This window comes from Heteronotia binoei, chromosome 1, assembly GCF_032191835.1.
Source record: "Heteronotia binoei isolate CCM8104 ecotype False Entrance Well chromosome 1, APGP_CSIRO_Hbin_v1, whole genome shotgun sequence".
Classification (NCBI taxonomy): domain Eukaryota; kingdom Metazoa; phylum Chordata; class Lepidosauria; order Squamata; family Gekkonidae; genus Heteronotia; species Heteronotia binoei.
This window is the reverse complement of record NC_083223.1, coordinates 244633861-244903390: the sequence shown is the minus strand read 5'-3', so window position 1 is coordinate 244903390 and position 269530 is coordinate 244633861. Positions and strand designations below refer to the sequence as shown.

At 45.4% G+C, this 269530-nt stretch overlaps 4 protein-coding genes and 1 long non-coding RNA gene across 8 annotated transcripts in view; 3 read left to right on the top strand and 2 right to left on the bottom strand.

The window, feature by feature from the left end:
• PTK2B (protein tyrosine kinase 2 beta) overlaps window positions 1-45910 on the top strand; it is a 128510-nt gene extending 82600 nt beyond the window's left edge. For 2 of the 4 annotated variants that reach the window (XM_060250408.1, XM_060250409.1), the window contains exons 4-31: window positions 733-820; window positions 3668-3747; window positions 6138-6200; window positions 6472-6526; window positions 8053-8193; window positions 8698-8772; window positions 9517-9618; window positions 12276-12396; window positions 13610-13649; window positions 15058-15104; window positions 15665-15718; window positions 17937-18034; window positions 19755-19839; window positions 25309-25409; window positions 26832-26947; window positions 27673-27773; window positions 28462-28551; window positions 30246-30450; window positions 31541-31649; window positions 32170-32235; window positions 33792-33917; window positions 37029-37175; window positions 37763-37801; window positions 39394-39421; window positions 39988-40034; window positions 41563-41709; window positions 42888-42968; window positions 44321-45910. In XM_060250408.1, coding sequence (XP_060106391.1) covers window positions 733-820; window positions 3668-3747; window positions 6138-6200; window positions 6472-6526; window positions 8053-8193; window positions 8698-8772; window positions 9517-9618; window positions 12276-12396; window positions 13610-13649; window positions 15058-15104; window positions 15665-15718; window positions 17937-18034; window positions 19755-19839; window positions 25309-25409; window positions 26832-26947; window positions 27673-27773; window positions 28462-28551; window positions 30246-30450; window positions 31541-31649; window positions 32170-32235; window positions 33792-33917; window positions 37029-37175; window positions 37763-37801; window positions 39394-39421; window positions 39988-40034; window positions 41563-41709; window positions 42888-42968; window positions 44321-44536 — 2668 coding nt within the window. In that variant the 3' untranslated portion in view covers window positions 44537-45910. The remainder of the gene's footprint in view (window positions 1-732; window positions 821-3667; window positions 3748-6137; window positions 6201-6471; window positions 6527-8052; window positions 8194-8697; window positions 8773-9516; window positions 9619-12275; window positions 12397-13609; window positions 13650-15057; window positions 15105-15664; window positions 15719-17936; window positions 18035-19754; window positions 19840-25308; window positions 25410-26831; window positions 26948-27672; window positions 27774-28461; window positions 28552-30245; window positions 30451-31540; window positions 31650-32169; window positions 32236-33791; window positions 33918-37028; window positions 37176-37762; window positions 37802-39393; window positions 39422-39987; window positions 40035-41562; window positions 41710-42887; window positions 42969-44320) is intronic. The other 2 variants (XM_060250415.1, XM_060250410.1) reach the window with 2 other exon arrangements.
• Window positions 45911-49348: 3438 nt separating this feature from the next.
• CHRNA2 (cholinergic receptor nicotinic alpha 2 subunit) lies at window positions 49349-76847 on the bottom strand. The gene is made up of 6 exons (XM_060250407.1): window positions 76447-76847; window positions 58631-58782; window positions 56505-56549; window positions 54932-55041; window positions 51327-52416; window positions 49349-49734 (listed from the first exon to the last, which is right to left on the bottom strand). Exons 1-6 carry the CDS (start codon window positions 76517-76519, stop codon window positions 49609-49611), a joined length of 1596 nt encoding a protein of 531 aa, XP_060106390.1. The 5' UTR covers window positions 76520-76847; the 3' UTR covers window positions 49349-49608.
• A 15311-nt stretch (window positions 76848-92158) lies between these two features.
• Window positions 92159-134447, bottom strand: LOC132587610 (uncharacterized). The gene is made up of 3 exons (XM_060259921.1): window positions 134267-134447; window positions 107072-107568; window positions 92159-92512 (listed from the first exon to the last, which is right to left on the bottom strand). The coding sequence occupies exons 1-3, from the start codon at window positions 134267-134269 to the stop codon at window positions 92353-92355; spliced, it is 660 nt and encodes a 219-aa protein (XP_060115904.1). The 5' UTR covers window positions 134270-134447; the 3' UTR covers window positions 92159-92352.
• A 4418-nt stretch (window positions 134448-138865) lies between these two features.
• On the top strand, window positions 138866-214310 carry EPHX2 (epoxide hydrolase 2). Its single transcript, XM_060250406.1, has 19 exons — window positions 138866-139011; window positions 151491-151575; window positions 154250-154409; window positions 155461-155651; window positions 156496-156618; window positions 161130-161201; window positions 161758-161853; window positions 162658-162736; window positions 165570-165604; window positions 167947-167973; window positions 192285-192370; window positions 194231-194342; window positions 200951-201025; window positions 201928-201976; window positions 203223-203325; window positions 204129-204198; window positions 206462-206542; window positions 207224-207282; window positions 212812-214310. The coding sequence occupies exons 1-19, from the start codon at window positions 138908-138910 to the stop codon at window positions 212894-212896; spliced, it is 1692 nt and encodes a 563-aa protein (XP_060106389.1). The 5' UTR covers window positions 138866-138907; the 3' UTR covers window positions 212897-214310.
• Window positions 214311-228743: 14433 nt separating this feature from the next.
• LOC132587602 (uncharacterized) lies at window positions 228744-229232 on the top strand. Its single transcript, XR_009556460.1, has 2 exons — window positions 228744-228826; window positions 228921-229232. It is a non-coding gene; the product is annotated as an uncharacterized LOC132587602 (long non-coding RNA).
• The last annotated feature ends 40298 nt before the right edge of the window (window positions 229233-269530 follow it).

The following is a 269530-nucleotide window of genomic DNA, read 5'->3' as shown; positions in this document are numbered from 1 at the left end:
TGCCAAGTCCAATTCAAGAAATATCTGGGGACTTTGGGGGTGGAGCCAGGAGAATTTGGGGGTGAAGCTAGGAGACTTTAGGGTGGAGCCTAGAGAATTTGGGGGTGAAACCAGCAGCAAGGTTGTTACAAGCATAATTGAAGTCCAAAGGGAGTTCTGGCCATCACATTTAAAGGTACCTTACACCTTTTAAATGCCTTCTGTCCATTTGAAATAATGAAGAATATGGGCACCTTATTTGGGGGCTCATAGAATTAGACCCCCTGGTCCAATCTTTTTGAAACTTGGAGGGTATTTTGGGAAGAGGCACTGTATGCTTTGCTGAAAATGTGGTGCCTCTACCTCAAAAAACAGGGGCCCCCAGAGCCTCAGATACCTGCAGATCAATTCATTATACCCCATGGGAATTGGTCTCCATAGGAAATAATGGACATTTATTCCAGCAGACATTTCTCTCTCCCCCTGCCCCGCTTTTTGATGACCCTGAAGCAGGGGGAGGGCCTCCAAACCAGAGGATCCCCTGCCCCCACCTGGGGATTGGCAACCCTAGCCACACCTCTGATGTCACCATTGTCCCACACAGGGCTTTTTTGTAGGAAAAGCTCAGCAAGAACTCATTTGCATATTAGGCCACACACCCCTGATGCCAAGCCTGCCGAAAGTGCGTTCCTATGCGTTCTTGCTCAAAAAAAGTCCTGGAACTTACCTAAATAATATTTTGTGTTCTCTCAGGTATGACCTCCAGATTCGCTACCTCCCTGAAGACTACATGGAGCGCTTCCAAGAGGACCGGACAACACTTCTGTACTTCTACCAGCAGGTTTGGGGCCCTTGTGTTCATAGCCACTTCCCTCCACTGCCTTCAGATCCATCCCATCCGGATGGAGCCCCATTGACTTCTCTAGGTCTTTGCCCTCTTTCATGCACAGTTAGGAGTCAGCTGTTCTTCTGCATGCACAGCAGCTCCTGTTCATTTCAGTGGTGTTGCGTTGAGTTGTGCCCTTTGGGTCTTATCCAATTGCTACACCCACTGTAATGACACTGCAACTCTTCCAGCTACTTCCAGACTTGGAAAATACTTCTTGCTTTGTTTTTGCTTTGTAACCATGACAACATGCAATGAGGGCTTTTGAGAAAAGGCCAGACTGGATGTTTAACATAAAAATAATCTTGTGAATGTCTGTTATTTCTTATGTATAGATACAGGGTTGGGTCAAATCAGTGTCTCTATTTGAACTTGCCTGATTCCCTCTGCCCCCCCCCCCCACTCGCTTCCCACAGTTCCTGGTTTATCCTCCTCTATATTTGAAAGGGGCTCCACCTCCCTCTTTCATCAGTGAGAAAACTGGCAGGATCCAGCCCACCATTCTTTCCATTAAATATCATCCTGCTTCCAAAGAGCTCATATAGTTATTCCCTCCCCGCATTTTATTCTCACAGTAAACCTGTGTGGCAGACAGGGCTGCCATCCTTCAGGTGGGACCTGGAGATCTCATGGAATTACAACTGATCCCCAGATGACAGAGCTCAACTCCCCTAGACAAAATGGCTGCTTTGGAGGGTCGACTCTATGGCATTATACCCTGCTGAAGTCCCTCCCTTCCCCAAACTGCACCTCTCCAGACTCCATTCTCAAACCTCCAAACTTTCCTAACCCAGAGCTGGCAACCCTAGTGGCAGTTTAGACTGAGAAATAGAATGGCTGTCCCAAGGTCACCCAGTGACATTCCATGACACAGTGCATATTTGAACTGAGTTTGTTCTAGTCCTAGTCTGGTGCTAATGAAGAGAGAAAAATAGGGAAGAGGAATGTTCAGCTGCCCACACTCATGCCCCCCCTTTATGCTGTAAAAAATATTAGCAGAAAAACCAACAACCTGGGATCACAGTTCATATTACAGGCAATACAAAAAACTAACATTGGGTGTTTTCGCACTCACGTTTTACTGGCGCCACGACCCTCCTGACGCCGGCGAATCTGCATGGATTTCGCACCAGAAGCGCCGGCGCACCCAGAAGCGCCGGCTACTTCCGTCGCCAGCGCAAACGTTTTCCTGCAACTTTGGGTGTTTTCGCACTCACGTTTTACTGGCGCCACGACCCTCCTGACGCCGGCGAATCTGCATGGATTTCGCAACAGAAGCGCCGGCGCTCCCAGAAGCGCCGGCGCTTTCCGTCGCTAAGCCAGCGCAAACGTTTTCCTGCATCTTTGCGATTTCCGTTTGCGCTGGCTTAGCGACGGAAGTAGCCGGCGCTTCTGGGAGCGCCGGAGCTTCTGGTGCGAAAGCCATGCAGATTCGCCGGCGTCAGGATGGTCGTGGCGCCAGTAAAACGTGAGTGCGAAAACGGCCTTTGCGATTTGCGTTTGCGCTGGCTTAGCGACGGAAGTAGCCGGCGCTTCTGGTGTGAAATCCATGCAGATTCGCCGGCGTCAGGAGGGTCGTGGCGCCAGTAAAACGTGAGTGCGAAAACGGCCATTGTGATCTACTGGCTAACTACGTTTAGTAAAACCTTTTTGAAAAACTAGGAAGTTTTTTGATGACATGAGCCTATATCCGGGTGCTCATTGGATGGACCTTTCTTGTAATATTATAGTGTACAAAAAGATTATGACTCTTTAAAAGGTTTACTAAACGTAGTTAGCCAGTATATCACAGTGTTTGTTTTTTGTATTGCCGGTAAAAAATATTAGACTGCCTTCTTTGTCCCACAGATACATGACCAACGGACTTGGTAACCCACATAAGGTCTCATTTTTGTCCTAAGCCTTTCTTTGTGTCTCAGTTCCAAATATGCTTAGAAATTGGATTCTGAGCCAGTATGACAGCTGGAGTCTCATATGGGGCACTGACATTTCCAAACCTTTCTAGTGCCCCTCTCCACAACTTTGGTTGTGGAGATTGGGTTCCTACTTCCCTTCTCTCTGCCCCCCAAAGAGAACTCGGCTGCTCAGAATTTTTGCAGTTGTCTGTGTGCTATGCCAAAGGGCACAGGTCATGTGCTGGGTGAAGCTGACAGAGCAAAAAGTGAAATAGAATTGCTTAGACCACCACCCCCACACACAACTTCCTTCTCTCCAGTGTTCCCTCCAAGCTGAGTTAGCGTAGATAGCTCACACATTTTTAGCCTCCAGCTCACACATTTTTGTTTTAGCTCAGGAAAATTGACCACAGAGCACAATCTTTTATGTAGTAGCTCACAACTTTAATGCCAGTAGCTCACAAAGTAGAATCTTTGCTCACAAGACTCTGTAGCTTAGAGGGGACATTGCTTCTCTCTATCCTGTGTGTGTTCAGTGAAGACTATTTGCCCATTTAATCAAAAATTTTACTTGCCCTGCACTCCCAACTGAAGCATCAACAGTTTTGCACAGGAGGCCAGAATCTGGTCACAAGGCTTGCAACCCAGAAAGCCTCCAGCAACTTGAATTTAAAAAAAATGAGAGCAAGGTTCTAGTCCCTGTGACTACAAACACAGAAGGACACAAAATGGCTGAGGATGGCTATGAACACATTAGATAATGGGGAATTCGGGGTGGATCTTTTCCTTGCCCCTCTTCCTAACTAACCTCTCTCTTCTCCTTGTCATAGCAGAGGAAGTGAATACCAGAAAGAGTTCTGTCTCTTTAATTTTTAAAATATTTTCCTCTTTGTTTTTGACCTTTCAGCTCCGGAGCGAGTACATGCAGCGTTATGCTAGCAAAGTAAGTGAGGGGATGGCCCTTCAGCTAGGCTGCCTAGAGCTCAGGTATGTACTTGCTGCGTGCCTGGTTGTGTCCTGCACAAAGACATAGGAAAGCAAATGTGCGGGTTTTTGCATAGTAAACTCCCACTGAAGCAAAGGCACAAAACCAAAACTGGAACAGAAAGACTGGCAAAATGCAATATGGACTTGAAGCCAGGACTGCGTCAAACCAAGAGCTATTAAGGGAGCCCTGACTTGAATGGCCCAGACTAGCCTGATCTCATCAGACCTTGGAAGCTAAGTAGAGTTGGCCCTGGTTAGTTTTTAGACCACCAAGGAAGTCCAGGGTTGGTACGCTTAGGCAGCCAATGACAAACCAGCTGTGTTCATTTCTTGCCTTGAAAACCTTATGGAGTCGCCATAAATTGGCAGTGAGGAGCCACAAACCAATCCGGTCTGGAGGAGCACAAATATTTGAGTCTGGAATGTGTCTTAAATAAGTTGCAATGCTGCCATTATCTGGCAGGCTAGGCTTCCAGTGGGGCAGTTTTAGATCTCCTACTGCAGCTAATGAACCTCAGCCCACTTCCTATTTGATTTTTATCTGATTTACTTTCTATTGATGGTCTGATCTGTGGCTGAGTGTTCAAACTCTTGAGCAGACTGGTGAGGGATGGGATGGGATTACAAATGGGAGCAGGTCTCTGAATTCCATTTAAAACAAAATATATGCTCTGCATTTGGACAGAGATCTGAATGGGCATTCCATAGAGAACAGAGGAAAGTGGCTGCACTAGGTGGGGCCCTGGCTCAGTGGTAAAGCCCCTGCTTTGTCCACAGAAGGTCCCAAGGTCAAATCCTTGGCAGATCCAGCTGAAAAGGCATCTGGTGATGAGAATGATCTCTGCCTGAGATATCCTGGAGAGCTGCTGCCAGTCAAAGCAGATAATACTTACCTTGATAGACCACTGGTTAACTCACTGTAACACAGTGTTATATGTTCATGAGCATCTGAATTAGGGTTGCCAGGTCTGACTCAGGAAATATCTAGGGAATTTGGAGGTGGAGCCAAGAACAAGGGTGTGACAAGCACCATTGAACTCTAAAGGGAGTTCTGGCAATCACATTCCTTTTAAATGTCTTCCCTCTATTTGGACATAATGAAGGATGGGGCACTTTCTTGAGCCATCTGAGCGCTAACCAGTGGGAAAAGAAAGTGTGGAGACTTTTGTCCTTCATAAGCTTATGCATTAAAATTGTATTTTCATTTTCATTGGGAAACTGTTTGATAATCCCTTGCCTGAGGAGATCTCTGAAACAGGAGATGGAATACTGGCTTTCCTGTTTCATATATCTTCATGGGATTGATGAAATTGGAACCATTACTGCACATACTGTTTTGACTTGAATTGTACCTGATTACTATGAACTGAGTTTCTATGATTGAATTTTGTAACATTTACCTGTCTTATTTGTAATAAATGTGTGTATATTTTTATAGTAATTTGGGTCACAGCCAGTGTTCCCTCTAGGCTGAGTTAGTGTGAGCTAGCTCACAGTTTTTTAGCCTCCAGCTCACGCATTTTTGTCTTAGCTCAGGAAAAATGACCCCAGAGCAAAGTAATTTATGCAGTAGCTCACAATTTTATTCCAGTAGCTCACAAAGCAGAATTTTTGCTCACAAGACTCCACAGCTTAGAGGGAACACTGGTCACAGGAACCTTTGGTTTACATAGTTAGGCCTCTTGGGGATTGGCAACCCTAATCTGAATCAGTTGGCTCCTGCAGTTTCCAAAAGGAAAGATATATTTTTTTTAAAAAAAATACACCATTCGTAAAGTGACATTTAACTTGGAGTTTTGTATTTAAGGCGACAGATTGCAAAGTGGTTGCAGGAGAAGGCATTACATTTAAAGAGGGCCTTGATTAGCATATGCCTCTCAGGGTTTATTCCTGCAGAACTTCATCCATCCCTGCCCTGCCTCGGCTGTGCTTTGTATATTCTCTCACTTTAAGCATGAAGCTTTCCAGGAGCAGCATTGCCTGGTTCTCTTTTGAGGAGAGAACACTAGGGAAGGCAATGGCAAACCACCCCATAAAAAGTCTGCCGTGAAAGCAACGTCACCCCAGGGTTGGAAACGACTGGTGCTTGAACAGGGGATTACCTTTACCTTTTTATACAAAACAGAGCCACAAGGGGATGGCCAGGGAGAAAAAGAGACATTGTGCATCCCAAGTTTATTAATGTATTTATTTGATTTTAAACATTTGGTTCTCTTTCAGCCAAGTCACTACTACTCTGTCCCATTGCTTCTCCTTTCTGTTTGCCCCCAAACTGAAATATTTTTGTCCTAGTCTCTGCATCCCACAGTGTGTCCCTGTGGGCTAAACCTGTAGTGAGAAAACTATTCAAAGGCACCAGTTTTACAGCAGCATGTATATGTTTTTTGTAGGAGGTTCTACAAGGACATGCCACACAACGCCCTAGACAAGAAGTCTAACTTTGAATTCTTAGAGTACGTAGAATATTCTTATATTTCTTTGCTATTTCATTTCTTTTCTTCTTTTATCATATCTTGGGAGGGGAGTGTGAGAGAGAGACTTCTGTAACCTGGATGGGTATGACATGCAGTGACTTCTAGGATGTGTGAATGAATCCTATTATCCCACCCATCTTCTAAAGAGTCCAGGGCAGCAAACATAGTTCTCTCTTTTTAAAAGAATCTCAGGTAGCAGGGCTAAGGGAGGCATATTTTTGAACCTCACTGAGTCTGCTTTCTCTTTCAGGAAGGAAGTGGGGCTAGACCTCTTCTTCCCAAGACAGATGCAGGAGAACTTGAAGGTGAGGGATTTCTTTGCACTGCTGTGTATATAACATTTAGGGAAAAAATATGGAGGCAGTTAGCCTTTTGGAAAGCCCCTGGTCTATGGTGTTCCTAGGACTCTGGGTAGTGTTTGACTTTTGGTGGTATTTAGAGTACTTTTAACAAGGGATTAAACAAATTGATAGGGAATAAATTTATGGATGGCTGTCACTCATGATCTCCCTCAAGATCAGAGGCAGCTTATATCTGAATATATGCTGTAGGTGTGAGGTGGGGAAAGCAATGTAGGGAGGCCTTGGCTTCTGTAGCCTGTTTGTAGACTTCCTGCATGCATTTGATTGGCCTCTGTGAGAAATAGGATACTAAACTAGTTGTGATACTGACCCAGACTGTTTCAGCATGGCCACAACTGACAGCCAGTCTGCTCTGAACATTGCCTGACTCTGAAGGAACTTGGTTTATGATTGACACACCAGGGCCAGCTTAGAGAAAGAAATACATTTTGAATGCCCCTGGGCATGATCAAATGCCACAGGCCATGCTCAGTACCAATTTATTTTATTTATTTGATTTATATCCCACCCTCCCCGCCGAAGCAGGCTCAGGGCAGCTCACAGTATAAAATCACAACAAACAATTAAAATCAATACATATTATAAAATGACACATTCTGTAGTTAAAACAGTCAAAATTAATTTGGTGCAATAATGGTGCCCTTTCATTGCCCACAACTGAAATCAACTGACAAGCATACATTTCTTTTGCTGCACTGGCCTTTTAGTGCTGTGCCAATCTGGCTTCTCTTTGAAAAGTGGAGGGTGAAGAAGAGTCTCCCATGGGTGGGGTTCCCGGCCTCCAACAGGATCCTACAGATCTTATATATTTAGTTTTCTATCCCGCCCTCTCTGCAAGTGGATTCAGGGCAGCTAACAGTCAATTTAAAAAAACGCAATTTAAGGTTTCAGTTTAAAAACAATTAAAATACATTTCATGGTGCTACTCAAAATTTCAGTATAGGCGAGATCATAACTTCTGTCATTGCAACTGATCTCCAGGCTACAGGTATTGGTTTCTCTGAAGAAAATGGCTGCTTTGGAGAGTGGCCTCTATGGCATTCTACTCTGCTGAGGTCCCTCCCATCCCCAGACCTCCAGGAATTTCCCAGTGGAATTAACAACCACATCCAAGTAGAACCTGTGTTGTACCTGCTTCGTTCATGCTTTCCCAGTTGTGCTGAAATTACACAGACAACTTTGGGGGGGAAGGAGGGTGTCTTCAAACCAGTCTTCCCTCTAAGCTGAGTTAGTGTGAGCTAGCTCACAGTTTTTTAGCCTCCATCTCACACATTTTTGTCTTAGCTCAGGAAGATGGCCCCAGAGCAAGCTAATTTATGCAATAGCTCACAACTTTAATGCCTGTAGCTCACAGAGTAGAATTTTTGCTCACAAGACTCTGCAGCCTAGAAGGAGCCCCAGACCACTCACATTAAGCAGGGGTTACTAACTGACTATATTTTTTTACCCTCTCTGTTGTCCTTGCACAGCCCAAGCAATTCCGCAAGATGATTCAGCAGACTTTCCAGCAATATGCCCTTCTGCGTGAGGAAGAGTGCATTATGAAGTTCCTTGGGACACTTTCCACTTTTGCCAACATTGACCAGGAAACCTACCGCTGCGAGCTAATTGTTAGTATCTAGCAGCCTAGTTGTTTCGAGCACGGCAGGTCTGTACTGGCTCTTCTAGCCTTCCAGGCATGATTCAAGGCGCAGGTTTAGATCTCATAAACTGCTACGAGGCTCAAAGACTGTCACCTCTTCTGGGTGTCATAATCCATTACTGGGCAACATCCTCAGCCAGGCATCCCTGATCTTGTGGATGCCAACATAAAATGGCTGCCACGAGGTGGAATGGCCAATCAGAAAATGTTGGGAGGTTGCAAACTAAGCCTGCTATGATGGGTACGGGCAGCCCCTGCAGACACAAAGTTGATGCCTCCTGGACTTTTCCGAAGCACCTCCTGCTCCAGTGAGATGCAGAAAAGCCAGCAGTGGCAGTTTGCTTGGGGGAAGAGATGCTTTGCAAAAGAAGCAAGTAGGCACTAGGAAAAACCCATGGACACCATGTTGTGGATCACTGCCCTCGGCCTGCTGTCTGCCTCTCTGATGGCTTTCTTTCTCTTCCCTGTGCAGCAAGGATGGAACATTACAGTAGACCTGGTGATTGGGCCCAAGGGCATTCGTCAGTTGACTAGTAAGGAAGCCAAGGTAAGCTGTTCAGATACATTCCTAAAGAACATAATTTATTTATTTATAGTCTGCCTTTCTCACTGAGTCTCACGACAGATGACACAGTGTAGAACAATGCAGTCATATAGCCTCAGAGATCTAATCAGCAATGTGATAGGAATAGGATTAGAAGAATTAGAAGTAATACAGAAAAGTATCAAACATAATAAGTTAATGGGGAAAAAACAGAATAGGAATAGAAGACGATGCAGTAAAAGCAAGGTAATGCATACCATATACAGTTTTTGCCTGTTTCAAGAGCAGTTGAGTTTATGGGTTGAAGCAAAATGAGGGGGATGTGTGGTAGCAGTTGGTCTAGGACTGGGGAAACCTGGGGTGAAATCCCCACTCAGCCATGACACTCTTTGCATAGCTTTGAGTTTGTCCATCTTGTGTGGATAAAGTTGGGACAGGATAGCTATGGGTATTACCTTGAGCTCTCTGGAGGAATGGCAGGATTGAAAAGTGGTGGGTAGATTAATTGCAAGAGCTTTGCCAAGGGACAGGAGAGCTTAAATTTAAATTTTGGGTTTATGTTTGAGCTACATTAGAAGACAGGCAGCTAATTATTTTCAATAAACAATTAAATGCCAGACTTTCAAAAATTAGGAGATCTCAATCAGGGCGTCATGCACAGATCTAGAGAGTATCCCCAAAGTCCTGTAGAAAACAGCAAGTTGATCACTACATGAAATTTTATTCATCACTGTTGATCCTTTGCAGCCCACCTGTCTGGCTGAGTTCAAACAGATCAAATCTATAAAGTGTTCACCTGTGGAGGAAGGCAGAGCCCTGCTGCAGCTTGTACTTACTGGGAACCCCCAGGTAAGATGGAAAGTCAGACATATGGTCTGGTGCTTCTTATTCCTTATTTGGAAAGGTATGATACAAACCTAGCAATCACAGGAAGGGGTAAGGTTCCCCCTCCCCTACAATAGTCAGTTGGTGGGGGGGGGAGTTGATTCATCACCCACTTCTTAACCAATTAACAAACTGGTTAATTAAAGAAATGGATGTAGTTCATTAGCAGAATTCGTGTTTTGCATGCAAAAGGCCCCAGATTGAAATCTGAGCAGCTCTAACTGTAAGTTCTCTAGTAGAAGAGCTACAGAAATCATCCTTCATATTTTCTTTTCCTCATATATGCTTTTAACTCAAAGCCTTACCAGAAGCCTTAGCATTTTAAAATTTACCTTGATGGCTGATCAGATAAAAATTTCATTAATGTACTCATAAAACAAATCAGTGAAAGGTTGCAGCCCTCATTGTTATTAGTGAAATCCTGGCTTTCAGTTATAAATAACCATTCAAAGTAACTGACAGTTGTAAGGACTTATAAGAGGTTACAACAATAAAAAAATTAATAACAGTGCAGCAGTGACAGCTTCTTAAAAAGCCCATTAAAACAGCAACCAAAAGATAAAACTGCTGTTAGTAAAATCATAAGATCAGCTCTATGTCAGAACAAATAAAAGCCTTTAGAACAGATTGAAAATAATCAGGGAAGAGAAAATCATGCAGGGATTTCAAGACTTTATTCTGAAGGCACAAGGGCTGGAAACCTGTCTGCAAATATCATCCAGGATGAGAAAGTATTAAACAACATCTGAAGAGGGAATTGCAAAATCTGGGTGCCACCACTGAAAAGGCCCCGCTCCTCAGTTCTCTCATTGTAGGCAGGCAGAGCCAAGCACCAGCAGATGACCTCAGCTCATAAGCAACCCCCCAAGCATGGAGGCAGTCCATCAAGTACTCTGGTTCTGAGTGGTTTAGTGCTTTAAAGATAAGCACAACTGCTTTGAATTAGGTCTATAAGTAAAATCAGCAACCAGTGCAGCTTACTTAGTACTTGACTGTGGCTATTTGTGACCCCCAGGCCACATGTTTGACCATGGCAGGTGCCACCTGGAACTGTCCCTGCCAAAAAAAATTATCAGTTGCTGTGGACATCTCCAGAAGAGCAGAGGAATGTTCATTTAGTCTTCATCTGGAATAAAATGTGCAACTTTAATTTAATTATCGTGGACATTATTGTTCCTTTTTCAACAGAGTGGAATGGAAGAGAAAGGCACAGAGATATTTTCAAGCTTTTCTCTGAGGTCACAAGCGCTAGAAGTGTGTGTGTGTTTTTAAAAACAATAAAGGAAAGTTAACGTAGGATGCTTAAATCTATAATGAACTTGTCGACTTTATGTCAACAAACTACATATGCTGAATAATTTAACAAATTTAATCATCTGCAAATTAACCTGTAAGATATGGATCTTGTTCGTCTTCAGATGACCACCGTTTTAATTTATCAGATTTATATCCTGCCCCCCCCCCCCGACAGGCTCAGGTCAGCTAGAACAATAGAGCAGGGTTGTCAAACTTATTTGTTATGAGGGCCAAATTGGACATAAATGAGACCTTGTTGGGCCAGGCCATGTCAGTTTGGGTCAGGCCATGTCAGGCCAGGCCATGTGTATACCTATTTAAGATTGCTTTGTTTGTATTTCTTCCATAGGAACCAGGGAATGGGGCAAAGAAAGTTGTGGCTCTCTCCTTCCTTCCTCAGGGAACTGGGGAGGAGGAGCCTCAGTCGACAGAAGAAAGAGAGACTTGGCTCTATAGCTCTGCTGTGTGACTGAGAGAGCCTGGAAAAACAAGCTCTGCCTTTCCCCCTTCCTCCCCAAGGAAGGAGACTCAGCCAACTAAGAAAATAGAGGTTTTGCTCTGTAGTTTCTGTGTGATTGAGCAAGCCTTACAAAGCAAGCTGTTATGCAGAAGGAAGGAAGAAAGAAGGAGAAGGAAGTTGACGACAACCAGTTGCTTGGGGGCCTGATAGGAGACCTCTGGGGACCTGATTTGACCCCCAGGCCACATGTTTGACACCCCTGCAATAGAGTATCTGGGCCTTTAGGTTTTCTGCAAGTGTCTGAGATTTCTTAAATTTTCACTCATAGGATAAGCAGTATGTTCACTTTGGGTTATGTTTTTCTAGCCTTGGCCTCCAGGCCATGGCCACAGAATGGAGTGTTGGGGGAAGAAGAAGAAGAATTGCAGATTTATACCTCGCCCTTCTCTCTGAATCAGAGACTCAGAGCGGCTTACAACCTCCTATATCTTCTCCCCTCACAAAGACACCCTGTGAGGTGGGTGGGGCTGATAGGGCTCTCACAGCAGCTGCCCTTTCAAGGACAACTCCTGTAATAGCTATGGCTGACCCAAGGCCATTCCAGCAGCTGCAAGCGGAGGAGTGGGGAATCAAGCCCGGTTCTCCCAGATAAGAGTCCGCGCACTTAACCACTACACCAAACTGGCTCACTACACCAAACTGGGAAGCACCAGTTTAAACTGTGGCGGGGGGGGGCACAATACATGCCTGGTATGCTCCCTATGGTCAACAGGGGCAGTGTGAACAGACCTAATCTTGGGAATTTAATCCATGTGCTTGCTTCATTCTGAAAAATCACGCATTCCTTCCTTTTGCTGTCTGGCAGTCCCTGACAATCAAGACATACTCCCTTGCCGAGGCAGAGAACATGGCCGACTTGATAGATGGCTACTGCAGGTTGCAGGGAGGCTTGGAGGACAGCTCCCTCATCATCCGCCCCAACAGAGGTCAGCAGCCTTCAGCGTTTCTTTATATCCCACCCCCCCCCCCAAAGAAGCTAACTAGGCTGAAAAAAATACAACAGACACGAAGAAGGGAGGGAGAAGCTTCTGAGTGCCAGCCAGGAAGAACAAATTTGGGATGGAAATTCTTGAGCGTTTCTTCTGTTTCCAGCCTGCATGCCGAACTGCATGTTTATATGCTATAGACCAATATATATAACAGATCTAGTTAATGGATGTCACTGGGTTTAGGGTTTTTAGAAAAACAGGTTGTCAAGAATCAAATTTTGACAATAGGGAACACCATTCCCCAAAAAACCAGTGGATACGGTTTAAGGAATAGCAAAGACTTCCCTGTGTTAACTTTTAAAATGAAGATTAGAGGGAGAAATAATTAAATTCAAACATTTTAAATCTGGCCTAAATTTTGAATTCCTGTGAAGTTACATTTGAGTTAGAGGTAATTATGGGCAACTGTCTAGGACAGCCAGGCCTTGAATTCAGCAGGAGCTCACAGGAGCACAGCTCCTGAACCTTTCTGACAGCCCCCCTCCTTCTCCTCACCTACCTTGTCCATTGAATAGTAGGTGCAGCTGCATAACAATCCCTGGATTAGGAGAGCAGCCAGCCAGCCAGCCACCAGGGGCTTTGCCACACCCCCAGCAGCCCTCATTAACCCCTGGAGAAGCCCGCACCACCCTTTCTCCACTTCTTATGTGATTTTGGATGACGGGTGGCTTGCTGGCCTTTTGACTGTGGGAGGGGGGCTGCCTAGGAGAGCCCCAGGTGAGCGAGGTTTGCTTGGGCTGGCCTGCCCAAGCAGGCCTCACTCACCAAGGGCTTTTTTTGTGTCAGGTTGCATTTGGCTGGGGGTGCGGGGGCGGGACAGCATATGCTAATGAGTTATGCTAATGAGCTCCAACACCTATTTTTCTACAAAATTACCCCTGAGGACAGCAATTGTTATGGTTAATGGTTCATTTGTAGCAATGGTTGACTAGGGGAGGGGGGCTCCTTCTCTCTGTCATCCTTGCATGTGTGTGCATCTGCTGTTCAGCCCAAGAAGCGGGGAGAGGGGGGTGAAAGTTAACCAGGCTATAGGCAGGAGATCCTGTCAGCAACCAAATGAAACTGAAGTTGCTGCAACTGCAGAAGCCTCCTGAGAATGAAAGTGACTTTTAAATCCACTCCTGACATGCTTTTTCTTCTCCCTCCACAGAGAATGACAAGAGGATCAGCCTGCCCCAAGTCCCCATACAGTAAGTCAAATGGGTATAGCTCAAATCCATTCAGTGTTTGCACATGGCCAGAGAAGAGTCTGTGGGTGGGAAAGTAGGAAGACAATCCTTCCCCTAGCCACCAGATCACTTTCCCAGATGAACTCAGCTAAGAACTAGTGCTTTGAGTCCCTGGAAATATTATTAGTAGAAAAATGAACATCACTCACCGTGGAAGACAAACCTGGCATCTCAAGTACTCTAAGCTATAGTAACCAAGTGGAACCTCTAGGTGCTGGTGGCAAACCAGAGGGGATTGCTGTTACTTCAAAGTCTTTTTTGAACTTCCTGGAGGCATCTGGCTGACCACCAGTGGAAACAGGGTCCTGGGCTAATTTTTGGTCTCCTCCAGAAGGCAGTTCTTACATAGTCCAGACTTGCCCAGACTGTCTGCTTCAGCATTCTTCTGTGAGGAAAACCTCTTGAGAAATACACACACCTGGAAAAAATGGAGAAAGGCTCCCTTGTTTTGCACCAGTCTGAACAGAAGAGGAGTCATCAGCCTTTCTCTTTTTTTTGCAGTGGTTGGAAATTATGGACTAGTGGAGGAGATGGGCAAATCCATATAATAATAATAATAATAATAATAATAATAATAATAATAATAATAATAATAATAATATTTTATTTATATCCCGCCCTCCCCGCCGAAGCAGGCTCAGGGTGGCTAACAACATCGATCCATATAATAAATTATACAACAGGTTTTAAAATCACATTCACTTTAAAACATTCCAACTAAAATTAACATTCCTAGTGCTACTCTATTAGGTGTAAATACTATGGCGGAATCACTTAAGGTGAATCATCAGTTGTTCAGTCAGGTAAAGGCTATCCCCAAAAGGAAGGTCTTGCAGGCCTTGTGGAATTGTTCGAGGCTCCGCAGGGCCCGCACTTCCTCTGGGAGCTGGTTCCATAGGTGTGGAGCTGCAATGGAGAAGGCTCGTGTACGGATGTTCTTTAATTTTGCCTCCTTCGGCCTGGGGATAGTCAGCTGGTTCTTCCCAGCTGACCTCAGTGCTCTCTGGGGTTCATATGGGGAGAGACGGTCCTTCAGGTAGGCAGGTCCTCGACCATATAGGGCTTTAAAGGTGATAACCAGCACTTTGTAACGAACCCGGTATATAACTGGCAGCCAGTGCAGTCCGTGCAGCCCCAGCTGTATGTGCTCCCATTTCAGGAGCCCTAATAACAGCCTAGCTGCCGCGTTCTGCACCAGCTGCAGCTTCCGGGTTCAGCACAGAGGCAGCCCCATGTAGAGGGCATTACAGTAATCCAATCTTGAGGTGACCGTTGCATGGATCACTGTTGCTAGGTCCCGACGCTCTAGGAAGGGAGCCAACTGCCTTGCCTTGAATATATTTATTCCTGTTTCTTTTTCTGCCCTTAGGCACATAGAAGAGAGAAGATCCACACTGACAAAGAGCATCAGTGGAGGTGAGCGGGGGGAAGGGGGGCAGGTTTGCATTCTGCTATCTAGTTAATGAAATCAAGGTAGATGGTATTTGAAATGAATTCCAAACTGGAGAGAGCGTTTCTCTGTCTTAGTAACTAGAATGAGAAGTCAGTGATAGGATACAGAACCATTTTTGCCTGTGGTTTGAATACACCCTTCTGATGTCCCATTAACATTTCCAGTCAAATAGATTTTGTTTTTGTTTTTTAAATCCTGCAAACCCTTTTTGACCAAAGAAAAGAAAGGTCAGCTCTCTGGGGAAAATAGTTGCATTAAAACATTCCAGAGAACACAACAGAATATCTTGTTGGCTGGCATTGCCTTGAGTTTCAAGCATGAGCCATTTGGATAGTGATGAAGCCCTGTTTCTCACTGGATGAGGGATACCAGTGTATGTATTGGGAGTAGAAAGCTGGGGAGCAGCGTAACCTGCAGTATCATAAATGATACTTAATATGAGTCAAAATATTGAAAGTGCTCTTGAGGTTTGTTCCTAGTGGAAGGCAACTGAAATGGTGCTCTTTCCCCCCCCCTCCCCCAGATTCAGATATTTATGCTGAGATTCCAGATGAAGCATCCCGGCCCAAATCTGGAGGTAAGTGCAGCCCCCTTTTACTATCACCCTGCACCATGACGGTAGCAATATACACAGATGTTATTATTAGTAGTATTTATTAAACTTAATGAATTTCCCCATCCTGGCCAGTACCAGGCTCTGGACAATGTGCAACATAAAAATAAAATACATATATTAATATCAATAAAATCAGTTACATTAAAAAGAAATTATAAACCCCGATGGCATCTCATTTAAAGTGCTATTATTCAATTTCAATTTCCAGTCATTTCATCAGGGGTGGGGGGTGGGAAGAAGAAGATGTCAGCGTGGCAACATAATGCCAGAGATCTACAATTAAAATAATCCACATTTTTAAAAAAAAACTACTTACAAGCCTCAAGCTGCTTCTTTGAAGACTGCAGGAGATATTTCAGGCTTTGGGGTGGAGATATTGAACCCCTTCCTCCACTGCCTCTTGAGGGATTTAAAGTACCCAGGCAAAGCTACAGTTCTCACTGGATGGGGGAAAATACAGCTCCAAGAGCCAATTACAGCTTTGAATGGGCACTTTAAATTGTAGCTATACCTGAAAAGGACTCAGGCTATCTTTATGTGGGTTAAAGTAGTTTTTTAATGGCTGATCAACATCAGATAAAAACTGCCCTAATTTTCAAGCTGAGTTACTGCTAACAAAACATCCACTAGCATTTTAGATACCAAACATTTCTATAAACAATGCCAAGAGGTGTTTGTTTTGTCTCCCTCCTGCAGTGTGCCACTCTGGCAACTAAGGTCTTGGTTGACCACTGCTCAGCACCAAGGACATCCCTTCCCACCACTACAGCAAATGATGGGCTGTTTTAGGAATGGCCCTTCATCCTTAGATGTCTCAGGGTGTTTACCCATAAGCAACTCACACTATTTCCAGCTTTATTAGGTGTGGTCTTTACCTAGCCTGTTTAGAGTATACAGCACCCCTGTTTGAAGTTGCTTGGGGGAGGTCAGCAAAGGTCCGTTCTAGATTACCCTGAAGGAAACCCAAAAAAGTATCTGCTCATGCCATTTAGGAGAAAGGTGGATGGGCTGGCATTCAACAAAAAATAAAGGTACAACATGGGAAGTGGCTTGATAAGCAACTTGCTTCATTGGCTCCTCCCCATGAGGCCATCAGTGGTTCCAAACAAGCCAATAACAACAAAATTGGGACTGGCACAAACAGGGTTGCCAACAACCCATAAGAAAAAAAATGCTCTGCCCAATAACTTAACGACTTAATGTATGGAAATGGGCAAATGATGCTTTTCATGGCATGAAGGGAAATATCTCCAGGTTAATAACATCCCAGTAAACCTCTGATAAAGGGGAAGGTCACTTTTTTCTCTAGGCTGCTGGCAACCCTAGGCACAAAGCAGTAGCCCAGTTCTCTTAGACAGGGAAACAAATTGTGGGAGAGAAGGTTTAAGTGCTTCCCCAACCTTAAAAGCAGTTTCCTGGGGTTCCTAATTATTCCCCCCCCCCAAAAAAAAAACCCCACACATACACACAAACAGTAGTGGATGATTTGATTCACATTAGTTTGGCCTGCACAGATGGATTAGAACCCACCTAGGGTTGCCTAGGTTCGGAAATTCCTGGAAATATGGGGGGTAAAGCGTATGGAGGACAGAGTTTGGAGAAGGGAGGGAGCTGAGCAGGGTATAATATCATGGGGTCCAGCCTTTGAATCAGGAATTTGCTCCAAGGGAACTGATTTCTATTGTTGGGAGATGAATTGTAATTCTGGGAGATCTCCAGGCCCCACCTGGAAGCTGGCAGCCCTAGACCTATGTTGTCTTTGAGAAGAACCTGTGCTATGATAATAAAAATGGTATTTTGTACTGGCTTTTCACGGGGCAGCTTTTGGTTTTGCTTCAAGTATGGGGCCAATCCAGTCATCCCCTGGAAAATCTTGTGTGGTATTGTGGCTGAAGTGCTGCCTCAGAATGATGAGAACCAGGCTCAAATCCTTACCTGTCCACTAAGCTTTGTCTCAGCCTGACCTTACCTACCTCACAGGAATGTGAGGATGGGGAGGGGGCTCGGGGGAGGGACACGAAGGCACCTCTTTGTAAATTGGCAGCAGAAAGTATCCAGCAACTGGAGATAGGCAATGACTTAGGGAATTATTCCAGGGTTTTTAGAAGCTAGCAAAGTAAAAATGCAGAATCTGTTTCTGGGCTGAGAAGGAGCTCCATTGACTTCTTTTCTTGCACAGCGATGCAGTATGTGATCTCTCGAGAAGATGTGGTTCTGGGCCGGATCCTGGGAGAAGGCTTCTTTGGAGAGGTCTATGAAGGTATTTACACTAATGAGGTGAGTTAGGAGCAGATGGCCTACAGTTACTAAGCAGTCCTGATAAGGGGGAGTGGGAGTTGAACATTGAAGCTCGAGGTGGAGAAGTTTCCTCCATTAGGCCTACCAAAGAAGAACAGCTAGGAAATCGCTTTTAAATCTGGACCCTCTATTTTCCTGTCCCCTTTATTTAGAGGGAGAGGGACTGATCTTTGCATGCAAGTTCAACCCAATTGCCCCAGGATGTACCCCTTAAGATCATTTCACATTAGGGTGGAGGGCTGAAACCCTTCTCTCTACCCATGAGACAAAAAAAAAAAGTTAGGAGCTCCACGTAGAAGACTCTCAGTCTTTCCTCTGGTTTGGCCCTCAGGTGGCAGGTTTTGTGAAAGACACCATGGGGCTTTAGAGCAAAGGTGGCCAAACTGCAGCTTGGAAGCCACATGTGGCTCCTTCACACATATTGTGCGGCTCTCGAAGCCTCCACCATCCTGTCAGCTAGCTTGGAGAAGGCATTTCTCTCTTTAAATCACCTTGCCAAGCCAGCTTGGAGAATGCATTTAAAGTTACTTTATTTCCCTCCCTCCCTTCCTGTCTTCCGGCTCTCAATCATCTGACATTTATTCTATTTGGCTCTTTCTTTAAGCAAGTTGGCCACCCCTGCTCTAGAGCATTTTTCAGACTGCTAGTTTCTATGGAGCCAGAGGCACAAAAGATGAGATGTGATAAGCAGCTTTATACATTGGCACGAAGACTCTGCAGCCAAAGTAACCAGGAAGACTTTTGCTGAACTCTGGGACACCTTTTCCCCTTTCTCCCATTCATTCTTTTTCTGTATGAAGCTCTGCAGTCCTCAGTGGACTCCACTGATTGAAAAGGCATGGGAAGATGGTGGTTGACTGCTGGTGGGTGGGACAGCCAGTCTGCTCCCTAAGGTTATTCAGGGCTTGTTTTGAAGCAGAATTCCTTTGCATATTAGGCCACACCCCTCCTTTGCATATTAGGCCACCCCTTGGAGCTCTTCAAACATGCTTCATATATGCTAACAGTAAATAGTGAGGAAGTCCTGTGTCTGGGACATTTTCCTGGTGCAAAAGAGGCCAACAAATGATTAATGGTTTGTAGACCTAGGAGGAAAGTCCACAAGACTGGAGCTTTTAGCTGCTCAGGAAAAAGATCACTAAGGTGGGAGGAGGCAGCTTCAGTAGATGATGCACAGTACAGAGAAAGTGGATAGAGTTTGTTTTCCTCCTCTCCAAGCATTGGAACTCAAGTTTGTTTCATTGATAGAAGAAGCACATAATAAACTTCTGGAACTTGCTGCTACCACAAAAAATGGTGAGGGCTGCTGGCCTAAAGGGGACTGAACAGATTCAGGAAGATATTTCAATGGCTGTTAGTCATGATAGCCAAAGGAATTCCCCATGTTTAGAGGCAGTATACCTCTGAAGAACAGTTGTAAAAATTGAGAATATTGAGGGTGTTCCACAAATCTGTGTCCCACAAGGGCTTTGTGAAAGCATCTGGTGGGTTAGTTTTGTAGTAGGGTGCTGACCTAGATGGAACTTTGGTTTGGCCCTGTCCACCTAAAAATGAGCCTCTGCACTATGAACCAAAGGATTCCCCATCTCTGTGCATTCTCCAAAATAAGGCTGAATTTTAACACAGACCAGAAAAATGTGTGATGTCTCTTGTTTAGCATTGGTTGATCACATCTCCTTGGATCTGCTTTATGTTTCAGAATGGGGACCGGATGGGCGTGGCTGTGAAGACCTGCAAGAAGGACTGCACTGCGGAAAACAAGGAGAAGTTCATGAGTGAAGCTAGTACGTAGGTGCCCTTCTAAAACTGCCATGGAACAATTGTACCTTGTTCTATGGATGGCCCAAATAAAGTGCCCCAGTGAGATGCTATAGAATGTTTTGGTGGTGGCTAAAGGAACCTATATCTCAGAGGTAGGAAAATTATGGTCCAGGTCCAGATCAGGAAAAGGGTAAGCATACCCCTCCTCCAAAAAAATTACAGATGTGTTTGGAGTTAATCCTCCCAGCTCCTATTTGGTCTCTAGTGCTTGGGCATACCAGTGCATGCACGCACATAAAACACTAACAGAGCACTCCTAAGTGGAGTTAAAACTCCTCTAAGTCCATTGAAGGCAGTGTAACTCTGCTTAAGATGGCTCTGTAAGACACTTGGCTGGGCATGGGCTGACATATTGCACATTACACTCACAGAAGAAGAAGAAGAAGATATTGGATTTATATTCCGCTCTCCACTCCAAAGAGTCTCAGAGTGGCTCACAATCTCCTTTACCTTCCTCCCCCACAACAGACACCCTGTGAGATGGGTGGGGCTGGAGAGGGCTCTCACAGCAGCTGCCCTTTCAAGGACAACCTCTGCCAGAGCTATGGCTGACCCAAGGCCATGCCAGCAGGTGCAAGTGGAGGACTGGGGAATCAAACTCGGTTCTCCCAGATAAGAGTCCGCACACTTAACCACTACACCAAACTGGATCACTGAAGTATACCTTGAGCTATTAATAACACTGGAGCAGATCCTGTCTAGCATAAATGGAGTTGTACAAGGTGAAGCGGAGCTCTCTTGTCTCCTCACTTTTGCAGCAGCTTGCTTTGCCCCATCCACAATTGTGCCCTGGGGGTGGGAGAGGTCAATAGATCCCCATGAACATCATAGGGCATATAGTACAGGTTTGCATATTATTAGAAATTATCCTCCTATCTTCTGCAAGTAGAAAAGCAACACTGCAAAAGGATGTCTTTAGCGTAAAGAAAAAAAGTGGAAGACCTCCTGTTGCAGAGAAATGAATACAACATACTAGAATAGAGATTTTGTTAATGTATAACAAGGGTAGGGAACGTTGGCTCTCCAGATGTTTTTTGCCTACAACTCCCATCAGCCCCAGCCATTGGCCATGCTGGCTGGGGCTGATGGGATTTGTAGGCAAAAAACATCTGGAGAGCCAGCGTTCCCTACCCCTGATGTATAATAAGAACAATAATAAGAGGTTCAGATTAAAACAGAAAACCATGATGGATTATCTTGGAACGTAAATAGACTTAATTCATCACAAAAAAGAAAGGCAACTTTTCATTGGATTTGGAAGCAAAAATGTAACATAATTTGTCTACAAGAAGTCATATCAAATGATTGGATTATAAATATTTGTAGAATAAGCAACTGGGTGTAGATTTTTATTCATTGTCTAAGGAGAAAAAAAGAGGTGTGTTTTTTTAATGTAAAACAGGATTTGGAACCAAAACTGATGTTTAAGGACGATGGTGGTAGATATATTGCAGTGAAAGTGATGATGAACCACAAGAAGACTTTGCTACTGGGACTGTATGTTCCTAATGGAGCAAAAGATTCTTTTTTAAAGGATATTATGCAGCAACTTGATCAAGTGACATATGAGCAAATCATGTTAATGGGAGACTTTAATGGTACAGTTAAAAATATTTTGGACAGATCCGGGAAGAAGGGTAATGAAGGTAAACTACCAAAATCTTTTTTTAAATTAGTCAAGCAAGAAAATCTTGTAGACATTTGGAGGGAGAAAAATCCTACAGTCAGAGACTATACCTTCTTCTCAGCTCGACATAACTCTTTCTCAAGGACTGATATGTTATGGAGTACAAAAAACTTGGGACTTACAACAAAAAAATGGAGATCCTTCCGAAAATAGGAGCAGATCATAACCTATCAAAAAGACTTTAAGATGACGAATAAATGAAGATTTACCTCAGAAAGGTGGGGTAGTAGAATCTCTGCAAAAAGAGACTAAAGCCTTTTTTCAAGTAAATGAAAATGAGGATGTTCAGTACCAAACGGTGTGGGATGCTTATAAAGCGGTGATGAGAGGTATTTTAATCACGAATAATAAAGACAAAAAATCTAATGAGAAACAAATGACAGACATACAGAAGGAGATTCGGAAGAAAGAGAGAGAGCTTATAAAGAGACCGGGGAAAAATAAGATTTTAAAAGAAATTAGAATTCTACAGGACCAATTAAGACACGTTAAAAAAGAAGCAAAATGGAACCTATAAAAGTTTCAACAAAAATCTTTTGAGAGTGCAAATAAAGCTGGAAAATACTTGGCCTGGCAAATGAAAAGAAAAAGGGAAAATAAAATTGTTAATAAAATTATTTTGGGCAACAAAGAAATTGTTAATCAGGAAGGAATTAAAAGAGAGTTTTATAAGTATTATGCAAATTTGTATAAAAGTCATGTGGGGGATAAAGGGAAAATAGATGCCTATTTACAGGAAATTAATGTCAAACCCCTAACGGACAATATGAAAAAGATCTTAAATGACCCAATTGGTAAAGAAGAAATTGAAGCCAATTAATTCAATGGTTTTCTGTTTTAATCTGAACCTCTTATTATTGTTCTTATTATATATCAGGGGTAGGGAACACTGGCTCTCCAGATGTTTTTTGCCTACAACTCCCATCAGCCCCAGCCAGCATGGCCAATGGCTGGGGCTGATGGGAGTTGTAGGCAAAAAACATCTGGAGAGCCAACGTTCCCTACCCTTGTTATACATTAACAAAATCTCTATTCTAGTATGTTGTATTCATTTCTCTGCAACAGGAGGTCTTCCACTTTTTTTCTTTACGCTAAAGACATCCTTTTGCAGTGTTGCTTTTCCACTTGCAGAAGATAGGAGGATAATTTCTAATAATATGCAAACCTGTACTATATGCCCTATGATGTTCATGGGGATCTATTGACCTCCCACACCCCCAGGGCACAATTGTGAATGGGGCAAAGCAAGCTGCTGTAAAAGTGAGGAGACAAGAGAGCTCCGCTTCACCTTGTACAACTCCATTTATGCTAGACAGGATCTGCTCCAGTGTTATTAATAGCTCAAGGTATACTTCAGTGATCCAGTTTGGTGTAGTGGTTAAGTGTGCGGACTCTTATCTGGGAGAACCGAGTTTGATTCCCCAGTCCTCCACTTGCACCTGCTGGCATGGCCTTGGGTCAGCCATAGCTCTGGCAGAGGTTTGTCCTTGAAAGGGCAGCTGCTGTGAGAGCCCTCTCCAGTCCCAACCAACTCACAGGGTGTCTGTTGTGGGGGAGGAAGGTAAAGGAGATTGTGAGCCACTCTGAGACTCTTTGGAGTGGAGGGCGGGATATAAATCCAATATCTTGACACAAAAAAAAACCCTGTTGAAAATAAACAATCAGATGTCTGATCGATGTTGGAAATGTAAAAAACATGAAGGGTCCTTCTACCATATGTGGTGGACTTGTGAAATGGCTGTACAATATTGGCAAATGATCCAGCAAGAAATGTCAAAGATTTTGGGATATAAAGTGAAGAAGGCACCAGAAAGTTTTTTGCTGGAATTACAAATAGAAAATTTTCCTAAATAAGATAGAACATTTCTTTGGTACATGCTTTCAGCTGCACGGACATTGTATGCGCAGTTGTGGAAGCAAAATAAAATTCCAGAAAAATGGGACTGGCTTATGAAAACTATGCACTGGAGTAAAATGGACAAATTAACAAGATCATTAAAGGAACTTGATATGGACAAATTTAATAATGAATGGCGAAAGTTTCAGAACTATGTGGAAGAACACTGGAGAGTGAAAGGACACTTGGTGATATTTGATAATGGATAACTTGTTTAAAGTAAAGTAATATTAGCTATTTTTAATTTACTGAGATAAGAATTATAGTTAAAATGAGAGTATGAGAATATATCTTGTTCTTTCTTAAAGGATTACAATAAGATAGATAATATGACTTAATTTAGTATTATATTGGATTTTTAATCAAATGAGGTAGTAACCATAAAGAAATATAAGTTCCTTTTTTCCTTCTTTTTAAACAGTGTCTTAAAATGCTAAATTACTTTTATTGTTTGTTATATTGTAAGTAACACCAGGGAAGTCTTGAAAATGGAGATGGGGAGGTGGAAAAGGTGATGCAACATATTGATTTTTATTTGAGGAAAGTAATTGAAATAGTGATATAATATGTTGTAGAATAATAAAAATTGTTTTTACAAAAAAAATTATAATAAAGGGGAGCCCTTGGGCAATTGTCCTTGATCATAGACCACAGCATGTCCTTTATTTGTGTCTGTGAAAATTTGGAAGGCATTTTATTTCTTTATTAGATTTTGTTTTAAGTTGTCACTCACCCAAAGGGTCTCATGGTGACTTACATTAAAACCAATAAAGTTAAACAACATAAAAACAAATAACAAACACTGAAATATTAAATGATTAAAATATATATAGCTATCACCATACCACTGTTAAAAAAGCCCAGACATGTTCTGAAGGCCAACCTGAACAATTCGACTGTACATGCCTTGTAAAAACTTCTTACAGGGCATAGGTGTCATCTGAGAGTGCATTCCATGAGGTAGGAGCCACAACTGAGTAGGCCACAAATAGGCCCCGGTGACAGCAAACTGAGCCATTCTGGGGCCAAATGAATGGGCTTGTCACATTTAGTATTAATTAGGAATGTGCAGTTTTTCCTTTTTCTGTTTCATTTTTCCAGAAATCAGATCTGTGCCGCATTTCACTCCTCCCCTGATTCTTATCCAGCTAGGAGAATTTCTAAAATTAACTGTGGAAACTCGACATGTGCATGTTACCTTGCTTTTCTGTTCTTTTAGTTCATTTGCATATTTTTTTCTTTCTGCATTAATAATGCGCTTGTGTGAATCAATGGTAGAATGCAAAAAAAAACAATCTTGATGTAATTGTAGAATAGGATCAAGTTGCTCGCATGCACTCCTACACCAATATGCACCAGTGCATTTGTGCATCTTGATGCTATCCTACACATAACCATACAGCAAGATGGATAAAACAATGCAAAAAAATGCGTACACAACACAAAAAAGAATACCTAGTCATGAGTCCAGTCATATTGAGACTGCTTTTTTGGACTGTACCCATCAGAAATGGAGAGGAGAGGATAGACACAGATGGACTGAAGGAAATTAAAACAGCAGAACAGCCTATATTCTGTTAGAAATACGGATATTTTTTTTTTTAAAAAGTGATAATCAAAGAGCCCTAATGCTTTTCAGAAACAAGACCTGGTAATGCAGAACTTGAATCCAGGGAGCAAGTCAGATGCAGCCTAAAATCAGATGAAGCCTAGCCTAAAGAAATGCTGTGGAAAGATGTCGGTGTAGGCATGCCCCTAAGAAGGGACAGGGGACATGGGGCAGTAGTCCTTATGGGCTAGATGTGCTCTGGAAAGGGTAATGTTCTGAAATTAAATGTGTTTTCTCAGTGCTGATGAAGAAGATGGACCATCCCCACATTGTGAAGCTCATTGGGATCACAGAAGACGATCCAACGTGGATTGTGATGGAGCTGTATCCTTATGGAGAGGTGAGGTACATGGCTTTCATCGTGCACACGGGTAGGGTTGCCAAGTCCAATTCAAGAAATATCTGGGGACTTTGGGGGTGGAGCTAGGAGACATTGGGAGTGGAGCCATAAGTAAAGTTGTGACAAGCACAACTGAATTCCAAAGGGAGTTCTGGTCATCACATTTAAAGGAACCACACACCTTTTAAATGCCTTCCCTATATTAGAAATAAGGATAGGGGCACCTTCTTTTGGGCCTCATAGAAATGGACCCCCCCCCCCCCGGTCCAATCTATTTGAAACTTGGACCACATTTTGAGGAGAGTCATTAGATGCTATGAAACTTTGGTGCCTCTACTGCAAAACACAGCCCCTCCAGAGCCCCAGATCAATTCTCCATTATTCCCTATGGGAATCAATCTCCAAAGGGAATAATGAAGTGCCCAGCAGACATTTCCCTCCCCCCACCCCCTTTTCTGATGACTCTGAAGTGGGGAAGGTCCTGCTCCTACCTGGGGATTAGCATCTCTACTCACGAGTTGCTGAACTTCCAACTTCTTCGAAGTAACACAGAGCAACCGACCTCTGAAAGGATTTTGCGACCAACAAAGGGTCTGGGCTGCAAGCGACCTCTGCAAAGATTGTGTAACCAACAGAGGGTCTGGGCTGCTTTCATAGCCATGTTATTCTGCCTGCTTCTCTGCCCCCCTTCAGCCTTAAAAATGCAGACGCACCATTCTAACTCCGCTTTCCAGTGGAGTCTGAAGCCTCCAGAGGTGGAAAGGTACAGGGGGCTGTGGGAGCAGGGCTCCCCCCCGCTGGCCAGTTGACAGGGATTGGAAAGGAGCCTGAGAAAGTGGGAGAACACCCGCTGGGACCTGGGGATTGGCAAGCCTACACACGGGTGACAGGATTTACTAGAACAGGAATGGAAGCCAGGTAGGATATTGTCTGGAGGGGCCTGGTGAGAACATAAGAGAAGAGCATAAGAACATAAGAGAAGCCATGTTGGATCAGGCCAGTGACCCATCCAGTCCAACACGCTGTGTCACACAGTGGCCAAAAAATCCCAAGTGCCATCAGGAGATCCACCAGTAGAGCCAGGACACTAGAAGCCCTCCCACTGTGCCCCCCACCAAGCACCCAGAATACAGAGTATCACTGCCCCAGACAGAGAGTCTGGGTCTTAGGCAAGGGAGAGGGAGGAAAGGGGGTTCCCGAACAAAGACAGGTACCTGCTTTCTCCCCTTGCATAATGGTGTAGGATAGCATGTGGATGCTGCCTATCTCTGCCAGTTGTCTTACTTCCACTGTTTGGGTTTCCAAACAATCAGTCATCTTTTTGGTATCTGTCAGAGGAGAAACTTGAATTTGAGGTTCTGTAGAGAGAAGAATTGGGAGTCCGAGCTATTCCTGACATGTGTTTTCCTCTCCCCGTTGCAGCTGGGACACTACCTCGAGCAGAACAAGGCTTCCCTGAAAGTCCTTACCCTCATCCTGTACACCTTGCAGGTTGGCAAGGCCATGGCATACCTGGAGGCCATCAACTGCGTGCACAGGTACAAGAATGACTCCGATGAAGTGGGAATGGGGTGCTTTGTGGAGGCACCTTTCCATGGTTTCAAACAAGCAAAGACTACCCCATAAACACCTCTGCACTGTCATGGTGTTCCCAGAGCTATACAGAATCCCCCAAGGGCTATAGAGACCCTGCGTTGTGTGATGTGAACAGACTTGAGAGTACCCGGAAATATGTTGACAGAGCTCAGGAAGCTGAGACAGTTCTATAGTCTGCAACATTGCAAGGCTAACGTCTGAGTGTTGGAATGGAGGGCAGAATGAATTGTTTTTCTAGGACTATGTACTTAAAGAGCAGTGGGAAACAGACCTTAATCCATCCAACCCCACCCACCCCACTCGTGCATTCAGACACACACACAGAGAGGAAGATCTGAGTGTTGGATTGGAGGGCAGGATGAGTTGTTTTTTTTAGGACTGTGTATTTAAAGAGCAGTGGGAAACAGACCTTAATCCATCCAACTCCCCCACTCGTGCATTCATGTACACACACACAGAGAGAAAGATCTAATGCCTCAGCACTAGCCTCAATTCCCAGCCTTACACTGAAGGGGGACAAAAAGGATGCAACAACACTGGAGCACAAAGGCAGCCTGTGTGTTTACATAAATCTAGAACCTCAATCTGGATGAGTGGTGATGCAAGTGGTGAGCAATCATGCTCAGGTACCCCTGCTGCCATGACCAACTCGATTTGTTATCTGCAGGGATATCGCTGTCAGAAATGTCCTGGTGGCTTCTCCCGAATGTGTCAAATTGGGAGACTTTGGCCTCTCCAGATACATTGAGGATGATGAATATTACAAAGGTAAGAAAGGATCAGTGGAGCGGGGGGGATGAAGCTACATTTGAACACAGTATACAAGGAAAGTCCCTGGCATCTTTGATTTACAGGATCCCAGACAGGTAATCTAGGAGCAGCTTCCCTTTGTTAGTCTGGAGAGCCCCTGCCAGTCAGAGAAGACTCTACTAAGTTAGAGAGTTTGATTCAGTAGTATCATATATTTGTAACTGCTAAATGTTCTCATGCAGCTCAGGTATGCTTTGCAACGGGGGCTTTTTTTTTGTAGCAAGAACTCCTTTGCATATTTGGCTACACACCGCTGATGTAGCTAATCCTCCTGGAATTTACAGTAGGCCATGTACTAAGAGCCCTATAAGCTCTTGGAGGATTGGCTACATCAGGGAGGTGCGGCCTAATATGTAAAGGAGTTCCTGCTACAAAAAAAACCCTGTTTGCAACAAAGTTTGGAAATGCAACATTGTATTTATTTAATTATTTAGCGCATTTAAAAAAAAAAACCAGATGGCAATGGGTTAGTTGAGCCAATAGGCTGGGTCACTACAAGGCAGGTTCATGTGCTTAGTTTGCATGATTCTGGAGATTTCTGGGACCTGGAAACAGGGAAAGAGGGCTACTGTGAAGTGATTTAATACAGCAAGAGAAATCTTAACTCTTGGTTAACTCATTGTGATCTCTTCTCCCCACAACTCAGCTTCGGTGACTCGCCTACCCATCAAGTGGATGGCGCCTGAGTCGATCAACTTCCGCCGCTTCACCTCTGCCAGCGATGTGTGGATGTTTGGTGAGTGGAAACTGAGGGGCAGGGAGAGACATTCGCCTTTACCTTCAGTCACACCCAGTTTTTGAAGAGAAGACAGTCAGATGCAAATGCAAAAGGAGAACCCAAGCACAGGTTTAAGGTGCTGGGTCTTTTTTGGACTCAACTGAAGAACAGGCTGGAGATAACAGGCTGGAGATAACAGGTTTACACTGGAGAGTTTGAGGGGGCTCAAATAACCCAGTCCATAGGTGTTGCCCCTCATTCTCCCTGACAGTGGGGGAGGAGTCACTATGGGAATGGAATGCCTCTAGCTCTTGGCTTCTACAGATAAGTAACTTTAGCCTCAAGGGAAGGAACTTGTTCCCTGAAAACCAGGAGCTTGTTGCACCAGGCACACACCCACAGTTTGCACTCCCATAGGCAGGCGGTTGCACATTCAATTCACTGTGCTGCATACTGGATAGCTTCATGCCTGGCTTTTGTCTTTTATTGCTTTTTAATTTAAAGCTAAGGTGTTTATTGGAATGGTGCAGTTATCTAAGGATGAGAGGCACAGAGTCTGTTGCCTTGGCTTCCTTGCCCTATTGTTGATTTTGAATTCACTTGGCTCTTGCCATTGGCAGGTAGTTTGTGACCATAATGATTCTTCATTGGCACTCCCTTTAGGGTTACCAAATGTGGTTTAGGACATTCCAGGAGTTTTGGGGGGAAATGTGGAGAGGCCAAGGTTTGGGGAGGAGAGGGATCGCAGCGGTGACTATGAGGAGCATATTGCAAAAAACATAAAAACCAACAATAAAAATTTCTTCAAATATATTAGAAGCAGGAAACCAGCCAGGGAGGCAGTGGGGCCCTTGGATGGCCAAGGGGTAAAAGGATTACTGAAGAAGGATAGGGAAATGACTGAGAAGCAGAATGCATTTTTTGCCTCCGTCTTCACTGTGGAAGATAAGAAGTGTTTGCCTGCTCCAGAACCATGAATTTTGGAAGGGGTGTGGAAAGACCTGAGTCAAATTGAGGTGACAAGAGGGGAGGTCCTACAACTGATTGATGAAATAAAAACTAATAAGTCACCAGGTCCGGATGGCATACATTCAAGAGTTCTGAAAGAACTCAAAGTTTAACTTGTGGATCGCCTGACAAAAATATGTAATCTTTCATTGAAATCTGCCTCCGTTCCTGAGGACTGGAAGCCTTTACACCCTTTTTTCCCTGCCATGGTTTGTGTACTTTCCAGAGCTGCAGAAATTCAGCAGGTACTTTTTCCTGCCTGAAGATGTAGTGACAGGGGAAGCTTCACCAGATGAATTTCTGGCTCTTGCACAACCATTAGAGTCTCAAGATATCTGCCACATATTATAGCGACAACTGTATGTGGTGGTAAAGGAATGGCAGCAGTGGTTGAGGGGCACTCCATATAGAGCCTTCAGACTTTATAAGTGATGACTACAGATTACTACATTTTGCAGGCTACTGTCCCCCTAAAAGTTCTCAAAGGGGAAAAATATGTGCAGCTTGAACCTAAAAAGACTACATTGACAGGATTTCAGGAGACAAATAAGCCCTGAAGGCTGGATGTAGGCCCTGGTCTTTAGGGAGGGGATGCTGGCAGGGTATCATGGAGCAAATCAGCTCCTGGGTCTCCAATCTGAAACTTTCCCCCCACCCCAAAACTTTTGCCCGCTCTGATTTCTTCCTGATTTGCTCCACTGCAGCTGTTTGCATGTGGGAAATCCTCAGCTATGGCAAGCAGCCATTCTTCTGGTTGGAGAACAAAGATGTGATTGGGGTGCTGGAGAAGGGGGACCGCCTGCCCAAGCCTGATGCCTGCCCACCCATCCTCTACACTCTGATGACCCGCTGCTGGGATTATGACCCCAGTGACAGGCCCAAGTTCAAGGAGCTGGTCTGCAGCTTGAGGTAAGTGAGAGGGTGGCCCTGACCACCACCACACACACTGGATTTTACAGGCCAAAGTATGCAGTGCATAAACGTTGAATTCTGTTGCTTGTACATAAATGCTGTCATCCACCCTGAGCCTGTTCACAGGAAAGGGCGGAATATAAATCCACAAAAGAAAGAAAGAAAGAAGACACGATGGCAAGATGTCCTCTTATTCTGCATAATTCTGCAATGGCTTCCAGTTTTGCATAGTCTAGGGTATGGCTTTGTTTATTTATTTTAAAAACATCCATCCCCATTTTAGTCACAATGGGGTGCATTCAAGGTATCTTACATTAGATAAAAACAAGGTAAGCAGCAGCAATGAAGAGAGTAGCAAAGCAGACCCCTAGCTAGAAAGAATAAAAGTGGCAGGGAGATAAGTAGGGCACTTAAACCCTCATTTTGAGAAGTATTCAGTCAGACTCCAGATGGATGCTGTAATTTCTTCAGCCATTGTTCACACAGTTTGAAATGTACTAAGTGCACTTGAGGGCTCCCCTGTTTCCCTGGCCAACAAGGCACCTACATGTGTGCATGTGCTGTTTCTGTGGAATCCTACATTGGGGCAGGAGGTTTTGAACCTGATGTCCATTTACCTGGGTTCAACAATAGCCAAGTATTGATGGTCTCTGTGTTTTGGATAAAAGTTGTTGAGAGCTCAGGAGTGGTCCTATTGATTCTCTGGCCCCGGGCCAAACTGGAAGATGGCGGTCCAGAATAATCAGCTGTAGGGCAGTGCCCTCTCAAATTACAATGGACCCCCCCCCCCCAAAAAAAAAACACCAAAAAACCACTGCCTAAACCTTGGGCACCCCTGGCCACCCTAGAGCTGGTTGATATCCTCCCCATGCTGTCTGAATCTTGGGAAGCACTGAAGATCAGTCACAGTCATGGCTTCCAGGCAGTGGCTAGGGCAGCTGTTTGCAGGATGGTGGAGAACTCAGGGCACCTGTCCCAGATGCCCTATGGCTCAGACTGCTCCTTTTGGGAGCTTTGCAAGTAGCAGATAGTGCAGTTTCATAAAGCTGAATTGGTTTGTTCCCTTTTCTTCCCTGTTTGATAAAAGTGACGTTTACCAGATGGAGAAGGACATCGTCCGAGAACAAGAGAGGAACAACCGCCACCGTCCCCCCAAAATCATGGAGCCCACCTCTTTCCAGGAGCCTCCACCAAAGGTAAGAGGAATACAGTGGCCTCTTGGCAGTGCTGGCAAACTTGTGATTTCACTGTTTGGTTTCAAAGCAAAAAGTTTATGCAAATGTGACAGGGAAGGGGGTGGACCCTGAGCACCTCCAGGATTTAGTAATGTCTAAGCTTCACAACAACGTGCTGTAAATAACACTCCCGATTTATCCAATTTAAACAGTTTAAATCAAATAAATAAGATCTTAAAATGATTCTCTAGGATTTAATACATGGGTTGTTTTAAATCAGGGTTTTCCAAACACTGTTTCAACACGCACACACATACACACACACACACACACACACACACACATTATTACGCATAGACTCATTAGTCTTAGGTATAAAATAATTGTAACTGCATTATTTTGTCTCACCAATGAACACTTTAACTATAACCAACTATTTATACCCATGTTAATTTTGTTTAGCACCTGGATATTTTAAAAACCTGCAGAAAATGCAAAATTATTTCCAAATATGGTTTGACTTCCTGCTTTGTTCTTCCAGCCCAGCAGGCCCAAGTACAAACCACCTCCTCAGACTAATCTACTGGCTCCCAAGCTCCAGTTCCAGGTAAGGACTTCAGGTTTCCCTTAGCCAGAGAGGTGAATGATTTCCCTTCCTTGAGCTCCAGTTTATTCCATATGCTGTTCTGACAGGAAGAACAATCCCTTGTACTTTATCATTCTTGCCAAGCTTATGTAGCCAGCGGTTCAGATATTACTCCAGAGCTGTGGATCTTTCATCACCTTGGTGTTTTCTGCTGAGTTTGTAGCCACTGCTTAATGCTTTTCAGGATTTCTATGAGACCCAAAGCAGTCTGCCCCATAATAGTTTCAAATGCCACACTGGAAACTTGGTTTTAGACCTTATGCTTTTCATTGAACAAGTACATTGAACAAATACAGGTTTAATGGTCAAATTTATCATGTAGAAGTGTTGTAGCAGGCTCATTCGCTCTTTGACTGCAATTTTTGCAAGATTGCTTTGTTGAAAGTGCTCCTTGGAATTCCTACATCTCTGCAATGATGTCGCAGCACCGGGCATTGTGTGTGATGTTCAAATGTTAAATGCTTTTGGCTCTAAAGAAATACATTCCCTCCATGTTGTAAGGCAGAGCAGAACCTGACTATGCTTCCTTGTTGGCAATCCGCCCCTGACAACGCGCTTCTCTAATGCTGCTGTGTATAGGCAATTCTCTCTTTTAGTAATAAAGAAAACTTTTGCTTTAGGACATCCATTTTCTCCTCCCTTGAAGTGGGATTTACAACTTCTGTTTAAATGTACCCTCCCAGCCCAGCCCAGTGTTTCTATTACTGGTGGGAATGGTGAGTTTAGAAAGGATGTTTAATAAATCAAGTGCACCTGTTGGCTATTTATTGGTCACAACACGACAAAGGACATCTGTCTTCCTACAATCCCCCCAGGGCAGTTTTCCAAATTTCTAGTGCTTCTAATTGTTTAAAAAAACCTCTTTGCAGCCATATAGCTTAAGCACTCATGTGGCCTTTCTAGAACAAGAACCCCAATTTGTGCCATCCATGTCATGATTCACCCTGTCTTGACCTCCTGTATGAAGCAAAAGGGCAAAACAAAAATTAGTGTAAAAGTCTAGAAGTCGTGGTCATTGTCATTGGTGACTTCTAGATGTGATGCCTGGTGCTGTACAGAATACAAGAAGGCAAGGTTCCTGTTCACAAGTAGACAAAAATGGGTTCTTTGTAGGTCTTGCGTTGAACTATTAAAATTTCCATTAAGTAGGATTGCAAAGTGGCTTTCACCCTGCAGGCAATTGATTAAATTGGCTTTTAAAAAAAAATCAAATAAAAGCATAATGCTTCATGATTGCGGCTTGTATCAAGCTGTTTTCTGGTACTGAACAAGTTCACCCCCTAATAGGATTTCCGAATGCTGATGTGAAAACCATCAAATGTCCCTGGCACAAATGCCCAATGCTTCTCATTAAAGGATAAAATCTAGCCTGAATACAAGCAGGCAAGCTCTTTCCTGTCGTCCAGATGCTGTGTGAAAGTCTCCTTCCAAAGTGTGCTCTCTCTGCTCCTCTGTGTGTGTCTACTGCCTAGCCGTGTCTAGTTTTGTGTCCGTTGCCTTTGCTTCCCCCTCCTCAGGTGCCCGAGGGTCTGTGTGCCAGCTCGCCAACGCTCACCAGTCCCATCGAGTACCCATCACCTGTCAACTCCCTACACACACCACCGCTCAACAGGCACAACGTCTTCAAGCGCCACAGCATGAGGGTAAGGTGTGGCTGGCAGGCTGGCTTGGTGCACATTCTCAATGCTAGGAAGAAGGTAGAGCTTTGGTGGCCAGTGAGATGCATGTGTATGACTGAGTCAATTTTGGTACATTACCAGCCTCAAAAGGTGTTTTGCTGTCCTCTCTGCAAGCTGTTTCAAATCTGCATTCTCCATAGGCAGGTGAGGGGTGGGATTCTGAACCAGTTAATTTTCTAAATGATTGAATACCTGGAAATGTTGAAGAAGAGTCATGTTTGTGAAAGGTGCTAGAGAGGGTGGATCTTTAATTGCTGAAGCCTATCTGAGTTTATTTTTACTCCCACTGGGTTTTCAGGTGTCCACATGAATTGCATGAATGCTGGTGTGGTTCTGGGATGTAAGCATGGAGGTTCCTGATTCAAATGTCACTTCAGTCATGAATGCAGTAGACCACATTAGCAAGCTACTTCTTTCCCACAATCACCCTCATTGCCCCATCTGTGAGATAGGGTAAATTACAGGCCTACTTTAAAGTATTGCTGTTAATGCTTCATATTTGAAACGTTTGAGTATTCCAAACTATTTTATGATGAATACATGGTTATATCCCATTTTTGAGATATTGCAGGGTAACAAGAGTTATGACAAGGAACCAAGGTGCCTATGCACATTTTAGAGTACAAAGGCTGGGATCCCTACCAGGTTTTGAGGCATAACATAATTACATGTGGACTGGGCAATCTTCTCAGTTCCTATGCATGCAGCACCTACTTAGAATCACGACTGCAGTTCACATAGAGAAGGAGCTTCAGCCTCCCCCCCGCCCCCAGTGCCATTTTCCAACTTGAAACAGTCTTGGGGGGTATGTTCTTAGGCCAGCTTATGTCAAGTCCCCAGCAGTTCAGTGATCCACACCAGGCCATTCAAAGAATAGTCTTTTATTGACTTACTGACAGGTTAGGTTCAAAATGGCTCTTGCGAAAACTGACTTTGTCAGGCAAATGCCCTCTACTTATACCTTATGTTAAAACCATTATATATTCAAACACAAGGTGCAGAGCAAGCAATCCCTCCCCCCACCCCCTAGTTCTTTCCCAGTCCCAGTGTAGGTGCAGACATATCAGGCAGAGATGGCTTTGGCCATCCCTGAGATCAGGCAGAAGGAATGCTTTAGTTGTTACAAAGAGATAGGAGCTGGCTAAGTGAGAAATGAAAGTAGCGTTCTGGCTAAATGGCAAGAGGCACTCTTGACAGCTGAGGAAACCCAAATGTATCCCAGGGAACATGTGGGTTTCCCCAGGGAGTACTCTGAACCCAACCTGTGTCTTCTGTAATGCATGGAGTGATCTGGCCTGAGTGATCTGGCCTGTTTCTGCCCATTGATCAACTGAACATTGATAGGCAGTGGCTAGAATTCCTACCATGAGTGAGCAAAGAGCAAGCCTACTCTGCCACCTGACCTGCCAAGTGCCATTCCTTGCCTTTTCCAGATGCTGCCAGCTTCTGCCCGCTAATTGTCTAGGTACCACTTAGTATCTCCTGGACTCTTTTCTTGGAGTCTCAGGTCTGCAGCTCCAGAAATATGGTACCCTCCTCCCATGCAGACAGTCATGAGACAGGTGCAACATACACAGTCCTATGAGACTGTGGCCTTCAGCTCTTAAAGGTGGCCTTCAGGTCTTAAAAGTAATTAACCACATAAAGTGGCCCAGAAGCTTGCCCTTTAGCAGAGCCTCAGATTTATGAAGACAAACACAATCCCTCAGTCCAGGGGATCACATTCTAGGCATCTGTCCCACTTAGGAAGCTTTGTTTCCCCCCCCCTCCCCCAATAACTATAGCTTTGTAACAAAGAAAATTTCTCCTCTGAAGAACAGGGGGACTCTGTGACCTTGTTCTAAGCTTTTGGCCTACTCTGTTGCTAGGCAACATAGAACCTGCAGCATTTTAGCCCATTATGGTGAAATAAGTAGGCCCTAAAATGTCTTTTGTGTTCATTACACTTACACTGGTAGTTGCAAAAAAAAAAAAAGAGGGGGTTCCATTCCCTCTCCCCCCTCACTTCTGATTTCTAAATGACCCCCTCCAGCTGAGGCTCTTTTCCTCTTACAGCAGCAATATTCCAGGCTCCTTATGGAGTAGTGATGGTTGATCAGTTGTACAGGAGAAAGCCATGTCTCTTGGAAGGTTTGGAGTATTTCATAGGCAACAGGCCCTTTTCAAGCAGGCTGCCATTCACTATACAGTTGCACCTGTTACTGGAGGCAAGGTAATAGGTGCAGCAACACCTGTAGAAGAAATTAATGCTGCCTCACCATGATGTGGTTCATTACCTTTCTTTGCTCCACTGTCTCTGCTGTGTGTACTAATTCTCTGCCTTAACTTAGTCCCTGACTGCCACTGACCCCAACTATCTTTCTGCTTCATCTCACTCTTCCTCCTCTTACAGTGTTATATATTTGAAGATGTAGAAGGTGCTGTGTGTGACTCCATTAGTCCGAGCCTTCATCATTTTGGGGGGAGAGAGCAGAAAGTGTGTGCAGGGTCACTCACTTTGTGTTATATTGGAGTGATCGGAAGAGACAAAAATAGCAGCAGCTCTGACTTTCATGTAATATTTAATTCCCCCCTTGGGACTCGATGATGGAATCAACATTTAGCAGTTGTCCTGAGACAACAAGCTCTTGCCTGCGCTCCCAGGAACTTCTGCAGTGCTGCAGCTTCATCTTCCTACTTGTTCACCGATTGCCGAGGAACTGTAATACATACACCTATCACTAACTGGAAAAGACAGTCCTTGTGTTGTTTGTATGATCTCTTCTCCTGGGATGAAAGAGAAATGAGGCAAGACCCCACCAGATCTTGTTGATGCTCTTTAAGAATGGAAAAAACATTCTTGCTGGATTAGACCCAAGGGCCATCTAGTCTAGCGGGGCAAGTAAGAGAGAGCTATCCTGTTGATTGTCAATCAGAGGTATACTGCCTCTGAACATGGAAATTCAGCTTCCTTGCCTCATTTTCCATACTCTTTAAGGAATCAAATTTGTCAACAGAGCAGCCTCAGAAATAGGTATCCCAGGACAACTGATCATGTGAACGAAGTTAACATAGGTGTTGTTCTTTCCCCACAAGGAGGAGGACTTCCTTAGGCCCAGCAGCCGGGAAGAGGCCCAGAAACTTTGGGAGATGGAGCGGGCCAAGATGAGGCAGCTCCTTGACAAGCAGCAGAAGCAGATGGCAGAGGATTATCAGTGGCTGAGGCAGGAGGAGAAAGCTCTGGTGAGTTAAGCAGAAGACATGGGCAATAATCAGGTTGCTGTCCAGTCTTTTTTCCTGTTAAGAGTCTCTTCAGCAGGGTCATATGAACTCATTTAACTGAGGGATTCAGAGGAATCACCCTCGGGGAAATAATATCCTCCTGATCACAGTTTTGTTTAGGTTCTTGATAGTAATCAAGATCCCTAAGAGGAAGAGATTTGTGAACCAAACCAGAAGTTGTCTAGGAGATGTGGGGTTAGGGTCTTCTGCAGGAATTATCTGGTGTTCCCCAGACACCTGTTTGGAAACTAAATTTGTCCATTTGGAAACGAAACTTGGCGTATAAATTGCTCAAGTTGAACACCTGAAGTGATCGCTTCAACAATGCATTTGCAATTTTAAAAGATCGCATTTTGAATGATTTTCTGTTTGTGCAGTGGCAGCATTCAGTCACTGTTGATGCAAATTCACAATTCTGCTTGGATTATATATGCCCCCTAAATTTGACATCCATCATGTGAACATTTGAACTGCATGTTTGCAGATGTGTTTCCACCTGAGATTAAAGCTGATGCCTAACTGCTGTTTGCCCTTCTTCTCCACCACAGGACCCCATAGCCTCTATGAGCAGTGACTCCTCCCCCCCAGTAAGTGTCCTCAAAGGGCAGCATCTCCAGCCTTGCAATCCTTAAAAATGTCCTCTGCTGCCTTTCTAAAACTTTATCCATTCTTTCTTCTACTCATGGTCCAAAAAGTGATAGTTTTAAAGTAGATTGTCAAAAGGTCACATGGGCTGATTCCCTGTGATGTCAGGACCAGGTCTCCTCCCTGGTCTGTGCACTCCAAATTGTTAGAGAACTGATGTAGCGCAGATAGGTGCCCCCTTGTGTAAACCATTAAAGATGATTTGAGAGCAAGTGACCTGATGGCTCAGTTCAGACAACACAAAACCATTGTAGCCTGTTGTAGCCAAGAAGGTCTGTCGAACCAGAATCTGAAGTTGATGCATGAATCACTGTTATTACCTGTCCAGAGCGAAGATGACAAACCAGCATTTGTTGAGGGAAGCCAGGAGCTGAATGATTCTATGAGGCCAGTCCTCATTTCCCTAGCCTGCCATAGTTACAGTATACCATGGATTTGGACTATGTCTGAATCTAGCCAATGTATTTCATGTAAACAGAAGCCCCTTTAAAATAGCTAAATAATCTGGAAGGATAGAATTCCCCACCACCACCACCACTGAACTTTTGTCTTCAATTCCACATTCATCTTTCATGGGATTATTTGTGCTATGCTCTAAGCATTTACTCCCAGAACAAAAAGTGATGATTTTAGAGGAGGTGCCTCATCCTAACCCTCAAAAGCCCCACCCTCTCTGTACTGTAATTCTATCCCTTCCAAGCACCTGATCAGGTGTTCAGAGAGCATATACAGGCATACACGAATACACTAACATTTTTTCTGCCACTTCCCAGCCTTCCTTGCCAATCCCAAACCTCAGTAGGGCTTCTCTACCCACCCCATTCCCACAACCACACAGCTAGCTGTCTCCCTCTAGGGTTCCTATATTCTCCACTTGTAGCTCTTAGGACCCCCAGGGTTCCTGTTGATAGCTCTCAAAATCTTTAATTTTCACTTGGCACCTAAATGTTAGTGCCAAGCAGATATCCTTGGGGAGGGCATTCCCAATGTGTATAATGACCATTGGAATGTCCTTTAACCAGCCACCTAACCCCAAACACTGTTGGAGTCTCTGATAGGCAAGGGCATTGATAAATGACCTGTGTAAATGGGCATGTTTATGTGGGAGAGGGAAGCCCTTCTTGGCCTGAGCCCAGCTTCTTTGGAGGTTTCTTGGACAAAACCATCACTCTACATTGTACCAGGACCCTGGAGAGCCGCTGCCACTCTGAGAAGACAATACTGACTTTGATGGACCGAGGGTCTGATTCAGTATAAGGCAGCTTCATATGTTCAGGAAAGAGGTTTTCACTCTTAAGCCTTTCTGCTCTTGCCTTTTCCTTGCCTCTCCTCTTGAATGTCTGGGTCGCTGTTGTCTACTTCCTCTTTTGTTCCTGAGCATCAAAAGCAAGAGCACACCAAAATATTCCTCTCAACAGTTGTCTGAGATTGCATGATTTCTGTCTCTGCTGCTTAGCTTTAGCTTATTTGCCATCCCACTTTCTGCATTGTACTGAAATCTTAGTTTTCAGAAAATATCTTGTTCCTTTTTCAGAAACTTCCTGAGAAGGAGATGGGCTACAGTGAGTATTTTTGCCAATCTGTTCCATTGTTATCTTGCATCCAGGAGTTCTAGTGCCACAGTCTCTTTGTTGTCTTTGCTACACAATATAATGTTTGTTTTTAAACCATTATTATTTATCCCCTTACAATCAGTGTTCCCTCTTAGCTGAGTTAGTGTGAGCTAGCTCACAGTTTTTTTTAGCCTCTGGCTCACACATTTTTGTCTTAGTTCAGGAAGGATGGCTCCAGAGCCAACTAATTTATGCAGTAGCCAAATCGCTCGCTCACAACCTTAATGCCAGTAGCTCTTTTGCTCACAAGACTCCACAGCTTAGAGGGAGCATTGCTTATAATGTATTTCACACATAAAATAACTTGATTTTCACTGCAATTGTCTACAAAAACTATAATGCACTCTTTAAAAATCTGTAAATATATTGAAATGCCATCTGTTAACTAGTTAACTCGCCAGGTAGTTATCAGATTTTGTTTTCAAACCAGCCATCTGAGTAGTAATATTGTCTATGTGTGTTGATGTGTATAACTGTACTAAAAAGCTCTTTGTTTCCTTTTATTGATGGCTTAGCCGAGTTTACAGGGCCCCCCAAGAAGCCACCCAGGTTTGTACCACAGGTATGTACTTAAACTTCACCCCATGGCAAGTTGCTTCCTTTCCAGTGTTGTGCTGGACTCTGGCCTGATTCAGACATACTGTTCACGCATGGGGGCCAAGTAAGGTAGATGTTTACAATATTGCAATAAATGCCCTGGAAAACTATGGAAATTGAGGGCAGAGTGAGCTACAATCTCAAGATGGAGCACTGGGCTAACTAAAACAGGTTTTGAACATGGGGCTTCCACAGCCACTGTGGACCTGCCTCTCACCAAAGAAGTCTCTGTTGTTCCACTTATCCTTCATATAAGAGCAAGACTAGGCTAGAACTCATCTTCCAGGTATCCCAGCTGTGTTCCAACAGTCTTTTATGCCTCTCCACACCCTCTCAAGATGAAATGGTACAGCCTGCATACACGGCCATGAGAATGAAGACCATGAGAATGGAAAACACAGCGTTCACCAGAAATTTGTAGACCATGCATGCCCTGGTACATGAGCAGCTTTCTAGAGAAATGCTGCCATGGCTTCAAGTGCGCCCAAAGTCCTTATCCTCAGAAGAAGACAATTTCTTAATCTCTAAGGACATAAGAACATAAGAGGTGTCCTGCAGGCTCAGACCAGTGGTCCATCTATTCCATCATCCTTCTCACACAGTGGCCAACCAGTTCCTCAGAACATGGTTCCCTGTGTTGGCCATGCATGCCTTTTTCTATTTGGCCTCTTTGTGGGACAAGTAATTCTGCTGTTTGTCTGCATCAACTTAGTCTGGACCATTCATTCACTCCTGATGTGAAAACTATGATTGCTAACTCCAGCTTAGAAAATTCCTGGAGCTTTGGGGGCAGCGCCTGGGAAAGATAGAGCTTATGGAGAGGGGAGACCTCAGGATATGATATTGTAGTCTGCCCTCCAAAGATGCTACTTCATTCAGGGGAATTAATCTGTGAAGTCTAGAGATCAGTTGTAATTCTAGGAGAACGCCAGGCTCCATCTGGAGGAGGAGGAGAAGGAGAAAAAGAAGGAGAAGAAGAAGAGATTGGATCTATACCTCGCCCTTCTCTACGAAGCAGTTTCAGAGCAGTTTACAATCTCCTTTCCCTTCCCTCCCCACAACAGACACCCTGTAAGATAGGTGGAGCTGAGAGAGCTTTGACAGACACTGCTCTTGAGCTCTGACAGAGTTATGACTGACCCAAGGTCATACCAGCAGGTTCATGTGGAGGAGTGGGGAATCAAACCCAGTTCTCCCAGATAAGAGTCCACGCACTTAACCACTGCACCAAACTGGCTCTCCAGATTGCTAAGGCTAACCTGCTAAGGTTACCAGCAGAAACACAGCAGAATTGACTTACTTCAGAGGAGGTCCGCCTAGAATCCTGAGTCATGCATAGAGTATGGGCTCCTGAGGGCAGATGGCACATCTTTTTACGCACTTTCCTTCTTGGATCTTTGTGTGCTTCTGATTGTCATTTTCTTTAAAAAAAAAAAAGTCTTTGGTATAAGGAGTTTTGGAAAGCCTATCCTAAACTATCCTATCCTTTTCAGATGTCACTTCAGCCAACTCCTACGGCCAACTTTGACCGGACGGACGATGCTGTGTACAGTGATGTTATGGACCTGGTGAAGGCTGTTTTGCAGCTTAAGAATGAGGTCAGCAACCATCCACCAGAGCGGTACATCCTCGTTGTGAAGGTAACAGAAAACTTTCCACTATACCTTTGGGATAGTGAGGAACTGGGAAAAGTTCATTGAATGGAACTTTGAGGAGGGGGGTGGGTGGAAAGCAATATTTATTACCCCTGAGTATGGAATTCTGAGGATGAATGGTGGGGTGCCTTGTTCATTTTGAGGATGAACAGCCTTTGGGGTGCTTGTGAACTTCCCAGAAATATCTTGGTTGGGCTGTGCTCAGGACAGAACTCTGGACTAGAAGCATCTTCTCTGACACAGCTCAGGCAGACCTTTTGTGCTCAACGCAACTGTGTCTTAAATTAATCAGAGAGTTGCTGCTGGGAACATAGGCAGCTACCTTATTCTGAATCAAAACATTTGGGCCAATTATATTTAGTATTTATAGATTTTTTTAGTTTATCTATTATTGATCTCTGACTGAATCTGTAAAGAGCTTTGTGATGCATTTGGACCTTTCTTTGTTATTAGAGAAGCAAGTTCCTGTTGTAACCAAGGCTGTTTCTTTCTAGTTACATCCAACCTATAAACTATGCTGCCAATTTGGCTGAGTCAATGTACGTCCCTGTATGTTGCTGTAATCTCTCAGAGAAGGATCGCCATAATGTGTGCTGTTCTTGAAGACAATTCAGAAGCTTCAGCTAGTACAAAATGCCAATGTGTATAATACATAACCACACGGCACATGTACTGATGTCCTTCCCAGCAAAATTCAGATGCTGGTCCTTCCCTTTAAAGCCATTCACAGCCTGTAGTCCACATGATGGAAGTACTTGCATCTTCTATTATAGACCTGCATCATGGCTCAGATCGGTACAGATTTCCCTTCTCACTGTCCTTTCTACACAATTAGTGTAATGATCCCTGGCTAGAAATTGGGCATTATGAAATGTCTTGCCTATCAATGTTTACTAAGCCTGCTCCTTGGTGACCCTTGAGAAAGGCTTGGAAGACTTTTATTTCTCAAAGAGTATTTTGATGATAATTAAGCAAATGGAAGAACTGATCCTGGATTCAGGTATGTGGTGAAGTGGGTGAAGAACGAGTGGATTTATAATCCTGGTATCAAAGCCTCATGTCTAAGACAGTTCCAGAACTACCCAGAGAACAGCCTTTCTGGCCAACAACTGGCCAAAGTCAAGGAGCCTTGACTTTGTGCTTTTTGTTTTCCCCCATGGCAGAATGTAGGTCTCTCTCTTCGGAAGCTCATTGGAAGTGTAGATGACATCCTTCCAGCTTTGCCTTCATCTTCGCGCCATGAGGTAGGTCTCAGCAGCAAGTCCTCTTCTTTGCCATTGGGTGAGGCTGCTTCACTGAAGCCTTAGAAAGCTATCTCAGGTGGCCTGCGTTTGCTGGGAATCCTTCTGAGATATCTCTCAAAGAATAATAATAAAGTGCTATCAAGTTAACCACTAACTTGTGATGTTTTCAGTACAAGAGACAAGCAGAGGTGGTTTGCACGCATTGCCTTCCTTTGCATAGCAACCCAGGACTTCCTTGGTGATCTCCCATCCAAGTATTAACCAGGGCCAACTCTGCTTAGCTTGAGGAGCTCAAACTAGTCTGAACTGTTCAGGCTGCTATGTCAAAGAACACACAATGCAAAACCTGTGTGCCATAATATTCTGTGTAGATTTCCTACCTCAATAACTCAATATTGGTAGATCCGCTTTGAATGGAGAAGTTCTCAGCCTTAGCCCTGGTTTCTTCCATTAAAATGAACTTGGGTTTCAGGTTATTTGTCTGGAGAGCCACTGCCCTTCCAGAATAGACAATTGTGAACCAAATAGATGATGATGATGATTATGATGATATTGGATTTATATCCCGCCTTCCACTCAGTCTCAGAGCGGCTCACAATCTCCTTTACCTTCCTCCCCCACAACAGACACCCTGTGAGGTGGGTGGGGCTGAGAGGACTCTCACAGCAGCTGCCCTTTCAAGGACAACTCCTAGAAGAGCTATGGCTGACCCAAGGCCATGCTAGCAGGTGCAAGTGGAGGAGTGGGGAATCAAACCGGGTTCTCCCAGATAAGAGTCCGCACACTTAACCACTACATCAAACTGGCTCTAACACTGAGTCAGATAGTGAGCCAGATTGTGAGCCAAATGGCTCACAATTTGACTTGCAACCTGGCTCACGGTCTGACTCAGTGTTCATCCATTAGCGATGGTGGTGGAAAATGCTGTCAAGTTGTAGCCAACTTAAGTTGACCCCACAAAGTTTTCAAGGTAAGAGGTGAGCAGAGGTGGTTTGCCATTTCCTGCCTCTGTGTAGCAGCCCTGGACTTCCTTAGTGGTCTCCCATCCAAGTACTAACTTGGACGACCCCACTTAGCTTCTGCAATCTGACAAGACTGAGCCAACAATAAGTGGCTGATAATTCATGAATAAGAAAAGTCTGTATGGATTTCAAATTCATTTACCGCATTTTCTGCACATCTTCATTCCTAGACAATAACCCCAAACTCTCATGGAGCAAAGTGATACACTGCTTAGACAGAAAAGTCTTCTGTCTCCAAGTATCCTACTTGAAAAGGAAGGGAGCTTGCTTTGAGATGTCCTTTGAGCTAACTTGCTGCTGACGTATTATATATTCCCTCCCCATTGGCAGATCGAGGGTACTCAGAAACTTCTCAACAAGGACCTTGCCGAGCTGATCAACAAAATGCGCTTGGCTCAGCAGAATGCCATGACTTCTCTGAGTGAGGAGTGCAAGCGCCAGATGCTGACTGCCTCCCACACCCTGGCCGTGGATGCAAAGAATCTTCTGGATGCTGTAGACCAAGCCAAGGTGCGAGCCAACCTGGTGAAGGTCTCGTTTGAGTGACTGAGAGAGCTGGCCTTTAAAGTAACACACATACACATATATATATTTATATATATATAAACCCCTCCAGTTCCCCCATCCCCCGTGCCACAGAAACTCTTGTGTCTTTGGTTTTGTCACGTCTGTCTTCTGAGAACAAAGGAGGAGACTCCTGAGAGAAGCCATGCTCAGGGCAGGGAAGAGACTTTTGTCTTCTTGCATCCCATAGAACGTGCTGCTAAGGGCAGGGGTTGGGGGTGGGGGGAACGTGCATCAAAGACCCCTGTCCTCTGGTGGAGGATACTTAAGGCCATTCAGTGGGGCTTTCTGAACCTTCACCACTTGTGTTATCACAGAAAGTGGATTGCCTGTATTATGTCCTGCTTCCTTTTGGGTACCTGTGACAGTGAGAGGTACCATCCATCTGGCTGGTGAAGCAGATCAAAGGCAGGTGTGGGTGGGGCGGCTGGTGGGCCCCACAGTGTTCTCAGGGTAAGCCAGAGAAGGGTGGGTCAAGGTTGCTCCTTGGTTGTTCCAAGGGTTTTAACGGTCAACTGGGAACAGGAGACTTGCTAAGCGAGTCTCTTGATGGAGAAATTTCCCATTGGGGATACTGGTTTGTTGGAAGAGACTATTTTGCTTCTTTGTACATTGTATAGAACAATTTATTTAACAACTAACAACCGATTTGTGAAGCCCCCTCCCTAATCCTTCCTTCCTTTCTTTCTCCCTCCTGCTTCCCAAACTTAATTTGAGATGAACCAATGTAGGGGGAATAAATGGATCTCCGAATTATGTAGGTCTGAAAGGACTGTAAGGGGGAAAACTTACTAAAAACTAAAGTTTCAAATACGAATGTAAATTAGCAAGAAAACACACACAAGCACCTCTCCCTCCCATGCTTTCAATGAAGCTTGAATCTGGACCTTGATTTAGAATTTAAAATAGTATTTGAATTCGCTGGGGTTTTTTAGAAATTAAATAGGGCTCACAACCTTGAAACTCAGGCTTCACTATGAAACAGACGTTTCATGGAAATCATTCAGGTTTTTGAAGCTTTGAAGCCATTCATTCGTTTTTTAAAAATCAATTGTTTTGAATGCAGGATCCTCTCTCCTCCCCAAAATTCAGAATCCATGTGCTTTTTCTCTTGTGCCTGAGAAGTCGGGTTGTGTTTCTTTTCTTAAAGAAAAGGCCTGGAGTGAGGTCAGCTGCTGACCTGAGCGTCTTTGTAATATTATCTTGTGCATTTAGAAAAAGGCAACTATACCAGAAACCTTTCTGTTTGATACGATTTGTTGGTTTTAAACTGAACATTGTGTGTTTTGGGGGGGCTCTCACCACACATCTTAACAAAGCTGTTATTTTTTGCTCGAGATAAATGAGGTAACCCAATTCTCTGGCTGATCTTCTCTTTCTTTGTTGAGGGTTAAAATTGCTTCTTGACACGGTCATGTTATTAGAATACATACTTAGCTATTTATGGTTCCTCTTCCTCCACCTCCATTTTATCCTCACAACAGTGTCAGCTCACTTGGCTGTAGGAGATGGAATCCTCCTATGAGGTAAATTTGGCCGGGAGAGAGAATATCATCCAAAAGAGCTTCATGGCCTCCTCAGTTCTAGCTTTACCATCAAACTTCTGTACTAGCCTGGCTCTGTGTGGCTCTGAGAGAATGTAGCTTAGTCTGAGAGCCTGTGATTTGCATGAAGAAGGGCATGGCAAGTCCATAGCTACATGGTAAAGCATATGTTTTGTAGGCCAAAGGTATTCCCATTGAAAAGATTACAAGTGCCGGGTCTTGGGAAAGATCTCTGCTGGCAGTTGGAAGAGATAATACTTGGCTCAATGGGCTTGTATATATTCTTGAGCCATTTGTGTTATTATGTATGGTATCATGGGAGAAAGTTGCACTGAACGCAGGGGGTACTGCTCAAATCTCAACTTTCTCAGCCTCAGCATCCCTCCCTCTCCTTTTACAACATGGAACTAATAATTTTGGTCTACCTTTTAGGGCTGTTGCAAGTATTTCAACAGGATAATATGGGTGAAGAGTCTTGAATGTTGAAAGCACCACAAAGATACTGAATATTATTATTATTTATTTTCTTTCAATGATTTTCCCCATCCATCCGTTCTCTGTGATCTGACAACCACCTTACTGTCTTTTATGGGTTTTTTTTTTTACATTTTGAATCCATTGAGGAAAGGACAAACCTTTCCATTCATATATCTCTTCATCGTGTTTGGGTCAATTCGCTTTTCTGTGGGAGAAGAAACCAGCTTCACAAGTATTATGCCTTTCCAGAGCAGAAGCTTTAACTCCCGGGTAGGTTTAAGCCCCAGAACCTCCTGGGGTTGAAATTAAGTGGGCGGAATCTGCCTGGGACGGGGCAGCAGTGGGCTGGCTCTGTCTGGGGCATGGCACCATGCCAGGAGAGGAGCTAGCATTGCTCAGTGATGATGCAAGCCAATGATGGCATCAGACTGTACTCGGCGCTATTAGCCACTCTCCAGCAACAGGGTATGTACCACTGGTCTGTGGTGTACCACCGCCAAACAACACCATAGCTGGAAGTGCTTGCACACATACACACCTTGACACTGACTAGCCAAGCTCAAGAGGTACATTCAGTCTGGCAAGTCATCAGTGTTCCATATGTGGAGGAGTCCAGTCTAATGTAGGTGATGCTGGGTACTTCTTTCTGAAGGTTGCCAGGGTGCTATGAGTACTGGGATGCGGAGCAACTACTTCTTGTCATCTCCCCCCCTCCTCCCCCCCCCCCATGAAATACATCAGTCTCTTGGATTCACTGCCTAAGACTAAAGAATTCCTTGTGTGCACCATGAGGAAAAAGGGGAGTTGAATGGTACCAGTTGTATAGCAGAAGCAAAGCGGTTGCTATGGAAATGACCACAGAAATCAAATCAGATGTAATTATTTTGCAGACGGAGGAGTAGATGTGAAAAGGCCTTGTTATTATTTTTTATAAGTATGACAGGGATCATGTATTCTCCATGCTGTTCTACAGTGGATGGAGGCTAGTTTGCAGACCCACCCTGCCCTCAGCAACCGGGCAATTTCTGCCTTCTGCTGCCATCCTTTTGAGGCAATGGCACAGGATGACAATTGACAAGCCAGATCAGGGACAACTAATAGGAGGAGCTCTGCCAAGAAGGGAGCCTTGGCACTACAAAGTAGGGTTGGCATGTTGGACTGGGATCAAATCCTCACTCTGCCATCAAGATTTCTGAGTGGCCTAGGGATAAAATGGGGAGAAGACAACAATGCATCCCGCCCCAAGCTCCTTGAGGAAGGGGGAGGGGACAGAAATTTACTAGGTAGATAGAAAGGGAGGAAAGACCCACAATAATCCAAAGGGGGGCCAGGAACAACGATTTCCCCACCACTGCCTCCATGAGATTTTTATTAGGGCTGAGTGAAAACATGAAGGCTGTTCCAGAAACCTTTTTGAGCCCTTCATTTCAACCATTGTTTTGAGCACTCTGATGCAAAACCATTCTCCAGGAGGTGGCAGCAGTGCCACGAAGATGAGGCAACTCATCCACCACCCCCTTGCACTTTCTCCTGGAAAGTAAGGCAGAGCAAAGGAAGGATCCATGTTCTGATCTAAACGTTGCATTATTTTCAGTGGGATATGCCTTTGGGTGTGCACCACCTCCAAGGCAGCACTGGCCCAGCTGGCTTAGCAATGGGAGCCAGCTTCCTCTTCTCTAGCCCTGAACAACAGTGACAGATTAGGAGAATGATAGCTGTGAGCTGGCACAACAAATGTGGCAAAGGGGGATTTTTTTTTCCTGCCAAGCTGTGCCCTCCACCCACTGGCAACTTTCATGGCACAGACCCCAAAGAAAATTCAGCACAGAACCAGCAGACATACAAAACTTTCTTTTTTCCCATTTCAAAGTGGACACATTTTTCTTTCCTAGAAATTCTTCTGTACTGTTTGGAATCCTCAGTTGCCTGTAAGTAGCTCTGTGTGTTTCATAAACACACATTTCTTATTCAGATTCTTGGGATGGATCTCAGGTGTTTTTTGTTTTTTTTTAACAGAGTAAAAATACTAGGCAGTATTTAACCAAATCTTAGAAGCAAGAGGAGAACTTTGCCTCACCCTGCTCTTCCTTAGATTCCCATAGGACTTTTCACAGTGTAGACTGTAGATTGTGGATGCACATCAGAGCTCATCCAGTGTGGTCCAGCCCTGGAATCAGAAGATCTTGATACACTGCTGCACCAATTCATAAAGGTGTGGACTGGATGTGCTGAAGATATATTGATAAGCAAGCTGGTTCCCAGCATTCAGTCACAATTTGCTGTAACCCAGAAATAGAACTTAGGATGGGGCTATGCAGATGAAGGGGCAAATAAGAATGGGCTTAATGCTAAGCGGCTTGGGTGTCTGGAGATACAGAGCACATGGCTGCTCCATGGCCACGGCAAATGCCTCTTCTCCCAGTGCAGCACAGGGAGAATTGTCATCATTTGGATCCAGTCTAAGATCTGGGAGACCCAAATTCATCTCCTGACTCTGCCATGGAAGCTCGCTGGGTGACCTTGGGTATGTCACTCACTCTCGGCCTCACCTACTTCACAGGGTGAGGATGACGTAGAGGAGAATGATGTATGTTGCCTGAGCTTCTTGGGAGAAGGGCAGGATTTTTTTTTAAAAAAATGTAATAAATGCATACATCATCAGTAGCAGCTCATAAAAGGTTTTCTTAGCAAGCTGAGGCTCTTCGCCAGTCTGCAAATTTCCTTCCCTGCACCACCGACTACAGTAGCTGCACCGGAAGCAAGTTTTAATTTTTAAAGATGATTCAAGTTCCCAGTCCCTATTGTTTATACAGTTTTCTTTTTAAAGCCTGGCTCTACTAGCTGAGAAAGGCTCCAACTGCAGGTAAGGAGCCTCAGGCAAGAGATGCTTCTGATCTGGGATCCTCTTGATGATGACAGCTTTGTGGGAGCCATCAGGCAGGAGAAGAAGAGTTAGTGTGGCGGTTGCTGTGGTCACTCTTCTGGCGTTGCCCTCTGTGAGGAAGTGGGCTGCTCCTCAGCAACACATGGAAGCTAGATCATGCCAGCCAGGAAAGGTGGGAGGAAAAGTCCAATTGTCCCCAGTAGGCAGACAATGATGAACATCCAGAGGAAGATGCGGTCTATCACCATCGCAACATACTTCCAGTCTTCCTTCACCTGGGAACACATGAGCACTTGTTGCATTAAGCAGGAAACAGGACACCTCCCCTAAATTTGCTGCTCTCCTGGGCCTGGTTCCCTTAGCATTACTTTTGCCTAGGCTGAAATACTCCCAGGACTCAACTTGGGCCTTGCCAAGTCCATATTTACTGGTGGACGTGATTGGAGGTTGCAAGCTCCAGGGTGAGAAATTTTTTTTTTGCCACTGTGTGACACAAGAGTGTTGGATTGGATGAGCCATTGGCCTGATCCAAAATGGCTTCTCTTATGTTGGTATGTTCTTAATGATAGAGATTTAGCCTGGAGAGGAGGAACCTCAGCAGGGTAGAATGCTATAAAGTCCATCCTCCAACACAGAGTATAAAATGCTGTTAAGTTAAAAAAAAAAATAATTACACAGGTGAGGTGCCACACTGTTCCAGACAAGGAGTCTGACACATGCAAGGCCAATGGCTTGTGAAGAGGATGTAGGGGTTAGCTGCAGCTGGAGAGAATCCCTTCCCTCCTGCCCCCCAAATCCTCATGCTGCTCCTTAGAAGAACAAACTGCCAGATATCCTGGATCAGGCTTGCTGCTGCAGTGTCGTGTCTTCCCCTGTTGCTCCCCACCTGTAGGCCCCATACAAATATGCATGCAGGCACAGCAGAGGATGGCAGTTCAGGAGTGCTTGAAATAAAAATTGAGCCACCGCCCCATCAGCTGGCTTGGAGAAGGCATTTCTCTCTTTAAATCACTTCTCCAAGCCAGCCAGCAGCATACATTTAAAATTAAAGTTGCTTTCTTTCCACTTCTCCCTCCCTCCCTCCCATATCATGGCTCCCTGTCTTGCAGCTCTTAAACATCTGGCATTCATGTCTTGTGGCTCTCAAACATATGACATTTTTTCTATGTGACTCTTACATTAAGCAAGTTTGGCCACCCCTGTTCTAGCATCTCCAGCTGAAAAGATCTCATGGAAGATCAGGCAAGCATGTGGAAAGCCACTATTGGCATGGCAGATAGCACTGGGCCAGTAATCTGACAGTTACATTATGCTTGTCAGAACTGCTATGCTGGGAAGTCCAAGATTCCATCCAGTCCAGTGTTCTGTTTTCCAGAGCAGCTGGCCAGATGCAATTGCTGGAGGACAGGAAAGTGGTTTTCTTCTGTTGCTCGATCCCTTTACACTTACATCCCTTCTTGAACACACATGAATCTGCCTTATGCAGAATCGGATTTGGCCGATCACAGTAATGTCTCCTCTGATTTGCAGTGGTTCTCTAGGGTCTCAAGCCAAGCTCTTTTGCCTGATTCCTTTAATGGGAGATGCTGGTGGGTTTAACCTGGGGCCTTCAGCATGCAAAGCAGATTAGACAAATCCTTGAAGGGCAGGCCTACTGACTGCTCTTAACCCAGGTGGAACTGCCATAGACAGTACCCCTCGAGAATCTCAGGTGCTGGGGACCAACAACAGAAGGAGGCCATTTCCACCCTGTTATGACTGAATGGTTTTGGAGATATCTGGCTGGTCTCTATAGGGAACAAGATATTGGACCAGATGCACCATGATTCCAATCCAATGAGGCAGTTCTGAAAAACCAGTGACTCACCGAAAAGTCTGCATCCTCAGCCCGCAGGTGATTGGCAATGTAGTGCACCCCTTCCAGGGCCTTCAGGATACTGGGAGAGAGCAGTAACCCTTGGTCAGATGACGACATATTCTCTGTTTTGGTGGATGGACGCTGCACCACTTCCACAAACCCCCTTCCCAGGTGACGGGCACAGGTGTAGCGGTAATGGAGGCAATGGTGGTGACAAGCACCTTGGAGGGGCAGCCGGCCAGCACGCATCCCCTCCTCATTGCTATCCTCTTCATCATCCCACTTATCGTCAACGTCTGTCTCCAGCCAACACCGTGATGTACTAAGATTGACAGGAGGCATGTCGTACTGCCCGATCACCTCCTCGCTGGCCACCCTCAATGCTGGAGTAAGCACCGGCGGTCGTTTCATGAAAAGCCAGCGGGGAATAAAATCCAGGAAGACGGTACGGACCCACCGGGGCAACTTGTGGGTGCTGGGCGAGCGATGGTGGACGTTGAGCACAAAGACAGTGATGACAATGGAGAGGGTGACAAAGATCATGGTGAAGAGCAAATACTCGCCTATCAGTGGGATGACCAGAGAAGTGGACGGGATGATCTCGGTGATGAGAAGGAGGAAGACGGTCAGGGATAACAGGACGGAGATGCAGAGGGTGATCTTCTCACCACAGTCAGAGGGCAAGTAGAAAACCAGCACGGTCAAGCAGGAAATGAGAAGGCAGGGAATAATGAGGTTGATGGTATAGAACAGTGGCAGCCGGCGAATAATGAAACTATATGTGATATCGGGATAGATCTCAGTGCAGCAATCATATTTCTTGGTGTTGTAGGTGCCCACAGCATTGATAATGGCCCATTCCCCGCTTTCCCAGTAGTCTTTCAGATCCACGTGGCGTTCCATGCTCTCCAGGTCAATCTTGGCCTTGTCGTAGGTCCATGACCCAAACTTCATCTTGCAGTTCTGCTGGTCAAAGGGGAAGAATGTGACGTCAATGCTGCAGGAGCTTTTGTAGATGGCCGGTGGCACCCACTTCACACTGCCATTAGAGAAGAGATGTGCCTTGGTCATGTGGGTCACTGCAAATTCCCCATCTGCGCTAAAAGAAAGAGGCAGAATGTTAGTGGGAGGAGAAGATGGGGCTGTAAAGAAACCCAAAGACTGGTGACTCTTCAGACCTGCAGAGATGTAGTGGCATAAGCTTTTTGGGGTGGGGGGGAGGGGGGGAGGGCTCTAGAATCCAATTCCTCGGGTACATGATACGGTCTCCTAAATAGATAGGCATGGATACAGCAAGAAAAGAAGAAAAACTGTGCTTGCGTTTTACAAAGTGTGGTTAAGCAACACAAACCTTAGCAGCAATCCATCATTGTAAGGTGCTCCAAGTCATCACTTCCCCCTGCATTTACCACCACACTGTCTTCTTGCACATTAAGAAAAAAAAAAAAACCCCTCTCCAAATCTACAGTGAAGAGAGAGGCTATATGGTGCTTTCTATTGCTCTCACCTTGCAAAGGATCTGTGTTTCTCATTTGGCATATAGGCAATTTGAGATAGATTCTAGATTTCTGTGAAAGCACAAAGAATGGATGGAATTCAGCTTCCCAGAAAATGTGTTGTAAAGTGACACTGCACCAGCAGTAAAGTGAAACTAATTGCCTGCTTGCATCCCTTGGATGACGCACACACGATCAGGGTTGATACCGTGTTGTCAAGAAACTATATGATGAGGACTTCTTTGGAGCTCCAAAAGCTTGCACAGAGTTTGCTGTCAATTTGTGTGGTTCTAACGAAAGGTATCATGTAGATTTAGTTCTTGTTTTGAAATTGATAGATCTTAGCCAGAACTGGAAGAAATGGTGTAATTACTCATGAGTACCACTTGATGGCAACAGAAGTATAAGAAATGAGGAGAGGAAGCGGCAACCCCACCATAGCTTTTGCTCTCTAGTCAAAATCTTGTGTGAAAATGGTCCGGCTAAGCACTCCCTTGCTGAGATTATGCATTGCTCTTTCCACAAGGCAATGTTTTTCAGGTATTCCCCCAAAATGTGGTACTGTCTCTTGTGACAGCTGTATGGCATGACTGGGCAAGGCACTCACTGGATGTTGCCAGTGGCCCACTTGTCCTTCCCCCCCCCCCCTCTAGTTTCTCCTTTTTGAACCAGTCCTTATGCTCAAGAATATGCCAAAATCAGGAGGGAAAAAATTAGTGCCGGCAAATTCACAGGCTTTGCTCAAGGCCACTTCTGGAGCCCTGTTGGAACAGAACAGCAGCCTGTCTGGCCTTGCACCCAGTTTTCAACAGCTGGCAGACTGACATTTCTGGGAAGCCCACAATTACGGTTGCCAGGAAATACCTGGAGATTTTGGGAGTGGAGGCCAGGGAGGGTGGAGTTTGGGGACAGAGGAACCTCAGCAGGGTATGATTCCATAGAGGCCACTCTCCAAAGCACCTGTTTTCTCCAGGGAAACCGATCTTGGCTGCCTAGAGATTAATTGTAATAGCAGGAGATTTACAGTTGCTACCTGGAGGTTGGCAACCCTACCACAATCAAGGCATGAAGGCATCAGGCCTGTACTGTTTTGGGTCCTATGTATCATATGCACAGAGATATGCTGTCTCTGAACATGGAGACATCATGCCCAAATGAGATCAGGCTGCTCCCATGTCATGTCTTTGTATAAAATGCTCTTAAAATGTACACAGAGCGGATGAATGTTCAGATCTCTTACCGTCAAAGCCCTTCATATATACATAGACACACTTTCAGCAAACAACTGCCTGGAATCTGCAAGCTATCTAGTTCACCCAAGCACATTGTCAGTTTTCAGCATGAGAGGGGGCATGTTTATCGATTTAAACCATTTCTAGGCTGCCTTTCCACCCAAGGCAGTGAATGTCAAAACTCTAGTGGTGAAAAGTGCTGTCAAGTTGCAGCTGGCGTCTGGCAAGCCCTTGGAATTGGCAAGGCAAGAGAGAAACAGAGGTGGTTTGCCATTGCCTGCCTCTATGTGGCAACCCGGGACTTCCTTGGTGGTCTCCCATCCAAGGACTACCCAGAGCCGACCCTGCCTAAGCTTCCAAGGTCTGATGAGACTAGCCTGCGCTATCCAGGCCAGGGCATCAAAACATTTAAAAGTTTTTTTGTTTTAAGCAGCATTTAATACAAGGTGTCTATAAAATAAGCAAATATGAAATTGCCTTGTGTGAAATTAGGCCATTGGTCCATGGGGCAGAGTGTGGCCTGCTCTGCGGCACGAACTCTCCCAGGCCTTTGGCAGGAAGGGGTCTTTCCCAGCACTCATTCCCTGAGAACCTGTAATTGGAGATGCTGGGAGATGAACCTGAGAAATTTCTATCTGCCACATTTCTCCCTTTGAATTTATACATCAGCACAATCCTGCTATACACTTGTTGTTTGTTTTGCCGTCGAGTCATAGCTGGCATGGCAACCTTATCGGGTTTTCGAAGCAACAGACATGGCTCCGGTATTCCTTGGAGGTCTCCCTTCCAAATACTAGCCAGGGCTGACCCTGCTTAGCGTCCGAGATGTGACAAGATCAAGCTATCCTGGGCTATCCAGGTCAGGGCACACTTGTTATATACCTACTTGTTATATAGTACGATGTCCGGGATCCAGATCATTTCGGATGGCACCCGGATTGAAGTGACGTTGTCGAAATCAGCTGGATTCCACTGTAGCTTGTAGTCATTCCACTCCTGTTGGCCAAGAAGCTATCCTTAATGGTCAGGGATTCAGACAGTTCACCTGTACTTTCTGAGAGTATTAGTCATCCTAAGGTAAACCTTGTAGCTCACTCATCTTATGTATGTTGACTCAATGTTACACTCCATTCATTTTATTATGATAATTTATTCAAAGCTTTTATAGCCCGGCACTTTCAGCCTGCCTCAACAAGCGGCTCCAGCTATTAAATACAAAAATGTTAAAGTGCAACAATAATTATACATACATACATAACAGTACCCTATTTTGGGGGCGGGGGGGAGCAGTTAGTAACACTCTAAATTGCCTGAGTTCTTAAAAGGACAATTTTGGACCTGGGGCATACAATTGGAGGAAGAGACAGCCAGTCAGGGGGACAGAACAGAGGAGATGTACGGTAACAAATCAACAGAAAGCTTCAGGGAACAGCGACGTGTTTGCCTGGCATCTGCTCAACAAACATGGCACCAGGCAAATCCCTCTGCCCATTTTGCCTGCAGGTAAGTGTGCAACAGGGTTGTAAGCTGAAACTCTTGTTTCCTCAAACCGATTCCTCACTAACAGTTGCTTCGCCCCCTGGCTTCCACTTTCTCCAGCTCAAGCGATCAATTCCCTACCAGTTGTTGCATGAGCACATTTGGATCTGCAGCTCCCTCCAGTTTCCCTCGCAGCTTCCTGCTCTTGTTTTTTGGAGATCCTCCAAAAGCTGTGAGGGAAATTGGAGGGAGCCACAGATCAAAATGGGCCCACGCAGCAACTGGTCTGCCAAGGGCTGCCCAGTCTCCTGCTAGAGTGGGAGACCTCTCAGTAATCCCCACTGCTGCCTGCCAGTCATTGAACCTTGATCAGTTCCGCAGGGCCTGCAAGACCACCCTTTTTAAATTAGCTTATGAATAACTGAAAATCCGCCATCAGCATCAACTAGAAGAGTGTTAAGGATAGCGTCATAAAATGTTTTAGTTAATTGTTTTAATTCAGGCTTTTAAGGTTAGTTTAATGTTAATTTAATGTTTCTAGTGTAACTGTTTTATTGTTGGTGCACCATTGGTCACCGTATTGTTAGCCGCCCTGAGCCTGCTTCGGCGGGGGAGGGCGGGGTACAAATAAAATTTATTATTATTATTAATGGGAGGGAAATGAAGGCAAATTCTGTGGTGTGCTACCACCACAGAACATTACTTCCTGCAAATACAGGTGTCATGCCACTGGGCATTCTAGGAGTTCCCAAAAATGCTGTGTTCTAATCACTGAGTTTTTGCAAATCCTAGAGCATCCTTGCCTGAAATCATAATGTCACTTTCATTCCCTCCCTCCCCCGTAAATGACATTGTGCCCTGGTGCAATGCTGGTGACCTGTTCCCACCCCCCAAATGTTCCCAGGGGTTCCAGACTGCAGCCTGGCAACCCTATCCCAGCCTCCAACATGGCTTGAATGCATCCTTCCCCCTTCACTCACCTGTTTCAACCAAACATTGGTGGTCATCATTTGGTTCTTTTCATCCTTGATGGGTGGGAAATGGGGAGAAGCAGAAGAAAAGCTTTGATCAGAACAGGAAGTTTCCAATCCAGACTGCTTTTATTGCAACATTCAGGGCTCAATAGGGGAAATAAGAGAGTTGGGTTGCATTGGATCTCCATACACAGTGGCATCCCTCCACAGGTGAGAGAAACCAAATTCAACCAAACTCTCTTATTGTCAAACAAAGTAGGAGTCAAGTTTCACCTTTAAAACCAACAAAGTTTTATTATTAAAGGTCCAACTTGACTCCTACTTTGTTCCACTGCTTCAGACCAACACGGCTGCCCACTTGGATCTCTTATTGTCAGTCAGTTTATGGCACTTTCCATAGTATCTAGAGAGAAACGCATGTCTTCGCTTTCTGAAGGGTGCAGCTGGTTTTATCTTCCAGGGTGCATTCAGCAACAAAATACAGATGTATAATGGGATGAGCTTATATGAGAACAGAGTTTTGACATTCCATTCATGAGGTACTAACTTTCCTGCATCGTCCTCCAGATTATTCTGAGTAAACTGGATATGTGATCATTTTTTTACAACAAAACCTGTGAAACATGCTCAAAGAAGGTCATGACATAATAGCGACCATGCTGTATCAGACCTATGGCCTAACCAGTATCCTGTCTCATACAGTGGCCCACTAGGTACCCTTGGACACAGGAACAAGCTTGCCCCCTGCTTCCTAAGTTTTGAGGTTTACTGCCGCTGAACATGGAGGTTCTATTTAGTCACCAGGGCTAATAGCCACTGATAGACCTCTCCTCCATTAATTTGTCTGATCCCCTTTTCAAGCCAACTACTCTAGTGGCTGTGAATTCCCCGACAGTCAATAATGACTTTGCTAAAGCAGCAGAATAAAAACAGCAATCTAAAGCAGCAGCAAAGCAAGAAAAGCAGCAGGTAAAAAGGAAGGGAACAAAGCTGTAAAAGGTTAAGGGAATGCCTGGGCAAATGGCAAAGTGTTCTCTAGGCATCTAAAAGCAAACAAGCCAGGTGCTGAGCAAGCCATTGGGGGGTGGGGCAGAAAAAGCCTTTAGAAGTTGCTTGAATCAGACCATTGGTGTTTTCTGTTCAGACAGGAGAAGTTCAGAGAGAGAGAGAGAGAAGTATTTCTTGAGGACATCCCCCCACAAACTTCCTGAATGGCTGTCTGTTCAGCCTGCTGCTCTCCCAGAAGCAATTTATGTATTTATTTCTTTAAGTACTGGCCAGTATCCAGCCGCTCCACTGAGCAAAAAAGGGCAACTTAAATGGGGGGGGGGGGTAGGGTTGCCAACTCAGGTGACTTGGGAGGGTGGAGCCTGGAGAGGGCAGAATTTGGAGGGAAGGGATCGCAGAAGGGCACAATGCCACAGAATCCATCTGCCAAAGCTGCCATTTGCTCCAGGGAAACTGATCTTTTTCATGTGGAGATCAGTTGTAAGACTGGGTGATCTCCAGGCCCCATCTGGAAGTTAGCATCCCCAGGTAGGAAGAATGCTCCAGCCTAAGGCAGGAAGAAGAAGAATTGCAGATTTATACCCTGCCCTTCTCTCTGAATCAGAGACTCAAAACGGCTCACAATCTCCTATATCTTCTCCCTCCACAACAGACATCCTGTGAGTTGAGTGGGGCTGAGAGGGCTCTCACAGCAGCTGCCCTTTCAAGGACAATCTCTGCCAGAGCTATGGCTAATCCAAGGCCATTCCAGCAGGTGCAAGTGGAGGAGTGGGGAATCAAACCCAATTCTCCCAGATAAGAGCCTGCACACTTAACCACTACACCAAACTGGAAGAGTGCCACTGTGGTTTTCCTCCAGAGAACGTGACCTTAGTTTTGTAGACATCATATGATGATGTCATGACAGTATGCAACCAATCGGATTTAGCAACAAACAGCATCATACCACCCTCAATATGTGAATATTTTTGTCTGTTTTTGCCCTGCTCCCCTAGTTGTCTGGAGGTGTTTTCAATTGTAACTACAGAATTGCAATTTTGACTCAACCCTCATGAGGACTAGTATCATTTATGCCAATAAAGATATTTGGATTGGACTGGACTAGTGTCTAATGATATACATACCACATCAATCAGCTGAGCAATGGCTAACCCAAACCTGACGATAACAACATCTGAGGTATTGGGGACTGGCCTGGACCACTTGTTGTAGGCTGTGAAAAGGTACTTGAAGAGCCGTTCTTCTGCTTGGGTTTGCGTCCGGCCTAGGGCACATCCTGAAACAGATGGAGAGCACAAGAGGGGAACTGAGAGAGGGGTTTCACCTAGAATTTATGGCATACCATAAAGTTTGCCCTCTGAAAATGCCATTCTCTCCACAGAAATTGCTCTCTGTGATCTGTAATTCCAGAACGACAGGCCCTGCCTAGAGGTTGGTATGACAACACTGATTCCATGTTTGTTGGTAAGAGATACTTTTGCTTAAAGAGGCAAGATGGGCATGCTCCTCTGAAAGGCTGGGCTTGGGTTTTCCAGGGTGGATGCCTGGCTGAGGCCTTGTGAACTGTAACAAAAATAAACACTGTTATACCTTTGCAGCCTTGGTGTGATTTCCCAGTATGGCTCTTGAGTTGTACAACATCTACCATCAGTCCTGAATTTCTGATGAACCCTTGTTTTTGAAACTCACCTGGAAAGCCATAACACATAGTCACAATATATAGCCCATTTCCACAGCAAGGCATGCGTGTGTTGGTGTGCAGTCCTCTCCACACACACATAAACCTCTACAGCATCTGGCAAATAAATCAGCAAGCCATAGGAGATCCTCCCTGCTGCATCAAGTCTGCAGGTGGTCAGTTGTTCTAACACTGTGAGGTAAAGTAACATACTCCCACACTTGTACAGCATGCTGGCAGCTAAGGAAGTGCGAGTCCAATTCCGCAGTAGAGGCCCACCAAGACCAAAACTCTCAGCCAAATTACAACTAATGATGCTGCCAGTTTACAATGTATGGAGCCTCTTTAGCTAATGAGGTGGCTGTTCCGCCAACTTGGCTGTTTCTGTTCCAGGCCATATATTTTATGGGCCTTCAAAGTCTTGCTTTGCTTTGCAAAGTCTGAGAAGATCTCGTTTGCAGACTCACAGAGATGGCGTCTTTGTAGTGAACAACACTCTCCATATTTCTAGTTCCTTGTTCTTGTGTGACAGTCTTTCTTTCTAGATACGGTACTGATTTTCAGTTGGTAGAACTTATTATCAGGGGAACAGAGACCTGAACTGGGTAGACTTGCCAATTCCCAGGTCCCAGCAGGGGATCTTCTGGTTTGGCAGGTTCTTTCCACCCCCAGTCAGCTGGCCAGCAGAGGGAAGCTCTGCCCCAACAGCCTCCATATGCATTCAAACCTCAGAAGGCTTAAGAAGACACTTGGGAACAATTTGCTTTTAGAAACGTGTGTGTGCCTTTAAATCTCAAGCCAGGCTGAATGGGGGTGGGGTGAGCCTGCAGAACAGTGTGCCTGTTGAAAGGGAAGGGAAGGAGCCCAGAACTTCCATTTGTTTTACAGTCCCTTATGAAGCCATTTGCACACTAAAATAGTAACCTCTGGATCTTCTTCGTGGTCTCTGTGCAGTCCCACACATGGGTCTTGCCGCAGGCAACGGATCCATACCTCGGAGCTCCAATAGCTCGTTTATAACGTCTTTTGGCGCGCTTTCCTCCCGCCCTGGGGAGCAGGCAGCGACTGCGCATGCCTGGAGCGGGGGGAGAGCGCCCATTCCACTCAGTTTCTTCCCTTCCGCCGCCCGGACAACACCTACCTCGTTGCGTTCCTCCTCTGGCTCGTCTCTTGGTATCGTACTATCTCTCTTACTTCTCCTTTTCTATTTTCTTCGTCCCTTTAATATATATTATAAAAAAAAAAAAAAAAAAAAAGGTAGATCCGACTTCTGCGCTTTTGCCTTTTTTCCTTTCTACCCCCCCCCCCCCAACCCCGTCTCTCCCTTCCCTCCTTCCCCTGTCCGGAACGGATGGAAGGGAAAATCACCTTCAAAAGGTGCAGGCAGTGTGCTGCTAAAATCCCGTCATCCGACGGTCACTCGCTCTGCCTTTTTTGCTTGGGGGAATCCCATAGAACCGATAACTGTCACCACTGCGCTTGCTTCGGTAAGCAGGCGCGTAAGAACAGAGCGGCTCGTCTTCGTAGCTTCCTCATTGAGTTTCTCTCCGCGGGATGTCTACTTCAGATCCGCCGCCTCCCCCACTTAGAGCGGGAGATTCGGCAGCGTCGGCCCTTCCTACCGCTCCTAGGAAACATAAGTCCGACAAAAAGGCCTCTAAACACTCTGAGGGGCATAAGGCGCCTAAACAAGCCCGTCAGGGCGAATACTCGGCTCCGAAAACCTCCAGTCCGAGCACCTTGGCGCCTAAGAAGCACGACCCGTCAGCTTCTACCTCCGCGCGCCCTAGTACTTCCGCTTTTGCTACGGCTGCGCAATCGGCCTCGGCGGCTGCGCAATCGCAATCAGTTGCTTCGGCGGCACAAGCGGCTTCTGCGCAGTCGACTCCGATTCTACCCATCGAACTTTCAGCTCCTTCTGACGTCATCTCGGAAATGCCTAGCCTCACTCAAACTTCTCTTGAAGTTATCCCGATTGGCTCTAGATCGCCCTCGGTGCACAGCCTTCCTCCCAGCGATATCCTCGACTCCGAGGCTCCACCTCTCAGACCGGAATCCTTCCTCGACATCACTACGCCAGTGCTGAAGGACGTTACAACTCCGGTACTCAGGGATTCCACAGCACCATTGCTTAAGGACAATACTACCCCACTGCTTGTCGAATCTTCTACTCAGGTCTCTTCGCATCGGCTCCGATCTCGATCTCCGCGGCCCCGCTCTCGCTCGCGGTCTCCGCTTCGCCCAAGGTCTCCGCTCCGGGATCCTCCGCTTCGTCTTAGGTCTCCGATCCGAGATCCTCCGCTCCGTCCCAGGTCTCCGATCCGACATCCTCCCAATTCTCCACATCGGGAGGACTACCATGACTTTCGACGCGACCGCTCTCGGTCCCGGTACGGCGACTACTATCGCGACTATCGACAAGACCGCTCTCCATCCCGGTCTCCGTCACCTCGCCTTTACTCACGTTACCATCGGTACCAGAGTTCGCCTTCGCGCCACAGCTACAGGCATCTCTCTGACTTCGATCCGGACTCCTTTCACAGAGATGTCTATATGCCTCGACTCAGGGACTATTATTCTCCCGGACCCCGCGACTACTATCGTGCACGCGATCAGCGATCTCCTTTGCACCGTCACCTGTCTCCGGATCGCTATGGGGATTACCAACATTACTATTCCCCCCGACGGGAGCCTACTCCACGCACCCGAGATGATGCGGCAGCCCTTCGGAACCGAGACACTTTCGACTCCCAGACTGCACCCGATCCACACGATGTTCTGCAGCCTCCTGTCCGTCCTCGGGACCGGGTTTCTCCTAGAACCGCATCCGCATCGGTTTCTAAACCGACTGCTTCGCCTCTCAAACGCCCTCGGGACCCTTCACCTGTCGAGCCCAAGTCACCACAGCATCCACTCTCGACTTCTGACAGAGACACTTCTGATCACTCCGACTCCGAGGAGGCCCCAGCCTCCCCCGCATCGGACCAACCTCCTAGGCTCTCACCATCTGACAGTTCCAAGGCCTACCTTAATCTCATAACAACTATGGCTTCCGCACTAAACATTCCTATGTCCTCTGACTCACCCAAGATCTCGGATGTGGTACATGACCTAGTCCGTTCAGACTTCCCTGACAGCTCTTCGCTTCCTATGCTCCCTGTACACTTGGAGGGCCTCCAAGAAGCCTGGGATAAGCCGGCCTCGATCCCTACGCTTTCCCGACGCCTGGATTCCCTTTACAGGGTTCAAGCAGCTGACTGCAAATTCCTCGCCTCCCACCCGGCGCCCAACTCCATCGTTGTTCATTCGGCCACCAAGAACAAACAATCTCGCCACCCTGTTCCTCCTGACCGCGAGGGCCGTAAACTGGACACTCTGGCTAAAAAGATCTATAGCTTCTCCTCGACTAATTCCAAGCTGAACAATTACTTGGCCTATTTTGCTGCCTACACCTTCAACCTGGCGAACCAGATCACCCCGCATATCACATCCATGCCTGACTCCTCTCAGAAAGCGGTCTCGTCTCTCGTCTCTGAGCTTTCCCGTGTCTCCAAACAACAGATCAACTCCATTCGCCATGCGGTCTCCTGTTCCTCCCGAGTGTTTGCGACATCGGTAGCCTTACGTCGCCATGCCTGGCTCCGCTCTACCAACCTTCAACCAGATATCAAGCAACGTATAGAGGACCTTCCTTTCGATGGCCTGGGTCTATTCCATGCGTCCACGGACGAGGTCCTAGCTTCGGTCAATGACGGCCGTAAGAGAGCCAAACGCCTCGGCGTCACACAACCTACCTCCCTGCCCTCTAACAGGCAGAGACCCTGGAAGCTATCTTTTCAGCGTCGTCAACGATCGCCTAAATCTCAGGAGTTCTGGAAAAGGAAACCCCTGCCTAAACAGCCCTTTCATCAGAGGCCACGGACTCAGCCCTCTAAGAAGCAGTCCCAGACAGGCAAACAGTCTCTTTGACTCTCCCAAGGGGCAGACCAGACTATTCCCCTTTTACCCTCGTTGGAGTTCCATCACCACCGACTCTTGGGTCCTTACCATCGTGCGTTTAGGTTACGCAATAGAGTTCGTTTCGCCACCACACCACCACCACTTCATAGCCACCCCTCCATCTGCACTCCTCCAGCAGGAAATCCTGGACTTGCTCCAGAAGAATGCCATAGAACCCGTTCCTCCTCAACACCGAGGGACGGGATTCTACTCAAGATACTTCCTGGTCCCCAAACGGGATGGAGGGAAGCGCCCTATCCTCGATCTTCGGAAGCTGAACAAATTCATAGAATACAGGAAGTTCAGAATGATCTCCCTACAGGGCATCCTGCCTCTTATCCCCAGGGATTCCTGGATGGCTTCCCTAGATCTTCAGGACGCTTACTTCCATGTGACAATTCGACCTCAGCACCGGAAGTACCTGCGATTCGCTGTGGGGAGAGACCACTTCCAGTACGTCTCCCTGCCCTTCGGCCTCTCCACTGCGCCAAGGGTATTCACCAAGTGCATGGCGGTGGTGGCAGCGGCTCTCAGACTTCGAAACATCACAGTTTTCCCGTATATCGACGACTGGCTCCTCATAGCACCAAGCCAGCGTCGGTTGCAGGCCAACATCAGCACAACACTCTCTCTTCTCGATTCCTTAGGGCTTCGGGTGAATGCATCCAAATCCCATCTCGAGCCCACCCAAGACATCAAGTTTATAGGGGCTCTCCTCCGCACTTCTCTCCACCGTGCCTTCCTCCCAGGGGATCGAGCACTTACTATCATCACCTTAGCCAAGTCGATTCAGCATCAGCCTTACCAGTCGGCATTCATCATACAACGCTTGCTGGGCCTCATGGCTGCCACAACTTCCGTCATCCACTTTGCCAAGCTACGGATGCGACAACTACAGCTTTGGTTTGTAAGAGCTTACCATCCTCAGTTGCAACCGCAGAATGTCCTACTTATGGTCCCCCAGAGAGTACTTTCATCCCTAACGTGGTGGACGATACCCAGCAACCTCCTCGCGGGCATGCCATTTTTACCGGCACCCCCAGTGGCTGTTGTGACAACGGACGCCTCAAAGTGGGGATGGGGAGCCCACTTAGAGGACAAAACCGTCAGAGGCCTTTGGACCCCTTCCGAGAGGGCCATGCACATAAACTGCTTAGAACTGATTGCCGTGCACAGGGCCCTCTTATCCTTTCTCCCACTGATCAACGGGAGCCATGTCCAAATTTCAACGGACAACATGGCAACGGTGTACTATATCAACAAGCAGGGAGGAACCAGGTCGCTCCGGCTCTGCCGTATAGCCGTCTCACTCTGGGAATGGTGCCTGGAGCACGACATTTACCTGACCGCGATTCACCTCCCAGGTGTCGACAATGTTCTGGCCGACTCGCTGAGCAGGTTTCGTCTGGACGACCACGAATGGTCCCTCAATCCGACCTACCTTCGAGCCATTTTCAGGTGCTTCGGAACACCCAAGGTGGATGTCTTTGCTTCCAAGGACAATGCCAAGTGTCCACGCTACTTTTCCAGGAGGCGGAACGACGCCTTCCTACACAGATGGACAGGTCCTCTCCACTATATCTTCCCACCAACCCCTCTACTAACTCGGGTGTTGATGAAGATAACACGAGACGGCACGGACTGCATCCTGGTAGCCCCCTGGTGGCCACGGCAACCATGGTTCACGAGACTTCTCCAGTTATCTCATCACACTTACCGTCGTCTCCCGTTCGCGATCGACCTCCTCTCCCAAGCCAACGGTCAGATATTGCACCACAACCCTCAGGTTCTGGCCCTTACGGCATGGAGAATTCGACCTCCCACCTCTCCGCAGAGGTAGCACACGTTATTCTTAATGCCAGGAAGCCCTCCACAAGGCTTTCGTACCGAAGGAAGTGGAAACGCTTCTCCTCGTTCGCGGCTACTAACCATCTACTTCCTGAATCGGTACCTCTCAATATGATCCTGGACTATTTGCTTTCACTGAAGAAATCAGGACTCTGTTACTCATCCCTCAAGGTTCATCTGTCCGCCATCTCCGCGTTCCACAATCCGGTAGACGGCAAGACAGTTTTTTCTCATCCCTTGTCCAAGTCCTTTCTCAAGGGCATGTTGCACCTCAATCCCCCTGTTAAACCTCTTGTTCCAACTTGGAGTTTATCCCTAGTTCTTTCCTCGCTTATGAAGGCACCATTCGAACCCATGGCCACCATAGACCTCAACCTTCTTTCCTGGAAGACAGCGTTGCTCGTTGCCCTCACCTCTGGTAAGCGGGCAAGTGACCTATGCGCTTTCCGCCACGATCCTCCTTACACCATCTTCCACAAGGAAAAGGTTGTCCTGAGACCGGACCCTGCGTTCCTTCCTAAAGTTGTCTCCCAGTTCCACTTGTCGACTGCAACCTCTCTGCCGACTTTTTTTCCCAACCCAACTGACCAGGGACAACGGGCCTTGCATTCTTTGGACGCAAGAAGAGCATTATCCTTCTACCTCCATCGTACACGGCCTTTCCGTAAGGACCCTAATTTATTTGTGGCATACGGAAACCCTTGCAGGGGACACAAGATCTCTACCCAGAGACTTTCAAAATGGGTAGTGAGTGCTATTAGGCTGTGCTACGATCTGGCTAAGCAGCCTCTGCCCGAAGGCCTTAAGGCGCACTCCACTAGAGCGGTCTCGACGTCTTCGGCCTTCTTGCACGGCGTCTCCATGGAGGACATCTGTGCAGCCGCATCCTGGTCCTCTCCCTCCACGTTCGTCTCCCATTACGCGTTGGACGTTCGTGCGAGACGTGACGCCTCCTTCGGACAAGCGGTCCTCAGATCCATCTTTCACTGAAATGGAGGTGAGTGCATCCGCTTATACTCCTATACCACACAGTCTTTGGTATGGGTCAGGTGACTAACTTTTTATTTTCCAGCACCCTCCTCCAGGACTCTTAGCTAGCTAGTCACCCATGTGTGGGACTGCACAGAGACCACGAAGAAGATAAACAGGTTGCTTACCTGTAACTGATGATCTTCGAGTGGTCATCTGTGCAGTCACACACGCCCACCCAGCCTTCCCCGCTGCTGGCCTCTGGTACTTCTTGCTTTAACCTTTCTAGTCTTGCCAGTGGCGGCTGGAAGAAACTGCCTGCTCCCCAGGGCGGGAGGAAAGCGCGCCAAAAGACGTTATAAACGAGCTATTGGAGCTCCGAGGTATGGATCCGTTGCCTGCGGCAAGACCCATGTGTGTGACTGCACAGATGACCACTCGAAGATCATCAGTTACAGGTAAGCAACCTGTTTTTTCCCTGTGTTAGTCTGACAAACTGGGTTGAGCATAGAGCAGTCAATAACTCCCATGGTGAGTAAATTGCCCCAGTGAGACCACAAAGTGTGGGCTTCCAAACTGTGTTTATTTTCCCTGCTGTGTGCCACTGTATGTGAGAAAGAGAGAGAGCAGCCAGCTGCTAGGGGGGTGACAAATGAAGATTGTATTCAGGAGAACTGCACTGCTTTATTTTTATTTATTTATTTTAGGGAATGGGAAAATCTCCTGGCTCCACCCCCAGAATCTCTCCCCCACTCGAAAGTCCCCAGGTATTTTCTGAGTTTCTGGCAACCCTAGAACTGGGGTACTTTGGGTCTGAAATATGGCCTAGAGGAAGAGTTCTCAAACTTTTGAAGTGGGATCCACTTCTAAACATACTCAAGTTTTCAGAGCCCATTTGCAAAAATGACTCTATGCTTTTTCTTGACTCCTCTCCTTTCCACCCACCCTATGTTTATCTCCCCTCCCCCACCCTGTCTTCTGTTTTCCCTCCTTTCCTCCCCCTGGCATCCTCTCCCTGGGAAAAGTCTGCCAAGTTGTGCTGTTTCCTCAACCACTCACAAGGCCAGGCTCAGTTGCTCAGTGAGGAAACTAAACTTTTTTTCCTTCCATCCCTTTCAACTGCCAAGACACTTCCCGCCCCCCACCCCCCTACAGCTGTTTTGGCACTTGAAAAGGCACAGGGTGGAAGGGAAAGAGCTCCGCACTACAGGGCCCAGGGCTTCACTGCATTTTAAATGCTTTGTAAAATGGCAACAGTGAACTCATGACAGCCATGAGTTTTCTGCCATGCTTAGTTTGACTCTATATTTGTTGCTTATTTCATTTGTACCTCATCTTTCTCCACAATGGGGAACCAAAGCAGCTTACTTACACCATCCCCCTCTTCTCATACTACTATCTTCTCAATAATCTTGTGAGGTAGGTTAGGCTGAGATTGTGTGACTGGCCCAAAGTCACCCATTGAGCTTCTATGACTAAGTGAAAATTTGAACATGGGTCTCCCAGATCCTAGTTTAAAAACTCTAATTACTATGCCACATTGGCTTTTGTGGAGTGGCTGCTATTAAAAAGTAGTAAGCAGTTCAGCCTGGGTGAACGTGTATGTCATGCCCCAATGAATCTTCAAAGGCCAAAACAGCCTGGAAAGGGCCCTGCCCCCTCCCCTGCCAAGGCTTCAACTAGCAATATTCTTGTGGTTGCCTAGCAACAGTCTCAGAGGGAATTTGTCTCTTAAAGCTACAAGCTCTGCTACTATAATTTTGAGGGGGTTTAATACCCCAGTGATTTTTTTAAAAATTAAGGTTCAGATCTTTCTGCAAACCTGGGCTTTTTCTCAGGTTTATAGAAAGACCTTTCTCATCTGTTCATGGCTACAATGCTTGGAGGTGGAGACGTGGGGCAAGAATGGGGAGGATGTCATCCTGTGTACCACCATGTCACTTCTGGGGAAAATCCAGAACTGACACAGAGTAGCTCTAGGAAACACTGGAAACTCTATGGTCAAATTGAGAGGAGTCTCCTTTGGGAGAGAGTTCCAGAGTTTTAATGCCATGAACAAGAAGGCTCTCTCCCAGATTGCCACCTGCCTAATCTTAGAAGGAATAGACACCAAATGCAGGGAATCGGAAGGTAACCACATTGGTTGGGTAGGTTCATAGGGGTTTTTTAAATTTCATTTATTGTTTGCCTTTCTTGCAAGTGGATCACAAAAGAAAGAAAGCCATAAGAACAATACAATACAAAATTAGAGAATGTTGAACATGTATGCCCATAGTGGTATATATATTATTTTAAACTTGACTTTGCTTTCTTATGTGGTTTGGTAATAAGGAAAAGATGGCAAAAGAGACTTAATTACATGGCTAGCATTCTTTTATTCTTCCTCTCTGTCAGTGAGCAATCAATTTTCTTTGCATTCTGCTTAGCATCTGCTCCGCACTTAGGTGCAGGGCAAGCAATGAACTGGGATAAATAAATAGACAAAGGGTCTTTGAATAAATACTCAGAGGAAAGGAAGCAAACAATTCACTGAGCAAACAGACTCCCATGCATTCAGCTCCTTCGAGCTGCTCTGTATGAGAACAACAGTTTGGTGCAAATTAGAGTCGGGCTCCTCGCAGCCCAAAGGAAGCCTTTGCTTACTAAGCCTCATTCATTTTCATTAGTGCTGTTTGACGAGCAGATTTGTTGTGTATAGACACCACTCTTTCTCTTCCTGGGCAGATATGTCTTTGGGAGCAGCAAAGAACATTGTCAGGAGGGGTTATCAGGCTACCTTATCCTTGTTGTTGTTATTGCTCTTCTGGATCATGAAGATATGAATACAGTGAAAAGGGCGAGGCAATTCCAGGTGCACCAAGGAGAGTCTTGGCAAAACAAGCCAACAAAATTATCTCTCTGTGTGTGTATGGGTGGCAAAAAGCTCATACCTTAAATAAACTGTTGCTGGTCTTAAAGGTCCTTTTTTGTATCTCTCTTGGGAATCAATAAAGGGAACTGGGCAAAAGAAACTCTTCCTCTTTCCCTCCCTCCCTCGAGTATGAGGAGGAGGAGGAGCCTCAGCCAACAGAAGGAAGAGACGCTTGGCTCAGTAGCTCTGCAGTATGATTGAAAGAGCCTGACAACCCAGGCTATCTCAATCACACAGCAGAGCTACGGAGTCAAACTCCTCTATTGGCTGAGACTCCTCCCCCACTCTCCTCCCTTTGGGAAGAGGGAGAGGAGAGGGAAAGAACAAAAGGCTGCTTTGCTTGGCTGCCTCATCACAGCGGAGAATTCAAAATGGCAACGAAAGGAAGCAGGTGAGGGAGAAGGCAATGGCCAGTTGCTGGTGGTCCTGATTAGAGCCCTCTGTGGATCAGATTAGACCCATGGGCCAAACGTTTGACACCCCTGACATAAAGACCAATGTCCAAAGCAGTCATTTTCAAGAGGGGAACTGAACTCTATCATCAGAAGACCAGTTGTAGTTCTGGAGATCTCCAGCCACCACCTAAAGCTGAGCACTGAAAATCCAAAGGATATCCCAATCAAATTACTAATAAATCCTCGATTCCACAAATACTTTTCAAAATGTCTCACTATGTTTTTATGTATATGTAAGTCCCAATCTCACCTAAGAATCCAAATATCACTTCAGTAAAGTCACATAAACACAGTCCAATTCATTAACCTTCAAAGCTGCTCAACTTTCATTGCAGTCTTGGAGAATGCCAATGTGGTGAAACATGCTCTGAAATTTTAAATGCAGACACAAGAGTGATCCTTTTTGAAAACTATTTGTGAAATCGAGGATTTATTAGTGATTTGACTGCAACAGCATTTGGCTTTTCAGTGCTCAGCTACTTTTCACAATCTCTCCCTCCTTTTTTTTTTTTTTTACCACCTGGAAGTTGGCAACACTTCAAATAGGCAGGAGGAAGGGCAGCTTAGGGGAGGAGCCAGCCACTGGCCTAGAAAGAGGGACATGGGAGGAATGAATCACTACCCTCCCTCAGAAAGAGGCTGGGTACACCCAGGCAAGAGGTTGGGTATTTGGACCTTTAAAGGTAGGTTCCTGGGCAAGGTCAAGGGGGAGAGCAGGATGCTGCAGGAGCCATGATCATGGAGACAGGAGAAGAATAAGGTGGTACAAGCCCCCCATTCTGAGCCCTGCAGAGACCCACCGAAGACACCCAGCAAGATGGCAGAGGGCAAACCACTGGAGCTGGAGAGGGAGGAGCCTCACAAACTGTTTGATTTGCTTTGTATCAGCCACCCATTCTTGACCCGGCAAGTGTGTGGCTAGAGTAGGGTTGCCAACTCTGGGTTGGGAGATACCTGGAGATTTTGGCAGTGGAGCCTGGGGAAGGCAGGATTTGGGAAATGGAGGGACCTCAGCAGGATATAATGCCACAGAATCCATCCACCAAAGCAGCCATTTTCTTCAGGAGAGCTGTTCTGGAGATCAGCTGTAATAGACCTCCAAGTTGGTGCCACCTGGAATTTGGCAACCCTAAGTAAGAGTTCACCACAGGTCTTGAGCTTGTGACCTGAGGATCCTGGCTGTGCACCACCAGCTCTGTTATGTGCAAAGTGAAGAACTGCAGAGGCACCAATATGAAACCCCTTTACTCCAGTAGGTCTGGTGGTATTCCCTGCTTCCTATAATTGTAGAAGTTATAGCTTTCACTGTCTATGGTTTGCTTTATGCCTCTCATCCTTCCTTTGGTCCATCACAGTGAGCCTTCAGCTCAGCAGTATGGATCAAAAAATAATGAATGGCTTTAGTAAAGCAGAGATCATGGATGTTCCACCTCCCACTACTACCAGCTGAACTTCCTGAGATTTTGTTCCTGGGGTGGGGTCAGAGGACCTCATGAACAGCTTAGTTGGGGTCTGCAATGGTAGGCAAAACTGGTGGACAGCACCCCTCCCCTCTTCCAACCAAGGTAGTGTTCCTACATCATAGGAAAGACATTATAGGGTAAAAGCCAATAATTTAAGAGTGCCAGTGAAGCAGTAGATCAGGACAGGTAGCCACGTTAGTCTGTCTGGGGCAATAGAAAAGAGTAAGAGTCCACTAGCACCTTACAGACTAACAGCATTTGTGGCAGGGTATGAGCTTTTGTGAAGAGCCTCGTGGTGCAGAGTGGTAAGCTGCAATACTGCAGTCCAAGCTTTGTTCACGACCTGAGTTCGATCCCAGTGGAAGCTGGGTTCAGGTAGCTGGCTCATGGTTGACTCAGCCTTTCAGCCTTCCAAGGTCAGTAAAACGAGTACCCAGCCTGCTGGGCGTAAAGTGTAGATGACTGGGAAAGGCAATGGCAAGCCACCCTGTAAAAAGTCTGCCGTGAAAATGTTGTGAAAGCAATGTCACCCCAGGGTCGGAAACAACTGGTGCTTGTACAGGGGATTACCTTTACCTTTTTATGAGCTTTGGTGAGGCGCTACTGAACTCTCACTCTTTTCTAGTGAAGCAGTAAGTGATCAAAGACCTGAGGCTCAAGATATCTTACATTGTCAAACAGATTTCTGGGCCATGAATCTCAGATCACATATGGCCATGGGGTGACCTGAGGGTTATGCCTCACTGTCCTGTGTGACACTGCAAGGGATCCGGGGTTATGAGCTGCAACACAATGCCCATTAAATACTGTTTACAGTTTACCTATCCTACAGTTCTTGGGTACATTGCGCTTGAAGTCTGTCTTGAAAGGTGGGTCACACATGCATTTTCCTTACTTGCTTAACTTCTTTTTAATGAGCCATTACAAATTAACTACCACAGACAAATATTTTGAATGAACCAGGGTGCCATCTCAGCTCAGAGAGAGGAAAGTTGGTTTATCAAACCAGAAGCTGGCTTGTAAACACTCATTCACATCCTATTTGGCCTTGCCAAATTCTTGTTTCAATGATAATGGAGACTGCAGAAGTGGTGGAAAGAGAGAAAAGTTTGGTTTTTGAGCCACTCTAGCCAGCCAGAGGCATCTCTGTAACCCAATAAATGGCAAGGGCAGCGTCTTATGGTGGTTTGTAAGCCAGCTTCAAACCATCATTTCAGGTTTTGGTTTGATGCAGAACAACTAGATTTAAATCTTGTAGCATCTTAGAGACCAACAAGATTTCCAAGGTATAAGCTTTAGAGAGTCAAAACTCCCTTCAGCAGATACAAGAGCTTTGACTCTCAAAAGCTTATATCCCCAAAATATTGTGAGTCTCTACAGTGCTACTGGACTCGAATCCAGCCCTTCTCCTGCGGACCAATGCAGCTACCCTCCTGAAACTATCTTCATAGTTTGATGTATTTAACCATAATTTGTAGTGTGGCCTGCATTCAAAAGATCACATTTGACATTGTTAGATCCATAATATCGTAGTTTTGTGTGACTTCTAAACCGAGCAGGAGAGTTTAATTCCATTCCTGCTTCCCATTGCTGGACTTTTGAGTGTCTTTAATTTGCCACACAATTTCTGTGTCTTACAGTGCATCCCAAATCACTCTGTCAATCTTCTTTTAGAAAATGACTGTCTTCATTATTGTTACTGTTCAGCTCAGATCATGTGAGAACTGACATCAATTCATAAAGACTAACACAAAATAAGATTTTTGCTAACAGCTCCTGGCATCAAAGGCAAGCACTACACAGTCCTGAATGAGAAATAATTCCTGAGAAAAGACAGGGAAAGAAGGCTGAGTCCTCTATGGTGCCTTTCCAAATCAGGCACTGATCTTGTCAAAACACACTCCCTTCCAAACACCAAAGTCTGTCAACTTGGGGAGCACATCTCCTCAGAACAGGCAGCATTTCCATAGTGTCATACCTAAAACCATCAATGCCATTGTGGATGGATGGATCCCAAAGTTTAGTTTACCCAAAGGGGTAAACTAACATACATGCCTTTGATTTCCCTTGAGTTTTGACTGGAAGTGCAATTCAGATGTAGGGCACAACAAGGCAGCAGCAGTTGTTACTGTTCAACTCAGATCATGTGAAATCTGACATCAACTCATAAAGACTGACACAAAGTCATAAGATTTTTGCTAACTTCCAGTATCAAAGGCAGGAACTACACAGTCCTGAATGAGAAATGATTCCTGAGAATCATTTCTGTGAGGTAGGTGGGGCTGAGCGAGCTCTGACAGAAACTGCTCTTGAGAGGAACAGTTCTGAGAGAACTTGTGGCTGACCCAAGGTCACTCCGGTAGTTGCATGTGGAGGAGTGGGGAATCAAACCCAGTTCTCCCTGATTAGAGTTCACACTCTTGACCACTATACCAAACCAGCTCTCAATATGTTGACCCTACAACACAAGGAGGCCACAGCCATTTACCACATGAGCTCTCTAACTTTAAAAGTGTTCCAGGGGCCCAATCCTACTCAGGACTGTGGCATGGAGGAGGAGTGGCTCCTGATGCCCCTATTTCATTTTTCAAGAGCCCAAATTCCTGAGGGGATTGGGCTCTTGAAAAATGGCATTGGGGGGAGACAGGACCCCCTTTTCCTCCTTGCACCACAGTCTTAAGTGGGATTAGGCCCCACAGAATTTTTAAAGCAAGAGAACTCCTTCAATAAATGGCTGCGGTTGTTCCTGCAGATGTTATATCATCTAGTTGTGCACAAAGGAAGAATTCCCAAGGCAGACATTGCAGGTAAAGTCAACAGACAGTAGATCAGGCAATGGCTATTGCAGCTGATCTGTTGACTAGCCAGGAATCAAAAGCCTTGCTTCTAGGGCTGACACCTCAGCCACCCAATCCAGAGGCTCCATACCATTGGCCACATACAGCAATTGATGTTACAGCTCCTCCTTTTGTTGCCTGAGGAGTTCTGTGAGACCTAAACCCCTGCTGTCTCAGGGAGTTCCCTGACAGAACCAGCCTCAAAACCTCCCAATACTAGTTGATGCCCTTTACTGAGGCACTGAGAGCGTCTTGCTATGATTTATAGTGAAAAATTGTTGCTCTGGTTATTAGCAGGTAGTCTAAATGTCTTTTGGTTTCAGTAAAAGGAAGCACCTTTTCTAATTTGCAGACCACCTAGGGATGCCAGCCTTCAGGTGGGGCCTGGGGATTTCTCAGAATTACAGCTCATCTCCAGACTACAGAGATAAATTCCTCTGCAAAAAAGGATGCTTTAGAGGGTGGACTCTACGGAGATTGTAACCCACCAAAGTCCCAGTCCTCTCTAGGCTTCACTCCCAAATCTCCAGGAGTTTTCCAACGTGGATCTAGCAACCATATGCCCTCCATCCCCCACTGGTGGCTGGAGGAAGCTTACAATCCTAGCCATGTGAGTAAAAACCCACTCTCTGCTTTTAAGTTGCATTTATTTATTATCTGCTTTTGTCCCCAGTGGAGAACCAAATCAGCTCCATCACCCCCCCTTCTTGATTTTATCCTTCACAACAATCCTCCAGAGGTAGGTTAGACAGAGAGAATGACTGGCCCAAAGTCACCCAGCAAGCCTCTATGTAGGCTTGCCAATCCCCAGGTCTCAGCGGGGGTTCTTCCGCTTTCCCAGGCTCCTTCGGCAGGGGGAAGCCCCGCCCCCAGAGGACCATGTGACTTTTCACCTCTGGAGGCTTCAGTCTCCGATTGAAAGGCTTCCTCTTGGGATGGTGTGTCTGTGTTACCATAGGGTATAATGGGGAATTGATCTGGAGGTTTTGGGGGCTTTGGGGGAGCTGTTTTTTGAGGTAGAGGCACCAAATTTTCAGTATAGTATCTAGTGCTTCTCCCCAAAGTACCCCCCAAGTTTCAAAACGATTGGACTAGGGGGTCCAATTCTAGGAGCCCCAAAAGAAGGTGCCCCTATCCTTCATTATTTCCTATGGAAGGAAGACATTTAAAAAGGTGTGCTGTCCCTTGAAATGTGATGGCCAGAACTCCCTTGGAGTTCAATTATGCTTGTCACACCCTTGTTCCTGGCTCCACCCCCATTGTCTCCTGGCTCCACCCCCAAAGTCTCCTGGCTCCACCGCCAAAGTCCCCAGATATTTCTTGAATTGGACTTGGCAACCCTACCTCCACGGCAGAGTGGAGATTCGAGCTGGGGCCTTCCAGATCCTAGTTGGAAAGCCACCACACCATGCTGGCTCTGCCTCTGTCACTGCCCAAGGAAAACTCATATGTTACACATGTTGTGAACTGATCCGTTGTATCACAGAGGCCTTTCAAAATCTATGCATATTGATGGCTGCCACATTTTTTTTTTCTTAAAATGAAGAAAGAATGCTACACTCAGAAAGCCTAAAGAGTGAATTCAGACAACAAGCCACCGAAAATTGACTGAGCCCAGAGCTCATAGTATTGGCCCAAGAAAGTGCTCGGGCACCTTAATAGGCAATTACTGGTACAACACTCAAAGCTGCAATAGAAGCCCTTTACACGGGTAAATTACATTTCCTTTGACCTTTGAAGGCATTTTCCATTTTCAGAATGGTTTTCCCCCCCTCTGTAAAATAACCTCTTTTTGGTTAACAGGCATTACTTTCCAATTCATTTTTGCTTGTGCATTCTCTTGCAGAGTCACACTAATTACTTTACACCTTCTAGAAACCAGAGCCTGGATTATGGCTTTTAAATTCTGGTTAAAAATTCATTTCAGAACGAATTCAGGAAGTTTATTACACTACCTGATGAAAGACAGGCATAGCATTACTTGGCTCTCTACATTTACCCAAAAACTACAAAAACTTCGTATTGAGGCGGACGCTCTTTTCTTGTGACGAATTATATATCTTAAGAACAATCCAACTAAGGTTTATGGATCACGAATACCAAAAAGTGTTCCCCTCACATTCTCGTTTGCTCTGCAGCTAATCTACGTATACCCCAAAGACATGGGCAGATACCCCATTATTTTTTTATTTTAGACTCCCCATTCCATCGTTGGACTTTTACTTTGGCGCGTTTAAATGCCTTCCCATCAACAGTTCTCTATGGTAGGTTTAGACAGATACCTCTCCAAAATAGATTATGCCCATGTGAATTAGGAGTCCTTGAGTCTATATCCCATATTATTTTAGAATGTCCTCTCCTGGCCTCACAACGTAGACAATTTTTAGCTGAATATCTCCAACACAATGTATTTACTAAAAGGAAAATTCTATCCTACCTTTTAGAAGATGTTAACCCCCATATTACTACATGTGTTGTGAACTTCTTAGTAGAAGCCTATAAAATTAAATCTAGGCATACTACTGTATTTTAATTGCTGGGTGTCTACTCTAGATTAGTATTATTGGCTGCTCTTTTAATTGATTGTTTATGTATTGTTCTCACTATATTTCAGGCCTTTGTACCTACTTTTGATTGTGAATCACTATTGCTCTTATGTCAATAAAGGTCTGAACTCTGAACTACTTTTCACATTAATTTGCATAATAAGGCTCTTGGATTTGATTAGACAACAGGGTAGCTAATTTCAGAATTGGGAAAACAGAGTCATCCTTTGTTACCTGACAAGGACACCAGGAAATAGCAGGTGATGATGTTCTTAAGGGCTGGGAATCCGCTGGCAAGCAGATCCATCTTCTGAGAGGCAGCTGTTGAGACTTTCTCTCCCACTGGAATACTTTCTCCCAAGATAGAAAAAATCCAGAATGCCTCTTTTCATTTGCAAAGTCTGTGCTGAGTAGCAACATGGGAACTGCATGTACCGGTATGTTCACCTTCTGGCAGGGCAGGGCTGTAAGCAGCAATCTCCATTGAGGGCAGACAGCTGAGCATCACTTGGGCCTGTTCTTGGAGAGTCGTGTTCGAGGCACCATGGGAAAAGCTGTCTGTGGTGCAGAAGTCATGTGCACTAATAGAATTCCTTCCAGATACAATTCACCTTGAACATGCTCTCTCTTGCTCACACAGGTAAATCAAAGTGGGTCTCTCCATAGGCACAGATTTTGCACCAAGAAGGAAACGGTTCCTGTAGAAGCCTACAAAAACAATACCATGAGATGGCAGCTCGGAGTTAGTGGCACAAGTATAGCTTTTCAACTGAGGAGATGCAGGGGTAGGGTGGGGAAGAAAGATAAATTTTCAGTTCTCTTTAGAATTAGAAGACGACATTGGATTTATACCCCAGCATTCATTCAGAGTCTCAGAACAGCTTACAAGCAGCTTCCCTTCCTCTCCCCACAACAGACACCCTGTGAGGTAAGTGGGGCTGAGAGAGCTTTTTCAAGAACTGCTCTTGAGCAGAACAGCTCTGAGAAAATGGTGACTGGCCCAAGGTCACACCTGTTGGTTGCATGTGCAGGAGTGGGGAATCGTTTCTCCAGATTAGAGTCCAGATTAGTCTCCAGATGGAAGGGACAGTGGCTCAGTGGTAGAGCATCTACTTGGTAAACAGAAGGTCCCAGGTTCAATCCCTGGCGTCTCCAACTAAAAAGGGTCCAGGCAAATAGGTGTGAAAAATCTCAGCTTGTGACCCTGGAGAGCCGCTGCCAGTCTGAGTAGACAATACTGACTTTGATGGATCAAGGCAGCTTCATATGTCCTTCATATGTTCGTATATCCACCACTCCTAATCATGACACCAAGCCGGCTATTAATATGCACACAGTTACATAAGTGCACATGTATACTTTAACATAATGCACATGTGCTATATACATCCATGTATTTTGTATTATTTCCTTCAATTGATACCTATTTGTTTTATTCTTATCTATGATCGTACTAAATATCTTGATACATTTATTTACATTATATTTATATCCCGCCCATTCCATACAGACTTGAAGCTGCTAACAGCATAAAATAGACAGTAAACAAAACAATATTAAAACAATAAAACAATCAGATAAATAACAATGGTGCTACTTCAGGCAGATCATATAATATTTTCTTTCTCACACGCACAGATCCTGGGCAGTTAGTAATAAAAGCGCTATGGATCCAGATGTGGTGGCAGCCCTCTCTCATTAGATGTTATTTGCCATCTGAAACAGTTCAGTCTTGCAGACCTTGCGGAACTGCAATAAATCCTACAGGGCCCTGATGGCTTCTGGAAGGGTGTTCCAAAGTATTGGGGCCACAACCAAGAAGGCTCTTGCTCTAGTGAAGCTGAGTCTAGCCTCCTTTAGCCCAGGGACAGCCAAAAGAGTTTGAGAACATATGCATTCATGCATATGGTTGGGGAAAATGATGGGAAAGAGGATGAAAATCCCTCCCCCTATATATGTATAGTTAATGGAAGAGGAACCCTCCTTTTGCCTTCTTTCATACATATGGGAATCCTTGCTATTTGATCTATTATTTTCTGCAAAGCTTTTTTCTGCTCTGCCTGCCTCACAAGTTTGACCTGCCTGCATTCATCCTCATGTATATTAAAAGGCACAAAATATAGTTGTTCCATCCTCACAACAGCCCTGTGAGGTGGGTAGGTTGAGAGTGTGTGACAGGCCCAAGATGGCCCAGTGAATTTCCATGGCAGAGGGGGAATATGAACTTGGATCTCCCAAATCCTCATTGAGTATTCTAAACACTATATCATATTGACTCAATAAGGGTTATTTCCTTTATACTCTGCTTTTCTACACATTGGGAATACAAAGCAGGTTATACCAGTGTTCTGCCCTCCTCTGTTTTATGCTCACAACAAGAACCCAGTGAAGTCAGTGAGGCTGGGAGAGAGTGGCTGCCTCAAGATGACCCAGTGCTCTTCCGTGGCAAAGTCAGGATTCGAACCCAGGTCTCCCACATTCTAGTCCAGCGCTCTAACCATTCCATCACACCAACTCCAAGTTTAAAGTGCTGGAAGTGATACCATTGAGTGCAAGAAGAAGAAAGTTTTCTTCTGATGCTAGATTGGTAGACTTGGACCAGGTTGGCCCAGGAAAAAGGAAGCTTAGAGAGGATGGGATAGGATGGCAAGGCTGTTTAACATCAATGATCTGGTGCCTGCAATAACAGCATCTTTAATTCTTCACCGCAATCTATCCCAAAACATCCAGAATTCATGGCCCAGCATGGGCAGGTCACATGGCTTGGAGGCGTGGTTAAGGCCAAGCTCCATCTTATGTTTCAGACTGAACTGGACCTATTGGGTGGAAGCAGCAGCCCTCCACAACGAGCAGATGCAAGACGCTTTGATTCTGCTTTCCACTAGGAAGTGCCTCTCTTTTTAAGTTGGGGGATGTGATTAGAACTATTTAAGAAAAGGCCAAAGGAACACCATTTGCATGCAGAACAGTCACTTTCCAGTCTGTAAATCCTTTACAATTGGAATCAGAAACCGAATGGAGAAGTGACTGTTATATTTCATCTTGGCATGTGCATCACACCTTGGCTGGCTTTTTTAAAATTAAAAGCCTCCTGCTTCAGTCTGCAGGCATAGAACACAATCCTGCGTGGACCTTTATTATCATTTGATGCTTTCCCCCATATCCATCTATCTTGTCATTTTAATTTAGACTACAAGGCACGAATAATATCACCTCTCTGAATGGCACTTGGATATAATGAATAAAGTTAGGAGTAGCACTCCTCTGGTTCACTGCAGTTGTTCAGTTTCTTTATTTATCCTATATTCATCTTCCCAGGATACTGAATATGCTTCTCCCTTCCTCTATTCTGCCTTCAAAACAATCCCACAGGGTTGCCAGGTCTGACTCAAGAAATATCTGGAGACTTTGGGGCTGGAGCTAGGAGACTTTGAGGATGAAGCCAGGAGCAAGGTTGCAACTAACATGATTGAACTCCAAAGGGAGTTTTGGCCATCACATTTAAAGGGACCGCACCTCTTTTAAATGCCTTCCCTCCATTTGGAAATAATGAATGGGGCACCTTCTTTGAGGGCTCATAGAATTGAACCTTCCGGTCCAATCTTTTTGAAACTTGAGGTATATTTTGAGGAGAGGCACTAGATGCTATGCTGAAAATTTGGTGCCTTTACCTAAAAAAGAACAAAAAACCCTCAGAACCCATGATCAATTCTCCATTATACCCTATTGGAATCGATCTCCAGAGGATATAATGGAGTGCCCACTTTCCCTCCCTCTCACTTTCTGAAAATCCTGAAGTGGGGGAAGGGCCTCCAAACTAGGGGATCCCCTGCCCCCAACTGGGGATTGAATACACAAGAGGAGAACACAGAAAATATCAACCAAATAAGAACAAGAAACATCTATGTTCTATCTATCCCCCAATTTTGGGATTGGCAACCCTACAATCTGGTGAGATAGGTTAGGTTAAGAGAGAATGACAGATCCAAAGCTCTCTCATGAGTTTCCTGGCTGAATTGCTCCTCTCCATATCTAGTCTAATACCATGGCACCCTACTGTCTTATTCTCAAAAGGCTTATGTTGACTCGTTCTAGAGCACCTAGCATTTATCCTACCTCTCTGATGGCTTAACAGGATTTCTGGATTCAGACATCGCACTTGCTGCCGAAGACAAGTTGATGAGGGGACAGAAATGACACAGGGTAGCTTAGCCCTGCATTCCGTGCTTAAGAGTTTCCTGGGAGCATCTGGTTGGTTAACTGTAGTATTCAGAACACTGGACCTCTTGGTCTGATCCAGCAAGCCAAGTCTTATGTTTTTTGTCCTTTCATTTGTGTCAAGGCCTTGGAATGGCAAATAGGCCTTACATCTATAGATCATACAAAACACCTGTTCAATAACCTTTCACTCATTAGAGGTCAGGATTACAGCAGGTCTTGAACTGATGACCAGCAAAGTGTCAGATAGGAATTTCAACTTGGGCATCATCACCCACCTTGGCTAGAGGAGACTAGCTGAAGAGGCATTTTGGTACACTTCAGCCTGAGCAGGCCAGTTGATATAATGCCTGATGCCTAAACATTTCTGTGTCTGGTTTTCTCTGCCACCTGAGCAACCAGTTCATCTAGTCCAGCATCCTGTCTCACACAGGGGCCAACCAGTTCATCTGGAAGTCAACAACAGGGCACAGAAGCCAAGACCTGATGTTGCCTCCTGACACTGAATGTGAAGGTTTCCCTCAGTCACCATAGCTGGTAGCCACTGATGGACCTATTCTCCATCAATCTGTATAATCTAGGTTTACTTATAGATTGCCTCAGTTCCCTGTTTTGCTTCGTTTTGCCCCACCCACAACTGCACAGCAGCTATGTCTTTCCAGACCATACAAGTTGTACACTGCCATTCTCTAAATGAAGCAAGAATCCACAAAAAAGATTTTTTTAGAAAAAAATATATACCAACCTCTGCTTGAGCACCTTTTCTTCACTTCAAAATGAAGGGACTTTATCAGTTTTTCATTTTGAACAGGCCTGTATCAAGCACAGATACACAAAATGATCTTTCATACATTTGTTGGCCGGAAGCGGAGCTGTTCAAAGAGCTGAGGGCAGTGGGGGCGGGCACCAGACAAAGGAAAGAATTGTTATAGTGGCTTGTGCCACAATGCCAATTCGAGGTTCTCAGCTGCAGGACAGAAATCTAAGCATAATCCAAGCAAACTGGCAGCTGCACACACACACACACACACACAGAGGACTTGCCTGCTTTGGCTGTATTGGTTTTGACACAAGAGCTGTGTGCTCCTGCTCCATGAGCATAAAGTGGTAATTGTTCCATTGCCAGTGTGTAAGGAAGGGTCTGTAGTAATAGATGAAGCAGTAGAAGGGCTGTGAAGTTTTTTTCCAGTGGTAGGACCTTTAACATGAGCCTCAAGCATAGGCAGCTTTACAAGGGGATTAGCAGGGCTTTTATTTTTGGTAGAAAAAAACAGCAGGAACTCATTTGCATATTAGGCCATACCCCCTGACACCAAGCTAGCCAGAACTGCATTCCTGTGTGTTCCTGCTAAAAAAAAAAGGCTGGATTAGACAGATTGATGGAGGATAGGTCCATCAGTGGCTACTAGCCAAGTGACTGAGGGGAACCTTCACATTCAGTGTCAGGAGGCAACATCAGGTCTTGGCCTCTGTGCCCTGTTGTTGATCTCCAGATGAACTGGTTGGCCCCTGTGTGAGACAGGATGCTGGACTAGATGAACCACTGGCCTGATGCAGGAGGACTCCTCTTCAGTTCTTATACCTAAGTGGTTTGGGAGCTCAATGTTTGAGGGATTGTTTTGTTGCATGTCAATCAGTCCATGTGTTTATACTGTCCATGGTGCAGGGCCAGATCTAGGGGGGGGCAGAGGGGGGTGCTTGCCCCGGGCGCTGACAGAAGGGGGGGGCGCCAAATTGAGTATGGGGTCCATTGTTTTCTATTTGACCATAAGATAGAATGGCCCATAAGGGGGTGTCATTTTTTAATTTTGCTCCCCCTCAAAAAATGTATAGATCCGGTCCTGCCATGGTGACCTTACTCTGGGAGGCCCTATCACTGGAAGGCAGGTTGACAGCAATCTTCTACAAAGACTTATCAGGGCCAAGGCTTTGGAACTTGCACCCCAATATCTTGATACCTTCTCCTGTACCTTTTGGCTCCATACCAAGTAATCAGTATTATTCAGGGGAAAAGTTTTTAACCACCGTCTTTCTTCTCTTAGGGTTTGATTTTATATTTTAGCTTTGATGTGTTTTTTAATTGATGTAATCCATAGCATTAGCTGCTTCAGATACACAGAAATATTTTACATAAATGAAAATGAATAAATCCAAGATTGGAGGCGATGAACCTAACCTTGGCGATGACTGTTGACTTGGGTGTCAGCTGCACAGCATTATTCATTCGACTCCTGCAAACAAGCTGATTCTAATTGATGCCTGGAGTTGGGGTGACCGCAATGAATACGTACTGGAACAACAGCAACACTGTTTATGTGGATCTGTCCTGCTGACACTGTTGGACTGAGTATCAGCTCTGAAGTGATCTTGGGAGTCTGGTGAATGAGCTCCTGAGCAGTTCTTTTGTTTTTGGGGTGGGGGGTTGGTGGGCCCTGATTCAGAGCACGATGAGGAAAGGGGGGATTGACATTTCCCCTGGGGTATTTTGCTGGTCAGAAATGACCCCACAGAGATGCTGTTTGCCCACACTGGGGTAAACTTACAGCTATTTATAAAGTTGGTAGATCCAAACATCTTCCAAGGATAGGGTTGCCAAGTCTGTCTTGGAAAATACCTGGAGACTTTGGGGGTGGATCTGGGAGAGGGCGAGGTTTGGGGAGCAGAGGGCCCTCAGCATGGCACAATGCCCTAGCGTCCATCCTTCAAAGCAGCCATTTCCTCCAGGGGAGCTGATCTCTGCCAGCTGGAGATCAGTCGCAAAAGCCAGAAATTTCCAGTCCCCAACTGAAGGCTGGCAACCCTATGACCAAGGAGCCTTCCTCCACGTTAAGTGGCTCCTCCGTTTGAGGAAGAGCCATTGAAATAGAAAATGTCCTCAAACTTTGCTCAGTGGAGGGATGGGATAAGGGCAGGATCCATCTCCGGCTGAGAGATCTGGCTGCCCTCAACTAGGGTCAGGGCCTTTTCGGCCCGGGCCCCTACCTGGTGGAACTCTCTGCCTAAGAACATCCATGCTCTGTGGGATTCACTACCTTCCACAGGGCCTGCAAGGCAGAGATGTTCCACCAGGCATTTGGTTGAAGACAGTGACAGTATGGCCCTTTCCTCCCCCCACCCCCTCCGCACCCACTCTATCCTAGGGGGCCTAGGGGGCCTGGAACTGGAAATCTTTTATGCTATTTATTGTATTTATTGTGGTATGTATACCACCCGGAGCCCTATCCTAGGGAAGGGCAGTTTAGAAATAAAATATAATAAAATAATAATAAATAAATCATGTCCTGATCAGGATCTGTGCTCTTGCCCCCAGTGGATTATGTACACCACTGGAGTGTTGTGGCTAAAAGTGCATTCCATGAACTAGGAAGCGACTGCTCTGAGTCTCACTGTGATTTCATGGGGTGGTTTTATGTACTCTACTCTCTCTCAGGTTCATTTCCTGTCCTTCTCACCTAGGACATGCTGAGGAGCTTGGTCTCAGTGGCAGAGAACAAACTTTGCATGCAGAAGGTCCACAGTTCCAGTGCCAGATCAAACCCTGTGGAGGGCCCTAGGCAGTCAAAATCTCAGGGCCCCCCTCACAAATTTTCTCAGAGTCTGCAGGCATCTTCTCAAAAGCCCCCTTGACAAAGGTGTGGGGGAGAGGCAGAGAGAGGCAAACTTGGCAATGACGCCAGCAGCAGACACAACAGGCAAGTTGGGCAAAGAGCAGCTCAGTTGCCAGCTGCATGTGCGGTCTGGGAGGGCTGCAAGCAGGGGGGGAAACTGGGAGAGGGGAGTCAGCCTGGGGGCCCTAAAGGCTAATTGTTAATCCAACCCTGCTCAGTTCAATCACTAGTATCTCCAGAAGAGATCCTGAGTGCTAGGAAGGAACTTTCTCTGCCTTTCGCTGGACAGCGGCCCCAAGTCAAAGCAGAGAACACTGAGCTAAAGGAGCCAGCAGTCTGGCACAATACAAGGCAGCTTAATCTATTCATATGCAGATAATAATGCTGACCTACCTTACAGGGTTATTGTTGTGAGATATGAGAAGATCATTCAGGGGACTGAAGAGTTTTGAAGGTTTGATATTCTCTAGGTAAATGATGGGCAATATTTTTGCTTTGCACCCTGCATGGATGGGGGCTTGTGTGTTGCAACAATATAATGCAAATCCCATGCCAGGCTACCTGTTCTGAGCCCCGCTGCTCCAATGTGGCTCCCGAGTGCAAAGCCCTGCTTTTTCCCAAACAGGGGGATGTAAAAGGGGTGGATGCAGGGACACCTGGGTGGGAGGCTCTTTCCTCCCCCTCGTGACTTCTAGGCCAAGACAGGCTGACCTCAGTTGGCATCAGCTGAACACATGAAACTGCCTTATACTGAATCAGACCCTTGGTCCATCAGGGTCAGTATAGTCTATGCAGACTGGCAGCAGCTCTCCAGGGTCTCAGGTGGAGGTCTTTCATATTACCCGGGACCTTTTGGATGCCAGGCCAGATGCTCTACCGCTGAGTCACGGCCCTTCCCCTCCCCCAGCCCTGCAGCCTGAGACCCTTTGAACTGAAGGTGTAAGGAGCTGACTCTGGGACCTTTGGCATGCAAAGCATGTGTTCGGCCACTTGGCTTTGGCTCGGGGAGAGCAACTCCCGCTGACACATACACTTCCCTCCAAAATACATCACACAGAAACCAGCCCTAAGGGTGCCGTTATAGCTTTACTTAACTGATTAATTTTATGCAGAGCCCTATTAATTTGACCTCTCAGGAAATCACCCCGCAACATGCATATGAATCAATGGGTGAGCTCACAGTGGCGTGCTCTGCATAAAGCACAGGCTTGCTTTAGAAGTTCGGCAGCCTTCTTGCAAAGGCAGCGGGGCTCAGCATGCTTTTTCCAATTGGCTGTCCAGCAGTTAATATTGGAGAGCAGCTGTGTGCGAGAACCTGACTTTCTAGCTATCCAGTGTAATTGTATCCCAGCATCCGCGGTGCTCTCTTCCCCACTGGATCCTCACAGTGTAATGTAGGGGACACTGGGAGAGACTGACTGGTCCACGATTACCTGGAGAACTTTATAGCAGAGCAGGGACTTGAACCCAGGTCTCCTGGATCCTAGCCTCCAGAAGAAATCTCATGCTGACTCCTTTTTAGTCTTTCCATCCACTCCAAACTAGTCTCAGATGCTGGTTTTTCACCACCAACAAAGTAAAGCAGTTGAGAGGCTGGGGGAAATCCTGTTCCTACAGAAACAAAGCACTTTTTTCACACACTACAGACAGATCTAGTGCTGGTACTTAGCTCTGCTTGTGCGCTTTTTCATTTCAGTCCTTTGTTTTACTGAAAAATATATGCCCTGCCTTCTTTCAGGAAGAGCATCCCAGTGTGCAGAGGAAGGAACCGCATTTAGAAAAACAACAAAAAAAAGGTTACAAATTTAGAAAACCCATCATGATGAAAAATGAATTTTAAAGCCCTGAACAAAACCAACAAGCCAGAACAAGCTGGAAAGTTTTCACCAGGTGCCTAAAGGAAAAGGGTAGGGTTGGGGGAGCGGCTGTGGATAGAAAGTTCTTACAACTATTCAGGTTGCCAAAAAGCCTGGAGAAAATGTCCCATCCCTTTTGTATGTATCTGTAAGGTGCCATGATGTCACAGTCAGCATGGCGGCCCCTTAGGGTTTTCAAGGCTGGCCATTGCCTTCCTCTGCAAAATCTTCCTTAGCCGCCACCCTTCCATGTTCTGACCCTGCTTAGCTTCTGAGACATGATGAGATCAGGCTATATACTCTACCATTCCACATCCCCCTGTCCCTTTAAGAGAGGCTTAATGTGTAGAAATGGACAGGTAGGTGAAGCTTTCTAGGGCAGGAGGTAAGTAACATGACCTGGTAAACCACTTCCCATTAAACCCCAGTTAAAGGGGCAGGTCATTTCCTTCCTCCAGGCAGTTGCCAACCCCTACGACATTCCTGCAAAATAGGCCTGAATTATAATCACTGCAGAGAACAGACCAAGAGGACACTTGTTTTGCTGTGGCTGCTTTGTGAGTTTAGGGCTGGGACTGGAACTAGGGATCAGCCAGCTCAGACTCTGAAGTTTGCTAGGCTACAGTGTCACCATTCCTGGGCCCAAACTCATCACTGTAGCAGCTTAACTTCAGAGGTACCCAGTCGGTCCTCCTTTGACTTCACTAGGAGTCAGCAGTCTTATTCGAGACTTATTCCCCCAAATCCTCTTTGAAAGGATGGCAGTGGGTGCAATGCTAGGGAAGTGCCCCGTGCAAGTCTTTGAGCTGCTCAAGAGAGCATCAGTGCTCTTGCATAGCTCCTGCGCCTTTTGGGAGAGCTTGTGCAAATGCACTCCCCCCAGTGCTGAGCCCTGAGAAAACTTTCCCCTCCTTCGGTTGTTGTGCCTGAGCCCACTGTGCCACACCAGCATGGCTTCGTTGCTGGACCACTGATAAGCACGTGCAACCGGAAGCCGGGGCAATCTTGGAGCATCTTCCTCTGAGAGGCAATTTTGTAGCTACGCTGCAAAGATCTAAAACAGAACCGCTTACCTGTGTGGAGAAGGGAGACACCTGAGACCAGAGCCTCCACTCAAGACTGGCCGCTCCGAGAGAAGAGAATATTTCCCCGGTCCATGGCTTCCTTCCTTTACCCCAGCCTCATTCCTCTCAACAGCCTTTTGGTCTGACCACTGGAGCTGAGGCACAGAAGCTTAAAAGCAAGGAGCGCACACAGTGTGCGCACACACACATCCTTTGCTGTTGCGGCTGGCTGGCTGTGAGTTCAGTGAAAAGTAGCCAAATGAGCTTCAGGTTCCCCGGCTCTGCAAGCTAAGTGATCTCAGGAAGGTGCCACTCTGAGCAGCGGCAGCTCTGCTTGCACTCGACAAGACTGAGCTTCCTTCGCCAAAGATTCCCACTCTTTTGTGACGACAGAGGCTGAGAAGAGGGAAGGAGGGAGGGTCTCTGCTGTGACATCCCTTTCAGTGGCAAGAGGGAGGAGAGGAAGGCTCAGTGCAGCCCCAAGACCAGCAGGAGAAAGGGTTAGGGTTACTGGGATCTTTAATCATCACACAGGCAGCTTTCCAGATCTGCTTACTGTCTGATCCTTTTCAGCAAACATTTTTTTAAAAAAATGTATGTTGCAAGACAGAGAGTCAGACGGATGGAATGAATGAAAGGGAGAGTGAATGAATTTGGGAGGGGAGAAGCCTGAAAGAGAGGCAGGGTGCCCTAAATGTTCAGTGCTTAGGTCCAAAGCTCAATCCTGCTATGAATGGATGTGGGCACCTCGTGTCCTCTTAGCCTCAGTTTTCCTAGCTGAAAAATGGGCATAAGAGCTCCCCCTTCACTGGCTTGTTGTGCTAAATTAAAAGAAAGAATCTGGCACTTTAGAGGTGGGTTTTTTGTGTGTCTGTGTGATCAATTAAGGCATCCAAGCTCAGTTCCAGTTAGGCATTGCAAGACATCTCTGAGATGGGTCCAGCCGTCTCAGTGTATTGCAGCCGAAAGGTCAGATCTCTATTCCAACAAACTGGAGGGCTAAGTCAACCGTCAGTTTTGTCCTTTCCTTCATGCCTCAGGTGGATTGTCCACCCCTTCAAATATTTAAAAGCACAGCACAACCATGCATTGGTTCCTTTGCCAACTTTCTAAAAGGAAATATTTTAAAGAGCAAAATGACTCCAGACGATGTGTGGAAAAGGTTTCTTGGGGATGTTGCAGAAAGCAACCAATCAGAGCCAGGTTCTCTTTCAAATATGCAAGGCAATTTCCCTCTTTGAGCTATTTATTCCTGGGATGGAAGGTTCGCAGAGTAATCCCACCATGCTAAAAATTCAACATCTGCCTTCACCCATGATCTAGTGCTTAACGGACTCAGTCCTTCCCCTGTCCAAGCCCCAGGCCCCAGCCACCTTCCCCACACAGCACCTCGATACAGCAGAATTAGCATCTCACAGCAGGAATGTGCATGTGATTGGCAAATCTCTCCTACAATGTGCAGGAAGCTCTGTGATTTTAATGGTATTCATTCTCCTACTAACCCCAGTGGTGGTAATTCTGGATAAATCATACTGTCAACAATGCCATCACTGTGCATGGCATTTAAAACATTAGGTGCTTGCCCCAAGGACTTTACAATCTAAAATATGATAATGAAAAGAGGGTGTGAAAATAAAACAGCAATGATAATTCTTTGGATAGCTGTTTAGTGCGGCCACTTTTAGAATACAGTGTCTCTTTTGGTTCCTCCATCTAAAAAAACCCACAACCTATCCTAGGGCTCGTTGAAGCTGCAGAAAGTGAGTTGGAATAGCTTCCTGATGAGGAAAGACTGAAGAGACAGGTTGGCCAAGGGGAGATGCCAAAGAGAGTCAGGAAATGGTGCACAGGGTGGAGAGAATCACTAGTTCTGGTGTCACCAATTGAAGTTGATGGGCAGCAGCAGATATACAGCAGACCCAAAAAGAACACATGATAAATAAACAACTTGGAGACCTTCCTGCCACAAGATGCAATGGCTGCTAGCTTAGATGACTTTCAAAGGGAATGGGCAGTCATGGAGGAGGAGCGGTCTTATCGAAAGCTATTAGCAGAGACCTCTGAAGGCCAGCTGCTGGGGGATAGAATAGGAGGCTGGCTTTGGTCTCTGTGCTCCTGAACGCAGGCTTGCCAGGGTATCTGGTTGGCAGCTGCAGGAAACAAGCCATTGGTCCAGATGGATCTTTTGTCTGCAGGTTTCATATGTTCTTAGCAGAGAATGAAAGAGGCAGGAGAGACAAGTGATGGAGGAGGGGCACTAATGTCTACCTAAACTTTGAGATGATGAAGCTGTAGTAAAGTTTGTTTGAAGCTCAGGTTTGAACTGAGAGAGATGTGTGGAGGGAAGTTCTTGGCCTAAGGGGCAATGAAGCATAAAGAAATAAAAGCTGACCAAACAGCATCCATGCTGATAATTGAACAATGGGGAACCTTTGGGTCAAACTTCTCATTTTAATGCTGCCCCCACAGTATCACTGATCAAGTGTGCAGCTATTTCAATTTGCATGGAGCTTCATGTTGGTCCTGAGGAATCCCACAGATGGAAAACTGAAGCTGGCTTAATACTGAGTCAATGGTAGACATCCCCCCTCCAGTTTTCCTGATCCACATCCAGTGCTTTAGTAGTTTATTAATTTCAAGGGGAGTGGCACATCTGAAGTCCCTGGTGGAAGATGTCTGAAATACTGCAATTGGTGTGTGGCTCAGTGCTTTGTGTCCTGAAGGTCCCAGGTTCAATCCTCGGCATCTCCAGTTACCAGACTTCATCACATGTCTTAGGAAAAACCTTTCTATGCTTGAGGCCCTAGAGAGCAGTTGCCATTCAAAGCAGACAGTGTGTGGACCTATCTGGGTCAATTGCCTAAGTATAAGGCAAGTTTTCATGCCCACGTTCAAAGTGTCACAGCATACTCTTGTTCCTTTGACCTAATTTTATTAGCATTTCAGGATGAAGTAAAGCGATTGAAACAAACAGCTGAGTGTGAGGACCTGCTGAGCGCTTAGTAGGCTTCATCCTCAAAGCAACCAGAATCGGAAGGAGCCATGAACAAAATGTGGCCACTAGGGGGCACAGGAGTCAACAAAACACCTCTATATTCATGCCCTGTGAGAGAAGAGAGATGTCCAGTTATGTTCTGAAGCTGGGTATTGATTCATCTTTATCATTCTGCTGGAGCACAAAGCGAGGATGTACGGTGAACTACAAAGGAAAGATGATACATCGAATCCTTGGGGAATTAATTAGGGGGCAAAAAGCCCCCCCCCACACCTCTAAATTGATTTTGAGAAGTGTAAAGGGGGGGGGCTGATTTTTACTAGGAACTGAGACAGCTTTGAAGAGGATTGACAAGACATTGCAAAGAAGCTTTGGACTGGACATGCACACAAGACATTGACATTACAGCTCATATCCGATTCTGCCTCCCCCTTCAGTTCTCTGTGTTGCCACCCCCACCTCCAGTAATAGCAGCACATTTTCTTGGCTAAGGGGAACGTGTGGGACTCCACATTTCCTAGGTTGCTGTAGAAAGGTATGTTGTGTTTCCACCCAGTTTCTGCACTGGGTAAGATGCCTGGTATCCTGTCTGAACCAGACTCCAAGAATCCATTTGTTGAATGGTTCTCGGTTCCTCACCATGTTGACAATGCTTATCCAGTGGCACCAGTGGGAAATGGCTGTGATGGGACTGAATTGTGAAAATCCAGAGCTTCCCACTCTCATGGCAGCCAGCCTGGCTTTGCTGCAGTGTTTGCCAAAACTTTGCAGCAAAGCAGTTTTGGGAAGTTTGCAGAAAAGCCAAGGGGAATCCTGGTGGACTGATGCTGCAGGAAAAGGGGAATGTTTTCCCAAAACATCACCGCTGGGCTAAATAACACATGTGTAAGTGACCCAAATCACAGCTCTTCCACCACTGAGATGCACTTAACTTTCTCTCCTTGAAGTCTATGAGGAAAAAAGCACTTAATTATATGCATCCCGCCCCCCCCCCCCCAAAAAAAAAAAGCTATGTGAGAAGGAGTAATTGCTTTGAAAGTGATGACTATGGGGGAAGTGGAAGGAAAGACTTGAAAAATGTGCTGATTTCCTTGTCTTCTCTGAGCTTGATCTTGCAACATCTCTCCCAGTGTCGAGTTCAGCAAATCTCCATGTCCAGAAGCATTCAACCCCTGAATTCCACCCCCCAGAGGCAACACCAGGGAAAGGCCTCTGTTTCTATGCCCTTTTGTTGACCCTCCAGAGTACCTGATTGGCCACTGTTAGATTCAAGTCCAACAGCACCATAGAGACCCAACAAGATTTTGAGGGTATAAGCTTTCGAGAGTCAAAGCTCCCAACTCCGCTAAATTCTCTCCATCTCCAAAGTGTCTTCAGCCTGGCCTAACATTCCACGTAGAATTCTCTGATGCACAGGATTTCAAAAAAGAGAGCCAGCAATTTTTCAACAAAATCTCACTGGTCTCTATGGTGCTCCTGGATTTGAATCTAACTGTTCTACTGCAGACCAACACAGCTATCCTCTGAAGTGATCTTCAAGGCTGACCACTGTGTGAGACAGAATGCTGGACTAGATGGACCACTGGTCTGACAGCAGGGCTCTTCTTCTGTCCCATAGATGGAGAAGATCCAAGCAGATCCAAGTTTTTAAGCATGGATCCTCCCCTATAGTAACAGTAAGCTTCACTGCACCTGATATTTGCTTCTCCACATGTTTTCATCTCAGATGTGGTCATTGGTTCCAGTTTTAGAGCCAAGCTGAAGAGAAAAGCATCTGCAGAGGAGAAAGTCCAGAGAGCCATGCCTTGGGCAAGTAGGAAATTTAGTGCCCCTCTCCCTCCTGCTTTTTTTTTTTTACTATTCAAACAGGGCTCCTACCTCTTCATGCTATGCAACTGAGGATGTTCCAGGCAGATACGTCACCCAGTAATGTCACATTTGGTTCTCTGCAATAGGGACTGTGCTAAATATTCTAAAGAGCTTCCCTTCAATCTCCAATTCAAAGAGTCCTTATTAGGAAAGATCCTTGTCTGAGACTTTAAAGATCCACAGCTAGCTAGTCTACTCCTAGATAGACTTGATTCAGTTTCCCATTGGGGGAAGCTACCTAAGATTGATATTGGATCATAAGAAAAAGGAGTGTGGTCAATTGCACTTCCCGCCCCACAAACAGCTTGCCTTGTCCAAAGGTGTTCTAAACCTGACATTCCATGTAGAATTCTCTGATGCACAGAGCTGCAAAAGAGGGACAGCAATTTTTCCACAAGAGAAGCTTCTGTGCACACTAAACTGCACACGCTGTGGCAAAGGAGCAAGGCGCATGCATGGAAATGCTAGAACATGGTGGTAGCTGAATCCATGAGAGCTTTTGGTGCCTTCATGGTGGAACATGCTCATGATTAAGAGGACTTCAGGACACTCCTATGCAAAACGGAAGTGATTTCCTCCAGGGGTTTGGTTAGAGTGACCAAGAGGTTTTCGGATACTTGATCCAACTGCTCCGCAAGGCGCCCGGTGACTTGAAGCAGATGATCCATCATCCGTAAGTGTTCCTGTAACCTAAATGGATGAAGGAGGACATGTTATCTTTGCTGAAAGGTCAATTTACCTGCAAAATTCTAAGAAGGAGACGACGACATTGGATTTATATTCCGCCCTCCACCCTCAGAGCGGCTCACAATCTCCTTTATCTTCCTCCCCCACAACAAACACCCTGCAAGGTGGGTGGGGCTGAGAGAGCCTTCCCAGAAGCTACCCTTTCAAGGACAGCTCTGAGATAGCTATGGCTGAACCAAGGCCATTCCAGCAGCTGCAGGTGGAGGAGTGGGGAACCCAACCCGGTTCTCCCAGATAAGAGTTTGTACACTTAACCACTACACCAAACTGATGTAAGCAGGGTCACTGGTTTGTAAAGTTACAGATTTTTAAAAGATCAGTTATCTTGCAAATTCTACTAATTCAAATATGATTGAAAAAGAAAAAGCTTCTATCCCAAACTGATTTCTCTTACAGTATTCTCAATTACAATGTTGAATTATAAAGGCTTTGGTGGAAGGGAGACAAGGAGGCATTGTTTCAAAGGATTGACTCTGATGAAGGTACTCTTGCCAAATCTCAAACAGCAAGTTTCCATTGGCAAAAGTCATCTCATTCAGAAGCATTAGAACAGCGCCTCCACTTCTTCAAAATAAGTTCAAAATTCATCAGCACTGGGAAGGCTGGGCTTAATGATACAATGACCGATTTCTCCCTAATACTAGGCTGGTTCAAACACCTGTGAACTGACTGTTCCTTTCCCCTACCATAGGGTTGGCAGCTCTGGGTTGGGAAATACCTGGAGATTTGGGGGGGCGGAGCCTGATGAAGGCGGAGTTTGGAAAGAGGAGGTGCCTCAGCAGAGTATAATGTCATAGAGTCCACCAATGTTCCCTCTAAGCTGCAGAGTCTTGTGAGCAAAACATTCCACTTTGTGAGCTACTGGCATTAAAGTTGTGAGCCAGTGCATAAATTAGTGTGCTCTGGGTTCATCCTTCCTGAGCTAAGACAAAAATATGTTAGCTGGAGGCTAAAAATCTGTGAGCTAGCTCACACTAACTCAGCTCAGAGGGAACACTGGAGTCCACCATCCAAAGCAGCCATTTTCTCCAGAGGAACTGGTCTTGATTATCTGGAGATCAACTGTAATAGGTGATCTGCAGTACCACCTGGAGGTTGGCAACCCCGTCCTGTGTACATGTGCCTGTATGCATGAGAGGGACATGCAGCATTAGCCCCCTCTGCAGCTGGTAGGTGGATTGCTATACTAGGAGGATGGTGGCCAACTTTTCAGGAGAATAACAGAAGTCCTGACTGATCTCTGGGCCAGCGGTCAAACAGAAAAGCAGGAAAGCTGTATAGGCTGGTTTGAAACTCCTCATTCATTTCTGTTTCAATTTTAAAGTTATTTTGTGATTATTTTGAACATGTTTGCATTGGCACATGCACATGTGTTGGGCAGGGCCTGCAGGCCACTATGAGGCATGCGCATGGAGTTCCCTTGAGGGTTGTCTGTGATTTCACCCTCTTTCCATAATGGCCTTGCCAGGAAGGAAGCATCAGTGAGGAGGTAAGAGGCTGCTGTGGTCAGGCCAGCTTTGGATTTGAAAAGGGAAATTCAATCCATTCTCATGTTGTCTCTTTATCAGATTTGGGCAGGGCAGAAAGAATGGGCACATGGAGCTAATTTAATCATGGCAGCAGGGACTTCTGAAGTTTCAGAATCTTAATGTTTTTGCCGTAATTCATGTTTTTATTGCTTAACCGCACACGCCGATTAATGCTAGCAGCCCTATCAAAAGCCACATTAACAAGAATAAAAGTTAACTACTCTCACTGCCCTGTTTACTGCATTAAATAACTTACCACTTGAGAGGTATAGCCAAAAGGAAGGATAATGTAGGGCAGAATTACACAGTAACATTTACATTCCAAAGAGGTAGCCGCATTAGTCTTCTGCAGCCAAAATAATAAGAAACTTGTGGAGGAGCCTTAAACAACACATTTACTAAAGCAGACGCTGTCTTGAGCCAAAGCTCACTCAGTTGGATGCAAATGCAACTGCCAGGGCTGCTTTTACGAGGGACAGAGGGGATCTTTGACCTGCTTTTTCATTGAAAAATGTCACCCCAAAGCTGCCTTTACCAGTACTTTTATAGGTACCTATAATAGCAACCCTGTCGACTGTACTTCGAGAAGTGTTTTTCAAAGACTACAGAAGTAGCATGTAGTTCTGCTCCTTAGCTTTGAAGCACTTTGTGACCAAAACAAACAGGGCAATTGTAGATTTTAGTAGTATGGGGGAAAATATGAACTGTGTTCTCAATATACTGTTGGAGGAGTCTTGGGCACTGCTGACGTTATAAAATGAAAGCTGCATGGGATTTATTTATTTATTTATTTTAGTATATTTCTATTCTGCCCATTCCCTGTAGGGCTCAGGGTGGAGTACAGCATATGATAAAACAATAAAAATGCAATAAAAACATTTTAAAAACAGACAGCTCAACAGCACTCAGAGAAGTTTACTATATCACATATTGCCCAGCCTGGCTGTCTCACATCATGATATCTCATAGGGGACAGTGCCGATAGGGGAGGCCAACCAGATCAAGAATAGACGCCCGCAGCCTCAACTAAAAGCCTGGCGGAACAGCTCTGTTTTACAGGCCCTACAGAAGGCTAATAAGCCAGGTAGGGCCCGGATCACTGTAGGGAGCTGATTCCACCAGGTCGGGGCCAGGACTGAAAAAGCCCTGGCCCTAGTTGAGGCAAGGCAGGCGTCTCTTGGGCCGGGGATGGCCAACAGATGTTGGGAGGTCAAACGTAATGACATCCTGGGCATATATGGAAGGAGACGGTCCTGCAGGTATGTTGGTCCCAGACTGCGTAAGGCTTTAAACGTTACAACCAAAACTTTGAAGCGGATCTGGTACTCAATGAGAAGCCAGTGCAGACTATGGAGCGCCGGCTGAATCCCCACCCGTAAAGGTGGTGCAGTCAGCAAATGAGCCGCCGCATTCTGCACGCTGCAGTTTCCGGCTCAATCTCAAGGGTAAGCCAGTGTACAGCAAGTTACAGTAGTCTAGTCTGGAAGTGACCATTGCATGGATCACTGTAGCCAGGTCCTGGGGGGATAGATATGGAGCTAGCTGCCTGATCTGCCGAATATAACAAAAGGCAGACCTGGCAACCATTGTGATCTGGGCCTCCATGGAAAGGGAGGCATCCAAGGTCACTCCCAAGCTCTTCACCAGTTGGGGTGGCACCAATGTGGCAGTGTCCAAAGCTAGCACTGCTGGAATGGCCTTGGGCTAGCCATAGCTCTGGCAGAGGTTGTCCTTGAAAGGGCAGCTGCTGTGAAAGCCCTCTCAGCCCTCAGGGATGTGCTTGTGTGTGGGATCCTTGCCATGGGCTGATGGATGCCAATCTCCAGGTGGGACCTGCAGATCTCCCAGAAGTACAGTTGATCTCCAGACCACAGAGATTCGTTCCCATGGATAATGAGTGGCTGCTCTCTGGAGGGTGGACTCTACAGCAGCATTACATCCAGATGAGGTACTTCCCTTCCCTAAACCTCACCCTCTCCAGGTCCTACCTCCATATCCCCAGGAATTTCCCAATCCAGAGTTGGCAACTCCTACAATAGGCCTTGGAAGGAGATCTTCCTCCTTCACATAGAACATACAGGGGAGCACAGGCTGTGGTTGGTCAATGGCAAAGGAAAAGCCACACTGAAGATGCTCAGAGAAGAGCCAGTCATTGCCCATGCATAGGGGCCTGAAACAGGTACACTTTGCTACAGACAGAGAATGCAACAGGACCCACTCCAGGCTGAAAGCCCACTACAATGCTATTTTATTTTTAAAAATTACTAACTACAATTTTGTCTTGCTTTTCCTCCGAGGAGCTTAAGAGAGTGTATGGCTGTTTTTGCACTGACCTTAATCAGCAGCGACGCCCCTCTTCACCGCGCAGGATCGGCGCGGATTTCGCACTAATTGCCACGGAGCACCCGGAAGAGCCAGAAAGTCCCGCGGCTTTTGCGGTGCAAACGGAAACCGCCAAAACCCAGTTTCCATTTGCGCCGCAAAAGCCGCAGGACTTTCCGGCTCTTCCGGGTGCTCCGTGGCAATTAGTGCGAAATCCGCGCCGATCCTGCGCGGTGAAGAGGGGCGTCGCTGCTGATTAAGGTCAGTGCGAAAACGCCCCATGTCTTTCTTTTCAGAAATAAAATATATATTTTTCTTTCATGACATTATATCATGGGGTGAGACAGTGAGGCACATGCCAAGTTTATAGTAGGCCCACGGAAATGCTCCTTAGGATCCTGAGGCCAGTAGAGCATAGTGATTAGAAACTTAGATTGGATCTGGAGAGATCTGGGTTTCGATCACCATTTAGCTAATAATCTCACTGCCTGACCATGACTCTTTCACTCTCTCACGCAGCCTAACTCCCCTCACCTAACTTGGTATCATGCTGGGATGGGAAAAGGAGGAGTAACTTGGCATATTTTGCATTACTCAGAAGTAGCTCTCATTAAAAAAAAATGCTGATACCCCCTGAACTTATTCAAAACCTGAGAATTTATTTAGAAAACAAGGCAGAGTTTAGACAGAAAGGGACATAAAGTAGCAGAAAGGAGATCCCCACAGTAGAAGAGGATGAGACTAATGAAGTGCTATGAATCAAATAAGGGCTTTCTGCTGCTGAGAAAACTCCTGCAAAAGAAGCTCTGAGCCAGAAATAGGATGCAGGCAGATGCTGCAGGACTAGAAACACAGCAGGTTCTAAGTTCAGCCTTATGCTAAAGAACAACACCCCTGAAAGTTCTCCTGCACAAGCTTCGTAAACAGTGAAGAAGGGGAGAAAAGATTCTACCCCAAGTGAGGACTGTACTCTCACTCTTCCCAGAGCACTGCAGATGAGTGGAGCCTTCTGCAGTGAGCTCCCCCCCTTCTCCGCACACTGTTCTCTACTGCAAGCTGAGTAGCAAAACGTGACAATTACGTGTTGCAAGGAGAGAAAAATGTACACTAAGCCTGCAGTGTCAATGCTGGGATCAGCGGAGTGGATTATTGCTGATACTGAGGGGTTTCTCCTGGGAAAATCACATTGCACAGCTTCAGTTTCACATCTGAGTAGTAATTTGGCTGGTGTTCTTGGGGTTGTGCAACCCAGCCACTAACTGTTTGTATTTGAAAACTGCCATGTCCTAGGGAGGAGAAAGCCTGTTAATCCATTATCTTCAGGCTCTCTTCTGGCCCCCTTTTCTCCTGCACTGCCTGTCCTTGAAAACTGGGTTGCCAACCTCCAGATGGTGGCTGAAGATCTCTTGGGATTACAACTGGCCTCCAGGCAACAGAGATCAGTTCCCCTAGGGGGGAAATGGCTACTTGGAAGGTAGTTTCTATGGCATTATACCCCACTGAAGTCCCCAAACCCCATCCTCCCCAGACTCCACTCCCAAAATTTCTCATCCCAGAGCTGGCCACCTTTTCAGTAAAAACCTCTTTTATCAATAATCCTAGAACTTTGAATTCATCCAGTGAAACAGGTTGGCAGTAGGTTCAGGTAGCCCTGACCTGGAAAGTCCAGGCTAGCATGATCTCATCAGACCCCAGAAGCTAAGTTGGGCTGGCCTTGGTCGGTATTTTGATGAGAAAGGAAAGCCAGGGGCACTATGCAGAGGCAGGCAATGGCAAAACACTTCGGAACACCTCTTGCCTTGAATACTCCACCAGGTCACCATAAGCCAGCCATGACACGACAAAAAAAGGTTCAGGGGACTGGTGGAGGGTGGGAATGCTGCAAATCAGTGGAACTCTTTGCCACAAGAAGTAGGAAGACTGAAGTTTGGAAGGTTTCTTTAACATATCAGATATAAGATGTCTGATTGTGAACTAGGGCCATGATGATAAAATGGGATCTCCCTATTTAAAAGTGGCATACTGACCAATGCTGGGGGCAAACAGCGAATGCCAACAGCCTTCGCTGCTCCAATCTGATTTTTGGCACCGACTTGCACTTGTCTAGAAGCATCTCTTCCTCAAAGTAAAAAGCCAAACCTGGCTTTCCTCTACTAGGTAGAGCCCAGGAGACATCACCTTTGTGTCTGCAGGAAATGCCCATTTGGAAACAGCTGCTTCAATCATAGGAGGGTTTGAACTTCTTAACCTTTTATGAGACGTATATAGGAAACCCACTGATACTAATTCTTTTCTGGCAGGGGAAGCTTTCACTCATAACACCTTTAGAAGAAATTTACCATATTCACAAATGCTCAGAATAAGAAGAAACTGCACTCAGTACAGGATTTTGTCAAACAAGCCAAACTGCTGATGAGACAGTTTATGGTTAGGGGTTACTCCTCTAAAGTTGTTAAACAGGCTTTTTATAAAGCAAAAAACACCACTTCTTCATTAACTGACAAAAAATATTCATTATTGACACCCAGAAGTAGAGAGGGCAATATAGACAGGATTATTATTCCATTGACATGACGGCAGACATGCACAGGTTAAAAAGATCATTATCAAACACTGGCACCCTTTATCCAATATTCCGCAATGCTATTCTATCCCACTCTTTTCTTACAAGAGATCCCAGAATTTAAAGGACATGTTGGTCAGAAGTAAACTGAAATCCTTTCCTACAGATAAAGTTGGAACTGATGGCAAAGCTAAGCTGGTTGACAACTACTCTTGTGGGAACTGCTCTGCCTTCATCCAAACCGAGTAAGTACTCCATAAAATCATTTGTTAATCGTAATTCCAAATCTGTGATTTATACAATCCAATGTCCTTGTGATCTGATGTGTGTAGGTTTTACTACAGGAGCTGCGAAGAAATTGATTTGTGAACACAGAAATTGCATTAGGTTACAAAGAAGAAACACTCCTTTGGCGCAACATTTTAAGACTTTGGGACACAGAGATGAGCAGCTGTACTTCTTAGGTGTTGGAAAAGATTCAAGCTTCCAACCTACAGCTCCTTCAGCGTCTGAAAGTAAGAGAAATGTATTGGATTTACACTCTGAATATGCTATCTCCACATGGTCATAATGAGGAAGTAGATTGGTTTTGTGTTTGACAGAATGTTGTCCTTATAGGATTAATCTATTGTGTCCAGGAATGTTGGCATTTATTAAACATTTGAATCTTCTCCCTTTCCCCCATCTCTCCTGTAACCTTTGGTTGGTCACATGTACAATGTACTGTATATGTTGTTTGGGTTTTTTCCATTCTGATTGCATCATCTCCTTGCTGACATAGGACACTTTGCACTATACACTATTACATATTATTGGCTCCCGACTGCATATAAACATATTTTTTTTTTGTCCTGGAGAGGAAGGTAATTTATATGGATATGTATTATTCTTTGGTTTTAATTTTTCCATGTCATTTGAGTTCTCCTCCATAATTTTTAAAAATTGTGTTCATCAGGAGATTCTTGAATGCCTTTTTAGGTACACAACTGAATTACCATTCAAGACATGTATACCTGACCAAGGCAGCAGATTATTAAGAGAAATAATAATTTCTCTCAATATTATTATTGAGAGAAATTATTATCGAGAGAAAGAGATTGAGTTTCTTGATGCTCTCAATGACTGTGCTATGGAGCAGATGGTCTCAGAACCTACCAGGGGTGGGGCGATCCTGGATTTGGTCCTAAGTAATGCCCAAGACTTGGTGAGAGATGTAAAAGTGATTGCGCCGCTTGGGAGCAGTGACCATAATGTTATTGATTTCACCGTTTGTATAAATAGGGAGTTGTCCAAAAAGACCACCACAACCACGTTTAACTTTAAAAGGGGTAAATACACTGAGATGAGGAGGCATGTGAGGAAGAAACTGAAAGGAAAGGTACATACGGTCAAAACCCTTGGGGAAGCTTGGACGCTATTTAAAACTATAATCCTAGAAGCTCAGATAAAATACATACCACAACTTAGGAAAGGCACAAACAGGCATAAGAAAAGGCCTGCGTGGTTAACAAACAAAGTAATGGAAGCTGTAAAAGGTAAGAAGGACTCCTTTAAGCGGTGGAAAACCAGTCCAAGTGAGATTAGTAAAAGGGAACACAGGCTGTGGCAAATCAAATGCAAGACTGTGATCAGGCAGGCAAAAAGGGACTATGAGGAGCATATTGCAAAAAACATAAAGACCAACAATAAAACTTTCTTCAAATATATTAGAAGTAGGAAACCAGCCAGGGAGGCAGTGGGGCCCTTGGATGACCATGGGGTAAAAGGATTACTGAAGGAGGATAGGGAAATGGCTGAGAAGCTAAATGAATTTTTTGCCTCCGTCTTCACTGTAGAAGACGAGAACTTTTTGCCCGCCCCAGAACCACTAATTTTGGAAGGGGTGTTGAAAGACCTGAGTCAGATTGAGGTGACAAATGAGGAGGTCCTACAACTGATAGACAAATTAAAAACTAACAAGTCACCGGGTCCAGATGGCATACATCCGAGAGTTCTGAAGGAACTCAAAGTTGAACTTGTGGATCTTCTAACAAAAATCTGTAATCTTTCATTGAAATCTGCCTCCGTTCCTGAGGACTGGAAGGTAGCAAATGTCACCCCCATCTTTAAAAAAGGTTCCAGAGGAGATCCGGGAAATTACAGGCCAGTCAGTCTGACTTCAATACCGGGAAAGTTGGTAGAAACCATTATCAAGGACAGAATGAGTAGGCACATTGATGAACACGGGTTATTGAGGAAGACTCAGCATGGGTTCTGCAAGGGAAGATCTTGCCTCACTAACCTGTTGCATTTCTTTGAGGGGGTGAACAAACATGTGGACAAAAGAGACCTGATAGATGTTGTTTACCTTGACTTCCAGAAAGCTTTTGATAAAGTTCCTCATCAAAGGCTCCTTAGAAAGCTTGAGAATCATGGAGTAAAAGGACAGGTCCTCTTGTGGATCAAAAACTGGCTGAGTAATAGGAAGCAGAGAGTGAGTATAAATGGGCAGTCTTCGCAGTGGAGGACGGTAAGCAGTGGGGTGCCACAGGGCTCGGTACTGGGTCCCATGCTCTTTAACTTGTTCATAAATGATTTAGAGTTGGGAGTGAGCAGTGAAGTGGCCAAGTTTGCGGATGACACTAAATTGTTCAGGGTGGTGAGAACCAGAGAGGATTGTGAGGAACTCCAAAGGGATCTGTTGAGGCTGGGTGAGTGGGCGTCAACGTGGCAGATGCGGTTCAATGTGGCCAAGTGCAAAGTAATGCACATTGGGGCTAAGAATCCCAGCTACAAATACAAGTTGATGGGGTGTGAACTGGCAGAGACTGACCAAGAGAGAGATCTTGGGGTCATGATAGATGACTCACTGAAAGTGTCAAGACAGTGTGTGTTTGCAATAAAAAAGGCCAACGCCATGCTGGGAATTATTAGGAAGGGAATTGAAAACAAATCAGCCAGTATCATAATGCCCCTGTATAAATCGATGGTGCGGTCTCATTTGGAGTACTGTGTGCAGTTCTGGTCGCCGCACCTCAAAAAGGATATTATAGCATTAGAGAAGGTGCAGAGAAGGGCAACTAGAATGATTAAAGGGCTGGAGCACTTTCCCTATGAAGAAAGGTTGAAACGCTTGGGACTCTTTAGCTTGGAGAAACGTCGACTGCGGGGGTGACATGATAGAGGTTTACAAGATAATGCATGGGATGGAGAAAGTAGAGAAAGAAGTACTTTTCTCCCTTTCTCACAATACAAGAACTCGTGGGCATTCGATGAAATTGCTGAGCAGACAGGTTAAAACGGATAAAAGGAAGTACTTCTTCACCCAAAGGGTGATTAACATGTGGAATTCACTGCCACAGGAGGTGGTGGCGGCCACAAGTATAGCCACCTTCAAGAGGGGTTTAGATAAAAATATGGAGCACAGGTCCATCAGTGGCTATTAGCCACAGTGTATGTGTGTATATAACATTTTTTGCCACTGTGTGACACAGAGTGTTGGACTTGATGGGCCGTTGGCCTGATCCAACATGGCTTCTCTTATGTTCTTATGTTCTTATTTAAAATGAGGCCTCTGAATTATATCTCTGTCTTAGATCACAGATATTGATTATAAGTAACTCAAAATATATCTTTTGAACACATCTTTTTGTCTTACACTTGTTGTTACCTGCCTAGAGAACTTCAACTACAAGCGGTATAGAAATTTAATTAATAATATTCATAACAGTATTAATTTGAATAATTAACTTTTCTTTTCTGCCCTTTTCCCCTTTCTCATCAAGAAAAATTTCAACTTGGTCCAAGTTTAAGGAGTAACTGTATTATTACTGTAATATCTGGAGCCTAGGCTTCCCACCCCACCCCCCCGCCCTGGCGGGGGACCCCCGAATTTGCATCCTCCTCCCCCGCTCTCCAAAAATCCGGAAGCGGAGGGTGGGGAGAGAACATGCATGTAGGCATCATGTCGTTGTAGAGCTCCTGCAGGTTTAGAAACCTGCAAACAGTTTTTAAAATGTGTGCCCCTTTAAGGCTGCACAGCAAACAGGAAGGGCTTCATGAGAAAGGGTCAGTATCAGTTTCCATGGAGAACGGCCCCTCCCTTTCTTTTGCTTTAGTTTTCACAGCAAGCAAAGTTCTGCTGGAAGAAGACCAAGTAAGTATTTGTGTGTGAGAAAGAGGGAGGGGGCAGGGGATTCCCTGGTATGGAGGCCCTCCCCCCCTTTTAGAAAGCGTGGGGGGAGGGAAATGTCTACTAGGCACTCTATTATTCCCTATGGAAAATGATTCCCATAGGGAATAATGGGGAATTGATCTGTGGGTATTGGGGGCTCTGGGGGGGCTATTTTTTGAGGTAGAGGAACCAAATTTTTAGTATAGCATCTAGTGCCTCTCCCCAAAATACCCCCCAAATTTCAAAATGATTGGACCAGAGGGTCCAATTCTATGAGCCCCAAAAGATGGTGCCCCTATCCTTAATTATTTCCTATGGAAGAAAGGCATTTAAAAAGGTGTGCTGTCCCTTTAAATGTGATGGCCAGAACTCCCTTGGAGTTCAATTATACTTGTCACACCCTTGTTCCTAGCTCCACCCCCAAAGTCTCCTGGCTCTACCCCCAAAGTCTCCTGGCTCCGCCCCCAAAGTCTCCAGATATTTCTTTAATTGGACTTGGCAACCCTACTGGAGCCATTGTGTAAGAACATTGACCACTGAATTAGGCCAATGGGCCAAAACGCATTTGGTCAGGGACACAAATGGTCTATATTTGAGATAGGGTTGCCAAGTCCAATTCAAGAAATATCTGGAGACTTTGGGGGTGGAGCCAGGAGCAAGATTGTGACAAGCATAATAGAACTCCAAAGGGAGTTCTGGCCATCACATTTCAAGGGACTGCACACCTTTTAAATGCCTTCCCTCCATTGGAAATAATGAAGGATAGGGGCACCTTCTTTTGGGACTCATAGAATTGGACTCCCTAGTCTAATCTTTTTGAAACTTGGAACGTGTTTAGAAGAGAGGCACTGGTTTCTGTGCTGAAAATTTGGTCCCTCTATCTAAAAAACAGGTGGAGCCCCAGAGCTCCAGATACCCACGGATCAATTATCCATTATACCCTATGCAGTGGTCCCCAACCCTTTTGGCCCAGGGCCCAGCCCCAGGGCCAGCCTGCCAGCCCACTGCAGTCCCAGGGCTGGCAGGGTGGGGGCGCCAGATTCGGCCTCCCCCTCCCCCCGTGGTGCTGCGGCAGCAGTGGCTGGTGGCCGCTGAAAAAGCCATGCGGCCCTTGCCTACTTCCCACTTCCTTCCTGGGCAGGGGAAGGAAGTGGGAGGAGAAAAGGCTGTGCAGCTTTATCAGCGGCCGCTGGCTGCTGCTGCCGCCATAGTTTCACACAGTTTTCCCACCAATCAGGTGATTGGCGGGGGTGTCGGCCTTTACAGAGCCCAGAAGACACTTCACGGCCCTTCCCCCAGCCTTAATATTGTAAAAATGGAGGGAGGAGGAGGTGCTGCGGGCAGGGAGCGGCGAGGCTGCGTGGGGCCGCGGGGGGGGGGGTCGGCGATGCTAGGCGGCCCGGTTAAGGACAGGCTGTGGCATTGAGGACCCCTGCCCTATGGGAATCAGTCTGGTGTGCCCAGCAGACATTTCCCTCCTCCCCACCCTGCTTTCTAATGACCCTGAAGTGGTGGGAGGGCCTCCAAACTGGGGGATCCCCTGCCCCCACCTGGGGATTAGCAGCTACTATTTCAACTTACATTTCTTTTCATCTAATTTGCAATAATACTTGTATTTTTAAAATATATGGTATTATAATTTAAGTTTAGATATAGAACTATTGGGAACTCACATTCTGACTTCTTTCGGTTCTTAGTTCAACAAAGTTGAGGACCCTGACTCAGATCATGTGATGCTCCTCAGGGCTTTTTTTAATAGAAAAAACTCAGCAGGGACTCATTTGCATATTAGGCCACACTCCCTGATCTCACCATTGTTTCACACTGGGCTTTTTGTAGAAGCCCAGCAGGAACTTATTTGCATATTAGGCCACACACCCCTGACACCAAGGCAGCCAGAACTGCGTTCCAGTGTGTCCCTGCCCTGATCCAATCCCAGCTTACCATCTAGGGTTGCCATGTCCTCTTGCCCGTCTGGCAGGAAGATCTGGCGGGCATTCCGGGGGTGAGTGGCTACATTCCATTACATCTCTGTTTAGGGGAGGGGTTTCCCCCACCAGCCAGCTGGTCCACAGCAGAGAAGAGCCCCCAAAACCAGGGGATCCCCGCTGGGACGTGGGGGCTGGCAACTCTATTACCATTCAGTTGTAAACAACTGCTAAAGTGCATTGAAAGTGCATTATCCAACATTTGTAAAAGCTTTCAGCTGTCAGCCACCCCCTCTCTCTTCAAATCCCCCCTCCAAACCCATTGAATTTTCATCACTCAAACACACACTGTAATCAAGTTTAAGATGAGCCACTGGACTGACTCTAGCTTTAAGTAGATGAGATGTCAGATACCTATGATAAGATCTCTTGACATCTTTAACTTGCCTTTAAAAGGACCCATGGCAGGAGGGCAATTTGGATAGGGACTGAGACAGGTGGGATTTATAGATAGAAATCCGCACACATAAGACCCAGTTAGCTACCCATCTTCCTTTATCTATCACAGCCACTTGAGAGGGGTCACCTCCTTTTGGGGGGGGGAAGGGCTTAATGTATTTTCTTATACTTTAACAGTGGAAAAAATCAGCCTTTGACATGGAACTCTCAAGAAACAGGCTACTGCTTTAAATTTACAACAGAGCTGATTTCAAACTGTCAGGTTGATTGACACAAAGGCAACCATCTCTCCTGACAGCCATGCAGATCTTTGCTGACTTTGGGCCAGCTGTTCCTTCTCATCCTAACTTATCTCACAAGGGTGTTGTGTGAGAACATAAAAGAAGCCATGTTGGATCAGGCCAATGGCTCATCCAGTCCAACACTCTGTGTCACACAGTGGCCAAAAAAACCCCAGGTACCATCAGGAGATCCATCAGTGGGATCAAGACACTAGATGGATGTGTGGATGGAGCAGGTGCAGAGCAGAGAGATGAGGATGATCGGGTCCTGGAGACCAAGTCCTATGAGGAAAAGCTGCGGGACTTGGGACTGTTGAGTTTGGAGAAGAGGAGGTTGAGGGGGGGGCATGATTGCTCTCTTTAAGTATTTGAAGGGCTGTCACATAGAGGAGGGCAGGGAGCTGTTCCTGTTGGCAGCAGAGAAGAGGACTTGTAATGATGGGTTTAAATTAAGGGCAGGAAGGGACCAGCTGGCTATTAGGAAAAACTTTTTTTTACAGTAAGGGTTATCCAGCAGTGGAATCAGCTACTTAGGGAGGTGGTCAGCTCCTCCTCACTGGTAGTCTTGAAGCATTGTCAGGGATGCTCTAGTCTAGGCTGATCCTGCATTGAGCAGGGGGTTGGACTAGATGGCCTGTATGGCCCCTTCCAGCTCTGATTCAATTATAACTATTGGTTTGTTGAAGCCCACTGGTGATAGGTAGGGGTAAGTGGGAAATGGAAGATGTAAGGGGACAGGGAGAAAAAATGGCTCATTATTCTTCAGAGTGGAGAGATCTGGAAATCTGTACCCTCCCATCCAGCCAGTAGCTAAATTCTTTTGACTAGCATTTTGCCAGAAAGATAATTCCAAAGTGGATTTGGAAAGCACTGGAGAAAACCAGGGGAAACCATGAAAGTAGACATGTTGGAGAATGACATTGTGCACATGCTCTCAAAAAGCCACTTCAGTTGGAGAGCAAGGGTGAAGCAAAACAACCATGTGGAATCAGCTTGAGGCTTTCATCTTCAAGCAACATATTGCCTACTGAATTGCAGCAGCTGTCCAAGGACTCGGCTGACCAAGGTCTCATTCAGCACCTGCTACCTGAAATCCTTTTAACAGGAGAGAACCAGAAACTGAATGTCAGCGAACCCTCACTGAAAGTGAGGGCTCTACCACTCAGCCATGGCCCTTCTCCATACACTCCTCCCCCACTACAAAGCTCCAGCCTTTGCCTTCATCAGCAAGTCTTGCAAACAGCAGTTCCACTAAGAAAATACTTACTTCTTTTTCTCATCTGCCACATGTGGATGATCATCCTCTTGGATGTGGTCCTCAAGTTCCCTCAAGAACTTCTGCAGGATCTCATGAAACTCTGAGTTGGTCTCTCTTATACCTGGCAGCAGCTCAGAAACAATGTCCTGATATCTGGACTGACTGGCCTCTACAGCAGCAGCAGCCTGCAGATTCATTAGGATGCTGCCAGCTTCTTCCAACAGCGTCTTCAGATGGTCCAGGTCTTCCTGAGAGGCTAGTGGGGATGTTGGGGCAGTTGGTGCACAAGCACTGCCAGACCAAGGGATATGGAAGCTAAGATCACAAAAGTTTGGGTTCACTGATGGTGCTCCATGTTCATCCAGGGTTTCCCTTGCTTCCTCCATCCTAAGCTCTGAAGTGGCATCTTCTGTCACCTCCTTTGCCTTGCTTTGAGCCAAACGGAAGGGCATAAAAATGCCCAGCCCAACCAGTAAAGTCCACGCACGGAGCTGTCTTGTGACAAGCTATAAGAAAACAAATATGAGTTAATGTCACATTGTCTTTCCAGGACCAAGCCTGGTGATGGGGGGGAGGGAGAGAGCTATATCCAGAGAGAAACCAAAAGGCTGAAGAGTAAAGTGGTCAAATGACAGTGGGCAAAATATGCTGCTCTGGATGCAGTGCAGCTCATTGTCTCTCTCATCTCTCTCAAGGACAACTCCTTTCCCCTTCAGATCTCTAGAAATTACCCAAGCTGGAGGTGGCAAATCTACATTGCAGCAGTAGCAGGCACAAAAATGCAAGCATGACTAGGGTTGCCAATCCCCAGGTGGGGGCAGGGGATCCCCTAGCTTGGTCTGATGTTTCAGGGTCATCAGGTATGGGGGAGGGAAATGTCTGCTGGGCACTCCATTATACTCTATGGAGATCAATTCCCATAGGGTATAATGAAGAATTGATCCATGGGTATCTGGAGCTCTGAGGGAGGACTGTTTTTGAGGTAGAGGCACCACATTTTCAGCATAACATCTGGTGCCTCTCCTCAAAACCCGCCCCCAAGTTTCACAAAAATTGGACCAGGGGGCCCAGTTCTATGAGCCCCAAAAGAATGTGCTCCTATCCTATTATTTCCAACAGAGGGAAGGCATTTAAAAGATCTGCCGTCCCTTTAAATGTGATGGCCAGAACTCCCTTTGGAGTTCAATTATGCTTGTCGCAGCCTTGCTGTTGGCTCCACCCCCAATGTCTCCTGGCTCCACCTCCAAAGTCCTCAGATATTTCTTGACTTGGACCTGGCAACCCTAGTTATGACTGTCATCTTGCCAAGGGCCCCACATCCCACAACCCTGCTTCTCCCTCACTACAGAGTTGTATTGTCACATGATGGCTATATTTGATTAATGAGAAATGTTCTGAGCTAGCTACTCGCTCCACCCAAATCTTGTAGGGTAAGGGTTACACAGGCCTCAAAGCCCAGGCTAGGCATTCCACAAACAAGTTTAATCACTCTCATTAACATAATTGATTTCACTTTCACATGTCTGAGTTGCATTATTTTCACTGGCAATAATAACCACCCACAGATACTACTGCTTGTTACAGCTAGTTTTTGCAGGGTTAACACTCACAGGTTGCTAGAAGATCTATGAAGGGCCAGCTTCCATGTGGGTGAGGTGAGGCATCTCCAGACCAAAGACTATGGAAAGAACTTGCACCATAACCTCCCACCTGCCCCAGTTTCCTCTAAGTGGAGTTAGGTTGAGCTAGCTCACAGTTTTTTAGCCTCCGGCTCATACAGGTTTGTCTTCACTCAGGAAAAATGGCCCCAGAGCAAACTAATTTATGCAGTAGCTCACAACTGTAATGCCAGTAGCTCACGAAGTAGCATTTTTGCTTACATTGACCTGCCACCTCCCAAGTGATGTGCTATCTGCTGGCTATACTAAACTCTCTGATGTGAAAACTCCTGCTTTTACAGATATGCCTCCATTAGGATGCAGAAAGGAAATCTACCATTTTACCATTCTTTAGCTACACTGAATACTACAGGAGACAGTAGAACAAAGTTCGAGTCCAGTGGCACCTTTAAGACCAGCAAAATTTAATTCTGGAAGCATGCAGACTTCTTCAGGAGACAGATTGTGGAATTGTTTGGATTTCCTACAAATAACAACCTCCTTCCCCACTAAACAGCCCCACTTTTTCTACTGGAAAACTGCTAATAATTCATGGTCATCAAGATCAATTCTGGCCCACAAAGCAGTTGTTTTAGATGCACTGTAGCCTCTTGGAGTGGCAGTGACAACTTTGGCAAAATATCTCCTAGTTGCCCTTGGCCATCTCTTGCCCAGCTGGACTGCAATTAATTCAGCCCAACAGTCTTACAAACTGGATATCATCCATAAATCTATACTTCTGGTGCTCAGTCAGGGATATCCAGCGTTACTCAAAATGTGTCTCCTTTGGGGGTACCCAATCAGCTTTCTTGGGGTTGCTTCAATCTCCTATCACTGGGTGCCAGCCAGAGAGACTGAGTATTTATTCTTTCCTTCACTGGCTGGATTTTTGGAGGGCTAGCTATTTTGGCACTGGCCTACCCCTGTTGCCACAGTTCAGAGCCCCCTCCAGCATAATATTCTAAGGCAGCTTTCAGAGGCCAAATAAATTTCTGCTCTAATTAATCCATGAGACCAGACAGAACCACCAAAATTAAATATCTCCCCTTTTAAACACAACTTTTCATTCTGCCAAGAGCAGAGAAGGCAAACTTTTAATAACAGAGAACTCTCTGTAAGGTAAAATGGTACAGTTGTGAACTGGACATCCACAAGACTTGTTTCCCAAGAGAACAGCAGCCTTCCATAAATAATGCCTGCCAATGTCCAGGCACAAGAAGTTGCAGGGCCAGCCAGAAGATGCTGTCCATTTGCTTAATCAGAAAGTCTTCGGCTGCCAGCTTGAATGATGTCTTCATTGTTAATCCAAATGAGTGGAACTTGGCAGGCCTGAGGCTGGGCCCATTTGGCACCGTCTCTTTTTATCTGTGGAGAACATCAACATTCCTCCAGAGTCTGTTATCTGAGCTGATAACCTAGAGGCAAGGGAGGGAACCAGCTGCTTGAAGCAGAGCTAGGGATCAGCAGGAGATAATTAAACTACAGTATGTACCAAAAAGGAGACACCTATTATACATAACTGTATTAGAATTTAAAATAACTGCCTATTTTTCTTGACAGTACTCCCAAGAGAAAACCTAGTCTTTCTTTCACTTGAATATAACCTACCCCCCCCTTGTCTCTTTCACTACCCTCAACCCATAGCTGGCTTTTCTCATCTTTAGGTGGGGCTGCCCCATTTCCAGATGTGGCTTCAAAGAAATGTAGAGAACCAGAGATTTCCTCATCATCACTAGAAACTTCCAGAATGCTTTCACCAAGTCCAAGTCTTTGTGTATAATTTATGTGTCTTAATACAACAAAAATGTATCAGTTGGACAAGAACCGTTATAAACCTGTGACTACTAGTGCTGTGAGGCAACATCAGGGGAAGACCTTGGACTCTGTGCTCTTTTTGTTGGCCCTCACTGGTTGGTCACTGTGTGAGACAGGATGCTGGACAAGATGGACTACTGGTCTGATCCAGCAGGGCTGTCCTTTAGTTCAGAGGCTTATATCTCCTTACAATTAGGGTTGCCAGCTTCAAACTCAGAAATATCTGTAGATTTTAGGGATGGAGCCTGAAGGCAGGGTTTGGAGAGGGATAGGGCTGCCAAGCCCCCGGTCCAGGCAGGGTTTCTCGCACCCTGGAGGTTCCCAACCCGCTGGCCCACATTGGGCTGCCAAGAGGAACCTTCCCTGATGATGACGTCACCCGTAAGTGATGTCATCACACCGGCGATGTTGTGCATCAGCCTCTAGGCATTTCCGGGAAAACTGTATGGCTTCCCCGGACGCTCTAGCCCTCTGGGAGGGAAAACTCTATGGTACAATAGGTACCATAGATTTTTGCCCTCCCAAATGGCTAGAGCGTCCAGGGAAACCATACAGTTTTAAAATCCTGGCTATGGGCCTGACTCCACTTCCCAATTTTGTCCACATAACAAACTGTTGAAATTGATTCAAGTTGAACATGTGGGAGGTAAATAGGCCAGAATTGCCAAATGAGCTAGGGGCTCAATTGGAATTTGAACCTGGGGCTGCCACTGCCAGATCTGTTCCAAACACTCTAACTACTATTCCACAGCATTTCCTAGGATGAAATACACGTGGAATCATAGGAGAATCTACATGTCTCTGGAAACTGCTGCACTGAAACAATTCACCTCCCAGATTCTCCCATCCACATCGAGAGTGGTTCTGACTCTAACCCCCCTCCCTTTCCCCTCTTCGTTAATGGCAGTGGAGGTTTATGCAACCTATTATTTTTTATCATTTGAGCCAATTCACACTGTTACTTCATTGCACCATATATCACAACTCCTCCATTCCTACCCTATCATTAAGCTGCAAATCTGTTAACTCCACATCCAATTCTTAGAGAGTAATTGAGGCAACCCCTCCCTCTAATAAGGCTGCATCCCAGTTTCAACTAACTCTAGCTACTAGTGCCGGGCTCTCACACTCAATTTCAGATTCTTCTTCCTCAGGAATGAAATATTCCTTTCCTTTTTTTATTAGCTTCCATGACCAAAGATCTTAAGCTCAACCAGGATATATCAATTTTCGAAATATATATGGATATAAACATTCACAGAATTCAAAAATTACAGTCAAAATAATCAAATCTAAAAGTAAATAAAATATTAAAACAGGAATTTCTAATAAAACCTATCATTCACCTAAAATCATAATAATAATAATAATAATATTTTATTTTTATATCCCGCCCTCCCCGCCAAGCGGGCTCAGGGCGGCTAACAGACATGGGAGTCCCATGATTCATATAAAACAACATAAACAATTTTAAGTATATCAATTACAAATAAATTATCATGTTAGTCAAATATATACCAGATTCTATTACAATTAGACCAATCCAGATTTTTGCTGTTTTACAGATAAAATTATCGTTAAACATTTTGTAACAAAATAGGTGGTTTCAGGATTGACATCTGCCAACAAGTAGGGGACCAAAGTTCAGTTGGTAATTGGTGTTTGGTAAGAACAGGTGTTATCCAAATTGATCTAGGAATGAAATATTGTGAAATGGCACTAATTCTTAATGGTGGCATAATGCCAATAAAGCTCTGCTAAGCAAGAGGGAAACACTGCTGATTACAAAACATACCATTATTCTGCAAACTAAATGTTTTCATTACTGTTTATTGGATGCCCCTTCCTGTTGGTTTTGTTTTGATGTACATTATGTAATCTGCCTTAAGTCTTGGTGGAAAAAGTGGCCTATAAAAGATATAAATAAATAACTTCTGAACAAAAAGAAAAAAATGCAACACATTTGTTCGGGGGGAACAGTACAGTGGGAATCATAGAATTGGAAGGGACCTCCAGGGTCATTTAGTCCAACCCCCTGCACAATACAGGAAACCCACAAATACCTCCCCCTAAATTCACAGGCTCTTCATTGCTGTCAGATGGCCATCTAGCCTCTTTTTAAAAACCTCCAAGGAAGGAGAGGCCACCACCTTCCGAGGAAGCTTGGTATTGACTGTTTTTGTTATTGTTATTGACTGGGTTGCTTCCACATGAGGACAGTTCATGATTTTGCTCATATTACTCCTGTGAATTCAAAAATGTTTGCAGCAGCAAGAGATTATCGCTATGACAATATATCTGCTACCAGAGCTTTTTTTTGCAGAAAAAGCCCAGCAGGAACTCATTTGCCTATTAGGCTACACCCCTGATGTTTTACACAGGGCTTTTTTTGTAGAAAAAGCCCAGCACGAACTCATTTGCATATGATGCCAGGCCCCCTGATACCAAGGCAGTCAGAACTGCATTCCTATGTGTTCTAGCTTTAAAAAAAAAAAGGGGGGGGAGCCCTGTCTGCTACTGATATTTTTAAAAACTGGCAAAAACTGGTAAAAAGCCCACTAATGGGTCTGTGCATGCACATGTGTGTATGCGAATGGCAGGTGCAAGGGCAAATTAGGAGGAATTGTCACTAGATGTGAGTGGACAGGTGCAGAAATCTGCACCTTCTTGTCCCCACTCTAAATAAGATTTTTCAAGAAAGATGGTACAAAAGTAGGTTTGCAGAAATCCACAGCATAGCCAGGGAAAACCCATAAGGTTACCAGGGCAGGGTGATGCTCTGCAGAAGCCCAAATAAGAACCACTGTGGGTTTGGGAGTCTGGTGCATGTGAGACGTAGAGGAAGAGCTCCATGTGGAAGCAACCATCATCTGGAACCCCTGATTACCTCTATATGATTGATGGCAGTTTTACCACAGTTGACTGGTGTGACACATCTCTGTGTCTCTTTTAAACTTTCACAAATGGGACTTCCGGGCTCCATCATCTTGCCTTCAGAAATGTCTGCAGATCGTCCTCCTGCGGCGCCTCTGATTCTGTCACCAAAGTGGCACCCCCATAGAAAAGCCCTGGAGGGGTTTTTCTTCGGCATGGGACTTTTGCTGGGAGCTAGGGGTACAGCGGTGGCTGCCCCTGTGCTTCCTGCATGTTCCAAGGCTCCACAGCCATGAAAGCTGGCGCACCAGCAGAAAAAGATGAACGCCCGATTGCTTTCTTTCGCTTTTCTCAGTACGCCTTTGATGTAACATCTTTCTACTCCTAATGTGGCAATTCTACTTGACAAGTAAGTGACTTTTCAATACCGCTGGCTAATGGGTCGCTTTACATAACCACAAGAGGCTAGCTCAAAGGAAGAGAGAAATGAGGCCTCGAAAAGTCTATGAGCAATCTTAAGTATCGGTAACTATTTAAATTGGATTGAATGCAAATACTAAAATCGACCTGGATTATAATTGGACATATGTTAAAGAGACTATTATTAGGCTGCAATATGATCTGAACATAAAGAAGATATATTTTAGAGAGATCTGTCTCTGTCGCCTGACTGTATTTGAAATGATAACATTTGAAATCTCAGCTGGAGCTGTCGTGGAATGTGGATTTAACAGGATCTTGAAGCTACTTTTCAATTTGGATTAAGAGACCGAGTTTGCTGTTAGAGAAAAATGGCACTGCCTAGCGAAATGTCTTATAAAAAAGTTATCTTATGGAATATTAATTCTCTGAGAAAGGATCTTGGCTCATTAATGCAGCTTATTAGAAAGCAAATGGGTTTTCTTATGCTGAAAGCTAGCAAAATTGCAAATCTACAGGAGTTGAGTGCTAAAAAGATTCTGTTGAAATGGGAAAGTGATATGCTCCGAAACGAACAAAAGAAAACCAAAATGGATCCTTATGTCGCAGCAGTAAAACAAGACTGGAAATTAAAATTCATTGAAGTCATGCTGAGAGGAAAAAATGGTATTGAATTCTTCCTCTCATTGTCAAGGGCAGGCCACATTGAGAAGAAAAAAGGTACATCCCGACCAGCAAATTAAGATGTGGAAAGCATTCAGGAAGAAGGATCTTGAACTTTTCTCATTTTTGTGGATGGCTGGATATGGAACCCTCATTAAGAAGTGACGTGTGATTTCAAAAGGCAAAGTGTGATGTTTGGGTCACATTAAGTGGGTTGTCTCTGGTATAATATGGATATAGAAGTTAAAGGAATCCAAAAGTTTTTAAATTTTGGGAAGAAGGATTCCTGAACTTTGATTTTTTTTGTCGGTAAACAAATATGCAATTATTAATAATGAATAGATATATGATTTTAAAAGAACAAGGGAGATCCTAAAGAAGGGAGTTGTTGAAACTTTAATTAAATATATAGTTAATTTGGATTAATGCTAAAGAGTGCATTTTTTATATAGCAGATTTATTCATAGTATATTTGGTGAAAATGCTCATATTGATGTAAGAGTTGGATTAACTGTTGAAAAGGCAGATAGCACAATTGTTTTGTAATCTGGTAGATTTGTTTCTAACATGCCCCTTTGGAAAAACTGTTTAGACTGAGATAGACAAATTATTAAGTTGTATCTTTTGTAATTTGTTAAAGATAAAGATGATTTTTATGTGTTTATTTTAATAAGGATTTTGTTAAACCAACAATTTAATTTGTGCTTATAAAATTGGTATTGAGATGGTTTTGAATTTTTTTTTTAACTTTATATACTTATTTGTGTTCAAGAAGAATTGTTTAGATTCATATTGCTAGTATTAGTTTACTAAACATTTTCTGTAATGAAAGAAAGGATGGTAAAATACATGGAGACCTTTATACTTGCAGGTAGAATGATCTGGGTATTTTATTTGGAGGTAGAATTATAATTGATATATTTGTACTTTTTTCTGCTTCTGCTTTTCTGTAAATGCCCCTTTCCCCTTTTTATGTATCTTTTGCACTGCTTTTTCTTTTTGTAGCTAAAATCAATAAAAATTATAAAATCAATAAAATCGTAAACTTTCACAAATGAACTCTAAAAATCTGATCTCATGACTTCCAAGTTGTCACAAGGGAGTTTTTGCTTCATCCAAAGTAGTGGTTATCATTCAGAATTAAAGCTGGCAGGAATCTCACCCTGTAGCCATCTCTCCTGTGCCTGTCATAATCATTCCTGCCAGATAGTGTACCCATGACCTCAGTTTTGTGGGGAAATTTGCAGGGTTGCTGAGGCTTCTTCAGGTTGGCCTTCCTTCCTTGATTGATTCAATTTGTCTGTTTTTCATAGCTTGTTTTCAACATCTCAAGTTTCCTTGCTAAGAAAACTTCAGGACTCCTCTTCCACTCCCCACTCTGTCTCTCAAAAAGAGAGAGAGAGTCACAGCCAGCTGCAAATAAAGGCGGAACTTTCTTTTGTTGCAATTAGGTAGTGCAGAGGGATTGTCTAGAGGCAGAGGCTTCCAGCTCAAATCTCTGCAAGTTTAAACCTTCAAGTAAACAAGGCAGGCAAGCAAAGACAAACTTAGGTGCAGAGAGATTATGAGCAAGAACATAAGAAGAGCCCTGCTGGATCAGATCAGTGGTGCATCTAGTCCAGCATTCTGTCTCACACAGTGGCAGACCAGTTACTCTGGACTCAGAAGGCCAACAACAGGGCATAGGTGATGCTGCCTCCTAGCACTGCTGTCCAGAGGTTTACTGCCTCAGAATGTGGATGTTCCTCTTTAGTCACCATGGCTAATAGCCAGTGACAGATGTATTCTCCAAACTGAGACCTCAGAGGAAAGTACTGAGTGGCATAACTCATGAAGAGAGGTGCAAGGATAGAGCCCCAACTTCACCGTGGCAGGGAACCATTCTTTTGCACAGCCTGTGTCAAAGCACAAGTCCCAGAGATGTCTTTTTCCAATGCAGGGCAGTTCTTACAGCAAGGGTTCGCAACGCATGACTGCAGAGCCAACCATGGCTCAGTGAAGAGCCAAATACGGCTCTTCAAAAAAGAGAAAGTAAAACGTTTAAGTTAATGTATGTTGGAGAGGTAAGTGGGGTGCTGGAATAATCAGTATGCAAAGGGAATGGCAGGCAAAGATTTTATGGGACTAAAGGGCTTCTTAGGGATGCTTTGCAAAACAGGAAAGAAAGAAAGGTGATCAGCTGCCAGTAATCCAAGCGCAACCAATGCACAGGTTTATGCCAGTGTCCATTATCAGTAATATTAAGTTGTACTCTTTCGGTTTTGCAAATATACTACATCTGAATTTTGATGTTGGGGATTTTTTTAAACTGACCCTGTCTTACTTGCAATCATCCTGCCAAGAAAGCCACACTACAGTGAGCTTTAATATTGTAATATGCTGAAATTGCCACAACTTGGCAAAGCATGGAGGCACACCATCCACCAGGCTGTCTCTTCTTTTGAGAACGCACGCATAGCTGGTCTTGAGGACAAAAGGAGATTGAGGAAGAATCGCACTGCTACAGGACCAACCCTAAATCAGACTTTTCCCTGCAGCCACTGTGGCCGGACCTGCCTGTCCCACATTGGTCTTGTCAGCCACCAGCGAGCCTGCAGCAAACGTGGACCCTTCACCCTTCTTAAATCTTCGTTCGCGAAGCCAAGCCGAGAGAGAGATGCTGAAATTGCCACAACTTGACAAAAAAGCACCACCTCTAACTGCTCAAACTCCTTGTCCAAAAAAGAAATATTGGCAAAAAAAATAGCAAGTGCAACCCAGCTTGAAGGGGGTTTCCCTTGCTACAGACTGAGAGTTGATAATTGATTGGAGGGGTGTGGTGCACCACCTGCGGCATACCCCTTGCCTGTCTTGGCTCATTACATCTAGCTGAGCAGGATTTCCTGGCTGGAGGCCAGAGGATTTATCATACCTTGCTATGGAGTGGCTTGTTCCAACCACAATGGAAAAGGTGGTCCTATTTTCAATAAAACCTTCTTTGGATGTTGGTGATCCTTCTTTGGATGTTCGTGACCTGGGTTGCCCTCATCCATCCAAGTGGGGTTGCACTTGCTATTTTTTTTGCTAATATTTCTTTTTTGGACAAGTTTGAGCAGCTAGAGGTAGTGCAACTTCAGGCTTTTTTGGATGAGAAAGATTTGCTAGATAAATTTTAATCTGGCTTCAGAGCTGAATTTGGAACAGAAACCAGCTTGGTCACCCTAACAAGTTACCTTTGCCAGGAGAAAACAAGCAGGAACATGACTCTGTTGATTCTTGTAGCTATTGATACCCTCATCCATCCAATCCTTCTGGTTTGTGGGCCAAGATAGCTATTAGGAGGAAGCACCATGGTTCCGTTACCATCCAGCTGACTACATGTTGATAATGATGTTGGGGATAACAGTTTGGAAAGATTCTGTAAGGTTCCACAGTACCTGTTATGACCACATTGGTCTAAGATGGTAGGACAGATCAGAAATACTTCTTTTTTCCATACAATCAACAAATATGGTTGTCCGTTCTTGGTTGAAAAATTCCTGGAGATTAGGGGCAGAGCCTGGACAAATTGGGGTATAATATGATGGAGCTCAACTTTCAAAGCAGCCATTTGCTCCAGGGAAACTGATCTCTGTAGTCTGGAGATGTGTTGTAATTCCAGGAAATCTCCAGGCACTACCTGGAGGTTGGCAGTCCTATCAACAAAAGAGTCTTACATAATGAAGTCTGCAACTTCCTGAGGCCTGTAAATCATGCAATTGACATTGTTGTTTGACAGTTAGCTGAATGAGGTACCAGAACATTCTACTGTCTTAATGTATTACACCTGGATGTGGGCAAGATTTAATGGGGTCTTCCAAGCTTTGTGTGCATGTAAAATTGTAACCAATTGGAAGGTAACAGAATTGTGAGTGTTCCCATTGAAAATTATTCAGAGAAATTGTGAAGATAAGTAATTTCTGCCAGATTCTTGTGTAAAATTGTAATGTTTGGATCCTTTTTATGATATTATTTTGTAATATTTTAATTAGCTTGGACAAAGTGGTATGCGAAATAAGAGCTCAGACCTGTTGAATTTGTCATGGTGTGGACATTAAAAGAAATTCTTGATAAAGAACTAATTTGATACATGACCTGAAGCAGAAGACTTCCTGATAGCACAAGAGTCTGGTGTTTGATTACATGTGAGAAACCTGTTGATTGCGTGTGGAGGCTCTGCTTCCGGATGTACTACACATATCCATTTGTATATTGAACTGTGGACTCATAACTTTGAATGGACTTGCATAAACTTGTACAAATTAAGATAATCTTTATATCAGATTTGGAAGTCTAATTTTCTTCAACCACTCGGAGGCTGGCAGTTCCATCAACACAAGAGGCTTACACAATGAAGCCTGCAACTTCCTGAGGCCTGCAGTAACCTCAAAGCTCTCCCAGAAGTTGGACCATAGAAACAGCACTCTTTATCATAAAGCTGACTGCTAAGTTACCTCACGGCTTGGCTGTTTGCCCATTAGTCTGGGTAGTCTGGGTAGGCATGGGTATTCCAGCTTTTGTAGACTACCCTTAAGGATACTCTTAAGTAGCACTGTTTTGCTCCTCTTATAGACTGCAGCACATATATCTTTTTCCCTGCCTTGCTCTGTTTTCCACTGCCAAACCAGTTTTCCAAGAATTGGTAGCACACAGCAGAAAAGGTTGAAACCAGTTCCCTAGATGAACAACCAGAATCTATGTGTGTGACTCTTGTTCACATTTGTGTGTGAGATCAAGGAGGGTAAGAGACACAATCCTCCTTATCCCTGTGCAATTTTTGAATGCTTTTCAAAGATTTTGCCTCCTCAAGTTCAGTAAAGTGTGAGCACAGATCTCCTATACCACCCTCAGTCTTGTTGGGTGAGTAGGAGTGAACTTTCCTGCCCACCCTTCAGTCTTGCTCTAAAGCCAACGCACAGGAGATCCTGGTCTTTGTTGCTCCCAAATGGTATCAAGCACTTACAGATTTAGAACACTGAGGGACTAAAATTCAGCACCAATCACTAGACCCCTGAGGCCACCCCTATATAGGCACTGAGTGGGAAACAGAAACTAGTTCTTGAAGACTCTTTTCAAAGAAAGTAGTACACTTCTCTTGCATCAATGCCCTCCATTTCAGAAGTCTCTGATTCCAGACTATCATAAATCCTTGAAGGAGGTGAGGAAAACAGTAGTCTGAAGTGGTATAGTCCAGAAACAAGATTTACCATTCATGAGCATTTGTGAAAACCAATGGCTGTTCTCACTAATGAAACAGGAGTCCAGTAGCACCTTAGAGATTAAGGATATTTATTCCAGCATGGGTTTTCATGAGTCAGAGCTCACTTTTTCAGATATACTGACAAGTTTAGATTTGTGTTCACCATGTATAGCACCCAAGATAAACCAATATATTTCAAGTCATGTCTGGATACTACAACTGAGGAAACAATGGAATTTGGTCTCTAGACCAGGATATCTGAGGGATCGCCTGGCCCATGTGACCTTGCCCATGACCTAAACTCTTTTATTAGTGACTTATTTTGTGTCCACATTAACTGAGGTAAGATTGGTGGGGACATGGAACAAGGCCTTTTCACTTGTAACCCTGGAGCTGCCAAATCCCAGTTGGGAAATTCCTGAAGATTTGAGGGTGGAGCCTGAGGAGGTGGAGTTTGGAGTAGAGGAGGGAACAAAGCAGGGATGTGATGCCATAAAAGCTGCCATTTTCTGCAGGGGAACTGATCTCTTTAGCCTGGAGATCAGATTAATTTTGGAGAACTGCAGGCTGCACTTGGAGATTCACAACCCCATGTGACCTGCAGACTCTGGAACTGCCTGCCACAGGATGGCACTGATCTCCAGAATATGGAGATGTGTTCCCCTGGAGGAAATGGCACCTTCAGAGGGCAATTCTATGGCATCACAACCCTACTGAGCTCTCCCTCCCCTCTACAAAATCCACACTTGCCAGGGTTCACCCACCAAATCTCCAGAAATTTCCTAACCCAGAACTGGCAACCCTATTTAGAGGACATTGGGGCAAATGCACTGAACTGGTTCTTGAGATAATGCTGATTTATTTTTTCCTACTGCTGACTTTTCTGCTGGCTTTATTGCTGTCATTAGCTATGGTCATATAGCTCTCTCTCTCTCTCTCGGCTTGGCTTCGCGAACGAAGATTTAAGAAGGGTGCAATAGTCCACGTTTGCTGCAGGCTCGCTGGTGGCTGACAAGACCAATGTGGGACAGGCAGGTCCGGCCACAGCGGCTGCAGGGAAAAGTCTGATTTAGGGTTGGTCCTGTAGCAGTGCGATTCTTCCTCAATCTCCTTTTGTCCTCAAGACCAGCTATGCGTGTGTTCTCAAAGGAAGAGACAGCCTGGTGGATGGTGTGCCTCCATGCTTTGCGATCTGAGGCTAGGTCAGACCACTGGTGATGGTTGATGTGACAGGTGCTAAGGGATTTCTTCAAGGAGTCCTTGTACCTCTTCTTTGGTGCCCCTCTATTTCGATGGCCGGTGGAGAGTTCGCCATACAGGGCAATCTTGGGAAGGCGGTGGTTTTCCATCCTAGAAATATGCCCTGCCCAGCGCAGCTGCGTCTTCAACAGCAGTGCCTCGATGCTGGTAACCTCTGCCCGCTTGAGGACTTCAGTGTTGGTCACAAAGTCACTCCAGTGGAAGTTGAGGATGGTGCGAAGGCAGCGCTGATGAAAGCGCTCAAGGAGTCGCAGGTGATGACGGTATAAAACCCATGATTCGGAGCCATAGATGAGGGTTGTCATCACAACCGCTTTGTAAACATTGATCTTTGTGCCTTTTTTCAGATGCTTGTTGCTCCACACTCTTTTGTGCAGTCGGCCAAATGCACGGTTTGCCTTTGCCAGCCTGTTGTCAATCTCCTTGTCGATCTTGGCATCTGAGGAGATGATGCACCCCAGGTAGCTGAACTGCTGGACTGTCTTCAGAACTGATTCACCCACAGTGATGCAGGGAGGGTGATAATCTTCCTGGGGTGCAGGCTGGTGGAGAACTTCTGTCTTCTTCAGACTAACTTCTAGGCCGAATAGCTTGGCAGCCTCTGCAAAGCAGGACGTCATATGCTGCAGAGCTGATACCGAGTGGGAGACGAGTGCAGCATCATCAGCAAACAGTAGCTCTCGGATGAGTTTTTCCATTGTCTTGGAGTGTGCCTTTAGTCGCCTCAGGTTGAACAGGCTGCCATCGGTGCGATAGCGGATGTAGACACCATCGTCCTCATCTAGATCTACTGCGGCTCTTTGAAGCATCATGCTAAAGAAGATCGTAAAGAGAGTTGGCGCGAGAACGCAGCCTTGCTTTACGCCTGTGCCTATTGGGAAGGGCTCCGAGAGGTCGTTGCAGTGTCTGACTTGGCCTCGCTGGTCTTCGTGTAGCTGGATGATCATGCTGAGGAACCTTGGGGGACATCCTAAACGTTCCAAGATTTGCCACAGGCCTTTCCTGCTAACGGTATCGAAAGCTTTGGTAAGGTCGACAAAAGTCACATACAGAGCCTTGTTCTGTTCCCTGCATTTCTCTTGGAGCTGCCTGAGAACAAATACCATGTCGGTGGTGCTCCTGTTAGCTCTGAAGCCGCACTGGCTCTCTGGGAGGAGTTCTTCTGCAATGGTGGGCACCAGTCTGTTCAGGAGTATTCTGGCAAGGATTTTGCCTGCGATGGAGAGCAGGGTTATCCCCCGGTAGTTGGAGCAGTCTGACTTTTCCCCTTTGTTCTTGTATAGGGTGATGATGATTGCATCGCGAAAGTCCTGTGGTAATTTGCCTTGTTCCCAGCAGGTGACAAGTACTTTGTGAAGTGAGCTATGTAGTACTGTGCCCCCATGCTTCCAGATCTCTGGTGGAATTCCATCAACTCCTGCTGCCTTGCCACTTTTCAGTTGCTTGATGGCTTTAACAGTCTCTTCTAGGGTGGGGATCTCATCCAACTCTGTTTTCACCGGTTGAAGTGGGGTGAGGTGGATTGCTGAATCTTGAACTACGCGGTTGGCACTGAAGAGAACCTGAAAATACTCCGACCACCGGTTCAGTATGGATGCCTTGTCTGTGAGGAGCACTTGGCCGTCTGCACTATGCAAGGGACTCTGAGCCTGATATGATGGACCATATAACATATATATAGCATATCATTGGATTTTTACTTTTTTTGGTTTTACCTCCATTGGGTCCCCATGTATGGGGAAGGGGCTTCCCAACATTTTCAATAAATAGATGCTTAAGGCATGCTCTTTTAAAAAATCTAGGGTTTCATTTATATCCAACAGCCAGGCCTGCAAGTCTCTCTTTGCTTCTTCCTGCATCATACAGCTGTCCACACTTCACTGTTTCATAACATTCTTTAGAAATTCTGTGTTTTGTAAGGTTGAGCATATGATATCAGATAATGAGCCCTTTTGAAAACTAGCTTATAAATGTCCAATACAGACCTGACCGCAGACAGCAGCATCCTGTGCTCAGAGCTGGCTCTGACATGGGACATTTTTCAGCTAGAATGGGCACAAAATCACTGGCCAACATTTTTTTTTAGAATTACAGAATTATTACCCACACACTATCATGTTTCCATGGATGTCTCCTGCATTGTTGGCTCCCTCATGTCTCCCTCATCCTCTCTACCAGACAGTGCCACTGTCTGAAACTGAAAAGGACAAAAGAAAAAACAAGAAATAATACAAGTAGGTTTGTATATCCTCCTTTTCTCTGCCTTCAGGAGTCTCAAAATGGCTTTTGCAGTCACATTTCTTCCTCTTCCCACAATAGGCATCTTGTGAGGTAAGTGGAGCTGAGAAAGTTCTGAGAGAACCATGACTGGCCCAAGATTGTCCAGCAGGTTGCATGAGGAAGAGAGAGAAATCAAACCCAGTTCTCCAGATTAAATTCCAGTGCTCTTAACTACTACACCACACTGGCCTAGTTATCTCCCAAGCAGCAAATGCAGTGAACAGGGGGAACTCACATAACAATATCCCTGAATATAAAGAGGGAGAAAAACTCTCTTTTTACAGAAAACTGACTAGGATCTGGGAGACTCAAGTTCAAATCCCCACTCTGCCATGGAAGCCCTCTGGATGACCTTGGGCCAGTCACACACTCTCAGTCTGACATACCTCACAGGGTGGTTGTGAGGATAAAACAGAAAAACAATGTAAGCTGCTTTGGGACTTACTGGGGAGAAAGTCGGAGTATAAATGAAGTAAATAACATAAAACAATTACATAAATATCAAAGATCAGGGATCTAAGCCCAGACTTCTCCCTAAGATGACGGTCTTCTCTGTGCAAAGAATTTCTCGAGTGGAGGTTCATTCAACCCTGCAAGACTCCACCTGCAGTCCATTCATGAAAGTATGGCACATTTCAGAGAGCTCCGAGAGAGAGCAGATAAGAAGTGCTATAAGGGTGAGGTTTGGCTTTCTAAACAGCTGGGGAAGTTGCTGAGAATTTCTGAGTTTGTGTGACTGTGTGATTGCTGAAAATTCTGAGTTTGTGGTTGCTGGGGAACTGCTGTTTGTTTGGTTTGAGTGGGCTGAAGGTGATTGTTGCTGATCGATTAGGAGTGGCTGTGTTCTGGGGCAGACTGAGGCCCCACCCTCTTTACATTATTAAACTGCAGCTTTTGCCAGAGGCGTGAGCCGAAGGGCTCTTGGCCTGTGGCTCTTAGCCTGGGGGCTGTATAAGGACCAGGAACCCAGATCCCTATTTTCCTTGTGTTCCCAATAAGGCAAGTAGACCCTCCAGAAGGAGAGCCACATTAAAAAATAGGATTTAAAAGGGGACTGTATATATTTTTTAAAAGCTATCATGAAGGTAGAATGCCAGCAGGGGGGTGGGGGCTTTCCAGTGTTTTGCACTGTGTCACATGTATGACTATCTGCCCACAGGACAGAAGTCTTGGGTGTGTGCTCGATGCAAGGAGCTCCTGGTCCTCAGGGAACAAGTTCGTACCCTTGAGGCCAACGTGACTGACCTGGAGAAGAAGACTCTTGGGCACGTATTAGATGAGCCCCACTCTGAACGTGGCAGCCCCGTTGCTGCCAGGGAGCATGAGGGTCGAGAGGGAACAGGGCACCGTGCTGAGGATAAGGGGAATGCGCCCTCAGTAGGGACCTCTTCTTCAGTTGATGAGTGGGTATCCTTTCGCGCCAAGAAACCATCCCTAGGCAGGGAGAGAGGGGGGGGGGTCTTGGTAGTTGGTGATTCGATCCTTAGGCAAGTAGACAGCTGGGTGGCAAAACCGCGTACTGACCGTATGGTGACTTGCCTGCCTGGTGCGAAAATAGCAGACATTATGTGTGTTGTAGATAGGCTGATAGACAGTGCTGGGGAGGAGCCAGTGGTCGTGGTGCATGTTGGCACCAATGATGTGGGGAAACGCAGTCGTGAGGTCTTGGAGGAAAAATTTAGATGGCTAGGCAGGAGGTTTAAGTCCAGGACCTCCAAGGTAGCCTTCTCAGAAGCGCTATCTGTTCCACGTGCAGGGCTGGCGAGATAGGCGCAAATTAGAAGTCTCAATGTGTGGATGAGACGATGCTGTAGGAAGGAAGGGTTTAAGTTTGTTAGAAACTGGGATGCTTTCTGGAACAAGCGGGAGCTGTACAAAAGAGACGGTCTCCACTTGTCCCCAGATGGAACCAGGCTGCTGGCACTTATAATCAAAAAGGTGGCAGAGCAGTTTTTAAACTAAATCTTGGGGGAAAGCCAACAGGAGATGAAATGTCTCTGGTACAGGAGGACTCATCTCAAAGAGATGAAGGGTTAGCTGTTACTTTTCTACAGGGTAATGGATCAGAGTTGTCCACTGAGATGGTGACAAACAGTATGGACTGTCTGCCAAAGTCTCAAGGCAGCAGGAGGAAGGTTGCAAACCTAACTTGCCTGGGAAATTATAGATGTTTGTATACAAATGCTAGAAGTGTTCAAAGTAAAATTGATGAGTTGGAATGCTTAGTGTTGGGGAAAAACATAGATACTGTGGGAATTTCAGAAACTTGGTGGAATGAGGAGAATCAGTGGGACACGGTGATTCCTGGATATAAGTTATATCAGAAGGATAGGGAGGGAAGGGTTGGAGATGGGGTGGCTCTGTATGTCGGAGAGGGTACATAGTCCAGTAAGACTGAAGTCAGAGAATTAGATTCCCTTCTAGAAATGCTTTGGGTTGAAATAGAGGGCCCAAAAGGAAATTTAACTATGTGAGTTTGTTATCGCCCACCAAATCAAAAGATAGAGGATGATTATAATATGATGGAAGGATTAAAGATAGTGGCTAAACGTAAAAATTGTGTCGTAATAGGTGATTTTAACTACCTGCAGATTGATTGGGTCAATATGTGTTCTGGTCGAGAGAAAGAGATTGAGTTTCTAGACGCTCTCAATGACTGCGCTATGGAGCAGATGGTCACAGAACCTACCAGGGGTGGGGTGATCCTGGCTTTGGTCCTAAGTAATGCCTAAGACTTGCTGAGAGATGTAAAAGTGATTGCACCACTTGGGAGCAGTGACCATAACGTTATTGATTTCACCATTTGTATAAATAAGCAGTTGCCCCCAAAGACCAGCACAACCACGTTTAACTTTAAAAGGGGTAAATTCTTTGAGATGAGGAGGCATGTGAAGAGGAGACTGAAACGAAAGGTAAATACAGTCAAAACCCTTGGGGAAGCTTGGAGGCTATTTAAAATTGCAATCCTAGAAGCGCAAATAAAATATATACCACAAGTTAGGAAAGGCACAAAGAGGTATAAGAAAAGGCCTGTGTGGTTAACAAACAAAGTAATGAAAGCTGTAAAAGGTAAGAAGGATTCCTTTAAGTGGTGGAAAGCTAGTCCATGTGAGATTAATAAAAGGGAACACAGGCTGTGGCAAATCAAATGCAAGATTGTGATGAGGCAGGCAAAAAGGGACAATGAGGAGCATATTGCAAAAAACATAAAGACCAACAATAAAAATTTCTTCAAATATATTAGAAGCAGGAAACCAGCCAGGGAGGCAGTGGGACTCTTGAATGACCAAGGGGTAAAAGGATTACCGAAGGAAGATAGGGAAATGGCTGAGAAGCTGAATGCATTTTTTGCCTCCGTCTTCACTGTGGAAGATAAGAAGTGTTTGCCGCTCCAGAACCACTAATTTTGGAAGGGGTGTTGAAAGACCTGAGTCAGATTGAAGTGACAAGAGAGGAGATCCTACAACTGATTGACGAATTAAAAACTAATAAGTCATCAGGTCCGGATGGCATATATCCAAGGGTTCTGAAAGAACTCAAAGGTGAACTTCTGGATCTCCTGACAAAAATATGTAATCTTTCATTGAAATCTGCCTCCGTTCCTGAGGACTGTAAGGTAGCAAATGTCACCCCCATCTTTAAAAAGGGTTCCAGAGGAGATCCGGGGAACTACAGGCCAGCCAGTCTGACTTCAATACTGGGAAAGTTGGTTGAAACCATTATCAAGGACAGAATGAGTAGGCACATTGATGAACACAAATTATTGAGGAATACTCAGCATGGGTTCTGTAGGGGAAGATCTTGCCTCACTAACCTGTTACAGTTCTTTGAGGGACTGAACAAACATGTGGACAAAGGGGACCCAATAGATGTTGTTTACCTTGACTTCCAGAAAGCTTTTGATGAAGTTCCTCATCAAAGGCTCCTTAGAAAGCTCGAGAGTCATGGAGTAAAAGGACAGGTCCTCTTATGGATCAAAAACTGGCTAATTAATAGGAAACAGAGAGTGAGTCTTCACGGTGGAGGACGGTAAGCAGTGGGGTGCCGCAGGGCTCGGTACTGGGTCCCATGCTCTTTAACTTGTTCATTAATGATTTGGAGTTGGAAGTAAGCAGTGAAGTGGCCAAGTTTGCAGATGACACTAAATTGTTCAGGGTGGTGAGAACCAGAAAGGATTGTGAGGCACTCCAAAGGGATCTTTTGAGGCTGGGTGAGTGGGTGTCAACCTGGCAGATGAGGTTCAATGTGGCCAAGTGCAAAGTAATGCACATTGGGGCCAAAAATCCCAGCTACAAATACAAGTTGATGGGGTGTGAACTGGCAGAGACTGACCAAGAGAGAGATCTTGGGGTCATGGTAGATAACTCACTGAAAATGTCAAGACAGTGTGCGATTGCAATAAAAAAGGCCAATGCCATGCTAGGAATTATTAGGAAGGGAATTGAAAACAAATCAGTCAGTATCATAATGCCCCTGTATAAATTGATGGTGCGGTCTCATTTGGAATACTGTGTACAATTTGGTCACCACACCTAAAAAAGGATATTATAGCACTGGAAAAAGTCCAGAAAAGGGCAACTAGAATGATTAAAGGTTTGGAACACTTTCCCTATGAAGAAAGGCTAAAACGCTTGGGGCTCTTTAGTTTGGAGAAACTTTGACTGCGGGGTGACATGATAGACGTTTACATTACAAGATTATGAATGGGATGGAGAAAGTAGAGAAAGAAGTACTTTTCTCCCTTTCTCACAATACAAGAACTTGTGGGCATTCAATGAAATTGCTGAGCAGTTGGGTTAGAACGGATAAAAGGAAGTGGAATTCACTGCCACAGGAGGTGGTGGCGGCTAAAAGCATAGCCAGCTTCAAGAGGGGATTGGATAAAAATATGGAGCAGAGGTCCATCAGTGGCTATTAGCCACAGTATATTATTGGAACTGTCTGGGGCAGTGATGCTTTGTATTCTTGGTGCTTGGGGTGGAGGGGCAAAGTGGAAGGACTTCTAGACCCACTTGTGAACCTTCTGATGGCACTTGCGGGGGGGGGGGGGTATTTTTGGCCACTGTGTGACAGAATGTTGGACTGGATGGGCCATTCGCCTGATCCAACATGGCTTCTCTTATGTTCTTATGTCCCATTTTCCCCTATGTACCTTGAAACAAAACAAAAGTTCATATGTGGGACCATGGAGGAGTAAGTGACTTAATGTCTTTTCCCTACTGAGAATCTCCACCCCCGGGGAGCTACTTCTGTTGGGGAAATTTGTACAGTATCTATATTTGTCATACTCAAGCTGAGGTAAAAGCAGTTTTTTGGGGTGGTCATTTTCACAGGGAGAAAGGTGCTGGGGAAAGAGATAAAAGAGCATTTCTCTTCACTGCCCCCCTCCATCTTTATGGGCTATCCTTATAAATTGCAGCAGAGTTGATGGCTGCATTCATTTTTGAGGGTAGGGAAAATAACCTCAGAATCATAAGTAGAATGCGGGCCTTCCTTTGGATGCTAAAGGCCTGGTACACATTTATCACCATTTGAGAAGGGCGTTCGTACATGCACACACATGTGTTATGTGCAATCAAGTTACTTCCAGCTTATAATGACCCTATGAATTAAGGTCCTCCATAATGTCCTATCCCTAACAGTCTTGCTCAAGATTTGCAAACTGATGGTTGTGGCTTCCTTTACTGAGTCAATCCATTTCATGTTGGGTTTCCCTCTTTTCCTTCCACTTTTTCTAGCATTATTGACTTTTCAAGCAGGTCATGATGTAACCAAAGTACAGTAGAATTCAGGTATTATTTCAAAGAATCATAGAGTTGGAATGGGCCATCAGGCCATCTAGTCCAACCATCTGCTCAATGCAGGATCAGCCTAGAGCATTCCTGACCAGTTGTTGTGTCTTGCAATGCGGTCCAGAAGTTACTGCGTAGCGACGCTACAGAGGTGACCAGAGGAAGGCCACTGATCGCTCGATGTAGCGTGCAAAACTACCACGCCAATCAAGATTGGTGGCGGGAAGTTTGACTGGCCAGGATTGGATCTGGCCAGACGGAAGGTTGTTCCGGGGATTTGTATATATAGTGAAACCCGGCCTGCATTTCTCTCTCTTGTGATGTACCCACTAATAAAGTATGTTGCCTTCAACACGTCTCGTCTCCCAGTACATTACACTGGTAACGAAGGATGGGATCTAGCTAGGTGACTCTCTAAGCGGGAAGTCGCTGACCTGGCTGGAGACGAGGAAGGCACGCAGCCAAGAGAGACGGAAGCACCTGCCGCCGCCATGGCGAACCCGAGCGTAACGACGGGCTACCTTGCTGAGTTTGACCCCGCCAACCCCGAGAGGTGGGAGACCTACACGGAGCGGGTCGAATGCTACTTACGTGCAAACATGATTACCGATGACAGCCGCATGAGAGACGTACTCCTGAGCGTCTGTGGGGAGGCCACCTTCGAGATCGCCAAAGGTCTCTTGGCCCCCGCGAAGATCACTGAGAAAACGTACGGGGAGATCGTCAGACTCCTCACCGGGCATTTCTTGCCCCAGCCCTCAATCATCGCCCGCCGATTTCTCTTCCACAAGAGAGATCAAGGGGCAGAAGAAACGGCAGCCGTTTACCTGGACGCTCTCCGCCAGATTGCTGGGAACTGTGGATTCGACAAACGGGAGGAAGCCCTGAGAGACCAATTCGTCTGGGGCCTCCGAGACGGAAGGCTGCAGCAAAAGCTCTTCGCGAAGGAGGAGCTCACCCTTCAACAAGCTTTCAATGAAGCAACCACGTTCGAGAGAACCACCAAAGCGTACAACAACCCGCGAGGAGAAGCAGTCCACCAGGAAGAGATGGCGCCGGGCGACCCAGAGGACGAAGAGGCCAACCAGCTCCGCCGCCACCAAGGAATAGGGCCGAGAGCAACCATTCCGCGGCAACAAGCAACAGAGAGACCGGCCAACAGCAAGTGTGCCAGCTGTGGAGATCCCCACGAGAGACGGGACTGCCCCTATCGCAACATGGACTGCAGGAACTGCGGAAAGGTGGGCCACATTGCATGGGCTTGCTGGGCCAAGGTCAATCGCAGACGCCAGACCGCTCACCATGACTCGACCAATGCCCATACGACAGCATCGACTAGCCTGCAGGTAATGAACTTGCCCCTTACCACCCCCAACAAGGTCAGACTGTCGGTCCTTATCGAGGGCGCTCCATGCCAAATGGACTCGGGCTCCTCAATCTCTATAATTTTGGAGGAGACCCTAAGAAAACTTTGCCCCCAGTGCCAGCTCAATTTAAGACCGGCTGATTTTATACTACGGGACTTCCAAAAAACCCCCGTGCACGTGTTGGGCTGGGCCACGGTACAGGTAGAGCATAAGAACTTCAGGGAGCCACTGGACATTCTCGTAGTAAAGCGCCAGCTCACCACATTACTGGGGCTGGCCTGGTTTCGACCGCTAGGTATTCAAATAGTGGGGGTGCAGCAGATGCAAACGAATAAGTTCGAGAATGTGTGCAGGGAATTCCCTGAAGTGTTTGATGGGTCCCTGGGGAGTTTCAAGGGGCTGCCATCACCCTACCTCTCGATCCCCTCGTTAGACCGATTAGACTGAAGGCCAGACGAGTTCCGTTCGCACTAAAACCTAAAATAGAAGCGGAGCTGGACCGACCCACGGCCCAAGGAGTGCTGGAACCAGTATCCTATGCCGCACCTTGCCCGAAGAACCAACAGCGATTGGGGAAGCAGCGAGCGGGGGAGAGGTAGCCGCAACACCCCCGGAAGCGGCTCTGAGGGCACCGATCCTGCCGACCACGTGAGCAGAAGAGCAACACAGCAGAGGGCGCGACCCACCAAGAACGGAGGTTCCAGAACAGCAACAAGAGTTGGACCGCCCTCTGCAGGTGTCAAGTCCCCGAGAGGAAACCCCATCCCCGGCAGCCGCTCCAACACCCCAAATAACCCCGAGGAGGTCAAGCAGGGAGCACAGGGCGCCAGCTTACTTGAAGGACTATGTGTCTTGAACTAGGGGGGGAGGAGTGTTGTGTCTTGCAATGCGGTCCAGAAGTTACTGCACAGCGGCGCTACAGAGGTGACCAGAGGAAGTCCACTGGTCGCTCGATGTAGCGCGCGAAACTACCCTGCCAATCAAGATCTGTGGTGGGAAGTTTGACTGTTTAGGATTGGACCTGGCCAGACGGAAGGTTGTTCCGGGGGTTTGTATATATAGAGGGACCCGGCCCGCATTTCTCTCTCTTGTGATGTACCCGCTAATAAAGTATGTTGCCTTCAACACGTCTCGTCTCCCAGTACATTACACCAGTGTTCATCCAGCTGCTGCTAAAGACTGCCAGTGAGGGGGAGCTCACCACCTCCCTCAGTAGCTGATTCCACTGTGAACAACTCTTACTGTAAAAAAGTGTTTCCTAATACCCAGCTGGTAGCTTCTCACCCTTAATTTAAACCCATTGTTGTAAGACCTTTCCTCTGCTGCCAACAAGAACAGTTCCCTGCCCTGCTCTGAGTGACAGCCCTTCAAATGCATACAGAGAGCAATCATGTCTCCCCTCAGCCTTTCCTCAAAGGCTTGGTCTCCATTTGATCTAGAACCCACATGTTTGTCTTTTTAAACAGGCCATGGAATCCATATAACTCTTCCAAACACCACATCTTAAATGAATCAATTTTCTTCCTGTCAGCTTTCTTTACTGTCCAGCTTTCATGTCCATATATAGTAATGGAGAATGCCATAGTACTTGACCACAGCTTGGGGGGATAGCTCAAACCTTCCTGTTTATTAGAGGTGCAATACTTAGTTTCTGAAGCTACCAGTTTTCTTTGGCTTACTGAAATTCATTCTGTTCCCAAACACACCCACTTGTTTGTTTCCAAATGTGAGGGAGGATCCTTTCAGCTCCAGTTGAAGTGACAAAATTCTTAGAAATCTCTTCAGTTCTTAGAAATCATATTTCAACAGCAGGACATACAAGACGCATGCTTTTCCCGTGTCATTTCACTGAAGATGCTGAATGGTTTAAGAATGGTGAGAAAACAGTGTAGCATAGAATCATGGGTTGAGGCTCAGTGGTACAGCATTTGATTTCCACACAGAGGGTCCCAAATTAAATCAGTTTTAAAAGATCTGGTAACAAGTGATATGAAATACCTTGCTGCCGGCAAAAGCAGAGCAGAGAGCCAGTTTGGTGTAGTGGTTAAGAGTGGCAGACTCTAATCTGGAGAACCAGATTTGATTTCCCATTCCTCCACACAAAGCCAGCTGGGTGACCTTGAGTCAGTCACAGTTCTCTCAGTCTCTCCTACTTCACAAGGTGACTGTTGTGCGGAGAGGAAGGGAAGGTGATTGTAAGCTGCTCCAATACAAGGATGAGCCTCTTCAGCTTGTACTGTACTACTGGCTCTTTCTATTGCACAAATTGACCTTGGCCATTTACCCCAGTGTTAGAAACATCCCCCCCAAAAGTTTCAATAAAAGTATGAATTTATGAACCCCCTACATGGCTGCAACCACTGAACCAGCCAGGGCAAACCTAAGCACAGATAGTTGATGTTATGTTGGAACACTGCAGGTATTTTGAGCTATTCTGGCAACTAACAAATTGTTGTCAGGGTCGTAGCCAGGATTTTATGTTTAGTGGGGCCCACAGCAGGATTTCTTGTTTGGGGAGGTCAGGGGGGCCACCTGGTTTGGTGTCCCTGGGTTCTTGGCATTGTAAGCTGCATTGAGTTCCACAAGCTAACTCCCATCACTTGCTCTGCATGCTGTGTTATAGAAAGGGAGAGGGGAAAGCAAAAAGACCAGCAGCAATGCTGCTTCTTGTTCAGAGTGGTGGTGAGCAAAGGGGACAGATTGGGGGTCCTCCAATGGAGAAGTCATACAGCTGGAAGGGGGGGTTGAAAGGATGGGCCTGGCCTCCACTGGGCCCCACTGTAGATACAGGTCTGATTGCAGTTATTTGGAATTAATTAAACCAAAACTAATTATTAGTGTGTGGAAAGGCTTTTTTTTGGGGGGGGGGGTGTTTATTTCAGTTGTTTTCCAACTTTCTACCTTAAGGCAACACATTCCACAGTAGGAGAGCCAAGAAACCTCTCAGCATCACTTATGACCAAAACCCGGGAAAACAGCAGAGAATTCTAGGGGATCTTAAGAGGCCAAAGCCACAGAAGAGACAAGAGGTACATTGTTCTGCCTGACCTTTTTCTATGGGACAGATTCATGACATAGCAGTTTCCATCTAAAGAACAAGAGCCTGTTTTTCAGGCAAAAAAAAAAAAACCTTAAGAAACCAACATCCTTCTTTAATTTAATGCAGAGGCAAGCAACATCTTGGAACTGAGAAATGAACCCTCCCCATATATTGCTCTCCTTCACAGTGCTTGGGGTTGCCAACAGGCCTGGAGAAAAACAGAGAATTAATGGGAGGTTATTTACCAGGTGATGTTATTTACCTCCACACCATGGAAAGCTTCAATGCCTATTTCCACACATTAAATTTCTATTAAAGGAACATTTTCTCAAGGTCTGTTGGCAACCATACCTCATAATCATATGCCAATTGCTTGGGGAGAGTCTGACCCCCCCCCCATCTTGAAATGCAGCAGCTCCACCTAGAGAGGATTTGCTTCCCCCAGAATATATATGGGAAACCACTCATTTATGCCATTCCAGACAATCTGCAGCAAAAGCAAAAGAAGAGTCCTATGAAATCTTAAAAGGCTAACAAAAACATGTTTGTCATTAAGGTGCCTTGGACCATTGTTCCCTCTAAGATGAGTTAGGGTGAGCTAGCTCACAGATTTTTAGCCTCCAACTCACATGTTTTTGTCTTAGCTCAGGGAAAATGGCCCCAGAGCACAATAATTTATGCAGTAGCTCACAACTTTAATGCCAGTAGCTCACAAAGTATAATTTTTGCTCATAAGACTCTGCAGCTTAGAGGGAACATTGCTTGGGACTCTTTTATCCTAGCAGAAATCACAGCATGAACCAAACTTCCAACTCACCATGGCAAAGATCTCTCTGCGGAGTCCAACCCGGCTTCCAGCAGAAGCGCAAGATGTGCCTTCCTCCTGAGTCCACCGTGTGCGATCAAGTGCAATTTAATACAATTCAGCAGACCTCCTGCCCTAAGGCTTCTCTGGACTTCCCTTCATGCCAGTCATCAAATCAACCCCAGTCAATCTGCCTGAGAGTCAAGGGGACCATCTATTTGCAATGCTGGATGGATGTCGGATTCTCAGTGTGCACAAATTGTTGGGAGGGCTGCTGCCTTTCCGGCGCTGTGGCAATGTGTGTTTTCAATTTACTTAACTTCTGTGGAATGCTAATGACTGACCGAAAGAGAGAGAGAAAGAAAAAAGAGATCTGGACACACGTGCAGAAAGCTGAGAGGGAACGGGCTGTTCTCTCTGCTGTCACCAACAGGGCCTCACACTGGCCAGCAAGCGGCAACGTGCAACTTTTAGCCGAGGGGTCTACTGGATAAGCAGTTGTCCAGCTTGGCAGATGTGTGCTTTGCTGTTCAGGAAATGGGCCAAGTGCAGAACATCTGTAGAAGAAAGAAGATCCACAGGCCTCTCTTTGCCCTGTTTCATAGATAAAGAAGAGTGATGGTCCTCCCTGGGAAAAAAAATCCAATGCATTTATTTAAAATACTTTTATGCCATCTTTCTGCTGTAACTAGTGTTGCCAACTGGACTGGGAAAACATGCCCTTTTCCTTTAATAGAAGTTCGTGTTTGGAAGTGGGCAGTTGAATCATTTCATGGCATGGAGGTAGATAACATCACCTGGGAAACAACTTCCCATTAAGCTTCCATTTTGTGTGCCTTCCTGTTATGTGCTGCCAAGTAGCTTCCAACTTATGGTGACCCTATTAATTCCTCCCAAACATTGCTATCATTAACAGTCTTGCTCAGGTCTTGCAATAAGGATGCCAGCCTTGGGGGGGGGCGGAATCTGGGGGTCCCCCAGAATTACAGCTCATCTCCAGACTACAGATCCGTTCTCCTGGAGAAAATGGATGCTTTGAAGGGTGCACTCTATGGCATTGCACCCTGCTGAAGTACCTGTCTTCCCAAGACTACATCCCCAAATCTCCAGGAATGTCCTGACCTGCATCTGGCAAGCCTACCACCCCATCCCCTGAAAGTGGCCTGGGCAGACCTGGCAACCCTTTCTTCCAAACGGTGGGATACGGCTTCCTTGATTGGGCCAATCCATCTCATACCGGGGTTTCCTCCTTTCCTGCTGCCTTCAACTTTTCCTAACATTATTGTTTTTCCCCAGTGACTCGTCTTTTCATAATAGGACCAAAGTTCAATAGTTTATGTTCAGTCATTTAGTTTTTAAGGAAGAGTTCGGACTTGATTTGATTTAGAACCCATATATTTATCTTTTTGGTGGTTTAAAAGTCTCCTCCAGCTTTCTTCCTGCCTGCTTTCTTCACCCTCCATTAAAGGGATATTTTTCTTCCAGACCTAGTTGTATCTCAAATGTCTTCCTAGAGAAGCCTGATCTAATATATTTATTTCAAACATTTAAATAGCACCTGTTCACAAAACAAAACAAGAGGTGCCATATGATAAAAATAAAAAACTGACATAAAATTAATATACATAAACTGATACCTAATAGAACCATAGACAAAACAACAGCTTTAAAAATAGTAGGCTTTATGATTACTTCAGTGTAAGTGTGTTGCATCCTATTGCATCTGTCAGATTATTTAACAGAGAGTTGACCTGAATGTATCAGGACTGGTCAACTGGTGATTTGGGTGTCAGTCATGCATGGCACAGCAATAGGTGCCATTCCATGGGAGATGGAAGAAGGGGAGAAGCCAGAGTTCAGTGGAAGACCATCTGTTAGGCATGCAGAAAATAGCAGGTTCAATCCTCAGAATCTCTGCTTAATAGAGATCAGGTAGCAGGTAATGTGAGAGACATCTACCTGAGACCCTGGAGAGCTGCTGCCAGCCTGGGTAGACAATACTAACATTGATGGCCCAATAGTCTGACTTAGCATTGTCAGAACTTGAAAACTTCAAGAAAGACTCATTACTTCGTATCAAAAGTATAAGACGTTTATTGAGAGTAGTGTTCAGGGAAAGCACAAGTTGACTCTGATAACCAGTACAGTTATCGGCACATTCTTTATGCAGTGGTAACAGAAACAATAAAACCATTTCTCACACTCCAAGAGACAGTTGTCTGTTCCCAGGGTCCCTTATCTCCAGGGCGGAGGAAGAAGCCCTGGTGTGTTGCTCTGGCGGGCTAGCTTCAAAGGACACCTGCAAATGTTTCTCAGGGCTATCGGTCACCCTTCAGTGGTTACAGTTTGTTTGAAATGCACAGAACATTTGGTTAGTAGGCATGATAGCAAGGACGATGGGTTAGTAGGCATTTACAATATGGAGTCAGTTAGGCTAATATCATCAGGCTCAGCATACATGATAGTTACAAGTTCTTACAAGCATAAGGCAGCTTCATATGTTCATGTGTTCAAGGTTCATGTGACACAGCCAGGCCAGTTCCAAGCCAATCAGTGCTACTCAGATTGGAGGCAAAACCACAATAAGCCTGCAATGTTGTAGGTGCCCTCAGAGCCTTCTGGACGGGGGTTGTCAATTTTATGTTAAGAACACAAGACTGGGGCTCCAGATCCAACATAGTTTCCGGTGTGTGTACACGTGGAGGGGAGATGCTTCCTAAAAGCTGTTGTGGTTCACAGCCAATGAATTTATCTAGTCCCCTTTATAACCAGTGGCCATCAGCACTGCACCTCTTGTGGCAGTGGATGCCACAGCTTCACTGTGATGCATCATAGTGGAGAAATGTGTCCTGAATCTATTTCTTTTGGTGACAATTTCAAGTTTTAATGTTTTGGAGCTTGGGAGGCAAAGTTCTCTCTAGCCACTTCCTTTACCCTGTGACAGGGCAAACCAGTTATTTCATTTGGAAGGAAAATTTCCAGTTGGTCATTGGCAGACGAAAACAAGCAGAGCCAAGCTCCAGGAATAGACTTACCAATGTCAAGATAGGGCATGGGCTTGGAGTCTGATCACCAGATTAGAGGTGTCTTTTCCCCTGGAGGAAATGGCAGCTTTGAAAGATGGACTCAATGTTATATCATAGCCTTTAGAAGAAACAGAAATCATAGAGTGATATCACATCCCTGCTGCTCTCTGCCTCAATTTTAGCTGCCCTGGGCATTTGCCCCCAAATTGCCAAGAATTTTCTAAGCCAATGTTTGCAATTCTACTCAGCAGCTCTGCAAAACCCACTCAGATCAGGGCTGGCCAGCACTGACCGCATGGAATAGTGGTTAAGAGCTGCAGACTCTAATCTGGAGAAACAGGTTTGATTCCCTGCTCCTCCACCTGAAGCCTGCTGGGTGATCTTGGGCTAGTCACAATTCTCTCAGAACTCTCTCAGCTCCACCTGCCTCACTGTTGTCAGGAGAGGAAAGGAAAGAGATTATAAACCGCTTTGAGACTCCTTGGGGGTACAGAAAAGTGGAGCATAAAAACTACATTTTCTTCTTAGATCACTTATTGGCTCCTCCTGAACCAATGCCAATTGATAGCAGTGAAAGTAAGGAGTAAGGAGGTCATATCTACAGTCTGCTTGTAACACTGCAGGGACCATTCAGTGTGCCTTGCTCCTGGATTCTCTGACCTTCCCTCAGCCTGCTGTACACCAATTCATGCCCCTCACATTATAAATGCACCATCTTCATACTAAAGGCTTCCTTCTGCAGCAAATACTAAGAAAAGATGATGAAAACAAAAAGGGAGGGAGGCATAGAGATAGGTAGGGTTGCCAAGTCCAATTCAAGAAACTTTGGGGGTGGAGCCATGAGAATTTGGGGGTGGAACTAGAAGCAAGGTTGTGACAAGCATAATTGAAGTCCCAAGGGAGTGCTGGCCATCACATTTAAAGGGACCTCACACCTTTTAAATGCCTTCTGTTCATTTGAAAGAATGGAGGATATGAGCACCTTATTTTGGGGCTCATAGAATTGGACCTCTGGTCCAATCTTTTTGAAACTTGGGAGGGTATTTTGGGGAGAGGCACTGGATACTATGCTGAAAATTTGGTGTCTCTACCTCAAAAAACAGTGCCCCCCCCCAGAGCCTCAGATACTCATGAATTAATTCTCCATTATGCCCTAAGGGAATCGGTCTCCATAGGGAATAATGGAGTGCCCAGCAGACATTTCCACACACACACACACACCCCGTTTTCTGATGACCCTGAAGCGGGGGTGGGGGGGTGGGGAGAGAAGGGCCCCGAAACCGGTGGATCCCCTGCCCCCATCTGGAATTGGCAAGATTACATAGCATATGCTACTGCTTTCCTCCAGCCCTGAATATCCGCCTTCTGCAATTTGCAGGCGCCTGGCCAAGCGCCGCTTTTGGACTCCAAACAGTTCTCGGGTAATGAAACCAGTTGCACTAAGACCCAGAGGATTTGGCGGGGGGGGGGGCGTGACTCACAAAGTGTAGGAAGAGAGTTGTTCGGCGGGTTTAAAGGAAGGGGGCGTGGCCGACCACATTGGGGGCGTGGTGGGTGGTGCTTTTTTAGGATGAAAATCATTGCTGCCTCTTGTTCCGAAGTGTCGTGACTTTGTCCCGGGAAGGGGATGGCGGCGAAGCGGCGCTTTGTGGTGTTCGACCTGGGCGGTGTTCTTTTCGACGGTATCCAGAAACCCTTCCGGCGCTTCGAGGGGTCTCTGGGCCTTCCGGGGTGGGTAGCCGAGGGAAGTGGCTCGCCCGCCCGAGTGTTTTCCTCAGCCTTTTTGAGCACAGTGAACCATAGAATCGTGCGGAAGTGTACCCGTGTTGCCCGCCAGTTAGCGACTCTGCATAGAGTTTTGTGGGACAACTTGGCGGAGATTTAGCTGCGCCTCCTGTTCTTGAAATTTTGCTGCAGAGCTGGCGGAAGAACGAGTGTTTCCTCGCTGCTTTTGATAAGGAGGAAAGGTGCCGTTTCTGGCACTCTCTGCACATGTCGAACGTTGTGGTCTTTGACCTTTTACGTACTCCAGATGCTAGACCTCATTTGAAAGCACGTTCAGATAGACTTCAAGCTGTACTGTTGTGTAGACAGTGATGTGGCGGGGTTATTAATAGTGACAACGCAAGGGGAGATCCTGTGGTGTCAGAGTGAGGTTTTGATTTTTAAGTGGAGGAATCAGGAAGGACGCTGGTCACCTTGAATTCAGGCTGCACCTTTGCTTTGCAGTAGTTTAATATAATACTTCTAAAATGTTCAGTGTGCACACATGTCCCCTTATAATCCTCACAACAACCCTGCAATAGGTCAGTATTTCCTTACAATAGGTTTGTTTTGTTATTAGCCTTGCATCCCGCTCCTTTCCTGGCCAAGTGGGGCTCAGGTATGTGTTGAATTGGTGAGGCTGAAGGGCAGAGATTATTGGGAATAATGCGTAAAGGCTTTAAGCAGACGGAAACGAAAGAAATAGCCTGGTAAATTAATTGCTTCTGTGGCTTTTCATTTGGCACAGATCTTGCATAAGCTCTCTCCAGACAACTCTTTATTATTGAAATCTAGGCTAACTGCCACTTCTGGCTTTGCACAGAATCTTTACTTTGATAAATTAACTCAAATAAAAGAAACCTGTCCCTTGACTAATCAAAAACTACATAGTTTTGGTTAAGTGTCTTCCAAGCATTAATTTAGAACAAAAGAGGTATTTCTTAAGTTATGCTAAAGGTACTTATAAAAGCTGATGTTTATGCTAATTTCAAAAAACGTTAAGTGAAGTACTTTTTTAGCTTGTGTACATCCTTCATATTTTTCACACATTGGGATTCACCTGTTGGATAGTGTGGTAATCCAGCCTATAATTAGCCATCTATTGTAGGAGTTCTGTTTACAGTTTCTTCTTAGTTGTTTCTGGGGTTTCAATCCTGCAAAACCAAAAGTGTCATGAACGTTTGGCCTGCAGGAGCAGTCATTGAAATGGCTGGTAGTCACCCAGAAATGTGGGTGGGCTTCCTTTTGCCTCTTCTGGTATGTGGGGGTTGCATAGACCTGGTGATGCTCTGCTAGTGTGCTTCCAGGGACTCCGCCATACTATATGTACCAGTCCTGTATGGGGGCACTGATAACATCTGTGGAAGAAAGAATTGCTGAGTGTGATGCACAGTTGGTATGTGCTGTATGTATGGAGAAGTTTGTAGCAGTAGGCTGCTCTCCCTTGCTTACCTGTATAGAATGCATTATCATTGCATCCCCACTTGGAGTGGAGGCTCCATTTTCACCTTTGGTGTCTAGAGGTGGAGCACTTGTAAGGGTCTGGAGCAAAGCACAATAATTAAATAATCTTTATTTGCTTCCCTGTGTGTTGTGCAAATGGCTCTCATTTTGTGCAAGGTGTTCTTTCTCTAGAATTCCCATCACTCTATGTGTGATTTCATGTTCTAAATATGACTTTCATGAGACCCTCTGGTATAGCCCTTAGCTATACAACTGGCTTGGCTGGGAGCAGTGATTTAAAGAGAAAAATGCCTTTTCCAAGCCAGCCAATGGGGTGTGGGGGCTTTGAGAGCCACATAATATATGTGAAAAGGGCCTTTTTTGTAGAAAAAGCCCAGTGGGAACTCATTTGCATATCAGGCCATATCCCACCCACCCCGCAAAGCCAGTCAGAACTGCATTCCTGCTAAAAAAAATAGCCGTGTGTGAAAGAGCCACATGTAACTCCCAAGCTGCAGTTCGGCCACTGGTCTAAATTTTGGTCCCTATGCTGACACTACTGTGCCTGCTGGATTTACATCAAGATGGTGCCACTCCACACTGTACCAGAGTGGGGCTTAATTAACACGTTAAGTAATTTACAAGTTCTGTTTAGGATTCTGTTGTAAGTGGGATTTCTATGCTATTTCCCAGGAAAGCAATTTAAATCTTTTTATCCAACCCACCTTAAAATTTTCAAGACTTCTTGCCCGCCTTTGCCAAAAGCATCTGCTGGGGCCACTGTTTTGACCAGCAGGTTATTGTGGGCAGAGGGAAAAGTTTTCATTTAACTCTTTTCTTTTATGCTGTTTTGCTATAGAAAATGCTAATTCCAAAGCAGTATATAAAATGCTGATTCCAAAGCAGTATATAAATACTTAAAACAAGCATGGCTTGTATTGACTCAGTGCTTCCGATTTGGATTGCCATGTGTTTGTGCCAAAAATGTGCATAGGGCGTGTTTCTGAAGATTAGTTATGAGAACTTTGAATCAGAGAGGACTGAATTTTGGCTTCACTTGTTTGTCACATAATTCACTTACCTTGCAGATCAAGATGGGTAGATGTGTTAGTCTATTTCTAGTTATATCTGAAGAAGTGAGCAGTCTCACGAAAACTCATACCCTGCCACAAATTTTGTTAGTCTTTGAGGACTCTGCTGGATTCTTGCTGTTTCCTACTGCTTGCAGATCAGTTTATGACCAACTCTTCTTCTTTGATAACAGGATAGTCTTTACATGTTTGTGAGACTTTTTCCACACATTGCACAGTGGAGGGGATCCAGCAGCATGTCTCTGCGGACATAAGGAGTTTTCTCCATGGAGGGTGATTTTGTAGCTCCCCTGTTCTGTGGCTAGCCCAAAACAACCACTGAAATCCTGCCCTTGGGTGTCTCTACCCTCCAGGAACAGGAGTTCAGGTTCCATTTCAGGATACTCCAAAAGGTGCAGTATTCGGGCAGAAGTCCTTGTGTCTGCAAAAACCTGACCCTGGTCCACCCTGTTATGTTTGGGCACTTTTGAATTTGTTGAAATCCCTTTAAAATACTGTATTCATCTCTTTTTTCTTTATTGCTCCCAGCCAAGCCAGCTGGTGCCTTGAAGAATGTGTTCTTTAACTTTCTCCCAACCAAGTCCTCTCCTTGAGTTCATTGTATCCTATCTGTCCAGTTTTTGCCTAACCCATTTATTGCAGAATCCCTCTCTACCTTCCTCGCAGCGCTGCTGTATTGCATCTCTGCAGTTTGGAAAGGGCTGTCACAATGACATCCTGTTTGCTAAACGTGAGGGCATTCATGTGGACTGTGTAAGCTCATGTATTTGGTGCAGCAGGTCAAAGTGTTGTAACCTGGCCTATTGCTTCATGAGACATGGAAGCACATAACAAGCAAATCCTGTAACGGTGCAACTTTTGCAGGAGTGTTTTGCAACCAAAGCTTTGAAGATGATTTGTGAGCTTCTGGGGGGGGGGGGGGGGCAATCCTCCAGCTGTAGGTTGCAGGATACAGAAGCTTTCAGCCATTGGGTTAGGCAAGGTGGGACCAGCTGGACTTGAAAAGTTCCTGCTCACAATTATCCCCCCCTCTCTCCTTTACTAACCTACCTGTTGCCACATGTTTTTTACTAATGTATCAAGAACAATCCATTCTGCTGAGGAGAGGCTGTGACTTAGTGAAATAGCTTTTGCTTTGCATGCGAAGGTCCCAGGTTCAGTCCATGCTATCTCCAGTTGAAAGGACCACACAACAGGTGATTGGAAAGACCTGCCTGTGACCCTGGAGAGCTGCTTGCAGCCTGAGTAGACGATTCATTGACCTTGATGGACTAAGGGCTGCTTCAGTGCAGCTTCACGAGTGTTTATGTGCAGTAAGTCTTTTTAGGCTTTAATAAAGCAGATTATGCTATCTTTGAAAATACAACTTGTAACTGTTGTGTCCTGATGTGAAAATACATCTAATACTTCAGATTAAAATGACTTTTGGAAATATTGGTCATTGAGGAATAAGATAAACCCTCTCGCATCTTTATTAACTTGATCCAAAAAAATTAGAAAAAAAGACTGAGAGTCAGTATTGTGACAGAGAGGGGCTTGTGTGCCTGATATTAGAAAATAAACAAGTGACAAGGGGAAGACTTGTTGGAATCAAAGATGGAAAACGCTGCTTTTGGTAAAGGATAACTTTTTATGGAATATGAAAACATGAATTATTAGTACAAACCTTAGTGCAAATATAGCCATTTCAAATATAGCTGTTTAACTGGGAACCCAAAGTAGCTTAAAACTTGGTCCTACAAGACTGTTCTTCCTTCCTCCATTTTGTCCTCATAGCAACAACCTTATGAGGTAGGTCAGGTAGAGAGCGGGAGAGAGAGAGAGACAGACTTAGGCAGGCTGGAGGTCACCCAGTGAGCTTCTGTGGTAGAGTGGAGATTTCAGCAGAGGTGTCCCAGGGCCTAATATTGACTCTAACAATTTCAACACAGCGGTATGACTACAAGTATGACTTGAATTTTCAGGCTAATGCATACTATCAAGCAGTTCAGGTAGCAACTTTCGCCTCTTTTTCCAAGCAGAAATGGAGATAGCAGTGAATGCAAGAGAAATTCATTTAACAAGCCTGGAATACATTATGTAAAGCAAATGTGCTCCTAATAAATTCTGATGGCTGACAAAAATTATTCCAGTTTTAGATAACAGCTCATTCTGTTCTCTACTAAATGAGTGAGATTGTAGCTGGTTAATAGAGTTGGTTAATAGAGAATCTTAAATTGAATATTCAAGTACCTTCTGTAAAGTTGGCAAAGGTAATCCCGTGATTTGTTACGTGACATACAATGTTTTGGGTAAACGATATACATGTGATGCACCCATTCTATGTAAATTGGTATTAACTAACCTTGAAAAACACTTTTGAAAAATCTGAAAGCGCGTCTTGTTCTGCGCAGAAAGCAAATCCATCTTCAAAACAAATACCTCCTTCTGTGGGTCAAATGACACAGGATACTGGAATTGCATGTACTGAACTCAATGCGTATAATTGGGCTGTGAAAAGCAGCTATGGGGAGACCTGATACACATCACAGCCCCACACAGTACAGAAGAGGGTATTTAACTCTACTTTGTAGCATTTTCCAGAAGACTAATTCCCCTTTCCCAAGTCTGTTCTAAACCTTACCGGAGGGAAAGAGTGGCGTGATCTTTCTCTACTACATCTCAAGCTTAAAGCAGCCCCTGAAGGTCATTTCCTATTGTAGAATGGCTAGATAAGGGAGAGGTTAAACTGCTCCCCCTGCACTGTAGCCTGATTCAGACTGGTACTGCCCTGCACCTATGACTGCTTTTTAGGGACAAAGCTACACATTGGGAATTCCTTAATAGGAATTTCAGCATTTCTTGCAGTTTGGCTCTTTCTCATCCTGCTAGAAGCAGGAGAATTACTAATTGAAAAAAATTAACAATTTGTACCTTAATGTTATCTGACCAAGAGGCTTTTGTTGATGGGAAGATGCCTTTAGACAAAACAGGCCATTCCCTCACTCTTGCTCAATACTTGGCAACAGTTTATCATGAGGCTACAAAGATCATCTGGGTGCCAACTTCTCCCCACTAAAATGGTCGTGTTTTCCTTGGGGGGCGGGGTTTATAAATATGTGATGGAGAATTCAGAGTCATTTTCTGTAATCTGCCATGAGTTGCAACAAGGAGAAGCAGGTTGTGAATTAAATAAATAAAAAGCAAAGGAAGATGTGTGAACATATGAAACTACCTTATACTGAATCAGAGCATCAATCCATTGAGGCCAGTATTGTCTACTCAGACTGGCAGTGGCTCTCCAGGGTCTCAGGCAGAGATCTTTCACACCACCTGCCTCCTGATCCTTTCAACTGGTGATGCTGGAGATTGAACCTGAGACTTTCTGGATGTCAAACAGATGTTCTGCCACTGAGCTACAGCTGCTCCCTACCTATACAGTCACAGAAGCATTGAGCAGGTGGGGTTTGCAAAGGAAAGAAAGAAGCCGTTCAAGAAAGACATCTTGGTGTTCAGCTCTCTCCCTGCAGGCTTCGCAGTGTCTTTTTTCTTTGGATACCTGGATTCTTTAAGCTTAACATGATCTCGTTTTTCTCTCTTTCATCTCCCCTTACTATTTTAACTTTATAGGGCTGAGAGGAGGAGGTGTCTTCAAAAGAATATTTTATTCTTCTGAAAGGCTTGTATACAAACCAGCCTTGTCAAATACAATAATATTTCAAGAGGAAAGAGCTGTTGAACAATCTTGGAATTTTGAGAATGGATACTGCACCAGAACAAATTGGCTGCCATGGGAGTCACAAAGTATTCAGAGGTTCCATAGGGGAGGCGGATGTTTCCAAACTGGTGCTTTCTGCAAACACAGAAGGCATGCCACATGGGCTTTCTGAAGCACCTACTCCAATAAAGCGGAGGATAGCCAGGATTTGCTCTTAGCTTTAGCTTTGGAGAGAAGCAAGTGAGCACTGGGAAATATATTGGGAGTCCCATGATACTCATAGGCACTATGTTTGGCCCTACTAAGACAGGCATTCTCTATTAGTAAAAAGAACCAGTCTGTTGAAATTGATGGACTAAGTTCCAGACTGAGAAAAGTACTTCACAAAGTGATTGTAGTGAATAATTGAATCTGTTGGGAAGACTCATGGAAGGTGATTATTAGCATCAATTGCTAATAGGTTCAAAGATAATAAAAATAATTTTTGGAGTATTAAAACTAAATCCCTATTTTCTTTTTTAAAATGCCTTCCTGGACATTCATTTTGGTATATCAGTCTTTTAATGCTATTTGCTCCCATCTTGGAACCACTTGCATAGACTGTTTTTCAAGATTATCTGGTATTTTTGCTTTGACTTTAGCATTTGAAGACACCACTTAGTTTGACTCCTTTTGCCTTCTGACAAAATACAGTATCGGCCACGCTTTCTCTCTCTTCTCCAAGATCCACTTTGTTTCTTGCTGCTGGTTACTAGAAGAGATTCCATTTTGTTTCCTCTCCTTCTCAGAAGGTTTCCCTAAAACTCTGTCTGCTAAACTTTTCTGAAGTCTCCATAAGATTTTGTGGCTCTAGGTTGCAGGTCTATTCTCCATCAACTTGATGGCTGCTTAAACTGATCAATCTTGGAAAATGCTGACTTTGTTTCTTCCATTTAAGCTTGACATTTACTTAACATAGCGTATATTTATGTTAATCAGCTTGTTTGTTTGACAGCTTTGCTTTGTTTCATTTATTTACATAATTTATATCCAGTTTTGCCTGTCATAATGCATATCTCAAAACAGTTTAAAGCATCAATCAACAAAACTGACGGTAGAGGTCATGGGTCGCAGCTCAACAAGAGGTTGTATTCAGAAGGTTCCATCTCTAAGCTCTCCAACTGAAATAATCTATGGTAGCAAGACATTGTTTTCAGATGTAGAAACTGTTCTTTACTGCATCCTATGAAGAGATCTAATTCTAAATTTGGATGATAGCAATCCTTCTTGTTTTTGGAGAGAGTGTGTGGTGTTTATATACCAAAGAGATAGCTGTCTTGAGGCAAAGGTAGGGTTTTTGAGATCCAGGGTAGCCTAGTGGTTAGAGCAGGGGTAGGGAACGTTGGCTCTCCAGATGTTTTTTGCCTACAACTCCCATTAGCCCCAGCCATTGGCCATGCTGGCTGGGGCTGATGGGAGTTGTAGGCAAAAAACATCTGGAGAGCCAACGTTCCCCACCCCTGGGTTAGAGTGTCTAGCTAGGAACTGGGGAGACCTGTGTTTGAATCCTGAGTTTACTGACCTTGGGCCAGTCAAACACTCTCAACCTAATCTAACTATAAATGAAGAGGTGGGGAGGGGGAATAGAAAAGACCCGGGGGGGGGGACTTTCTCCCCCATTTTCCCTCTGAGTAGAACTATCCATTTTTCTAGTGGGAAAATTTGGTAATTTGGGGGAGCACTGATAATTCCTATGAATTTGCGACCCCATGGACAAAGTCACACCAGGCCCTCCTGTCTTCCACCATCCTCCGAAGTCTGCTCAAATTTGTGTTTGTTACATCAGTAATGGTGTCCAGCCATCTCATCTTTTGCCGTCCCCTTCTTCTTTTGCCTTCTGTCTTTCCCAGCATCAGGATCTTCTCCAGTGAGTGCTCTGTTCTCATTTGGTGAGCAAAGTATTTGAGCTTCAGCATCTGACCTTCCAGGGAACAGTCAGGGTTGATTTCCCTTAGGACTGACTGATTTGATCTTCTTGCAGTCCAAGGGACTCTCAAGATTCTTCTCCAGCACCACATTACAGTTAATTGCCTTTATACCAGTTTAAGTTAGATTTAACTTAAACTGGTATAAAGGCAATTAACTGTAATGGTTTTCTCTCTAACAGTGGTGAGAAATTATAGCTTGGTGAAGAGGTGCTGAGCTGTCAGAGGTTTCTATCCTCCCGCTTGGACCTCTCTAGGGGCTGTGGGTGTTAAATCATTTCAAGTCAGGCAACTTTTCTGCTCCCCTCTCTCCTCCTCATTCTCTTCCTCTCTGTTTTAACAAAAGTGTTGCGGTTCATGTGACCCACTTCAGTTTAGGGAGTTTCATTCTACCAGTTAAGCCAGACACTGCAGGACTAGTGGCATGACAAATATCTTCATAGATACCATTCCCCCACTCCTTAATTTTTTGAAAGGGGAAGAATCACTGAATATCTTACTCAGAGATGCTCCTCCACAAGCCTGTGTAAATAGCTCCTTCGTTCTGCAACAATGTCATCCCATTGGACTCCTGTAGCACCAGTTCAGATCTTTAGCAAATTTGCACTAAGCAGGATCTTACTTGCCTTATCCAAGTTGGAGGTAGGCTGTGCTCCACTGGGAGAAAGACCCTCTTGCTCAGCCTTTCTGGGGCCCCAAAAAGCAACACCCCACTAATGATGTAGGTCAAAAACAGTCTGTTTGCAGGCAAAAGGAAAGTGCAGGTCTCACTGCCACAGGAGGTGGTGGCGGCCACAAGTATAGCCGTCTTCAAGAGGGGTTTAGATAAAAATATGGAGCACAGGTCCATCGGTGGCTATTAGCCACAGTGTGTGTATATATAAATTTTTTTGCCACTGTGTGACACAGAGTGTTGGACTGGATGGGCCGTTTGCCTGATCCAACATGGCTTCTCTTACGTTCCCAGGTTGACTTTGCTTCTAATGATGGGGTCAAGGTTGTCTGCATTGTATTATATACAAAGTTAAAATCCCAATTTGGAGACAAAATGTCCATTGTTGGAGTCATTTGTAAAGCTTTCTTTCCTAGTCACTAAGCCTCTTTGTTCTACTTCACTGTTAAATCAGTCCTGTGCCTTGTTACAGTTTTCTTTTGGGAATGAGACTGAAAAATGACTGGTGTGCCTTGAACACATCAAGTGACTCCACAGCTGATTCTGGATTCACTCCCCACCTTCTCCTACATCACCCTGAAGGAAGTCTTGACCCTGGAAGGTTTATCAGCAGAATAAAGTCTGCTAAGAGATGATGTAAGCAAAAGGCAGAATTATCTGCTGTTGTAGGGGGAATTGCAGCCTTCCCTGCCCCATAAGGTGCCTCTTTGTTCTTCTGCTGCCTAACAAAATCACCCAAAGAGGCTACGATGAAAATCCAGATGCCCTGATTCTTAAGGCTTCTCTAGAATGCTTGACATTGTGGGTATCAAACAGACCATCCCATCTCCCAAGGAAAGAACTGTGTCTGTCTGTTTGAAGATGATGCCTTGGTCTGTCCTGAGCCTCACTGCTGGCCTTAGAGGAACTGAGAAGAATATAGGATGTATTTTGGCTGCAGCTGTATCCCTGGTACCTTAAACCCTCTCCTGATAACCTAGTGTTGGTGCTTCACTGTGATGAGGATGGCCAGCTGCTTCTCTGTGTTCTCTGTCTAGAGGAACATGGTGTAAAAGTGCTCTTGACTCTCTGTCTTGAGGGCTTTGAGTTTTCATTAAAGAGCTTTCTCTGTAAGGGAGTGTGGCAGTCTGTTGATATGATTGTTCTGGTCAGCCCTTTTCAGCGATACTAACTTGTTGACAAGGCACATAGGATGGAGTGGAATAAGTTAACAGCTCATATAGGAATTATGCCCTGATCGTTAAAGATGCGATGCCTATGCTGAAATCTGTGCTGCTGTTTCCTCTGGGCTTTCATTACATTATACAATACGGGATTTAAGCACTTTTAGAATGTCCAGGCAAATAATACACCTGTAGGGCTGTGCGTGCTCTTCAAAAGTCCCTTTGGCCCTTGAGCGTAGGACCGATTTCCAACTAAACTTACACTGCTCTCACTCTCCTCTTCTCTGTGGGGCTGCTGTGGGATTTCGCACAAATCATCGAGTTGCTCTGCCTCTCTTCAAGTTCCCTCCACAGCGGGCAGGATCCTCTGAAAACCGGTTTCTGTCTGCCTTGAAGGGAACTTGAAAAGGGCTGGGGCAACTCACCACCTTGAGGTAGCTTGTTCAAAATCCAGCAGCAGCTCCGCAGGGAAAAGGAGCAACAAGACCGAAACAAGTTGAGTGGGGAATTGGTTTAGGTGTTGGTGGCTTCTGTGCCTACAAGCCTTGGTGGCATAACAGATTGTGCTGTCTAGGGTTTGCAGTGGTCAGAGGTGGCAAGCCTGTGAATAAGAATTGGTGGAGGCCAAAAGGAATAGGCTTTTCTTGACCATGGCCTGTGTGTGAGCTTCCCAGGAGCATCCGCCTCTCTGATGGTAGGAATAGGATACTGAGCGGTGTGAGCCTTTGCTCTGATAATCAGGGCTGCCTTATTGGCACCTGCACCCTTGTCTGTTCTCCTTCCCTGATATATCTTGTCTCTTGAGTTTCTAACCCTAAAGGCAGGTGCCTGTCTCCCTTGATTGATATGAGCTACTTGGGCAAGTAGTTCTTATCTGTATGGCAGGATATAAATAAAGCAAGATCAGACAGTTAATTTTCTTCCCCCTTTCCCTTCTGCTGGAAAAAAATACGGAAGAGGGCATCCAAGGTGCTCAGGGGACTGGAGCACCTTCTCAATAAGGAAAGGCTGCAGAGTCTGGGAACTTTCAGTTTAGAGAAGAGACGACTAAGGGGAAGGTATGATAGAGGTTAATAAAATTTTGCATGTGGTGGAGAAAGTTAACAAAGATAAATTTTTCTTCTGCTCCCAGAATTCTAAAACTGAAGCGCATCCAATGAAGCGGATATGCAGTAGATTCAAGACAGACAAAAGGAATACTTCTTTTCACAGAGAGTGATTAAAATGTGAAATTCACTGCCAGAGGATGTAGTGATGGCCACAGGTATAGACAGCTTTAAAAAAGGATTACATAGATTCATGGAGGGTAGGTCTCTCAGTGGCTCCTAGCCATCATGGCTGAGGGAGACCTCCGTGTTCAGAGGCAGTCACTGAAACTAGCCAATCTTGTGCTTCCAGAAAGATTTTAGAACTCTTCTAGCTAATATGCTGTTAACAAAAGGTTTTGTTGCAAGTGTGTTTCAGTGTAAATTGTTATAAAGTAATGCACAATGCAGGGGCACAATCCTAACTTCTGGGAATGGCAGGTGGTGCAGGGGACGGGAGGTTCTTTAAAATTTTAATTTAATTATTTGTGCCCCACCAGGCACCCTGGTGCCTCCCCCCCCCCCCCCCCGAAAAAAACCCTGGTTTCAGGCCTGAGGCAGACAAATGTCAACCAAGTCATCTAGGGGCTAACTAGAGCACACTTCCAGTGAGGAACAGTGTGGGGAGACAATGCACTTCATCCTGAATTTGAACTTCTTGGAAGTCCTGGTTGGTCATTGGGGGAAATGAAATGGTCTGATCAAGCTGTTCTTACATGTGTGCTAAAGTATTTCTGATAAATTAGTGATGCCAGAGATCTTTGCAGCTTTAAAGTTCCAACTTGGTTCACAGTACAGAGCTAGTTCGCACTGCTTTGATTGGGGCATAATAGTCTGACCCCTTTCACTGGCTGTTTTCTTTGTCCCTGCTCAGAGTTCAAAGCTTTTATTGCCTGCTGCTCTCCTGCCAACCGCATACAGCTCCTCACATCTCAAGGCCTCATGGGAGGTCTTTCCTAGCCTTTCTCTTCTGGTTGAACAGGAATGGCCTCTACAGTGTCCTTCATTCATTGTTCTTCCAGGCATAGTAAGGCAGTCATGCTTTCCTCTCTTTCTCAGCTTTATGTCTTGATAGGTCTGTGTACAAACCAGGTTTCCGCATGTAGACACAGAAAGATGGAGGCATGTTGCCCACATGTTGTTTGCCTGCTTTGGAAAATACTGGTTATATGCTGGTCTTCCTGCAGTTGTGTGCTACATAACATGTGGAAATGCTTTCACTCTTTCCTGCACAGTTTTCAGGAAACTAGTTTTATCCACTGTGGCCAAGCAGAGTTGAAGCATGGCCATCTTCAGTCCCAACTTTTTTTTTTTAACTTTCATCTTCTAGTAACTTCTTCCAAGACGTCATTGTGCAAGCAGGCCAGGATGGGCCTTTCTCCAAAGCAATGTGTGGTCAAATTGGACTGACTCAGGTAAGACTCTGTCTTTCTTTTGGGGGGGGGGGAGCTCAGTGGTAGAGTTATCGCTGTCCATGCCCATGGTTCTAGCTTTGATTGCTGACCTCTCCAGTTTCACAGGTTCTGTGATAGCAAGGCTGGGATTTGCTGCAGTTTTGGGGGTCGAATGGTGCTGGATTGTGTTGGGTGGGCTCTTTGTACCGCACATGGTGTCACACAAAACCAGGTGGCAGGAGGAGCTGAAAGACATTTCAGCCACTTTACTTATGCTGGATATGTCTGCATGTTTATATTTATTGATTTGTTATTTTCGACTTGTAACGCACCCTTCCCTCAACAAGCTCAGGGCAGGTAACAACAATTAATCAATATACAGAATTAAAATTAAGTCATATAATAAAAATAATATAGCACTCTAAAAACGACCTTAGATTCTGCAGGTGGCAGTATCAAATTTCATCTCTCTCTCTCTCTCTCTCTCTCTCGGCTTGGCTTCACGAACGAAGATTTAAGAAGGGTGCAATAGTCCACGTTTGCTGCAGGCTCGCTATTCCTCCTATATATCCCTCGGCTGGTATAAAACAGATAACATACCCTTAAGGTAGCAGGTCAATTCAACAAAATTATTTTCAGCAGGGCAATTTCAGCAGGGAGGCCACAGACTGATAAAATAGTTGAAGGCCTGGTCTTGCTGTTCTGTGTGTAAGCTCTGTCTTACAGTCCTTGCTGGGCCCTAATCTCTAATGGGAGCTTGTTCCACCAGGTAGGGGCCAGGACAGAAATGTCCTGGCCTGGGTTGAGGCTAAGTGGACTTCTTTTTGGCCTGGAATTACCTGCAGATGTTGATCTATGGAGTGTAAAGCTCTCCAGCGGGTGTATGGGAAGAGGCGGTCCCACAGATATGCTGGTCCCAGGCCGTTCAGGGCTTTGAAGGTCAGAACCAAAGCCTGTTTAAAATGATTTAACTCTCCCTTAATTTTATTATTTCATTAATTATGCGTAGAACATAACCTCACCCTTCGCAGATCAGCCTGGGCAGGACAAAATGATGCAGGCAGTTCTTAGGAAGCATATCAAGCTTGGTGGACCATCAGTCTTATTTTGATTCAGTGGCTTCTCTGGAGTCATGGGGATTGAAAAAGCCCTGGAGAGACTTAAGCCTCAGCTGTGAGGCAGACCCATCCCTCTGCCAGCCAGCCTTTTTCCAAATCAGCCTATATCAGGGGTGGCCAATGGTAGCTCTCCAGATGTTTTTTGCCTACAACTCCCATCAGCCCCAGCCATTGGCCATGCTAATGGGAGTTGTAGACAAAAAACATCTGAAAAGCTACCATTGGCCACCCCTGGCTTATATGATAGCAGAATTTGGGTGAGGTCTATGCCAGTAGTAGAGCTGGTATTATGTGTTTGACAAGGATCTGAGAGCCCTGGGTTCAAGGCTCTACTTTCCCATCAACCTCACTGCATAACCATGGGTTAGTCAACATACTCTCTGTCTAACCTTTTAAAAAATCTAATTTTGCAGAATTCTGTTTCATAAAATCAAAATGTAACATAATTTCAACACATATTGGGTGCTCTGTAGGGTAGAGGAACTTCTTACAGCCTAGGGAGCCATCCTTCCAACCTAAGTGCTTCCTTCCATTAGAGGAAGAGCCACTTAAGCTGGGGGAGTCTTCACACTTTGCTTCGTGGTACAGTGCAATCCATTTATAAATTAAGGAAAACCAGTTATAAACATCCGTATCTAGATGAAGTGTTTAATTTCCAGAATTTACTAAAAGGATTCAAAATCTTAATGGAAAATAGTCTAGATTGTGTCATCTCCTGAGCAATCCTCAGTAAGCAGGCCTCTCTCAGATGTTCAGAAAAGGTTCGTTTTTATTGATAGACTTATCATAGCAGTATGACCTTGTGTCAGATCTGGCTTTTACCATTGGGGCCAGTTCTATATACCCCCTCTTGGGCTGTTATGAGCCCACCAGAATTCATAACAAAACCCTGCGCAAAGCAAAGCTAACAGTTTCTCATCCAGCCCCCCCCTTTTGTGTTAGCTGGTGCTAAGGCAGTCTCTGAGGAGAAGATAGCATGTCCTTGAAGTCCAAACATGAACACCTCCATCAGGGCAGAATGATTATTTTGTACGTTACAGACGAAAGCAAAGTAAGCTAAGCACAGCAGAGCCTAACTACCCCGAACATTCCCAGTACAGTTACAGCAATTACAGAAACCAACAGTATTCATGGCAAGGCCCCTTGACTATTCTTTCTTCCTCATTTCATTCTCACAACAACACTGTGAAATAGATTAGGCTTAGAAATCCTGAGCTCTCTGGAGAAACACACAACATAGATTATCCTTAAGATTATCCCTGTCCCAATCTTTCATCAGTCTTCCAAAGTTGGCAATTTCTTACCTTTGTTAGGACCTGCTGGAAGTTCCGGGGCCAGTCACAGTTCTCTCAGAACTCTCTCATCCCACCTTATCTCACAAGGCACCTGTTGTGGGGAGAGGAAAGGAAGGCAACTGTAAGCCACTTTGAGACTCCTTAAGGTAGAGAAAAGCAGGGCATAACTCTACTCTTCTATATCTGAAAATGGGCCTCCCTATATTTCTCACCAACTTCTTTGGTTTTGGTGGGTTTTTTTGTGCTTAATTCTCACATTTCAACTTGATATGTCTAATTCAGCTTGTGGCAGAGTTAGATGAAGATTGCAAGAAGGCGGCTGCTGCCTCTGGACTCTCCCTCCCAGAAAAGTTTTCTGTTGCTCAGGCTTTTGAGGATGTGACAAATGAAGAATCACTGAACACACCTCTTCTGCAAGCTGCCTTGACTCTGCAAAACAATGGTAATGGTTTCCATTGTTGAAAGGGATGCTGGAGGGCAAGCTAGGGGAACATCTGCTGTTTTGTCCTTTATAAGTCCCTGAGTGAAGACATAATAGTCCTAGGAGGGGTTTGCTTTTTTTGTGAGCTAGTGTTTGCATTGTGGGAGTCTTGGACGGGAATCATATAAACTCTTCTGCATTCAGTCTTTTCCAAATCATACACCCTCTTATGATCGAGATGTGCCCTGAATTTTGATATACAGATCGGGGAGATAACCTAGTCTTTTTTGTAGCTTTTTATTGTAGTAGTTTGAAACTTTATTCTATTAAAGAGAGCAGAGCTTTTTTGTAAAATGTAGGAGTATAAAAGTGAATGGTGTGAAACGCTTATACTTGGGAAGCTAAGAAATGGGGGCAAATTCAAAGAAATGGGGAAAAATTACCATATGCTTAACCATGTATATATTCATGTAAGAATAGAAGTAGTCAGTGTGTTTTCAGTGAGTTCATAATGTAGAACCTCCTGAGAATGTCAAAACACCATGGGAAGGACTGGAGAAAACCACATTGCAAGAGAAGTTGGCCTATTTCTAACCTAACTGACCAGATTAATTATTTTTATTTATCTTTCAATGAGTGAAATTCCCAGCCCTTTTATATGTATAGGGGAGGGCTGGTGGCTCAGTGGTGGAGCATCTGCTTGGTAAGCAGAAGGTCCCAGGTTCAATCCCTGGCATCTCCAACTAAAAAGGGTCCAGGCAAATAGGTGTGAAAAACCTCAGCTTGAGACCCTGGAGAGCCGCTGCCAGTCTGAGTAGACAATACTGACTTTGATGGACCAGGGGTCTGATTCAGTAGAAGGCAGCTTCATATGTTCATATGTACATGTGAAAATGTGCCATCAGAACATGCATTTCTGCATGACAAGAACCAATGCACATTCTGTGCCTAACTTTGGGGGCAGAATGAAGATATTCCTTGCTGTACAGACTGCACATAATTCTGGCTCTACTTGCCCCTGCCTTCATTTCTGTTGACTTGCCAGCTGATCCCCCTCCACCCAACATTTCAGGTTTCAAGACTGCTGTCCTTACAAACAACTGGGTTGATGACAGCCCCCAGCGACACAGAACAGCACGCATCTTCTATCTGCTGCGGAAGTACTTCGATGCAGTGATTGAATCCTGCCGTATTGGCCTGCAGAAACCAGATCCCAAGATCTATGAGTACACCCTGGAGATGCTGAAGGCAAAACCTCAGGAGGCAAGTTGCACACTGCTTTCTCGATTTGTTCGTTCTTGTGGAAGTGGGCTGGTTTATTCCTTTCTGGGTGATGCAGATATGGAGTTGCTTCTTATGAGGTACAGTGGAGGGAAAAACTGCTGGAGATGGCTTGAGATCCTGAGCGAAGCCAGTGTAGGCGAAGAACTGGGCTTACATATGTGAGATCTGTGTTCAGATCCTCATATCAAGTATGTGTCCTGGCTGTAAGTTTGTTTGTTTTTAATTATAAGATCTTTATTCAAAATCACAATGATTATAACAGTAAAAGTTAAACACCTAATATTAAGTTGGCTCTTGTATCTAGAGTATCTATAGGCTTTCCCATTACGTGCATGATTCTACCTGCATTTCTGCTGCAGCTTCCCTGGGGGAAGTGGAGTGCAACATTTGCACATTCCTTTTGCCAAAGGAGCATGGGAGAGTTGCTACTCTTCTCCCACTAAGGAGTTGTAGATCAAACCAGAAGCCTCTGAACTGCCTGGGGAGGAGTGCCCGAAGAAGTTGGCAGATCTCAGATGTCTTTCATTTCGTTTCCCCTACTTCTATGAGGAATTTTTCCCGTTGGGAAATGGTGGGGTCACCCAGTGCTTGTGGTCAGGGCCCACTGTCAGGCTGTTGACTTCCAGCCATGCCAGTCCCCAGCACCACCTTTGCCTGTTCCCCTAAAAATAATGTGGATAGTAATGGCAGTTTTTCTAAGTGCAATATCTGGATTACATGAGAGCTTGAATAATGTACGGTAAGGAAGCAGGAAGCCCTCTGAACAAGCCATTCAAGAAAGATTGTCAGCTGATGCCTGGATCCGACTGCTTCCTCAATCTAGGTTATTTTTCTGGATGACATTGGCGCCAACTTGAAGCCTGCTCGGGAGCTGGGAATAGCCACCATCCTTGTGAAAGATGCCGACTCTGCACTAAAAGAGCTGCAAGATCTGACTGGGATTCAGGTGAGTGGATGGAGTGGCTAGCCCTGAGAACAGAGAGGTTCTCTGGATTTCAGTCCTACCCACCTCATAGGGTGTCTGTTGTGGGGCGAGAAGACATAGGAGATTGTAAGTCGCTCTGAGTCTCTGATTCAGGGAGAAGGGCAGGGTATAAATCTACAATTCTTCTTCTTCTCTGGTTCATGTAGTAGCTTAAGGGGAAGAAAAAAACCTTTGCAGATCCTGGAGGAAAGAAGAAATTTTAAATGATCAGGAAATTGCAACACTTTATGAATAAGGGCTGAAGGCTTGGGAGCTGTCTTTTGGGGGGGATTTATAAATTTATCATGGTATATTTATTTATTTAATTCCATTTATATCCTGCCCTCCCTGCCGTTTTAGAGAATAAACAGTTTTCTCTTCTAGCACTAACAGTGTTGTCCTAAATCAGTGGGGTTAGAAGGGTGGGACTGTGCTTAGGATGGCACTGCGCATCATCCAATGGCATTGTGGATTCAGAACAGACACAATGGGATGGTTTTCCTGACACAAGCTATGATAATGAGAATTTACTGCCGTGAGGTCCAGGGATGACCACTGGCTTAAATACCTTTTAAAAGATATAAAAGATTTTATATCCTGGAGGGCAGGATATAAAATCCAATTAGTTAGGCCTACTCCTAAGAGATTTTTTAGAATAAAAGAGATTAGTTAGGCATACATGAAGCCAATAACTTGCTTCTGCTGTTTTCCTGTATACTGTCCCCGATCCTGGATGCTTCTTTTAACCATGGTTTGTTTTAACTTGGCAACCAAGGAGTAGCCGATGATGGTTAAAAGGAAACATCCGGGTTCATGGGCAGTATACCTCTTTGTACTGGTTGCTGCACAGGGAAACAGCAGAAGGAGGTTATTGGTTTTGGGTTTTGCTTCTCTGCTTCCAGAAACCTCCATCTGATCATCATGGGAAATGGGATGGTGGGCTAGATTGAGGTGTGATCTTCTAGTGCAGCAGTCCCCAATCTTTTTGACACCAGGGATTGGTTTTGTGGAAGACAGTTTTTCCATGGAACCAGGTGGGGGTGGGGAGGGAATGGTTTCAGGATGATATATTTGTGCACTTTATTTCTAAAGTGTTTGGTGTGGTGGTTAAGTGTGTGGACTCTTATCTGGGCGGACAAGGTTTGATTCCCCACTCATTCACTTGCAGCTGCTGGAATGGCCTTGGGTCAGCCATAGCTCTCGTAGGAGTTGTCCTTGATAGGGCAGCTTCTGGGAAGAGCTCTCTCAGCCCCATCCACCTCACAGGGTGTCTGTTGTGAGGGAGGAAGGTAAAGGAGATTGTGAGCCGCTCTGAGACTCTGAAATTCGGAGTGGAGGGCAGGATATAAAATCCAATGTCATCTTATTACTACATTGTAATATATAATGAAATAATTACACGACTCATGACCCAGTTGCTACCAGACCTCTGTTCTAGTGCAGATCTTGCATTCATAGATAGCAGGTAGGTATATTTGAGTGATGATATAACAGTCATGGCCTTTTAATTATTTGACAGGAAAGTGCCTGTTTTGTGCTCTGTGTAGATGAGAACTGTCTATTTCCCCCCACCTTGCTGATGATTTCCATGTAGCTTGCACATTTTTTGCCAGCTTCTTATTGGCAATGCCTCAAGTGCTGTGTGACAAAGAATGTCATGAGCCTGAGAAGAGGCTGATGGTAGAGCACTCTGTACAGGGTAAGGAGGTAAACTGCTTCAAGGGGCTGGATGGGACTCCTGATGGCAGCAGTGCCTGGCATCTTCACCTTTCCAATGTTCCTCTCTGACTGGCTGGTTTGTCTTTCACTTTCCTCCAACTGGTTCGTCTTTGGCTTTCACTTGTGTAGCTAATGGTTCACTCAGCAGTGTAAACGTTGCTCTTTTGGAAAGAGCAATAGACTTGTACCTTTGCACTCCAAGAAATGCAGGGGTTTGTGCTGCATTCTTTAAAACTAATTCAAAAGGTGCTATCAGAGGGCAGGATTGTTGGCTGCCCAAGAGCCTTTCTGGATCACTCGCCCAGCCTCCTATCTTCCACAGTGGTCAGTCAGATGAACTCCAAAAGCAGCCTAACAACAAAAAATGAAGGAGATGGGTATTGGCAGGTATACCACTTCTGTACCTAGAAGTTTTGTTTGGTTCTGCTGGTTAATAGCCATTGATAGAGCTGTATTCAGGGAAATGCAGAGGATTAAGTCTAGCCCATTTGGATCCTCTTAACTGCACTGTTTATCTTCCATTATGGGCATTTTAATGCAGAATTCAATGGATTCTTGATCTTTTTTAAAAGAAAAAAGTGCAAGCTTCCAAACCTCACACCTATGTTTCCAAAAATGTGTTAGCAGTAAAAGTGTACATGGGATCGGGACATGTATGTTCTGTATGATTGAGACTCCTTGTATATGTTTTTAAAGTCCTTCTAACCCACCTTTCCTGAAGCTCATGGTTTAGAGTCTCTTTCCCCTCCCTGCATGCCTTGTTACTCATTACTGAACAATGCCTGTTCTGAAACAGCATTCTATGCCAATTATTAACCATCACAGTACTTCATTCCAAAGTCTACAAAATCTCATGCATTGAGTCAAGATCAAAGCGTACAAATGGATAATGTATGTGGAGGAAGCAAAGCTGCTTAGCTTGTGTTGATGCACACCATTCCAACTACTGGATTGGGATTACACTTTTTAGGGTGTGAGCGTGTTTACAAACACTCTCTGCCCCAGCACAGAAGGCTGATTTGAATCACATCTTAAATGAGGTGCTAGAATGAACAAGCAGAGCTACAGTAAGAGGCCCAAGAACAAGAAGTTTTAGATGCACAGGGAGAAATCAAAGGGGATAATGTGAAGAGGAACTGTGTCATATTTTATTTTATGGAAGCCCTTTTTTAAGACTGCTTTTCCAAGGTGCTAGAGAGTTGCTTTAAAATGCCAGTGAAAGAAAATGCCCCAGCTGTCCACATGGACTTGGATGCCAGGGTGGGATAATAGAGGCACTGATAAACTCTGGGTAGAGAATGCAGCCCATGGCTGAGTGGTATAGCATTTGTTTTACATGCGGAAGGTCTTAAGTTCAGCCCCTGGTATCTCCTGTTAAAGGGATCAGGTTGTCCATTATGTGAATGACCTTTTGACTTTGTATAAGGCAGATTTGTCCATGTGAATCCTGGGTTCACATCTCAGCATTGCAACTGCAACTGTTGCTGTTACTCAGAAACACTTCTGCACCATACCCTTCATTAAAATGTGTAGCAAACTGTCTAAAGCAGTTGATAGTGGATCACACAACACCATCTAAAAACTAGCAATAAACAAAAATCAAGCTGCATAGAAGTATTAACTTAAAACAATTGTCCAAAACAGCAGCTGGTAAAACAACTTAGTAAACTCTGAAGAGACCAGATATAAGAAAAGTCACCAGCACCTGTTTGAAGGACTGAATTCTCAGACACCCAAAACTTTAACTAAACTTGCTGCCAGGTGACCCAGTGAGAGAAGGGCCCTCCAAAGCTGAGGTGCCACTACAGAAGACCTTGGCTTTGACCTTCAGCCACTTTATCTCTGAAGGCGATGGCTTATCAGGGTCACTGCAGAAAACCCTTAATGGAAGTGAACTATTTACCCTTCTCTGTGGATATTAAGCTTCCTATTGGGGGTTTGAGCTCTGAAGCACACAATTTGCTGCATTGGGAAAGGTGTCTGCTTGAGACTGGGGTGGGGTGCGGTGAGAGTAACTGCTGGTCACAGCTGGCAAGAGCAGACTAGTATCTAGATGACCCCTGTTTGAATGATGTTCTGACATGGAAGCTTGCTGGGTGACCTTGGACCATTCACATGCTTCACATGGTGGTACTGAAGATAAAACAGACGGTAATAAGCTGCTTTGAGTCCTTGTTGAAGAATAAATGAAGTAAATATCAATTTATATTTTGCTTTTCTCCCTGGGGACCCAAAGCAGCTGATAATACAGATAAGCCAAGAGGCAAAGCAGAGAGAAATCTTCAAACTACAAAGCAGGTATTTCTGTTCCCCTTTAGCTGGCATATTTTCCTGCTCATTGTAGGCTTCAATTCTCTGGCAAAGAGCCAGGACACTGGAGTTCAGGTTTTGAATACCTACAGCAAAGGAGAAACAAACCAAGATGGAAATTCTTCAGTTGCTGTTATCCAGCTAGCAGGTTCTTCCCTGCTTCCTCCCTTGCCTTCTGGCTTGGCCAAGGAGCTCATCAGGCAGTTGCCTAGCATGATAACTTGCAGTTCGCTCCCTCCCCTGCTTCTGGTTGCATTCCTGAAACCAAACCACTTGCTGAACCTATCTGCAAGAAGATACTTGAGCAGAGCAGTCGACAACCCATGTCACCTGAGAGAGTCAGAACCCTTCTCTTTCTTGAGTGCATATAGCTCCAGGTGATAGTAACCAAATACTATATCTCTCACAGTATGCAAATAACATCTGAAATATGTCTCCCTCTCTTTAAACTGTCTACCGCACAGCTTCTTGGCCAAGAAAACTTGCCACTCTCCTGTGATCCGGAAAATGTAACCCATGGCTATGTGACTATCAAGGTAAGAGCAATTAGGTCTTCCTAACAGCCGGTTAATGGGGAAAGAATTCTTAAGTCAAACTGGAGATGCATTTTTGCTGCATAAATAAACAAGGCAAAAAGTTGAGCTTCCTTGTCACCTTTGCCATGCGGTAAAGGATTTTATGGGTAGGAAATTATTCTAAACATTCTCCTTAGTAAGGGATATAGTTCTGTGACAGCAGCCCACACTGTTTGGCGCTTTTTAAAACGTTGAAAGGAAAAGGGGGATATTTACAGTGTGCCTGTCTCCCTCTGTCCCAGGGCTTGCAGCCAGTTTTGTGAATGATCAGTGCTACCTCTGTTGAGGGCTTTCATGCTGCCTAGAAAGAACTGAAATCTGAAGTTTGGGGCAGTTTCTGGCTCACCAAAGGGCTCGATTATGGTGGGGTGATTGTAAGAATATGACCCAGCCTTTGAACTGGGAGATTTTTCATACTTTTCTGTGATCTTCATGTCATAATGAATTGGGAGACATATAGACATATGTGGTTTTGGCATTGCACAGGTATAACCCAGACTGTATGTTTCTCCCTTAGCCTGGTACCCAGCTGCACTTCGTAGAGCTGGGTAATGGCCCTCCAGTTTGTCTTTGCCATGGCTTTCCAGAATCCTGGTTTTCTTGGCGTCACCAAGTAAGACAGCCTGCATCTTTGTGGAGATGAGGATGACATCTGTTACATAAAAGAGGATCTCTTTGTAGTCTCTCCCTTGCCCCTGCCCTTTGTAGCTACTGAGTATGTGGTTGGGCATCAGTGTTACCAATGGAGCAGACTGGGTCATCCTTACATATAAGTTATGGCAGGGGTAGCCAACGGTAGCTCTCCAGATGTTTTTTGCCTACAACTCCCATCAGCCCCAGCCAGCATGGCCAATGGTTGGGGCTGATGGGAGTTGTAGGCAAAAAAAAATCTGGAGAACTACCATTGGCCACCCCTGGTTTATGGGGTCAAGCAGCATAGCTACTTCCTTAGTGAGGGTTTGTTGATGTTTTCACAAAGCATCTTCCAGCGCAATGCACCAGAGATTGAGAGTCCTTTCAGCTCCTATGTCCTCCTGAGCAAGACTTGGAAGGGTATTGATTTTGAAGGGGGGGGGGAGTGAGAGAAGTGGCATAACCTCTGTTTCGGGGGCTGGAGAATGTTGCACAGAATCTGTGAGAGGGAACTTGTCATTTTGCATTCCATACTATAGATGTCTAGGATTTGCTATATCTGTCTTGCTAGAAGTGACTCATGGAATGAGCCTTGTAACCCTGATAACCAGTATATATTGATAAGTTGGGTTTGGGGATTGAGGCCAAACTGCACAGAATTGTGAGGGAAAGTTTATTATGACTTGGGAGGGAACCAGGCAGTGAGTGGCAGGAGAAATGCTTTAATATTGAATCTCAATCTGATATGATCTGTGGCAACTCTCATACTGTTGTTCCACCTTAGATCCCAGCACTTGCTGAAGCCGGTTTCCGTGTCTTGGCCTTGGAAATGAAAGGCTATGGGGTCTCCACAGCTCCACCAGGTGACATGACATTTTGGTCATGAAATAGGCTTTTGCTGATTCATGTATGACGCTGCCTTTTACAGAGTTGGACCACTGGTCCAGTTAGTTTAGTACTGCCTGGAAGTGGCTCTCAATAACGCCTTTCGCAACCAGATGCCTCATATGGTTTTGCTCACACAGTTTTCTGTCTACAACTATTTCAAGATATATTTGGCATTTGCAACTTGGATAGGTATGTTCTTGGATCCCCTGAAATATCAGGAGGATCCTTGAGAGCACTTGTTGCTTTGCATACTGCATTCGTTGGCTGTTGTTAATATTGTTGTATGAGGGCCCAAAAACACATCTGGTTCTGGGCACAATTGCTATTCAGTTTTCTCTTCTCAAAGATCATCTTGTTCCTATTTTCTTTTGCTAGGGCATAATGAATATGGAACATAAAGTTTAAAAGCTGAGGCTCTGATGAAATGCACATGGGCAGAGGCCTTTGGGGCTTGATTTCTGTATCTCCCCTCCCCTACTTACGTTCTTCTTTGTCCCTTGTGGAGGCAGTCCTCTGGCACTAGGCACTTTCCCCCTCTTTAAAAGATGTGGGTCTTACCCAGGATCATAAGAAAGTCTTCACTTGGGACCTAAAGCTCAAAAGAGTTGCCACCTGTGAGGTACAGGGTATGTAACAAAAGAACTTCTGCTAAGGATCCTGCCTAAAAGTTCAGTGGATGAAAGAGTGGGATTGTTTTCTAATTTCTCTCATCCTGTGGTGTACCTCCAGCTCTCCTCTATGGCTGTTAAGACCATAAGAAGAGTCTTGCTGGCTCAGACCAGTGGTCCATCTAATCCAGCATCTGTTCTCAGTGGTCAGCCAGTTCCTCTGGACAGGCAACAACAGAGCATAGAGGCTGAATCCTTCCCCAGATGTTGCCTCCTGGCTCTGGGAGTCAGAGGCTTAGTGCCTCTGAATGTGGAGGTTCCCCTCAGTCACCATGGCTAGTAGTCATTGATACTTATCTCCATGAATCTGTTTAATCTTTTTTAAAGGCTGTTTATTCCTGTAGCTATCACTGCGTCCTCTGACAGTGAATTCTACATTTTAATAACTCTTTGTGTAAAGAACTATTTCCTACTGCTTTGAGGGGGGGGGGGGCATGTTCAAGAACAACATTTCATGAGGTATTTTGGCCTGCAAGGGAGGTTAGGAAAGCCATGCTCTGCACACTGAAATCCTTCTGCCTGGAAATTGTAGGCAGGAACCAAGCCCATGTTTCTGATAGTCAATTGTAGTGTGTTCTGTGTTCAAATCTGGACTCAGCCATGAGGCTCACTAAGAGACCTTGAAACAATCTTTTTCTCCCTCTCCCTTGCATTTCCTTTCTCTATCAGCCTTGTCAACTTTGCAGGGCTGTTAAGGATAACTCCAGGGACCTTGAAGTCTCTGGTGAGATACAAAATTATGTCTTGAGCAAGACTCTGAAGAGGCACCATAGAAATAGTCTAAATACAAGTGAGGATTTTCTTCAACCCATGCTTAGAACACAGTGGGAACCTCTGAATCCCAAGCTAGCCCTCTAAGCGATATCTGTGCTGGATAAAGCTGTCCAGCTGTGATATGCAGACTCCCAGTGCCTTTGCTTGCTACTCTTGTGAGCCAAGCCCAGTTTTGAGTTATGCTTTGCTGCTAAGGCAACACAGCCATTTCTGGCCTTTATCTCCCATTTCTACCTCTGTTTACAAGAGCCAGTTCTGCTTGCACACCCTTTGCAAATGGAGCAGAACTGAAAAGCGTGGAACATTTTGTGCATGAGTGCAAGACAGATGGATCTGGGTTCAGAATTCCCAGGCTTCCATAGGGACCTATATCCAAATAGAAACTTAACCTAAAGTGTGTTGCCTCAAGATCTAACCTCCCTGGGTTGTAGCTGAGTGACATCTCCCTTGAAGTGGCGCAGAAAATGCTTGCTAAAACACTCGCTGTAAAAAAACCCTTGGTGTCTTTAGCTACTGCCACCTTGGATGAGGCTATTGAAGTATGCGCATGAGCATGTGTGCATGTATACAAGAGAAATAGCTGACCAAGGATAGAGCATTTATAACTGAAGATGGACTTATAATATATGTGGACTGTGCCTGCCTAGGACAAGTTATACTTTGCATACAGATACATCCACAAGTCCTGCCTGGCTTTTTTTTAAAACAAAGACAAAACCTCCAGAATTAATGGAGTAGGGAAAGAAGGGGATGCTTAACCCTTTCTTTGCAGGCAGCTTTTTTACTCAAAATCTACCCAGCCCCTGCCTGCTTTCTCTCCATTTGGAGGTTCCTGGTGTGGGTTTACCTGATGGAGGGAAAGCACCTGGGGGGAGGATAGCAAATAAGCAGCAGCAACCCACCTGAAAATTGCAACCTCTAGGGGTTGCTTTTAATGTTTAGGTTGGCTTGCGTGCTACATATAGCTTGATTAAGGAGTGAAGCGTTCAAACGCTAACAAAATGCTGCAGCCTGACCTAAGCAAGCTGCTGAAAATGTGTAATCCTAGGACGTTAGAAGGACCAGATGCAGATACACTACAGATCAGATGCATTGTAGGGAGCGGGGCTATCTATGAAGAATGGAACCTCCATTTTGGGGGGCATCCTACTTTGGAATTTTGTAGCCTTCTTAAGGAAGGAGCAGAGTTGCATCTTCCTTAAGCATAAGGTTGCACATATTCAACAGCCAATTCAGCTGCATTGGAAGCTCCTTCACAGCCTGGAAGGTGTGGTGTTGATGCAAAGAGGCGTGTGGCAGCTTTTGAACATTAAAAATAAATTTAAGGACACTATAATGACTTAAATAATTCATTTTGTTGTTGCAGACATAGAAGAATACTCCCAGCAAGAAATATGCAAGGTAGGTCAATCATGTCCAGAATGCATTCTGTGTTGCTTATGCCTGATGTGTTTTCTCTCGCTTCAGTCCTGAGGAAACATTTAAACTGATAAGAGCTCGGGGGTGGGGATGTGATGAGATTAGGGGAGACGGGGGGTGGGGAAATGAATACATAAGCGAAGTTTAGTTGTTAGTCAGTTTGGTGTAGTGGATAAGTGCACGGACTCTTATCAGGGAGAACCAGGTTTGATTCCCCACTCCTCCACTTGCACCTGCTGGAATGGCCTTGGGTCAGCCATAGCTTTCGTAGGAGTTGTTGTTGAAAGGGTAGCTGCTGTAAGAGCTCTCTTAGCCCCACCTACCTCACAGGGTGTCTGTTGGGGGGAGAGGAAGGTAAAGGAGATTGTGACTGCTCTGAGATTCAGAGTATAGGGCAGGATATAAATCCAATATCATCATCTTCTTAAGTATTGGGCAGATAATCTCGTCAGCATGCTCCATCTCAACAACATACCATTGAATGGATACCTCTGAGAGCCAAACTGGACACAGTGCTTTTAAAAGAGCCAGATCCAATGCACACGCCACTGCAAAAATGGGGAAATAAATTCCCGCTTGACCTGTTTTGGTTTGGAAAAATGGTAGGGGGAAGGATGGAGCCCCACTTTCCTCCCACCAGATAAGGCTCCTGCTAATGAAGAAGAAGAAGACTGCAGATTTATACCCCGCCCTTCTCTCTGAATCAGAGACTCAGAGTGGCTTACAATCTCCTATTTCTTCTCCCCCCACAACAGACACCCTGTGGGGTGGGTGGGGCTGAGAGGGGGCTCTCACAGCAGCTGCCCTTTCAAGGACACCTCCTGAGATAGCTATGGCTAACCCAAGGCCATTCCAGCAGCTATAAGTGGAGGAGTGGGGGATCAGATGACATTCCTTGTAGCTTCTGTGTGGCTGTGGGGAAAGTAAGTCTGATCCAGAGTTGCTGACATTGCTCTTCTGTGGTCCGAGCAGTGAGTGTGGCCTGTGTAATAATAATAATAATAACTTTATTTTTATATCCCGACCTCCCCCGCCGAAGCGGGCTCAGGGTGGCTAACAGACATGGAGATCCCATGATTCATATAAAACAATGTAAACAATTTTAAATATATCAATTGCATAATAAATTATTTAAAATAGATAAAATGTATAAAATGGGTGCTAAATACTGTAATCATAATATCCACAAGATGGCTAGATGTCCACATGTCAGATTAATCGGGTTCTATCTCGAAAGCAAGCTGGAAAAGAAATGTTTTGCAAGCCCTGCGGAATTGGTTCAGGTCCCGCAGGGCTCGCACCATCTCTGGAAGGTGGTTCCACCAACGAGGGGCCATCACTGAGAAGGCCTGCTCCCTAGTAGCCTTCAACCTAGCATCTCTTGGCCCAGGGATTGTTAGTAAGTTCTGAGAGCTAGATCTCAGTGCTCTCTGGGGCACATATGGGGAGAGGCGGTCCCTTAGGTAGGCAGGTCCTCGGCCATATAGGGCTTTAAAGGTAATAACCAGCACTTTATAGCGAACACGGTACACAACCGGCAGCCAATGCAGATCCCGCAGTTGCGTGGATCACAGTTGCTAGGTCGCTGCGCTCCAAGAAGGGAGCCAGCTGCCTCGCCCTCTTGAGATGGAAGAAGGCGGATCTAGCAGTGGCGGCTATCTGGGCCTCCATTGATAGAGAGGATTCCAGTAGCACTCCCAGGCTTTTGACTTTGCGCACTGGTACCAGTGGCGCACCGTCAAAAGCCGGTAGGGTAATCTCCCCTCCCGGTCCGCCGCGGCCCACGCAAAGGACCTCAGTCTTCGCCGGATTCAACTTCAGCCCGCTCAGCCTGAGCCAGTCAGCCACGGCTTGTAATGCCCGGTCCAAATTTACAACCTGAAGGGACTTAAGGATGAACTGGAAGTTGGTGGGTGAGTGAGGGTGATGGTGAAGGATGAAGAAAGGGAGGCTTGGGTAGTTGAGGGAAAGAGCTTTCCAAAAGAACACTTTGAAAGGTGGGAGGAGGACCGTTTCAGCCTTCAGTAGTCAGGAAGGATGCATCAGAGAATGAGGATGATTGGCTGAAGGAACTGGTAGTCGCTGGGTGAAAAGTGATCCCAGTTTCCCGCTGTATGTAGTTTCCCCTAAGGAGTTCAGGAAGGCCAGTCTCCCTAATGGGGCCTAATTCAGATAATAATTCAACGTAGCCCTAGTAAGTTTGATGCCAGTCACAATTGATGTTGACCTGTACAAAGCTGCTAGAGTGGCTGCAGAACACAGGAGGCAGCTGGTTGCTAGAGAAGACCTGGAGGGCTGACCTTCTTCCGTTTTTCTTTCCTTAGGATCTGGTGGTCTTCCTGGACAAACTGGTAAGGATTTAGACATTTTTAAGCACCTCTGTTTGTATTCTGGGCAGATTCATAAGAATCTCATTTAAGAATCTGAGATGCTTGCATGGATCATCCCTTCTTTGCTGGTCATATGTACCAACTTGCCTTTCTTTATTCTGAGGCACAGCAGAATAGAATGCTCAGGGGACAGAAAGGATCTGGGCTCAATGGTCAACCTGAGTATGAGTGACAGTTGGGTTTCTCCTGTGCTCTGGAGGGAGATGACTTTACCCAGACTTTTGGTTTGAGGCTAAAGAGCAGAAGAAACCTTTGCAAAAGAACTTTGCTCATTAGCTCTGGTGTGCCATATTCTGCAACTCAAATCAATTCCATTGTTTGCATCCCTTTGTCTTTTTTTCCATGTAGCAGTGTAGCACGTTCTTCCTATATCCTCTGATTAGAACTGTCTAGGAAGGAATGGTAAATGAAATGGAAAGGCTGTTAGTTCAGCCTTGTAATTTTTTAGTGTATCTTGTTTTGGGGGCAGGAAGGATAGTAAAGGAAGATCCCCAGTGACTTCACCAAGCGACGGAAATGAATGTTTTAATCAATTCTCTCTCTCAGCTAAGGATTTAATATCAGAAGCATCCTCTATCGGGAGATGGATGGTTTGTTAGATGTGGAGAGTCAGCCATCCAAAAACACCCCCTCTCTCTGCTTTTCCTATACCCTGTGTTGTAACTAAATCTTAGCTCTGTTTTGAGTTACAAATTCATATTGTTTCTGAGATTCATGTTCCAATTTCATCCCAGTATGCATAATGATGGGGCAAAGGGGAGGACTTACTTATGAGCATTTCCCCTTGTGGCAGCTTTGATTTTCAGAATGTGTTAACATTCACTCTGCATCCACTCTTGGTTATCTATATGCTTGTATATTTTGCTCCACTCCCCAGAATCAGCTGTCTGCTCAAATGACCATCTCTTAAAGAGGTGTATTCTGTCAGTGCTTGGGATAGGGTCTTCTCAACCACTCTGTGAACTAAAATGGCTTGGGACAGAGCGGATTGGATCCAACCAGCTTTTTCTGCAAGTGAGAAAAGGAGGAGATCCCCTGTGACTGCCAAAAAAGACTCTGATGGGACTTGCATATAGAAAAGCTATGTGGGGTTGGTGGCTATAGCGAAGAATAATCCTAAACAGGTCTGCTCAGAATCCTATTTGGGTCTATCCAACAGGGCCAGGAAAGTGTTTTTAGGATCGCTGTGTAATGAGTGAAAAAGCCAGCTGGATCCAACTCTGACTGCTCTGAAGTTTCCTATATAACCTTAGCCAAAAGCAGGGATTTAGATTCATTTATTAGGAGATTTGTATGCTGTCTGTCCAGAGACCCACAAGGCAGTAAGAAACAATACCAGAGCTCTTTTTGAACAGGAATGTACAGGAACGCAGTTCCAGCTGGCTTGGTGTTGGAGTGTGGCCTAATGCACAAATGTGTTCCTGCTGGGTTTTTTCTACAAAAAAAAGTCCTGTGTGAAACAATGGTGATGTCATATGAAGCTGCCTTCTACTGAATCAGACCCCTGGTCCATTAAAGTCAGTATTGTCTTCTCAGACTGGCAGCGGCTCTCCAGAGTCTCAAGCTAAGGTTTTTCACACCTATTTGCCTGGACCCTTTTTTGGAGATGCCGGGGATTGAGCCTGGGACTTTCTGCTTCCCAAGCAGATGCTCTACCACTGAGCCACTGTCCCTCCCCCTATAATAGTATCCTTCTTAATGCTCATGTTACTGAAATGTATCTTATGCCAACAAAGGTAGCTGAACTGGAAAAAAGAAAGACACATTGCCAACGGAAAGGAGCTTCAATGGTTTAGTGACTACAAGACCCAAATGGAACTTTTCAGGGGTGTGGTCTGATATGCAAATGTGTTCCTGCTGGGCTTTTTCAACAAAAATACCCTGAGCAATACAATAAAATCATAAAAGCAACAGCTGATTCTCTGCAGTCTTGCTCCAGTGTTCTAAGTAATACTTCACTGGCTGCTTTGATATACAGCCCCATTCTAAGCAGAGTTGAATTAACTTTGATAAGGGTGACTGGAATAGGAATGTTTAGTCGTGTGCTGGCTCTTCGCATTGATTATTATTGGCTGTACCTAGGTGGCTTTGATGCTTATGTTTTTATAGAAGGGTGGCTAGGAAGATGAAATATTAGGAAGCAGAAGTGTAATGATGCCTGCAGCTAAATACTTTCAGATGCCATTGGGATAGGCAACAGGCACTAAAGATACAGATGCTATCTGTCCTTTCAGATGGGCTGGACATCCTCCTTTTCTCTTAGGGGGAGCAGAGTCTGTCTCTAAGTTCAGCAGCAGCATTCCGCCTTTCCATTCATTTCAGCTTGGGTGAATTCTTCAGCTGGGAGAATTTTTCACATTCGTGGTTTTGGGTTTTTTTTTGCAAAGCTTTAACTCATGAGGTGATACAAGCTACCTCCTGTATTTGGGAGAGGCAGTAAAACCTTGTCTCAAAGCCTTTGGAATAGTCAGACTGGCTTTGTGAAAGTAGAGTTTCATGTGTGAGGTTCTGTGGTTTTTAGACTAGGTAGTGTGTATAAATAGTGGCAGTTTGTTTTGGAACTGTTCTGCCATTTTGGTTATTAGATATTGCTATAACTTACGTAAAGTGCTTTGAGTGAACAGGAAAAGCGGTATATGAGCAATCTAAATTTGATCCATGTCTTGATGTCAAGTTGCTCCAAGGTTATTTTTATTAGATCTCCTTTTTATGTTCTTTTCCTGTAATAAGAATAACTAGTTCTTGAGTGGCCTTCTTTCCCACAAGAAATCTAGGCTTCTTTTATCTCACTAACTTTGCTTGAGTAATGCCTTCCTAGAATCATAGAGTTGGAAGGGACCTCTTGGGTCATCTAGTCCAACCCCTGCACAATGCAGGAAACTCTGATTCATTCCTAATCTGAGATGTTGATCAAACCTAGTGGATTTCATCCAAGGATCAGTTTTGATTCATTTTCTACTGACGAGCAGATCTATATCTTCCTTCCTTTGGTTGAAATGTGCCAATTTCACTTTCCCTGACCTTCCCTGACAAAATGGATTCCCTTTCTCTCTTCTGATAAATGGTCAAGTCCCGAGCAGAGAGCCAGAAAGAGAGACCACCAGATCATCACCTCCCTACATTAAATAACAATTCCTCCGTTAACCTCTCTGGGGACATTAATCTGTCTTGACAATATAATTAGAATTGTAGTTGAGTTTGTCTGCCCCAATGAAAGGGAGGGAATCAATTCAGGATTTATTAAAATTAAGTTTGTATATAGAGTGAGCTGTTTAAGGGTTGGTGTGGGGAGGGGGGAAAGAAGCTGCAGTGTCAGCACTGGCGGGTTTTGCTTTTTCTCCCTTCAAGCATGCATCTTATAAAAGACTTAACACCCTTTTTGAAGTCCTGACCCAAGGAGTGATTCCATTTTTCTAGAACAAGACAATTCACCCACTGTATAATATCACTTTATAAATATCTCTCAGTTGTGCTGTCTCAAATACGTTTTTCACCTCCGATTGAGCCTCTGGGTTCAAGAAGCTCCGTGTGATGGGAACTAACACTGATTTCTCACTAGGCTTGTTCTGGTCTCGGAGCCCTTTTCCCCCAGCACTTCTGTCCAATTTCACACAAGTTGCTGCGGGGCGGAAACTTGCCCCTCCTCCTTCCCGTGGCAGGCAAGATCCTCTGAAAACTGGTTTCTGTTTCCCGCAGGAAAGAGGCAAAGCAAGTTGCTGCCCTGCAGCAGCTTGTGCGAAATCAGACAAATGCCGGGGAGGGGGGCGGGAGGGCTCCAAGACCAGAACAAGCCTAGTGAGAAATTGGTCTAAATTTTTGCATATCGGCTTGAACTAACCAGCCCAGTCTTTTCCTGCTGCTCTTTATAGGAGCCATTGTCTTTTCCAGCATCAATTTAGGTTTGAATGGCAAAGAAAAGAAACATGGAATGAGTATAGAGGCAGGAATACCCCACAGCTGCTGAATATCATTTTCTTCCCTTCAATGATTGAGGAGTGAGCCCTGGAAACCAGCACCCCATTGAGTGCCCCATATTTTCTCTTCATCCAGTGTGGAGTAAAGGGATCTTTAACTTTGAGCACAGTGAGGGAGGTGAAAAATGTGACCTCTCAGAATGGAATCTCATTAAAGCCAGGTAAAACCCTGCTGGCTCCTCCCTCCCCCACACAAACATTGCAGTACCTCCTTCTCTGCTGTCCTTTGACTACAAATCAAGAGCCACATTTCTGAAGAGAGGCTCTGTCCTCTCTGGAGTTCATGTGGCAAGTGTGGAGGCGGTGGGAGAAGAAGCGAAAACATGTGGTTTTCTGGCCAAGCAGCTCCAACTTGTTGGAGAATGCAATCATGTTGCCTCCGTCTCTCAGTGGGATCTTCTCAGAGAGGGCTTCAAACTTTGCCCATGCTGGAGCAATGACTAAACCACAGTTGCTCACACCTTCTCCCAAAAGGGGATCATAGAGGTTCGAAGGTTGTCTTTTCCTGTTTTAGGGCTGGGTGGCGGTGGTGGTTGTTCTGGTGTGGCACATTGTCTATATTGCAAAAGTGATGGGTAGATCAGACTCTTCTGATTCCAGGCATGCTGAGAGATGCTTCAGCTTGTTGTTCTCTAACACCCTGACATCCCTTCACTCCCCAGTCCTTGTCCCAGTGACTGCAGCCACAGCTTGACTCAAGGAGCGGGAGGTGGGTGTGGGGCATCTGCCCCTCAGCACAAACGCCTCCAGGCAACAAGGCAGGGAAACTGCTTGATAACCCAGAAGAGCTGGTTTGGGTTTTGTTCTACCATGGTGATGTAGCACTACTGGCTGAATGCAAAACCTGATGAGATTTGGGGCTTTCCAATGCCTGGAGCTCCCAGCTTTGTTGTTGGATTTTTTTCTAAGTACCTTGCACATGAGGCTCAGTTTGGACTGGTACTGGAGAAAGAAGAGATGAGCTTTACCATCTCACCTCTGAAATTTTCCGAACCTGGAACTGCTCAGGAATACTGTTTGCTGACTGGGCAACCTGGAGTCACGAGTCTTTTTTAAAAAAATCAACTTGGCAAACAAGCCCCACCTTGTCCACCCCCTCCCTCTTCCCTAATGGGTCCTGTTAGCAGAGAAGGAAAGGGCAGGAGTGTAGGTTACAAAGGTAAGGTTACAGATTCATTTAAACGGGAGAATGAAGGGGAGGAGACATCACTGCTCAAATAGATACAAGAATTCATGCCAATTGGAGGTAACGGTTCTGGGAGCTTGGAGTTCTGGGTCTTGCAGTGACCTGGGGCAAACATACAAGACCTTCACACACAGCTCCCATTCTCTCTTTTGGCTTGGTCCTAAGGCTGTGGACTGGGGAAAGTCTTGGGCTGGCAGTAGGTCTCCAAGGTGTAGTCAGGGCCCAACTATGCAGCAGAAGACCTTTGCCCCTTGGTCCCAGCCTGGACAGATGGGGCCATGGAAGCAGGGTATTTGGATTTGCAAGTTACATCAGTGAAGTACTGTTTGTTCATTGTTTAGTTTGAGGGTGCTAATTTGCATCTCTGAGCATTCTGTTTCAGTTGTGAACTAGCTGATCCTCCTGTCTTATATGCTGTAGTATATATGTTATCACTGTAAAATAGTTCTCCAGTAAAGCTAAATTTGTTTTACACAAAGTGTTGGGTGATTTGTATAATATGTTTTCAAAAATATAAGAATTTATCTAACACAGGGCTATAGCAAGCCGGCTCAGCCTAGTGGGTTTTGCTTCAGAGTAAATAAGATTAGAGTCTGGTTATAACGGAAGTGTCCTTATCTGTGGAATAGTAAAGAGTCCAGTAGCACTTTTAACACTAATTTTACTGTAGAGTAAGCTTTCGAGAAACACAGCTCTCTTCATTAACTGTGGAGACTGTGGGATGGACTGAGGTGAGCTTGCTGAATGTTTATTCTGTGCTTAGCTTTTGAGGCATGCATTCCCATCTAAAGGAGGTCTGTGTCATAAGACCCTGAAGTTCTAAGTCAGCCATTGCCTAACCAGTCGACTTCATAGGTGCTGCTTGTAGTTGGCAAATTAGCTAGTAGGCAGTTTTGAGAAGTCAGCATAAAGTGTGTGACTACCTGTTTCTCAAGCTGGTCCATAACTCTGAACTTTCAGGAACCAGGGAAGGTCCAAAATCTGTGAGAATTCTCCTTTCCTCTGGTGGACCCATAATTTTCCTCACTTGCACCTACCTTCCTCTACCTCCCTGGTCACCTCGTAGCTCGCTCTTGTAATGGCAGGGAATTGTTTTCTTCGATGTTAGGTTCTTTCCCCTGTGATGGCAAATGTTCCTTGATATCTCTTTGTGCACCTCCTTGTGAAGGTCAATGACTGTTCAGCGCCTCTTGGAGAGCGAGACTTGCTGGTGCGACCAGATGCCGGAATAATTTGTTTAGAGGAGTGAAAGTTCAGCAATTGGTGATACAAGGGCTCTGAGATGTCTGCTTTTCCCTAATGCAATCAGGACAGGGAAGAGGCAGTAATAGAATTAACGAACAAACAAAAAATTTTCTCCATGTTAAATGTTTAATTCATGCTGTGACCTTGAATCTGTGGAGCTGTTCTGTTGCTCTTATGTATGGCTTAGTGAGAAATATTTGGAGAAAATGGAGATGTTGGTTTGCTGTTACAGTTCCTGAGTGAATGTGTTGGCTACCATATGTATAAAGCTTGGCTTGTGCTGCAATTGCAGGACTCTCCAGCCTTTTCCAAACCCAGAAGGCCCCGTTAACCTAGCAGTTTAGGACCTATTGAACTGCAAGCACATGGTGAAGTCACATGATAGGCAGAGCCACATACCAACATCAACAGTGGCAGGAAATGTAGCCATCCATCCAGGTGAGCTGAAGAGGGGAAATTCAAGCCAAACACCAGGCAGCAAATTATAGGGAAGAGCCATAATTCAGTGGTAGAGCATCTGCTTGGCGTGTAGAAGATCCCTGGTTCAGTCCCCAGCATCTCAAGTTTAAAGGCTCAGGTGGTAAGTGATGTGAAGGACCCTGGAGATTGGCTACCAGTCTGAGCAGAGCAGTCTGCTTGGGTGTGTCTATGCATAGGGAAGAACAAAATTGGATCTGGCAGATTCAGTGATTTCTCCCTCACTGAGAGTCAGTGTGGTGTAGTGGTTAAGTGTGTGGTTCTCCATCTGGGAGAACCGGGTTTGATTCGCTGCTCCTCCACATGCACCCGCTGATGTGATCTTGGGTCAGCCACAAGTTCTCGCAGAGCTGTTCCTCTCAAGAGCTTTTTTTGGAAGAGCTCTCTCAGCCCCACCTACCTCACAGGGTGTCTGTTGTGGGGAGGGGAAGGGAAAGGAGATTGTAAACCGCTCTGAGACTCCTTTGGGTAGTGAAGGGTGGAATATAAATCTAATCTCTTCTGCTGCTGCAAAAGCTTTTTCTCTCTTGGACGGATTTTCCACTAGTCTTGCCTTGCTTTCACTCTCCTCTTCTCAGCGGCGCTCCTGTCGGCCCTGAGGCTGCAACTCGCTCCACCTCTTTCTAAAACTCCGATTTAGAAAACTATGTTGTTGCTTTTTAATTGCAGCTGCAGACAATACTCCCTCTAAACTGGAGTCTTGTGAACAACAATTCTACTTTGTTGTTTAAAACAATTTTATTTAACAATTTTATGGTAACAATATCTATTTCTTTCATCATTAATAACTTCTTTTTATCTATCCCATATATTACTTTCTAACCACCCCTCCCCCCATTACTTGACCCCCGCCGGTGTTATTTACTTAAGATACTAACATTTAAAGGTACCCTTAATTAATAAAAACAAAAATTAATATCCTTCTTCCTTCTAATACTTAATCATTATCAAAAATTGTCCAATGTCCTTTTATTTTCCACTCTTTTTCTACATATCTTCTAAACTTTTTCCACTCCATCTTAAAAACTTCTAAATCATAGTCTCTTAAAGTTCTTGTTGACTTGTCCATTTCACTCCATGTCATAACTTTTACAATCCAATCCCATTTCTCTGGTATTTTTTCTTGCTTCCACAACCGCGCATACAATGTCCTAGCAGCTGAAAGCAAGTACCAAATTATAGTTCTATCTTCTTTTGGAAATTTTTCCATTTATAATCACAACAGAAAAGTCTCTGCAACTTTCTTAAATTCATATCCCAAGATCCTAGAAATTTCTTGTTGAATCATCTGTCAATACTTTTTTGCTTTTTCACAAGTCCACCACATATGGTAGAAAGAACCTTCGTGTTTTTTACATTTCCAACATCTATCTGGCACCTTGTTGTTCATCTTTGCCAACTTTTTAGGAGTCATATACCATCTATACATCATTTTAAAACAGTTCTCTTTAATACTGTGACATGTCGAAAGCTTAATAGAATTCTTCCACAAATATTCCCAAGTTTCCATCTGTATTTCTTTATTTACATTAATTGCCCACTTAATCATTTGAGATTTCACTACTTCATCTTCCGTAGACCATTTTAAAAGTAATTTACAACAATTCTACTTTGTGAGCTGCTGGCATTAAAGCTGTAAGTGAGGGATTTGGCTGCTGCATAAATTAGTTTGACCGATTTCGCACTCAGCTTACCCTGCTGTCATGTTCCTCTTCTCCGCGCAGCGTCCTTCGGATTTCCCACAGTGGGACAGGCTTCCTTGGGAGGTGGTGGTGTTAGCCAAATTGCCTCTGAGATCGAATTGGGGAATTATATTTAATAGGCGAATGGCCCGAGCAAGATCAACAACCTATGTCTACGGGAGTTGGAATTCCCCAGAGACCCAATAATGAGGAAATTGGTGTCTAAAATTCAGTATGTTTATTGGATACATACATACATACCATAGACCTTTATTGGCATTAAAGGTCTATGGTATAGGCTTAACCTATGTAAGTTTTATATGTTTTGGATGGAGCTAGAGTGCATTCTGACAGACCGCTGGTTTTTATGTTTTATTAATCTACTGTTTTAACTGCTGCTATGTAATTGTTTTTAAGCCAAACCTATGTAAGTTTTATATGTTGTAAGCTGCCCTGAGCCACTTCGGTGGGAAGGGCGGGATATAAATCAAAATATAAATAAATAAATAAATAAATATAAATAACAATCACACAGTTACTCTAACACTCACACAGTCATAAAGAACTAAGAATACAGAGGTGAAAGTTGGATAGAGACATTTGCATTAGCAGGATTGAAGCAATGATCATGGGTGATACAAATTACCTGTCCAAAGAGAAGAGAAGATCTCTGCAGCAATGGCAGCAAGGGAGAGAGGGGTAGCAAGAACTGACCAGCAAATCTTGCCAAAGGGAGAAGGGTTCCAATACTTGATTAAGGTATAGGGGTTATCTCTACTGGGAGTGGGTGAGGATACCAACAAGAGAACCCAGAACACCTATGTGCAGGACCTTATATAGTCCATTTTCCTACCTTACAGAAGGGGGGCGGTGCCCATGGGGGGTATCCCTGATTGGAAGGGATACCTGATCTTTGCCCCCTGGATTGGATTGGTTCCCAGGATGGACCAATGAAGTCCAGGATTCTGTTTACCATAGTATTATTGTTTACCAAAGTATTATTATTATTATATGAGAATTTGGGGTTCATGTGTTAACTACTTGTAACATCTCTTGGAAACCTTTAGCAAGACAAAAGGGAGGAAAAGAAAAACAATGGATGTGGCCAGTTGGCAGCTGGTTCTGATGCTTGATATTGACTAGTTGATGAGTTCCTGGCACCATGGCTGTAGTCTCCTTTAGTCCGTGCCAGCAACAGTTCATATGCATGGACGTGACTTCCTCTGTGGATGTGATGTGTCTGCATTGCAGTAATGGTGGCTGGTTCTCCAAATGGCACTTTTAGGTACTCCTGATGGAGGGCCAGGTAACAGGCCAAGGTGAGGAAGAGTGGTAGATGAGTGGGTGAATATGGAGGCTAGTGCTTGTGGCATGGGGGCCCCCCTAGCACAGAGGAAGGAAAACGGGACCAGTGAGTCCCTGTGAGGGCGTTACACGGTACACCGATCTGAGATTTGGGCAAGGGACCATTTCCAGAAATTCTTATGGTGGCCTGAGCAACAACTCACATGACATTTTAGCGTTCCAGTCACATTGCCTTGCCTTTCTGTTCCTCTCTCTGCCCTAGTTGGGTGGGCAGGGAAGCATGCTAGTTAAGTTGCTGTTGGCCTCCATATATGCAGTTGTAGCAGCTTCCACCCCTGCTGGCTTTGGGTTGATTTGAATTTCTCCTACCTCGAACATGAAAAGTTCTGAGGTGCCTTTGTTCTTGACCTGCAACCTCAGTTCTGCTGTGTTCTGCTGCTCCGACTGATAGCAGAATAATGCATTTTGTTTTGATGCTGAACAAGTTGGCCTCCTTTTCTAAGAAACCGGATAGGCGTTGGGTGGTACAGAGTAATAGTGGAGAATCTTTGCTTACCTGGAAGTGTAAAGCAAAGGTGGGGGCAGGGGGCTGGAGACTATTCCTGTGTATTGAATTTGTTTCAAGTTTGTCTCAGAATGCCAAGGACCAGGGACTGCAAGACAACTTAGAAATGGGGTATAGAAAGGGCTTATAACCTCATCCTCTTGTGTGATCCTCTGATCCTTGCTTCTGAAGAAGAAGAGTTGGTTTTTATACCCTGCTCTTCACTACCTGAAGGAGTCTCAGAACGGCATACAATCTCATTCCCTTCTTCTCCCCACAACAGACACCCTGTGAAGTAGTTGGGGCTGAGAGAGCTCTGAGAGAATGGTGACTGGCCCAAGGTCACCTATCTGGCTTCAAGTGAAGGAGTGGGGAATCAGACCCGGTTCTCCAAATTAGTCTGCCACTCTTAACCACTACACCATGCTGAGATGGTGCCCTGATCTTTCTCTGTGAGGAAAGGCTATTGTAATGAAGACTTCGTAGCTGAGGAAAATGCAAGTGTGGAAGTTGCAAGAACTTGTAGCAGGTATCATATTTGTTGCTTTGTGGCAGGTATTATATTTGTGGAGATTCTCTGCTAGATCAGATCAGTGGTCCATCTAGTCCAGCTGCCTGTTTCACAGTTCCTCTGAAGGGCCAACAACAAGGCATAGAGGTCAAGGCCTTCCCCTGATGTTGCCTTCTGGCTCTATGATTCAAATGTTTAGTGCTTCTGAATGTGGAGGTTCCCCTCAGTCACCTTGGCTAATAGCTGCTGATAGCATAGTTCATTCTACTTCATTCTGGTGTGTGTGTTCTCCAGGTGTTTGCTGAGAAAGCAAGTCCAGTTTGGGAAGCTTTAACTTTGCTTTGTTTCTGGCTGTTTTTCTCCCTTGAATTTGAAAATCATTTCACATTTTCAGCATGCTTCAAAACAGCCTTTGGCTATTGGCTCAGACTGTGGCATGGTTGGGATTCCAATGAACAATTCTCTTGCCTGCTGCTACTTGAGTGTATGTGATTTTCCTGGTGTAAGAACTGCAGATTTCTATTTTTAGCAGCAGACCTCTAAAAGCCTGGTTCTTAAGAATTTTGCAAAATTAGCTTGGTTGTGTGTACAACTTCTGAAGTTTTCCCAGTTATGCATCTAAACTGTGAAAGAGCTCTCGGTGGCAGTGTTCCCACCTCTTCCTCCAGCATCACATTGCTTTTTTGGAACAGAGCTGCTGGTATGTCCTAGTAGAGAGAATCATACATCTGACCATTTCCAATGTGACATTCCAACACATCCTGAGAGGCAGCCCTATAAACATTTTACGCTGTCTTATACACAGTTGGGCCTTTGGCTCACCTAACTCTATACGTCTCTGATCAGGAACATATCTTCAGGGGCACGGAAAGACCTTCCCTAACCCCTGCTGCTGAAGACCCTTTAGAACAGTCAGTGACTAAACTAGGATCTTGTTCATGCAGAACACATGCTGGTGCCTCAAGCCTGTCGCAAGAAACACTTAAACAGTTGAATGTTCTGTATTTCCATTAAAATATGCCCTATTAAAATGTGTATGTCGGGGGGGGGGGTGGCTATTAGCAACACCATCACTGCCAAGTTCTAATGTGTGTGGGGGGGCATTCTTTATTTCATACTCAGGATGCAGTTGTACCCCTGCCAAATTCTTCCTTTGTCACTGTTTTAAACAATTACAGTTTGGAGGGATAGATCAGGTTTTACTTGTACAGCATCTCTAAGACTGGTAACTTGGGCTGCATTGAGCATCTGTGTGTAATAAAGCACCATGTGCATGTACTTGTAATCTGTGCCCTATTGGGGCTTCCTTTTCACTCCAGGGCTCAGTATTTGCCAGTGCATGATGATGGGCATCGCCATCTCCCTTTTCTCAGTGGCTCTGCTGTGGCAGGAGCCAGGTTTTAAATTAAATTAACTTTTCAGGGCAAGGCTTCAAACATGGCAAGCGCTTATAAGTGCAAATGCGGAAAAAATTCATGCGAGTGACCCACTGGCAGAGAGGTGTGCTTGCCTCTGTGACTTAATTTGCTTGCTGATTAAATGTCCCTCACACCATCTGCTGCCCGGCAATAATTACAGAAGGATTATGAGAACTGTGACCCTGGTCTTGGGAGAGGATTAATTGAGAACAATGCATTCAGGATAAGCTTTAAATCTAACCTTCTGGTGAGATGCAAGGTTTTAAAACTGTTAAATAGCATAGTACTCTTCCCCCCCACCCCCGCCGATTGTTAACTAACATTTGCTCTCTTGAAACGTATAACGCTAATTTATCGTCTCTGTTTGTGTATTTAATAATTAGTCTGCTAATTAATTTGGCCTGTTTTTGCTCACCTCCCAGAGCTGAGAGAGCAAATCGTTTTCTTTTTGTGAGTGAGTCTGAACTGCTTACAAATGCCATTTGGCTGTTTTAATTAGCAGGGTGTGATGCATCTCGAGGGATTTCTGCAGCAGCCTCTCCTATGTCCTTCTCAGCCTTATATAAATGAGTATGAATTATTGCAGCCATTCATATGCTGCCTCCTGCTCAAGCTCAGCTCTCTGGTGTAGGGGCCAGCCTTTTTGGCCTGTCTTCCAGAATTTCTTGACAGTGCTTTGTGTGAGGATGCAGAGATTTCTGCTTGTTTAGTAGAAATCTTCAACCTGTACCCTTCTGCAAGGCCTGGCCTTGCTGTTTCCTTGTTGCTATTAAACGCTTAAATTTCTACTAGGTGTTACATAAAACCAAAATGTAAGTTCTTATCACAAAGGCTAACACATCATTCTCTTTACCTTCCTGTTCCATTGCATTTTTATCTGGCCCTTCTTTGAAGGAGCTTGGGGCAGCATATACTCTTGCCCCTTTTGTGTCTTAACAACAACCCTGAGTGGTAGGTTAGGCTAAGAGGAGCTTACAAAGTACCCCAGTGAGTTTTATGGCTGGATAGGGATTGAATCCAGGCCTGTGCAGTCCAAGTTTGGCATTCTAACCTCTATTTTACACAGCACAAGTTGTATCTTCTTGCTGTGTGTTGATGGTTCATTTGTAGGCCATGTTGTGGAGTTAAACTCATGGGTGGGGGCAAAATGATGTCCTCTTTGCCCCTCTGTCCCTTTGATCTTTCAAGGCATCACCTTGCACCTTCCTAATATCTATGATCTCAGATTTAATGGGAGTAAAAAGTACAAATCTGATCAGTGCACAGACTGCAATGGAAGAATGTCTACTGTATTGTTCTATGGAGGAATCGAGTTTATTGTGCAACTGATATAGAAGCGCTTTAATTCCAGCCCTTCTGTAACACCACAGCAGCTAAGGAGAAATCCAATTAGCATTTTTCTTCAGCTGCTGCTGAGTACGTAACTCTGTGCCAGGCTTGTGAAAGCAAAATGTTCCGGGGAGTTTTTCCCGCAGCTCCTTTTGAGGGCTTTGATGTTTTTGGCTGCATCACCACTTCTGTTGGGGACCAACGGTCTGTACTCTGATGCTATGCAGGGTCATAACTTTAAGCGATGCTTCCTGCTTGCTTTTTAAGCTGCCTCGGTGAGAATTAGTTGGCTGGGCTGACCAATCTGTAAGTAGCCTGCCTTCTGCTGGGGTGACGTGTCCATCAAGTGCCATGGCCTGATGCTTAACCAGTGACCATTGGGCCAGCAGAAAGATGAAAGGCCTCCATGGTGTGTTCTGCCGTTCCAGAAAATCCTTTTCTAGATACCTTGTCTCTGAAGTGGACTCTACTCCTAAACCACTTATGGATCAGGTACTATTCTATATTTTGTTTTCTCTGCTTAGAGATAATGGATCCTAAGAGTAATTTGGCAGCAGCAAAATGTGTTTTAGTCCTTTTATCCCTCACAGCCCCCAAAATGAAGAAGCCATTTTCCCCCTGCTGCCCAAGATTCATCATTCAGTGAGCTTCTAAGAGAATTAAAGGAATGGAAAGCACTCTGCTCCACCCAAACTTAGCCTGAGATAAAAAGGTGTCAACCATTATGGTGCAACAAAGCTTTTTTCCCCCTCTTGTTTTTGCTGGATAAGAGGGTGCAGAGGAGCAGTTTAAAGGAAAAAATGGTGATTGCTTGGGTGAAAGGGAAGCAGCAGCAGAGTGTAAAAGCAGACTGGAGAAAGAAGCATTAGATAGAAGAGCATTTGGAGTGGTGGAAAATAGCAGCTCCTTAACTCCCCCCCCCCCCCAAAAAAAAGCTCTAACTCTGTCTGAATCCATACTATATGTTTCAAGCTTGTTCTGGCCCATGTGTATTTCAGAGCAGCTCTTTGGGTGCGGTTAGGTAGCCCCTGGCCTTAGATCAGAGCAGAGATGCGTTGGGCCCTGAGCCCAGGAAGAATGCGATGTGTGAAGCAAACTAAGAGGGCCAATTTGGGCTTGTCTTTTTCAAGTGACCTTTTAAATGGCAGACTTTATGCCTTGCTCGTTGTGGCCTGTGAGGAAAGTAGGACGCACTCTTAACTGTGTTGTTAGGTTCTTCATCCAGTGAATTTATCTTCTCTCTCCCTTGCAAAGAGGCTGGAATAAATCTTGGCAGCCCTTTCTGCTTCATATTCTGGGCTGGATTTAACTGATATTGATGTGCCTCTTGGCAATGAGAACCCCCATCTCTCAGCCATAAATTTTCCCCCATGTAGCTCAGGGCGCTGCAAAGATGGGGCTCTCCTCCCTTAGAAATATTGCCAGTTGCGAAATGAGGTTTGCGGTTGGCACTAACTGTTTATGGAAGCGTTGCACCAAATGAGACATGATTGGAAGGGTGCTTCTCATTATGCAAAGAATTTAAAAGATTTTCCAAAGGATATTTTGCAGAAAGGTATGTTGGCAAAATGCCGGTAGACCTGCAGTTTAGCATCGGAGTGTGCTTGTAACTCTGACTTTACTTCCCCACTGTGCCCTTGGATTTCTTGCTGGGTAAATTTGCTCGATGTGCTTTCCTGTCCTTAAAACATTGTCTGTTTCCAGAATGATCTGTCCTGTTTTTACCCTGCAATTCCTGCTGAGTTCTCAGTGTGCCCTATATCATTCTTCCCTCCCCACGTTATCATTAAAAGGCTCAGATAGAGGGAGACTTGCCCAAGGTCACCCAGCGACTGTGGTGGTAGCTCCTTGTCTGGGTAGATGTACACATTTAGATCTACTGGATCTTCTGCATTTGTTTGTCAGAGTTGTGCAGAGTGGGCCAGAGGTTTGCATGGGCACGAGAAGGGTGGGGCCAGGATGCTTAGCAGTTCCCATGACCTCTGCTTTTCTTCTGGATCCTTCTTCTCTTCACTTTGCATGGGGATTTGTAGATGCTTTTTTGCTGACCAAATGGAAGAATGTATTGGGAAGTAGAAAGATTGAGGCCAATTCCCCCCTAGGCTTGTTCCAGCGTCAGAGCTCTCCCCACCCGGCCAGTGCTTCTGGTTTTCAGAGGATCTTGCTTGCCACGGGAAAGAGGCAAGGCAAGTCGCAGCCTCAGGGCAGCATGTGTGAAATAGGATGGAAGTGTTGGGGCGGGGGGCGGGAAGAACTCTGACACTGGAACAAGCCTAGTGGGGAATCTGTCTAAATGTTCCACTGTCACCTCTGTCCCTGCAAAATCCCAACCTGATTGGTTCTTTGCATGCTGGCTACAGACATAAGATAGAGAATCCAATGCTTGTTCTGTTCTTACAGAATTAAAAGTAGTACAATGCAAGCATTTTACACTGTGTCTCTGGGGTGTGTTGGTATACCAGAGTAGATTTTTAAAAACGACATTTGTAAGTTCACGAATGGGAAGGCTGATAATGGTAATAGAGAAAAAAAGCTAGAGATGGGCATGAATTGAACCATGAAGCAAAATTTTTCATGAATTTTGCTCTGTATGTGGTTTACGAACCAAAGTTCATGGCAGGTATATCTTCATGAATTTCTATGAATTTTAAAACCAGTTTGTGGATAGAGCAGAAAGCAGGGACTCCAACTCCCTTTAAACTCCTTCTTTCTGTTCCCTACAAAAGCTAGTTAAGCGGCAGAGAACACCTCACTCCCCACAGCTCAGCTGTTTCAAACTTTCTTGTGCAGTCACTGTAAACTGCACAAGAAAGCCCATTGAAAGAGACTGTGGTCTCTTTCTATGGGGTTTGCAGGGGCCACAAACTGATTCAGTTCACAAACCTCCTGCTTTGAATCAATGCATGGTTTGTTTCATGGTTTGGCCACAGACCATGAACCAACACTAACCATGTTTTTCTGGTTTTTGCTCATCACTAGGAAAAACCTCCCAGAAAGACAACCTGCCTACCTGTAGAGTCTTCCCCCTGCAGCCTGGAGTTTAAAGCGGGTTTTGTTGTCCTATATGTACATTTTTAAGTGGGCAATCATTGGAGCCCAAGAGACTGTGTCAACTCGCTGTGTGCTCTGGAATGTCCTTATTCTGTGATGTGCACAAGAGGACTTCAGTAGGCAAGTTGGTACAAGAAGAATTCCCCGAAGTCATGAAGTTTGTGTGCCAATTGCATATATTCCTTCATAATCTTGACAAGTCAGTAATATCTAAAAAAACAAGAACAGCAACATCCATCTTTTTTTCAATAGAGCTGAGAACCAGACTTATTTTAACCTCTTTCCCTTAGTTTTCTCCATAGGCTTTTCCACATTTTCCTATTTTGGATTTTTACCTGTTTCGTTCCCTCTAGCGGTTGATTTGATACGATACTGCTTTATGTGTAGCACATCTCTCTGCAGGTTTAAACTGCGGGTTATTATGTCAAACATAAATCAAAGTAATATTGAATGGAGCAGCGGAAGGAACAAAACACGTGTGGAACAGGGGAAAAAAGTCCCTGAAGCAACAAAAGCACACAAGCAAAGAAATTGGGAATTCAAAGAAGCCCGAAATCTTAGGTTTTGAGAGTAGAAATTTGATTTCCAGTTGCTGGGGACTGATTACTGTTGCCTGTGGACAATAGGGTTGCCAGACTCCTGGTCCGAGCGGGCAGTCTCCTACTTTTGGGTGCTCCTCCCCCTCCAGATTACCTCCTCTTACCTCTGAGAAGCTGGAAATAACTGCGACACGCCTACATAACAAAAAAGAAGTGACATAGGCACATTGGGGACATCGGGCAGTGATGCTCTGTTTTGGGGGGGAAACTCTATAACCCTAACAAACATATTGTTTTATCCCCCAAAACTAGAGTGTTGCTGCCCAACATTCCTAAATCAGTTCTGGGAGACATAGGCAAATCACAGTGCTCCTCCCCCCTCCCAGAAACATCCCTCCCACCCCCCGCCAGCATGCTGTTGGGGGCTGGCAATCCTAGTGGGCAATCTCGTAGGCCACTGTGGGGAATAGGATGTTGGACTATATAGATAGAAGATATTGGATTTATATCCCGCTCTCCACTCAGAGCGGCTCACAATCTCCTTTACCTTCCTCCCCCACAACAGACACCCTGTGAGGTGGGTGGGGCTGGAGAGGGCTCTCACAGCAGCTGCCCTTTCAAGGACAACCTCTGCCAGGGCTATGGCTGACCCAAGGCCATTCCAGCAGGTGCAAGTGGAGGAGTGGGGAATCAAACCTGGTTCTCCCAGATAAGAGTCCGCACACTTAACCACTACACCAAACTGGCTCTTTGGAGTGACCCAGCTGGGTTGCTCTTACATTCTTATGACCTTCACAGGTTCTAGAGGAGGCAGAGTTATAGCCTTTGTGTGTGTTGTGACTTCAGCTATGGTCCCACAAGCTGATGGTGCTGGCATTTTAGCTCTTTCCCCTCAGCCAAGTTTATTCAGTTGCGACTTTAGTCTTGTCATCTTACTGACAAAGACTGGGTCAAGAAGCCCATATAACAAACCCACAATTTTGGCTCTCTAAGCAGCCTTTCTTAACAAGGCATTGATATTTTGGGGTGGGGGGAGGTGTTGGCTCAGCTATTTGCTCCTTTGTTGGAGAAAAAAAAGTCGATGTGTTTTTCAGGGATGGAGGCTAGTGACTTGGCTAATTAACTGAAATGCTTTCTTCAAAAGAAAAATCTGCAGTTCAAGCTTCAAATCAATTAAGTGGTGTGATTAATCAGCTAAAGCTTACAAACCTTCTAACATCATTGTGGGCCAGTTAGATTTACCCCTAAAGAAACTGGACATAGCACTGAGAATTATATGGAAAAATCGATGTATGTGTGTAAGGTAGACATTGGGGCTTGCCCTCCTATGGGTATAGTTAAGGCTCTTTCCTTATGATTACTGCTCTATAACGTTACATTTATGTTTACTCTTTCTATGTAAGATATGTGTGAGTGGACTGTATTCTAGCATCAGCTTTCATGGGCTTGGTTAGTCTAGCATGGAGGAAATACAGGATGGGATGTAATTACATAAAATTCAAATGTAATCAGGAAAAGTGCAGAGACCGTTCACAATAGCAGTGATTGCTAATCTTCCTAGTTCTGCTAAGCTAGCTAACACCTGTAATGACTGAATAATCCCAAATCCATTTTAAGTCCTTAGGAGACAGATTTCTTGATGAATTCTAATGCATTTGTTTCCCACTAGAATTTCCCTTTGAAGTGCTTTTGCTGAAGAACAGTGATAGAAAAGGGGAAAGTGCAGGCACCGTTATAGCAGGATGTCCTGTCCTTCACAGGTGTTTGAGAATGTGCAGCCATATTGTATTGTGACTTTCAATATCATCTATCATGGTATCTTTCCGGGCTGGGCTTGGGAGGCACCATTCTGTGATGGTTCCAGTCCTTCCTGTCAGGCAGGTTTCAGAAGGTTGTGCTGGGGGGACTGCTGCTCAGTCCCTTGGCCTTTGGGGTCCTACAAGGTTCCATTTTGTCCCCTGTGCTCCTTAACATCTACATGAAACTGCTGAGTGTGGTCATTCAGAGATATGGGCTGGATGGTCACCAGTATGCAGGTGCATCTCAGCTCTATCTCATACTTATGGCTGATCCCAGGGAAGCAGCAGAAACTCTGAACTGGGGCCTGGAGGCAGTTTTAGAAGGAATGCAGACTAATAAACTAAAGCATAATCCCAACAAGACAGAAGAGCCGTTGGTGGGTGGAAAGTCTGACCCAGGATTAAGGTGTCACCCGTTCTGGATGAGGCTGCACTCTCCTTGAAGAAGCAGAGCTATAGTCTGGGGATGTTCTTGAACCCAGGTTTACTGCTGGATAAGTAGGTGGTGGCTGTGGCCAGGAGTACCTTCCCCCCCACCTCTACTGGTTAGCCAGCTGTGACCTTTCCTGGGCAGAAAAGATCTGGCCACCTTGGTGCATGCCCTGTTTACATCTAGATTAATTACTGCAATACTCAGGGTTGCCCCTAAGAAGTATTCAGAAAGTCCAGTTGGTACACAACACAGGATGTTGGCTGAAGTGGATCATGGGACCATATTGCTCTAGCCTTGGCTCATCTATACTGGCTCCCAATTTGTTCCTTGGCACAAGTCAAGGTGCTGGTTTTGACCTTCAAAGCCCTATGTGGTTTCGGATCTACATACCTAAGGACAGCCTACTCCCTTATGAATGCAACGTAACCACTGTGGTCATCTTTGGAGGCCCTGCTTTTGGTGCCCCCCCTTCTGAGATCAGGAAGGTGGCATCCCAGAAAAGTGCCTTCTCAATTGTGGCACCAAAACTCCACAACACGCTTTCCGGGAAGATTTATCTGTCCCATTCTGCTGCCATCTTCTGCCAGCAGATGAAGACTGCTGTTTGGTGCTCCTTCAGTGATCCCTCCTTCCTGACCAATGTTTTAATTGCTGTTCCTTGTACATTTAATTGCTTTCTTTGCTGTTCTCTGTGAAGAGGACCAGCACCTACTGGAAATCCCAGCCCAAAAGATGTCCATCTAGCCTCAACCAGGGCCAGGGCATTCTCAGCCCTGGCTCCAGCCTGTTGGAATAAGCTCCCAATAGAGATCAGGGCCCTGTGAGATCTTTTACAGTTCTGCAGGGCCTGTAAAACAGCTCCTATACCAGGCTTTTGGGTGAGGCAGCAGATGTCAAATACCATCTGGCCCCTCCTGTCAGAATTAGCTGCAGTCTGTTGAATTACTGGACTACAATGTCTGCTCTGGATCACTCTGAGAGCAATGAATTGTACCATCCAGGAAATTTTATAGGCTCTGGCCTCTTTTTCACTATAACGATATTGTGTCAGGACACTGTGAAATGCTTTTTTTCCCCAGAACGCCATCTTGGGTTTTTTTTTTGGGGGGGGGGGAATAGAAATTAAATAAAATAAATGACATGTTTTTAGTTGTTTAATGATGTGATTTGGGGGGGGGGGTGATTTTAATGGTTTTAAAATGTAATTTTATCATGTGTGTTTTGTTAGCCACCTTAGTGGCCCTTGTGAGGGCAGAATGGTAGGATATAGTTTTTGTAATAAATAAAATAAACATGGTGCTGAACTTTGGAGGTGCTAGAAGCATTGGAGGTGCTCAAGCTCCCTTGAGGTGCTTCTGCCTGGCTCAGACCTCAGGAGTTCCCTGTGAGAAACCTTCCTCTTCCTCTTCCCACAGCTAAGAAGGGGGCTTGCATGAGCCCTTGTCAGAGGCTGTGGGCATCTTATCCTGTGGGGTGGTTATGGCAAAGCCTGTCTGGAAGAGATTATCCAGTGTTAGGATTAGTATACATGAACTGATCAAGCCCAACTGTATTGAATTGTCTCAGCCAGGACTAAATCAGCACCAGATGGAAGAGAGTGAACCAACTGAGGAGGATGAATTAAGGCAAGATGAAATGATGCTGGCTGGACAGAAAAAAGGGGGTTACTTGTTATCCATGAAGAATGCATAGCACTACTGGGTCAGATAGACAGGTGTGAGCGTCTCCTGGATTTGACTTTTGCTGGACAAAAACAATGACATTGATAGACTGAAGTGCTTTCTGTCTGATGCATTAGGTGTATCTTTTGTAGGCAGTAAGGATGTAACAGTCAATCATGCCTTTTTATAACCTCTCAGATGGTCTCTTGCATCATATTCCCTGCAGGGCTGCCCTTAAGGACAGCATGCACTCCTGCATGCCTGCACATACCAACTGCCATGCTGTATCTTCCCAGACAAAATTTGGAGAGGTCCTACAATTGCAGTTTCTTGATATGCTGTCTATTCTGTGCAATCACTGGATGTTTTGATATACACATTTTAAATAAAACATTAAACATAATGGGTCAGGGGAGTGTTCAAGGCTGTCTGCTTTCAGAGACCAAAGAAACAGCATGCTAGCAGGATTCTTGCCTGTTTCAATGAAGAAAAAAATTCCCTTTTTCCCATTTTTAGTATTGCTGAGTGCAAAGCCAGTGGGATGATTGACAGGCATGGGGCTCTGTCTAATTAAAATTGTTATTGCATTAAACCTAATGAAATATAAAACTGTTGGTCTTTTTGTTTATTTTTTTATTTTTGTTCTTTGACTGGGTGTTCTATTACTTTTTAGCTTCCCTAATTTTATACCCATTGGCTCTTAAACATACACCTTCAAGGATATTGCTAAGAGAATGGTAGTAACCTGCATTGACCTTTTACAGTATCCTTAAGACCTGGATGTGGATTAGGCCCATTTCAAATACTAGCAGACTTTCAGTAGAAGCTTCTAAGGTTGGACCTCACTCATCTGTTCTGTGTATAACAACACATGTTTCATCTGGTGGCGACCTTACCTGTATGTGCAGACGTCTGTGGGCTAGATCCAAACTGTGGGCGACAGATCCAAAGATGCCTTTTTGCTCACTGAAGAGGCCCTGTTGGGAGTGGAAGGGTGCCTTTTTGAACCAGTCTCATGGTTTGGAGCCCTCTTAATAATGACAGCTGCAATTTCAGGTTCAGCAGCCAACTTTTCCCTGACTTGAAATTGGGTATATTGGTTAGAAGATCTGGTGCTGTTAAACGGTCAATGTTATACTGTAACAGGACAGTCTGGTATTGATTGCAGACTTGTAACACTGTAACATGTCCGTTCTTAGATAGAATTTCGATTTGTCTTTTCCCCAAAAAAAGTAATAAAATATTTCAGAATGTTCTTATGGAAGGACTTTGACTGTGCAATTTCATTCTCTGAAAACTGGCCTTGAGAAACTCCTGGGATTGCAGACCTTGAAGGCAGGTTGTGTTTGCTTTGCTTTGCTTTGCCCTTTGTGGAGCTCTCCATCTTCCTGAGCCTCCTTCCTGTTGCTTCTCTTCTCCCATTATCCCTCCAACTGTTCTTGACCTTCATTTTTATTGCTGCTCTGCAGAAGCCAGAGTGGCTCCCACCTTGGGCAAACTACTAAGTAAAGGAGCACATTCAGTCAAAAACTTGCTGGGAAAGCAGTTGCTAAAGAGGTGTATCCTGGGGTCTGGTGTGCAGGGAGAGGCTAAGACTTCTAGATGCACAGAGCTAGAAGCTGATGCAAGCTGGATGTATAGCAGTGTATGTTCTCGGAGTACTGCTTAGTGTATATTGCACACCAAATGCAATGAAAATATACCTGTGCTCCAAGAGCCACAGCACAGTAGCAGGGTAGTCATACTTGAGCAAAGGGTGTCTCTCTTCTTCATGGCCTGTTGGTAGGGTTACCAGCTACAGGTTGAGAAATTCCTGGAGATTTGGGGGGGTGGAGTCTAGGTAGGATGAGATATAATACCATATATTCCACTCTTCAAAGCAGCATTTTACCAGTTAATCTCTGCTGTCTGCAGAGCAGTTATAATTTTTTGAGAACTCCAGCCTTCACCTGGAGGGGTTGGCAGCCCTGCCTGTTGGTCTGTTTACCCTGAAAGTGTACTGAGGAAACCTTTGCAGTTCATGTCTTCAGAAGCCTAAGTGGTTTAAGGTAGAAATGCCGATTTTTCCCTGGTTTTGCTGTCTGGAGTGCTAAAAGGTGGGTTGGCCCAGGAGGCATTAGGGCAGAAGCCTGTGGGGATGGCACTCTGTAGACTTGACTACCTGGACAGGAAGAATATTACAGGGAAGGAATTGCTAGTACCAGAATAGGAAATGTGTTCAGTGATTTGGGCTTAAAAGCATAGGTCTGCAGGGAAGTTCTTGATCTGTTAACTTTGGATCCACTCTTAGAAAAAAGTTTTAACACAATGCTAGTCCCTTACAGAGGACTGTCCTAGATTGGGGCCCACCTCCTGTTGAAGATGGACATTCAGCTGGGACATATCCCAGCTTTTCCCCAGCAGCCAGACCCCCAACACACACATGCACATTTCCTCCTCCTTTTCAAGATGCCTTGGCAGAGAGTCCTCTTGGAAATGGAGTGACAGTGTCCGGCTCAGGGATCCTGCTCAGTAATTTTAATCCAGCACGAGTCACTTTTTGGGAAATTGTGCTTAAGATCAAAACACTAGATCAGTTATGCAACTTTTATACTACCTGCAATTTAAGTTAGGCATCTCTACGACATTTATTTTTCACAAGAGTTTTTCATATGGGGGAGTATTCTGTCATGTATTCCTAACAGAAATCTAAACAGGAGCAGGCTAGGAACAGGTTATCAGGCCTAGAGATCTCCTGAAATTACAACTGATCTTCAGAGTGCAGAAATCAGTTTCTCTGTAGAAAATGGCTGCTTTGGAGGGCGGACTGTATAGCGTTGTACCCTGCTGAGGTTCATCCCTTCCCCAAACCCTACCTTTCCCAGGTTTCACCCCCCAAAATCTCCAGTTATTTCCCAGCAGGCATTGGCAACTCTACATGGTGATCTGTTTTTGACTTAATGGAACCCAAGATTGTCTTTCTCCTTTTTTCCAAAAGACTGTTGTGATTCTACTAGCACAATCCTCCTTTAGCAAAGCTGCAACCAGCTAGCCAAAGGCCAGTCCTTTAGAGAAAATGCTGTTTGCTTACTATAAAGCTCCTCAGACTACCTCTTAAATTATTGTCACTCTCTTCCAGGGCATTTCCCAGGCAGTCTTTATTGGCCATGACTGGGGTGGGGCCACCGTGTGGAACATGGCGCTCTTTTACCCCGAAAGAGTTAGGTAAGTTGGTTGCTCTCCTTGGATTAACTCCTGTTTTATGGAATGGACATGTCAGCTTTATGGTGTTCATGGAATCGACTAACTGGCCACTGGGGTTTCGACTGATAAAGCAGAACCAAAGTAAAGCTAAATGCTTATCTATAAATAAACTTGCAGAATCTGGCTGCCTTGCGTATCTGAGTGACTTTTCCAATTTAAGCTTTTTTCAGACCTGGAACCCATATTTTTTTATTCCAGTATGGCATCCACTATTTAATTATGTGTGGTTAATTTTCTGTCTGTGTCTCTCTTTTTTTCCTGTCTTGAAATTAAAACATACAAACTGTGGGCATGTGGTAAGCCACAACCTGTTGAAGTCTCATGATTTAAATATTTTTCTGCTTTTGTTCAGTTTATCATACAAAATGTTTTGTGTTCAACTGAAGAGCAGAAGTACTGGATCACACAAATGGTCCATATCCCTTGGAATCCCCTCTTTTCCACAGTAGCCAATGGAAGTCTTTGGAAACTCACAGACCCCAAAGCTTCATTATTAGCCTTCTTGGCATCTCTAAGCTATTCTCTCTGACCACAGAGGATGCCTCTCTTGGACATCATGCCTCCTGATCATCACTGATAACTAACTTTTCTACCATGTACTCCTAATCTGTTTTTGAATAATTATTTGTGCTCATGTCTGTTGCAGTGTCCTACAACACTGAAGACTGCTGATTATTTGTGTTATGTAAAGAAGCACTTCCTCTCATCCACTACAAACCATTTGTAAATTCATCCACACTTTCCACCTTTCATTGCTTTCATTTTGGTTTGCTTCTCCTTTTCTCAGTTTTCCTCTGAGTGCTGGATAACCAGAGTAGTACGTAATGCCTTCTAAATTTGGCACCCTGTAAATTTTGGCTGATGGCTGTTCTTTTTTTACTGTGTTTGCCTCATGAGGTCCTCAGCCTGCTAGATTAAGACTCTTCACCCATCTTTTACATGCAATCTAAGGTTTTCTCAGTGTGCTGTTAATCTGGCCGTGACACACACACCCCAATTGATTTTTGATAACATTGCAGAAATTTACTTACTGCATAGCTTTCCTATCTTACCAAGACACAAGGCAGAAAATACAGTATAAATCAGTGCAGTCAAATAGCATAAGACATCCAATTAATAATACAGTAGGATGTGGACGACAAAAGATACTTGGACATATGTCATGATGTAAAAAACCAGCATAGATGAACAAACAATAACCATGGCCAGATGTGTGCCAAAATAAACAAATTTAAACAAAATCATCAAGTGGTTCTTAATAGCTGTAACAAGATAATGTCAAATAATAGTCCAGTAGCAGATGAAGATCCTTAAAGGACGTCAAATCCTTACATCATATATGCAGATCCTCTCCAACAATGATAGTAGAAGCAGTAAATGACAACAGGATCCAACAGGATCCAGTTTTGAGGAATGCTGCTTGGTGAATAAATGCTTATTGTGATTTGTGACATGAAGAAATTATATGCAGCAGATGAGGCTTAATGGAGAGTTTTTTACGATCCCAGTTTAGAGATTTTTTTTCCTGGATGATGACAACTTGACTTGAAAAAGAGATTCCTCTTTCCAGGATAATATATAAATAAAAATATTATCTTATTCCTGGATAACATATAAGTAAACAGGGAAATGGACTACAGTGCTGTTCCCTTTATAAAAGTGTCATCCTGAACCATTCTGTTATATTGCAGCCTTATTTTCTTTATAAAAATGGCATATTACTCTGAAATTACATTTGTTATTGTATTTTTGGGGATGGTCCACTCCACACGTCTCATCCCCTTTTCTTGTTTTTTTTCCCCCCTTGCTGTGGTGGTTTAGGGCAGTGGCCAGTCTAAACACACCCTTCAGGCCTGCAGATCCTAAGGTGGATGTAATGCAAATGATCAGAGCTATTCCTGTCTTCGATTATCAGCTCTACTTCCAAGAACCAGTGAGTATCTAAAACCAATAGATTTTTATTGTGTGGGTCCCCAGGCCAAGACATGCCACAATCCAAACCTGGGGAAAGAATTTTCAGGCTAAGAGCCTATCAGCCCATTGCGGAATCTGCATTTTTAAAGCAGGAACCTAAAATGGACAAAATGGAATATGCTAACCTGTTGTCCAGGCAAGGATAAAGGGCCACATTCAAAGCATGTAGAACCAGCCTGGCCAAAGCAGAGGCTTCTAACAGCCTGCCAGTTGCAGGAGCCAATGGTATAGAATGCTACAGACCTGAAGGAGGCTCTACAGGATGGTTCTTCAGCCAGTGAGATTCTTGGTTTGAGCCTCAGACTCTCTGCCAGGGGTTGTTTTGTAGAAAAATAGGTGGTGGAGCTCATCCATGGATTGTTATGCATCTGTAATACTATTCAATGGACAATGAGGTGGAACTCTCAGAAGGAGGAGGGGGAACTCTCAGAAAGGTTTAGGAGCTGTTCTCCTGTGAGCTCCCACTGAATCTGAGGCCTGAATACCATTAAACACTTTCCACACTCTAGTCTCCCTCAGAAGAAACTTTCCATATTTCATGATGTAGAGCTTCAACTGCTAGAATGAAATGTAGCAAATCAGCTAATGTGACTTAGAAAATGGGTCGGAGATGGCATGCAGATGTTTATTAAGTAGCAACACTTAATAGTTATTAGCTATTTTCAGAACCAGCTAATCAGTGGGAATGGGATAAAGGCAGGATGGAAAACCTATAAAGATTAAGTATTCAGAGGAACTGATGGAGTTGCTGCTATTATCAACATTGGTTCTGTGGGAAACCTGAAAACCAAAATGGATGAAGAAATTGACTAGCTCTTCATAATGGAATGACCAATTTCTAATGCATTTCTACTCTTTTCAGCTTTTTGAGCCTGTCTTTTATTTTTGCCTGGCTTGCCAAATGCAAGCTTTTAATACAGACTCTAGTCAGGCAAAAGCACATATCATGCTGCTAGGTCAATTCTCCCTACAGATAATCCTCATGCAGTAAAACTACAAATCAAGGGTTAGCCAGGTAATTGCTGGAAATTGTTGGCGCTCTTTTTACTTTTGTGTGTTTTTGACTCCTTCGCTGTAGGAAAGAATAGATGTAACACAAAAATGGAGTTGAATGATCTTGGGCAAGCCCCCACATATATATTATTTGATAGGCCTGCAGTTAAAGTAGATTGTAGGGGAAATGTTTAGCTGGATGCATATGCTACAGCCAGTGGGTGCTATCCTTCTATTTTTTTTCCCTGTTGATATGTAGTTGAATATCTAAGGTGGCTTATTAGAAATCTCATCCTTAATTTACTTGGTCCCAATATATATCTAGAGCCAAGACAAGTCGAATATTTTTCCTCCTCCATGTTCTAATGTAGTAGTTCATCTTAAATCTTCCTGTCACCTAAAACACAAACTATAGATTCTAATTATTCTTGCACAGTCTACCACCATCTTGCTCCCTCATACCTTTCTTCCTCTTTCTTTCTTCAGAAACCTTGTGCTTTAAAAAAAAGACATAAAAGGTTGGGACTGAAGCTAGTGAAGCTAGAATGCAGGCTGTATAAGACCCAACCATTATCCTTACTGTAGGATATATTCAGGGGTCATTTTGTAGAAAAATAAGTGGTGGAGCTCATTGAGGGATTGTTATGCAGCTGCACATTCTATTCAATGGACAAGGAGGTGGAACTCTCAGAAAGGTTCAGGAGCTGCGCTCCTGTGAGCTCCCACTGAATCCGAGGCCTGCTCTCTGCCATATTGGGTAAAAAAGAGCTTCCTTCCTGCTAGTTACAGGGTACTGATAGTCCATAAATACTGTTCCTTGGTCTTAACTGTTTTGAATCTGGGTGGGTGGGTGGCTTTGTGTACAAAATTGGAAAGCATCTAGGAAAGCCATTCAGCTAAGCTTGGAGGACGTAAATGTGTAGAAATATTCGCATTGTAACGTGAAATAAAGGTAGTGCTTGCAGAGTAACTTTTGAACCTTGCCATGCAACAAGGTCTTGAATTTCACAGAGGCATTACTGGAACAGAGAAGCAGATAGAAACATCAATGGCCCTTTTAGAAGCACAAAATCCAAATGTAGTCTAAATTGGTTCCTGGCATTGGTTGCAACTTGCAGTGCCCTCCCTTTTCTTTTCTTTTCTTTTCTTTTCTTTTCTTTTCTTCAAGGCAAAAAACTTAAAAGGAGTTCTAAGCAAAGCCAGAGATGTTTGAAAGACTGAGCTAGATGCAAAACAGATGCTCTGCCACTGAACTCTGTCTTTTCCTCCTTCCTCTAGCCCCTGGGCAAATGTTTCTTTTTCAGAATATTGCCTCATCTGGATGCACAGCTGGGATTTTTTAAAACTGTATTTCAGGGTCTACAGAGCTATACTTCACCTCTGAACCCCAACCCCAGCCTTGTAAATCTCTCTGAGGCAGCACAAGAGTTGGTTTTTTTTTGGGGGGGGGGGGGGTTGGGGTATGACTAGGGACGCCAGACACTAGATGAGACCTGGGGATTCCCCCATCCCCTGGGGGACTACAGCTCATCTCCAGACTAGTGATCAGTTCCCCTGGAGAAAATGGCTGCTTGGAAGGGTAGACTCTATGGCATTGAACCCCACAGAATCGTAGAATCAGAAGTGACCTCCAGGGTCATCTAGTCCAACCCTTGCACAATGCAGGACATTCACGAATCCTTGAGGTCCCTCCCCTCCTTAGATTCCATCCTCAAATCTTCAGGAGTTTCCCAACCTGGATCTGGCAATCCTACCCCCTCCCTTCCATCCCTACCCCCCCACCTGTGACCAGGGGGCACCTGCCAACCCTAGCTATAACCAGATATTTGCCAGTGGATCTGCCTTCTGCCTGAGAGGGCTTTGCTTAGTCTAGCAATGAAGAAAACAGCTTTGCACTGTCCAGACACCAGGACTTGAGGCTTTCTCACACTAGGCAGGGGATAGCTGGCTGCTTTGGTGTGTCGAGCAAAAAACCTGCCCAGCTGAAAAGGATTTCTGGGCCTACAGAGTGCCTTTCCTTGTTGTTCTCCTGCCAGGCTCGTTGTTCCAATTAAAAGGATGAATTATTGAAATCGCCCAATTGCCGCTCAAGGTTATTGCTTTCCAGGGCTTGTTTTGGCAGGCGTTGATTATGCAAATGCATTTCTTCCCCAAATTACTCTCCGTCTTAGTTTCCACTCTGATTTGCAGCGGGGGGAGGGGACTGGAGTTTTACTGTTAGAAAAACTACAAATTTAAAATAATACTGCTAATTACTCTAGCTTAGGGCACTGGAGAAAGGTGACTTGACTACCTCAGGTGTCTTTAGTGGTCATTTTGGGTGATGGCAGTTTTAACTGGGATGGACAGTTAAGCTCAGACCCTGACCCCCTGAGACCTTACCAAAGGGGAAATAAAAACTTTTCCCCCAGAGCCATAATTGTAGGGATAAATTAAAATTCCTTTCCCAAAGATAAAGAGATTTCAACATTTTAGTATTATCTTTCTCTTTTGGGGAGGGGTATATGTCAGGCTGCGTGGGTGGAGACAGCCCAGGTCCAAACCCTTCCTCTGTCTCATAACTTTAGCAGGCATGAAGAAGCAACAAGACACCATGTGTATTTATGAAGTACCAGACTGGCATGTGTGTCCCATAACCGTGGTCTTCCCACTGCTAGGTGAGAGCACCCTTATAACAGAATCTGACCATTGTGTGACAGAATATTGTAGTGTTCACTTCTGTTTCCCCATGCACTGATAAATTCTTAGCACAATGCTCCCATGTTTATCTTCCTTGGGTTGAAAGAACACTGGAAGCTTAGTTGTCTTTGTAATACTTGTTTAACGGAAGGGTCTCTGCAAGCAGAAGACATTGGAAGCAAATGGTTGCTCCTGCAACAGATCCCCAGAGAGCAGCTTATAAGAAGAAGAAGAAGCACCTCCTATCTTCAAGCTGAACCCCATTCCGGTTAGCAGCATTCTGTCCCCATCTGCTTCTGGCTGTGCAAAGCAGCTGTTTCTTGTGCATTTGCAGAGCCCTCAGCCTCCATCCTTGCAGGTGAACATCTGTTCCAAGGATCATAGCGAAATAGTGACAGTTTTTCAACAAGACCTTGCCCTGCTTATTCTGATTTTGTATTTTCTAACAATCTCGGTAGTCAGATTTTTTCCAGGATGCTGCTGGTCCTTAGATCAGTTGCCTGGAGAAGATCGTGGCCTTGCCATCCATATGAGAGTTGACCATTCTTTGCCTTGAGGGGTATCAGTGCATAGAGATTGTATGAGAACTGTAAGCTGACATCTTCTGTGAAGGCCAAGGGGTTTATAGTGCATTTAAAAAATAATAATGTGACAACATGCCAGGCCTCTCACCTCAGGAAAGAAATTACTTTGGACATGATAAAACACCCATTCAAAACCTCCTTCCCCAGAGTATGGTTGATTGATCTTTCCAGAAGTCAAGAAGGTCCAAGCCAGCAATCTCAGCTTATCAGCAGTTTGACTTCCAGGAGAAGGCAGATTAGTGTTGAGGGTTTAGTGCTGCAGCAGCATACAGTAGTAATCCAATCTAGCTTTGCAAAGGAGGACTCTCAACCAAGAGCAGGGAAGGGCAGTCCTGAAAATTCATTGGGACCAAAACAATTGGAAATTGGAGCTGACTGGCTGGGCCCACCTAGAGTGATGAGAGGCTATAAATCTGCTCCTTGGGCAATCTGAGTTTTTTGTGATAAGTGTCTGAAAGACTTTTTTTTTTTTTAAGTTCTAAACTGTTTATTAAAAGCATGTTCAATTATGCTTGATTGCTTCTTGGTAACAACTGGTAGGTAAGGGGAATGCAGTAGATAAAGGTAAAGGTAGCAAGGTGCAAGCACCAGGTGTAACGGAGCAAGCACCAGTCTTTTCCAACTCTGGGGTGACATCGCATCATGATGTTTTCACAGCAGACTTTTTACGGGGCGGTTTGCCATTGCCTTTCCCAGTCATCTACACTTCCCCCCGCCCCCCCCCCCCCCCAGTGCAGTACTGCATTGGGAGAAAATAAATCAAGATGCATTCTGAATGCAGTATAGGACTAGTTCTGAGCCACTTGTGAGATTTTTACTTAAGAATGTAAGATGAGCCCTGCTGGATCATACCAGTGGTCCATCTAGTCCTGTCTCACACAGTGGCCAGCCAGTTCCTCTGGAGGTTCTGCAACAGAGCATAGAGGCTGAGGCCTTCCCCTGATGTTGCCTCCCGGCTCTGGGGCTCAGAGGCGTAGTGCTTCTGACTGTGGAGGTTCCCCTCAATCACCATGACTAGTAGCATTCCTACAATTTGCTTCCTGCTATTTAATCAATTTTTAATCTGTAAGAGAACCCATTCTCTTATACCATGATGACTGATAAGTTTTCTCAGGAGTATTTGGTAGGTATCTTGTCAAAAGCCTGTTGAAAATCCAAGTAGGCCACTATTGGTCTTGCATTCTGTTCTGAGGCTTGCTTACTTGAAAGCAAGTCCCACTGTGATCAATGGGGCTTCCTCACAATTAAATCTCCATTGGACTGCAGCTTTAACCTAAATATTTAGAAGTGCTTTTTAAAAGTGGGGTGGAATACCTGCTCCCAGTGTGGGGGAGGAATATCTGTCCATTAACATGTCAAAATTTGTCTTTGGGGGTGGGACAAGCTTGTGGCACTCCCCTGCAGGAAAAATGAAACAAACGAAAGAACACCCCTCACTCCAGTGTATGAAATTGGAAAGCATAGCTCAGTGTGACTAATATGAGTGCCAGGGCCGAGAGCGACTTCTGGGTTGCATTATGGAGACATTTGTATCTCCGGAAGCGCACATTTTTCTTCTTTTGTTTCCTTTTCTCTTTAGTCGCATATAAACAAAACCAGAATCAGCAGAGCAGTTTAATTGCAGGAAGACAAAATGCCCTTTTTTCCTCGGATGGCAGCTGAACAAAGCCCCAATGAAAAGAGACAGAGCCTCTCGCTGCTTGAACTGTAGGCCCTACATGCCTCGGTTTGCAGGGGTCGTGGTGGTGATAGACAATCGGAGCCTATTAAGAAGACAGAAAGGCAGGCCAGTCGTTCAGCGTTTTAGTTCTGCTTTAATCTGTTTAATGGGTGTAATTAATCAACTGAAGTTTTGGTTGCATATTAAATTCCCCCCCTCCCCCCCCCCAAAAAAAATGTTACAGCTCACAGCAAGCAAAAAATGAGTTCAGAAGGAGGTCTGAGAAGCGAGAATGGACTGGCAAATGTGAAGCAAAATTTGGCTAAGCTCATGCTGGGGGCATTGGGGGTGCAGGTTGGCCATCAGCTGAAGGAAAGAGGATCTTACTGTAGTGGATTCAGAAATAGGGAGGGGCAATGGCTCAGTGACAAGAGGACCTGCTTTGCATGCAAAAGGTCCCGGGTTCAGTCCCCAGCATCTGCAGTTAAAAGGACCAGGTAGTAGGTGATGTCTAAAAGACCTCTATCTGAGACCCAGAAGAGCTGAACAGACAGTACTGACTGTGGTAGACCAGTGGTGTGATTCAGTATAAGGCAACTTGGTGTATTCAACAGCATCCAACTTGGAGTTCTTTGACTTTTCTCCCAACAGGGTGTGGCAGAGGCTGAACTGGAAAAGAACCTGAGAAGGACTTTCACACTCATGATCCGGACAACTAAGAAAGAGGTCAGTAGGCTCTATGTATGGCTGTGGCTAGAGAGGGAAGGAAGAGGCATGGTGGTAGCCAATGCTAATGTTCTAAAAGGGGATGTTACAGCAGATATCTGTCTGGAAGGCACAGATGTCCCTACCCAGTGTCTGTAGGAGATGGCTGTAGTTATCATACAGGAAGATTTCTCAGGTGCCTGGCACACCATATTTCAGCACACCTGACCCCTGGGAAAACAGTTCAGAATCTAAAGTTTTTTCAAAGGTTGAATGAAGACACTGAGTTTTGCAAAGAAGAACTTTGGGGTCTTTTTTAAAAAAGAGAACCAAAGTGAGTTTCTTGCCCTTGTGGACACTGAAGCACGTAGACAATATCAGATGACATCTGTGAAACTGCGGCGAGAGCTCCATAGAATTTCCAGAGGGAAGAATCCTTCTCTTTGAGTAGTGGAAGCAGGCCATTTTACTGGGACTCAGAAAATGTATGCAAATTGGCTTAATGTTTTTTGCCAGCTGGAGAATTGTCCCCATCTTGGCAAACATGGGTTATTTTGCCATACCCTCCCCCCCCCCCCCAATTTTTATTTATTGTAGCTCGGTTCCAAACAGTCACAAGACCACTGAGCTAGCTGGGCTGTTGGTCTGACCTCTTGGAGCAATTTAGAGATTCTTTAGAGAGTTAACTTCCAGAGTTGCCAGAGCTTTTTCCTGATCTGAAGGAAGCCCCCATCTTCCCTGTTTCCTTGGATATTTGACTTACCCTGTGACCTTCAGTTTTCAGCTGCTGAGCTTCGCAACTCCAAATCCCTTAGACTCACTAAACAATCTGCAGAGCTACATGGCTTTTCTCCCCACCCACCCCCCTTATGCTGACCTGGCTGCTAATCCCACTTTGTTCACTCAGTTTGCTTTCCATACAGGATCAGCTGCCAGGAGTTTCGCTTGATGTCAGCAAAGTACGAGAACGAGGTAAGAGAGTAAACCAGAGACAGGAGAGGAGTTCCGGTCCCATCATCATGGGGTTAAATTTGATCCCAAACCAGGAAGTCGTATTGCTTCATCTGATTTGAGAAGAGTGTACCTTATTTATGCTGATCAGCTGATTTATGGTGACCCCCTGGGGTTTTCAAGTCCAGGGATGTTCAGAGATGGATTGTCATTTCCTGCCTCTGACTAGCAACCCTGGACTGCCTTAATAGCCTTCCATCCGAATACTAACCAGGGCCAACTCTGCTTAGCTTCCAAGATCTGACAAGACTGGCCTAGCCTGGGCCATTCAGATCAGGGCTACAATACATTAATGTAGTGCCATTTAAAAAAAAAATTATTCAGGGAGATGCAACAGTTTTCAGATAGTGCCATACTGACAGTTTGCAAACAGATGCAGATGAAATGTGTGAGTTGACTGAAGCCGATTGGCAGACGTGCAGCTGTGTTCCTGCTCTGAAACATTCTTGCTCAAAGTGCTGGGCCCTGCCGTTTGCAATTGATTATGGCAGCAGCAGCACATTTATTACAACCTAGAGCTGAGGTTGGCATGGGGACATTTCACAGACATGCCTATCAGAATAAAGGTAAGCATTTTTTAGGGTCATGTTGCCAAAGCAATGCAAACACTTTGTTTTGTGGTCAACTAAGACCACCCATGGGGATAAGTACAAGGGAGCCCTGGCCACATTTTAAATAGGCTTCCTTTACCCTTAGCAATGTCAGCAATTGGCTAGGTCTGATTGGCTGTATAGCATTGCAACAGCATATCCAGTGCATGACCCCTGATTGGTTGGAATCATGCAAAGAATGAAAAAAGAGGGAGAGAGAACCTAGCCAGTCACACAATAATGACAAAAAAGAGGGTAGGAAAAGGCTATGAATGTTAATCAATTAAAAAGATTTAAGTTGGGTGGATGGTACCTCAGGGACTCACTGGTTGTGATGGAAAGTGCTGTCAAGTCACAAGTGACTGACGATGATCCTGTAGTGTTTTCAAGGCAAGAGGTGTTCAGAGGTGGTTTACCATTGCCTGCCCCTGCAAAGGGACCCTGAACCTCCTTGGTGTTCTCCCATCCAAATACTGACCAGGGCTAACCCTGCTTAGCTTCTGAGATCTGATGAGCCTGGGCCATCCCTGCAGGGTTCCCAAATCACTACTCGGGAGCTAAAAAAATAAACATGAAGAATGTTGATCTCAGCAGTAATCGTCTTCCTTGTGTTACAGGAGGACTTTTTGTGGGACTTCCTGAGGATCCACCCCAAAGTTCCCTTTTGCCAGAGCCTGTACTCCAGTACTACATTCAGCAGTATCAGAAGTCTGGATTCAGGTAAGTGCAAAAATGGTCTCCCTTTGAGTCTTCTGTGGAAATGTGAAAGCGGCTTCATTGATTCCAGGTGGCCTTGATGTTTTTATTCCCTGAAGTGGTTTTGTTCCATAGATTTGATTGCTGACTCTTGGTTTTATGCCTCCCTTTTCATCTTTCAAGTCTTTTGAGTGCTGCTTTCACAGTTTGCATTTTTCCTGCTGTTTTTAGGGGGATTTTTTTAACCTTTATTTTATAGTTTATATAAAGTTTGGTTTTAATGCAGTGAATCCTTGGGCCAGATTGCAATAGGCAGGCTATATTTTATGGGGAAAATGTTATGCCTCCTCTCCAGGGAGTCTGGCCCAAGGTGGCATACAAAATAAAGCATTATAGAAATATAAAACATTAAGGGTATTAAAGCCCAGAATTAAAAACCCACCTAGGGCATAAAAACATAGATCACTGAGCAGCTTAAAACAGGCGATTTCAGACTAAAGGCATGCTATAAAATAGTGTTAAAAGATCATTTCATTCCTCCCATTAACTATAAATTAAATTAAATACAGTACATTCTCCAAGCAAATATGCATGTGCACCTGTTGCTGTTGGGCCAGACCAGTGTCCAAGAGAAGTTACAGTTGCCCCTTTCTTGTGATTACCTCTGGGGCTATAGGCCTGTAAAGTGCATGGTATAGGCCTGTGAAGTGGATAGTTAACCAAATGGCATTTGCAGCCATAAGGCAGTGGTGACATAGTCACCAAGGAGGTATAGCAGCAGCAAGAACCTAATAAGTCTGCTCCTTACCTTTTTTTTTGTCTTTCAGGGGCCCACTGAACTGGTACCGGAACATGCAGGCAAACTGGAGCTGGAACGCCTCTGCACAAGGCAGAAAGGTAGTGGGAGTGGGGGAAGAAATGGTACCTTGGAATTCTAGAAGTGTGCATTGTCTATGCATTTTCATACTGCCCTTTTTTCAAGGGCACGGTGCAGGATTCTTTCTCCTCCTGGGGCTGCAATGGGAGGAGAGAAGGTTCTGTTCTGCTGACAGAATTCCCAGTCTGTCAGCAGAGATTCACTCAGGGATCTGAGCTGATGAGCCCCAGGGTCACATTTCTACTTTGGTCATGAAGGTCACTGAGTAACCATGAGATGGTCACTCTGCCCCATTTTAACCCTCTCTTCAGAGTTATTAGGTAGATCAGATGGGGAGGGGACAGCTTTGTGTTCAGTCCAGAGCTGCCGGGAAGAAGAGTGAGATAAACATTTGATAAAGGGGTGGGAAGGAAATGGGACTGTTCTCTTAAAATATCTCTGACTAGAGGTCTTGGTCTTCATATATTCCAGCTACTCTGTACAGCCTCTTTCTGTACAGAGTAGCTCTCCTGAACAGGACAGGGAATTATGCCCAGACCATCTTAGCTTGTTATAGCACCTTTAAGACTAACAGTAGTGTAATCTTTCAAGAAACACAGCTTTCTACATGGAGGGTATGTAGAAACTTACCAGAGATATATAGGTTATAGGGGCAGGGGGGAGTGGATGCAGGAAGTGAGTGTCATGTAAATGTAAAGCAGTTGCACAAAAATCATGAAAATGTAGAATGTGCAATCCAGGCTGGGTGAAACCACTTCCTTCTGTTGATGAGTCTGAATGGAATACCTGAAAGGGAAAGGTGATTACTTCTGGTCATGAGATAACCATCCAAAGTCCCTATTCAATCCTGAGTCAAATTTATATATGAATTCCAGTTCAGCAGCTTCTCATTGGATTTTGTTTTTTAAATGTTTCCATTGAATATGGTGTCCTTTAAGTCCTTGATGGAATGTCCTGATAGATTGAAGAGTTCTACTGATTTCCAGATATTGCCATTTTTGATGTCAGATTTGTATCCATTTATTCTTTTGCATAGAGGTTGGCTGGTTTGTCCTATATACAGAGCAGAGGGACATTGGTGGCACATGAGAGCATATATCACATTGGCAGATGAGCAGCTATAAGAGTCAGAGATTGTGTAGTTGATGCCATTGGGTCCTGTAATTGTATTTTCTCAGTTGATATGTGGGCAGAGTTGGCATCTGGGTTTGCAACAAATTGTAGATTTTGAGACCAGCATAACATGCTCCATGTAAGGAGCAGCAGTAGCTCTGCAGAGTGATATGTAAGCAGATTTGAGGAGGAGGATCTTTGTAGGGGTGGATCTTGTCCAGTGAAAGACGTACTGCACTCAGGAGTGGAATTCTAGCAGGAGGTCCTTTGCATATTAGGCCACACACCCCTAATGTAGCCAATCCTCCAAGAGCTTACAAAAAAGAGCCTTGTAAGCTCCAGGAGGATTGGCTACATCAGGGGTGTGTGGCCTAATATGCAAAGGAGCTCCTGCTAGAATTCCACCCCTGGCTGCACTAGCTGAAGGACAGCTTGCCCACAGCAGCATGTTGGGCTTCCTGAAATCAGGCCCCTTAGGGGTCAATGGATGCCCAGAAATACTGTGGGAAAGCAGTAGGAATCTGCAGTAAAAGGAAGAAACTGCTAAAAAAAATTACCCTCCCTCTCTTCCCAGGTCAAAAGAACCATCCGCAAGCCAGATTTGGGTCCAGTAGCACCTTGCAGGCCTACAAGATTTCCTAGGGCATGAGCTTTCACAAGTCAAAGTTGATGAAAGCTGTTTGTACTCCCAAAATCCTGTTCGTCTCTGACATGCTACCAGACCTGAATCCATCTGAGTGGGAGGATAGGATCTATGCCTAAGTACAGAAAGATGGTGTTACCACTCATCCCTGAATATTTGAGGGGGAGGTCTGCAAAAGGCTCTTATACTTTGTGACCTTTGACCCTTCATGCATCTGACAAAAATGCCTCTACACTAAATGAGGCAGATTTTTTCAGCAAAAGACTAGCATAGCTAATCCACTGAGATTTGCCTCTGTCGTTCCAACACTGCTGCTGCCTGGTAAGTTTAGCTCCATATATGTAACTTCATTTCTGCCCCCAGAGGATGGTTGCTCACAAAAGATTTAGCAGCTTCACGTGAGCTTTCTCTGCCCTGCATGTCTCTGATCCAATTATTCCTGACCTGAACGGGCAGCTCTTACAATAACAGATGGTTTTTCCCTGCCGCAAATAATCTTCATTCTCATCGCCTCTTTAAATCTGCAGATCAGAGTACCCGCTTTAATGGTCACCGCCGGGAAAGACAGAGTTCTGCATCCCAATATGAGCAAGCACATGGAAGAATGGGTGAGCAAACCGTGCTGTTGTCTTGTACAGCAGGCCGCTGACACTCACCTGAAATATGCAGATTGGTTGTGATTTGGACCAAACTGTGCCTTTCCATTGGCCATTCTGAAAGATAATCCTCACCGAAAGTTCAGGGTCTAGATGCTAGAAGATCCATGAATTGGTTGTCCCAGTGTTTTTAAAACAGAAGGAGCAGCCACCTGTTTTCATCAGTCGAAGCCAACTCTTTTGTCTTATCTCCTCCTCCTGTAGCACTGGCCTTCAAAGAAGAAACACAGCTACCTGCGTTGTGTGCTTGTCATTTTCATTTCAAGGCTAAGTGTGTGTGTGGGGGTGGAGTCCTTTTTCCAAACCATAGGAAGGGGGATAGTTAAACACCTTCCTTCCTGCTCCATTGTGACCAGAGTCCAACTTAGGGCACTTTGTGTCTGCTATTTCTGGTTTAAAAAACAAACCTGTAGTTGTCTACTCGGACTGGCAGTGGTTCTCCAAAACATTTTGGTAAAGGCCTTTCCCAGCCTTGTGCTAAGGACCAAACCGTTTTTATGCATGTAGAGCATTCACTCTACTCCTGAGATATGCCCCCCCACTTGGGTATACACCTCTCAAGTGACGCGGTGCAATTGTGCACAGAAGTATAATATCTCAGGCTGGATCTGACTTTAATGGATTCCTTTCTAGATCCCTCAGCTGACCCGTGGCCACATTGAGGAGTGTGGACACTTCACACAGATGGAGAGGTAAGTGGTGTTGAGAGCTGGAAAAGGATGGCAGAGGTACAACAAAATGTTAAAAGAGAAATACCTGAAGGTTGCTCAGGAGGAGCGGAGTGGGGAATGAAAGGGTCTAGTAAACACACAGGAAAGATAATTCATATTCTTTGCTAAAAGCTCTGTATCAAGAAAGAAAAATATTTCAGTGGTGTAGATGTCCTCAGTCCAGAGCAACAGATCATCAAAAAAAACCCTGGACAAAGCTTAAATACTTTTCATCTGGCACCTGAAGTTCAATATGATGGGACAAATTTCAGGAGTTCTGTAGTCCAGGTACCACCACATAAATGGCCCTGCAACAAATGAATGCTATTAGTGCTTCAGTGTAGTTCAGTGACAGAGTCCAACTATGGAGTGACTACTTATGTATGGGCAGGGCTTTTTTGTAGAAAAAGCCCAGCAGGAACTCATTTGCCTATTAGGCCACACCCCTTAATGTCACCATTGTTTCACATAGGGGGTTTTGTAGAAAAAGCCTAGCAGGAATTCATTTACATATTAGGCCACAACCCCTGACACCAAACCAGCCGGAACTGTGTTCCTGCTAAAAAAAAAAGCCCTGTGTATGGGTAAAATTCATGGCTGCAGATTATGAGATTGAGTGGGAATACAGTCTGACCTGGCTGCATTACTTTTAGATGGCATGTATATTATCTGACACAAATTGGCATTCTCACACAAAGAGTTGAACATCAACGCCTTCTTCACATACACCCAGAAGTGGGTCAGGCCATACATACATACATACAATTGCATATATATATACATTTGCATATATAATAATTTTGAGCAGCAGTATACAATTTTCTACTAATCTTATTTTATAAAGAATTTTAAACAGAAAGCCCCAGAAAAGTGACAGAAAAAAGTGGCTCAAGAATCTTCACTAATTCTCAGAAAGCAGTATTAGTAAATCAGTATCCACAGGGAGAGAGGGAAGAGAGAAAGAGAGAGAAATCTAAGATGGGAAACCTGAGAAGAAGTAAATAATCAGTGGGGTTCAGTTATTCTCATTTACGTTGAGGGGGAGGTGTTAAGTGCCATCAAGTCGCTTCCAGCTTACACAGACTCCATGAATAAACATCCTCCAAAACATCCTGTCTTTGGCAGCCATTCTCAGGGTGTTGCAAATTGATCTCTGGCTTTTTTTTTTTCAGTCAATCCATCTCATGTTAGTTCTTCTCTTTTCCTGCGGCCCTCAATTTTTCCTAGCATTATTGTCTTTTTCAGGGACTCTTGTCTTCTCATAATGTGACCAAAATACAATAGCCCAGGAGTGGTTCTTTCACACATATTGTGTGGCTCTCAAAGCCCCCACTGCCCCATTGGCCAGCTTAGAGAAGGCATTTATCTCTTTAAATTACTTTTCCAAGCCAGCCAGTGGCTTAAATAATGCATTTAAAGTTAAAGTTGCTTTCTTTCAACCTCTCCCTCCCCTCTCCATCTATTTCCCTCACTCCCTCCTTTCCTTCCTTCCTTACTTGTGGCTCTCAGCCATCTGATATTCATGTCTTGTGACTTTCAAACATCTGACATTTATTCTATGTGACTCTTATGTTAAGCAGGTTTGGCCACCGCTGCAATAGCCTCAGTTCAGTCATTTTAGCTTCCAAGGAAAGTTCAGGGCGGATTTGGTTTAGAACCCACTGATTTGTCTTTTTGGCCGTCTTTTTGGTGTGAGAGAATCAGATTTATTTACACATTACAATTCCTCTTGCTTGTAAGGAAACAGCACAAGCACTTTGCATCATATATGCCGTGTAAGTTTTGTGCCTCCCAAATGCCCACTGGCATTTTCTGTTTTGATCACAGCAATAATGGCTCCATGGGGTGATGTGAGGAGATGGAGGGGGGATTAATGACACATCTCCCTGCATGCTGTGGGAACAAATAGCAAACCGCCAGTATGCACAAAACTCCCACTGCATGTGTGAAACAAAAATCCCAGCACACACAAGCATTCTGATGTGTGCAGAGGGGGCCTCAGACTCAACTCCCAGCTCAGCCATGAAACTCACCAAGTATCTTTGTGCCAACTCTTTTCTCTTTATCTAACCTAACTCACTGGGTAGTTGTGAAGGCACTATGACCTGAAGAACTCTATACCTTGCCCTGAGTTCCAAAAAGGAAAGGAGAAAGATGTGTAGATAAACGAGAGGCACCTGAGGAAACCATACCAAGACCTCTTTAGCTCTCCACCTATTGAAGTTTCTGTACACCGAGCCCTTCCCTGTATGCTGTGCAAATGAGAGAAACACTTCATTTTCTCCATAAAGCTGCCTGCCTCGTTGCCTCCACCTTCTCTCTGCCCTATCATTCATCTGTGTTTCTCAAAATTGCTGTCTTGTTCTAATGTCACAGCAGCCATTAAAAAACAAAACCAGAGATAGGCAGAAAGGCAGTTAACTGAGCCGCTGGGTGGAATTTCATTTCAGTACCATTCCCACACAAGGCATGATAGATTCTAACAGAGAAATAAATAAACCCTGCTGGCAGGGAGGCAGCAGGGCTCCTGGTAAAGACTCAAACCCACACCCACAAAAACCCTGTTTTACAAGGAAGAATAAAACCTTGCAGGTTAAACTGCCAGGTGTAATGTTGTCCTGGATTTATGGCACATGAACGGAATAGGTCAGGATAAGCAGAGTGGTAAAGGGCATAACTGAACAAAACCCACAGCCACAAACCCCTCGTTTTACAAGGAAGAATAAAACCTTGCTGGTTAAACTACCAGGCGGAATAGTGTCCTGGATTTATGGCACACGAACAAAAGGTATCAGAATGAGTGGAGAGGTAAAGGGCATAATTCAGGGGTGGCCAACGGTAGTCTCCAGATTTTTTTTTGCCTACAGCTCCCATCAGCCCCAACCAGCATGGCCAATGGCTGGGACTGATGGGAGTTGTAGGCAAACATCTGGAGAGCTACCGTTGGCCACCCCTGGCATAATTAAACAAAGTCCAAGTTACTGTCAAGAGTGTGTGGGGATAGTACTGAGAACTGAATCCTATCCCTAAGTGCAGGGAACTTAGAGGGAGGCCTCTCCGGGGTCCTTTTGTGCAGATGTGGATTGCAGGATTATCAGCGTGCAATCGACAGCCCAGGTTCTTTTCCTTCAACCTGGCTGTGCAACTCCTGTTCTTATTCCATGCGTGAAGCAAGCAAAAAAATCCCTTTACAGGGATGCTGCCACCCAAACTTAAGTCTGTCAGTTCTGGAAGCCTCAATTCTGGAGGACAGAATGGAGAGCATCAAAGAGATCAAGCCCTATGAGGTACTTGGAATGTTTAGTCTGGAAAAGAGGCGGTTGAGGGGAGACGTGATTATCTCTGTCCCTCAGAGGAGGGCAGGGAGCTCTTCCTTTTGGCAGCAGAGGACAGGACTCATAATAATGAGTTTAAATTAAGGGCGGGAAGGTAAGGTAAGGGCTGGATACTAGGAGAAACGTTTTTGTAGTCAAAGTTGTTCAACAGTGGAATCAACTACCTAGGGAGGTGGTGAGCTCCCTCTCACAGGCAGTCTTTAAGCAGCGGCTGACCAAACACTTGTCAGGGATGCTCTAGACTGATCCTGCATTGAGCAGGGGGTTGGACTAGATGGCTTGTATGGCCCCTTCCAACTCAGTGATTCTAGACTCATGGAATGAAGGTGTGAGAATATTGCTCAGGGGAATCAGATCTGTAAAGATGGGCTTGAGGGCAGCAGTCTTTCCTCGCCATTCATTTCCAGTGTCTGCAGTTCAGAGGTATGTTGCCTCTGAACATAGAGGTTCCATCTAGTTACCTCAGTTAATAGCTGGTTGATAAATATATCCTCTGTAAAGTTGTCCTTAATAGGAAAGCAGGGCTAAAAGTTTATATTGGGGGGGGGGGGGTGGAATTTGTAAAGTCTAGTGGTCCTTTCCACATGTTGAAGCAGCAGATTCCATTTGTTCATGATGTGCTGTGTGAAGAAGTGCCTTGCGGAAAGCAGGGACCAAGGTCAAGACAATCTGTAGTCAGCAAGACCAGGTGGGACACCTGCTTGCACCAGTGGACAAGCCTGATCTGGAACCTTTTAATGGGGATCAGTGTAGATTGCCTGACCTGCTGATACCTTCTTTTGGCCAGTGGGTTGTGTGTGTGTGTGTGTGTGTGTTGGCAGCCCCTGCCCAGTGCCAAGTGGCAGCTTTTATTTCTGCCAGTACAAGACCCACTACAGGTTCCTGGGGAGTTTAAGGCTACAGCTGTGGTCTGTATTGGGGTTTTTGCCACATTCTCTTCCCAGCCTGATGATTTCAAAGGTAGTTCAGGGAACAGGAAGCTGTTTCCTGTATATTGGCAAGGCAAATGAAATCTGTTTATTAAGCTGCTCCTCCTTCCTTTTCTTCTTCCTATTCCCCTGATGTGGCTGTGTGAGGGGCATCAGTTTGACCCAGGCGCAAATAGGAAAGGGAATCCATCTCACCCTCCCCTCTGCCTCCAACCTCAAATGCTTTTCTGGCCAAAGTTTGGATCTGAAGGTAGCAAGAGTCACCTTCTGATCCAGCAAATCAGTCTCTGGAGAAGTCTGCCCATTTCTGCTCCTGATCCCAGTAGTACCACAGATGGGGAGCTAAGCTGAGAATTGACATCAGGGTCAGAATTCCTCCACTTACAATGAATTTAAAAAATAAAAGCCAGTTCCTAGGCACTTAGGACTGAGAAAGACACCCACAATGGAGGTGCAGAGCTTTCCAGATCTTTGTAATTCACCTGCTTTCAGCACCATCTCTGCTCTTACCACTATACTGTTCTGTGCAAAATTTTATTTATTTATTTTTTAAGAAATCCAAATTCTGCTGTTGGTGAGTTCAGAACAGAATGTGCAAACCATTTCTTTTGTACACATTTCAATTTGCCAAATCTGTGCAAACCACATCTTTTGTACACATTTCAGATTGCCAAATATCTCTCTTCTAAGAATATAAACTGAGAAGGGGAAAAACTAGTAGGGTAGATACTTCTAATGAGCTGATTGTACTTAGCACCAAACACTCAGTCATTTACATAATGTTTATTATATAGTTGTTGATGACTGACATGATCATTGTGATGAATGTGTAACTAATATTTATGTAGCATTTGAAATCATTCCAACACTTTGGTCTGTCTTGTTAGCAATTCTTACATCAGTCCTGTAATGTACAACAGCAGTTCTATGCCACATATTCTAGCCAGAGTGACTGAGGGAGCTCTGAAGCAGAGCAGGGATTCGGTCTGTGGATTTTGAGATTCTTGTGTTCTTAGCTCCTGAGCTGTACCAGTAGAGCATATAGATGTCCTTTTTTATTTTTTAAAGCGGGGGGGGGGGGGAGGTATGGTTTAAAATGAGAAATGGAGCATATAATAAGGCACACAGCTTGGAATAACTTTGCATCATGTGCCTTAGAATAAGGGTGTGCACTCTGGGCACAGAGTTTAGGTCTTTCTGTCTGCAGCAATATACTTAATTTGCCCATGGTGTGTTTTCCCCCGCAGGCCTGCAGCTCTGAACAAAATCCTCATTGAATGGCTGGGAGAAGTTCACAAGAATGCTTCTCCGCAAACAGCTGCCAAGCTCTAAGCAAGACTCCCAGCACCCATCCTGCCTGAATGCTCACTGGCTGACTCTGGGGACTGGGGGGCGGGGCGGGGCGGGGGGGAGTTTTATAGAGAATTGTTCTGTGAACTTGAAATGTATTTCCATATAGACGGTATGCACAGATCTGATTAGAAGCCATTAAGTTGCCAGAAACCAGCTGCTGAGACCAGAGGGGGGGAACCCAAGGTTTTGCTTCATTATATGCCCTATCAGCATGTGCTGAAACTGGGTCTGATACTCTCCTGCTGCACCACACTCAAACCAGAGCAAAGGGCACTTGACCTCCCCCTGGCGGCAAAGAAGAACATTGGATCCATTCACAGAGCTCCAGATATCACTGCTCAATTGCTCTGGTCTATCCAGTCCAGGATGTTACTTCTTAAAGGGCGGGACTTAAAGTGGATGTCTTTCCCAGACCTTTCACCAAACGACACTTTAGCTGGTGCTACTACTAAGCTACAAAGCACATTGGGCAGTATTAGGCCTGTCGCTCTATCTCTGCCTGTCCTACTTCTTAGAGTTGTTGAAGGGACAGAACCTAATATGGGACAATCATGAGCTCCTTGAAGCAAGGGTGGAATAAAAAAAAATGTGTGAAAGAAGGCTGGATTTCTGCTAAGCATGCAGGAGAACCAAGTATGTACATATTGAATGCAGAACTGAGCTGGCAGATTTCAGCTCCTGGGAAAGTTTCTAGCACTTAATGGCTGTGGGGACTCTTTGTGATGGTGGGAGGAATTGGCGTTTGCTATCTCAAGGGTCAAAGGAGTTGCCAAGGTTTCTGAGCCTGCTTGGGAAGGGTGGGATATAATAAAAGGAAGAAAATAAATAGTAATCTGGGGAAAACTCGTGGTTCCTGAAAAGCTCCTTGTCTAGAAGGATGCACTCAGGGGTTGTGGCAAAGCAGGTAGCAGAATTCAGCCTTCCTTGGCACAGAATTTGGATTTCAGAATCTTTATGTACCGTCCAGCTTTAACAGGAGATTCCAGGGACAGGGCTGGCCCTAGGCTGTCTGGCACCCTAGGCAAGCTAGCTTCTGGCACACACACACACCCCGCACTGATAACATCACCAAGTCACATGGGGGATGCCCAATTTGGTGCCCTCAGAAGGCCAGCGCCCTGGGCAATCACCTGGAATTAATTCTGTGGCCCTTCTTATATGCATAAAGCAGATAGTTCTCACTGAGCAGCAGCATTTTCTCTGTAGCTGTTCCAAAGTGCCTGCAGAATCTGGCGCTTTCTGGGCTTCTGGGTTTTTCATTATGTTTATGTTTAATTAGATTTATACCCCACCCTCCCTACCGAGGTGGGCTCAGGCAAATTCCCGCTAACAACTTTTATTGCTAATAAAATATTTTTCTTTAGATAACTGGAATAAAAGTTTACAAATTGTACTTTTATAGTGCTTGGAAGTCTTTTGCTGGGACATAGGAAGAAACAGGGAAGTGGTGCTTGGGGAAAGTAGTCCATTTTCCTTATTGGGGGTTGCTGCAGGGATTTTTTCCCAATGTCCCCATGAGTGGTTGTTGGTACAGATGGAGTTGCCTTATCCCATGCTAGACCACTGGCCTATCTAGCCTATTCCCTCTGCCACTAAATGGAAATGTGACGCACCTTTTGTTTCCAGTTCTGCGGAAGCCACCTGGCTTCTGTGAGTGCATTAGTCAGTGGAAGGTTTGGACAGTGGAGTGGGAGGAAAGTGGATGCTGGCAGTATTGGCGTACTTTGCCTGTGCCAAGTTGCATTGTGTCAAGTCCATGAAGCTGTGCTTTTCCAACTTCAGATGCTCAAGACTAATGTGTGCCGGGATGCAGAGAAGTAAGATTGGTTTGTTTGTTTGTTTTTAAGGCAGGCAGAATTGATAGTCCCCTGAGCTTTCTCATTAGTGGTCCTAACCATTCTGGCCCCTATTTTCATTTTCTTGGACTATTTTCCAAATGACGCAGATGGGAACAGGCAGCTGAAGTCTGGCTCGACAATCTTGCATGGTAATCTGGAGGGACTGTTCATGACCATTGGCCTTTTCACACTTGGCATTTGAGTGAGCACCACTCTCCCATCAAACACGGGGTGAGCACAGACATGTTAATAAACATAAAGGAGAGATGAGATGCTGACTGAAGACCAAAGTTTATGTGCCGGAGGAGGGAGGGAGGCAGGCAGAGAAATCCCACATCACTGATGTCCCACAAAATGCAGCTTGAGCAAGCCAGGAGTCTCATGCTTTGGTTCAGCTATCCGCCTTGCCACTTCTTTACAACCCAAAGCAGGGTATGAAGGGTGAGGTTACACTCATGGATTGAGCCTTTGTGACTGTGAGGACTGGCCTGTGTGAAAACGGTGTGTCAAAAGACCACAGGCAGAACTTGAATAGCAGCTGTCATCACCTCAAACAGAGCAGTTCTCCAAGCAGCCACCATGAGTCATAAAGGTAAAAGCCTGGGTTAGTTGGCCTGGGATGCATCAGACTTTGGAAGATGACGAAGGTATGACAGTGTGTGTGAAGATTTCCATTCATCTGTATCCTCTTAGATAACAATTTTTTTTTGCAATATATTGAAAACATTCTATCAAAATCTAAATATAGTTCATCAATACATTACACATTTTCCCATCCATCCCCCCTCCAAATTGTGACCTCCGCCGGTATACAAAACAAATTAAAAACCTTTTAAAAGTAAAAATTTCCATATATAGAATCTTAACTAAAAGTTAAAAGGACAGAATGAGTAGGCACATTGATGAACACAGGTTATTGAGGAAGACTCAGCATGGGTTCTGCAAGGGAATATCTTGCCTCACTAACCTGTTACATTTCTTTGAGGGGGTGAACAAACATGTGGACAAAGGAGACCCGATAGATGTTGTTTACCTTGACTTCCAGAAAGCTTTTGATAAAGTTCCTCATCAAAGGCTCCTTAGAAAGCTTGAGAGTCATGGAGTAAAAGGACAGGTCCTCTTGTAGATCAAAAACTGGCTGAGTAATAGGAAGCAGAGAGTGAATATAAATGGGCAGTCTTTGCAGTGGAGGACGGTAAGCAGTGGGGTGCCGCAGGGCTCGGTACTGGGTCCCATGCTCTTTAACTTGTTCATAAATGATTTAGAGTTGGGAGTGAGCAGTGAAGTGGCCAAGTTTGCGGATGACACTAAATTGTTCAGGGTGGTGAGAACCAGAGAGGATTGTGAGGAACTCCAAAGGGATCTGTTGAGGCTGGGTGAGTGGGCGTCAACGTGGCAGATGCGGTTCAATGTGGCCAAGTGCAAAGTAATGCACATTGGGGCCAAGAATCCCAGCTACAAATACAAGTTGATGGGGTGTGAACTGGCAGAGACTGACCAAGAGAGAGATCTTGGGGTCGTGGTAGATAACTCACTGAAAATGTCAAGATAGTGTGCGTTTGCAATAAAAAAGGCCAACACCATGCTGGGAATTATTAGGAAGGGAATTGAAAACAAATCAGCCAGTATCATAATGCCCCTGTATAAATCGATGGTGCGGTCTCATTTGGAGTACTGTGTGCAGTTCTGGTCGCCGCACTTCAAAAAGGATATTATAGCATTGGAGAAAGTCCAGAAAAGGGCAACTAGAATGATTAAAGGGGTGGAGCACTTTCACTATGAAGAAAGGTTGAAACGCTTAGGGCTCTTTAGCTTGGAGAAACGTTGACTGTAGGGTGACATGAAAGAGGTTTACAAGATAATGCATGGGATGGAGAAAGTAGAGAAAGAAGTACTTTTCTCCCTTTCTCACAATACAAGAACTCGTGGGCATTCGATGAAATTGCTGAGCAGACAGGTTAAAACAGATAAAAGGAAGTACTTCTTCACCCAAAGGGTGATTAACATGTGGAATTCACTGCCACAGGAGGTGGTGGCGGCCACAAGTATACCCACCTTCAAGAGGGGTTTAGATAAAAATATGGAGCACAGGTCCATCAGTGGCTATTAGCCACAGTGTGTGTGTATATATAAAAAATTTTGCCACTGTGTGACACAGTGTGTTGGACTGGATGGGCCGTTGGCCTGATCCAACATGGCTTCTCTTATGTTCTTATGTTATCATTCATTTAACTTCATCTTAACTCCAACATGACTACTATTCTTATTCCTTAATACTTTCTACTTATACATCAATATTACACATTTGGTCACATAGCCATAATATATTCTCCTTTGCACTTTAAAAATTCAATTATTACTTGTTAAACATTAAACATAGATTTCCATTCATCTGTATCCTCTTGATCCCCTTATATTCTTGAACAGGAGAGAGGCTCAGGCAAGCCTGATAGCATCAGATCACAGAAGCTAAGCAGGGTCACCCCTGGTTAGAACTTGCATTGGTACCCAACAAAAAAAGTCCAGGATTGCTACACAGAGGCAGGCAATGACAAGCCACCTCTGTTTGTCTCTCACCTTCCAAACTTCATGGGGGGGGGGGGGGTCACCATAAGATGAATGTGACTTGGTGACGCTTTCCACCACCACCAGAAGAGGGGGCTGCTGTGCTCTTTCTCAGGCTCCTCAATCTCACTGGCAAGACAGTGATAAGCCTCCTTCCTTTACCTTTTGGGTCTTTCCAGTCCCTGTTTCTTGCTTGGCAATAGACCTTTCTCACCAGCTGGTCTTCGATGGAATGGCATGTGCCACTCAACCTTACCTCTTCTTTCTCCCAAGAAATGAACCCTCTGCAGCTGAGAGCTTTGCCAAAAAGAGAGAGAGAGGTGGCTCAGTAGTTGAGCATCGGGTCTCAGTTTCAGCCAGATTGTAGGTGATGTAAAGGACCTCAACCAGAGACCCTGGAAAGCATCTACCAGTCCAAGCAGACAATACTGACAATAATAGACCAGTGCTCTGGCTCAGTATAAGTGAGATTCACCTGTTCTTGTTAAAGGGAAGGGCCGTGGCTCAGTAGTACAGCATCAGCTTAGCATATGGAGGGCCCTAAATTCAATCCTCCAGTAGTGGGTAATGTGAATAAAGCCTGAGACAGCTGACCATCCCTGTCAGAATAGACAATACTGACTTTATTAGGCTGATTCACAATAAGATACATCCAGGTGAGCAGTCGTGTTGGTCTGAAGTAGTCGAAAAAGTTAGGGTCCAGCAGCATCTTTAAAACCAGCAAAGTTTTATTCCCAGTTTGAGCTTTTGTGCGCACTCATACCATGAATAAAACTTTGTTGGTCTTAAAGGTGCCACTGGACTCAAAACTACCTTATTGTAAGTCAAGTTAAAGTGTTATCTGCATGTATTATCCTCCCATTCATGGGCCCTGGACCTAAGTACTATTTATTTTTAGGAGAACCATGGGTCCATGGTAGAGCATTTTACTTTGCATTCTGAAGGTCCCACAGCACCTTCTGCCAGAAAATCGAGTAGTAGGTGATAAAGACCTCTACCTTACAACTGATGCCACCTGGAGTAGACCATTGTGACCATGATAGACCAATAGCCTGACTTCAGGAGCTTTTTTGGGGGGGGAGGGGGTGCTCCTTGTACCCATTCATTGTCCTGTCTTTGCCTGCAACCACAGAGTTGGGCATGGGCCTTGGGAACAACCCACTGCACTGTTTCACACAGCTGCCAAATGATTGCTGGAGAGAGCCAGACAATCAGAGCATAGAGGCTGAAGCCTTCCCCTGCTGCTGCTATCCAGCACGGATATTCAGAGGTTTGCTGCCTCTGTATGTGGAAGCTCCTTTAGTCTCCATGGCTAGTAGACATTGATGGAGTTCTCCACACACATGCATGCACAAGGCTCCCTGAGTTTGACCATCAGTTCTTCAAGGTCAGTATTGTCTACTCAGCTTAGCAGCAGCTGTACAGGTCTCAGGTAGAGATTTTTCACATCACTTACTGCCTGATCCCCAGAGATGCCATGGATGGAACCTGGGAACGTCCACATGAAAGCAGAGGCTCTTCCATTGAGCCACAATCTCTCCCCTCTTCTATGGACTAATCTAACCCTATTAAAAGCTATTTACACTGGCGGGCATCATTTTCCACCGGCAGTGAGTTCCTCATTTAATTACTCATTGAGTTAAAGAAGTGTTTCCTTTTTTCCCTCTCCTGCACCTATTTGCCCACAATTCATTTGTTACCTGAATTGCCCCAGAATTATGTTTTGGGGAATTAGAGGGTGGGCAATCAGGCTTTAGCGAGATCAGAATCTATGTATACATAAGTAGCTCCTTTGGAAGTCACTCAGTAATCTAATAATCAAGGGGTTTTATTATGAAATAAAGGCAAGCATACAAGGGTACAAAATCATACAACATACATACAGGCCTAAGAAAACAGCATGAAAATGCACAGGGGTAAACACAGGGATGGACAAACAGGGTGATAATTACCTATCGTCTTCGAGGAAGGCTCCAATGGCGACAAAAAATGCAGATGGGGGAAGGACCCTCAACTGATCAAGTATTGAGGGCATATCTAAACAGCAGGGTAGGGGGTACTGTCAGATGCACACTTGTGGGGTGTTGGGTCAGAGGTTATAAGGTCTAACTTGAGCCCTTAGGAGGTAGAAGGTCCAGAGGATTATGACATGGGGTCAGATGGGGCACAATGCGGCATCACATAGTGCATTACCTCAGGAAAAGGGGAGGCTCCAAAGTGACAGTTTGGGCAAGGCCTGGGTGGAGAGATGTGTGGAGGGGATTAAAACAAGTTATACAAACTTATCTAAAAGTGACAATGGAAAACTGAAGTGATATCTAAGGTGACACCCGATCTACATAAAAGCTCCAGCTCTGGGTAAGGCTGGTCTTCCTCTTCTTACTCCTCTGGCTGGCACTCTCCTTTGTTTAAGAACATAAGAGAAGCCATGTTGGATCAGGCCAATGGCCCATGCAGTCCAACACTCTGTACCACACAGTGGCCAATATAAATAAATAAATATATATATAAATATATAAATATATATATATATATATATATATATATATATATATATATATATATATATATATATATATATATATATATTTCGCTCCATAAGACACACTTCCCCCCCCCCAAAAAAAAGTGGGGGGGAAGTGTCATCTTATGGAACGAGCAGCAGCAGGAGGAGGAAGGGGGGGGCGCTTTCTGGAAGTCAAGGTAAACAACATCTATTGGGTCCCCTTTGTCCCCTTAGAGTTTCGTTTGACAAAAGCTGGGGCAGTCCGGCAAGATCCATACCTAATATAAGCGTGATTGCCTTATGCAGATGATTGAAGCCGCTGTTGGATACGTGAGCCTCTTGTCTCTCTGCCATGGAGTCTGGCGGTGCAGGAAAATGGTTGCTGATGATGTTAGCCTTGAAACATGGCTTCCAACCCTGGCAACCAAACTAGTGATCACAATGTCCATGCATAAGTGAAAATAGGGGGCTCTCGCTCGCACATTTGGATGCTTCCAAGTTCTAGCATTATGGGAAAGGGAGAAAAAACAACCCAGCTCCCAAGCTATAAAGTAGCTGCTGTGAAATTAATTCAGAAAAATCTCCCTCCATCCACGTTGTCTTCCATTACTGATGCATCCAGCAGTGCCTCAGAGACCTTTGCTTAGATGCTAGTTTGGTGTAGTAGTTAGGGTGAGTATAAAATCTGAAGAACTATGACATGAATCTCCACTCTGCCATGGAGCTTGCTGGGTGACCAATCCCTGTTTCTCAGGCTAAAGATTGTGTGAAGATGGAATAGAGGAGGGGAATACGATGCTGTAACCTGCTCTTCCCTTTGGGGAGGAAACCAGGATATAAGACTCTACATAAATAAATAAATTGTTGTTGAATCCAATTGCCTAAAGGAAGACAACCTTATGACACACATTTCTCCACTGTTTTTGAATTTCAGAGCTTTCTACTCCAAAGGGTATGAGAGACCATGTATATTCTGTGTGAAGTTTCTTGGTGTCACATGCTGTGGGGGGAGGCTTTCAAATCACAGTTCTGTGTCTAATGAAAACAGAATGGAATTAATATTGCAGAAAAAGAGCTAAAGAGTCACAGAACAACAAGCCCTCCCTCAAGCTATAAAGAGGCTGCTGTGAAATTGATGCAGACTAAATCACACCTGACAGAACTGATAGATGTTTCTTTTGATAGGATTACAAAGTTGGCTTTCATAAAATAGAATTTGTTGGGGATGTTATTAAAGAATTGGATATAGGAGCTTGTGAAATCCATTTTGGAAAATGAATGAATTCAAGTTGGCTTAGATAGGAGTGCAGCCGACGTGGGCTGAAATGGAACTTGTATAGGCCCAAGCCTCCCCTCTTGACAAAAGGGTTTGAGGGAGGGAGACTGGTTTACATAGAATACCAGTTATCTGAGGAAAGAAGTTATGAGGTTTGTTAACAAGATGGCACTTGACAGTTTGTGGGCTTGAATACTTACATCCTGGGAATGAGTGTATCAGCAGTATCCAAAGAGAGTACTAGAATAATGTTCACAAAAGTGAGTTATGTGATTATACCAGAATCATAAGCTATCCCCCTGTTGTCTGATTGTCACTGGTGAAACTAAAAAGAGATGGACCATCCTTGTGGAGAGGTGACCCTGATCCCATGGGCTTCCCCCTCAGAGACTGAAGGAGCCCAGAGCACTTCTTTGTTTTGCAGAGGAGAGGCATGTTCCATATGCCAATTTTGCACTTAAGGCAGGGGCTCTTCTTTGAGTCATACAAAACAAAGTACTCCAGCCCGGGTTGCCAGCCTCCAGGATATCTCCCAGAATTAGAACTGGGTGAGAGAGATCAGTTCCCTTGGAGGAAATGGCCACTTTGGAATCTACAGCATTATACCCCCATTGAAATCCTTCTCCTGCCTGAACCCTACCCTCTCTGGGATCTACCCCTAACATCTCCAGGTATTTCCCAACCCTGAGCTGGCAGCCCTAAGTTCCAGTGTCTCTCCTTCTGTTTTGTCACCCTATAATGCAGCATTGCGTCCCCCTTCTCATTCTGTGCCTAGTTTATGGAGGTGAGCAATGCAGCCGCCAGTCAGTTGTTCTCCTTCTGGTTTTGGAGGAACACAGACTGTACATCAAGGAGAATACTGGGAAGAGACCCTCAGCTGGCTGGCAGAAGAGATAGCTGGCCGACTGAACAATTTCATTTCCACCTCTGCCATGTGATGTATGGTGACTGGCTTTGAGGCTGTAATTTCCACATTTTATATCTGTCTTTGAGGGAGTAAAATGTGATTGAAACAGACGTAAAACGTCTTCCATAAAATTTGCCTTTTACACAGTGATCTGGGACATAAAATATGTTCCTTAATAGAGATGCCTTTGATGGATCCCTACAAGTCTTCTTTCTGTCTTCACAGTGCTGAGAGTAATAAATTAGAATCTGGGGCAATAGGAAGCTCTACAATGAGCACAAAGGTTTTTGATATGTGATAGTGACAGTGTGGGGTAGACAGGCAGAAGAAGAAGAGACTGGATTTATACTTCACCCTTCCCTTGGAGTCCCAGAGTGGCTTACAATCTCCTTCCCTTCCTCTCCCCACAACAGACACCCTGTGAGGCAGGTGGTGCTGAGAGACCTCTTTTGAGAACAGCTCTGAGGGAACTGTGGCTTGCCCAAGGTCACACTAGCCAGCTGTATGTGGAAGAATGAGGAATCAAACCCAGCTCTCCCAGATTAGAGTCTGTGCTCTCAATCACTACACCAAACTGGCACTCACTGGCTTTGATTCCTACCCTTTGAATAAGGGTTCAGAACCAAAAGGGATATAAAGGGACGGTGGGACGAGGCAGAATTATAAGGGAAGGAGGTCGAGACATAATAGTGCTCGACCCCCTTCCAGCCTCCGCCCCATCCCGAAGGTGACAGGTAGCGGGACCAGGTTGAATCACCCGCCTCCATCACTGGTGTTATGCAATGCCAGGTCCATTAATAATAAGACCTCTGTCCTGCAGGAGTTCCTGACTGAACAGGACATGGACCTGGCTTGCGTGACCGAGACCTGGGTGCGCGAAGGGGAGACGGTAGCTCTCTCCCAGACCGCTCCCCCGGGATACTCGGTCTTTCATCAGTCACGGACTAGCGGGCGGGGGGGCGGGGTGGCACTTTTCATACGAGAGGCTTACTCCTTTAGGGCTCTTCCGGCTCCAGAGATTCCGGGCGTTGAATGTGTTGGCCTGATGTGGGATGTTGGGGAGGGGTTGGCGATCTGGCTGGTGTACCGACCGCCTAACGCACCGGCCGGCGCCTTACCATCCCTGGTGGAGGCCGCGGCGGGCTGGGCGCTGGAGCACCCAAGGCTTTTGATCTTGGGTGACTTCAATGTCCATGCCGACGACGCGGCGTCCAGCCAGGCGATGGACCTGGTGTCATCCATGGCGACACTAGGACTCTCCCAGGTTGTTACAACACCCACTCATCAGGCGGGACACATGTTAGACCTGGTCTTTGTGGCCGGAATATCAGTGACTGATATTGCAATGGAAGCAGTGCCATGGTCAGATCACTTTGCCCTTAAGGCCCGTATGGAGGTGTCACCCAAAACCTGTTTAGGCGGAGAGCGTATTTTAGCTCACCCGCGGAGCCTGATGGACCCGGAACGGTTCCTAACGGCTCTACGGGATACCTGGCCCGCTGGCGATTCCCTGGATGACCTGGTAGAGTCCTGGAACGATGGGCTCTCCAGGGCCATTGAGGAGATCACACCCAGGCGCCCTCTGCGCCCCCGCCCGAAACTGTCGCCATGGTTTAACCGGGAGCTGTGGCAACAAAAGCGAGGGCTCAGACGACTAGAGAGGCAATGGCGGCGTACTCGAGACGAAGTGACCCGAACATCTTATAGAGAGAGTTTGAAGGCCTATGAGATGGCAATCAAATCCGCAAAGAGAGTATTCTTTGCGGCTAAGATTGCGTCCGCAACTTCGCGCCCGGCACAATTATTTGACATAATTAGAGGACTTACAACGCTGCCACAAGGCAGGTTAAATTCTATTGAATTGGAAATTGGCTGTGAGGCTTTTGCGAAATTCTTTGCAGATAAAATCGCGTCACTCTGTCCCGACCCCCCTGCCAGTTTGGTGACAGTTAGCGAACCTGAGGCCCCGTGCCTGTCTTCGGATTATACTCTGGATGGCTTTAGGCCCCTCAGCCTGGAGGAAGTTGACAGGATTCTCTTATTGGCTCGCCCAACAACTTGTAAATTGGACCCATGCCCTTCCTGGCTTATTAAATCTTGCCAGGGGGATCTTAGATATCCTGTGCGGGATATCATAAATAGATCCCTAACAGAAGGGCACTTTCCAATGCCACTCAAAGAGGCTGTGGTCCGTCCCCTCCTAAAAAAACCATCCTTAGATCCGGCCCAATTGGCAAATTATCGGCCGGTTTCAAATTTGCCCTTTTTGGGTAAACTTATTGAGAGGGCAGTGGCGATGCAATTACAGACTTTCCTGGAGGACACTTCCATCCTTGACCCATTTCAGTCCGGCTTTCGCCCGGGACACGGGACGGAGACAGTGTTGGTTGCCCTAGTAGATGACCTTCAACGGCATCTGGATCGGGGTGGCTCGGCGCTGCTGATGTTGCTAGACCTGTCGGCGGCGTTCGACACGGTCGACCATCGGCTACTGACATGCCGACGCGGGGATTCAGGGGTTGGCCTTACAGTGGCTTTCCTCTTTCCTGGAAGGTCGGGGACAAAAGGTCGCAATAGGGGGGGAGCTATCCCAGAGGCGCACACTTGATTGTGGTGTGCCCCAGGGGGCGGTTCTCTCCCCGATGTTATTCAATATCTACATGCGGCCTCTTGCCCAGATTGCCCGAAGGTATGGGCTGGGGTGTCACCAGTATGCTGATGACACCCAGCTCTATCTACTGATGGACGGCCGGCCGGTCTGCGCCCCGGAAAATCTTGACCGGGCATTACGGGCCGTGGCTGAGTGGCTCAGACTGAGTGGGCTGAAGCTAAATCCAACGAAGACAGAGGTCCTTTGCTTGGGTCGCCGCGGCCCGGGAGGGGGGATCCCCCTGCCAGCTTTTGATGGTGCGCCGCTGATGGCGGCGGACAGAGTCAGGAGCTTGGGGGTGCTGTTGGAGCCTTCCTTAAAGATGGAGGCTCAGATAGCAGCTGCTGCCAAGTCCGCATTTTTTCATCTTAGGCGGGCAAGGCAGCTGGCCCCCTTCCTGGAGCATGACGACCTAGCAACAGTGATCCATGCTACGGTCACCTCGAGGTTGGACTACTGCAATGCCCTCTACATGGGGCTGCCCTTGTCCCGGACTCGGAAACTGCAGCTGGTGCAGAATGCCGCGGCCCGGCTGTTATTGAGTCTCCCAAAGTGGGGACACATTCGGCCAGGTCTTCGGACTCTGCACTGGCTTCCAGTGATGTACCGAGTCCGGTACAAGGTGCTGGTTATTACCTTTAAAGCCCTATATGGCCTGGGACCTGCCTACCTGAAGGACCATCTCTCCCCACATGTTCCCCAGAGAGCACTGAGGCCAGGAACACAAAATCTCCTCTCTATCCCCGGGCCAAAGGAAGCCCGCTTGAAAGTCACCCGAGAAAGGGCTTTCTCCGTTATGGCCCCCACTTGGTGGAATCAGCTGCCGGAAGAGGTGAGGGCCCTGCGGGACTTGGCTCAATTCCGCAGGGCCTGTAAGATGACCCTCTTCCGGCTAGCCTACACCTAGCTGGGATAAAACTTGACGTAACTGGCCAGCCATCTGTTTATATAAAATGACATGTTATTGGTTTTAAGCTGTATTGTTTTTATGAAGTGAAATGTTACTGGTTTTAATGTTTAAATGTTAATTATTTAATTGTTTTATATTTAAAATTGTTAAATTTATGTTTGATTAGTTGTTGGAAGCCGCCCTGAGCCACTTGTGGGAAGGGCGGGATACAAATCCCAAATAAATAAATAAATAAATAAATAAATAAATAAATAAATAAATAAATAGTTGGGTTGAGAGACATGCTGAAGATAATTCACAGGACAAAGCAGAAGTTAGTTTTCAGCATGTTGACCCCGCACAATTCCATACTACCTTGGAAAGGTGTGTCCATCCAAGGTGTGTAGCAACAAAATGTCATTGCTGCAATTGTTCACTAGATTTGCCACTGCTGGGTTTTTGACCCCTGTGATGTTCAAGTTTGAGGTACTTCTAGAACATGTTTTTCTAAACCTCTGTATTAGGACAAAAAAGGGAAACATAAATAAGGGCCAAGCCAAACTGGGGAACCCCACTTTCATTAAACCTTTCAGTCTCAATGACTATGCCCCTTGTGTGAATCATCTTACTTGGCAGGCATGAAGAAGGGGTGGAAACATTCCCTTAAAAAAAAAAAGGCAGTGTGATTCTTCCCCCTCTCTTAGAACATAAGAACATAAGAGAAGCCATGTTGGATCAGGCCAACGGCCCATCAAGTCCAACACTCTGTGTCACACAGTGGCAAAAAATGTTATATACAAACATACACTGTGGCTAATAGCCACTGGTGGACCTGTGCTCCATACACTGTGGCTAATAGCCACTGATGGACCTGTGCTCCATATTTTTATCTAAACCCCTCTTGAAGGTGGCTATACTTGTGGCCGCCACCACCTCCTGTGGCAGTGAATTCCACATGTTAATCACCCTTTGGGTGAAGAAGTACTTCCTTTTATCCGTCTTAACCTGTCTGCTCAGCAATTTCATCGAATGCCCACGAGTTCTTGTATTGTGAGAAAGGGAGAAAAGTACTTCTTTCTCTACTTTCTCCATTCCATGCATTATCTTGTAAACCTCTATCATGTCACCCCGCAGTCGACGTTTCTCCAAGCTAAAGAGTCCCAAGCGTTTCAACCTTTCTTCATAGGGAAAGTGCTCCAGCCCTTTAATCATTCTAGTTGCCCTTCTCTGCACCTTCTCTAAAGCTATAATATCCTTTTTGAGGTGCGGCGACCAGAACTGCACACAGTACTCCAAATGAGACCGCACCATCGATTTATACAGGGGCATTATGATACTGGCTGATTTGTTTTCAATTCCCTTCCTAATAATTCCCAGCATGGCATTGGCCTTTTTTATTGCAAACGCACACTGTCTTGACACTTTCAGTGAGTTATCTATCATGACCCCAAGATCTCTCTCTTGATCAGTCTCTGCCAGTTCACACCCCATCAACTTGTATTTGTAGCTGGGATTCTTAGCCCCAATGTGCATTACTTTGCACTTGGCCACATTGAACCGCATCTGCCACGTTGACGCCCACTCACCCAGCCTCAACAGATCCCTTTGGAGTTCCTCACAATCCTCTCTGGTTCTCACCACCCTGAACAATTTAGTGTCATCCGCAAACTTGGCCACTTCACTGCTCACTCCGAACTCTAAATCATTTATGAACAAGTTAAAAAGCATGGGACCCAGTACCGAGCCCTGCGGCACCCCACTGCTTACCGTCCTCCACTGCGAAGACTGCCCATTTATACTCACTCTCTGCTTCCTATTACTCAGCCAGTTTTTGATCCACAAGAGGACCTGTCCTTTTACTCCATGATTCTCAAGCTTTCTAAGGAGCCTTTGATGAGGAACTTTATCAAAAGCTTTCTGGAAGTCAAGGTAAACAACATCTATCGGGTCTCCTTTGTCCACATGTTTGTTCACCCCCTCAAAGAAATGCAACAGGTTAGTGAGGCAAGATCTTCCCTTGCAGAACCCATGCTGAGTCTTCCTCAATAACCCGTGTTCATCAATGTGCCTACTCATTCTGTCCTTGATAATGGTTTCTACCAACTTTCCCGGTATTGAAGTCAGACTGACTGGCCTGTAGTTTCCCGGATCTCCTCTTAGAAGCAAAGCTGGTCCTGCTGCAGAGTTTTAGTTGTTTAATACTTTAGAGTGTTGTCAAGTACTCAAGTCTTTTGTCACCCTGGGGCTTTTCTTTCATTCTACAGTTATATAATTACCCCAGGTCTCCTTTCCTTGTTGACTCCAGGAGAAAATGACAGTTTGGGAAGGTGGGCTCCTTGGCATTATAGATGGCTAAGGTCTCTGCCCTTCCCCACCCTTCCCAGACTCCAACCCCAAAATCTCCAGGAATTTCCCAACGCAGAGCTGACAACAACCCTGGCTAGGTCTGAACTCCTGCTTATGTCATGAAGCTCATTCAGTGCTTATCACGGTCCCTCTTTCAACCTAACCTGCCTCACAAGTTTGCTAAAGTGAAGGAGGGAAGAACAATGCAATTGGCCTTGAGTTCCTTGGAGAAAAGCTGGGATAAAAATACAAAGAAAAGAGAATATTCGAATGCTCCCTCACAGTGCAAACACCCTGCACGAAGAAAGCTAGCATGCCATGGGTGATGCCAGCACTACCTTCTTGTGTGGAATGCTATTTTTATGTCTTCCAGGTTGAGGGATTTTTCTTTCTTTCACAGCTAGTCAGATGTCCAGCAGCAGATTTTTATGCCATTCTTCCTACTATGACAGGAAATCAAAGGCACATAGCCCACCGTGAAAACCAGCTTCTATTATTAAATTATACAAAATCAACATAAATTAACACACTTTATACAGTTTAATCATGAACCTGACTCTTTTACGTTTCTGTGTACTTCTTAAGTTTCCAACATGACTGCAGGGTAGAATGGATTGTAGTAGGTGGTTACATCAGCAGGAAATGCGCATGATCTTTAAATTGAGGACGTTGTTTCCTCGTGGTCTCAACAGTGACTGGGATTTAGCATGTTTTTTGTAATGTATGCTGTAAGTGTATGTGTTTTGGGCATCTGTTATATAATGGTTTTGAACATTACTGTAGTTTGGTATTCTGTAGCTTTAAGGAACATTTTGAATTGTTGCACCTGTTGCATATAATCCATTCAGCATGATTCATTGTAGCACCTTTCTGGTGTTCACTTAGAAACAAGCTGGCTTTGTTGGCCTAATACTTAAGAAAATTGCTAAGAGGTTTGCTGATTTTATTCAGTGTTTAAAATGTTTTTACGGCTTATATGCATGTGGTTTTATTGTATCATTGTATACTTTTTATTATGTTATTCAGGATTATTGCAGCTTGAAGAAGCTTACACGAAACAAGGGTTCAGTAAGAACCTTCTTGGATATTTGGATTATTGGCTGCGTCTTTTGACAGACATTAATCATCTGGAGTACTACACCAGGATTCCATGGAATGAATTGAAAATTTTACCACAAAATGAAAAAAGGACTCTTGGTGTCAATGCTTCCTTTTTGTACTAAGGACTGAATGTTAGGGTTGCTTTGGTGAAATTTATGATGGTGAAATTTATATATGAGTGTGTTAATTTATGTTGATTTTGTATAATTTACTAATAGAAGCTGGTTTTCACGGTGGGCTATGTGCCTTTGATTTCCTGTCCTTTTGCCGTGTTACTCTTTGTATATTCTTCCGACTAAGGGCAGGCAAACGCAATGCCCCTAAGCTGTGCTCAACAATTGACTCTCTCAGATGAGAAATTCAGAGCAGTCATTCAACACCTGTTTGGTTGGCAGGCATCCTGGCTCCCATCAAAGCTCACTTCAATGACCGAGGCAGGTTGGATGCCAGGAGAGAACCTTGATTTTGGCTTTTAATCACATTAGAAGCTAGTGCTCTGGCCCTGCATCTGTTCCATCTGTTTTACACGAAGACAAAATTAAGCAAACACAACAGCAAGAAAAGAGTAACTATCCTTTTTTTGAGCAGGAACACACAGGAATGCAGTTCCGACTGGCTTGGCATCAAGAGGTTTGGCCTAATATGCAAATGAGTTCCTGCTGGGCTTTTTCCTACAAAAAAACCCTGCGTGAAACAATGATGATGCCAGGGGTGTGGCCTAATATGCAAACGAGTAGCTGCTGGGCTTTTTCTTAAAAAAAAAGCCCTGAAAACAGCTATGTGCTGTGGCCTCAAAAGAGATTGTCCCCCCACATACACCTGCTCAGGACTGTAACAGCAGTCTTGCAGCCCATAAAGCACATCTGTCAAATCATATTCAGTTTGGCAGGTCAAAGTTTTACTTCTCTCATAGGAAGAAGAAGGCCTCAGATTCAGTGGGAGCTCATAGGAGCATAGCTCCTGAACCTTTCTGAGAGTTCCTCCTCCTCCTTCTGAGAGTTCCACCTCCTTGTCCATTGAATAGTATGTGCAGCTGCATAACAATCCCTGGATGAGCTCCACCACCTATTTTTCTACAAAACGACCCCTGGAAAGGAGGCAGCACTTGATACAGTGCAACAGTAGCTTCTTTCTGTATTTCTTTATTTTTATTTTGTTTATGATTTCCCTCCACAACTTTTTGTAAGTAAAACAATATGTTCAAACTCACATTCTCTCGCACTCAGTTCAGCAAGAGCCAGTGTGATATTTTGATTAGAACATCAAACTGTGAAGATCTGGATTCAAATCCCCTCACTGCTATGGGAACTTTCTGGATAGACTCATAGGGCGTTTTCGCACTTACCTTTTACTGGCGCGACCACCCTCCTCACGCCGGCGGATCTGCAGGGATTTCGCACCAGAAGCGCCGACGCAGCCAAAAGAGCCGGCAACTTCCGTCGCGGAGCCAGCTCAAACGGAAACCGCCAAGAAGCAGGAAAACGTTTGAGCTGGCTCCGCGACGGAAGTTGCCGGCTCTTTTGGCTGCGCCGGCGCTTCTGGTGCGAAATCCCTGCAGATCCGCCGGCGTGAGGAGGGTGGTCGCGCCAGTAAAAGGTAAGTGCGAAATCAGCCATAGAGTTGGAAATCAGCCATAGAGTTGGAAAGGACCTTCAGGATCATCTAGTCCAACTCCCTGCACAATGCAGAAAATTCACAACTACTCCTCCCCACAACCTCCACTGACCCCTGCTCCATGCTCAGAAGATGGCAAAAAACCCACAAACCCTCCAGGATCCCTGGCCAAACTGTCCTAGAGAAAATTGTGGCCTGACCCCAAAGTGGTGATCAGCATTTCCCTGGATGTGTAAGAGGGGGCAACCCTTCCTGCCCTCCCTCTCATGATTGCCAAAGCTCACAGAATCAGCATTGTCAGATGGCCATCTAGCCTCTGTTTGAAAACCTCCAAAGAACTTGTTCCTCTGAGGAACTTGTTCCACTGAGGAACCACTCTGTCAGGAAGTTCTTCCTAACATTTAGCCAAAAACTCTTTTTACTTAATTTCAGCCCACTGGTTCTGGTCTAGCCTTCTGGGGCAACAGAAAACAACTCTACACCATCCTCTATATGACAGTCCTTCTAGGATGCCCTTGAACTAATCATGCTTTCTCAGTAGACTTCCCAATTGCCTCTGCTTGGTGAGGAATTCCCCAGCCCTATCTTCAAGAAATTGAGGAGTAGGAGAGAGAAAAACAGCCTCCATACTGATACTCTAGGTATTTCCCCTAGTCTCTTTATCATAGAGATTACAGAAAATTCCTGGAATGCCATCTAGAAGTGACATCACATCCTCTTTCACTGTTTCTTTCCCTGCTGAGTGTCATTACAATGCAGTTTGGCAAGGAAAGGTAGGGGGGAAGCCCTTTAAAGGTCTAAACGGGAAAGATGGTACATGACAGCAAGCTAGCTGGCATTATTTATCTGCCCTCCCCATTGTGAGAATTTCCCAACTGATGCTCCACCCCCAGAGTTACAGGGATTCCACAAGTCAATGTCTGGTGGATGTTCCTCTTAAGACTGGGAGCTTCCTGTGGAGAAAGATCCCTGTGTGAAAGCAGGCATGGTCTTCACTTAAACAGTGCTTATGGAAAATGACCATGGTCAGATTTTGTAATGTTGCTAATAGAAGAGAAGATGCAGAAGGGAGAAGGGAAGATGGTACATGGACCACTTGGCCCTTTCCAGCAGAGCATCTCTTAAATTCTTCTGTGGAGGCTATAACTCCTAACTCTTGCTTTTTGTTTGTACAGTTGCTCAGTCGAGTCCAACTCTCTGCGACCCCATGGACAAAGTCACGCCAGGCCCTCCTGTTTTCCACCATCCTCCAAAGTCTGCTCAAATTCATGTTTGTTACATCAGTAACACTGTCCAGTCATCTCATCTTTTGCCGTCCCCTTCTTCTTTTGCCCTCTGTCTTTCCCAGCATCAGGGTCTTCTCCAGAGAGTGCTCCGTTCTCATTTGGTGGCTGAAGTATTTGAGCTTCAGCTTCAGCATCTGACCTTCCAGGGAACAGTTTGGGTTGATTTCCCTTAGGACAGACTGATCTGATCTTCTTGCAGTCTTAAGATTCTTCTCCAGCACCACATCTCAAAAGCATCTATTCTTTTGCGCTTGGCCTTCCTTATGGTCCAGCTCTCACAGCCATACATTACTACTGGGAATACCATCGCTTTGACTGTATGGACTTTTGTTGGCAGGCTGATGTCTCTACTTTTTATTACACTGCCCAGGTCTGCCATAGCTGTCCTCCCAAGGAGCAAATGTCTTTTAATTTCATGGCTACAGTCACCATCTGCAGTGATCTTGGATCTCAGAAATGTGAAGTCTGTCAGTACTTCCATAACTTCCCCTTCTATTTGCCAAGGTGTGATGGGGCCAGATGCCATGATCTTAGTTTTTTTAATGTTTAGTTTCAAGCCTACTTTTGTGCTCTCCTCTTTCACCCTCAACAAGAGGTTCTTTAGGTCCTCCTCACTTTCTGCCATTAGAGTTGTGTCATCTGCATATCTGAGGTTGTTGATGTTTTTCCCGGCAATCTTAATTCTGGTTTGTGCTTCATCCAGGCCAGCATTCCACATGATGTATTCTGCATATAAATTAAATAAGCAGGGTGACAATATACATCCTTGTCGAACTCCTTTCCTATTCTAAACCAATCAGTTGTTCCATATCCCATTCTGACAGTTGCTTCTTAACCCTTATACAGGTATCTCAGGGGACATGTGAGGTGGTCTGGTACTCCCATCTCTTTAAGGACTTGCCACAGTTTGTTCTGATCCACACAATCAAAGGGTTTAGCATAGTCAATGAAACAGAAATAGATGTTTTTCTGATACTCCCGTGCTTTCTCCATAATCCAGCGAATGTTGGCAATTTGATCTCTAGTTCTTCTACCTCTCCGAAATCCAGTTTGAACTTCTGGTAGTTCCCAATCGACATACTGCTGAAGCCTAACTTGTAGGATCTTTAACATGATCTTGCTGGCATGTGAAATGAGTGCAATGGTGTGATAGTTTGAACATTCCTTGGCATTACCCTTATTTGGGATTGGAATATAAACTGACCTTTTCCAATCCCGTGGCCACTGTTACATTTTCCAGATTTGTTGACATAATGTGTGCATAACTTTAACAGCATAATTTTTAGGACTTTGAAAAGCTCAATTGGGATACCATCATCTCCACTCGCTTTGTTGTTAGTAATGCTTTCTAAGGCCCATTTGACTTCACACTCCAGAATATCTGGCTCAAGGTCAGCAATTTCACTGTTGGGGGAACCCAAAGAAACCTCTATGCCCCTTCACCAAGAATATTTGCAATGCTTTTGGAAGTCTCACTATTTTTTCTTAGCTCAAAGGATATACATTTTTGTGCAAGGATATTCAACTAAATACATGTTCCGTTACAGTTTTCCAACCCATAAGGTGGGAGATTTCCTCCCCCCCTCCTCCCAAATTACAAGCTTATGCAATTTCTGGGAAATACATCTCTCTCTACACTGGAAAAAAAATTAAAATGATTTTTTTCTGTGTCAGTTTTTACTGCTAGCTTCTACAGCTCCTTTTTTGATCAGCCCATTTGCATGCCGTTTCTCAAAGGTCAGCGAGGCATAAATTGAGAATTTTTGATCTGTTTGCTTCCCACCAACCCAGCCGATTAAAGCCATTGCAGTTGCTGGAAACAGCTGGCAACATTCTGCCGGCAGTTAATTCTCCTGGAGTGGTGGTGGAAGTAAAGTGACAGCTCTGAGCGTAGCAAACGATTTACCCTGGCACTAAACCTTATATGCAGAAATAAACAGCTTCATTTGCCCATTTATTTATACTCCAATTTAGTTTATTGTGTAAAAGGGATCGGAGCACAGAAGGTACAGCTGCTAAGTCTGGAGTTTTTGCTCCCTATAAAGGGTGCTCAGGCAGCAAAAGACAATAACTAAATGCCAGTCACCACTCTTTTTAAAAAAAAAACTGAGTTCCTTCCTTTATTTATTTACTTCATTTATATCTGGCCTGTCTTCTCATGTAATGAAGACCCAAAATACTTTACTTCATTGATCTGCTCCTCCATTTTTCCTCACAACAACAAACTTGTGAGGTAGCTTAGGCTGAGAACGTGTGATTGGCCCACGGTCACCCAGAGGGAGCTTTGTTTCTTGAAAGCTCATCCCCTCCATTGTTGTTGATATCTGACTTCCGGGGTTGGAAAATGGCGAGCTGAGTTGCTTTCCCTAACGGGGGCAGGCTGGCACTTCTGTTCAGGGTAGTAAAAAGGCAAATTAATGCCTTCTGCCTACATTTCTCAGCTAGAGAATTGTCCAATGTATGCAGAAGAAGAAGAAGAAGAAGAAGAAGAAGATATTGGATTTATATCCCGCCCTCCACTCCGAAGAGTCTCAGAGCGGCTCACAATCTCCTTTACCTTCCTCCCCCACAACAAACACCCTGTGAGGTGGGTGGGGCTGGAGAGGGCTCTCACAGCAGCTGCCCTTTCAAGGACAACCTCTGCCAGAGCTATGGCTGACCCAAGGCCATTTCAGCAGGTGCAAGTGGATGCACAGATACTGTGAGGAAACTTACCTTGGCTGAAAGGGAGTCCCGGGGGGGGGAGGTCCTTTGAAGCTTTGAGGGATCTCCGGAGAGAAGTTGCATACTCATCATCTGAAGAAGTTTCCAGAGTCATTAATTTGACATAAGCTCGACAGGATCCAAACCTTCTTTTACAATTTTAAACATCTAATCTACAAAGGACTGGTGTTGATTTGGATAAACTATGGAAAAAAGGTACTGATTGCTATCTCTTCACTCCGGGACTAATTAAAGTTAAACAAAACAAAAGTAAAAGGTGGGAGTTGGAAATACTGAAAGCCTGAAAGGAGAAGAAGATAAGGAGCTAAATTTGAACTTTGTAAACTTAAAAGACAGTGTTAAAAGAAGAAAGGAATTTATTGTTTAGTCTATCTGTGGTTGAGGAGGCAGCCCCATCGTCACAGATCTGCAGCATTCACAGTCAACACAGGAAATACGTCAGATATCGTGAGATTTCTCTACCAGTGAAATGAGATTTGAAGGCAAGAAATGCAGGAAGTATTGGAGGAAGAAGAAGGAAGTCAACGAAGTAAACAGCCTACTCTAGGATTATAATACCAGAGAGAAACATCAGTGGCCATTGTTGTTGGGAAGACTACGTTTTAACATCGTTTTTAAAGTGATTGGGACATTAAAAATTGGTGGAGTTAACAGATTTGGCAATTAAAAAATTACTACTGTTGGATAGTAGATAACAAGATTTGAACTGGTAAAAGGGAAAAAAGAAATTTTTTTTAAAGTGAAGCAAAAGTTGCGACTGCCATTTTGGGAGAAATAAAAACTTTAAACATTAATATCTGGGAGGTTCAGAGGACAGCAAAATTGGGTGCATTGGAAAGGGCAAGCTTCACTTTATCAAACCTGATGGTTCAAATTTAATTTGGTGAGATCAAAATTTTTTTGATCTTGTTTTACATGTCAGACTCAAAACAAACTCATGCTAGGTCTGCTTCAATAGAGAAAATGCAAGCCCAATTAGATGCAATGGAAGCTAGGATAATGAAGGGGGTGAATGAAATGATACCTGCCTCTAAAAAAGAAATAAGAAAGGATATTGAGGACTCAAAGAAAGAATTTTAAAAAAATAGAGAATCTCAGAAATGACACTGTGGTAATAACAAAGAAAGTACAAGAAGTGGAAGAGAGAGTGAAAACATATGACTCCACCTTGTTAAAATTACAAGAAAAAGTGACAATTTATGATTGCAAACTGATGGAAACTCAGATCTGTCTGAGAGGTGTACCTGAAGATGAAGAATCAGACCTGAAAGAATACATAATAAAAATAATTGCAGAATTTTTGGAGGAAGATCCTGAAGGGAATAGAAATATGTATGACTATATGTATAGAGTAAATTCACTCTATGCAAAAAAGAACAATCTGGACACCTTCAATGTTATGAAGATTTTAAGTACATAACACCGGCAGGGGTCAAGTAACGGGAGGAGGGGTGGGTATAAAGTAATATATGGGATAGATTAAAAAAAAGTAACGATGAAAGAAATTGAAATTTATTACCATATGTTACTAATAAAATTGTTTGAAATCATTGTTGTTGATATCTAAGGTGCTACTGCTGTTCTACTGCAGACCGGGGGGGGTGTGTGTTTCTGCCAGAGTCCATGTCACGAGCTGGGGCCAGGCCAGGCAAAGTCCAGGGGCAGTCCAAGGTCTGTAGCTGGGTAGCAAGGAGGGTCCAAAGCGCCAAAACCGAATCACAGTCCAGGTATCGTAGGTCAGAGGTTCAGAAGCCGAAGTCAGGGGGTCCAGAAGTCAATGCCAGAGTCAGGGGGTCCAGAAGCCGAAGTCAGAAGCCAAAGTGGATGCTAGAACGTCAGGTAAGTGACTAGTTGCTTCCACAAAGCCTTCTCTCAAAGCCCACAGCTATATAGCCCTCTGCTGTCTGTTGCCCATTTGGGCTAATTGCTGACTCAGAGGGCAGCCAGGATCCTGCTGAGACTCAAGCACCCTCACTCCTAGAAGGGCCAGAATCCTTTCAAAACTCAGGGCTCAGGGAGCGTCTTGCTCGTGAGCGTGCCGCCCTCCTCCGATCCCTGAGGTCCTGACGAAGGCGGTCACGCACACGACCCACCCGAGAGGGCGAGGCAGGGGGGCTTGGATCTTCTCCAGCAGGAGGCAGGGGCACTGGTGCAGGTGGCAGGGGCACAGTTTCTTCTGCAGGCTCGGCTTCTTCTGCAGGGCCCCCAGCACCCATGACAGTCCACAGGAGCAGAGCTCCACCTGGGCTAGTCAGGGCTCCAGCTGGCCTGACCCGCCTTGTGACAAACATGTGCTCCCAGGCCAGGCAGTGTGGCCTAATATGCAAATGAGCTCCTGCTGGGCTTTTTCTTTAAAAAAAAAAGCAGTGCTGCAGACCAACTCAGCTACCCTCTGAAACTATCGTTATGGTAGACTGGAGATTCAAACATAGTCTTCCTGATCATAGTTTGACACTAGCCTGTCTCACAGGGGTATTATGAGGACTTGTTAGATGTGTCCCACTCTGAGAATGGCAGCCCTGCCACTATCAGGGAGCATGAGAGTCAAGCTGAAATAAGGCACTGTGCTGAAGAAAGAAGAAATGTTCCCTCAGAAGAGACATCTACAGTTAGTGAACAGGTATCTTTTCACACCAAGGAACCATCCCTGGGCAAAGAGGGAGGGGGCTCTTGGTAGCTGGTGATTTGATCCTTAGGCATGTAGATAGATGAGTTGCAAACTCGCATACTGACTGCAGGGTGACTTGCTTGCAAGGTGCAAAGGTAGTGTACATTATGTATGGTCTAGGTAGGCTGGCAGACATTGCTGGGGAGGAGCCAGTGGTCATGGCATATATTGGCACCAATGAAGTGGGGAAATGTAATTGTGTGATCTTGGATGAAAAATTTAGGTTGCTAGGCAGAAGTCTCAAGACAAGGACCGCCGAGGAAGCCTTCTCAGAAGAGCTGCCTATTCCACATATAGGGCCAGCTAGGAAGGCACAAATTAGGAATCTCAATGCATGGAGGAGACAATGGTGCAGGGAGGAAAGGTTTTAAGGTTGTTAGGCACTGGGATGCTTTTTGGAACAAGCTGGATCTGTACAAGAGAGACAGCCTCCACTTGTCCTGAGAAGGAACCAGGCTTCTGGTGCTTAAAATCCAAAAGGTGGAAGAGTGGTTTTTTAAACTAAATCCTGGGGGGAAAACGACAGGAAATAAAATGTCTCTGGTTTGGGATGGCTCATCTCTAAAAGATGAAGGGGTAACCGACAGGAAATAAAATGTCTCTGGTTTGGGATGGCTCATCTCTAAAAGATGAAGGGGTAACTGTTATTTTTCTAGACGGAAATGCAGTGGCCACTAGGGCTGCCAAGCTTCCGGGTGGGGGTTCTCCTACTCTGGAGGTCCCCAACCCACCAGCCCGCAGTGGGCTGGCAGGGGAATCCTCACCCGATGTCATCAGCGCAATGTACCATAGAGTTTCCCCTCCCAATTTGCTAGAGCATCCAGGAAAACCATATAGTTTTCCCAGATGCTCCTAGAGTGGCTAGCGTACAATGTCGCTGGGAGATGACATCACTTGCAAGTGATATCATCACGCCGTGCACACTACCCACACATGAAAAAAAGTCCCATGCTGGAGGCCACAGGGGACTTGGCAACCCTAGCGGCCACTGGGAGGGTGACAAACAGTATTGACTGCCTGACAAGATCTAGAGACCACAGGAGGAAGGTTGCAGGCCTAACATACTTGGGAAAGTATAGATGTTTATATACAAATGCTAGAAGTACTGTTATTTTTATGCTAATAAAGGCTGACTTGACTTGACTAAATGCTAGAAGTATCCGAGGTAAAATGGGAGAACTGAAATGCTTAGTGTCAGAGGAGAACACAAACATTGTGGGCATTTCAGAAACTTCAGAAAGATGAGATAATCAGAGGGATTCAGTGATTCCTGGATATAAATTATATCAGAAGGATAGGTCAGAGATGGAGTGGCTCTGTAAATCAGAGAGGGTATGCAATCCAGTAAGACTGAGAATGTAAGAGAAATTGATTCACTTAGAGAAATGCCACAGGTGGAAATAGTGTGCCTAAAAGGAAGCTTAATTCCAGGTGTTTGTTATCACCACCAGATCAAAGGTTAGAGGATGATTTAAAAACAGCAAAAGAATTAAGGAAAGCAGCTAGACGAAATAACTGTGTAGTAATGGGTAATTTTAACTACCCACAGAATGAGTGGCTCAATATGTGTTCATGTCAGGAGAGAGAGATTGGGTTTCTAGATACTCTCAATGACTGTGCCATGGAGTAGATGGCCACAGAACCTACTAGACCTCAAGACCTGGTGTGAGATGTAAACGTGATAGCACTAGTCGGGAACAATGACCATAATACTATAGCTTGGCATTTATGTGAATAGGGAGTTGTCCAAAAAACCCCAGCACAACCACATTTAACTTTATAGAAAGGGTAACTTCTCTCAAATGAGTGGGCTTGTGAAGAAGAAACTAAAAGGAAAGGTAAGGAGGAAGCTTGGATACAATGTATACTGCAGGTTAGGAGAGGTACAAATAGGTATTTTAAAAAGACTTGCAGGGTTAACAAACAATATATAATGGAAGCAGTAAAAGCGATGGAAGGTAGTTTAAGTGAGGTAAATAAAAGGGAGCACAGGCAGTGGCAAATAAAATGTAAGTCATTGATCAGACAGGCAAAAAGGGACTAGAAACCCCTGTAATTAACACATGGAATTAACTGCAGTAGGAAATGGTGGTGGCTATAAGCATAGACAACTTCAGAAAGGGATGGTATAAACATACAGAGCTGAGATACATCAGTAGCTATTAGCCACAAGGTATAGATGAAACACTATGGTTGAGGTGGTGATGCTCTGTATTTTGGGAGGCAGCAGTGGGAGGGCTCCTGGAGTTCTGGCCGCGCTGGTGGACCCACTGATGGCACCTGGTTTTTGACCACTGTGTCACATGGAATATTGGACTGATAGGCCATTGGCCTGATCTAACAAGGCTTCTCTTATGTTCTTATGAAGATAAAATGGAAGAGGGGGATAGTACCACTTATGCTGCCCTGGAGTCCCTGAGGAAAAATGGGGTAAAGATGCACTAAGTAAATTTTAAAATGCAGCATAATCCTAGGTGTATTTATTCAGAAGTTCCATTGTTCAGTGCAGTTTACTCCTAGGTAAACACACATAGGATAGGAACCATACTTATAGGGCAGCATATATATATGTGTGTGTGCAACAGTCCTTTATTTATTTATTTATTTTATCAACTTTATATCCCACCCTCCCCGGATGGGCTAACAACAGTTAAAAACCACATAGAATATTTAAAAAAACAGAATGTACAACAATTCCATACATTTTTCAGCTATAAAAAATCCAAGATGCACATCTGATTATCTGTATTTGTCCAATGAGATTGTCAGTGCTGTGGGGCATTAGCTATCTCCGCTTAACGGTTGAAGGCAAGTTTAAATAGTTTGGTCTTACAGGCCCGCCAGAACTGTGGCAGGTCTGATCTTAATAGTCTGGCTAAATTCTAACCAGCATCTATTACACAGTTAGGCTCAGAGATTATTCAGATCCACCATCTTCCAAATATCCAAAAAAGCTTTGCAGTTCGTCATTATTCAAATTATGCCAATCTTAAGCGATGAAAACAACAGGCACAGACACCCTGAGAGCAGAACAAATGCTGGAGAGGACAGCTGAGCTCTGGTGCCTTTTGGTAATAGTGCATCAGTGGGGATATTGGCAGGTCATGTCTGAATGCCACAGAAGCTATGGTCTCTCACAGCATTCAGAGGGGTCATGCGCTGAAGTTGATTTGTGATAGATTCAGGACAGGCAAAGGTCTGAGTACAATTACAGGAAGGACAATTTCAATAATTAACTTATGAAATCCAAGCTATAACAAAGACCATGAGCTTCAAGGGCTTTTAAAAATGACTTCATTCTTGGAAGAAACATCTCTCAACTTATTTTTTTAATGCTGCCCTTCTGCCAAAGTTCAGGGTGAGATACGACAGTCTCCCTTCTTCTCTTCTGCACAGCATTCTGGGAGGTAGAGAGTTACTGGCTCAAAGTCACTTTGTGGCTGAGTGAGGATTTGAACCAAGATCTTTCCCTTATCTACCACACACTGCCAAGGGGTGGTGAGATCAGCAGACAGAGAAACAATAGACCAAGATGGTTGATCATCCACTGACTCTGCAGTCCCCTCCAGCTTTCTCTACTCACCTCTGGGTGATATACAGAATTCTCCACAGCAAGAATCAAAAGACAGAATGCACATGTATGGGCAGCTGCTGGTTTTACCTAAACTTGTCAATTCTGGATTAGAAGATGCTTGGAGATTCAAGGGCAGTGTCTGCTGGGGAGGGAAGAGTTTGGGGAGAGAGGGACTCATAGGGATGTCAGCCTTCGGGTGGGACCCTGGGGATCCCCTGGAATTATAGCTCATCTCCAGACAACAGAGATCAGTCCCCCGGGGAAAAAATGGCTGCTTTGGAGGGTGGAGTCTATGGCATTGTATCCCACATGAGGTCCCTGTCCTCCCCAGGCTCCACCCCCAATTCTCTAGGAGTTTCCCAGCTTGGATCTGGCAACCCTACTCTCTCATCCCTCACCGCTGACCAGGAGGAACCTGGCAACCCTAAGGACTTGGGAAGGAAGTGATGACAGCAACTCCACTCTCCAAACCTGCCATCTCCTCCAGGAGAACTGATCTCTTTAATCTGAAGATCAATTATAATTCCAGGGCCAGCTGTGCCACTAGGCAACTAGGTGATTGCCTAGGGTGCCAGCCTTCTGGAGATGCCAGATTGGATGCCCCCATGTGACTCAGTGACATTGTGTATGGGGGGGGGGGGCGCCAGAAGTTAGCCTTGCCTAGGGTGCCAGATAGTCTACGCCAGCCCTGTGTAATTCCCTGAAAACCCCAGGTCGCTCCTTGAGGTCGGTAACACCAATCTCACTCATTTGCAGGGTGGTACCTTCAAAAGGTTTTGATCAGGTGACTGAAGCTGTAAGGATACAGCATAATAGGAGAGCCAGTCCTTCCTATGGTGTATTTCTTGCGTGATACCACTTTACACAGAATGTGATTAAAATGTGGGATTTGCTGCTAGAGGATGCAGTGATGGCCACAGAAAAGGGGATTAGATAGATTCATGGAAGATAAGTCTATCATGGCTGCTAGCCATGGTGACTGAAGGGAAACCTCCACATTCAGAAGCACTAAGCCCCTGAATCCAAGAGCCAGGAGGCAGCATCAGGGGAAGGCCTCGGCCTCTATGCCTTGTTGTTGACCCTCCGGTGGAACTGGTCAGTCACTATGTGAGACAAGATGCTGGACTAGATGGACCACTGGTCAGATCCAGCAGTGCTCTTCTTGTTATTATATTGTATACCTTACAAGGGAACAGCTTCACCAAACTTCAGAACCTATAGATTCCTTGCAATTCAGAATCCTGATTTGATGGGAGGAAACAAACTTCCATTGGCTCAGGTGCTTGCATTTAGGCTTCATGGTCAATGGGAATTGATTCAAAGCTTCTTGAACCAGGAAACCTTCCATTACTAAGGATGCCAGATCAGGGTTGGGAAATACCTGGGTATTTAGGGGGTGGAGTCTCAGCTGGGCATAATGCCATAGTCTACCCTCCAAAGCAGCCATATTATCCTGGGAAATTGATCTCTGTGGTCTGGAGATCAGTTGTAATAGCAGGAGCTCTCTCCAGGCCCCACCTGGAGGTTGGCCACTCTATCCACAGCCCTTCCGTGAGTGGGTGGGGGGGCAGTGCACCAACTTTGCAAGAAGCTGAGTCAAAGCCAGCAGGCTGGTTTATGATGTCAGAATGTTGTCTTTGTCTCTTCAGATGCTTCAATCAAAATTGACTTTATTTCTGCCACAGCGGCACATATTTAAATTCTCCCCCACTCCCCAGGTAATTCATTAAGATGTTTCCAAATGCCAAGAAAGATGCTGCTTGTCAAAGAAGAAGAAGAAGTGGGCTGTGAAGAGGCAAATGCATTGTGACAGGCGGGGCTCTCCAATAGCAGAAGGGTCCTCTTGCAGTGATTTGGATTCGTTCAAGCATCGCTGGGTTCAGCTTGCTTGCCTGTTTGTTTATTCTGAAACAAACAATGCTCAGATTCAAAAGGGTAAGAGAATGTTTGTGGGCCATCTCCTGCTAAGACCAGAGCAATTCTCTAGTTGGGTGACTTTTTATAGCTATTTTGCCAAACAAAGCGACAACATGGTTTTTCTTAAATGGAACAAACAAGCCTCTCGGGTCTTTTTTTTTTGTATTATAATACCACTGGTAGGAATGCCAACTGTATAGAGGTTGCTTAATGTTGAATGATAGAGATGGGAGCTCAGGCTGTGGAGTTCTAAGTAGAAGTCCATATAGCTCAGCAACAAAAAAGACTAGAGACTTTTAAAAGATAAAGGTGGGAACCAATACATTGTTACTGTCTGCCTATTTCACCTTAAAATTCAGCAACGAAAAGAGTCAGAAAGCTTTTCTTTTTAAAAAAGAAAGCTGGAAATTACCACAATGTCATGGGCTACCATTTTCCCTTATAACTCAGCAGTAAAAAGGGACGGAGACTTTTTTTAAAAAAAAATGAAAATTGGTAATTAGTACATTGTTGCAACAGATCATTATAACATTATTATTTTATTTTATTTTGCCATCAAGTCACAGCTGACTTATTATAACCCTGTGGGGTTTTGGAGGCAAGTGTCACGGCTGGGGCCGGGTCAGGCAAAGTCCAGAGGCAGTCCGAGGTCTGTAGCCAGCAAGCAGGAGTGTCCGAGGTGCCAAATCCAAATCGCTGTGCAAGTATCGCAGGTCCGAGGTCCAGAAGCCGAGGTCAGGGAGTCCAGAAGTCAAAAGCCAAAGTCAGGGAGTCAGGAACCAAAGTCAAGCCGGAGTGGATGCTAGAACGTCAGGGAGATGACTAGTTGCTTCCACAAAGCCTCCTCCCAAAGCCCACAGCTATATAGCCCTCTGCTGGCTGTTGCCCATTTGGGCTAATTGCTGGCTCTGGGAGGCAGCCAGGATCCTGTTACAACTCAAGCATCCTTGCTCTTAGGAGGGCCAGAATCCTCTCAAAACTCAGGACTCAGGGAGCGTCTTGCTTGTGAGCGTGCCGCCCTCCTCCGATCCCTGAGGTCCTGACGGAGGCGGTCACGCACACGAGCCACCCGAGAGGGCGAGGCAGGGGGGCTGGGATCTTCTTCAGCAGGAGGCAGGGGTACTGGTGCAGGTGGCAGGGGTACAGTTTCCTTGGCAGACTCGTCTTCCTCTGCAGGGTCCCCAGCACCCATGACACTATCCCCCCCCAGGGCCCCCCTCCGTCGAGGGACCTGGGAGGTCGGGGTGGTCGTTGTGGAACTGTTGCACCAAGTCCGGGGCATGAAGATTGTCCACAGGCTCCCAAGACCGGTCTTCTGGGCCGTATCCCTCCCAGTCCACAAGGTACTGGAGGCCTCCGCGATGGTACCGGGAGTCCAGGATCTGGCGCACCTCGTATTCTTCCTCGTCATCCACCAACACCGGTGGTGGCGGCGGTGGGCAAGGAGGCCGAGCTGAGTCAGGGGGTGCAGCTGGAACCAGGAGGGAGCGATGGAACACAGGGTGAATGCGGAGGTGAGGTGGCAACTGGAGCCTGAAAGCAACGGGGTTTATTTGGTCCATGACGGGGTAGGGTCCGATGAACCGCGCATCCAGCTTGTGAGACCGACCAGGCCGGCGCAGGTAGCGAGTCGAGAGCCACACCTGATCCCCCGGCTGGACTGGGGGGCCTTCCTGCCTCTTCCGGTCCGCAGCCAGTTTATAGGCTTCCTTGGCCCGCTGTAGCTGCTCTCGGAGCAAGTCTTGGCTGGTGCGGAGTTCTTGCAGGTAGGCCTCGATGGCGGGGACATTCGTGGGTGGCAGGATCGCCGGGAAGAACCGAGGGTGGTAGCCGTAGGTTGCAGCAAACGGGGTCATTTGGGTAGACGAGTGGACCGCGTTGTTGTATGCAAACTCCGCTAGAGGCAACAGAGTGGTCCAGTCGTCCTGCTGGTAGCAGGTGTAGCAGCGGAGATATTGTTCTAGCGTGGCATTGGTGCGCTCTGTCTGACCATCTGTCTGCGGGTGGTAGGCTGAGGACAGGTGCACTCGAGTACCCAGGCTGGAATGGAGGGCTTGCCAGAACCAAGTGGAGAACTGGGGCCCCCGGTCTGAGATCAGGTGGGCTGGGAGTCCGTGCAGACGAAAGATGTGTTGCAGGTAGAGCTGAGCTGTCTCCTGAGCTGTGGGAAGTTTCGGGCACGGAATGAAGTGGGCCATCTTGGTAAATAGGTCGACGACCACCAAGATGCAAGTCTGACCTTTGGATCGTGGGAGTTCCGTGATGAAGTCCATCGAGATGGTATCCCAGGGTCCTGAGGGTGCGGGCAAGGGCTGTAACAACCCCGAGGGTTTGGCCGGGACGTCTTTGGCCCGCCGACAGACGTCACAGGAGCTGACATAACAGGCGACATCGGAGCGAACTCGTGGCCACCAGAATTCTCGCGTCAGCAAGTGGGTGGTCTTATGCTGTCCGAAGTGCCCGGCGGGCAACGAGTCGTGGGTCAGGCGTAGCACTTCTGCCCGTAAGGGCCCGGGCGGCACATAGAGGCGTTCGCGGTGTAGCAAGAGACCGCCTCGAGTCGTGAACTTGCCTGCCGAGTCATCTTGGAGGGCCTGGAGGTGTTGCTGGACCCAGGGATCGTTGGCCTGGCTAGCACAAATGTCCTCCACGAGTGTGGGTGAAGTGGAGGTGGCTGCAAACACTGAGGGTGGCAGGATGGGAGCAGCGGGCGCGGCCTCAGTTGAAGCAGGGGCGTATTCCGGTTTCCGGGAGAATGCATCTGCTTTCCGGTTCTGGGTATGGGGGATGTAGGAGATCTGGAAGTCAAAGCGAGAGAAGAATAGGGACCACCGGATCTGGCGCTGGTTGAGACGGCGGGTGGTCTGGAGGTGCTCTAAGTTCCGGTGGTCAGTGAGCACTTGAACAGGGTGGTGAGCCCCTTCGAGGTAATGCCTCCAAACCTCAAAAGCCGCCTTGATCGTGAGCAACTCTCTCTCCCAGATGGTGTAGTTCTTCTCCGCAGCGGTGAGCTGGCGCGAGTAATAGGCGCAGGGCTGGAGTGGCTGAGACGGCTCCTCGCGCTGGGACAGCACTGCTCCCAGGGCCACGTTGGAGGCATCAGCTTCCACCGTAAAGGGAAGCTGGGGGTCAGGGTATCTCAGGAGTGGCCCGGTGGCAAAACGGGTCTTCAGAGTGGAGAAGGCATTATCGGCCTCTGGGGACCAGTGGAAAGGTTCTTTGGGGCGGAGTAGTTGAGTCAGGGGCGTGGTCAGAGATGCATAGGCCGGGATGAATTGCCGATAGTAATTGGCGAAACCAAGGAACCGCTGCAGGTCTTTGCGATTCTGAGGGGCCTGCCAGGTCAGGACCGCTTCCACTTTTTTCGGGTCCATGAGGATTCCCTGTGGTGACACAATGTGACCAAGGAACTCGACGGAGCGCAGGTCAAAGTCGCACTTCTCCAGCTTGGCGTAGAGGCCATGGGCTCGTAGGCGCTGCAGGACCTGGCGGACGTGCTCGGCGTGCTGGGCAGGATTGCGGGAGTAGATTAGGTTGTCATCCAGGTATATGATCGCGAAGCGGTCGAGCAGGTCCCGGAATACATCATTCATGAACCTCTGGAAGACAGCGGGGGCGTTGGTCAATCCGAAGGGCATCACCAGGTGCTCGTACTGCCCGTATCGGGTCCCAAACGCAGTCTTCCATTCGTCTCCGGGCCGTATGCGCACCAAATTGTACGCTCCGCGGAGGTCCAGCTTGGTGTAGATTTGGGCCCCCTTTAAACGATCTAAGAGTTCAGGGATCAGTGGTAGAGGGTACCGGTCGCGGATGGTGATCTTGTTCAGGGCCCGGTAGTCATTGCACAGCCGGAGCTCCCCACTTTTCTTCTTCACGAAGAGGACTGGAGCAGACAGGGGAGAAGTTGAGGGTCGGATGAATCCGCGTTTCAGGTTCTTGTCCAGGTAGTCTCGCAAAGCTGCCAACTCAGGCTCCGACATTGGGTACAGACGCCCCACCGGGAGTGGTGCCCCAGGTACAAAATCAATGGCACAGTCATAGGGTCGGTGAGGGGGAAGCTGATCTGCTCCTGTCTCCTCAAAGACATCGGCGAAATCCGCATACTTCTGAGGGAGCTGAGGACCACCACTCGGGATGCCGGCTGCTAGAGTGGTGGGAGGAGTCAGATGGGGGCATGGGTCTCGGAAGCGTAGTTCCTGCTGGGCCCAGTCCACGATGGGGTTGTGCAGCTGCAGCCAGGAAAGGCCTAGAATCAGCGGGAAGCGAGGCATGCGGGCGACATCAAACTGCAGCTGTTCTTGGTGCTGCTGGACGTGGAAGGTGATGGGACAGGTCTCCTGGGTGACGGGGCCAGAACGGAGGAGGCGCCCGTCAATAGCCTCCACCAGCGTTGGAGTCTCTTTTGGCTGCACTGGAATCTGATGCTGCTTTACAAAGGCGGCATCTACGAAACAGTGGGCCGCTCCCGAGTCCAGCATGGCATACACGAACAGCCAGCATCCATCGGGCAGACGGAGTTTGACTGGTAGCAGGAACGGGCCCGGGGTATCAGCCTGTTGTTCGGAGGACCCAGCTAGTCGCCCCAGGCTGGAGGGTCCACTTACGCCTGGGGCTGGCCTTTTGGCGGCGGTGGCAATGTAGGTCCGGGTATCCGATGTTTAGCAGGGCAGCCAGAGGCATAGTGGCCTGCCGTGCCGCAGTAGAGGCACAGGTTCTGCGTGCGGCGTCTGGCCTTTTCTTCTGGAGTCAGGCGGGGTCGAGCAGCTCCAAGCTGCATAGGCTCACCCTCGTCTCTGGTACTAGCTGGGGATGGGAGAGGAGCCAAGTGGCATGGCGCAGGGAGCTGGCGCCCTCGGGTCTTGGCTTGGCGGCGACTTTCCAGGCGGCCATCGATGCGGAGGCAGAGGGTGATAAGTTCCTGGAGCGTGGGGGGCCGCTCCACCCTGGCCAGTTCGTCCAGGACTTCCTCTGCCAACCCCTCGGTAAACTGGTCCATCTGAGCAACCTCATTCCACGCCAAGTCTTGGGCCAGGAGCTTGAATTCGGTGGCATGCTGAGCCACCGAGGACTGGCCTTGTTTCAGGGCCCTGATTTTCCGGTTGGCTGTGGCTGCTTGGACTGGGTTGGAGAAGGCAGCAGACAGGTGGGCCTCAAACCCCTGGTAATCAGTCAGTAGGGGAGAGGACCCAACCAGTAGGGGTGTGGCCCACTTGGCCGCCTGCCCCTTTAACAGACTAATGATAAAAAACACCTTCGTCTTGTCATTGGGGAAGTCCCGTGCTCTTAGTTCAAAGTACAGCTGACACTGTGCCAGGAAAGCAGGAAATTCTTCCACGGCACCCCCAAATCTATCAGGTGGGGGAACTGGGCACTTGGCTGGAGCACTGGCCGCAGGTTGTTGCTGCAAGTGCACTACTGCCTGTGTTAGCTGCTGTACCTGGGCTTGGAGCGCAGCCAGTAGTTCGGTGGTTTCACTTGCTTCAGCCTCCATCCTGTGGAGTGGGTGTTTGTCGGGTGGAAGCAATCTGTCACGGCTGGGGCCGGGTCAGGCAAAGTCCAGAGGCAGTCCGAGGTCTGTAGCCAGCAAGCAGGAGTGTCCGAGGTGCCAAATCCAAATCGCTGTGCAAGTATCGCAGGTCCGAGGTCCAGAAGCCGAGGTCAGGGAGTCCAGAAGTCAAAAGCCAAAGTCAGGGAGTCAGGAACCAAAGTCAAGCCGGAGTGGATGCTAGAACGTCAGGGAGATGACTAGTTGCTTCCACAAAGCCTCCTCCCAAAGCCCACAGCTATATAGCCCTCTGCTGGCTGTTGCCCATTTGGGCTAATTGCTGGCTCTGGGAGGCAGCCAGGATCCTGTTACAACTCAAGCATCCTTGCTCTTAGGAGGGCCAGAATCCTCTCAAAACTCAGGACTCAGGGAGCGTCTTGCTTGTGAGCGTGCCGCCCTCCTCCGATCCCTGAGGTCCTGACGGAGGCGGTCACGCACACGAGCCACCCGAGAGGGCGAGGCAGGGGGGCTGGGATCTTCTTCAGCAGGAGGCAGGGGTACTGGTGCAGGTGGCAGGGGTACAGTTTCCTTGGCAGACTCGTCTTCCTCTGCAGGGTCCCCAGCACCCATGACAGCAAGAGACATTCAGAGGTGGTTTGCTGTTGCCTGCCTCTGCACCAGAACCCCTAGAATTCCTTGGTAGTCTCCCTTCCAAATACTGAACAGGGCCGACCCTCCTTAGCTTCTGAGATCTGACAAGACTGAGCTAGCCTGGGCTACCCATAACAGGGATATAATATAATGGTAATCTAGCGATTCCTGGGGTTTTTGTGTGTGTGTCGGTGTTTAAAAGTTCTCCACTGGAGGGATGGCCATGGGGGAGACAATATGTGGAAAGTGCAGGGAAAACAGCTATATGAATGCTTCATTGCCATTGTGGAAATGCCTCTCCATTCATCGCAGCAGCAAGAAGAAAACTGTCTCCGTGGGAGCAGCCTCAGACAGAGTGTCGAGCCTGAGAGAGGCAGGAAAAGGGCTGCAACATCAAGGAATCAAGAGTTTTCTGCCATTTTCTACTCTCAACTGGAGCAGTAAGATAGAGCTGAGTGCTTGTGCTAATAAGAACATAAAAAAGCCATGTTGGATCAGGCCAATGGCCCATTCAGTCCAATACTCTCTGTCTAGGCTTCCCAACCCCCCCCACCCTGCCGGGGGACCCCCAAATTAGCAGCCTCCTCCCCCGGTCTCCAAAAATCCGGAAGGGGGGGAAACGGCGCCGTGTCTCTTTCCCTGCCTGCCTCCCTCGCAAGGCTTCAGGCTCCTCCCTTCCTCCGGGTCACAAAGACCCGCCCACTACCAGCCTGCTATTCGCTCTAGTCCGGCCTCCCTTCACAAGGTGCATGCTGGGACTCGTAGCCCTTGTGTCCTCTCCGGCTGCCGGCTGGCATCTCCTTGGGGAGTCTAGCTGGCGGGGAGGGGGGGGGAAGCTCTGCCCCCAGAGGACCATGTGCGTTTCTACCTCCGGAGGCTTCAGTCGCTGATTGAAAGGCTTCCTCTTGGAATGGTGTGTCTGTGTTACTTTGAAGAAATTGGCAGCAACTCATGAGTAGAGAGGCCAATCCCCCTTCAGAGTCACCAGAAACGGGGGGGGGGGGGACATCTGCTGAGCACTTCATTTTTCCCTATGTGGAGATTGATTCTCATAGGGCATAATGGGGAATTGATCTGGAGGTTTCAGGGGTTCTGGGGGAGCTGTTTTTGAAATAGAGGCACCAAATTTCAGTATAGTATCTAGTGACTCTCCCCAAAGTATCCCCCAAGTTACAAAACGATTGGACCATGGGGTCCAATTCTATGAGCCCCAAAAGAAGGTGCCCCTATCCTTCATTATTTCCTATGGAAGGAAGACATTTAAAAAGGTGTGCGGTCCCTTTAAATGTGATGGCCAGAACTTCCTTGGAGTTCAATTATGCTTGTCACACCCTTGTTCCTGGCTCTGCCCCGATGTCTCCTGGCTCCACCCCCAAAGTCCCCAGATATTTCTTGAATTGGACTTGGCAACCCTATCTGTGTCACACAATGGCCAATATATGTGTGTATGTGTATAATGGACAGACGGACAGACGGACGGACAGACAGACAGACAGACAGACAGACAGACAGACAGACAGACAGACAGACAGACAGACAGACAGACAGACAGACAGACAGACAGACAGACAGACAGACAGACAGACAGACAGACAGACAGACAGACAGACAGACAGACAGACAGACAGACAGACAGACAGACAGATAGATAGATAGATAGATAGATAGATAGATAGATAGATAGATAGATAGATAGATAGATAGATAGATAGATAGATAGATAGATAGATAGATAGATAGATAGATAGATAGATAGATGGATGGATGGATGGATGGATAACACACACACATATACATACATACATATATATATATATATATATATATATATTGTGGCTAATAGCCACTGATGGACCTCTGCTCCATATTTTTATCTAACCCCCTCTTGAAGCTGGCTATGATTGTAGCCGCCGCCACCTCCTGTGGCAGTGAATTCCACATGTTAATCACCCTTTGAGTGAATTCCACATGTTAATCACCCTTTTGTCAGGAGATCCACAAGTTCAACTTTGAGTTCTTTCAGAACTCTTGGATGTATGCCATCTGGACCTGGTGACTTATTAGTTTTTAATTCATCAATCAGTTGTAGGACCTCCTCTCTTGTCACCTCAATCTGACTCAGGTCTTTCAACATCCCTTCCAATATAAGTTGTTCTGAAGCTGGCAAACACTTCTCATCTTCCACAGTGAAGATGGAGGCAAAAAATTCATTTAGCTTCTCAGCCATTTCCCAATCCTCCTTCAGTAATCCTTTTACCCCTTGGTCATCCAAGGGCCCCACTTCCTCCCTGGCTGGTTTCCTGCTTCTAATATATTGGAAGAAATTTTTATTGTTGATCTTTATGTTTTTTGCAATATGCTCCTCATAGTCCTCATAATGCATAATGGGCAAAGATTTCCTGAAAGGAGAGCAACTTCTTCTCTACTTCTTTTTAAAGCAGGGAGTGGATCCTTCTGGCATGTATGACACAAATGTATGACACAAATGAGGAAGAGAGCAGAACAAAGAAGGTAGATCCTCCGTCATTACTGTGGATAAGTAAATCACAGCAGCATTCATTAATAAGTTTCTTTTATGTAGCAGAATCTAGGATCTGGCTATGTGAATAATTAGCCTATAGAAATGATTAACATTGTGGGAAAGAAAGAAAGGACAACAGTGCTCACCCTATTGAAGACATAACAAGAAGCAATGAAGTGTACAGAAAATAGAGTTAAATTAAGGATTAAAACTCAGAATGCATCCCGATGATATTTCAGCCTGCTCACTCTTGCAGATCTGTTCACATGAATAATCTATTCATGTGAGCAGCATAACATCAGAGAAGAGCTTTTTCTCCTCTAATCACAGAGAAAGAGCCACATTCTCACAAAAAAGTCATATGGCTACGTGAAGCTGCTATGTTCCGAGGCAGACTAGAGAAGCAGAAAGAACTGAAAAGGCAAAATCAGGCTGGTCAGCCCCCGGGGGACTGCCAGGAATATTAAAAAAACGAGCAGGGGGACAAGGGCAAGCTGATCCTTGCAGCATGGCTGCTGGGAACCACCGCCCACCCCACATCCCGCTGAAAGAAAAAAAGGCAAGTGAAATAAGTGAACAAGTTAGGGGTCCCAGGACTAGGGGGGCAGGGACATGGAGGGTAGCCATTGGCATGACACCCTTTCTTGGGAATCCCAGAAGCATTGCCTCACCTCTCTAGGAATTGGGTGAAATTCTGTGGTAAAACCAGAGAGTTTCCAGCACTTCCTAGAGAGGTCTGGTGTCACACTGATTGCCATTTTTGTTTTATTTTTCTTCTGCAATACAAGCTAGGGGCCAGGGATTCCCCCCACCTAGGGGCTGACTACCCCAGTTAAAGTCTTTGGCCACCAACAGCATCACCATAACACACACTGCCACAGCTCAGGCAACTACCACAGGTCACAGGTAGGATTGCCAACTTCCAGGTAGTGACTGAAGATCTCTTGGGATTACAACCAATCTCCATGTGACAGAGATCAGTTCACCTGGAGAAAACGGCTGCTTTTGGACTTTATGGCATTATAACCCACTGAGGTCCCTCCCTCCCCAAGCCCCACCCTCCTTAGGCTCCATCCCCAAAATCTCCAGGTATTTTCCATCCCTGAGCTGGCAACCTTAGCCAGCAACTACCTGCAGAGACAGCCAGATAAGCATCTGGGGGAGGCACTCCCCTTTCCTCCACTGCTGCAACAAATTCACCCCCACCTGGGGTTGCTGCTTTATTCGTAGCCAGGTACTTACCAACCCCCATGCAGCTTTTCCAGCACAGCAGCCTGCCCTTCTGGGACCAGCTGCACAGCCCAATCCTGCTTCCTGATGGTGGGTAGATAGCCCTCGCTCTCTCCTGAAGCACAGGTACCCATGACGCCCATATAGGTCCCACGACCATGAGTCTCAACTCTCTTAGGGTCAGAAATGGCTGCAAAGTGGGGAAGCTCTGACCTGTGCAAAGCAGAGAGGCACTATGACCTGTCAAGCAGAAAGCACTATTCGTCATATGTATTATACTGTTTTTATTGCATTGCCTTCTATCTCTTTGATCTGCCTTGAGCTTCAGCAAGAAAAGCAGGCTGTAAATGAAATAAGTGAACAACTAAGCAAAAATGCATCATGCAATAGAAATGGGCATCGTCTTCCCATTGTAGTATACGACATGAATGTACGTGGATTCATCATGTGCCCACGTAGAGGAAAGGGTATGTTCTGTGAATCAGTCATTGTGAGGCATTTGGTTCTCCTTTCCTCATATCAGATCGCATCCTGCTCTTAATAACCCTCTTTTGTTTTGTTCTGCAGCTTTTGGACTCCTATTGACTAACTGAACGGATTAATTTGGGTTAAATCGACAAGAATGAGCTTGCCCAGCACTGAGCCAAGCCTTTTGTCTGGGCTAAAGTTGACAAGGAAGGAGGTCTCTTTGCAATCTGGGGTGTGTGTGTTGAACTAATCGCTCTGAAGCAACAATATTGGCCACTGAGGCAATGCAAACGAAGCCTGCAAGGTCTGAGCTGCCCAAATGCCAACCAATAACAGTTTAATGGATAGTTTAATTTACTAGATAGTTCGTGACCTTATTCTATTATCTGCGGATTTTAAAATCCCCATTATAGTCTGTGCTTTGGAAAGACCTTGATCGCTTTAGGAGCTAACATGACAGATTTTACAAAGATGAGGATTTATGGTTTACTTTCAGAGGGAAAGCGAGACCTAATATTTTAAAGTGTGGCACTTTGAACACCTCCCTCCTACACAGGAAACTACATCCCTTTGAGCTTGGAGAGAAGATCAAGGGGAATGTATGGGTCAGGCTACCAGGCAAACTGGAGGGAGCCAGGGGAGACTGGGAAGGGGGGGGGGAACAACCCTGTGAGGACAAAATGCGGGAGCATTATGCCCCCCTCTCAAACTCCTTGGAGGAAGAGGCAAATTATTTAAAAACAGATTGATGGAGCAAGATTGAAAAAGAAAGAGGAAAGCCAGAGTGAGACTGGGGCTGCCAACTCCAGGTTGGGAATTTCCTGGAGATCTGGTAGTGGAAGCTGGGGAGGGCAGGGTTTGGGGAGGGGAAGGACCTCAGCAAGGCATCAGGCCATACAATCCTCCCTCCAAAACAGCCATTTTCTTTGGGGAATTCCCTTCTGTCATCTGGAGATCAGCTGTAATTCCAGATCACCAGGCCCCACCTGGAGGTTGCAACCCTAAACAGATATCAATGGTCTGCCCACTAGTGTTCCCTCTAAGCTGAGTTAGTGTGAGCTAGCTCTTAGTTTTTTAGCCTCTGGCTCACACATTTTTGTCTTAGCTTACAAAAAATGGCCCCAGAGCAAACTAATTTATGCAGTAGCTCACAATTTCAATGTTGGTAGCTCACAACTTTAATACTAGTAGCTCACAAAGTAGAATTTCTGCTCACAAGACTCCACAGCTTAGAGGGAACATTGCTGTCCACACATAATGGGTACAAAAAAATATAAAACAGTTTAAAAACATAGAAAAGTTAACATTTTGATGCTATGGTCTTAAATTCAAATTTATGTTCTCTGTAGGCAGATCTTAGATGGTCCTTTCCACTGCTGCTACAGGGCAGCTCGCAAGAGGTGGTCCAGATGTTTCCTGAGGACTGTAGTGGCCATCAATCTAGTTTGCAAATGCCTGGTGAAAGAGTGCCATCTTACAGGCCCTGCGGAACTGTATGAGCTCTCGCAGGGCCCTAACTTCTTCCGGCAACTCATTCCACCAGCGTGGGGCCACTACAGAGAAGACCCTGGTTCTAGTTGTCATGATTCTGGCCTCCTTAGGGACGGGGATTGAAAGCAGATTTTGTGATCCAGACCGAAGTGCTCTCCAGGGAATATGTGGGGAAAGGCGGTCCCTAAAGTATGCAGGTCCCTGGCCATATAGGGCCTTAAAGATAAGAACCAGCACCTTGAAACGAACCAGGTATGCAATAGGCAACCAGTGCAGTACTTTCAGCCCAGGTTGAATGTGCTCCCGTAAGGGAAGACCCAATAGCAACCTGGCTGCTGCATTCTGCACTAGTTGAAGCTTCCAGGTTTGAGACAAAGGCAATCCCCATGTAGAAGGCATTGCAGTAATCCAAACTTTGCAGTAATCCAATTTTGATATTTATACTTCATTTTTCTCCTCAATGGGGAGGACAAGTTAAAGAGAATGACTGGCTCAAGGCCACCCACTAAATTTCCATGGCCAAGCAGGGATTCAAACCCAAGTTTACCAGAGATCAGTTCCAACTTCCAACACTCAAAACTTTCCACTATTCTGGCTGTTGTACATGCATTTAAGCTCATAAATGAGCCAGTGTGTGTTGTAAGGTAGGAACGGATGCACTAGTGTGTATTTTTAAATGTATCGAATGCTGTTGGGTGAACATGAAACCAAAAATTACTACATGGTACAGCATCATGAAATCTGGCTTTGCTTGCATTAATCCATCTGCTGGCATGCAGAAAGTCCCGGGTTCAATCCCCAGCATTTTCAAGTAAATGTGAGATTTTGCCGAGTAACACTCAGATAGACATCAACTATGAAGACATAGGAAAGCTTTATTGACATGTTACAGGTGCATACTTTTCCCTTCAAAGACTTTGCCTGAAGTGAGAAGCAAAGACAGTATTAAATAATTCAAAAGGCACGGGCTTTTTCCCTCCCCACCCCAGACCTTCAAAGGTCTAACTATTTATAACACAGGTCACAGAGTAGAGTCGCAAGCCTCCAGATAGGGCCTGGAGATTTCCAGCTTTTACAACTGACCAGCTCCCCTGGAGAAAATGGCTACTTTGATGCGTGGACTCCATGGCATTATACCATGCTGAGGCCCCTCCCCTCCCCAAACCCCACCCTCTCCCGGGTCCACCTCCAAAGTCTTTAGGTATTTTCCAACACATACCTGGTATCCCTATCACAGAGATCTCAGCCTGAGAAACAAAAGTCATTCTCAGGCATCCAGTTGGTTCAAGGAATTATATAATCAAAGAGTTGGAAGGGACCCCCAGGGTCATCTAGTCCAACTCCCTGCACAATGCAGGAAATTCACAAACACCTATCCCTAAATTCACCAGATCAGCATTGCTGTCAGATGGCCATCTAGCCTCTGTTTAAAAACCTCCAAGGAAGGCCCCCGCATTCTCAGACATTTAGTAACAACTCCACAGGTGAGCCTGGGAGGGGGGAGTCTTAGTAACCTTCACCAGACCAGCAAACAGGGATAATATCCAGCAGAGCAAGATAACAACACAAAGCAAAAGACGAGCAAATTGTGACAGGAGACAGAATACAGATCCTGACAGTAAAAGGAGCAAGTGGTAGGTGATGTGAAAGACCTCCTAACACCTGCCTGAGACCTTGGAGAGTGTTGTCACTCTGAGTAGACAATACTGACCTTCATGGACTGACAGTGATTCTGTATAAGACAGCTTCATATGTCCGTATTTATTTAGCATATGAGTTTATTAGTGAATCTTGTCATGGATTTTAGTTCTTAATCAGAAGAAACAATGCTTGTACAATTCTGCCTTCCAGTGGGGGCCAGAGATAAGCTGCGCATATGCACAATTAACAGATAATTTGTTGTAAAGAACTGCTACGATAACCCAAATGGTGTTTCACAATTACCAGATTTAATTTTATCTGCTCCAGCAAAAGCAAGACTCCAGGGTAGAGGGTGGGAGTGTCATAATGCCTCTTTATTCTTCATATAATCTCGAGGGGGGAAATAGGAAAATAGGCAAAATAGGAAATGTTACGAGACGTGGGCTGCTACTAGACATGGGGCAGTTAACATATTTTGGTATTGCCAATCCCTTGTCAGATTGCATTAATGCATTGCATTTTTAGTGCTGTGATGGAGGAGGGAGCCATTGCAAACAGCTTGATCCCTTATAAAATAAACCAACATGTTTTGTGAGTTTTTGTGTTGCTTTGCGAAGGGGAGTGAAACTTTTGCAAAGAGGAAAAGGCCCATTGCTGCTTTTTCCCTTGGCATTCTGCTGTGTTGCTTCCACGTTATGATTCTCAATAGAGTTCTCATCCCAAGGAAAGGGTGGGCAAACTGCCACGTGCTACAGCCAATAGCTGTCTTCTGCTCCTAATATAACCCCAATAGAATCACCATTGCAACTGGCTGCAAGGATTTTCTTCACCTGAAGCTGCCTTAGGAGTGGTCATCAGATCTAGATTCACAGTATCCCGTCTTATGTCTTCTAGAAATGGCTGATCTTTGTTTGGTTTTGGTTATCCAAATGAAGTCCTCTGAACAAAACTGAACAGGCTTTATTCATAGCATCCTATGGTCTGTGATTCATGTCCCCTAAGCTCTTTACCTGGCAAAGATTTCCTGTTCCCTGTCATTGCTGCCACAAATGCAGAGGATTTCACACTGGCATCAAAGCATCCAGATGGGAGTTCTGTGCACATGTTCCTCCATCAGCCTCTATTTCCCCTGCCTGTTCCCTTCACCACATCACTAGTGGGCTTTTGGAGGTCATTTAAAAGAATCTGTTTAGCTATAGCACAATAATGCTACAACAGCTGAACTTGTGAAGTTACCTTCTCCTGATTCAGTCCATCAAGATCAGTCTTGTCTACTCAGATTGGCAGCAGCTCTCCTGAGTCTCAGACAGAGGTGTTCATCTCCTACCTGGTCCTTCTAGCTGGCAATGCCAGGGACTGAACCTAGGATCTTGTGTCTGCCAAGCAAATGCTCTGCCACTGAACAAAAAGCCCTGCCACAGCTAATTAACAATTGATTGTCACAGAATACCAGATTCCTTTTCAAAAGTTTCTAGCCTTTTTAATTGCGTAGATATAAGACAGAATTGCTACCACTCAATAACAATAATTATTTGCTAAAAAGCTCTCAAAATGTCCTCTGGTGGTGCAGTAGCGTCAGTGGGAGCCAGCTGCAAAGGGCTGATGTAAGGGAAATGTGCCTTTGAAGTACACACCTTCCTTCCAGACACTTTGCTCATGCAGCTGGACTGAGTTCTTTCTGGAAAGATCGTACCAAACCAAGAAAAAATCCACTGCAGTATAGAAGCCAAGGTGAACAGCCTCCTTGTGGGTGAAGCGCACACCTCCCCTAAATCTGGGTTTTCTCTAAGAAAGAACCCTGCACCATATCTAATAGCCTTGTACCCTTCATCACAAGGATATCAACCCTTCCCCCACCCCACAGCAAGGAGTACCTTACAAGAAAAAGGAGCTGCCCTTTCAGAAACATGCCACGATTTGCTATCCTGTTTGCTGCAGGATGTAGTGACATTTCCTTATCTTCAGGGCTTTCCTATCCCAGAGCAAATCTTGATGTGTTTATTTATTTATTTTCCTACAAGGGAGCTGTGAAATGCAGGGAAGATCAAAGGAGGAGGAGGCGGCAGGGAATATATCTCTGGAGGAGGGGGGAGGAAATCAGTCAAAGGGAGACAGTCTCTGGAAGGGAGGGTCAATGCAATAAAAATGTTCCAAAGGGAATGCGCCCCAATATGCGTGGATTCTGCTTTGTTGGGCAGCTCATAAATCCTGGACAGCATGCACACACATGGCAAACGGTGCCCTTTGCAGTGCCTCTTATCTGATGAATGGCACACGCCTTAATTAGTTCCAGGGGCTGCTGGAGCCCTTTCTATTAGGCTGACAATCATATTGTCGTGGGAGAAAAGATTCATCCATCTAACAGTGACATTTGTTTCTCAAGCCTTTTGCTATGTATGATGGGCTAACAAAAAGAAAGATGGGCCTAGAAGGGGATGTTGTCTTGAACAAAGTTACAATATGCATGCAGGAACTTTGGTCCAGTTTCTCTCTCTGGACTTGGGTTGCCAATCCCCAGTTGGGCAAAAAAAATCAAAGGTACATAACTCACCGTGAAAACCAGCTTCTATTATTAAATTATACAAGGTCAATAAAAATAAACACAAATTCCACCGTCATAAATTACAAAACAACCATAACTTTTAGTCCTTAATAGAAAAGGAAGCAATAGCACCAAGAGTCTTTCTTTTCATCCTATGGTAAAACTTCCCATCTCATTCCATGAAATCCTGGTGGAGTACTCCAGATGTTTAATGTCTGTCCAAAGATGCAGCCAATAATCCAAGTTTCCAAGGACAAGGTCGTACTGAACCCTTGTTTCGCGTGAGCTTCTTCAAGCTGCAACAATCCTCTTAGCAATTTCTCTTAAGTGTTAGGCCAAATAGCCAGCATGTTTGAAGGAACACCTACAAGGTATGCATGGTAAAGCATCATTACAGGTCTTAAATTGGCGGCTTGATGATTGTCAGGTGGAGGCTGAGCTATTGTGTTGCTGCCCAGCTGTGGCCAGAGAAGCAAACTGCAGGCAGATCTGCCACATGAGCTCAAGAACACACAATAATGCACTTTCAAACTACTTTCAATGCGCTTTCAAACTGGATTTTGCCAGTTCACACAGTAAAATCCAGTTGTAAAGTGCATTGAAAATGGATTGAAAGTGCATTATTTTAGTGTGTGTGATCGCAGCCCAGGTCAGGCTTACTCCACAGAAAGCCACAGTTCTCATTTTGGCATCTCTGTGTTGAGTGCCCCGTGAATATTCAGCAGCAGAGCTTCTGTCCAATGTATGCAAGTTCCTCACTTTGCATAGATTCAATCAGTTTCATCCTTTTAATTACAATATGCATTCAGAATCTTAACGGCAGTCACAATCGTCAAATCATTCATGTCGTCATGCATTCGCAATCAATGGGTTCCAAGAGGTTGGCTAAAAAATTTTTGTGCCTTCTCATGCAAATGTTCATTTGCAATCATGATATGTATTATTCAGCTGCATAAATGTGCAGAATTTGCATGTTCCCCATTTCTTAAACCAATATATGCATACCTTCCTGCTATACCTATTTAATAGGTACTTTATCCTTACATATGATGACTGATGGGCCCTTTGTTAAAATGATTGCTGGCTAATAGGTCCAGATGATGGGATGATGTCTCTTCTATGGGAGATGATGACAAGAGAGAAGGTCTCACTGTAGCAGCTGGTAATCACTTTCGGAGTGACATACCCATCAGAGCGTGGAGAAGGTGACACCATTTCAGCTACGATACATGAAAAGAGGCAGCAACAAAAAACTTTGACCAGAGACAGAGATGATAATTTTCTACTGGAAATTTTCTAGCTGGAAAGTGGGGTGTGTGAAATTTTTCTGACTGCAATAGGAATGCTTGTTTGCTTCCCTTTATACTCTGCTTCTGTATTTGTACACAATGCAAATATTTCAAAGACCTTGTAAGTCTTCAGTGCTGGTTCATCCAAAGAAACGAAGGCCTGATGATTCTCTATATAGAACAACAAATTCATTGTTACCCTGGCTAGCAGAAGGAATACCATCCTTTCGGCCTAATAAAGGAGTTATATGTTCCAACTAGTCCTGAGGAGGGCCAATGTGGTGTTGCAGTTCCCAGTTCTGTGAAGAATCTGGCACATTCCAATCCAATCAAATTTACAATTAGATCCTGTATTCCATTTCAAAGCTCCAAAGATTAAGCATGCCCCTGATACCCCGAAACATAATCCCTCCCTGCTAACGCTCAAAGTGAGAGAGAATAACATCTCATATTTAGGCAGACCTAAACCACCCCTCTTGTTTATTTTTATTTTTTTAAAAAACTTTTTAAATTTAAATTTTCATATATAAGAATTAAAATTAAGAAAGATGATACAGGGGGGAAAGCAAAGAAAGAAAGGGGGAGAAAAGAATTGGGGAAACATATCCTTAAAGAACTTACAGAATTTTCTCCATGACAAAGCCACATACAATTACGTATTGCTAAATCTGAAATTCACATATTCTAATAACATGACCAATACACCAACTAATCATATACTCTTCTCTGTTATTTAGACATTTCCTTACTCATCAAATCCACAAATCATGAAATCTTTCTTTTCCCTTTATATGCAAGAAGTCAATAAAGGGATTCCAACTATTGGCACTATTGAGATTGCAGCTGTTAGCAACTTCTGTAACACCAGTCACCAATACCCTGAGCACCTGCTGCTTCTCTCCTCCTGTATCCAGGTAACAACAGCTGCAATCTCAATATATCTCAATGGTGCCAAGGCATCACAATAATGCCACTGTAACATTGAAGTGCTATATTGGTCAAGCACTATAGCGCTCAATTTAGAACATTAATGTAATGTACTGAGTCCGGAGACGTTCAACCACAAACATACTTATTTAGAGAGCACATTACAAAGGCAATATGGCCAGGTCCCCACTTATATACTATCACCTGGAACAACCCACTTCCTTGGCAGGTCCAATCTTGCCCAGTTAAAGTTCCCGCCACAGATCTTCATAGGTGTTCACCCTCAGTCCCTTACAGTCAGGTGACCCACAGTTTCCCACGACTCACCTCAGTGTGTGTAGTTGCGCTGTGTTGGAAATTCAGGGACCAAAATGCAAGACACAACAATTTTTTTGAAATGTGGTGTTATTGGAAGTACTGCAGATGTTTTAAACAGCACACTACAGTGATTCAGCAGTTCAAAGTAGAGGTGAAAACAGAAGAAAGTAGTTTACCTCAAGAATGGTTCGACCATGCTTTGCTAACTGGACACAAGTGGCTTTATATGAAAAGGTAAATAAAATCCATAAGCAGCCAGTTGTTAAAACAGTTGTATTTGAAATGACACCAAAAAGTCCATTAGCAACCAGCTACAGAATGGATTACAAAGGCTATCTGAAAGGGGCCATAGAGTCCAACTTCCAAAGTGGCCATTTTCTCCAGGTGAATTGATCTGTTACCTGGATATCAGTTGTTATCCAATGAGATCTCCAGCCACAACCTAGAGGCTGGCAACTCTATTTGTTGATGATAATCAGTAAACAAACAAACCAAACCCCTCCTCCTCCTCCTCCTCAGCGGTAACCATAAGTAAAGTAATATATTTGCCTTTCCCCTTGCTACTCTAGTCCCTCCCTTCACTCCTCATATTACTTTTCCAGTCTGAGAGTGGAAATTCCTTGGGGGCAGGGATCTCTTTTACTCACAGCTTTTTTTGAGCAGGAACACACAGGAACGCTGTTCCAGCTGTCTTGGTGTAAGGGTGTGTGGCCTAATATGCAAATGAGTTCCTGCTGGGCTTTTTGGATAAGAAAAACTCTGCTTTTACCTATGAATCTTTGTCAGGTGCCATGCACATGGATGGTGCTAAGTAATAATTGCAAGGACTGGATTTCTGCAGCTTCACCACCAGTCTTCAAAGCACCACATTCTGTTGATTACTGGTAGCAGTAATTTTGTAGGGATGAGGTGCTTGGGAACCAGCCTTCCCAGAGAATTCTGAGAACCAAAGTTACTGAAAATGTGCCCTTGAAATTAGGGGAACCAGACAATAGTTAACTTGTTGAATAATGGACCACTGTTATTATTAACCCTTCTCTAACAATCTTATTAGACTTTGCCTTCCAGGCTGGAGACAAAGAAGGCAAAAGGGCAGGCCTGGAATGTATTTTGCTGCTGGCTCTGTGTCTGGACTTAAATGCAGCAGTGCAAAACATGAGCTCTGCTAGTGCAAAGGATGTCAGGAATGCATGGTTGACCCTTTGCTCAACTGCACCAGCATCAGGAGACTGGGGTGGATATTTCACAGCAATCCTCTGCTCTAAAATCTCCCCCTGGAAAGCTAGCCTCCAGGTGGGACTTGGAGATCCCTCAGAATTACAGGTCTTCTCCAGATAGGGTTGCCTTGGCCACCAATGGGAGATAGGGTTGCCACCTTCCAGGTGGGGCCTGGAAATCTCTCGCTTTTACAATTGATCTGCAGCTGGCAGAGATCAGCTCCCCGGGAGAAAATGGCTACTTGGAATGGTGGACTCTATGGTATTGTACCATGTCCCCACCCCCAAACACCACCCCCTAAGTCTCCAGGAATTTTCCAGCTTAGATCTGGCAACCCTAGGTGGGAGATGGGGGACAGAGTTGCCTGACCCAGATTAGGAAACTCCTGGAAATTTGAGGATAGGGCCTGGAGGACGCTTCCGTCCTAGACCCATGCCAGTCCGGCTTTCGCCCGGGCCATGGGACAGAAACAGTCCTGGTCGCCCTCATGGATGACCTCCGACGGCAACTGGATCGAGGCGGCTCGGCAGTACTGCTGTTGTTAGACCTATCGGCGGCGTTCGATATGGTTGACCACCGGCTGCTGACCCGCCGCCTCGCCGACGCAGGAATTCGGGGGCTAGCCTTACAGTGGCTCTCCTCCTTTCTTGAGGGTCGGGGACAAAGGGTGGCAATCGGGGGGGAACTGTCTCAGAGGTATCCACTCCATTGCGGAGTGCCTCAGGGGGCAGTCCTCTCCCCGATGCTGTTTAACATCTTTATGCGCCCCCTTGCCCAGATTGCACGGAGGTATGGGCTGGGTTGCCATCAATATGCAGATGACAACCAGCTCTATCTATTGATGGACGGCCGGGCTGGTGATGTCCCAGCAAATTTGGACCGGGCACTACAAGCCGTGGCTGACTGGCTCAGGCTGAGCGGGCTGAAGTTGAATCCGGCGAAGACTGAAGTCCTTTGCGTGGGCCGTGGCGGACCGGGAGGGGAGACTACTTTACCGGCCTTTGACGGTGTGCCACTGGTACCGGTGCGCAAAGTCAAGAGCCTGGGGGTGCTACTGGAGTCCTCCCTATCAATGGAGGCCCAAGTAGCTGCCACTGCTAGATCCGCCTTCTTCTATCTCAAGAGGGCGAGGCAGTTGGCCCCCTTCCTGGAACGCGCCGACCTGGCAACTGTGATCCACGCAACGGTCACTTCGAGGTTAGACTACTGCAATGCCCTCTACATGGGGCTGCCCTTGTACCGAACACGGAGACTCCAGGTAGTCCAGAACGCGGCGGCCAGGCTGCTGGAGGGACTACCACGGTGGGAGCCTGCACGGCCTGGGCTGCGCAATCTGCACTGGCTGCCGGTTGTCTACCGTGTTCGCTATAAGGTGCTGGTTATTACCTTTAAAGCCCTATATGGCCGAGGACCTGCCTACCTAAAGGACCGCCTCTCCCCATATGTACCCCGGAGAGCACTGAGGTCTGGTTCTCAGAACTTACTAACAATCCCTGGGCCAAGAGAAGTTAAGTTGAAGGCCACTAGGGAGCAGGCCTTCTCGGTGATAGCCCCTCGCTGGTGGAATGATCTCCCAGAGATGGTGCGAGCCCTGCGGGACCTGAACCAATTCCGCAGGGCTTGCAAAACATTTCTTTTTCAGTTGGCATTTGATTCACCATGTGGTAACTAAGACAGAACCTGATTAATGAATGAATAGACACTTAGCCATCTTAAATACATCATTTTAGCACCTATTTTTATATCTTATATGTTTATATGTTTTTATGTATTTTAAATAATTTATTGTAATTAATGTTAAATTGTTATGTTTTATGAATCACGGGACTCCCATGTCTATTATTGTTTAATGTGAATCATGAGACTCCCGTGTCTGTTAGCCGCCCTGAGCCCGCCTAGCGGGGAGGGCGGGATATAAAAATAAAATATTATTATTATTATTATTATTATTGAGTACAGGGACCTCAGTCCGCTCTCCAAAGCATCCATTTTCTCCAGGAGAACTGATCTCTGCAGATTGGTAATTCCAGGGAGAATTATCAATCTATAGAGATCAGAACCCCTGGAGAACTGGCAAGCCTATCTCCAGATTAGAGAAATCAGTTCCCCTTTGAGAAAATGGCTGCTTTGGACTCTATGGCTTTGTACCCCACTGAGGTTCTCCTCAAACTCCATCCCAAAGCTCCAGGAATTTCCCAACCTGGATCTGGCAACCCTAGTCCCCATCCTCTGCTGGTGGCCAGGGGGGACCTGGCAATCTCTCCCCCTTGAGACTTGCTTCAGTTATTAGAAATGTTGGCACAGGGCTTTGAAATAGGACTGCATCTTTTCAGAACATAGGTAGGCAATATGTTGTGCATGTGCAGTGCAATCAGGTCGCTTCTAATTTATAGCGACCCTGTGAATTTATGTCCTCCAAAATGTTCTATCATTAACAGCCTTGCTCAGGTCTTGCGCACTGAGGATTGTGGCTTCTTTTCTGAGTCAATCCATCTCATGTTGGGTCCTGATGCCTTCAACTTTTCCCAGCATTATTGTCTTTTCCAGTGAGTCTTGTCTTCCCATAATGTGACCAAAGTACAATAGTCTCAGTTTAGTCATTTTAGCTTCTAGGAAGGGTTCAGACTTGATTTGATCTAGAACCCACTGATTTGTCTTTTCTGAGGTCCACAGTATCTGTAAAACTCTTCTCCATCACCACATAGACACTACCAATTTTAAAATGTTCTTCCTTCTCAAGTAGAAGACTAGCACATTGTTTAAAAAAGTTTCAGTCATCTTCCTTGCTGTGCAGCTTTTCTACTTGTTGGGATCTTTTTAAATGCAAAGAGAGCGTTTGTTCATGCAATTTCTCATAAGAACATAGGAGAAGCCATGTTGGATCAGGCCAACGGCCCATCCAGTCCAACATTCTGTGTCACACAGTGGCAAAAAAATTTATATATATATATATATATATATATACACACACACACACACACACACACACAGAGTGAATTCCACATGTTAGTCACCCTTTGGGGCCAGTTTGGTGTGGAGAGTTTGGTGTGGAGAGCCAGTTTGGTGTAGTGGTTAAGTGTGTGGACTCTTATCTGGGAGAACCGGGTTTGATTCCCACTCCTCCACTCGCACCTGCTGGAATGGCCTTGGGTCAGCCATAGCTCTGGCAGAGGTTGTCCTTGAGGGGGCAGCTGCTGTGAGAGCCCTCTCAGCCCCACCCACCTCACAGGGTGACTGTTGTGGGGGGAGAAGATAAAGGAGATTGTAAGCCGCTCTGAGTCTCTGATTCAGAGAGAAGGGCGGGGTAAAAATCTGCAATTCTTCTTCTTCTTCTTTTATCCGTTTTAACCTGTCTGCTCAGCAATTTCTCCTATGTTGATTGTGAAATTCTTGGAGATTTGGTGATAGAGCCTGTGGAGGCAGAGTTTGGGGAAAGCGGAAAGCTCAGCAGGGATGGGATGCCATATTGTCCACCCTCTGCAGGGGAACCAATTTGTATAGTCTGGAGATCAGCTGTAATATCAGGAGAACTCCAGCCTGGATATCTCCTGGAATTACAGCAGGTCTCTGCAGTTCAGAGATGTGTTCCCCTGGAGTAAATGGCTGCTCTAGATTTCGGTAGGGTTGCCAGGTCCTTTTCTTCTGCTAGTGGGAGGAAGTGGGAGGGAGCTTCCCAGGAGGAAGGAGACATTGCACAGTGACCAGGGGTGGAATTCTAGCAGGAGCTCCTTTGCATATTAGACCACACACCCCTGATGTAGCCAATCCTCCAAGAGCTTACAAGGCTTTTTTTGTAAGCTCTTGGAGGATTGGCTACATCAGGGGTACATGGCCTAATATGCAAAGGAGCTCCTGCTAGAATTCTGCCCCTGACAACAACACTCTGGTATTTTGGGCAAAACTACCATGGAGTTTTGCCCCAAATACCTGAGCATCACTGCACAATGTCCCTGATGTAACATCATCACACCGGGGACATTGCACCCAGCTGTGGCTGTTGGGGGCAGGGCTTCCCCCCACTAGCCAGCTGGCCAGCAGTAGCATGGAACCCATGAATTGTGACATCTCCTGCTCCCACCTGGGGGCTAGGAACGTTAGGGTGGGGCTGTATGGCATTATATCCTGCTGAGGTCCCAACCCTGTGCTCTTCATGGCCTACCTCCAAATCTCCAGGAATTTCCCACCCAGAGTTGACAACCCTAACTCCAGCCTGCACTTGGAAGTTGGCTACTCTACAGACACCACGTATCACCCCACTAAACAATGAGTGCTATGACTGAATGGGAAGTTCTCCTGTATAAGCCTTATTGAAATGCATGGGAGCTGTGCAAGAGTAATACCGCTTAGGCTTGTCAACTCTGTTTTAGGAAATTCCTGGAGATCTTGTGTATGGAGTTTGTGGAGGGAGTTTAGAGATGTGATGCTGTAGAGTCCATCCCATGAAGCTGCTGTTTCATCCAGAGGAAAAGATCTTTGTAGCCTGGGGAGTTATAATTCCAGGAGACTGCTGGACCCTACCTAAAGATTGCAACCCTACATTCCAGCGGACTGGGTCTGTAGCTGAGATGTGCCTGTCTTCTACTTTGCCTCTTTTTTCCTAGTGCCCCTGAATCTCCCATCCATAGCCTCTTGTGAAAGATCTCTCCTTTAAAGACAATTTATCAACAAAGCTGATGGGCAGTAGATTCAGAAGAATTGTGCATGCATGCGCACAAAAGCTTATACCCAGAATAAAATGTTGTTCTTAAAGGAGCCACTGGACTCAAACCTCATTCTGCTGCTTCAGATCAACATGGTTACCCATCTGAATCTAACTTTTTTTACACAGGGAGTAATCAAAATCTGGAATTTGTTGCCAGAGGATGTAATGATGACCACAGGAATCTCTCGGCTTGGCTTGGGGAACGAAGATTTAAGAAGGGTGCAATAGTCCACGTTTGCTGCAGGCTCGCTGGTGGCTGACAAGACCAATGTGGGACAGGCAGGTCCAGCCACAGCGGCTGCAGGGAAAAGTCTGATTTAGGGTTGGTCCTGTAGCAGTGCGATTCTTCCTCAATCTCCTTTTGTCCTCAAGACCAGCTATGCGTGTGTTCTCAAAGGAAGAGACAGCCTGGTGGATGGTGTGCCTCCATGCTTTGCGATCTGAGGCTAGGTCAGACCACTGGTGATGGTTGATGTGACAGGTGCTAAGGGATTTCTTCAAGGAGTCCTTGTACCTCTTCTTTGGTGCCCCTCTATTTCGATGGCCGGTGGAGAGTTCGCCATACAGGGCAATCTTGGGAAGGCGGTGGTTTTCCATCCTAGAAATATGCCCTGCCCAGCGCAGCTGCGTCTTCAACAGCAGTGCCTCGATGCTGGTAACCTCTGCCCGCTTGAGGACTTCAGTGTTGGTCACAAAGTCACTCCAGTGGATGTTGAGGATGGTGCGAAGGCAGCGCTGATGAAAGCGCTCAAGGAGTCGCAGGTGATGACGGTATAAAACCCACGATTCGGAGCCATAGATGAGGGTTGTCATCACAACCGCTTTGTAAACATTGATCTTTGTGCCTTTTTTCAGATGCTTGTTGCTCCACACTCTTTTGTGCAGTCGGCCAAATGCACGGTTTGCCTTTGCCAGCCTGTTGTCAATCTCCTTGTCGATCTTGGCATCTGAAGAGATGATGCACCCCAGGTAGCTGAACTGCTGGACTGTCTTCAGAACTGATTCACCCACAGTGATGCAGGGAGGGTGATAATCTTCCTGGGGTGCAGGCTGGTGGAGAACTTCTGTCTTCTTCAGACTAACTTCTAGGCCGAATAGCTTGGCAGCCTCTGCAAAGCAGGACGTCATATGCTGCAGAGCTGATACCGAGTGGGAGACGAGTGCAGCATCATCAGCAAACAGTAGCTCTCGGATGAGTTTTTCCATTGTCTTGGAGTGTGCCTTTAGTCGCCTCAGGTTGAACAGGCTGCCATCGGTGCGATAGCGGATGTAGACACCATCGTCCTCATCTAGATCTACTGCGGCTCTTTGAAGCATCATGCTAAAGAAGATCGTAAAGAGAGTTGGCGCGAGAACGCAGCCTTGCTTTACACCTGTGCCTATTGGGAAGGGCTCCGAGAGGTCGTTGCAGTGTCTGACTTGGCCTCGCTGGTCTTCGTGTAGCTGGATGATCATGCTGAGGAACCTTGGGGGACATCCTAAACGTTCCAAGATTTGCCACAGGCCTTTCCTGCTAACGGTATCGAAAGCTTTGGTAAGGTCGACAAAAGTCACATACAGACCCTTGTTCTGTTCCCTGCATTTCTCTTGGAGCTGCCTGAGAACAAATACCATGTCGGTGGTGCTCCTGTTAGCTCTGAAGCCGCACTGGCTCTCTGGGAGGAGTTCTTCTGCAATGGTGGGCACCAGTCTGTTCAGGAGTATTCTGGCAAGGATTTTGCCTGCGATGGAGAGCAGGGTTATCCCCCGGTAGTTGGAGCAGTCTGACTTTTCCCCTTTGTTCTTGTATAGGGTGATGATGATTGCATCGCGAAAGTCCTGTGGTAATTTGCCTTGTTCCTAGCAGGTGACAAGTACTTTGTGAAGTGAGCTATGTAGTACTGTGCCCCCATGCTTCCAGATCTCTGGTGGAATTCCATCAACTCCTGCTGCCTTGCCACTTTTCAGTTGCTTGATGGCTTTAACAGTCTCTTCTAGGGTGGGGATCTCATCCAACTCTGTTTTCACCGGTTGAAGTGGGGTGAGGTGGATTGCTGAATCTTGAACTACGCGGTTGGCACTGAAGAGAACCTGAAAATACTCCGACCACCGGTTCAGTATGGATGCCTTGTCTGTGAGGAGCACTTGGCCGTCTGCACTATGCAAGGGACTCTGAGCCTGATATGATGGACCATATACTGCCTTCAGGGCTTCGTAGAACCCTCTTAAATCACCAGTGTCTGCACACAGCTGGGTTCTCTCTGCAAGCTTGGTCCACCACTCGTTCTGA

Coding starts and splice junctions, on each gene's coding strand:
- CHRNA2 (XM_060250407.1), bottom strand. CDS start 76,519: ATGGATCTGCTTGCCAGCGGATTCCCAGCCCTTAAGAACATCATCACC. Junction 56,550..58,630: donor TTGCTCAGCTGATTGATGTG/GTATGTATATCA, acceptor CCACCCATCAAG/GATGAAAAGAACCAAATGAT. Junction 55,042..56,504: donor CCAATGTTTGGTTGAAACAG/GTGAGTGAAGGG, acceptor CTTGGCCAACAG/GAGTGGAATGACTACAAGCT.
- EPHX2 (XM_060250406.1), top strand. CDS start 138,908: ATGGCGGCGAAGCGGCGCTTTGTGGTGTTCGACCTGGGCGGTGTTCTT. Junction 201,977..203,222: donor CAGCAAAGTACGAGAACGAG/GTAAGAGAGTAA, acceptor CTTGTGTTACAG/GAGGACTTTTTGTGGGACTT. Junction 206,543..207,223: donor GCAAGCACATGGAAGAATGG/GTGAGCAAACCG, acceptor ATTCCTTTCTAG/ATCCCTCAGCTGACCCGTGG.
- LOC132587610 (XM_060259921.1), bottom strand. Junction 92,513..107,071: donor GTGGCAGATGAGAAAAAGAA/GTAAGTATTTTC, acceptor TCATCCATTTAG/GTTACAGGAACACTTACGGA.